Source organism: Rhamphochromis longiceps, linkage group LG17, assembly GCF_057381845.1.
Source record: "Rhamphochromis longiceps isolate RC_006_pf linkage group LG17, R_longiceps_female_GT1.1, whole genome shotgun sequence".
In the NCBI taxonomy this organism is placed as follows: domain Eukaryota; kingdom Metazoa; phylum Chordata; class Actinopteri; order Cichliformes; family Cichlidae; genus Rhamphochromis; species Rhamphochromis longiceps.
The window spans coordinates 21627426-21915783 of record NC_140573.1 but is presented as its reverse complement, the minus strand read 5'-3'; the positions used below and the strand labels follow the sequence as shown (position 1 = coordinate 21915783).

At 41.3% G+C, this 288358-nt stretch overlaps 10 protein-coding genes and 1 non-coding gene across 31 annotated transcripts; 2 read left to right on the top strand and 9 right to left on the bottom strand.

Annotated features, from left to right (window-relative positions):
- Positions 1 to 10497: 10497 nt before the first annotated feature.
- LOC146649672 (uncharacterized) lies at positions 10498 to 13675 on the bottom strand. The gene is made up of 6 exons (XM_085386875.1): positions 13452 to 13675; positions 13122 to 13361; positions 12373 to 12447; positions 12085 to 12234; positions 11666 to 11725; positions 10498 to 10830 (listed from the first exon to the last, which is right to left on the bottom strand). The coding sequence occupies exons 2-6, from the start codon at positions 13296 to 13298 to the stop codon at positions 10726 to 10728; spliced, it is 567 nt and encodes a 188-aa protein (XP_085243001.1). The 5' UTR covers positions 13299 to 13361; positions 13452 to 13675; the 3' UTR covers positions 10498 to 10725.
- A 5619-nt stretch (positions 13676 to 19294) lies between these two features.
- Positions 19295 to 37578, bottom strand: saxo6 (stabilizer of axonemal microtubules 6). 4 transcript variants are annotated; one of them, XM_085386893.1, is made up of 16 exons: positions 37251 to 37578; positions 36681 to 36780; positions 36503 to 36586; positions 35927 to 36067; positions 35687 to 35781; positions 35467 to 35607; positions 34326 to 34487; positions 33181 to 33284; positions 33020 to 33107; positions 26705 to 26931; positions 26450 to 26629; positions 25664 to 25746; positions 24737 to 24798; positions 24413 to 24659; positions 20298 to 20360; positions 19295 to 20210 (listed from the first exon to the last, which is right to left on the bottom strand). In XM_085386893.1, exons 1-16 carry the CDS (start codon positions 37266 to 37268, stop codon positions 20101 to 20103), a joined length of 1905 nt encoding a protein of 634 aa, XP_085243019.1. In that variant the 5' UTR covers positions 37269 to 37578; the 3' UTR covers positions 19295 to 20100. The 4 variants fall into 4 exon arrangements, with proteins under 4 accessions (XP_085243019.1, XP_085243020.1, XP_085243017.1 ...); XM_085386891.1 differs by having other exon boundaries at positions 19669 to 20210; positions 36455 to 36586; positions 37251 to 37576; XM_085386892.1 differs by having other exon boundaries at positions 19670 to 20210; positions 33020 to 33062; positions 36455 to 36586; positions 37251 to 37575.
- A 1945-nt stretch (positions 37579 to 39523) lies between these two features.
- On the bottom strand, positions 39524 to 51163 carry LOC146649670 (ras-related protein Rap-1b). 3 transcript variants are annotated; one of them, XM_085385763.1, is made up of 8 exons: positions 51058 to 51163; positions 47076 to 47145; positions 45970 to 46038; positions 45814 to 45870; positions 45592 to 45732; positions 44289 to 44432; positions 43203 to 43291; positions 39524 to 43056 (listed from the first exon to the last, which is right to left on the bottom strand). In XM_085385763.1, exons 2-7 carry the CDS (start codon positions 47130 to 47132, stop codon positions 43205 to 43207), a joined length of 555 nt encoding a protein of 184 aa, XP_085241889.1. In that variant the 5' UTR covers positions 47133 to 47145; positions 51058 to 51163; the 3' UTR covers positions 39524 to 43056; positions 43203 to 43204. The 3 variants fall into 3 exon arrangements, with proteins under 3 accessions (XP_085241889.1, XP_085241887.1, XP_085241888.1); XM_085385761.1 differs by having other exon boundaries at positions 43199 to 43291; positions 51058 to 51160; XM_085385762.1 differs by having other exon boundaries at positions 43199 to 43291; positions 47076 to 47148; positions 51058 to 51140.
- A 9834-nt stretch (positions 51164 to 60997) lies between these two features.
- Positions 60998 to 86826, bottom strand: cand1 (cullin-associated and neddylation-dissociated 1). The gene is made up of 26 exons (XM_085386074.1): positions 86512 to 86826; positions 74641 to 74716; positions 74475 to 74542; positions 74236 to 74390; positions 73928 to 74051; positions 73757 to 73844; positions 73503 to 73671; positions 73311 to 73416; positions 73094 to 73239; positions 72764 to 72915; positions 72537 to 72677; positions 71970 to 72111; positions 70124 to 70332; positions 69868 to 70036; positions 69697 to 69786; positions 69410 to 69563; positions 69086 to 69323; positions 68819 to 69007; positions 68547 to 68690; positions 68152 to 68287; positions 67891 to 68067; positions 67702 to 67797; positions 66347 to 66516; positions 66102 to 66266; positions 65751 to 65858; positions 60998 to 62297 (listed from the first exon to the last, which is right to left on the bottom strand). The coding sequence occupies exons 1-26, from the start codon at positions 86577 to 86579 to the stop codon at positions 62073 to 62075; spliced, it is 3705 nt and encodes a 1234-aa protein (XP_085242200.1). The 5' UTR covers positions 86580 to 86826; the 3' UTR covers positions 60998 to 62072.
- A 4901-nt stretch (positions 86827 to 91727) lies between these two features.
- trnav-uac (transfer RNA valine (anticodon UAC)) lies at positions 91728 to 91800 on the bottom strand. The gene has a single exon. It is a non-coding gene; the product is annotated as a tRNA-Val (tRNA).
- A 7240-nt stretch (positions 91801 to 99040) lies between these two features.
- Positions 99041 to 168486, top strand: grip1 (glutamate receptor interacting protein 1). Of its 8 annotated transcripts, none has more exons than XM_085387885.1 (26): positions 99041 to 99355; positions 140381 to 140461; positions 143195 to 143330; positions 143935 to 144080; positions 144170 to 144253; positions 144325 to 144400; positions 144491 to 144636; positions 147040 to 147187; positions 147544 to 147713; positions 148031 to 148168; positions 148254 to 148403; positions 148655 to 148841; positions 149152 to 149297; positions 150851 to 150931; positions 151378 to 151447; positions 152165 to 152310; positions 153558 to 153702; positions 154554 to 154693; positions 155919 to 156122; positions 156202 to 156355; positions 157290 to 157401; positions 159625 to 159657; positions 161220 to 161330; positions 161423 to 161539; positions 161629 to 161775; positions 161864 to 168486. In XM_085387885.1, exons 1-26 carry the CDS (start codon positions 99274 to 99276, stop codon positions 162170 to 162172), a joined length of 3459 nt encoding a protein of 1152 aa, XP_085244011.1. In that variant the 5' UTR covers positions 99041 to 99273; the 3' UTR covers positions 162173 to 168486. The 8 variants fall into 8 exon arrangements, with proteins under 8 accessions (XP_085244011.1, XP_085244015.1, XP_085244012.1 ...); XM_085387886.1 differs by having other exon boundaries at positions 99042 to 99328; XM_085387883.1 differs by lacking the exon at positions 99041 to 99355 and adding an exon at positions 119774 to 120212.
- A 1201-nt stretch (positions 168487 to 169687) lies between these two features.
- Positions 169688 to 171662, top strand: lsm8 (LSM8 homolog, U6 small nuclear RNA associated). The gene is made up of 4 exons (XM_085387891.1): positions 169688 to 169868; positions 170430 to 170470; positions 170602 to 170729; positions 171290 to 171662. Exons 1-4 carry the CDS (start codon positions 169838 to 169840, stop codon positions 171378 to 171380), a joined length of 291 nt encoding a protein of 96 aa, XP_085244017.1. The 5' UTR covers positions 169688 to 169837; the 3' UTR covers positions 171381 to 171662.
- Positions 171663 to 171858: 196 nt separating this feature from the next.
- On the bottom strand, positions 171859 to 182645 carry tymp (thymidine phosphorylase). 3 transcript variants are annotated; one of them, XM_085386275.1, is made up of 10 exons: positions 182095 to 182645; positions 180560 to 180682; positions 180285 to 180487; positions 179904 to 180002; positions 178822 to 178951; positions 178426 to 178544; positions 178022 to 178184; positions 176301 to 176528; positions 175584 to 175724; positions 171859 to 175514 (listed from the first exon to the last, which is right to left on the bottom strand). In XM_085386275.1, the coding sequence occupies exons 1-10, from the start codon at positions 182144 to 182146 to the stop codon at positions 175357 to 175359; spliced, it is 1416 nt and encodes a 471-aa protein (XP_085242401.1). In that variant the 5' UTR covers positions 182147 to 182645; the 3' UTR covers positions 171859 to 175356. The 3 variants fall into 3 exon arrangements, with proteins under 3 accessions (XP_085242401.1, XP_085242402.1, XP_085242403.1); XM_085386276.1 differs by having other exon boundaries at positions 180560 to 180679; XM_085386277.1 differs by having other exon boundaries at positions 180560 to 180824; positions 182095 to 182129.
- A 5015-nt stretch (positions 182646 to 187660) lies between these two features.
- Positions 187661 to 247533, bottom strand: shank3b (SH3 and multiple ankyrin repeat domains 3b). 6 transcript variants are annotated; one of them, XM_085386084.1, is made up of 26 exons: positions 247155 to 247533; positions 216562 to 216733; positions 216210 to 216413; positions 214701 to 214772; positions 214174 to 214282; positions 212523 to 212674; positions 210580 to 210709; positions 210401 to 210438; positions 210164 to 210280; positions 209972 to 210049; positions 208822 to 208888; positions 208487 to 208709; positions 207669 to 207844; positions 207249 to 207362; positions 206969 to 207044; positions 205856 to 205938; positions 205510 to 205634; positions 205015 to 205147; positions 204412 to 204492; positions 202974 to 203104; positions 200616 to 200709; positions 199695 to 200306; positions 199224 to 199514; positions 197248 to 198544; positions 197111 to 197137; positions 187661 to 196037 (listed from the first exon to the last, which is right to left on the bottom strand). In XM_085386084.1, the coding sequence occupies exons 2-26, from the start codon at positions 216727 to 216729 to the stop codon at positions 195443 to 195445; spliced, it is 5193 nt and encodes a 1730-aa protein (XP_085242210.1). In that variant the 5' UTR covers positions 216730 to 216733; positions 247155 to 247533; the 3' UTR covers positions 187661 to 195442. The 6 variants fall into 6 exon arrangements, with proteins under 6 accessions (XP_085242210.1, XP_085242214.1, XP_085242211.1 ...); XM_085386088.1 differs by having other exon boundaries at positions 199941 to 200306; XM_085386085.1 differs by having other exon boundaries at positions 208487 to 208706.
- An 18008-nt stretch (positions 247534 to 265541) lies between these two features.
- On the bottom strand, positions 265542 to 271644 carry LOC146649663 (uncharacterized). 2 transcript variants are annotated; one of them, XM_085387279.1, is made up of 6 exons: positions 271486 to 271644; positions 270513 to 270675; positions 270334 to 270435; positions 268638 to 268763; positions 265934 to 265975; positions 265542 to 265824 (listed from the first exon to the last, which is right to left on the bottom strand). In XM_085387279.1, exons 2-6 carry the CDS (start codon positions 270666 to 270668, stop codon positions 265726 to 265728), a joined length of 525 nt encoding a protein of 174 aa, XP_085243405.1. In that variant the 5' UTR covers positions 270669 to 270675; positions 271486 to 271644; the 3' UTR covers positions 265542 to 265725. The 2 variants fall into 2 exon arrangements, with proteins under 2 accessions (XP_085243405.1, XP_085243406.1); XM_085387280.1 differs by having other exon boundaries at positions 270513 to 270672; positions 271486 to 271641.
- A 1100-nt stretch (positions 271645 to 272744) lies between these two features.
- Positions 272745 to 277367, bottom strand: LOC146649662 (interferon-induced very large GTPase 1-like). The gene has a single exon (XM_085387112.1). The coding sequence runs from the start codon at positions 277365 to 277367 to the stop codon at positions 272802 to 272804; it is 4566 nt and encodes a 1521-aa protein (XP_085243238.1). The 3' UTR covers positions 272745 to 272801.
- Positions 277368 to 288358: the final 10991 nt, after the last annotated feature.

Here is a 288358-nt window from a genome sequence, read left to right as displayed (position 1 = left end):
GTGTCCTCTTGCCACTGCTCTACTCCCTCTACACTTCAGACTGTGTGGCCACCCATGGCTCCAACACCATTGTGAAGTTTGCTGACGACACAGTGGTGTTGGGTGCCATCTCCAACAACGATGAGGCGGCCTACATGGATGAAGTGAAGAATCTGGCATCGTGGTGCCAGGACAACCACCTCCAGCTGAACGTCGGCAAGACCAAGGAGCTGGTGGTCTACTTCAGAAGGGGTCAGCACAGAGACTACAAGCCCATTATCATCAATGGAGCTCCAGTGGAGAGGGTGCAGTCCTTCAAGTATCTTGGTGTCCACATCTCCTCAAACCTGACATGGGCTGCCCACATTCAGGTCCAGACCAAAAAGGCTAGGCAGCGCCTGTATCACCTACGGCAACTGAGGAAGTTCAGGGTCTCTCCAAAGATCCTCAGGATTTTCTATACAGGCGCTGTGGAGAGCATCCTCACACAGAAAATGACATCGTGGTTTGGGAACAGCTGTGTGAAGGACCAAAAAGCTCTCCAGAGAGTGATCCGTACAGCAGAACGGTGCTGCAGGATTGCTCTCCCCCCGCTTCAGGACACCTACACCAGGAGATGCCGGACTAGAGCAGCGCAGATACTGAAGGACCCGTCCCATCCTGGCAACAAACTGTTCCAACTTCTGCAATCTGGTAGAAGGTTCCGCATCTTCCGGGCAAGGACAGAGAGACTCAAGAGGAGCTTCTATCCCGAATGCAGCTGGTCAGAACGCTCTCTATGGTGCCCCTGCAGAACACGGTGAGGGTGGGAGGAGGAAGGTTGGCCCGCTTCAGGCATCTCAGGAAGTGGAGACACTGCTAGGCCTTTTTGGTGATAGGGGTGGTGTTGGTGGTCCAGGTGAGGTCATTTGAAATGTGAACTCCCAGGAACTTGGTGCAGTTAACAGTCTCTACTGTGGAACCGTGGATGCTGAGTGGTGTGTGGGTGGAGCGAGTCTTCCTGAAGTCGACAATCATCTCCTTGGTTTTGTCCACATTCAGTGACAGGTTTCGCTGCACCAGAACACCAGCTTCTGAACCTCACCTCTGTACGCCAACTCCTCGTTGCTGCTGATGAGTCCAACCACGATTGTGTCGTCAGTGAACTTGATGATGTGGTTAGAACTGTGTAAGGCAGTCGTGTGTCAGGAGACTGAACAACCAAAGGCTGACACAGCCCTGAGGAGCTCCTGTGCTGAGCCTGATGGTGCTGGAGATGTTGCCTAATCGGACAGACTGAGGGCTCTCTGACAGGAAATCTAGTATCCAGTTGCAGAGAGAGGTGCTCAGTCCCAACTTGCTGAGATTGTCAAACAGTTTTTGGGGGATAATGGTGTTGAATGCTGAGCTAAAGTCTATGAACAGCATTCTGACATCGGTGTCTTTCTTGTCCAGGTTGGAGAGGGAGAGGTAGGGTGTAGTGGAAATGGCATCCTCAGTTGACCAGTTCAGCCAGTATGCAAACTGCAGCAGATCCAGTGTGCAGGGGAGGTTGTTTTCCACATGTGCCATGACAAGTCTCTTGAAGCACTTCATGATGATAGGGGTCAGGGCGATGGGACGGTAGTCATTCAGACAGGATACTGAGGATTGCTTTGGCACCGGGATGATGGTGGTGGACTTGAAGCATGCTGGGACGATCATCTGGCTCAGCAATAAGTTGAAAATGTCTATGAAGAAATTGGCCAGCTGATCAGTGCAGTCTCTCAGCAGACGACCTAGGATGTTGTCTGGTCCAGCAGCTTTCCGTGGGTTGACCTTGGTGAGAGACCGCCTCACGTCGGCTGCGGGCAGTGAGATGGTCTGGTCGGTGGTGGGGGGCGTGGCTTTCTTTGCTTGAGTGTTGTTCAGTGCATCAAACAGTGCGTAGAATTTGTTCAGTTCCTCAGGAAGTGTGATATCTACATCACAGCCTTTTGGTGCAGGCTTGTACTGTTTGACGGCCTGAATGCCCTGCCACAAACTGTATCTTTTGTGCATGTGCACTCTTTGCTTTTTAGATGGCGCGAGAGAGGTTGGCTGTGACTTTCTGACCAACAGACCCCAGCATTTTAGGTCAGGCCATAACTACTCTACCACCATCACACTCAACACAGAGCACTACGCTCCCATTGCTGTAGATATACTCATAGGACGGCTAAAGAAGATGCAAGTTTAGTGATCTGTTTACCTCACACCGATACATTAGCATATATATATAAATATAGCACTTCTGTATATATTTAGCAAATCTGTATATTTGTTCATAGTACATCTGTATATCTGCCCATCTGCATAGCAATGTAGAACATCTGTATACTATACAGATTATCTGCATATCTGTATATCTGTACATATGTATACACAGTGCATCTGTACATTTGTCTGTAGTTCATCTGTATATTTGGTCTCTCTGTCCATAATCTCTTCATAACTATTCCACCCTTTATAGTACCCTTATCGGTATACAGTGGGGCAAAAAAGTATTTAGTCAGCCACCGATTGTGCAAGTTCCCCCACCTAAAATGATGACAGAGGTCAGTAATTTGCACCAGAGGTACACTTCAACTGTGAGAGACAGAATGTGAAAAAAAAATCCATGAATCCACATGGTAGGATTTGTAAAGAATTTATTCGTAAATCAGGGTGGAAAATAAGTATTTGGTCAATAACAAAAATACAACTCAATACTTTGTAACATAACCTTTGTTGGCAATAACAGAGGTCAAACGTTTACTATAGGTCTTTACCAGGTTTGCACACACAGTAGCTGGTATTTTGGCCCATTTCTCCATGCAGATCTTCTCGAGAGCAGTGATGTTTTGGGGCTGTCGCCGAGCAACACGGACTTTCAACTCCCGCCACAGATTTTCTATGGGGTTGAGGTCTGGAGACTGGCTAGGCCACTCCAGGACTTTCAAATGCTTCTTACGGAGCCACTCCTTTGTTGCCCGGGCGGTGTGTTTTGGATCATTGTCATGTTGGAAGACCCAGCCTTGTTTCATCTTCAAAGTTCTCACTGATGGAAGGAGGTTTTGGCTCAAAATCTCACGATACATGGCCCCATTCATTCTGTCCTTAACACGGATCAGTCGTCCTGTCCCCTTGGCAGAAAAACAGCCCCATAGCATGATGTTTCCACCCCCATGCTTCACAGTAGGTATGGTGTTCTTGGGATGCAACTCAGTATTCTTCTTCCTCCAATCACGACGAGTTGAGTTTATACCAAAAAGTTCTACTTTGGTTTCATCTGACCACATGACATTCTCCCAATCCTCTGCTGTATCATCCATGTGCTCTCTGGCAAACTTCAGACGGGCCTGGACATGCACTGGCTTCAGCAGCGGAACACGTCTGGCACTGCGGGATTTGATTCCCTGCCGTTGTAGTGTGTTACTGATGGTGACCTTTGTTACTTTGGTCCCAGCTCTCTGCAGGTCATTCACCAGGTCCCCCCGTGTGGTTCTGGGATCTTTGCTCACCGTTCTTGTGATCATTTTGACCCCACGGGATGAGATCTTGCGTGGAGCCCCAGATCGAGGGAGATTATCAGTGGTCTTGTATGTCTTCCATTTTCTGATGATTGCTCCCACAGTTGATTTTTTCACACCAAGCTGCTTGCCTATTGTAGATTCACTCTTCCCAGTCTGGTCCAGGTCTACAATACTTTTCCTGGTGTCCTTCAAAAGCTCTTTGGTCTTGGCCATGGTGGAGTTTGGAGTCTGACTGTTTGAGGCTGTGGATAGGTGTCTTTTATACAGATGATGAGTTCAAACAGGTGCCATTCATACAGGTAATGAGTGGGGGACAGAAAAGCTTCTTACAGAAGACGTTACAGGTCTGTGAGAGCCAGAGATTTTCCTTGTTTGAGGTGACCAAATACTTATTTTCCACCCTAATTTACGAATAAATTCTTTACAAATCCTACCATGTGAATTCATGGATTTTTTTTTCACATTCTGTCTCTCACAGTTGAAGTGTACCTCTGGTGCAAATTACTGACCTCTGTCATCATTTTAAGTGGGGGAACTTGCACAATCGGTGGCTGACTAAATACTTTTTTGCCCCACTGTATATCAGTACATTTGCCCGTAGTACATCTGTATATATGCTCTCTACATCTGTATATTTGCTTAACTTATCTGTATATAATCTGCTCTAATTGCACTTACTAAATTCAAATTTTATTTGTCATACACACAACCATACACAGTACGATATGTGGTGAAATGCTTATTGCTGTGCAATGCCCTCAACGCTCTCGTACTACACTTGCACTTCTGATTAGATGCAAACTGTATTTTGTTGCCCTGTATTTATATATATATGTAATGACAATAAAGTTGATTCCTATCCTAATCTCTTCTTTTTGTACTGAAAATCCTCCATACTCAGAATCAGAATTGTGTTTATTGGCCAAGTATATGCGCAAACATATACAAGGAATTTCGTTCCAGTAGAAACTTGTCTCTCAAGCACAACAATGATGTATATCACAACAATATGTAAAGGACACATTGTATACACACACACACACACACATGGATAGATAGATAGATAGATAGATAGATAGATAGATAGATAGATAGATAGATAGATAGATAGATAGATAGATAGATAGATAGATAGATAGATAGATAGATAGATATCGCTAAATTCAGCGATTACTTTCCATTCTGCTCCCTCTGTTTGTTTGTTTGTTGTTCTTTGCTGATCATTTTGCAGTCAATGTTCAGTTTATACACTCTGCCCAGAAAGAAACTTTAATAATTCTCTCCTCTGTGTGACACCTCAGTAATTAGACACTTTTTTAAGCCATCAGTTAGGACAGAACCAGCTGAGATTAATTTGCACAAAGTGTCAGGATTGATTTCTAATAACTGATAGATTTCACCTGGTGCCATGGCTTTCCATGGCTTTTCCGCCTCCCTTTCTTCATGTGTTCAATACTTTTCCTTGTGTCCATCCATCCATCCATCTTCTTCTACTTATCCAGGGCCGGGTCGCAGGGGCAGCAGCCCAAGCAGAGAAGCCGTCCTCCCTCTCCCCGGCCATCTCCTTCAGCTTGTCCAGGGGAACACCAAGGCGTTCCCAGGCAGCTGAGAGATATAATCTCTCCAGCGTGTCCTGGGTCTGCCCCAGGGCCTCCTCCCGGTGGGACAAGCCTGGAACTCCTCACCCATGAGGCGCCCAGGAGGCATCCATGTCAGATGCCCGAACCACCTCAACTGGCTCCTTTTCTACTCTGAGCCCCTCCCAGATGGCTAAACTTCTTATCCTACCTCTAAAGGAGAGGCCAGCCACCCTTCAAAGGAATGCCGCTTGTATCTGCAATTTCTTTCTTTCGGTCACTACCCACAGCTTGTGACCATAGGTGAGGCTATGGATGTAGATCGACCAGTAAATTGAGAGCTTCACTTTTATACTCAGCTTTCTCTTCATCACAACAGACTGGTACAGCGTCCGCATCGCTGCCACCGCAGCACCAATCCGTCTGTTGATCTCCCCCTCCCTTCTCCCGTCACTCGTGAACAAGACCCCGAGATACTTGAACTCCTCCACTTGGGGCAAGAACTTGTCCCTAACCCAGAGTGGGCACTCCACCTTTTTCTGGCTAGGGATCATGGCCTTAGACTTTGAGGTGCTGATTCTCATTCCCGCCACTTCACACTCAGCTGTGAACCGTTCCAAGGCAAGCTGAAGGCCACCACCTGACGAAGCCAACAGAACCACATCATCTGCGAAAAGCAGAGATGAGCTTCTGAGACCACCCAAGTGAAAGCCTACCGCCACTTGACTACACCTAGAAATTCTGTCCATAAAATTTGTAAACAGAATCGGTGGCAAAGGACAGCCCTGGCGGAGCACATCACCCACCAGGAATGAGTCAGACTTATTGCTGGCTTCCTCCCCCCCTCCGCGAATCGCTACATTAATGTGGTGGAGGGGTTTGTGTGTCCCAGGGATCCCAGGGGCTATGTCTTCTGGGGGCTGTTTTGCCAATAGGCAGGGTCTCCCATGGAAAATTGGTCCTAGGTGAGGGACCAGACAAAGAGCAATTCAGAAGACCCCTATGACAAGACCATCAAGGGAACAGTTTACCCTGCCCTGGATAGGGTTATCAGGGCTCCACCCTGGAGCCAGGCCCGGGGAGGGTGCCCAAGGGCGAGCATCTGGTGGCCAGGCCTTAGTCCATAGGAGCCAGCCAGGCACAGCCCAAAAAAGGGACGTGGGCCCATCTTCCTGCAGGCCCACCACCCGCAGGAGGCAGCGTAGGGGTCGGGTGCATTGTGAGCTGGGCGGTGGCCAGAAGCGGAGGTCCAGGAGGACTGATCGGCTACCAAGGCTTTTCCTTGTGTCAGTTCTCAGTATTACACATAATTTATGGACATCTATGGTTTATTTCAGCTGATATATACTTGATGACTGGTACTTGCTTTGTGCTTTGACTAGTTTTTGAGTTGTATAAACTGATTTTAGATGATTTGGTTCTTTGGACCTTGGTTTGAAGTGATTTTTCGCAGATTGGTTTGAAGGGGTTTGACACCAGTTTCAAATTCATTTTGGTTTGGCTTTGGATCATTTTAGATTTGGTTTTGAATAATTGTGGACTGAGTTGACTTGCTTTTTCAGCTGAATTTTAGATGCAGTATTGGCTGATGTAGGGTCATTTTTGGACATTGCTTCAAATTTATCCTTTGTAAATCTGTTTGGACTAACTTTAAACTGGTTTAAACATTTGCTTAGTTGTTGGTTTTGGAGTAGTTTTAGACTGCTTTTGGACTGAGTTTCAGATTGGTCTTTCGGGTATTGTAATGTTTTAGACACTTTTCTGACGTGCTTTTTTTTTCAATATACTTAATTCTGTCCTTCTTACATTGGTTTCGATTGACTTTTTTTCTAGTTTCACACTATTCTTGACTGGTTTTAAAGTGTTTTACCTTTGGCTTTAAAGAGGTTTTAGACTGATATCAGACTTGATTGAGGGCTGGCTGTATTCTGGTTTCAGACTTTGTTTCTGGTTGTTGTATTTAACCCAGTTAGAAATATTTTGGAGTGATGACTCTTCTGTGGATTTAAACTTTTCTGTTTTATCACGTAATCCCAGACCGAATGGTTGAAGCTAAACTGTTACTGTTGTAATTATGGATCAGAAGTTGTTCTTCTGGCCTTTGTACTTTTGTAACATCAGCTCCATTAATGCCTCCTTGTGGACTGAGCTTGCTTTGCATATGACGGTGAAACAGGTTCTTATCTGATTTCCGATCTGACTGAGACACATTTAAACAGGGGTCTGAGTGAAAATGAAAGTCTTATCTGCATTAAACCCAGACACATCAACAAAGCAGCAGTGTAGATGTAGATGAATGTGGCAGCAGAGCAAACGGTTAAATTCAGTTTTATTTATATAGCACTAAATCACAACAACCGTCGCCTCAAGTCATCACGCCCTTCTATTACTGGTCATTGAGACACTATGTGCACTATTTACCTTAGACATTTACCTCGAAGTTATATAAATAACCACAGCGCACTGAGTCATCATTGTTTGAAATCCATGGCTTTCTTTCAGCGTCTCTTTCAATGGCTAAATTCAGTTCTCACACACATTGGGGGGAAAGTTTGCTAAGTTTCCTGCATTACCTGGTGACATGTGTAGGAAATCCCCTGTGATGACATCACACAGGTAGAGCAATGCTGACCCCTCCCCCTCACTGAGAGGTAAATAACTGGGAAGAGTGTTTCTACCTTTGTGAGGATCAGCTGTAGCTCTCCAGTGTGAAGTAAGAACAGTCCTCATTTCTAATAAAGCTCAAGGTGCTCCTTTAATAGGGATGATTAATAGGTTATTTTAATTTTACGAACTTACACTAAGGACACTTTCAAAGGGAAAGATATTTGTTTTGAGATGCAGCCTAATAAGTGATGTTAAAGGAACTACGGGCTTTGATTTACGGCTGGTTTTCATGTAAAAAACAAAACAAAAGTTAAAAATTATAAGATGTTTATCTTTATCAGACCGAGATGCCTTTTTACTGCTTCAAGAAGAGATGACATGAAACCAAGAGTAACAGCAAATCCACGAGCTGGAGAACCTCCAACCAAGTTATATCTGCAGATTTGTTTTTCAGATCAACACACTGACCCCCCTCCCCCAACCCCCCGACACACACGCACAAACGCGCACACACACACGCACACACACACGCACTCGCACACCTCATACCAAGTATCTGCATATACGAATTAGCAGAGAGCTGAAACTAAGCCTGCAGCTCTGATAGTAGGTTAGTAGGTCTGCAAGGTCTGTGTGCGGTCTCTGCACATGTTGCACCAGTTAAAGTGGCTGTGTCACCCTGAGAATAAGAGGCCATCATTTTATATTTAATCTAATCTCATAAAAAAAGTCAGTTATGAAACGAAATTTTGATTTCATGTAAAGTATGTCAAATTAGTAGACCTGCAGCTTGCAGTGTGTCGTAAAGAGCTTTGAAATAAGATCCAACCACAGGGCTTTTTTTTTTCCAGCCCTAATGTCAGTTTTGGGGAATTTTTCAGGATTGTTCTCGTCACTCGTCACTGGTTGTTTTGGATTTTTTTCTGTGGTTTAATTTTTTTTGTGGCATTTTTATTCTCTGCAGTTTTTAGCACTGTGTATTGTTTTTTGTGTAGTTCTTTGGCACTATTACCTGTTGTGTAGCAGTTTAGCACTGTTTATTTGTTTTTTGGGGTAAGATTTATGTCATTTCTATTGGTTGTAGAGTAAAGGTCGTTGGTTTTCAGCGCTTTCTTATTCTTTCACTTCATCTTTTTTGTTTGTTTGTTTGTTTGTTCTTTTAAGTTTTGGGTGTATAATTAGCTCTGTGTATTAGTTTTGTCCCTCTTTTTTGGTCATTTAGGTGGTTTGTTTTTTGTGTGTTTCAGCATTGTTGTTTATTCATCGTCCACAGCTCTTTAGCTCTTTGTTTGGTGTTTAGCAGTAAATACTTACATTGTTACTGCTGGGTTTTGTTTATCAGTTGGTTGCTGTTTTTCTGGAATTGTTCTTTGGTAGTTTTGTGTTGTAGGCTTTTTTTTTCTGGTCATGTGTTTGTTTGTTTTTTGGATTTTATTAAGAAATTGTCAATTTTCACCCATTTTAAGGCCCAAATCTTTTTGCCAGAAGGCCTGAGTCTGCTCAGGTGTTGCTGCTTTACCTGTGGTGGAGAAAGTACATGAATATCTAAATGTATTTCACCAGACAACCCACCAGTCTTTGATTTAATGTCAACATTTTGATGTTAAAGGGCTTTGTACATTGACACAGCGTATGAGTCAAGTCACAAACACCCACTCTTTTTGTTCGCTTAGGTCGCGGTGTTGCATGTTGGCAGCGCTTCGATGCACCAGAACACGTCAGAATTCTCCACTGTCCTATTTTCCAAGCGCCAATGCTACAATAAGCTTTAACCACTGCTCACCCTGCCTGTGACTGTTACCCGTAACCTCTCAACACTTAAGAGGCCAAATACGTGCCAAGAGAGTTGCGTAATTCTGTTCAAAATGGCGTTGATTCAGTCTGGGTCAGATTTGATTGGCTGTCGCAAAGATTCAGATCAGTGTGACGCATTTTAATATGCCTATACCATGAAAGCTAATAGACACACAGAGGTGATGTAGGTTTTAACATTTTATTAGCTTTTATTTTGTTTAATTTCATTTTCATTTCAGTGACTGTCAACGTCTGAGGTGACCCATAAACTCAATAAACCAATGTGCTAATGCGTGCCAAATGATTTTTCTGTTTTTGTGACTCTTTATGCTTGTTTTTTGGTTTTTTTTGTTTTTTTTGTTTGTTTTTTTTTGGGGGGGGGGTACTGTTGTTGTTTTAGCATTTGTTGGTTCTGCGTATTTTTAAAATTAATGGGTGTACACTGCATGACAGCGATGTTGTCCACACTACGGACAACATTGGAAAGTCCCTTGCGGCGCCTCCGTGATGTGCTGGATCTTCAAAAGAGTGTGACGAGCAGTAGACTCATTCCAACACGGGACATTTTTCCTACCTGCAGCTCTCAAACTTTAGACCTCCTCTCCATGACACCTGGACAGTTTGTATCACTGCTGTTAACCTTTGGAATATTTACCTGAAGCTTGAATAGAGCACCTAACAAAACAATTAAGTATTCTGATTCTGACGGTCGGTTTCTCAACTTTGCATTCCTGTTATTTTCCTTTTACATTTGGTACTCTCATTGGCATATTTTTGGGCAGGTTGGAAGCTTACAAGGAGACCAGGGTTTTTTTTCTTATTTTCTGTCAAATATGTTTTTGGTTTTTCCCCAAAACGTGTAAAACTTGTGTAAAAGTGAACAGAAATCATGTAGCCATTGTATTATATGATTAAAAAATGAAATAAGGGGATAAAATCTTAAAAATGTTTATTTCAAAATCTTATACAGTTCATTACAGCCAACAGCAACAACATCAACATTTAAATACTGTAACAATCAGCCATAACATGGCAACGTGAGAGTCCAACGCCAGAGTCCTTTCATAGTCGGCATTAAAAAATTGTCAATAAATGTTATGATCATCAATAAATAAATCAACTCAGACCATTGACTAATCATATTTCAATCAATATAAATATTTTAACTGTATATTTATAAAATGTTAAATATGTCCTCAAATTAAATAAATGAATAAATAGAAGTATAAAAGCTGCTGGTATAAAACTTGGCGGTGTTAGGCATCAGTGCTGTTCCTCGGCTCCACGCAATAGTCCTGCAGGTAGCTGAACAGGATGTCAAGCTCACTGATTGCTTTGGTGATGCCTTTCATTTTCTCCATCTGAAGCAAACAGAAGCAAACACAGGGTGAGTTATAGGACATCCAAATATGCAGCAGAGCACCAAATCTGTATCAGTCCGCTGTTACAAATAGTCCCAAAAAGAAGCCAAAGGGAAGCCCTGCAGTTTTCAGGTATTTAGATCTGTATGTGGGCTCTTTGTCAGATTCATCAGGTTGAAGCTGACCGTTAAATTCCTGTACTATGATCATGCGGATTATCTTCTATCTTTAATCCACTTGCCATCTGGTGAATACCAAGTTGTACAAATCATCACATTACTCACTGTGTCCAACTAACAGTTTGGAATTAACTTATGAAAATGTAAATCCTCAAAGCTGATCATAAAATTTTGTCCCTTAAAACATGAATTCTGACTAATTTCTGTCATTTACGGATTAAAAAACACTGAAAACAACCTGAGAGATTGATAAAGTGTCAAAATTGTTGTCAGTTTAGTCTCTTTTGCAGTTCTGCATGATTTATTGGATTCAAATAACCCTGATTTATTTTACAGCGGCCCTTTGTTTCTGAAACAAGCTTTTTTTTATCTCCCTCCCCACATCTCTTTTACCCAGCTTTCTTCCTATTGGCTGCCCCTCTTGCGTCTGAGATGACCATGATAGTGTTTGGAGCAGTTTGAAACCACCCAGGGACTTCTTGACCTCGTTACAGAAAGCAGGTCAAAGCATGACGAGTCCACTCTTATTACTGAGCCCTCCTCCGAAGTTAATCGCCTCCTGATTTCATGATTTTTTTTTTATTCCTTCTGTGCTTCTTCTTTATAAAACAAACCTTCAGAATAAAGTTGCATTTTAAAAGAAAGTTCAATCTTACCTTCTCAAGCTTGGTGCGAAAATCCACTGCATTTTTGTGGTCATGGTACTGAGTGACATTCTGCAGAGGTACATCGAGAAAGTTAGCAACTGTTATCAGTCCCATCTCTTCTATTTATGTGTGCACGAAACCACAGAAAGTCGTTATCGATTTTAGGATCAACCACAGCGCCGCCACACATGGCTGCAAAAAGTTTGTAGTAGCTCCATCCTCCAAATGAAGGAGGAGAACTTTAAAAGCATGCAGTGATGTGGGATTTTGTCCTTTTTACAGTGGAGTTTGTGCATGTCTTGTTTAACATTTCCAATAAATACCACCCCGGTTAAAACACCTACTTATAACTTGCTAATTTGTTACACATAGAAGGCGTTTGCTTCCTGCACTGTCTGCTAAAGTAATCCATCAAGTGGAACACTTACGCAGCCGTGGGCTTGCAGGTCGGTGCTGATGCGGTGGAGGTTGGTCTTTAGCCGGTGCATTTGGGCATGGTCGTTGTTGGTGTGGTGCAGGATGTTGGTCAGGTAATAGTCCAGGATGTTGGCGTGCAGGCAGCAGATCTCCAAGTGGTGCTAAAGACAATGAAGGGAGATGAGAGGTCAGGCTGTTTCATCGTCTTGAGTGGACATATTCAGAGTACTCTGTTACAAGTACTGCTTTCAAGTCAAAGTACTGATACAAAGAAGCTGCTTAAAGTTTAGATTACTCACATCTTTAGTATTAACTCTGGGTATCACTCTCATACTGGTGTCGTCCTCGTCGTCTTTCGGCTGGATCCTCTGATACTGCAGAGACACAGAGACGTTTATTTGGATTTTCTTCATTTCATGCATTCAAGTTGAGTCAAAACAGGATCCTAAACGCTGATGGTGATGGATAATCAGCCCAGTTTGTTTTTCTCAAATATTGAACTGAATCAACTTGATTTTTAATTGTGGTTCACTCAAATTTTTTTCCTCTGGTTGATAAAATCCCTTTTAAAATGTGAATCAATGCTTAAAACCCTACGGAGCAAGATTAGTGCCAAATTAGTAAAACATTTATATGTATCAGAGATGAAATAGGCTTCCATTTATATTTTTTTGTTTTAAAAGTGGTTAAGTTTGTGCAGCATGTGGGTTAAAGTGAACACATTTACAGATTTTAGCTCCTGATTGCAAACTGTGGAGTACAAATAGTGCCAAAACTATAACCCTTTTTTTATTTTATATTTTTTAAATAATTATATATACTTTAAAGTTCAGTGTGAGACTTAAAGCCAAAATTTCTGGATTAAAGTTGATGCGTCCCTTTATATTTTTTTACCGCAGTCATTCATAAGGCAGCAGTAAATTTGAAGAATATCACCACAATTTTTTTTTAAATGCAGAATTTCTCTAATGTAAAACTACATTCAAATGTAATTCAGAATTATGTTTCTGTAACATGTCTCAAATTTACAATCAAATTGACTACTCACATGTTCTGACACTTGCCCGACGTCCCGATAGGTCTGCGGATGTCTGAGCACCGGGCTGAATGGACGGTCCACAGGGTGTGCCCGAGCCTGCTCGTCCCAGCCGAAGAAAAGCAGAAGGAGAACTGCAGCTGCAGCGGGACGGAAGAAGGAGGCGACAGTGGCAGTGTTGCGCTTCATAGTACAGGTGGATAGGTGTATCTCAGTCGTTTTAGATTGCAGAGAGAGTCTGAGAGTTTCAACCTGCAACAGAGAAACATATGAAATTAGAACAAAGTCCTGAAGAAGCTTCACCTTAAAGCAATAATTTTGCTTCTCAGAGAGAGCCCTGACCTGTTAGCAGGTGCTGCTGTGGAGAGAAGGCAACTCTGAGACGTCTTTTATACACCTCAAACCTCCGCCCCCTCGTCAGAATGTAGGCCATCAAAAAAACCTCATCAAACACACACGCGCACGCACGCAGGTCAGTGTGTTTACTGTCACACAAAAAGGAAATTAACTCTCACTCAAGGTGTGCTTGCGCAGGATCAGCAAAGAGACATTAATTATAGTTATCCAGTGACATCATTTCCTTCTTTCAGTATTGGTGTGTGTGTGTGTGTGTGTGTGTGTGTGTGTGTGTGTGTGTGTGTGTGTGTGTGTGTGTGTGTGTGTGTGTGTGTGTGTGTGTGTGTGTGTGTGTGTGTGTTGTCGTCGTCCCTGGTGGATTAAGAACTGGAATTTACACAATTGCTTGGAAGAAAAAGAAGAAGAAAAAAAACACGTCTAACCGGTCTGTGACACCTGTTTAGATGTTGCTTTATTATCTTAGTATTATGCAACACTTACCAAAAAGCGCTGACATGCAGGCTGGGTAGTAAAATGTTTTAATAAATCAATTTAAATAAAGCTGTGGAGAGGCTTTGTTTTCTAATGTATGCATTAAGATGCAACAGACATAAGAACTCCAGGACAGAGCAAACGCAGCCTCTCACACTCTGTGACAGCATCATCCTAGCTTTTCATTAGCAACATGGACATTTTTCTAAGTTTATGCTTTAAACTTGCAGCATCTTCTTCAGCCGGATGGGCCGCCATAAACAAAAACTCGTTTATAGAATTCGTCATTCAACATTCACTTCAAATAGACCAGCTTCTACAGATATTACACACATTTAAAGCATGACTTTTCATCATAAATGGTAACATGGTTTCAGTCCTTGATAAAAAAAATATATATATATTTGCACCTAAAATTACATTTAAGGAAAATGTGTATTGTATAGAAAATCTTCGACTTCAGCTCACATAACTCTTAATATTGTAGGAGTATCAGTATATGTTTAAGACATGGTTAAACACTCCCAGGCTGCACCGTCAGATATTAGACCTGTGATACATGGTGAAAAATTGTGTATATTTTAATTAACAAATTAAGAAAAAAAATACAAATTAATGCATCTTTCCATCCACTAGAATAGAATAGCCTTTTATTGCAACAAAATTGTGAGCACTCAAACTGCTGGAATAAAATATATTACACTAATAGATTCAAATGAGTTTATTAATATATATAACACAAACTGCATATAAAAAATAGCCATTTTGTAAGGAAGAAGACTCCCTACTACTATTTACATTATAATCTGTATAGCACTTTAGGAGCACCTTTAACATGATTAAAAAGCACCTTATCTAGCACTTTGTTTAGCATCGCACTTTAAGCATGGATTTGCACAGGAGAACATTTCCACACAAGAAGTTTAACTATTTATTGAATATTTTTTGGGTATTTTAAAATCAGTTGGTAGCCTTTGTTTCAAGTCCTGTACAGCTGCTCCTCATTAAGGACTGTGGTGGTTGTCTGTGAAAAGGTTGTGACTTAGAGAAAATAAGGTTTACCAGTAAGGAGAACTAATGGAGATGTGTGTGCGGAGGTCTAGAATTAAAGGGGGCGCAAAGAAGTGATTGTAAGATGTGATTACTCACCTGTGTTTCCTGTGTTCTCTCCAAGGTGTTTGGGCAAATGTTTCCCTGGGGGTCCAGACACCATTTAAAGGTTCTGGGAGAGACCGTGGGTTAAGTGAGTGTGGGGAATCTTTTGAGCTCATCCTCTGGAAAATATGAGATACATTTTAGTCTGGATTAAAACAGACTGATAACAGCTAGCCAAATAGCAAAGCATGGCTAAAACTTGATAAACTAGCTGAAATATATTAATCTTTTTGAAGAATATTAGCATATTTTAGACATAGCTGACAAAGCCAAAGCTAAAATATGCTCCTTTTTACACAAAACAAAAATGGATTTCGAGTTTTGAGCAAAAATCTAACTTTTGTTATCTATTGCTATGAAAATTTGCTTTTTTTTTTAATAATAGCTGTTTATCAATGCCCTATAATCTAAATGTAACTATTTATTTATTTGTTTTTAACAAAATCTGCATTTGTAGCTATTTTTTTAGTATTAGCTAATTTATTTTTTAACAAGATTTTGTAGCTGTTTTAGCTTTTATATATGTTTTAGCAGCAGCAAACCTTTTTCTTCTGCCTGTTTTGCACAAATTGAAAATTTATATAAAAGGTCAGAATGGAGACAATTTAAAAAAATAAAAATAAAGAAACTCTGGGGAAAAAAACACTAGTTTAAAAACTTGACTTTATTTGTCCTGCAATAGTATTTAGCCTTCTTCTAATTAATATACTTTGGTAACTGTCTAAAAGTATCTGAATGGAAATTGCACCACCAGCTTAAGTAGGCAATAAACATTTTTTTATTTTAAACATTTCCTTTGAAAAGTAGGTCACGTTTTGTGCTACATTTGGTGGAAATTTGATGACAGCATGCTTTAGACCATTATTATGCAACAGATTAACAACATCCTTTCTCAGGGTGTGAAAGAGAATATTACCTGCACATCCATGTTTGCAAACGATATCCCCAAGGGAAGCTTATAAATAAACAAGTAAATCGGAGAGAATAAAAAGGGCCCCTGAGTCTATCCCTGGGGGACTCCATGACACACTGGACCATTAACATTGGCTGTGTCTCTGTATCAGTGAGACACTGCTCCACAATCTAGCTCCAGATCAAGGATATTGTAATCATGCCTTCTTCCAGTGGTTGAATAATGACCTTGGGTCATGTGATAGATGCCAACACCCAGTTCCCCTCAGCGCTTACTGAATTCTGGGATGTTATATTTTCCGTCTTTGACATGAGGGATCAAGTGGCCTGCTCCTTTATCTGGTTTCTTTTATTTTGTTGGCCGTGGGTGTGAGAATGCCTCCAAAACCGATGATGGTATTAAGACTTGCAGCTAACACAAAGGTGCTGAGTGTATCAGTCATCTGTTGACAATTTAAGACTTTTATAACAGTAACAAAAGTAATATTTTTCTGTTTTTACCTTCAGCATTTTCCTCTGATAGCTGCTGAGTTTGTTGTGAAATAGAGGAGCTGTGCATCAGATGAGGCACTGCATCAGCCTTACATAACAATTTTGACCTGTTGCAACATGTTTTCTTTTTTTTTGCAAAACTGCAAACACAATCGTGTTCGAAGTGAATGACATCTCAGCAGAACTGCTGGGAGTTTTGATACAAGTCCAAGGATCCAAACAGGATTTTTCTATGCATTTAAAAATAACCAAGGAAGCTGCTCCAGAAGCTGCATTTATTCTAAAAATCTGCATTTGCTGTTTGTCATCATTTGAAAAAAAAGCTTTCCTAACTACTCATATCAATTCATATCGTATCAAGCAATTTATAGCACAGAAAAGATGTATTTTGTTCTTAAAGGAATGGACCTACAGGGAGTGCAGAATTATTAGGCAAGTTGTATTTTTGAGGAATAATTTTATTATTGAACAACAACCATGTTCTCAATGAACCCAAAAAACTCATTAATATCAAAGCTGAATGTTTTTGGAAGTAGTTTCTAGTTTGTTTTTAGTTTTAGCTATTTTAGGGGGATATCTGTGTGTGCAGGTGACTATTACTGTGCATAATTATTAGGCAACTTAACAAAAAACAAATATATACCCATTTCAATCATTTATTTTTACCAGTGAAACCAATATAACATCTCCACATTCACAAATATACATTTCTGACATTCAAAAACAAAACAAAAACAAATCAGCGACCAATATAGCCACCTTTCTTTGCAAGGACACTCAAAAGCCTGCCATCCATGGATTCTGTCAGTGTTTTGATCTGTTCACCATCAACATTGCGTGCAGCAGCAACCACAGCCTCCCAGACACTGTTCAGAGAGGTGTACTGTTTTCCCTCCTTGTAAATCTCACATTTGATGATGCACCACAGGTTCTCAATGGGGTCCAGATCAGGTGAACAAGGTGGCCATGTCATTAGTTTTTCTTCTTTTATACCCTTTCTTGCCAGCCACGCTGTGGAGTACTTGGACGCGTGTGATGGAGCATTGTCCTGCATGAAAATCATGTTTTTCTTGAAGGATGCAGACTTCTTCCTGTACCACTGCTTGAAGAAGGTGTCTTCCAGAAACTGGCAGTAGGACTGGGAGTTGAGCTTGACTCCATCCTCAACCCGAAAAGGCCTCACAAGCTCATCTTTGATGATACCAGCCCAAACCAGTACTCCACCTCCACCTTGCTGGCGTCTGAGTCGGACTGGAGCTCTCTGCCCTTTACCAATCCAGCCACGGGCCCATCCATCTGGCCCATCAAGACTCACTCTCAGTTCATCAGTCCATAAAACCTTAGAAAAACCAGTCTTGAGATATTTCTTGGCCCAGTCTTGACGTTTCAGCTTGTGTGTCTTGTTCAGTGGTGGTCGTCTTTCAGCCTTTCTTACCTTGGCCATGTCTCTGAGTATTGCACACCTTGTGCTTTTGGGCACTCCAGTGATGTTGCAGCTCTGAAATATGGCCAAACTGGTGGCAAGTGGCATCTTGGCAGCTGCACGCTTGACTTTTCTCAGTTCATGGGCAGTTATTTTGCGCCTTGGTTTTTCCACACGCTTCTTGCGACCCTGTTGACTATTTTGAATGAAACGCTTGATTGTTCGATGATCACGCTTCAGAAGCTTTGCAATTTTGAGACTGCTGCATCCCTCTGCAAGATATCTCACTATTTTTGACTTTTCTGTGCCTGTCAAGTCCTTCTTTTGACCCATCTTGCCAAAGGAAAGGACGTTGCCTAATAATTATGCACACCTGATATAGGGTGTTGATGTCATTAGACCACACCCCTTCTCATTACAGAGATGCACATCACCTAATATGCTTAATTGGTAGTAGGCTTTCGAGCCTATAAAGCTTGGAGTAAGACAACATGCATGAAGAGGATGATGTGGACAAAATACTCATTTGCCTAATAATTCTGCACTCCCTGTATATACAGCAGGATGTACCCACCCTTTCATGCTGTTCATGCCACACGTCTCAGTGTCGCAGCGTAACTTTTCACACACTGATGGATGCAGACGCCATGACATCAAATCTAATTTCAAGTTCCATGTTTGGAACTTCACAAATTAGAGGTTAAGCAACCAAAAGCCATGAGAGACGGCATGCTCCTACGGTACTGATTTGTCAGTGACAAGGGAGCCCTGCAGGGTGATCTTCGCCAACGGATGTGGTCTCTGCTGCTGCTTCTCTAATGACCTCTGACATCAGCAAGGCATTTTCTCCCAGGGAACTGCTGCTGATATTTTTCCCTTTTTCAGGCCTTACTCTGTAAGCACTACAGATGGTCATGTAGGAAAATCCCAGCAGATCACTGAGACCTGTGCGTATGACACCACCAACCAAGCCACTTTCTTCCTCATGCCAATGCTCAGTTTGAACTCATCTCTACATGCCTAAATGAGACAATTAAGATTTTTTTAGGTTCACCTAATAAAGTGGCTGGAAAATATATATTGTGTTTTTTTGGTTTTTTTTATTGGATCACTTTTTATTTAAATCTTACCCAGTGACCCAATGAGTAAAAAGGGAAAAATGCTCTAATCTGATCTAGAGGAAAAATTACCCACCATGCAGGTTATTTTTCCTCTGTGCAGGACTTTCACAAAGTATGATGACATCGCAGGAGAGCTAACGCCCACACGCTCCTTCAGCTTTACATTGTTTGCTCTGTGCTGTACATTGTTATGAGGGGAATTCAGTAGCTGCTATTCGCTTGTTTGATGTTTTGGTATATCCATTGTGTTTGTACAAAGCAAGCTGCTCGGTATTGTATCCTCTCTGACTGAAGGAAGTGATTTAAATATTTGCTTTTCCTCCCAGGGTGACATCACCTCAATGCTTACAGAGGAACAGACCATTAAAGAAGAGACACTAGGTGTGGAAAAAAAAAAAGGTTTTCAGGAATTTTTCTGTTCTTTCCTGGTTTAATGAAAGTGACTAATATAAAATCAGACATTTGACCTGTAGGAAACAAAGCAACATGATTGATTCATAGGAACCTTTTTCATGCCAACCTCAAAAGAAACTTCATGTTTTTAGCTTTATTATTAGTAACAAAACATGAAACAAAAAAATAAAATTCTCTGTGTTATTGTAGGTTTTTACCTTAAAATAAAAAGCACAACTTTTGTTTGTGATTTGGCGCTATGTAAATAAAATTGAACTCAATTATATTGAATCTATGTACAGTTGTGTTCATAAGGAACTAAAATAAGCTGTCGCTGTGTGTCCCTTCAAAGTGTGTCACTGTCACGACTTTGGTGGAAACTTTTGTCCGACTGACCGGTCTGACCTCATTCCCTCAAAACCTGAGGAAGAATTCATGCCTGTTTCACACCAACATGTCTACATTTTTTCAAAGGTTTTAAAGTCCTGGAGTTTTAAGGAAAGTCGAGTAAAAGGAAACAAAATTGAGTCAGTGTATTATCATTTTCATTTGTATTTCTCTCAAAGGTCAAAGGATTACAGTAAAATCAATAAAACACACGATTATCGCTCTTATTTAAATTAATCTATAAAAACCTCATCCTGACTACATTAAAAAACATGCTGGGTCATCTCTTCCCCCAGAAGTCCTCCCGTCTCTTCTGAGCGCGCTCCAGAACGGCAGACGCCATGGAGCAGGAGGCTCCAGAGCGCCATGACAGCACAGAGACCCTGTCGTCTGGGTAACAGATGCAAAAAGAAAAAAAAAGTCAAATAATTGTCATTTTAATTAGAAGGAGTTTATCTTAAAAGACATTTGGTTCACCTTCGTCTGAGCCACAGCCTCCGCCCGGACACGGACGCTCCCTGAACCTCAACCCCAGCTCACCTAAGAACATGCACAACAACCAGATTCATTGATCAGTCGCTAGCAAAGACACACACACACACACACACACACACACACACACACACACACACACACACACACACACACACGCACAGATTGCCTCCTGTGGTACACTATCTTTCCCTGTGTTCAGGTCTCAATATGAAATCCGAGCTGTTGAGAAAAATGAAATCTGAAAAGAAAATGAGAAGGAAGTGAGGAGCGGAGGGGAAGGCCAGGCCATCCGCCTGCCTGCAGCAGGAGGAGCTGCTTGTATAATAAGATAAGATAAGATAAGATAAGATAAGATAACCTTTATTAGTCCCACACGTGGGAAATTTGTTTTGTCACAGCAGGAAGTGGACAGTGCAAAAGTTATGACGCAAAAATTAGAATACAATAAGAATAAATACAGTACACAACTGTACAGAATAGAATAAAATACTATATACAGTAGAATAAAATAGAATAAAAATATACAATAAGATAAAAATAGAATACGAATGCTATATACAACTGAGTAAAAATACAACGATGCCAGAAAGGATTATTGCACTTAGTATTATTGCATATGTATGGATGTGTGTGCTTGATCAGTTAAAGTCTTTGTTGTGGAGTCTGACAGCAGTGGGGAGGAAAGACCTGCGAAATCTCTCCGTCCCACACCGTGGGTGCCGCAGTCTCCCACTGAAGGAGCTGCTCAGTGCTGTCACAGTCTGCTGCATGGGGTGGGAGACGTTGTCCAACAGGGATGACAGCTTAGCCGCCATTCTCCTGTCACTCACCACCTCCACTGGGTCCAGAGGGCATCCTAGAACAGAGCTGGCCCTTCGGATCACCCTGTTCAGTCTCTTCCTGTCCCCAGCAGAGATGCTGCCGCCCCAGCAGACCACACCATAAAAGATAGCAGAAGCCACCACAGAGTCATAGAAGGTCTTCAGGAGTGGGCCCTCCACCCCAAACGACCTGAGTCTCCGCAGCAGGTACAACCTGCTCTGCCCTTTCCTGTAGAGGGCGTCTGAGTTATGAGTCCAGTCCAGTCTGTTGTTCAGATGAACACCAAGGTACCTGTAGCTGTCCACAGCCTCAATGTCCATACCCTGGATGTTCAGTGGTTGCAGTGGAGAATGCTTGTGCCTGCGGAAGTCTACCACCAGCTCCTTGGTTTTACTGGCGTTGATCTGGAGGTAGTTCAGCTGGCACCAGTCCACAAAGTCTTGAGTCAGTCCTCTGTACTCCTTGTCGTCCCCATCAGTGATGAGGCCGACTATTGCAGAGTCATCAGAGAACTTCTGCAGGAAGCACTGGGTGGAATTGTGGGAGAAGTCTGCAGTGTAGATGGTGAAGAGGAACGGAGCCAGAACCGTTCCCTGTGGGGCCCCCGTACTGCAGACGACCCTGTCCGACACACAGCCCTGAGTCCTCACATACTGTGGTCGGTCGGTGAGGTAGTCCAGGATCCAGGTAGTGAGGTGATGGTCCACTCCAGAGTTCACCAGCTTGTCCTTCAGAACCGAGGGAAGAATAGTGTTGAAGGCACTGGAGAAATCAAAGAACATGATTCTCACAGTGCTTCCAGCGGTCTCCAGGTGAGCGAGGGAACGATGTAGGAGGTGAATGACGGCATCATCCGCTCCAATGCCAGGCTGGTAGGCAAACTGAAGTGGGTCCAGTGATGAGCTTGTTAGGCGCTGAAGCTGAGCCAGGACCAACCGCTCCAGGGTCTTCATCAGGTGGGATGTCAGAGCCACCGGCCTGTAGCTGTTGAGGTCCTTGGGGCGTGAAGTCTTTGGCACTGGTACAACACAGGAGGTTTTCCAGAGCTGTGGGACTCTTCCCAACCTCAGGCTCAGGTTGAAGAGGTGCTCCATCACCCCACACAGTTGGTCCGCGCAGGACCTGACGACCCTCGAGCTGATGCCATCTGGGCCCGCTGCCTTCTTGCCATTAATCCTCCTCAGTTCCCTCCTAACCTGGGTGGTTGAGAGAGACAGGCTGGAGCCTTGTGTTGAGTGTGTATTGGATGCTGTTGTTGGGGGTGGGGGGGAGTGAGCAGGGTGAATAGAGGAGGTGTGAAGTGTCTGAGGTGGAACAGCAGCAGTGGGGGTGGGTGAGTCTGCAGCCGATGTTGCAGACTGCCTCATGGCTGAATCAAATCTGTTGAAGAAATGATTCAGTTCATTTGCCCACCTCACATCCCTCCCAGGCAGAGAGTTCTGCTGTTTGTGGCCTGAGATGGTTCTGAGGCCTCTCCAGACTTCACCAACGTTGTTTTGCTGAAGCTGGTTCTCCATCTTCTGCCTGTAGCTGTCCTTCCCATTCCTTATCAGTCCCCTCAACTCTCTCTGCACCCTTTTCAACTCCTCTTTGTCTTTGGATTTGAAGGCCCTCCTCTTCTGCTTGAGGACAGCTTTAATTTCTGGGGTAATCCAAGGTTTGTTGTTGGAGAAACACCGTACAGTCCTGGTAGGTACGGTGTTATCCACACAGAAATTAATATAGTCAGTAATGCATGTAGTAAGGACTACATGCATACAAGTAATCAGGACTGAGGAGTAATTCATAAAAGTGTGCCAGTGTTACACCACGCTCTCCACATTAAATGTAACACTTTTCATGTTTACTCAAAAACTGCCAAAGCATGTAGTTCCTCCAACTCCTCTTGAGGCTCCAGCAGTCAGTCAGTCAGTCAACACAGGCTCACATGATAAAAATCTGTTTACAGCAGAAATAAACATGTTCACAGCCTGATACAAACACTGTTTTATCTCTGTAACTATTGTCTTCTTTCATAACAGATCCACAGGAGCTGAACCTTTATTTAGCTTACCCCGGTTGAATTGAAGGCCTACAGTCTGTATTATATATATATATATATATATATATATATATATATATATATATATATATATATTTTATTTTTTTAATTATATTATTATTATTATTACTATTATATTGGCCTCTTTGACTGGCATGTATTTTATTGATTGAAAGGTGCTAGCTGTCTGCTAGACTTCACCTCATCTAACTGGAGTCACTGAACTCTACCTCTAGACCATGTTTGTGCTGTTGATGTTTTTTGTATTATTTTTAATACAATTATCTGACCAATAATATGACTGCTGTATTGTAACTGTGCCAAAAGATCGTCCAAGAACTCGGAGCTCCAGTTTTGATGAGTAAGTCTATGCTAACTAGCCAGCATTAATTATTGGCTTAGCACTCCAACCTGTTGCTCAAACACAGTCACTTGCAGCTACAGAGAACAACAACGTGGTAGCCAGAATGCTACATTTAAATCTCCAAAGTGGAGACTCCATCTTTAATTTACAGTCTCTAATGATTAACCTTATGTGTAATTTCATGAAGGAAGACCTGTAATCCCTCACCTCCCTGCTCACTTGGCTATTCAGCTGCTAGTCTATTCTTCTTTTTCCCATACTGCCAAACTTAATGGTGACATCATTGGTTTAGTCTAATCATTGTCTCCCTCACATTCTGTGAGCCAATGAGCCTTCATGCTTTCAATCTCAGCACTCTTCTATCAGTCTGCCTGTCAGACTGAGACCTCCCTCCCCATCTCTTCTTCACCCTGGTCTAACCACTGGAGAGTTTATTACTAAATTCTGTTGTGAGATAAATCAAGTTGAACTCTTCCAAATGATCACTCCTCACTGAACTATGAACAGTTTATGAATCGTATGTATGAAGGTCTGAGGTCTCATCCGCTTGCTGAGGGGATAAGAACATGGCAAGAGGTCTGAAGAAGACGATGATCTCTAATCCTAACACGGTTTTGGAGGCCACTTCCAACCCTTTAACACAACTTGATCCTGATAGGCTGCAGGAATACTAATAGACTGAGTGACCAATCAAAACTTAGAGGCAGTTTATATAAAATGACACCTTATTTAGAGCAATCCTGCCTGCTGATGAGCTTGTACTTTAAATCTGTTCTAACTGCTCAGTAACAGAACTGGTGGCTTTCTCCAGGTCTTTCCACACCACTGCACAGCCCAATCAAGTGCCTTAATTCCAGTTCTGATGCTCACCGTTGTGCTGAAAGTCCGGGTGTCTCAGGGTGCCCTGGAAACCATGCAGCGGGGCCGGGACAAGAGGCGGTGGCGCTGCAGCAGGTGAAAGTGTTTGCTTCATCCTGATTGGTCTAAACGAAGGGCTGGAGGCTGATTTGTGGTCATGGGCTGGGCTATAGGAGACAGCGATATTGTCTGACCACGCTTCCTTACGTTTGGCTGGTGTTTCTGACCCTGCTGCCATGGAAACAGCCGACCCACATCTCTGAACACAGAAAGAATCACATCAGTGTCACAAGCCGATATCATTTAAGTTCAGATGATCTATACTTTCATCACTACCTGATGTTTGAGTGGAGAAGAGCCATCAGTGCTCCTCAGTTTCCCAACCAATATAGCGCCTCCTGCAGGACAATCACAGGCATTAATGTATTTATGTGCTGGCAGTAACATCTGCTCATTTACACCAATTTATTTATGACTCTACCAGCGTGGCTTTGCATGATTCACAGATCACAATAATCCTTCTTTATCTTACACAGGGCCTTAGTGCGGACCCTCAGTTCATTCTCTGTCTGACAAATTCTGTTTTAGCTCCTCTCCCTTTAACACACTCTTCTGATTGGTAAGCCCTTCGTATATAGGCTCTTTGACATCACACAGCCCTAAAAGCAAAAAAAAAAACTGTGATAAACTGAGCTTCTGGCTCACACTGACTACTTGACTTCATTACCTGAAACATTGGTCATGTTTAATAATAAAATCCATCAGTAGAACAAAAGATAAATGTCAAAGTAAGTAATGGGAATATGCATAAGTCTTTGGGATAAAAGAATGAGAATTACAGCTGACAGATATCAGAGGTTTTTTTTACGTGTTGGTCTTTCCTCATGGATTCCGATGAACTTCAATCCATTCAGAATGTGTAATTTCAGTTTAGTTAATATTCTTCTCCCAGGTCTTGGCAATCGGGAGACAAAACATGACCACTCTGCTTTTCTACAACTGGTAGGGTTGGTGTTGGATTCCTGACGACTTGGACCTCAAACACTTAAAAAGCAAATAAAAAGCTCAGATAGGAGCCAGTGGGTTTAAGATCTGGTAAAAAACCTTTTTAACCTGCATGCAGTTGATGCCAGATTAAATGTGATTAGGTCACAGAACTCGAACTCGACTCGAACCAGCTTAATGTTACAGGTTACACTGCATCTATTTACTTATTAAATATGAAATTTATCTATCTAATGTGAAGGAAAGATGTCTGCATACCAGCAGCAGGGGTGGTCAGGTCGTGATGAGTCCTCTGAACCGGCTTCATTTTTATCTCGGGAGTTGGCAGCCTTCCTTCCTCTCTATGCGCGCGCGCGCGCGCGCACACACACACACACACACACACACACACACACACACACACACACACACACACACACACACACACACACACACACACACACACACACACACACACACACACACACAGTTCCTGAGAATGAGCGAGGCTGCTTTGATCTGAGTGTCAAACTTTTGAGTCACTGTTTTCTTCAGCAGAAATGGAGCTGAATCGAGGCCCTTCTGTCTCCTCTCAGACGTCACGTCGGTTTCATGTGAAGTAACCAGCTAATGCTAGCAGACGACTGAACCTTTAAACCAGCTGCAGCAGACCTCATCTAACCTGTGGGTCTGTCCTGGTCTTTATGATTGATGATGTCATTCCTTGGTGCTGCATTTGATTGGCTGTAGTGTGTTCTCATCTACAGAGAGGTGACAGATTGAAGGGAAAAAAACAGACGAGTATCCAGGATCTCTGACAGTTTATCCTGGTTTTTCCTTTCATTTGTCACCAGCCTCATCAGGCTTATTTCCTTTATTTTTCTGGATAACTCAAACTTCAATCTGACCTTTTAAAATAATTTCTTCTTCTATTTTTTTCTCATTTTTTATCAATAAACTCCTGAGATTATCTGTCAAATCCAGTAGAGACAGTCCCTCCATTACTCCGCTATCCTTTCACAGAGAACAGTGAGAGAAAAGAGAGACTGTAAAGAGGAAACTCACTCATCTGTAGTTTCTTCTTCTTCCTGTTTTTCCTCTTCTTCTTCATCTTCTTTTTCTTCTTCCCCCCAGGCTGTACGGCGTTCAGCAGGAGGTCCCGGTACGGCTTGTTTTTTTATTCGTGTGTCCTTGCTCATTTGCTGTGTTTCTGAGCCTGCGATGGAGGATCTCTTACTGGAGTGACTGAACAGACGACAGAAATCAGCACAGAGCAGCGTTCAGTTCTTTCTTTTACTTCTAACCAGCTGCATCTCTCACCTAGCCAGGTCCAGGGGCTCCACACAGGAAGTGCTGTAGCTGTGGCGGTCAGGTGAGGAGTCGGGGGGAAAGCAAGGGGAGGCAGGGTCATTAGCTGAGACCGTAGTGTCCGTCGGCTCCCACAGAACATTGTGTTCGGATACCAGCTGGCTCAGATGGTCTCTGGAAAAGTTGGTCCCCCAGGCGCGATGACGATACAACAACGCCTTCTGCCTCAACTCCTTCACCTGGAAACAAATAAATGGATCATCCCACCTTCTAAGGAAGAAGTCTTTATTTCCAGACATTTTTTGCTGGCTGTAATAAGCAGCTCATGGAGGTTAAGACTGTAACTGAATTCCCGTAAGAACTTAGTTGGATAGCTGTTTTAAAGCATTATCTAAATGAACTTCAGATAACTGGCTACAGACGCCAGTCGGTCAGAAACTGTATGAGTATCAGAACTGTAAACACTGTGTGCGCGGTGAGTCTGACACCAGCATTATGAAGTTTGCGGATGACAATACAGTCATTGTGCAGAGATGAGGCAAGACTGGAGGCCAGGTGGAAAATAACCTTTCTCTAAGTGCAGATAAGATCAAGGCATGTACATGTGTGATCTCACCTGGTCTTGCAGCATCCAGCAGCTTCTAAAGAAATCACAGCACAGACTTAACTTTGCTGAAGAAATTTGGAATATCGGCCAAAGTCCTTAGCAACGTTTACAGATGTGCAGTCGCTACCTCAGTCACAGTGCAGCTTCAGAACAGGAAGACTTATCTCCTGCAGCTCAGTACATCTCAGGAGCAGCCTTGACGTCACTACAGGACATTTACACCTACAGGATTGTAGGGAGTGTCCATAACATCGCCTACCCAAACTTCTGCCCTTCAGTATATGCTACAGTGGTCTGAAATCAAGGGCAGACTCCTGAATAAGACAATCAGTACTGCCCCTCTCCTACCCTATCACTGCTGTAACTATTATTATCTGCTATTGCACTTTCTCATTTCTACTTCAATCTAGAAGTTTTCAGTAGAAAAATTTACATTATCTAATACTGAAAGCAGAAGATCAGGTGAGGAGCGAGACCAGGAAAATGGTTGTGATTGTTTCACTGGGATTCATCCTCCAGGTTGAGGCTGTCGGTGTGGAACTCTTCTGTAATGTCCTGAGAGGTCAGACACTCAGAGGAAACGACCAAACTGTGGTGCACTTTTCTTCCCATGACTTCATCCACTTTCAAAAATCAAAATAAAGATGATATAATCCAGACATGAATGGTAAATGGGCTGGTACTTACATAGTTCACCAGTGTGTGAATGTGAGAGTGAATGAATAGTGGAATTGTAAAGCGCTTTGAGGGTCTCGAACAGCACTATATAAATGCAATCCATTATTAATATTATTATTATAGTGCCTTTCAACTCAATGCTCCGTGCTCAAAGCACTTTCTACCACAGATTATTTTTAGAGCCTAACTCCTGCGATAAACGAGGGACCACTGTATTAATATAGAGATCCTCCAGATTTAAACTGTATTACCCTTCCAGGACCTGAAGCTCAGGAAAGCACTCCACCAACAGCCAAATCCATCTGTTCTCTGATTGAATTGTTAAGTTTGTGATTGACATGACATTGACCAATCAGCTGAAAGGAAGAAAAATTGGGTCAAAATTTGTGCTTGCAAGTTGAAAGTCACACACAGCCAGGGAACTTGAGCGCAGAGTTTTACACATAGTATTTTGCTTTGTATCTGTAAGCAGACCTTAACGAAAAAAAAAAAATTGCAACTTGTGTAAATATTTTTTACAAACAAGTACAAAATATTTATGACCACAATTTGAGCCCATATTTCTATGCCACTGAAAAGTAAAAAACACCAGAGTGGAGTGGTTTCAACTTAACTTCCACACACATAGGTCACCGCCAACCTATCTAGGGTTAGGGTTCACTTCCAGCCATTTCTGCAAGGCTTTGAACACGCATATGGAAACGCTTTAAGCAGAAAACGTTAAAGTTGAAATAAATGTTAATATCTAGTTTTTAAAAATGTGCTAATTTAGCATGCAGCTAAAACAAAACTTAACTGTAACACTTGACAGGTTCCTGGTGACCTCAAGGATGTTAACTGGGTTAATTAATTTAACAAGATTAATTTGATGAACTTTTAACATTGCTGCCATTGTACATTGTTTTCTTTACTCTGAAGTTTGCATAGGAATGCTATGAAACCCCCTTATGGTCACAGAGGGGGATTTCTTTTTTCTGGATAATTTCTCTGTTTACTTGAAGTAAAGTTTCCATTGTCTGTGACCACATAAAAAGGCTGAGATACAGCATTGTGTGTTTAGCAGAAAACTGCAGCTGTTTGTGACCACAGCGCGTAGTTACTGTCTCAGCTGTGACTGTCAGGTAGTCAGGTAGTCTTCACTGACTGTAACGGTGTTTGGTGTTAATATCCTAACTGGAACACATCAGTTAAAGTCTTAGTGGAAGCTTCTGTATCCCTGAACTCCTGTGGTGTAGTGCTGACACACCACAGCTATCAAACAAGAACCACAGCTTTAAACAGCACGGACAGATACTTCCGTGACAGCATACAATCGACCACAAATGATCTTTAAGTCTGAGCAGTAACCGTAAGCAGCCAAAGCCTCGGCAGCTTTATCCTGCCTTCTAAAAAAGGCAATAAGCAAGAAATGCATCATGTCACATCATCAGTCCTTTCTATAGCATCTGCACAGTGGGATAAAGGCAGGGATAAAGCAAAAGGTTTTGAAGACGGATGCAAAAATTATGTCAAAAATATTCCCTGTTAGGAAAGAACTTTCTAATTGTCACTCTAAAGGAGCTCCAACAAAAGCAGCAGCTACAACAATATTTCTTAATACACTTTATACATTTACATTAAGACTGGCTGAAGATAATTTCAGTCCAGCAGTTACTCACCAGACTGCCTTTAGAGCATCAGGGTTGCCTGAGGCAGCTTCCTAATGATTTAGCACCTCCTGACTTTTCTTGTTGATGTCAAATACACTGTTATCAAGGTGTTTCTACACAGGACGAGGTTAAAGCAACAAGACTGACCAGGAACCACTGGATCCCAAACAAATTCAACAACGTATAGAAATAACCATTAGTGACTTTGGTACCTCTCAAAGAGTCTTGAACTATTATACCTAAAGCTTGACAGTGTTATATTCTGAAGAGTTTTTTTCATGTAAAGGATCCTAAGACCATCCCCCTCTGCTGTCTTTGACTACCAACAACATTAGACCCTCAAAAAATTCTACAGTTTGCAATCTGAGTACAAAGAGGAGCTCAAACTACATAGGGTCATGCCATGCCTGAGTCCCTTTCATTCACTGCTAAACTTTACAGAGGCACATGTTCAGTGTGGTGTCCTCTTTTGTTGGCTCATACTGCATCCACTGATCCTGAGACCCTCCACATCTTTTGAGCCTTTTTAGAGACATGAAATCTGATAAATCTGCACTTCAGCTTCAGCTGATTGTTTCATATGTGCTCTGAGAGGTATAATAAAAACTCAGAAAACTCTGTCAGCAGTCCAAACATTTCCAGATCTGTATGTGCTCCAATGAACCCTTCTGTCCTAAAAGTTATACAAAGATGACAAATTTAAATACTTGCATGTTGACTATATTGTGCAGCCTGACAGATTCGACAGTGAATGCTGCAGTCCAATCATGCCCAAGTTACTTGGAACGCAGCAACATGATGAGGCAACAAGAGCATGTGTGAATAATCGGAATAGAGTGGATCAAAAGACAACACAAATTCGTAGAAAGTGTGTTGGTTGGTGCACGTGATTGGCACATTAGCAAATTAATGAGTGAGCAGGAGGGAAGTGCTGAACAACAAGTTTCCTGCAGATTTATGGGAAATGATTTAAAGGTTTGCGCAACCAAATGTGCATTTGCTCAAAAGTTCTTCCGCCTTTCTCAGATCATGCTGGGATCAAAAGTTAACAATGAAGCTGCTAATAAAGATGCTGATCTGCTCTGATTGTGTAATGTGTCACAGTAGATTCTTGTAAAAAGTCACCCAACCCTGACCCCAGCCCAACCCTGGATAACCCTGACCCTATTCTGAAACCTCAGAATGTTTCCAGTCTGAACCTAACCGAGCAACCCAGCACCAGTAAGCCTGACGCTGCACCTCTCTCTGACAACTGTCGCCCTGATGAATTCACAGCTTGTGACGCCAGCCGACAACTTCCCTGCACACACTGGAAGTTTTTGAAGGCCACCGCAGGCTTGGAAAGCTTAACCAGATGGTTACACCTCCCACAGATTCACTGATCTTATTTTCACTGAGCAGCTGTTTCTGTGTGAAAGAATCTGCAGCACAGGTAGCTTTAATCTTCTACTGACTTTATTAGACAAAACCCTCAAAAATATACTCCTGAATGCTACTTCACAAAGTTTCCTGTGAAGAGTGGAGGTCTGGTTTTAAGAGGGCGGAAATTCACAATCAAACCACATTAAAAGACTTTTGTAAATGCTTGCTGTTTACAGCCAGTTATGCAATACATATGTTAAAGAAAGGGACAGAAATATGTGCCCGACGCTGTAAGATCGGTGTACATTTTGACCTTGAAGCACCTCTGTAGTCGTGCGTGGGTTATTTCCATTTATAAATGGAACTGGTCTGACCCACTTTAGATCAAACTATATCTGCATGCTGCCCACGAGCAAAGATCAGTCTGATGCCCCTGGAATCAAATATAAAGTCAATTCCGGTTGTTTTGGTCTTTTTAAGTGTCAGACAAACTTCTGACTGACAACTAGTTAGCCAGCAAGTGTGCAGAAAAGATGGTGATGGTGAAAACGCTTTATCACTGGACTCCACACCCATCCTTCAAACAGTTAGGCCTTTGTGCAGCGTGTTTTTGTAGATACTTGCCTGCAGAAAGGCCTTTTCTCCAGAAACCCACTTGCGCTGTGTAAGCTGAATGCTGATTGGTTGAGGAGTAGGAAAAGCCAAAATAGCTACCGCAAGGTTGAAGAGGAACAGGAGAAGCTCGAATGAAACGTCAAAGATTTAAAAAGACGGCATGAGACATAGAGACAGCGGTTGCAGTGGACACGTTCACTTTCACTTCAGATCTTTAAAGAACTTCACTCTTCTCTGTAGCTGATGGACCAGCAACACCCAAAGCTGGAGCGGCCCAAAAGCCAGCTGCACCACAGACTCTGGGCACTGCCTCCATCAGGCAGCAGATGCTCTCTGCAGGGGAAGCAGGAGCTCACTATAAGAGCAGCAAAGCAGCAGCATGGATGGAGCTGCAGGAACAGCTTCAGGAAATATTCAGTTGAAACAGGAGAGTTTAAAGTGTTTCATGTTGCTGTGACAACGCTTTCCATCCATCTGGTAGGAGCATACCTGTGTGTGTGTGTGTGTGTGTGTGTGTGTGTGTGTGTGTGTGTGTGTGTGTGTGTGTGTGTGTGTGTGTGTGTGTGTGTGTGTATGACTAAGTCTGACATGTTTCCCTGAAATGAAGCTCTGTGGTTTCACTGCTGACACTAGCACTCTGGTTTTCTATCAGCAACATACAAACACACACACACACACACACACACACACACACACGCAAACACGCACACAGAAACACACACACACGCACGCACACAGAAACACAAAACAGGAAAACACACACTCTGTTCAGGCAGCATTGAGGGTGATCAGTGATCAATGCTGATGACTGGGGCTTACAGTTAAACATGGTTAAATACTGTTTGAAACACTGAATGTTAAACACGTTATTTTAAATCCTCCGGTGTGTTTGTCCGCTGCTGGATGGTGGAAAATGTCAAATTCAGAGTGAGGGGAAGCTGTGTAACAGTGCAGAGCAAGCACCCAATCTGACCCTGACTCAGGAAATCAGTTAACAGGTTGTGTGAAAGATAAGGAGACAGAGATGAATGGGAACGGTTTCAGGCATCTCCAGACACTTTCAGACCTGTCACATGAGCTCTTCTCAGTGCAGAGAACAAGGCACCGTTGGAGGCCCGACAAGCTTTGGTGTTCTCTGTGAAGGAAGGTTGAGCTGCACTGTGAGCAGAGGGCCCACTGTTAGAGGATGGGCACTGTGATTGGGTCATTTTGTAGGCTTTATTTCTGTAAATTTGTGGTTTTGTCAGTTTTGGTCCTCCATATAACCAGGTAAGAAACAAACTTTGAACCTCTCTCTTCTGTGCTCTGCTATGACCTCTGGTCAGTGTCTGATAGCGTCTCCACCTGCATAACTATACATAAATTAATATGTGTGAAACAGGCTGAGCACTGTGAACGGCTTCGCCGGATCCTGACCTGTTGGGCAGCGCTGTCCATGGCTCCGCCTCCCTCTGGGATCCTGCAGAGGGGAGAACGAAAGCTCGACTCATACTCTGTTAACATCCTGCCAGACACAAACAAACGATTTAATGAATTAGTTTATGAGCACAAAAAATGAGCAACACACACACACACACCTGTATCCTCTCCGCACTTGGCGCGGAGGGGGCATATCTCTCTGAAGAGCATCCCGCTGGAGGCGGGGCTTCTTCTGTGACTCCTCCTTCCTCCTCCTGGTGGTCTGTAGGTTGAAACAGAACAGATGTGTGTGTGCAGCTCATCAGCAGCTGTGGCTGTTTGCTTAAAGAGGTGTTACACTTAAACCTACACCATCACTGATTAATGGCTTTAAAGATGAGTAATGGTATAAATGCCTCTGGGAACAAAGGCTTTAAAAAATATGAAAATAGAGTACACAGTCAAAATGCTCTGCTTGGTCCCTTCCTCAACTCAACCTCTGCTTTCTGCTTATTTACAGTGACTTTCTTAGTCTGACATACATCCATTACAAAGTGCCATTATACTCAAATCTTAAAAAAAATCACATTTACAGGTCTTTGTGCTTGAGTCACACGCAGAAATCATAAAATTTCACAGAGCCGACCTCACTGAATGCATTCAGGGTTGTTTTAACTGACCTGGAGTCTGCTCTGCATGACCACTCCTGCTCATTTATGGCCCGAGACTTCCTGGAAACTGACACTCACAGGTCTCATTTCTCCCGCTTCTGTTCTGAAAGCAGAGCTTTTAACTGTGACACACTGGTAATGGAGTCTTATCTGCCTATCTGACACTCTTCTTCACCTCGCCAGCAACTCTGTCTGTCATACTCCTCATCTCTTCTCTCTCTCCTAGTCTCCTGCACAAAACCAATAAAATCTAACCCAGTCAGCCCTGGAGGTTGACGCTTGGCGGGACACAAAGAAGAATCGTCTTGCCTGCAGAACAGCAAATGAATGTGGGGCAAAGTCTTCCTACTGCAGAATTACATATAAACTCAAAGATATAAGACAGAAAAAAAAGACATGAACTGGTTTGGTTTCCAAAAACACTCGAGGATCCAAACACACCATTAACCAAAGTATAAAGTGCAGAAATCAGCATCAGGATGCCTCGAGCTGAGCCTCTACCTTTCACACTGCCTGTGCCAAGCAGAGGTTTAGGTTGTTGACCTTCAGGCAGAGGACCATCAGGTTGGTGTGTGACCTTCAAAATACTATGTGACTTTTCAGGGCATAGTTCACTACACTAAGTAGGTCTTCACATCTGCACACATCTGTACCTTGTATGTTTGGAAGAGCGGGACTCTCTGACCCTCCAGGTGTTTCCGAAGCCGGGGGCCAGCAGGTGGCGCCAGACCCTGGAAGCTGCACTGATACTCTGTTTTCATGGAGACAGGGTTTATCTTGAAGGGCGGGACAGACCGGCTGCTGGAGTGCAGCACCTAGAGAGCAGAAGTGATAATCAATCAATGAAAAGATCCACAGCATCCACAGGTGTGATCATCTCGTTTCCACCTTTCACTCTGCGCCCCTGTATCTGTGTTTAAAGCTCGGTGCTGACCCCTGCTGTGCACAGCAGTACACAGTGTGCTATCAAACCACCCAGAAACTCTGAGTAAGCAGTGGCATATTCATCAAAGGGTAAAATCTGTGACAACCACATATGATTACCACAGTAAAAAACTATACAAAACAGTTGATTTACACAGTATCAGCACTTTGTGGCATTCATGTGCGACTGATCTGATCAGAAAATGTTACAGAAATGAATGTTTGTGACTTAATTTTATTTCAGTTCCGGTTGTGAAATAAAAAACTTTACGAATAGAAATTCATTTCATTTCTTTGATGTGAATATTTTACTTTTATGAATGCTTCCATTTATTTAGATACTGTTTCAAATGACTCACTAAAACTGTACGTTTATCATTAAATGCACCACAAAGAAACAAGCATAATTCCTAATATTATCTATTAACTTTTTTACTCTTTTTCTTTAATTTTTCTATTTATTTTATTTCTGTGTTTTATTTACAGTTGTACACAGATGATAAACTTTTGCAACTTTTAAAAATAAGATGCTTTCATAAATTTAACGACTAATAAAAACAAGACAAAAAATGCAGCATGTTAGAAACTCTACAAAATGACTCTGATTGGCTGAGACTTTTATGAAACTCACTGTCTTTGAAATTATGATCTCGAACTAATTTACTGGAAATATATTTACAGTTTTTATTTTTCTTGCACTCGGCAGTTTTTATTGATCGGAGTGTGCTGGACACAAGGCTCCTCAGGGTAACGTCCAGGTCACACCTGAGGAGCACCGCATGTTTGGTTTATGAGCCGTCGGTGGGCCTGCTCTGCAGCAGCACACCTGGATCTGTGGGAGCTCAAACCTAGGTGTGCATCTGGTCTCACCTGCTCTGCAGTCAGTATGGGCGAAGCAGCAGCGGCTGTTGGCTTCTTCCATCCAAATTGTCTGTGATACTCTGAGTGTTTCCCTCCTGACCTTTGACCTCCTGATCTCAGCCCCACCTTTTGTCTCAGCGCATAATCAATCTACAGGACAAGAACATGACATGCTGTTGGATAGTCTTCAAAGAAACAATGAGGATTTGTCAGTTTTTGCAGACTTCACCTCAGCCCCTGATGGCGCTGGCTGCCCGTTAGCTGCTGTTGTCACAGACTGGCTGGGCTGTGGTTGGCTGTCAGGCTGCAGGGGACGGGGCTTCACTGAGGAGAAAAAGAACATGAAACTGCGTGTTGAACATTCAGAACATTAAAGGTCTGTCGGTCATCTGGAGCTGGTTTAGTTTCTCTTTGCTTTATGATATTTGAATCAGTCATCACGTAGCTGCTGCTCCATGTATTTACTCACCAGGTTTTCCATCAGCTGCCGGTTCCTCAGCAGGTCGTGGTCCGGCTGGAGTTTCCGGCTCTGTGGGGGATCCGGGATTTGCTGTTGGTGGATTGGGCTCTGGGGAGGGCATCCTCCTGTGGGCTGAGTGGCTCCTAAAACCTGGCAGTTTGAGAATCATCAAAATTTCCGGCTCGTTCTTTCACTGATAAGACAAACACGATCAAATGAAACATCCTGGAGAGTCTGACCTTTTAGTTAAAGCTGTTTTAGCAAAATGAACTAAACTTCAGGCTTAATCTGTAGTCAGAGAACAGTGTGAACGACTTCTGCTTTCCTCCTGCTGTTCAAATTGGCCTCTTTGTGGAGGCTGTTAGAAAGAGCAATGAAGGTAAACAGGACTTTGTGACTGAATGCAGTCATCCTTGAACTCCAGTGTGACGCTCACATTAAAGACACGTGTGCCACAGCTGGATGTCAAAGCTGGATCTGCAGCCTCTTCTACTTCATATACACCTTCATTATGCAGCAGCAGCATGAGGTTCCTACCAGCAGAGGGCGCTGCTCTGTGAGCCAGAGAGTGCTGCTGCTCATCACCTGGAGGATGGAGCAGAGAGGTGGAGGACTGAGCTGGGCCTAGAGGCCTCCTCAGGCGCTGAAGACCCGGCTCCCTGCTGACACCTGACAGACGAACATCTCATGTGTTCAACCACTTCATGTCAGAGCTCAGGTGCAGCTTGTGTTTGTTTTATTGTGGTGGTTTCGTGTTTCTTACCCATCTCATCGGAGCGAAGACCGGCCAACGGCATGCAGCGCTGAGGAGACGCATTTCTGGAGCGGGAAACACCAAAGCTCTTCTGATACTCAGTCTGACTCTACAACAAAGACACAGAGGTGCAAAGGCTCACAGGATGGAAACAGGTACAAGGTATGATTGAAAAAACTGCTGATCAATTAATCATCAATAGATTAATTATTTTTTAATATAAATATTGGAACTTGTTGCTGTGCAGGTAGATTTAAGGTCCTTACATCCACCGGTTAGTTTCAAAATAAAACTCTGCAGTTTATAACAGTTCAGCGCCAGTTCTTCACGTCTTTATCTGAAAAATCATCTTTCAAAATAAAAGCAGTAATATGGTGCACTCTTAAGCGAAACAGCTTCAGGTCGACGTGTTTTCGGTGTTGCAGTGAGGTGTATATTGTGTTGAATGATTTGGATGGTCTGACTTCATCGGATTAAATCCAGATTAATCCCTCCTCTGCTATCACATGCAGACTGAGGGTCAGGATAACTCATTGTGCAGCATCTGCTGCTAATGCTAACACCTGTTGCGTTGTTTACCTTGAATCGGACGGTCATGGCGCGCTTGCTGCTCTCCAGACACCGCGAGAAGTCACCCCTCTGTCATCACGCGACAGGTTAACTCGTTAACTAGTCGGTTAATGTGCTATAACTAGCTAACTAGCCTGACCAACATGCTGCTAACGACCGGCTCCGCTTCTCTCTTCGGACTAAATCACGGAAACAAGCTACCCCGGTTGCCATGGCAGCTTAGTGTCGTGCGCAGGCGCGTCCACAGCGGGGCGGTGTAGGACGGTGCGTCACTGGACCGACATATTGCTCCGGGATATCTTATGAAGGCAGAGGTCCAAACAGGGTAAAACCACCATTAAAGCACTTGGATGTGTTACAAATGCTACAGCGCTGTCTACGAAACCGGAAGTTTACTTAAATAAAAAATGTTTTAACTTATTATATAATTATGTATAATAATATATTGCCTAATATTTATTTTACAATCCTGCAGCTTGTAAACATCAAATTAAAATAACGTAATTATTTCAACACGTGTACTGACCTGTCAATCACGTGGCTCAAAGTCGTCAAAACGGCTAAACAGAAAACTGGACAGCTGTAGCTCAGATGTGAAGGTCTAATAAATGGGCAACAGATTCAACAGACAAATATAATTCTCATGAATTTCCTGGTTACATTATTTTAATTATTTCGTTTACGTAAACCAAGATTTAAGTCAGTTTAGTCGGGTTAAAATGACTATTATTTATTGTGATATTTTAACAGTGAGATGTCCCACAGGAGGTACTCACCTGTGAAAAATCATACCATGGTGTTTAGTTTTCTCCTACTGGAAAAGTCGAAATGCAGCATAGACATCTGGTATTTTATATAGAAACAGAAACGGACACGTTAAATCCAGCTGAAGCAAGTGCTGAAGAAACAAAACCGGCAGTTCCTCCAACGTCCACCAGAGGCTCCCATTTAAAACCATCCACCCTACAGCCTGGTTAAAAAAAACATGCTGCCTCTATTAACATTTTTCTTTTTAACAACAGCTTTGCAGAGAATTATGTTTTACAATGATTTATGTTCACTTCAGGCTCCAAAAGTGAACAAGATGGTAATGTTTAGGCTTCATAATGCAGGAACAGTTGACAGCATTGACATCACTAATGATTCAGGTCATAATCTATTAAAGCATATATTATTTCATTCATTAATCTTCAAACAGAGATTCTGATCTCAGTACCACCAGATCTGATGGTTCTTCACGCTGAAGATGTTACGGATCAGTCGGTCTTCTGTGGGTGACGGTAATGTGGGGTTTACACAAACCACTTGTTCACCACTTTGGTGGTGATGTGATAGATGTGATAGAAGTATTAGATCTTATGAATTCTATGACACTAAGCTTCTAGTTCCCACAGCTGCCACCTTCCAATACCCATGTTTCCCATGTTTCACACTGATGCACACTCCCCAACTTCAGGCCATGACATATATGCTCTTGATGCAGATCCCCAACATCTGCCTCCACATCCGCACACAATGCGGCTCAGGTGGTAGACCAGTTGGAAGATTGGCGGATGGTTCCTGATGCTGAACTCAAGAGTTTCCCCTGGTGCATCCATCAGAGTGTGAGTGTGTGTGACTGGTTGAATATGTCCAGTAGTAGGAAGTGCTCTCTGAGTATTTAATGTCCATCTTAGTGGCTCCTTGGTTGTCATACCTGGCAGCTTCATCTCATCCTGTTTGTGCAAAGCGAGGTGTAGGCCAAAGTCCAGGTCGCTGAGGCCTTTCTAAACAGCTTCAGGGTGACAAAGAAGAGGAGCAGAGATAGGACACAGCCTTGTCTGTGATGCTGAAGAAGTCCCAGTGACCATTTCTTGGTTTTGCAGCTCAATCGTCGACACAGATCTTTGAAGATGGTAACTAGAGCTCGAGTGATTTGCGCCGTTTGATTTCTACGAGTGGCTGAAATTCAGAATGACTCCACATCACAGGTTGCTGTTACAAAATTGCACCACTTTTATTCATTTAAGGCTTTTTAGTTTTTAACTTTACATTTGGCTTCACTGCCCCCTCCCCTCCCCTCCCCCTGCCTCCCGCTGCCACTGTGGGTTTCCGTACTGGGAAGAAACCAGTTCAGACCATTTCAGCACCAGTGTTTAATCTCCCAGCAGCTTACTGGGTGGTTTTTTTTTTCCTTTATTTTTTTCAAAGCTGATACATCACTGGTTGAACTGGTTTCTTTTACATTTCACTGGTCATCATGCCATACAGAGAAAAAGAAGCAGAATTATATCAGTACTGAGAAAAAAAAAATAAAAATAATTTCTTCGTATTGTGAACTGCTCATTCCAGTTTGCATTCGGCTGTGGCTGCCATGGTCACTTTGACCTCACATCAGATTGAGGACTGGAAAGCAGAGTGAAGTATGTAAATGTGCCTCACATGGTCTGTGACACACTGTAATGCAGCTGTAAGAGTGAACTTTAATGCTTAAACACATGAAATGTAGTCAGATTTTTCTTTTAGTCACATTTACATGTTCATATCTGCTTACAGCTGCCGTACAGCAATACCACTTCTATTAAATGTTTACATGCTGCTCTTAAATGCCAAATACGGGCACTTAAAGTGAAGTGTTACCATCTGCACCTATTTACTGTAGCTGTCAAGACCTCAGTGCGCTTTAAATGAAGTGTGTAAAGACTTTAACACACGTCTGTTTCTGTCCAAACACTCAGTCCTGGCTTCGCGTCTTCAAAGCAACAATTGCAGCTACTTTTCAGTCTGCAGCATCGTTGCAGATGTGTGAAAATAAGGCCTAGCTCCCTTTCTCGTGTTTTCACACAGCTGCTTCTGTTGATTCGCACACGATTAAGAGATCTAAAGAACTTTTTTCCAAAACATCAGACTTGTTTCTTCTTCTTCTTAAACCACACTGACGCCTTCAGAAGTCACAGGAAATGACAAATGGCACCACAGCCTCTTGGCGAAGGCCCGAAAGGTCAGAGTGCAGCCACGGCTGGCCAGCGAAATGACTAAAAGTTGTTTCTGAGGATGAAACTCCCGCTTTAAAGCCAGAACCCTTAACAAACTCACTTTGAAGCAGTTCTAAACAGATTAAAGGACATTTCAAGCATTTATCACCTCATTTCCCCTCTTAATGAATTACTCATAACCATAATCAGCTATAATCACATAAATGAATACATAATATGAAGCGTTTCTATTGATACATGAAGAAATATTTTCCAACACTGAGAATACACTGCAATGCACAATGTATATGTGAATAAACAGTTAAAATAAACATAATCACACCATTATATGTAACTAAATATGCTTGCTAATCATCATTAATCATCAGTCATTAACTGCTAATACACCAGTTATGGATACTGTGTAGGAGAAGTGATAAAATATACTTAAAAATGGCCTCATATTGTTTTAAACTGTCATGAAAGTGGCTTATAAACATTATCAAGAGTACGATGGGGTGTATTTTTTATAATCCGTGTTTGTTTTTGGCTATAAAAGGTGCTGTGCGCTGCCCCTTGTGGCGTACACAGAAACACCTATTATACCTGCAGCTTTCAGAAATAACAGCAGTAGGTGTTTTCTGCTTTACGACCAACAGAGGCAGTAATGAGCCCCTCCTCTGTTGATATTACAAGAATAAAGCTGGAATCATCATAACGTGCTTGCAAGAAACAGTTGGCGATCGGCCTGCCGCAGCCACAAACGGCTCTCTGGCCCGGAAGCTTCTGCTCGTGTCATGCAAACTGTTGCAGCAGCACCTCCTGGAGGTCAGACCCGGTACTGGCAGAAACATCAACATGCTACATGACTGAAGACACTGGAGGAGACCCAGAATACTGACAGCAGTACCCTGCTGATAGTACAACACTGTGCACAGCAGCACTCACAGAGGTCACGGGTCCAGCAAGCGTTTCCCGTGAGCTGACCACGCCCACAAACACATATTCAAAGGATTTTTTCTGTGGGTTTAACCCCCTCCGGCTGGACTGCAGCCATGCTACTATTAAACTGAAACACTGAGACTTTAAGTTTGTTCTTCAACTGATAAGAAAACACCTCCATCTATCGATGCTAACAATTTAACATTTAAGTATTACTCAGCACGGTGCATGCTAAAGTGTTAGCACGACGTACCAAGAATACAAGAAACTCCGCCTTATCCTGATTGTATTTGGGAATCCATCCATCAGAAGCTTAAAGGGGACCGATTATGCTGTGTTAGTTTTTTGTTTATTCTTGAAATCTTGACTCTCATAAGCTTTACTTTGTTCCTCATAATTTTGACCTTATTTCCAAAATCTTGACTTTTTTAAAATTAAAATCTTATTTCAGTTTTATTCTCAAACTCTTGACTTTATTGTTGAAATACCTACATCATTCTGCAACTTTATTCTGACAATACAAACACATTTTTTCCCTAATATGTTCCTGGTACTCCTTTCTAAACTTTAATGCCAGATATTTATTTTAAACATGGCCATAGTTTTAAATAATGGGATGAAAACGTGTGAAAGTTGTACCTGTACACACAAAGCTCAGGCTTCAGTTTGTTTTTGGTGCTGCCCCTCTGCAGGCTCCCATCAGTGGACCGATAAGAAGAAGGCGGGCTTTCAGGGATGGGGATGTCCTTAAAGCGACGGGTTAAAATGGCTCATTTTAAGCAGATTAGCCCAGAAGCTCCAAAAAGGGCCGGGAAAGGACAGTAAGGGCATTAATTTACTTTTAAATCAGGTAAAACTGCTCTAGTGGAAATAATATAGAGCTGAAAAAGAGCATGACAGGCCCCCTTTAATATCTTATCAGTTAAAGTGACTAAAGGACCAATAATTCAGTGTTTCAACCGCGCAGGTCAAAAAACGATCATTACAGAAAGTGGCCTGCTTCACTGTTGTTACGTAGCTCACATACACTCACAAACACACACACAAACACACACACAGAGTTAAGGTACTGGACCAGTGTGAGTCTGCTGTCAAAAAGGCAACATGTCCGCCCTGAGCAGCAGATCAGGAGTCAGCTCGCCATGCTGCTATGGCAACAAGCCACCTAACATCTTCCCGTTATATCTATATTCTTCCTGATTCCGCCCAGTTTGTTAACTTTAGGCTAATTTTAATTACGGCACTGCTATCAGCACAGTAAGCTAACCTCTTGACCTGCTGCTACAACCCCCAACCCTGCCTCACCCCCACCCCCACCCCCACCCCTCCCGCCCCAAAAATCAAAAACATAAAATGACTTAATTGTTTTCACAAAGAATCATAATAATAATCACTGTAATAATAACCGCTGTATGAATCCACAGGTTTCACCAAAGCCACACACACACACAGTCAGCCGTGTCGGCGTCATCGTCATCACCGCGGCAATGCCGACACAGCTGACGGTCACACTGCGTGTGATTGGCTCAGGGCTGCCGGAAAACAATAAGGCGAAAGAAACGGAAAAAAAAAGTTTAAATTTTTTTAAAAAGAAAAGAAAAAAAAGCAAGAAGCCACTCCCCACTGCAAAGACAGACTAGCAGAGAGCATGATGGGAACCGTAGTTTAAATCAAGCCCCTGCATTCCCGCAACAGCAGAATCATCATCATCATCGCCACCACCGTAGCAGTCCTTTGATGTTCTGTTTTAATGTTTCCAAGGCAACAGTCTCCTTTACATAGTGTGATGAAGGATGGGAGAAGAGATCGTCATGGTAACAGAGTGGCTGATGCTGATGATGACATGGTTGTGTTAAAGGGGCGTGGCCAGCTGGAAGATGTCCTGTGATTGGTTGGTTGGTTATCAGGTGAGCAGGAATCTGGACACAGAGAACCAGAGTGTGTGTGAACAACAACGTGTGTGATAAACTCAATGTGTGTGTGTGTGTGTGTGTGTGTGTGTGTGTGTGTGTGTGTGTGTGTGTGTGTGTGTGTGTGTGCGCATGGGACAATAGAAGCTACCTGCCATTAGAGAAGCTGACAAGTGGGCTTTTTGCGGGTTTTCCCTGGAACGGGACTCTTCCTGTTGATCTGTCGGACAAGGTCGTAGAAGATCTGCAAACGAACACGAAGAAATGAAACCTACACTGCCAAAAACTGCCAAACATTCCCCAAACTACTAATAAAATGCCAAAAACTACTTAAAAATGTGTCTGTGAAGGTTCTCAGTCATCCAGGTCATCGTAATCTAAGGAGCTTGGAAAGAAAAGTGTGTGGACATCTTTAAGTGGCTTGAAGACGTTTCACCTCTGAGAAGCTTCTCATCCGAGAAGGTCAAATGGTGGAGACTCCCAGATTTAAGCTCTGTGGGAGTAACCCACCAAGAGGGACAATGGACCCCCTAATGATCCTCTACCTAATCACACGAGCCAAGGTGTGAAAATGGGTGTAGGTCACAATCAGCCAAGGTTTTGGGTGAGCTCATTGTGAAACCTAGCCCCACCCTATCATGTGATTTCCTGAGGTCAGATGGCCCAGGATGTGAGTGGGCGTTAAGGCGTCTGGGAGGGATCTCAAAACTGGATTATAGATGCCAGACAGTTGGTGTTGTAAACCACTGCCTCTGTTCAAAGATGGTCGCTCACAGTGGACATAAATGGCCTCTTTTACTCCTCTTTCAAATGTACACATTTTGGACAGAGAGGATGGTTTGAAAGAGTCTAAATGCATATTTAGACTATAATAGTCCTAAAATGCTCATATCCCCAAAACCAACAGAGCAGCAGCTGAAACACAAATGCTAAGGCTTCAAAATGTCTGAAACTAACAATGAAATCCATTTTTTCTTTGTCTATGACAAAAACTCTGGAGGAATAGTCTGATGTTTGTATTATTACAGCTTCCAGCGTTTTTGAGCCAGGACCGCACACATCACAGTGATTCTCTCGTGTTGCACGCTGTAAGCTTTATTTCAGTTTTTTACAAACTCCAGATGATGTGTACATCATTTTGCCGAATCAATGGTGCTCAAAACTCAGAAGCCCAAAGATATTTAGGTTTAAATACAGCTCTGAGTAACTGTGTAAACTTTGCTGTGGGTGTGTTTTGTCACCTCGTTGACGTTAATCTTGCTCTTGGCCGAGGTCTCAAGGAAGGCGCAGGAGTTCCACTGGCGAGCGAGACCGATGCCTGACTCTTTGGCCACCACACGCTCCACCTCCAGATCGCATTTATTTCCAACCAGGATCATGGGAACCTAAAGTGGCGCACCAAACACTCACATTCAGACAGCTGTTTGCAGCACATTCAAAGATGATCACTGGATTATTTTAACGGGAGAAAAATCATGTGAAAACCAGAAAAGAGGACATCAGTGTTTCATCTGGTTTTAAAAATCTGTAACGTTTGACGTGAAGTCAGAATGTATGTTTCCTTAATTTTTTTATTTATATTTATCCATTTTGTAAATCATCTGTTTCATAATAAAATCATCATGTTTGAAATTTTATTCAGTGATTTTATTGACTAAATCAATGCAGAATCTTAAATTCATGTTAATATAAATACATTTCTAACTTGAAACATATTAAAAATATTGGGTTTTTAAAAAATGTTGTACAAAACAATGTTTTCTTTTTATTAATACTTTCTTTTTTAATTCATTTTTTTTGTTTTATTCTCATTTTAAATGTAGATATTATAAATTAATTTGCTTGTTTTATTTTATTTGTTTAAAAGCTTGTTTAGAAGCATTTTCTATTTTTTTTAATTACAAATTTGCTTTTTTATTCTTTTACATTTAAATTGCAAATTTGCAGTTTTTTTATTTTCTTCTTTCTCCACTAGATGCTGATTAAAAATAAAACTTTTTGGAACCTATGTAATGTAACTCATGTCTGGCAGGGGGAGCAATGCTAAAGGCCTCCACACAGGCTGGCTGATGGTGGCATGTTAAAACAAGTGACCTCTGTTTCATGAGAATAAATTACACATACACCCATCAGCAGTCAGTTAGCTAGCTTAGCATAAGCCTGACAGCAGGATTATGTGGAGGTGATAGAGTCCACTTCCTCTTAAACTCAGATTTAACTGCTTTATCTCAAATTACATTTTTATATCATTGTAAACTATTTTTGGCTGCCACCAGAAACTTCTCCCTTTCTCCACTGGTTTTCTAGGCAACTTCCTCTGAGCCAAGAAACAAGAGTTTTAAATACAAACATCAGCAACTGACTAACTACAACCGGACAAATTACTCAGGAGCTCCTTAACTATGCTACAGACTCCTTCATCTGACAAAGAAGGCTCCAGAAAACGTTAAGAGGAGCTTCAGTGCTTAACTTAACTGAAACCATGACTTAAAACTGCATGTTAGGGTGAGTTTAGGCAAAGTATAGGGTTCTGTGGTTTCTTACATCTTCCGTGTCCTTCACTCTGAGGATCTGCTCTCGGAGGTCTTGAAGGTCGTTGAAGGTGGACTGAGCCGTGATGGAGTAAACCAGAGCAAAGCCCTGGCCATTCTTCATGTACAGGTCTCTCATTGCTGTGAACTGCTCCTAAAGACAGACAGACAGGTGGTCAGGACTCAGTCAGGCACATCTCATGGTCAAAAGTATGTAGACAGAGCCAGGTCTTACTGTTCCTGCTGTGTCCAGGATCTCCAGCATACACTGCTGTCCATCGACCTCGACTTGCTGCAGAAACAAAAGAAATGAATCATAACTGTGGATTATAACTAAAACTAATTAAACTATAGATGCTTCTAAAAATGTGTGAGGATGAAGAGGTCCTACCTTCCTGTAGGAGTCCTCTATCGTGGGGTCGTATTTCTCCACAAAGATTCCCTGAACAAACTGGACAGTCTGGAGATGGACAGACGGACGGACATGAGTAGCGGGACAAAGAGAAGTAGGACAGCAGTGTTAATGGAGCTCTGTTCAGCTCCCCATTGGGAGTCATTAGAGCGGAATTAATGTGACACTGTGACACGTCTCCATTATATCATGGGGAGTAAAGCACTTCATTGTAGTGTGACTGACACCGCCGTGTTAGTGTGTCAGTGATGGCCAGCGCAAAAACGAAGCACAGTGACATCACTGTGCAGCCATTTACACAGGAATCTGCACTGGAGCACTCCAGCCATGCAAGTCCCAAAGCTGCAAACACAGTTTTACCTCAATGTACAAACGTGAATGCACAAAAATCAGTATATGAATAATACAAACACTAGTGCAAGAACAGGAAACGCAATTTCCCGCAACGTTACATCACCTCTTATTAATTTTTGACTCTTCTTATAAAGTTTTGTAAAACATAATGACTGAAAATTGTTTTTCTAGTCTTTCATACACACATTTTGAATATAATTATCTTTATATAAGTTTTATTATATCTTTATATAATTAGTTATATTATTTATTTGTCTATTTATATTGTATTTTTTATCTTTAATCTTTATCTTATTCAGTATTCATAAATATATTTTCTATCTTCCTATTCATTCTTTATCAATTTTTATTTATTTTAAATATTTAAAAAATAATAATTTATTTATTTTTCTTCTATTTTTCTTCTTTTCTTTCATATATTTTATATAAATATTTGTCACTATTTCAGTGGGGGGTTTATATACATATTACAAGTATTTATTTTCAGTTTTTCTATTTCTTTATTAGTTTTTGGTGGGGACTATTTTCAGCAGCGGATTAATCGACATTGAATATTTGAGTTAAAATAAAGTGCAAGGTGTTGCCATGTGGCTCTGAGCTCATCAGCAGGATAATTTCAGTGTTGATTACATTTTATTTTTGGCACTCACTGACATTAAATAGAATAACATCAGACTCTCACTTTAATGCAAACAGCTGATTAACGTGGATTTTTTTTTTTTTTTACTTACCAGAGCTGACTTGCCGACGCCTCCTGATCCTAAAACAACCAGTTTGTATTCACGCATCCTGACTGTCTGTCTGCTGGGTGAGAGACACAAACACAGAGGAGGAGACCGTTAACAGGTCGCTATTGGACATCCAGTCACAGCTACCAATCACACAGCAGGATTACAGTAAGCCCCACCTCCTCCTATGATGCACCTGGAGATGTAACACCATCAATTACAAACACACAAATGAAAACTTCCTGCCCCTCACTGGGAGATAATGATTACCCAGCATGCATGTGGTAAGTTACTGAAAACTGCGGAGTCACATGATCTCACAGCTGGTGGTGATGTCACTGCTATTGAATCCTTCCTGGTTACTGTTGCTATGCGTTCATGTCTCAGTGTGTGGATGCATACCAATCATTCCTCGCCATGTGTGTGCAAACCTTCACTGTCACGGCAACAAGAAGCAACACGATGCACAAACACACACACACCCAAATACACACACGTTTAAGATTGTTCATGAGGACCCCCGCTGACACGATGTGTTTACAGACCCTAAAACCATTTCAAATTTTACCATCACAGCCTGTAAACAACACAAATACAGCTACTAACTGACAGCCAGAAAAGACTCTATAAGTGAGTAACACCAGGTGTAATCTAATATTTAAAGTCGACCCTTATACCCTGCCACATATCTCCTGCTCCGATGGTGGATGTTCATATTAAGCATGGCCAAGTTTCTAATAAGGTCAGCATATGTAAAAATAAGCCCCATGAGCCAAAAGCTTGCACTCTAAACACTGTGATTCAGACAGTTTCCACTATTATCGGATCTCTGTGATGTCATAGAGTGCAGATATCCCTAATCTGATCATCTCAGGCTCCAGAGCTCAACCTGCCTGCTGTTAAAACCAGAAATGTATTGACCACCAGGGGGCGGCTCCTCGCCACAAACAGGCTTCTGTTTTTTCATTACCGAGTTTGAGGTTTCATTACGAGACTTCACTGATCAGCTGGTGATGTAACACTGGCTACACCCATCTCATATCCTGTCTGTGGTTCATACATTCTCTTTACGAGGGGCAGCCAATCAGAACAAAGGTGACTTAAAAGAAGGATAAAAGTCTTGCAACCTGGAAACCATGTTAGATCAGGTCTCCAGAAGTTGTTACTTTAATTTTAGAGGCTGCAGGGATATAAAAGAAGAATCGCATGCATGAAAGTTTGGTTTCTGTAACTGTGAAGTGTACAACAAAAACGTAAATACTGTGTCACAAATACTCTTAACTGACCTAAGACAAGACTAACTCAAGACAAAATGCTTCTTAAATTTAAAGCTTTTATTTTGGTAACCAATCTGAGAATAAACACTTATGATAAACAAGTTACCATCAAACATTCAGCTTAAGTTAAAGTTGCTTAATATTTTGGAGGCAACAAGTGTTTACAATTTTTAGGTAAATCCGTTATCTCAAATAATAGGACTATTAATGTCTTCATGTAGTTATATATTTAAGTCACTGCAAGACTCCTGTTGTGACTAATCACACTCAGTGAGTACTCTTGCTTGAAACTTTTGCCCAAATCCTATTTTCAGAGTTTATCTATTCTATTTTGGGGACAAGAAACAAGAAGAGAACGACTCCCAGTGGATTTTATTGTTCAGGGCTTTTGTTCATATTTTAAATAAAAACTAGTGTGGTGTATGGGTCACAGAAAACGCCCTAAAAAACCCTAAAAATGTTAAATGTCTCCATCTCCAGTCACGACAGCTGTATAAATGCGCTAAATGCACACAAGTGATCAGGTGGAGACTGGGAGGAGTTCAAATCTCAGGTTTTATCTACCCTATTGTCAGTGAAGGCATCAGCAGTAATGGATTTCATTGCCTGAGGGTCTGAACAGGCTTGCCTCACTACAACGCTCTGCAGCAAGTCCAGACGGGTTCAACGCTTCGCAAGAAGTAACTCACTGGAGCAGCAGAGGTGAGGCCATCAAGGGGAAAGCTGGATGAGCCAAAACATCTAAAACCCTTCGATCACACCTGAAGCCCTATCTCTGGACATTTACAAGTCCGCCTGTCACAAACCTGCCTCTGCGGGAGAGCACCTGCATCGGGACTTTCCCCCTCATGCTTCACGATGCTGTGCTATGACGAAATATAATGAGACGTTACAGAAACACGCACAGACACACAGCAACAGCAGGAAGAAAAAGATCATCACGTCTTCCAATAAATCAGAACTAAGGTTTAGAAAGTACTTTAATTTAAAAAGCTCTCATAACCCATCCATATACTTCCACTTATCCACTTTTGGGTCAGAGCAAAGTGAGCAAATTAAAATAGACACACTCTTCTCTTAAACTTCTTAAAGAATATCAGCTGATTTGCTCTTACCAACACTGCTGCTCATGAAATATTTGTCTTTACAGCTCAGGCTGCCTAAACCTGGTTTGGCACACCCACAGGCATCAAACCCAGAGGAAGTGCCAAACAGGAACCTCGGGACGTGGAAAATTAACCTGAAGTACCAAAAAAGCTGCAGTTTCCCTAATATCGAACAGACACTGTTTTTGCTATAGAAAGATGGAGAGGCAGGTGGCTTCAGCTAATTGGAGTCTGTGAACTGGACTCCAATAATATCTCCAAAACGACCACAAAACACAAACGATGGTGCCTTCACCATCTTTTATACACAGTCTGTGGAGAAAGCAACACACAGTCATGTCCCAACAATACACAGAAGAAGAAAGCTTCCATATCTCCTTATAGTCCAAATTTGTAACAATTCAAAAAAGAAATACTGCCCTTTCTGCACACTATGAGTGTATTTCCTTATAAATGAACCCTCACTGTGGGTCTGTTTAAGTTTAACTCCAGTTCAGACTTAATGCATGAACAACAACAATCAAACTACACAGCAAATTATTATATAACTGTAAAATGAGGCGTCACTGAGGCTTTTATGTTGTATTGTGATTGTACCACATAAACGCTGACTGAAAGGAAGACTTTAACCTGAAACTTCATACTTCACGTCAGTGCTTCCTGCTTGTTTTGTTTACATGTGAACAAAAAGAGGATCTGCTGCTATCAACATAGACTGCTGGCCTTAATTTATAGGCTATAAATACATTAATCTTTAGTTACCAGAGCATCACTGCACAGATACACACAGTTCAACCCAACCTGAAACCTGCATTTTATTCTTATATTTCAGTATTTTGCTCACTCGGTGGGCACTTCTGCTTTTTCCAGCAATCACCGAATAATGTTAATCTACTAAAGTGAAGTTGTCAGAGCAGAAATATGGACTCACAATACGCACAGATCCCTGAGTCAAGCAGAACTAGGTGGGGCCTGTCAATACTCAGTGTGTGTGTGTGTTGCTGACAGGCAGTACAACAGGAGAGGAATAAAACCAAGCAGTGTCTGTGCAACCAAACTGGCTTTGATTGCAGGTTCCCTCAAGCTCCCAAACTCTGCATCCTCTCATCAATCACTTCCACTCGTTTTTTCTTTTTTTTGCCTCCGGGAGAGCAACGGGGCTTCCGCAGCTCTGTGGCCGCCTCACAATGCTCCCTACCCGGGAAGCTCTGCAAGCAGGCCCCGCTGCCTCAGAAGAGCGGAGACAAAACGCGAGCAGAAGCGGACTTCGGGCTCTACAGACCGGAAACAGACTCACAGACGGACAGACAGCCGCCGTGACGCCGTGAAGCAGTCAGCCCGTGTCTGATATAAACTGTATTCTCATCAGGACAGCCGCCGTCCGTCTGTCTGCCTTTACGTCCATCCGTCTGTCTGTCCGCCGGTCGCTTGCTTCCGCAAACCCAGCCCAGCGCGGCTCCCGACCGGCCTGTCGCCCGTCCCTGCTAGCCGGGACATTTCCCGGTTCGACCCAGGCTAGCTCATATCTACATGAAAGAGGGAGGAAAAAGGAGGGGAAAAAGAGGTAAAAGCGCGAAACGGGAGAAAAGAAGCAGTACTCACAGTCATCCACCCGTCCGCTCCGCTGCGCTCTCCGCCGCTCACTCTCTCTCCTGTTCGCAGTGAACGTCGCTCGACCAGAGCCGCTCCCTCCTGCTCCCGACGCGCTGACGTTAAGCTCGACGCGGCGAACGCAAGAGCCTCCTGTTCGACTTTTCAAAATAAAAGACGTTAAAAAACTGGTTCAAATATGAAATAAATTGTAGTTTTAAACATATAATTCTGCTTCATCTTGAGGTTTTTTTTACATATTATTATATCATAAAGTCATAAAATAAATATAAATAACATATTATTCTTACTTTAATTTCTAATAATTTGGATTTCATTATACATTATTAAGATATCTCTGTTGTTATATTTTATTTTAGACAAGATAACATAAGATATATTTTATTTATAAAAACGATTTGGAAAAAATAGCATTAAATAAGTGGAAATTTATATACCTTAATAAATAAAGAAATATAATTTTGGAATTCTATTTGAATCAAACCTCTAATGACAAATAGTGACAGCTTATTTACAAGGTGTTGCTACCGCAGGTAGCTCTGTATACTTGAATTGGGCCATGATAGTGAGCTATGGCTGAAAGCTACAATTTTTGTTTTTTAAAAAGTGAGCCTTGAATTAAATGAACTAAAAATATGATTCAAGCATAAATAGCATGGCAATTATTTTCAGCATGAAACAAAAAACAGGCATTTCATGTCAGTATTTTCAATATAAAGCTTTCCTCTGAGCATTGAGTACAAAATGCTGAGAAAAAGTTGTATAAATTTACTGGTGTGAAAATAATTGAAAAAAACAAAACAAAATGACAATAAGCAGCCAGAATGAAATAAATATAATACAACACAGAACTGATGTTCTTCTTCAGAATTTCAAAGTAAAGACACCTTCATAAGCAAAAAAAAAAAAAAAAAAATACAAAACACAAATAACTAATACCCGGTAACTAACTAGTAATAAATAGTTAAAAATATAGAACTAGTGAAGAAACCAGCTAAGAAGTCAAGAAGTCTTTATTGCTAATAAGCTAAGAAATAAAAACAAATTAATGTCTATAAATGCACTAGCACAAGAAGATAATTTAAATTCTGTTATGAACAGCTAGATTAACAACTAAACACAAACAAAAATGTTATGTTTACATTAACTAACTGTAACCATGAACCTGAAGATTAGTATGATTTGATGAGACTTTGTATTTTTGTATTTTACTCACTAGAAGCCATTCAAAACACGTTTATTTAATATCAAACCAAATTACTTTCTCCACTCTTGTCCTCGGCTTATATGTTTATTTTGAAGGTAGACTGCATTTACTTCCGGTTTCTCCTAGGCTTCGTCACAGCTTTGGTTCAAGACCCCTCTTCTTTTTTCTTGTGACGTTTCAGCCTCGCTCTCAGCTGCTTCCTGTTTCCTGTAAAACAGAACCTCTGTTTCTCTGTGGTTTCTGCTTTTATTTCAATAAAGTCACATTAAACACTTTCAGTTTTCTATTGTTGTTGTTGTCAATGTTGTCAGCATGTCATCATCAGTCCAATTAGGATCCATATACAGGTCAGGTTTTTAGATAAAATAAGATAAAATTGTGAAAACATTTCAGTGGGAATATATCCATCAATTGTTTCATTTAGAACAATCTTTGTATTTTTTTTTATATGTAAAAGGTCAGAAATGTTTACAAACATTTTTAACCAATTGAAGTCTACAAAAAACTTTTTTTCCTTTCATCTGATTGTTTGGCATCCATAATGGGTTTTGTTTAAGTATATTAACAACAACATTCTAAAAGTGACAGAAAATAATGAAACTGCCAAATATTCACTAGCTAAAAATGAACTGCCACGTCTCTGTTCTTGGGCCTTTACTGTTCAAATTTTATATAAATGTTATCAAATACAGCAACCGTAGAGCCCTAATATCCACTAATAACAACAAATAAAAAAGTCTACACTAATTATTAACATTTTCATAATCACCGTTCGTCTATAACATAATTTACTTCCTGTTTAATGTACAAATTGCACAGGAATAATGAAAAGGGGACATTTTTGTGCACTGTAATTCAAATACAGACTTCTATATTTTTTTCTAACCACTGGGTAAGCTTTTGTATTTACAATCATGGAAAATGATGAAACTACCAAAAGTTTCCATGTGACCATGTGGTATCAGAGGCATTTGAGCTGTGGAGTACCCCAGGGCTGTGCTCTTGGTCCTTTGCTGGGGGTGCTCAAGCACCCTTAAATTTAATTACAGCATCCCTAAAAATAACTGTAGCAATAGTATGTTGTCTTCTAATGTTATATATCCCAACTCATCTACTGCAGACAGGATAGAGTGAAAACTATCCAGTGTTGCACATCGGGGTAACTCTGTGCTGAACTTTTTTTTCCTTTTTTTTTTGGGGGGGGGGGGGGGGGGGGGGCAAGATCTCTGTCCAAATAAATAAATAAATCTGGGTAAATTCCCATATGGTTAAACATGACCGGTATTGCGTAATATTGATAACAACTGAGTTTAACATTTAACTTTTGGATGACGGCACACAGTCTTAGAGAAGAGGATAGAGAGGGAGAGAAAAGGAGAGAGCAGAAATAAACAGATAACAGTGGACACGTAGGCAACATGTAACAGCAAAATATTCTAGAGTTTCAGCTTCTGTTTTTCCCACATTTATTGTTGATGACTCACATAACTAAATATTCTATTATACTGATATCAAAGTAGTTGTATACAATGTTTTTGTATGGAATGGAGGAGTGAGGAAGATGGAGAGAAAGAAGAAGAACCAGGTGACTAAATCTTAAGGACCTTGTAGTACCATATCAGCCTATTAGAGCACTTCACTCTTGCACTGCAGGCCTACTTATTGTTCCTACAGTATTTAACAGTAGAATGGGAGGGAGAGCCTTCAGTTTTCAGGCCCCTCTTCTGTGGAACCAGCTTCCAACTTGGATTCGGGAGACAGACACTATCTCTACTTTTAAGATTAGGCTTAAAACTTTCCTTTTTGCTAAAGCATATAGTTAGGGCTGGACCAGGTGACCCTGAATCCTCCCTTAGTTATGCTGCAATAGGTGTAGGCTGCCGGGGATTCCCATGATGCATTGAGTTTTTCCTTTCCAGTCACCTTTCTCACTCACTATGTGTTAACAGACCTCTCTGCATTGAATCATGCATGTTATTAATGTCTGTCTCTCTTCCACAGCATGTCTTTATCCTGTTTTGCTTCTCTCACCCCAACCGGTCGCAGCAGATGGCCGCCCCTCCCTGAGCCTGGATCTGCCGGAGGTTTCTTCCTGTTAAAAGGGAGTTTTTCCTTCCCACTGTCGCCACAGTGCTTGCTCATAGGGGGTCATATGATTGTTGGGTTTTTCTCTGTATCTACTGCACAATATAAAGTGCCTTGAGGCGACTGCTGTTGTGATTTGGTGCTATATAAATAAAATTGAATTGAAATTAAATGATTATTGTTTTTTTTACCAAATATGTTGACATGCGTTTCATGGATGCTTTGTGTGCTTTCCAGCAGCACACTGAAAATGGTGCATGTTCGAAAGAACATATTTATTGACGTGAGTAGTAGAATTTGACAGGATCTATATCACTCTAAACATGGCATAAAACGATAGTTGAAACTACACTGATGTCACAGACTACAAATCTGTTCTCCACTCTTGAATTGGGGCTACATGCTGATGCTCTGTGCTGATTCTGCATAATAAAAGGAGGGTTTGTATGAATTTACAATCTTTAATGTAAAAGCAGCTGTCTTATCAGTTTACTTCATGTTGAGGTGTATGGAGTGGTAGTGTGATTTTCCACTTTCTTTGTTGAATTGTGCTGCTTTAAGTGCTTAATGATCTGGTCAGCTGCTTCTATGTGGTTAAGAGACTGAAAATACACAATGCATGTTTCTTCTTTCTCCTCACAAGTTGTTCTTTACTTTGGAAAATTCTGATCTATTGAGCCTTTGATTGAAGATTGATAACTAAAATTAAGTTGCTTTTAAATTTACTGCTTTTATTTATTGAAATAAGGTTTGCAAATGTGAAAAGAGCTGACTACATTTGAAAGTGGTATATTCCATTAATATTAACTGTAAGGTGCTATACGCATGACATTATGACTGGGGGCTGAGCCCCTCTAAAACTCTGAACCTACATTCACCTCTGTCCTTTACAATTCAAACGATATGGAAATAGCATCAAATCTGGAAACTAATATTAATAATACCCACCATAAATAACAATAGTAAAGTTTGTAGTTGGCATATTAAAAAGTTAAATTATTATTATGCCTCTATTAAACAATCTTCTTCCTGTTTAATCTATAAATTAATGATGAAAAAGGGACATTTAGATACCCTTAAGTCAAAATGGAGACTTTTATATGTCATCTTTTTCTAACCACGAATAACATTTTGTGTTTTTTTGTTATGAGTATGTCTCTATAGAACAACCTGCTGATATTCCTGAGCACACTACTGATATTTCAAACAGTTTTTGGCTGTAATATGACAACATTAATCAAAATTTCCATCAATTTAAAACTAAAGAAATTCATTTGGACTTCCCTTTGCTTTGACACAACAATCACCCCAATACCAACACATTGCTCCTCCCCCCGTGCTGCATCATCGTTGATGACTGAGCCGGATTACATTTGTGTGTGAAGAACTCTACATATTGCACCAGAGCTTTCAGGCTACTAAACACACACACACACACACATTGAGGAAGTGTGTGTCAGTGAAAGGGAAGCTGTTTGGGTGGAGGGCAACTCTATTCTTGGTGACTCCTTCCTGTTTGGGTGTGGCTTCACAGTACTGTATCTATGATTGTAGTAAACACAGTGTGTGTGTGTGTGTGTGTGTGTGTGTGTGTGCGTGCCTGCGTGTGTTACTCATGTTGTGTGGCAATACAGCAAATCTGACTATGCATCATAAAAAGTCGCCTTAAGGTGAATCATTCAGGTGATGTTTTGGTCTAAGTCCTGGAATGAAATGATGGAAACATGAGTGTGTGTGTGTGTTGAGGCGTACTTCCAACACGCTCTGACACGTTTTGCTGTTCATGCCAGTAACACACACACACCCCCTAATACACAGTTTGCTCTGTAATTTGTTTGTTCTTTCACTGGTGACCTTTGACCTTTGATTTATTATTATTATTTTTATATAGGATTACTGTCACACCTGCTCCACTCAACACTACTGAGCCAGCAGAGCATTTTCTCCCTCAGACTGATTTAACCTCACTGCCGTTCCAAATGAAACTGTATGATAAAACATTGATATGTCATCCAATTAAGCCTGATACATAAATTTGTATTCTTCTAACTCTAAATTATGAAGAGCGTTTATTGTGAGTTCTTGTAGTTGAGCTTTGTGTGCAAATGTCAGGAGGAAATATCCACCCAGATTTGTGAAGCTGACAACAAGAGCCTTTAGGCTCATTTTTAATGACATTATCTGACCGATAATATGGCTGCTGTGTAGTTAATTGTACCACCAGGGTAACTCATCATGCAGACCTTAGCTGCTTCAAAGCAGGTGATGTTCAAGACAAGAGATCAACAGGTGTAAACACACCACCAACTGACCAATCAGATCTTTGGGAAACAGGCTCCTCATTCTTGGAAGATCCCTTGGACCTCAGGGAAAGGCTCAGGAATAGAAACTAATTTCTGATGAGCACCAATAATAATATTAATACATGTACGAATAATTATCCTGCTTTGTTGGTCAGTCATCAAACACACAAACGTGCTGCAGAACAACTTCATGCTAGCTAATATTCTTTTTGTCTCCAAATAAGCAAAGTTAAAGAAGCAAACTGAGGTTAAATTTTTATGTTTTTATGAAATATGCTGTTTTTAATTTTGTCATTTTGATTTGTGAGTCTGCTGTGCTGCTTTTGTATGCATTTCCTGTCTCCTCTGTTCCTATTAATAGTTTTCTTTTAGGAAGTTTTTTCTGACTTGGAGCTGTTTTACTTCTCGGCTCATTGGTGCTGAGGCGGGGGTCTGTCTGAGCAGAATAAATTACTAAACTTCAAAGGGTAAAAATCATCAGCATGTCAATGATCAGCCAGGCTAAAACACACACACACACACACACACACACACACACACACACACACACACACACACACACACACACACACATACAAATACAAACTCATCAATTCAGCTGCTGCTAGGAGACCAGCTGAACCAGCGTCATCCTGTTTGTTTGCCTGCTAATGAATTTCTGCCTCATTTCAGTAGCCAATCAGAGTGCGGCCCTCTGATTCTCACCTTTGGATCTGTGATGACATCAGCACGCCGGGTAAACAGGTGAGACCCAACAGCCCTGCTGCTGACAATGAAGCTAAACTGACCCCAGCATGGACTCCTGTTTGTAATGGTTCATTCACTCGGGTCTTGGGGATTTTTTTTGCCTTTCCTGTCCGGGAGTGTACCAATCAGAGTTGTTGTCTGAAGGCCAAAAAAATGCCCAGCAGATTTATTTTCCCAAGTGGACCATTGCAGCTTTTGCTATGATAGTCCACTTCATTCATTCATATTTTATTAGATTTTTATTGGGATGATTTGGGAAGAAACGTTGCAGAGTAAGTTCAAAGGAGAGGGAGAGAAAAAGTGAGAAGAATAGGGATATATAGAGAGAAAAAACACTGAAAATCTGCTTAAACACCTGCTGAAAATCCTCCCAAAAACAACACAGGAGGGAAAACACAGCAACAACCAACATAAGTAGTAACAGTAAATAATAAATATTAAATGGAGCATACAGGACTAATAATACATGATATGTTTAGAGGCAGCAGCAGACAAGATAGTGTGCGTCTATGCTTACCCATTTGTACACCTGTGTGTGCAAGCACCTTATTCATAAGGTTTCTCCATTTAAGTATCTAACAGTGTTTATGGGGAGGTACAGCCCTGCCCCATGGGGCCATGGCGACAAGCCTGCTGCACCTAAGCAGCGGGCCGAGGGACCCAAGACCCATGAGCCCCCAACTGAGGCAAAGTACCCCTTTCATGTTGCAAGTTCCCCCACTGACCCCCATAGGCACCCCCATTCCTTGAAATTCACCAAGGTCAGGGGGCCCAGGCCGGGGCCCACAACAGCAGCATCACCAAGTCCCACAGAGCGCTGACCCCACCCCAGGGGAAAAACTACACCCACCCCAACATTGAGTCAACTCTCAGACTACATAAGACAATAGACACCAAGGTTGAGTTCATCCTCCACCTCTACTGGATCCCCCAATCTGCAGAGTGGACTCCACAAGAGCAGAGATCACATGCAAAAGATAATAACAACCTCACCACCAGCTGAATAGGCCTCCAGTTCCACCGGTGCACCGAAGGCCCCCATGCCAGGGCCAGGGCCCCGTGCATGCACCAACCCACAACCCCAGTGACACACCAAACCAGGAACCAAGCCCCCCAGGCCCACCAAGAACGCCAGCCCAGAGGTGGTGCACCCCCAGGACGCCAAGTCCCCAAGCCCGGCCCCACCCAGGAGCAGCGTGGCCTTTAACCTACGTCCGCTAGCACAGACGCTCCTCCGGCCCTGCCATACGCAGTCGCCAGAGAATCACTACCCAAGAGCCACCAGAGCCTCATCCAGGTCAGGAACACAGCTCTCATGTCCAGCCCCCAAAGAAACCCACCCCTAGGGAACCCCCAGATGCAGTTCATGAGGATAGTCTTCTTAGCAAAGCATTAGGCAGTGAGAGCCATCTGGACTGTATTCATCTAAGTTGCCCAATAAGCAAACTGAAGGGGAGGGTGGAATGTTACATTTCAGACACTTTGAGAAGTCTCACATATCCAGCACCAAAACCTCTGAACTGGGGGACAGAACATGGGTGTAACTGTCAGGTGTATTCCCTTGACAATGTGAGCATTTCTAATCAATGTAAAGGTTTTTAAACATATGTGAGACCAGATGTTTTGGTCTGAGCTGGCTGATAGATCCCTCTCCCATTTTGCAGTAGGAAGGGAGATTGATCCATCTACTTGGAGGGTGCCCCGCATATTTTAGTAATTTTGGGGTTTTCAGATTAAGGAATTGTACCACACTTGGTGGTGTTTGTCATTTGACTTGCGTAGGCTTAACTTTCTTTTTTACTATAGATTAAATTTGTTGATATTCTAACTATCTATTCTTAAGCCCATATCGTATAACTAATCTGTTAAACATAATAAAGTATGTTCCTTCAAATATATGTTTCAAGTATTTAATTCCTTTACAACTCCAATCTGGGAAGTTAATCATATTATTGTTCTGTAGTATGTCAGGATCTACGTTTCCACGGGAAGACTCAGTCATTTTTAGAAACTCCAACCATGCTGTCAGAGAAGAGCTGATGTTGATGCTTTTGAAGCATACATGTTTCATGTTTGTGCTAATGAATGGCAGGTCCAAAGTCTCTATATTATTGCATAGTGCCTGTTCTGTCTAGCCAGGGCTCGTCTAAGACAGTATTTTTTTTTTTTTTAGGCAGATCTAGGCTGACCATAAAACTAAACTAAACAGAGCTAAGACTCCTGTTTGTAACTGTTCATTCAATTAGGTCTTGGGTTTATATTGTGACCTGAACTCTGGCTCCCTCTGCTGCTAAAAACTACACTAACTAAACTGAAAACACTCATGGCGGTCTTCTCATAACTTCAGTTATGTACAGATATTTTGATAAATCCCTACAAACAGTCCAAATCCAGGTCCGCATTTCTGAACATTTTACGATTCAAGCAGTTACAGTCAACCGCCACAAGTTTGAAAATAAAAAAACAACAACAAAAAAACTCAGAGTGAACTGAAAGTTTTAAAGAGGTCATCATGTTTTTAGGGGGGTATACATCGAATACACACTGATTTTAATGTTATGTTGTGTGTCAATTGTTAATTTGACATTTTAATTTAAACTGCTGCAAATACACACTTTGGTTATATTTTTGACTTTAGTCAGTTTTCAGTCTTTTTTGTGGAGAGTGAAATATTCAAGGATTTGATGGCAGTGACAGAGATCACAGCATTGTAGCTTCCAAGATGGAAAAATTATGTCAATGTAGAAGTGCTGTAAACTGAAGACTACCAGATGGCGACAGCTGCAAAAAGTCTGGGAAAATGACTTTCTGGCTGGACCTCTTTGAACACTCAGTTTATGAGATGCTTGCTTTGGGTAAATTCTTGTCACGTAGTACTCTACACCAGCCTTTTCTTATCACATCCAATTTCCTAGAACCAAGATGGTGATGGCAGAAATGCTTCAGAAGTTCAGAGATGAGCAGGTGATGTCACGATAGCTACAACCCCAGTGTACCGTTTGTACTCAGGACTGAAGCTGAGGGGGTATCTGTAACGAATGATTTCACAATAAAACTGTACCAAAGGTAGATTGTAATAGAGGGTCTGGGTAGATCAGCTTAAAGAGCCAGAAATAATTCACTTTATGCAAAGTCTGTTTGGAGACCCACACATGGATCCTAAGAAGCCGCTGATAATCTAATAGAACTCTTATCAAACCAGATCAGCTAGTGTTAATTTTCAGCATATTAGACATGCGTATTGTGTTGGGTTTCCAGATGAGCTGAAAGAAGGTGGAGTAAGACTTAACTTTACTGTTGTTGAGGGTTCATGTCATTTGGCACAGCTTGTAAGTTAACTGAATTTCTGGATGCAGTCTGGCTGTGGAGGTGTGGCCAGTCAATGTCTTTGCTGAGCTGTTTGTGGCCTGGAAACTAGAACTTTGTTATTGTTCTCTATTCATTTCATGAGCTGTGTGTTTAATAAGCATCTAATCAAACAAAATTTATTATAAAATACTGATTATTGCTTTTCAGAAATAATCGAACCATCAGGAAAATCAGCATCTCTAAAATGTAGCAACGCATAACACAGAAAAACAAAACCCAGTCAAAACGTGAAGGCAGGCAGAAATGGACCTTTTTATTTTTCCTCGGGCGATTAACAACAGTGGATTGTCCTGACCAGACCAGAATGAACCGGAATGAACTAGACTGGACCCAGTTTAACCGGATTAAACCAATGAAACCAGTAAGACAGTAAAAATCAACCCCATGCTGACTGGACTAAACCAGCAGAAATGAGTTTGAGGCAGCCAGACTGTGGACAACCAGCAGAACACTGTTACTTTGTTTTTTACACTGCAATACCACGGCAACAGCCACTATGGTCCAATCAGGTCTGGTCAGATGAGGCCTGATCCAATAATCCCTCCTCTTTCCACTCTCACTTCCTTCCTAAGAGGGGTCAATGGTGGATCTACTGAATCAGGAGGAAACAAAGATGCTGATTGGTCCACACACAGTAAAATCCCGCCCGCTGCTCATCTCCCCATAGCCTCCTATTGGTTGCCTACATCAATCAAAAAAGGAAGAAAGAAAAAAAAAAAACCCAGAGCGAGCCCTTCTCCCATTGGTCACCACAGCTTAGGCGGAAAAGGCTGTTTCCCCCCCGCCCTTCCATTGGTCAGTTTCGATAACATGCCAACTGTCAGTCACTCAGCAGCGGCGAATCAGGTTGCAGTACAGTACCTGTGGAACTTTCAGGAATTACAAAAAAGAAAAGAGAAAAAAAACAAGAGAAGAATGAGGATGAACAAGGAGATCAACCAGTTAGATGACCTCGCTAGAAAAACAAAGAGGAAGTGGGAGGAGCTTCCAAGCCTTGTATGTAATTTTTTGTTTTTGTCCTATTTCTCCGTGTGTGAGCCGTCCATCCGTCCGTCCACTTCCTTTCTCTTCCAACAGCTGATTCAGTGCAATGCATCATGGAACGATCGATCGCTAGGAGAGGGTGTGTCACTACAATTGTGTGTGTGTGTGTGTGTGTGTGTGTGTGTGTGTGTGTGTGTGTGTGTGTGTGTGTTTGCGTCCTGTTGTCATGGAAACATGCTGCAGGGTTAGCGCTCCAGCAGCGGGTGGTGCCGTGTTGCATCGTGGGAACTTCTTTTTGTCCATGGGGTTTTTTAACTGGTATCCATGGACTCCATGTTGGCAGAGCTGGAGTCTCTCTGGATGGAGTCGAAGATAGCCGCCAGCTCCTGGTTAGATGAGATCTGAGACTGAAACTCTGACATCAGCGGTGACTTCTCGGCCTCGGGGATGGTGAGCAGTGCGACAACGGCTCGCATCGCAGACCGCTTCAGCTCGTCCTGCTTCTCGAACTCCTGCTTCACTGAGTTCGCCTTTACCTACAGAGACAGTGGAGACCGTTAAAAAAAAACAAAAAAACAACTAGGCAATCATAACTCCAGGGACATCAGTTAGTAAAATGCAACAGCACTCTGATGCCTCCTATAAATGAGTCGTCAAAACACAAAAGTCAGTCATGGTGTTCCTCAGGGTTCTGTGCTGGAGCTAATACTTTTTCCATTTTACAGTCATGGTCAGAGGTTTATACACACTCAACATGGGCATAAATCTCAGGGTAATTTTAGGCTTTTTTTTTTTTTTTTTTTAACTGTTCTTTTTGGGTGGAAGTATTGTATATCTTTGCATACACTTTTAATAAGTTTAAAAACAAGAATTGGGAGCACATGTTTGGATACATTTTGGATTTTTTTTCCTCATCCACACAGGGCCAAAACTAAATATACAAATACACCTCACTAACATTTGGTTAAATATACTTTAGCCAGATGCTTTTGGTAGACATCAACAAAGCATCTGGCATACTTCTGGATGGATATTTGACCACTCTTCTTGGTAGACTCAGTAGAGGTCATTTAAACTGGTTTTGACGACACAGACTAGACAAATTTTCAAAAGGTTTGAGAGATCAAGGTTTCGGTAAGGCCATTCCATAACCAGTTTTGAAGTGTTTGGGATCATTGCTGTGCTGAAACACCCAAGTATATCCAAGGTTCAACCATCTAGCTGTTGATCTGAGATAAATTTGAAAAATTTTAAAGCAGTTCTCCTCCATCATTACTCCATCCACTTTGTACAAAACAACAGCCAACTGCATGATGCTACCAATGTTCTATGTTTACTACAAACATACCTTGTTACTGAGGCCAAACAGCTCAATCTTTGTCTTCTCTAACCATAAAGCTTTTCTGCAGATGTCATTCTGTTCATACCAAGTTGACTGAATGTGTTGATTCTAGAGCAGGGAATTCTTTCTCAGTGTTCTAAAAGTGACCTCACTGTGGACAGCGATGGAGGTATTCCGGCAGTTTTTCCAATTCATGGCAGGCATGCCAGGCTCAAGCTTTGGTGGCTCGTGTCGTTCTTTGAACATCCAAACCAATTTCTTCTCATCTGAGGGTGATAGTGTGGGTCATCTTCCAGATGTTGGCAAAGTGGCAACAAATCTGAATAACTTGTAGTTACATACAGTTTTGTTAGAACTGATGAACTTAGAAATTGATGATGTTTAGAAATGGCCTCAGACCTTTCTGACTTTTCTAAATCTATAACTCTGCTTCATGGATCACAGAGTTACTTGGACTTTCCCACTGATCTGAGTATCATGAATCCAGTGCTGTCAAACAAATCATTTTTATGCTGGCAGTTATAGTCAATCATCATCACGCATGAGACGTGAAAACATCATAGAACCTTCAACACCATTTACAAAAAGATTTCAGTGAGATATATATATATATATATATATATATATATATATATATATATATATTTTTTTTTTTAGAGATGGACTAATCCGATATTACGTATCGGTCCGATACTGACATAAATTACTGGATCGGATATCGGAGAGAAATTAAAAAAAAAAAAAAAAAAAAAAAATGTAATCCGATCCATTAAATATCAAAAAAGCACCTCACAAAACTTGCGACATGGCGTAACTCAGCTCATAACCTTAGCACTTTGGAGCAGTGTGCTCACGTGATAGAGTGGCTGTGTGTATTTGTAGTCTCGCTACCAAACCAGCATTTCATCTCCGAGGAACTTTTCCCAGAGAGAAGTAAAGCAAGTGTGTAAGTTCATCTCTGAATGTCTGTAAAGCATTCCCACGTTAAGCTTAACAACCGATATATGGAGCGAGTGCCTCTTCTTGTAGCCACTTTAATCATGAAACTGCTTAATGATCAGCTGATCGGCTTTTCTGTTGCGAGTCCGTCTCTCTTCTTTGTTTTTGGCCCACTTTGCGCCAGAAAGAGGAAACCAGCGGCTCAACAACAGCAGCACGTTTAAGCTTGATCAGCTGTTGTTAGAATTTATTTAATATTACTTTCTACACCAGGATCTTCTTCTACGTAGCTGACAGCTGGTAACTGTGCAGGGGCGGATCTAGCAAAGTTTAGCCAGGGGGGCCGATAGGGCATGAACAGGGAAAGGAGGGCACAAAGACATACTTTTCTTTCTTATTCTCATTTAAAATGTCTAGCTTTTAATAAATAATTGTCTGAATCTTACACCCAAAGTTTTAATCTTATGTAAAATATATAGAAGTCCATTACTGTATATAGTAACTATTAAGTCTAATATACCCTAGTAAGCTATAGTACTTTTTCCTTTGGGAAGGTACCATCTGTGCAGTCTGCAATTCTGTTGAAGAAAGATGTTGAATCTATTTAATTATTTTTGAAAATTGGTGAAAATTTAAATTAATTTCTGTGCATTTTTTTTTCCACACTGCATCAAATTAAAGTTGATTACGTCGATTCAGCATCATGAGGTGGAGGGTGGTTCCCTTTTTTTTTTTTTTTTTTTTTGCTGGAAGTTTGCAACCCTATTAGTTAGGTTGCTTAATATTTATGACGATGCTCAGTGGATCTGCGTTTGACTACTCCGCCCAGGCTGCACTGTCGAGCGCAGATCCACTGAGCGCAGCGCAAGCTAGTAAGACAGAAGCTAAGCTCGTTGCAACATGGGAAATTGAACCTCCCCCACCCTCATTCAGATCTGGCCTTTGGATCTATTTTGGTTTTCATGTGAAGCATAACCCTGAAGGTAAGCGCGTCATGGACAAAAGTAAACCAGTATGTTGGATGTGCCACGCAATGCTCAATTACATTGGTGGGAACTAGTGCGTTAGCGCAGTTAGCTCGTTAACGTGTTGGCCGTCCAGCCCCACGCACGGGGCGATCCGCGGTAACTCGTTAACGGAGATTTGCCGTGTTGTGGCGTTAACGTCATTTCAACGAGATTAACGCTGACAGCACTAGTGGAGACACAACGAATATGGCTGCACATTTACGCCGACATCATCCTAGTGCAAAGACAAGTGGAAGCAGACAAAAACAACAAGCATGCATGCTACAAACTTTACCAGAGTCATTTAGACAGCCGTTAGCACATGATTCTCCTTATGGGGACCTGATATGTTTAATATGCTGCTGAGAATATAGCCCAGAAGAAGCGTATAGTATAGCTTTTATTTTGGAAAGAGCCATTTCTCTGTAATAAACTCTCTTTTCCAAAGATGAGTGATTTCTCGATCAGATTTATTTTTTTTATTATTTTGTTTCAGCAACATTAAATTTAAAAACTGTACTTTTGAGTTAAAATATATATTTATAATTTTAATAAATGACAAATTAAAAAGCATGAACATTTTTGGCCTCCAGGAACACCATGAGGAATCTTGGGGGTTATTTTTAACCAGGAAAAATCCTTAAAAGTCCACAATAAACAAATATGTTGGACACATTGGATCGAAACTGGTTTAAAAATACCTTTGTGGTACAGGTGGCCCTCAGTGGCTCCACTAGTCTGTCCAGTCTTTGAAGAACAGCACTGGGACACAGAGATGACAGTCTAGCCAGCATCAGGAAGGTCAGCATCTGCAAACACAGCAGCAGCTTCAGTATCTATGATTCAAATACCTTATGGTGTTTAAACATCATGATCTCAGATATACACAAATGACTCCTGGTTTTTCACTGGACCATAAATGAAGCCAGCCACTCATATTTGAGTTTTAATGGAAGGATTAAACCTGAATTTAATGAAAATGCTAAAGGTTAAAATACACTTATGGTTTGTAACTCCGTCCTCAGGATCCAGGCCCTGGGGCTCAGACACACCTTGATGTCGTAGTGGTCCTTCAGACCGTCCTCCACGTGGTTGAGGAAGGTGAAGATGTCGAGTCGGTCCAGGCAGCTGTCCAGCAGAGTGTACATACACTCGAACGCAGCCTTCCTAAGGTCCAGCCCATCATCCACCGTGTGTTTGAAGGGTCCCATCTCCACCTGCAGAGTAGTAGGACAGTAGTCAGACGCATGAACTTGCCCACTCCCAGCAATCGATTCCCCGCTGCAGGTGTCCTCACCTCTCGGATCAGCTCCTTCCGGACTTTGGTCTCGTTGTACAGCTGCGGTAGAACCGAGTCTAGCAGCTCGCGGATCAGACTGGGTTTATTGTGGGCGGCGGAGTTGAACGTTACCAAGGCAACACGCCGCACATTCAAGTCTGGATCCTCCAGCGTCTTCAGGAAATCACCTGAGGACAAAAACAGCCAATCAGAGGACAGACAGAGGGGGAAACTTTCATTTCTCACCAGAGTGTGACAAACTCTGACTTTAATGATAAAAACATCAACTTCAGACATTTTATAGTGTTTAATTAAGAAAATAAGGTCTTCTTGTCACATTTAGAGTTTACATAAAGAAGGAGAAAAAGCCCTGCATCTATAGCCTTTCACAGCTGATCAAATTTTTCTATCATAACTTGTGTTTATTACAACTGAATGGGCGTTTTTACCACAATATTACTAAATATGTGTTAATCAGCAAATTAAAACAAGAACCAAAAGCTGCCACCCCGAGAATAAAACAAAGACGAGAAGTCTGATAGATCATTTTCTAGTTTCACACACTGCTGAAAATTGTGTCTCCTGATTCTGCTCGCATCATCAGAGCGCCACCTTCACCTCGTCCAGCTGTGAGTATAGTGACTGTGATGACAATCAGCGTCTCCAAGTCTGAGATTAAAGATGGGTGGGGCGATTTCCACCCAGAGCGTCAACCTGAAGTATCTCATGTTCACAAGTGATGGAAAGCCAGCAGTAATGCTAGCATTTGTGGTTTTTCGAGTTTTCATTTAATCACAGACCCTTGCCTGTCACCGAAACAATGAAAACATGGATATGAGCAGCAGAAAAAAAATTCATCCCCTGTTCTTGCCAACCAATGTTTTGACGACACAGACTAGACAAAAATATCTGCAACTGCCACAGCTACCCCTCAGCCTCCTAGTAAACAGACCTCTGGCATCAATTGCAAAATCACATTGTTCTGAAGTTATCGAATTCACAAGACTTTCAGAAAACGTGAGCCCTGACCTTGACCTTTAGGTCGAGGTCACCGGGATTCAAACTCGTCTGAGATTTTTAGCTGCTCCTGCTCACATTCACAAACTTCTATGTCCACACCGCCCAAACGAAACAACAACAACATGAAGCTTGTGGGTCCCGAGTTAAACGTTCCTGAATTTCAAGCAGACCAGAGACAGCAAATGACACCGCTGACTGTCATACGACAAGACAGTTGGTCAGGCAACACTAACCCATCACAGAGAAAAACAAGAAGAGGAGCTCTGGGACAACAGCGTAAACAAAAACCAAAACCAAAAGAACCCAAAAGGGACCAAAGAAAGATAAATCATTTGGATTTGTGTGTGGGTTACCTATGCAGTTCTTCAGCAGTGGGTCAATGGGCTGCGGCTGGTCAGAGATGGTAAACTTCACAGCCGTTACCACAGAACTCCTGGCGTAAGACGAACCTGGAAACGTGCAGAAATCAATAAATCAGTGTTGATATTGATCAGCCTCATCGCCAGCAACGACCCATCTGATTGGCTAACCATATGGGTCACCTGAGAGCAGGTATCCTTTGAGGCGGGGCAGCAACGTCTCGGGGTCGATCAGCGTCAGTTTGCCCAAACACTCGGCTACCACGTTCCTGGTTCCCTCCTCCTGACACTCGCAGTGTTTGAGCAGCAGTGACCAAACAGACTCCACGTAGGGCTTCAGCCCGGAGACGGATGCCGAGCCTGCAAACAAACAAACAATGTTAAAACCAAACACACGCACACACACACACACACACACAGGAAATGTGATGTGTTTTTCCTCACTGATGATCTCTTTGAGCGAGTGAAGCAGCAGGTACTGCCTCTTGGAGGAGGAGATCTCCTGCAGGACGAAGGGCAGGTACTCTGGCAGGTTCCCCACTGCTATGCTGCCCAACGCGTACGAGGCCGCCGATTTCACCTGCGACACAGAGAGCAGGTGGCTTAATCTCCACCGAAACAACAGCACAGGTGAACAACCGCAGGAAAGCTCATTGCTTCCTTTGAACACATCACGTCAAAGATTAGCATCTTTTCCATCATCTTTATTTAGTCAGTAAAATCCTTCTTAAAATTTTTTTATGGAACTTTTTCATTTTATTCAGATAGAACAGTGCAGGAAGGGCAGCAGAGCTGGGGGATGTCACATCTGGATTCAGAGTGTAGACAGGTGTACTTACCTCTTCACTGGAGGAGGAGAAAGCATCCAGGATGACAGTCTTGAGCTCTGGTTGGCCGCTGAGGTCCACGTGGTGTCCAACCTCACCCAATGAGAGCAAAGCGAGGAGCCTGATGGAGTCTGTGGAACGGCTGTTCTTCACATCCTGTGAGGAACACAAGGTCTCTGAATCTCGTGGCTCTTACTGTTCGCTGTTCATCGGAAGGCAGTGAAAACCTTTAAAAACAGCTCAATTAACCTGCAGAGAGGTGAACGCTGCTCACTCTGACTCACCTGGATGAACTGTCCCACCACGGCGGGCCCCTCAGTGGGACAGGCTCTGGTCAGAGCAGCGACGCACTTGGCAATGGAGCAGTATGCTTGTTTGTGCGGCAGGGCGGCGCTCTGGGAGTAAACGGGGCCAGTGAGCATCCTAAGCAGGTCCATGTAGCCCAGGCCGGGAGTGTCGGTGGCCACGAGCGCCTAAGCGGGAAGTCACATGGTTAATATGCATATTCACGCCCACCATACACGCCGAAGGGTAAGCGGAGCTGGAAGTACCTGGTAGAAGTCGAGCATAGCAGAAAGCGCGCCTCCTTGCAGCAGCGGGGATCGAACCAGCGCAATAAGCTGCTGGAGGATGTTCCCTCCGCTCAGCTGACCCAGTGAGGATGGGTGAGTCACTGCCAACGTGGACAGGAAGCTCAGCGCCATCTGAGACACGTGCATGTCGCTCTCAGAGATCAGAGGAGGCAGCTCGGCCAGGACAGCATCTACCATGACCGGAGTCACCGCAGAGCTGAAGCACAGGATGAGAGGGTGAGGGTGGTGGACAGGGTGGAGCTGAGGTTTGGTGGGTGGGGCTTACTGGTGTGTGTGTGTTACCTGTAGTTTCTGAGCAGGATGTCCAGAGCGGCCAGCGTGCAGAGCTTCAGGGCACGCTGGTTCTTCCGGAGGAAGGAGGCGAGGATAGGAACGGCGTCGGGAAGAACGGGCCTCAGGTCGATTTTCAGTGGTGAGCCGGCAATCAGCGTCAGAGCTGTGTGCACACACACACATCAAACACTAACAGCTCCAGCCCGGTGAACAATATCCAACACTTCATTTTGATATGGAAGCAGAAAAGAGACAAGCTTCCTTTGAGACACAACTGGTGTGTGGGCGGGGCTTACCTTTCACCGTTGTCAGCCTTGTGATCTCATTCTTGAGGCGTTCTAAGAAGATCAGCAGCGTTCCCGGAAGCTCAGCAGGCAGATGGTCACCTGTACCAGAAAAAAGGAAGACATTAAACCGAGGAAAGCTCTGTGACATCACATCATGTGACTGGGAAGTGTGTGCATTACCTAGGTTACAGATGATCTGCCCCATACAGGAAATGGCTCGCTCTTTCACCTCCTGGTCAATGTCGGCGGCCTTCAGGCGCTTGATGGTGCAGGTGAACAGGTCGTTAATGTAAGGGGAGGGATCGAAGCTGTCGCTGGCTTCTGATTGGCTGTCCAGTGGTCGGATAACCTGGTGGAGACACAGAACAGGATGGAGGATAAAAATCAGCTATGACATTAGAAACAGAAAGGAGGAGGTTGTGAGTTTGACTCCCACCTTTACAAGCTGTTGAGTAACGAGCAGAGCCTCAGAGGTGATCTTGTAAAAGGGGTCTCCCACGCATGACACCACGGGCGGGACAAGGGCAGGGACATGGGCATGGAAGGCGTGAGCGGGGTGTGTGACCATGATGACGTGGAGGCAGGCTAGAGCGTCGATCTTCAGGTTTGAGCTGCTCGACTTGTCGTTCAGAGAGAAAATGATACCTGCAGCGCGCACACACGCACACACACACACGCACACGCACACGCACACACACACACACACACACAATTACCTCACTGCTATCAAGACACACAGCTCCAAAGCGCTCCAAAGAGTAATCCCAGCAAAAACAGAAACATCAAACATTCCAAGAGCCTATACAAAACGTTTTGGAGCCGTAACCTAACCCCAGCAGAAAAGCCAGCCATTCTGACATCTGACTAAGATGCTGTTTTGTGGGTGTGTTCCTGAGTCCTCCCTGAAATCTGTTTGGGGGGGGGGCTTACAGTTTTATGGCACCAACTCTGCACGACTGGGCCACAGAATTATGTAAAGAACTACAAAAATACTGGTGAAAAATATTTGTATCTGTGTATAGTGACTGTATTGGAGTGGAGTGGACCATCACCTCACTACCTGGATTTTGGACTACCTCACCGACCGACCACAGTATGTGAGGACTCAGGGCTGTGTGTCGGACAGGGTCGTCTGCAGTACGGGGGCCCCACAGGGAACGGTTCTGGCTCCGTTCCTCTTCACCATCTACACTGCAGACTTCTCCCACAATTCCACCCAGTGCTTCCTGCAGAAGTTCTCTGATGACTCTGCAATAGTCGGCCTCATCACTGATGGGGACGACAAGGAGTACAGAGGACTGACTCAAGACTTTGTGGACTGGTGCCAGCTGAACTACCTCCAGATCAACGCCAGTAAAACCAAGGAGCTGGTGGTAGACTTCCGCAGGCACAAGCATTCTCCACTGCAACCACTGAACATCCAGGGTATGGACATTGAGGCTGTGGACAGCTACAGGTACCTTGGTGTTCATCTGAACAACAGACTGGACTGGACTCATAACTCAGACGCCCTCTACAGGAAAGGGCAGAGCAGGTTGTACCTGCTGCGGAGACTCAGGTCGTTTGGGGTGGAGGGCCCACTCCTGAAGACCTTCTATGACTCTGTGGTGGCTTCTGCTATCTTTTATGGTGTGGTCTGCTGGGGCGGCAGCATCTCTGCTGGGGACAGGAAGAGACTGAACAGGGTGATCCGAAGGGCCAGCTCTGTTCTAGGATGCCCTCTGGACCCAGTGGAGGTGGTGAGTGACAGGAGAACGGCGGCTAAGCTGTCATCCCTGTTGGACAACGTCTCCCACCCCATGCAGCAGACTGTGACAGCACTGAGCAGCTCCTTCAGTGGGAGACTGCGGCACCCACGGTGTGGGACGGAGAGATTTCGCAGGTCTTTCCTCCCCACTGCTGTCAGACTCCACAACAAAGACTTTAACTGAACAAACACACACATCCACACATGTGCAATAACACTAAGTGCAATAATCCTTTCTGGCATCGTTGTATTTTTACTCAGTTGTATATAGCATTCGTATTCTATTTTTATCTTATTGTATATTTTTATTCTATTTTATTCTACTGTATATAGTATATTATTTTATTCTATTCTGTACAGTTGTGTACTGTATTTATTCTTATTGTATTCTAATTTTTGCGTCATAACTTTTGCACTGTCCACTTCCTGCTGTGACAAAACAAATTTCCCACGTGTGGGACTAATAAAGGTTATCTTATCTTATCTTATCTTATTCTATCATATCTAGATTATTCTTGACCTGCGGCAGCGTCACCTGGTATGAGGACCGGGATGTGCTGAGTCAGGGCGCCCGGGAGGACATTCACCAGCTCGGTCAGCATGTTGAAGCAGCACTGACGGGTTTTCACGCTTTTCTCCTTTAGCTGTTTGTGCAGAGCTTTCACAATCATGGGGACCTGTGGAGGGCGACAGATGTTACCAGAGAATCACAGGAGACCACTGCAGGTACTTCCTGCTGCTTGCGGTCAGCCTTGCAGGATGCTGAGGGTTTCCTGTCGCCGTGAGAACCAAAGATATGCTCCTAAAAGCTGTGCAGCACTGACATCTACTGTAGGAAATCTGAACTACAGCCAGAGACCAGTGAGAAACTGTGCTGAGAGAAAACTTTACACCCATTTCTCATATAGAGTGAGCACTGATTGGTTGCAAGGAGGTGATAACTTTTATCTCCTGTATCTAAATAACCTACTCCTTAACTTAATCTAATATCTCATACTTTATACATCTCTAATATCTCTTTATTTCATTAATTAAAAAAAAAATTCTGCTTCTGCGTGGCGAGCATAAAGAGAAAAGAGCTCTGTCCACAGCAGGAGCATACCTGGCTCTGCAGCATCGTCAGCGGCGTGTCTCCTTGCTCCATGGCGTCTGGATCAGCCAACCAGCTCTGAGCTGGTCTGGTCTGTTTGAGCAGCGACAAGTAGGCGTGGAAAACATCCGCCTTTACATTCTCCTCCCTCTCCTGCACGCGCATACACACAGAGGCAGGTCAGACATAAAGGTCATCGTTACACATCTCAGAGATAGAAGCCGATCGAACGACGCTACCTTGAAGCGACAGACGAGCGCAGGAGACACGGTGCGGTAGAATTCCGGGAGCATCTCATGACGAGTCGAGACGACAGCATCTAAACACTTCGCCGCCGCCCTTCGAACCTTCCAACTCATGTCGTCATCATCACTGTACTCATCGTCGCTGCCTGGAAAGGAAATGAAGAGATGGCGTCACCGATTAATGTTCAAACGCTTAATTTGGATGTAAATGAGTGGGCAGTGTCATGTGATTTCAAAGCACCAATCAGCTGAGCCTTTAACAGTTTAACATAAACTGGAGGTGTCTTACTTCAGCAGCGATAGCCAGAGACAGGGTTTCAGTACCTTGATAGTCTTCGTCGTTCTGCTCAGCATCCATGGCGTTGTCATCCTCATCTTCATCATCAAAGTTGTAGTTGGGGTCGTAGGTCAGGTAGCGCAGGCAGATGGAGATGACGGTGGGGACGTGTGGGTAAACTTCTTTGGGACACCTGGAAAGAATAAAAGCAGTGAGCACACGAGGCACCGCCGCCACAGATTCTTCGGTCTGAGACGGTTTTACCTCCTGACGAAGGACTCGAAGGCCTGGATGCAGTACTCTCTGAGCTCGTCATCGTCCACGTTACAGAACTTCACCACTAGAGGGATGATCTTCTCCAGGTACTCACCTGTTAAAGAGAGACCAGAGGTCAGAGGTCAGGGAGGATTCATCTCTAAATCAGAGACATGACTGTGTGGAGGCCGGGCGTCTCACCGATCCTGTGTCCAGCCTGTCTGCTGATGGCGGCCGTGCACTGGATGTATGTCCTGGTGGTCGACATGTTGTCATTCCTCCCCAGCTCGGCGAGGAGGTGCTCGATCAGGTCGATGAATACCAGATTTCCGCAGGACATAACCAGGTGGCCCAGAGCCATGATGGTCCTCTGAAACGCCCAAAGAACAACAGGTAAGGACACAAACAGCTTCCTGAAAGCTCAAAAACACAAAAGTCAAAGCGGTTGGACAGACCTTTCTGACGGCCAGCCGGGGGGAGGTGAGCTGAGGCAGAAGGCAGCTGAGGATGGAGGGGTGGAAATTCACCAGCAGACCCCCCTGTCTGCAAACAAAGACACGGAGAAGAACTCAAAACTTCACCCATCCCCACCAGCGCCATCCATCGGCGACCGCCTAACTACGTACCTGCAGAGCATGTCGGCCATGATGTCAAGTGCCTCCAGCTGCACAGATACGTCTTCCTGTTTGGCGATAGCGCTCGTCAAACGACCCGTTATCTTCTTACAGACGCTGGCCGCTAAAGCCGAGCCTGAGACGGAGGCAGGAGGAGAAAAGATGAATCTTCACATTTTCACAGCAAAACCATCTGAAGATTCATGAAATCACTGGATGCTGAAAATTTTCACATTTTACAGATCAAAACTCGCTCGCTCAGAAGTGATACTGAATGAAATATGTGCTGTTATGAGATCAGTACTAGTCAAATATTTTACCACTGGAGGCCGGCGGTAGCTCTCCAATGACTGTTTTGAGTCCAATGGAGGAAATATCTCTGAGCTGCTCTTTGTCTGAAAGCATGTTGGTGCACAGAGTGTCCACGATCGTCTCCACCTGGTACTCCTTCACCTTACTGACCAGAGGGCCCAGGCTGAAACAAACACACCCACAGTCACACACATGGACACGATCAAACAGGAAATAGGAAATTAAAACTTAAAATCAAATAAATTACCATTTGACAGCCAAGTTCTGAACTTCTCCATTCTTGTCTTCCAACAGTTTGAGAATCATCCTCACCACCTGTTCATCAGTGTCAACCAAAAGTTCAATAAATTATCAATAAATTATAATCATTCATTAGACAGACGGTGAAGCAGTGCGAGGTCATACACACGGACCTTCCTCTCGCTGTCGTCGTCCAGCTTGATCGAGTCTTTCTGAAGCTCCGTCATCAGGTCGTTAGTTGCCATAAATCTGGAAAATAGCAAACAAACAAATGAATAAAGCGAGTCGAAGTGTGCGGTGATTAAACGCACAGATGGGCGAGTCATTAGTACAACATCTGCTTCAGACAGAGCTGAAGTCTTAGCTTTCCTCCTGAAAATCTCAGAAAAAAGAATTGATTTTAATTTGAGTTTTTAAAGCTTGGAGTAAAACATCCAACAGGAGGCGCTGAAGAGACCAGGAAATGGAAAGTACTAAAAGGGAAAAGGACATGACAAAACGGGCAACAAAGAAGGACTTATTTGTTCTGCTAGAAGATCAGATCATGAACTCTGAAAAAATTGCATATTTAAGACTCATCAGTCCATGTTCTTCCCAAAGTGTTTTCACGTCAGTTTATTCTCCAGCTGTCCTAATGAAACGGTTCATTTTTACACCAAAACCCCGTTAGGTCGAGCTCATTACAGCAGGATTTCAAACAAGCAAGTAGACGATATAAAATAAAAATAAAAAAAAAACCTCGCTCCTCTCACACTGAGAGGATCAGTAGAGGATTCAGCAGCTGGTGTCTTTTTTTTTTGTTTGTGTGTCAGAGCAGTGAAACGACCCCCTGCACGTTTCTCACCAAACTCTCGGACTTCCCGTCTGTGACGTCATCCAACACAACCGGTTTGGCAGTGGGTCACTGATGTCACACTGACCTCCACAACCTGAAGTCTGACTGCTGTTGGGTGTCAGGATGAAGCCCTCGGACCTGACGCTGGTGCAGGACAGTTGAGAGATCAACCTTCAGAGTATTTAAGTTTTAGTCTTTTAGCTCCTCAAATGTGCATCAGCCAAAGTCCTGAGTGCTTCATTCAGACATGCCGACCTCTGCTAAAAGAGCTTTTATAAAAACCAACGAAGCAAACTGAAAATAAATGAAATTATGTAAGACCCTCTCTTTTGTCTGAGCTGCGTCTCTCTAAAGCGAGCTTGGTAAAAATAATCTGGAGGATGACAAACGAGCCGTTTTAGGACACTTTTATTAACTTCTTTAAATGGATCCGTTTTTGCTGCAGATCCAAATCCTTTAATGCAGAATCAAAGGTGCTGTCAGTCCACCGAGGTTCACATATATAGAGCCCAATACAGAGGATTGAAGCTGCCAACATCAGAGAGAAAGAAATGTATAAACTGCGTTTTTCTTTGTACTAATGCACATATTTAATACATGTTTTATTTTGTTTATTTTACCTAATAAGCCAAGTACTAAATTCTCAGAGAAAGTCAGATAATATGCAAAAATAAAGGCATAAAATGTAATGAATTAAAAGCATATATATAAAATTAAAGAAACCCTGAGATGTACAGGGCAAAATGTAAAAAAATATTCAAAATATGTACCATCAGTAAATAAATTTTAATAAAAGAGGCAATAAACCTATTATAAATATACACAGTGATGTCAAAAAATATATTATTGACAAAATAATGAATTCAAATTTCACAAATTACGCTGAATTTATTATTGGCATTAATAAAGAAAAATGTGACAAAGTATAATGAATAAAATCCACATTTAATTTACTCTCGGATTTCTTTACTTTGTCATTAATTTAAAAAAATAGAATTGCTTATTTAACTAACAATGAATAACTTAAGGAATTTTTAAAAATTGAGTAAATAAAGATCAATAAAACTATGGAATAGAATCTACCAACTGTGGGCATTCATTCATTTATAAATTGAAATCTTCGCCATTTCATTCATAACCAGTTAATTATAAATCTAATCATTGTCTGCTTTTTTGTGCATTTAATTCTGCATTCTTTCCCACCTTAAAAATGTTTCATTATATCTTTTTAATACATTTACTTTCTTTTTAATTATGAAAATAAGGAGTGGGTCATTCATAGAGTATCAGTGTGCAAACTTTAGCATTAAAACAGAAAAATAAGTCTAACAATTATTATATTAATGAATAAATCTGAGAAATAAACAATAAACACATTTTAAAATGTAATGAAAAATTAAATACCATTAAATGTTATATTTACATGAATGTATTTTATAGATTATGCCTATGTTTATCTTCCATATAACAGTACTGGGGCACTGAATATTAGTATATTCTTTTTGGCATTCTGTGAATTTTATTTCATTTTTGGGCAATTTCAGACATCTGCACCAAGCACCTCATGCTCCATACGTTTATAAAATAACTAATATGTAGTTCCTGTCTCACAGAAGCCGTGTGGAAACGCTCAGATCAGGCCTAAAAGTGGGTCAATTTTTACCCAACAGGAGGCAAAACTGACAGCTTTTCATGATATCGAGGATTCCTAGTTCTGAGAGGGCGGCCGAAGCAATGAAGCTGATTATCTGTGCTGCCAGCTTGTGATCGTCCCCGAGCAGCTGACACAAAGAGGGCCAGGCTGCTCTGAATTTCAAGCTAAATATGAGCTTCTTTTTACTGGTCAAAGAGTCTGATCCAAGCCACTCTGTACCTCTTTATGCAACATTCCTCACAAACACATCAACATGGCTCAAAGTACGACCACCACAAAAAACCAACACAATCAAGCAAAAACATACCGAGGGAAATAAAGACCACACAGATAAAACTAAAGTAGTATTTATGTTTAAAATTATCTTAGTATTCTAATTTTGCTAGGATCCTTTTTTTTATTTTCTGCCACGTACTTCTTTCTCCAGTGGCAAAGTTTTACGTTAACAGGCATCAGACTGCTCTTGGAAGTGAAGCCCCGCCCAACTGATGCTTATGAATGTCGTTCAATGGTGGCTTAAAGGGCGAGGAGCTAAAACAGCTCATTTTAGACCAAGGATGGCTGAACATGAGTTAAATGTGGCTTATTTTGAACTATGAATCATGCAAAGCTGCGCTTGCACAGTCTAAGAACAAAAACGTGGAGACCTGGGATCGACAACTCTTTTCTTTCCTGTTCCTGAACAGCTGATCAGTTACTTCAATCAGCTCTCAATATGTTTACCCTGAGTTAATGAAAGAAAGCCATCATCAATGGAGCTCCAACACTATAATTCACCATGGTAACAGGTAACTAAAGAGCAGATGAGCAGGGCTATGAAGACGTTTTAGTGCTGACCGTGATATTCAAACAGGAGGGAAGAAGAGAGTGATTTTAATCAGCTATGTTCACTCTGTCATCATCACTGACTGAATGAAACTTGATAACCGCACTTTAACTTATAGATGACGCAGTAATCCTAATTTGATTAGATTTTTAAATCTAATTATCCATTTAAAATGTTGTTTGGCATCATTTAATCACTGAATCTCAATCGATGAACACACGTAATGAGTTTACAATCAGACTGTGTGCAGCTGCTTCCAAAAACTCACTTTTAAATTTTAAATAAATTTAGTTCAGTTTCATCTTTGCATCTCCAAAATTCCAGTCGTGGCAGATGTTTTTCCATCAGTGTGATCAGTTACAACACAGATTAGTTTGATTTAACCACTGTTTCTCAGTAACGTACAGTAAACGTTAGTACTGACAGTCTGACGGCTGTGTTACTGCCCACAGTCTCGGAGGCAGAAAGATGAGACTACAGTTTATTCTGAGCTGATTATAAATCAGTGATGTAGTCGCAGAATCTGCCCTCATATATTGACGATTGACTGACCTTAAAAGCGCTTGTGTAAAGTAAAAACACACTTAACACCTAAACTGGGATTTCAGTGTGTGTAAAATTGTCTGTAGATGGATTCATTCCAATCTTCGGCGGCGACTTCATGAATGAGGAAATGAAACTGAGTGTCAGTCAGCTGGTTCAGGTGCAGTAAGAAGGGAGGAGCCAGAGAACAGTTTTAGTTCACAGAGTCTGTTACCATGGTAACTGGCACAGAGTTTAAGTTTACTGTGAACCAGAAAACCCAGTTTCCCCCTGAGCTCAGGATTAACAAACTCCTGGCGCAGGGCCTGATGACGTTCTTCTTCCTGTCAAATCAGTTTATAAGCTCAGTTTTGAACGCTCCAACATAAATAAATCATTGCATATTTGTGTTCGTCTGGCGCTAACGGACCTCCTGTCAGACGCTTCATCTGCCTTCACTATTTGCTAGACGATATCAGCTGCAGATGATCAATACAAACTGTGTCACTTCAGTCTGCCTGTTAATAAACTCATTAATCTGAAGCCTCAGTTCAGGCTGCGACTGCAGCATTTCAATTTCACCTGCTGATTATACTGAAGATGAATCGATTAAACATTATGAAAAACAGCAAGAAGGCCTTTTGTGAACTCCCCTTTGTTTTTCAGATACTGTCATTTATATATGTAGGTTTTATCCCCGAGTTTCTGTGGTTAAAACCCCTATGGTGGGGTGGGGGGTGAGGGATGCAGTTGGTAATCAGTTAAAAAGCAGCAACTGCTTTTTATGTCATCCTGAAAATGACAAAGAGGAAGAACAGGTTGACCAAGAGTTTCCCTTGTTGGCTTCACACTTATTTTCTACAAAGAGCATGCTCCGTCACCATCATCTCAGCTTACACCAGGGCTCGCAAAATTTCAAAGTCCCTGGTAGCCCTTCGGGCAGGGACTCTTCAGTTTTTGGTAGCCCAAATAAATTTAAGTAGCCCGAATAAAAAAAGAGCAATTTTTTGATTGATGTTTTGTTTCCATTACAATATTATAATGTATAATATTGTAACGGAAACAAAACATTAATCAAAAAACTGTTGAAACACAAATTATAACATTGTCTAAAAATTACAACTCAATCAACTCAAATACTTGGTTCTAATTGAACAGAAATTTCTATGAACTTGTAAGAACTGTGTAGGACATGAATCAGTCTGTGTCAGATCCTGAATTTGAAATTTCCACTGAAGTCACGGGTAAGAGGCAAATGGAACCAAGATCGAGGCCATTTGCTTTTTGAAGTTTGCAAAGACTGCTAAATTGTGCCAGTGGTAGTTCACTCTTTGCAACATAGTACGCTGTTCTAAACAGATTTTTCAGGTTTCTTTTTAGTATGTTATTTGAAATTGGTGTTTGTTCTGGGAAAGATATTGCAGACTGAGCAATAATGCATTTCTTGCATTTGTCATAGAGCTGGGCGATATGAGATTTTTTCATATCACGATATGTTTTTTTCATTTCAGGCGATAACGATATCTATCACGATATAAGCCAAATAACTATATTTGTAAGATTTAAATGTGCCGTTGCTCACAAGTAAAATGTGAAATAATCAGCAGCTTGTTTTTATTTAAATATTTATTTCCCATAATAAGTTCAACAGGGTAGATGTACTTAAGGAACATGAGACTTTTTCAGATAAATAAAGGCAAATATTGCAAACTACACAAAAGGCAGCCGCTAAAGCGTTTAAGTTTCAAAATAGAACAAACAAAACAGACTAAATTGTCAATTCCACTTAGAAACAAAATATTAATTCTAAAAATAAATCTTAGTTTGTTTTACAGAAGAACAGACAAAACTGACTAACTTTTGTCAATATCAAATAAACTGAGAACTAAAAGGAAATTCTCAATCTCTCCTTGTTGTATAGCTGAGCTTTTCAAACAGTTTTAACAGTTACTTTAGTCTGACAAAAGCCGAATGACGAATTAGCGCTTCCAGTCAGAGACTGAGGCTACGTCCACACGTACACGGGTATTTTTGAAAACGGAGATTTTCCGTTTTCGTTTTAAAAAAGAATCCTGTCCACACATAAAGGCAGAAATGAAGGAAAACGCTGCTATGAACATGCCAAAGCAGCAGGTGGCGCTAGATTCCTAACCGTGCAGAAATGTTGGCCAATCAGAAGTCTAGAAGCCTCGGTGGGAAAAAGTAAACAAAGCTGGGGCATAGAAGCAGAACCGAGTCGTATGTGTGGAGGGACAGTAACTGTGTGTATATGTAAGCATTTAAACACTGCAGAGAGTAGAATTAACAGAAACAGTATTGTAGAAATTCATTTCACCGAAACAATAACGTGGCGCACAGTGTGACGCATGCACCAGTTTATTGTATTTCCAGACTTGCTTTCGGCACAATTTACAGTGCACGCTACTCTGTTTTTTGTCAGACTTGAAATAGCCGAAATACCTTCACACTACGGAACTTCTTTGGCTCTTCCGTTCGACAATCTCTCCGGCATTGGAACCATCATCTGTTTTCTCTTCGGTCACGCTCGGTTGATTTTTCTAGTCGGCACACTCATTTCCTCCATTACGTGCTGGCTCCATTACCCGCTGGCTGCTTCCCAAACAAACACACGTGCGGCTTGGCACTTGTGCTGTATGCAACAAGTCACGCGACGTGACGCTGCGGCTGTGATTGGTTCGGCTCTGCGCTACTTAATTTGGATTGGCTGACCTTTTTTTTTTTTTTTTTTTTTTTTTTTAAGAGGACAAGAGCGGCGAGGTCTATCGCGATAGCTTAATTTCTCTATCGAGTTAAAGTTATATCGCGATACATATCGTTATCGTTCTATCGCCCAGCTCTAATTTGTCATGGGTTCTAATGGGGGCCTTTCTTAAAATGACTGGTCCCAGTAACAAAGGCGCTTGTCGACTCAGAAATCGAGGGAAAACCAACAACACACCCGGCAGAACATTATGTTGTTTACACGGGTGCACATAAGTGGTCCGCATGTGCGCATTCACTGTCAAAATAAAAGACGCGCACCAGATAAGAAGTTGCAACGCGCGTTTGCGTCCATATAAAAAGCACTGTTTTTGTCCGCTAGAGTGGGATTTTCACGGCACATTCCGCACCACATCTCTGTGCGTTCATCATTTGTTTGAAGCCAGCTCACCTCCTGCAACCACTTTTCCGAGAATACGCGCTTCTTTTGTGGTTCGGACTCCTTCTGACATTTCTTTGGAGGTGGAGGAACATCACAGTAATTGCTTAAAGGAGCTTCTTCGACATCTTTAAGAGTTCTAAACAAATGTCTGTCCTCCTGAAAATCTTATGTACGCAAACACGCGTTGCAACTTCTTATCTTGTGCGCGTTTTTTATTTTGACAGCGAATGCGCACCTGCGGACCACTTATGTGCAGCCCTGGTTATTTAGCTTGTCATATTGCAGCCACAGAAATTATTTTGTCCATGAAACCATAAAGCTGCACTTTCTTTTTGCCTTATAGTCTGATTTGTCATAACTTTTCCGTTTTGCGGTAAGCCTTTCTTTGGCTGTCACTTCTTCACCCTGACCTGTCTTATTTGGCTCAGCAGAACTAAAATATATATCCTGCTGCTTTTACACACGCACTCACATAACTCAGCGATTCTCTGCGCGATCAACCTCTCATATGTTTAAGCTGCGGGAGATTTCACTTGTCATGTTTGCGTAGTAAGCTAACGATTGATAAGACGATGTCAGAGGAATTGGTGCACAAATTATCATCACTCACAGATCAGTGCTGTCGCTCTCTATACACAGTTCGTGCGATTGCAAAGTGAAAGCAAAAAACAAGCGCAAATTCAAACGCGATTTCAATATGTCACATATTGACAGTGGCTCATCGATGCCAATGACATAATTACCCAGCAATAAACAACCTCTACAACTAGTTTCTTTCTCCATAGCGACTTTATGGCGAGTGATGGAGTTTCTATACAGCTGGGTGGGTGCTATGATGGTACCAATAGTGAACTTTATTTAATTCATAAGGTTAATTATTAGAGTTGCCAACCGTCCCGGAATCGTCTCGTATTCAGAGAAAATATTACGCGTTTCGTATTGAGGTGAAAAGGAACACAGTTTGTCCGGTACTTCAGCTACAATGAAAAAGACACAAAGCTGGAGTTTTTCTGTGTCTTTATGCTGCACAGCTGTTTCTTCTTCTCTCATTCTCGCCCCCTGGTTGTTATATCAATCATGAAACTGATCAATGATCAGCTTTTCTCTCTTGTTTATCGCCCACTTTGCACCAGAAAAAGGAAACCAGTGGAGGTCGCGCTAAACAACAGCAGCACGTTTAAGCTTGATCAGCTGTTGTTAGAATTTATTTGATATTAATTTCTAGTATCAGCTGATGTTTGCTGGAGCCACAGCTGTAAAAGCTGCTGGTCATGATGTTGGTTTGGACATGTGGTGAGAGGGAAACATGAAGATGAAACCAGGAGATGTCCTTACTGAATCATCAGAGCTGAACAGGTGATGGAGAAACAGGTTTACCTTTTAGGTGACATGAATGAGTTGAAGTAGAGCTGGGCGATAGAACGATAATGATATGTATCACGATATAACTTTTACTCGATAGAGAAATTAAGCTATCGCGATAGACCTCGCCGCTCTTGTCCTCAAAAAAAAAAAAAAAAAGTCAGCCAATCCAAATTAAGTAGCGCAGAGCTGAACCAATCACAGCCGCAGCGTCACGTCGCGTGACTTGTTACGTACAGCACAAGTGCCAAGCCGCACGTGTGTTTGTTTGGGAAGCAGCCAGCGGGTAATGGAGCCAGCACGTAATGGAGGAAATGAGTGTGCCGACTAGAAAAATCAACCGAGCGTGACCGAAGAGAAAACAGATGATGGTTCCAATGCCGGAGAGATTGTCAAACGGAAGAGCCATAGAAGTTCCGTAGTTTGTAGGTATTTCGGCTATTTCAAGTCTGACAAAAAACAGAGTAGCATGCACTGTAAATTGTGCCGAAAGCAAGTCTGGAAATACAATAAACTGGTGCATGCGTCACACTGTGCGCCACGTTATTGTTTCGGTGAAATGAATTTCTACAATACTGTTACTGTTAATTCTACTCTCTGCAGTGTTTAAATGCTTACATATACACACAGTTACTGTCCCTCCACACATACGACTCGGTTCTGCTTCTATGCCCCAGCTTTGTTTACTTTTTCCCACCGAGGCTTCTAGACTTCTGATTGGCCAACATTTCTGCACGGTTAGGAATCTAGCGCCACCTGCTGCTTTGGCATGTTCATAGCAGCGTTTTCCTTCATTTCTGCCTTTATGTGTGGACGGGATTATTTTTTAAAACGAAAACGGAAAATCTCCGTTTTCAAAAATACCCGTGTACGCGTGGACGTAGCCTCAGTCTCTGACTGGAAGCGCTAATTCGTCATTCGGCTTTTGTCAGACTAAAGTAACTGTTAAAACTGTTTGAAAAGCTCAGCTATACAACAAGGAGAGATTGAGAATTTCCTTTTAGTTCTCAGTTTATTTGATATTGACAAAAGTTAGTTTTGTCTGTTCTTCTGTAAAACAAACTAAGATTTATTTTTAGAATTAATATTTTGTTTCTAAGTGGAATTGACAATTTAGTCTGTTTTGTTTGTTCTATTTTGAAACTTAAACGCTTTAGCGGCTGCCTTTTGTGTAGTTTGCAATATTTGCCTTTATTTATCTGAAAAAGTCTCATGTTCCTTAAGTACATCTACCCTGTTGAACTTATTATGGGAAATAAATATTTAAATAAAAACAAGCTGCTGATTATTTCACATTTTACTTGTGAGCAACGGCACATTTAAATCTTACAAATATAGTTATTTGGCTTATATCGTGATAGATATCGTTATCGCCTGAAATGAAAAAAACATATCGTGATATGAAAAAATCTCATATCGCCCAGCTCTAAGTTGAAGCAAAGTTATGAGCTGTTTCTGAGAAACAAATAACACCAGGATCCTTTTCTAAGCAGCTGACAGCTGGTAACTGTGCAGGGGCAGGTCTAGCAAAGTTTTGCCAGGGGGCTAGGTAGGGCATTAACAGGGGAAGGGGGGCACCAAGAAATATTTTTCTTTGTTATGTCATTTAAAAACTTTGAATACATAATTATCTGAATCTTACAACAAAAGTGGTCATCTGACTAAATGTATAGAAATCCATTATCTTTCATAGTAATTTTTTTCAGGGTCCCATCATAATTTCTTCAGAAATAAGTACTGTATATGATGCCAGTATTTTCCAACATTTTCTAGATACTGTACTAGTACTTTGTGTAAAATACCATCAAAAAGTCAATTAAGCTTTATTCTTTCTCACCTGTCTCTCTGTCTCCTTTCACTTTTTAAAGGTTGTCATGTTAGAAAAAATATCTTGCCCTGCCATGCTGTTTATTGATGTGGTAAATGAATAGTTTATGAAAATATCTCTAAATCTGTCATTTATTATTTTTAATATTCAGTAATGGTCATGTCTCACCTCTAGTCTTCTCTGTCTTAATTTCAGGTTTCCACCATGTGTTGTAGATAGTTCAGGAGGTTAACTCAACCAAGCAGTCTTTGGGTTTCTGTACTGTTTAGAATGCCAGCATAGGGAGGATGGTGTATATGTATCAATCTAATAAACTTTAAGTTCATTAGATTGATACATATATGCCAACAAGATAGTGTATATCACTGTGACAACAGCGTTTGTTTTCATTCAAAGGCTTTATGGTTTTTCCTATAATACCTGGTGGGCGAACCCTTTTGTCTCTGTAAATGTAGTGATTAGGAGCAATTTTGTTCTCTTGTGCTGGCCCTTCTGGGCTTTTGGTGCCGGGCTGATATTTTGTCCCAGTCCAGCCCTGTTTAAATCCCATTAAATTCAATTAAGGGTTAAAGTGTGCATTATTGGCTTCTATTACAGTAGCTGTCTGAACTAGACCTCTGGATTGGAGCGTTTGTGCATTTTTTTTAAAACATTTTTAATGAAATTATTTGACTAATAATATGGCTGTTGTGTAGTTAATCATACTAACAGACTATCCAAGAAGTCTGAGCCCCAGTTTAGGTTAAAGACGAACCTAAATCGAAGATTTAATTTGGATTTTAATTAGCAGGTATGCTGACCCTGTACAGTGTACTGATGCAGCTTCCATGTTTCTGAATATGGTCTCTTCTTACTCCAACAAAAACAAAAACTCAGTCCAGTAGCCAAAAGGTGCTGCCACTCTAGCTGCAACTATCTTTTAAATACACTATGTATAGTGCTGGTTGCTGCCCCACAGCAGGCTTCTAAAAGCTGACCCCTCAGGAGGACAGTAGTATTTCATATTCTACTCTTGACTTAGTTCAATATCAAAGAAAGCAGCTTCCCAGAAGCTCTGTTACCTACTGTTCAAACTGTCTGAAACAAGCCAGGTTTGTGTGAAACCAGACATTTTCTGACTAACAGAAATTGTTCCTATTTGTTTCCTATCTGAAACAAGCCACTTACTGTCTAAAAACAACTACCTTCTGTCTGAAACAAGTCGTTTGTCTACTTTCCTTCCAGAAAGTAGCCAATTTTCTGTATGAAACAAGCTGTTTTGATGGAGCTACAGCAGCTTATTTCAGGGAGGATGAACTGCAAGGCTGTACCGAGGCCCAGTGAGAGACAAAGCTGGCTTATTTTGAACTGTGACTCACGCAAAGCTGCTCTGACGAGAGTTTTAAAACAAATCAACCACAGAAATGGGATCAGAATAAGACACCTTTAACGCTGACAGAGTCTATGTGAGTGCAAGGCTAAAGCTCCGACCTTCTCCGTCTGTTTACCGGCGTCACCACACCCCCGTTAGCTGGAGCGACACTTTGACGTTAAACCCGCCCGTTTCCCGGGAGAAATCCCACTAGCGGGGGGCTACCTTCACATTTGAATCTACATCACAGAGCGCCGTCACTCATGCTAAGCCAGCCTGCGAATTGACAGAAGTTGGTGCTAGCCCGCTAGCCTGCAGGCTAGCTGCTAATGCTAGCAGCTAACCGCGGATATGACGATGATCAGACAGGTGGCATGCTAGCTGTTAGCCTGAGAGCGGCAGGCCCGCCGCAGCAAAGCGCCGCTTTCAGTGCGAAATAACAACACTCCGATGCGATAAACAACAACTGACGGTCAGATCCCTCCACCCGGGCGTTGTTTTACCTGAAATCCTTGTCGCTGGAGGTCATTTTCTCCAGCAGGTTGGAGATGTGGTACGAGGCGCTCGCCATGTTGGTGCCGTTAGCCTCCTACTAGCAGAGTGCGCTCGGTGAGGATGTTCCGGCTGCGGGCTCTGATGTCTCTGGCTGGCTGTGTGACCGCCCTGCTCGGATGATTTCGGGGGTAGAGAGTGTGTTTCTGTTCTTCTTCCACTTCTTCCACCTTTCTCTTCAGCTACAGCGACTGTCGCATCCCGGGGCTACCAGTTTGGTGTGTTTGAATGGAGCTCCCGTTCTCTCCGCAGAGGGGCGGGGTTAGCGGCGCTGGACGATGTGGGGTCGAGGGTCACAGTTTGACCAATTTTTCTGTCAGTTTGTCTTTCTAAACCCTCATAAAAGGTCATTTTACCCCAAGTAAAATGAAAATCTGCATAAAACACTCACCCGAGTCCAAAGTGTGAATTAAAACGATTCACTGAAAGTCTTTAAATCATAAATTCGACATTTTATCTTTTTTTCCTTCTTTTTCCTTTTTTTTTGACTGGGGTCAAAAAGAATCAGATTAAGAGGTTTTATTATCACGTGGACAGTAAAATTAAGTAGTGATACATAAAATATAGTTTAAAAAATAGTTAAATAGAGGCCAGCTTAAAAAACAGTGAGGCAGTAATAGAATGATAGCAGCAAGAGTGAATGGGAGAGGTTCACAAGATGTTAGTGTGACCTTCTCTGATTGATGGTTTGGACATGTGGAGAGGAGGGATAGTTGCTGTATTAGATAAAGGATGTTGAAGATGGAGCTGCCAGGCAGGAGGAACAGGCAAGAAGATGTCAGCTTAAAAAAAAAAGGACTTGGAGAGATAAGATTAATGATTGCACTGAGGAGGTGACAGTCAGTCATCAGGGATAATGTCCAGTGTTGATAGGAAGGCAACTTTTAATTTCTCTTGGAGATACTTCCTGTCCTGAACAGAGGGGCTTCGATGCCACCCCGTGACTGAACTGATGATGATGCATTCAACTGCACATCTGTAGAAACTGTTGACGATTTTGGTCCACCAATCTGTAAAGATCTGGGAACTGAGGAGAACACTTTTGGAACTTTTGGGAGAGCAATATTGTCCCATGGACCAGATGTTGCACTAAAACCTGCGTATACCTTTTAGCATTGGTGATGTATTTCCAAATGTGAAAGCTGCTAATTCCATTGACAGTAATACACCCCAATACGATCAGAAATGCAGGCTTTGAACTGAGCGCTGATAACGAGCTTGGTGGCCCCTCTTCCATTTAGCATCTGTGTTTTCCAAAAAGAATTTAAAACTCTGATTTGTCTGACCTCAGCCTGAAGATCACAGGCAACCAATATTGCGCACAGAGATTCCTCCAGAATCTTTCAGTTATTTAGCGTAGATGATGAGAAATTCAAAGTTAAATTTGATTTATAAGATTTGTTTTTCCATTTTAATGAAGCCTTAGGGAAGATTAAAAAAAAAGATAAAGATACTAAATGATTATTTAAAACACAGCCTCAGTCATTGAACTCATACATCAGAAATAAAAGACACAAAGGATAAAATGATTTTTTTTATCTTCTAATTCTAACTTTCTGCATAAAAGTTAAACAGAATCACATATGAAATTTAAAAACAAAACAAAAAACGTCCCCCATCAGGACATAAAAGTTGCCTCCTTCAGTCAATCTGCTCTGCCCTATATATTTAAGATGTAATTTCACACTCGATTCCATGAAATCCTCTCACGGCCCCTCAGATTTACCCACTGTCGCTGCAGAGGGACTCAAAACTGCAGGCTGCAAACATCTGGACTAAACTGTGTTCTTGAATCCAGCAGTTTTACAAGCAGTGTTCAATGCTGTGATTCACCTGCAGCAGGTGTTTTTATTCAGAGCCTCAGTGAGAGCTCCGCCCTTTAACAGGATCTGTAAACTGTGTGTGTGTGTGTGTGTGTGCCTGTGTGTGTTTACAGCTATTTTGAGCATATTATCCTCTGCTCAGAAATGAATCACCACTCACACACACACAGTAATTTTATACATGCGGGAGACGCACTCAGGATATTCAGGATGCTGTTTTTGTTGCTTGAATGCATTCAGTATGCAATTCAGTCTCTCTCTCTGTGTGTGTGTGTGTGTGTGTGTGTGTGTGTGTGTGTGTGTGTGTGTGTGTGTGTGTGTGTGTGTGTGTGTGTGTGTGTGTGTGTAATGCTGATGTTGTGAGGACATGACTGTTTTCAGAGGTGTACTGTAGGATCCTCTAGGGACTAAAACAACGAGTCTCACTGTGTAAATATGAACATTAAAATGAAATCTGGATTTTATTTGATGTTAAAAGTCATCTGCGTGAAATTCAGGAATTAATATAAAATAAAATATTGCTCTTAGTAAATGGTGACTGTATTTTATCCTCGGACTCTGCTAGGGCAGCTTTGCATGATTCACATTCATCTTCTGTCTTAAAAAGGCTGTGTGGCGTGGGTGTGGTCCTTGGCCAGCTGCAGAGGAGGCGTGACGCAGTGAGCTCCCGGGGCGGCGCAGGGGCGGGGTGAACAGGTGTGCTGGGATCTGACAGTGATTGTGTCTCTTTATGTGTTGGCAGTGACAGACGGAGACGGAGGTGACAGCAGAGAAAGAGAGCGCGGAGTATATGTGTCCACGTTACCCCGAGTTTAATAAAAGGTTTCTGCATTGTCAAAGTCGCTCCGGCTGGTATTTCTTGGGTCCACCGTTACAGGCAGTTTTAGCCCCTCCCCCTCAGCCTGAGATTAGGAATAGCTGCTCTTGGTGATGTCATAAAAGTAAATGAAGAGAAAAACTCCTTGAAGTTGAGTGCTTAGCACAGTTAGAACATTTTTAATCAGATCAGAAACATGTACATCCTGAACTGAAGAAAAAATTCACAGCTGTATTACACGGACTGAGCTCCATGTGAGCTGCTTAACTGTGTGAATCTACAGGACAGTTCAAAATGCATGAACAATGTAGAACAAATGTGGAGGGATGCATCAAGTGTATAATCTTTGCTAAACCAAACCTATGGGTAAAGGAGAATGAAATTTCCATAGTGCATCAGTCGGAGCCCATATTACCAATAACTACCTCAATGCTGTTGGTCAGCAGGTGCTGGTGGAAACTGTGATAAAGGAAAGAGAAGAAGAGGAGAGGGATAGGCATATTAGGAGGCAGTGGGAGAGAAAGAAAGGCAGAAGAAGATAGACTTCTCAGTTTGTAAGAGATGTTCTGATTGAATCTCTGTTCTGAGTGAAATGAGCAGGGTTATTTCCACTTCTTCTTTTTTGGGGGGATAATTTTATTTTTTTATTCTTTCCACTTTTAACAGACAAACAAAATGTGAGGTCGGACATGTTGGCAGAGAAGCAAATGCAGCTCACACAAAGACCCAAATTTGAGTTGTGCACGTCACTGATTTCCACACATAATTATCTTTTCTTTGAAGGATTCAGGATGCGTTGCTCGCTTACGTTTAGGTTGCCACTTCTTTTAAGGCTCTGTTTTCTTGGTTACCATGGTGATGTGTTCCCACTTTGTCTGGACAACTGCAGACAGGGAATAGTTTCCTGCTGAAATACATTAGAAACATTACAAATTCATGCTGATTTTCACTATAACAGGCTCATCACCAGCTGCATCCATGAACACAAATACATGGCTTTTGCACAAAATGACAACAAAAGAAGGAAAAACAAACAAAGTAACGCACGAAAAGACCACAGAGTCTCCTCTGCGTTACTGTGAGTCAGTGTAACACACTCTGAAATTATGGAAACATGAGGCTGGGGGCGTGTTCATGTCTGCCTTCGGAAGAACCAGCCTCAGCTTCAGCTTGTCCTTGCTTCGGGTGCAGCTGGAGCTTCTCCAGGCCTGATTTTCAGGTTCAGGTTGGAGTCCGAGAGAAGGAAAAGGACATGCTTGGCATTAGTGAGGGGTCCTCACAGAGGTGGGAGCAGAGTGGTGTGTGTGATGAGTCACAGATCAGTTGAGTGGGATGTTTACAAACCCCCAGGCGCTCTCTCTTTCTGTTGACACATAATGCAGCCTCTGACATATGCACGCTGTGATTCCAGCGTGTGTGTGCGTGTTTGCATACGAGTGTGTTAAAGCATTGACAGCGTTTGACAGTAATCTATGAAATGAGGCTACAGCTGCATCTCAAGTACTCACAGTCTTCTTCTGAAATCTCTGAGGAAATAATGATGATGCACTTTTTTTTATTTCTCTAACTCGACGGAGACGCAATGAAGACGATCATTAATCCATTCACACTTTCAGACTCATCAGCTTATCATCAGCCTTGGCTTGATGAAGATGAAAAATCCTCGCAGGCTCACCTGAGTTCATCACTGTGTTCATGTCCTGCATGTTAATGAAGCTCCCAAGCTCAGGGTCCGACAGATGAAGCTCAGGCTGAAGCACCAAGAGCTGCAGTTTTGGTTTTGGTTTCCCCATAAACTGTAAATAAAAGATGACATTAGCCACATGGACTCCCCACTCTAATTAACTTGTCAAAATAGTCCTTATACTGAATGAAGCCCCTCAGTCTAGCCTCTCCTGTTTCTTTAAGAGCCTCCCTCCCTAAAAGTCCACTTTAGTCTGATTGATGAATTCCTGGAAGCTACTAGAAGGGCCACACCAAGGCTTTGAGACTGTATATAAAAGATGGGGATTTGGTGCATGAGTTCCAGTTTAGTGATGGTTTGATTTAAACCCCCCACTTCCTGTCACCTGTGGTTGATCCACCCATAGTCTCTGAGTGTCGTTCACCTCCTCTGATAGCTGTGAGACTTTGAGTTTGGACACAAAATTATACTAAAAGAGTTCACTGATGTTTGCCTGTTTTATTGCTGTTTGTCCTCCTGGATACAAACCAAACTGCAGCAGCTCTGGGTTTAGTGGAATTTCTTTTGGGATATGTTCCTCTTATCGCTCTAACCTCATCCATGTACGTCTGCAATATTTAACTTTCCCAAGTTCCACATGTTCGTAGCACCTGGTTAGTCTGAAAAACAGCTCCAGCCAATCCTCTACTTAGACTCAGTTTTCAAATAATCATATACATTTAAATTACTATATAAACTCTCTGATGAAAAGGAGACCATGTTTTTGTCTTTAAAAAAAAAAAGTTGTCAAAATTCATTATCCACCTCTGATCTAAGACATTCTTGGCATCAAAGCTGGATTTGTGGTTCCACTGGGGATTGAACCCAGGACCGTCTGCGTGTAAAGCAGATGTGATGACCGCTACACCACAGAACCACCTAGCCACACCAGGCTTAGCTCACATTCACTGCCCCAAATCAATAACGGTGACTAATTCAAATCTAAACCCCCTTTAAGTTGACATGGTAACTCATGAATTACTTCATTAGCAAAGATTACAAAACATCCAAACTCCATCAACTGCCTGAAAAGAAGATCTGAAGATGGAAATCTCCACCCAACTGCAAGCAAGCCCCTGCTGAATCAAAACCCACACTGTCCCACCAAGTACCCTGCTTTAATGTGTGCTTGACTCTAAGTCACACCACAGTTTACTAAATGAACCTCATGCTGCACTGACTTAAAACTGGCGACAAACAAAGTCTGAAGTTCTATATAGCCCATTTCCATTAGTACCTACTCGGATAAGCTTGATGTGACTCAACGTTTCTCTTGTTGCCAGATTTCAGCATTGGCAGAATTGATTTTCAAGGAGTCGCTTTCATGACTCATTCAGTCTGTTGATGTCACATTTTCAGATCACCTCAGATTACTTGGAACCCCGGGTGAGCAGGTACTTAAAAAGGTACCTGTTGCCAGGTACTACAACCTAATGAAAAACCTTTAAACCGTATTGAGCTGTCACAAGACAATTCAAGTAGATGCTAATCAAAAAGGGCTAATAAATGTCTTCTTTGCAGCCAGAGAAGTCACCCCCTGCTGGTCACTGGAAACAATGCAGCTCTGTTCTGAGAGCCAGTGAGTTGCAAAAATTTAGAACTTTTTGGCTCTTGAGGTTTTTTAAAACCCATCTTAGGTTTTTTTGGTGGTTAAGGTTCAGGTTAACACATTTATCTGTGATATAAAGCAATGAATTTCCCAGGCAGCAGTCCCTTTAATGGAGAGCAACATTTAGCCAAAACATGAAAACCGCTCAACCAGATGACCTCAAATTTGGCACAGAGCTCCCTGAAGCCCCCGGCAACACATGAGCCGAGTCTGAAGAATGAGCATGCACTGATTTCAGTAATTATGAATTACATGTTTAGACTGGAAGATCATCAAACTTATATATGAACTAAGTGTGAAGGACTAGGCCAGGCTCCATCTGCTGCTGCTGGGGATCATGTGAGATGGTCCAAAGCTACCGGGCATAGACTTAAATGGACCTGGTGGTGAGATCAGCTGTTTTTGAGGTCAGGAGTTCACTGGATGTATTTTATGATGTCCTGGGAGTCCTTACAGGCTGAAAATGGAGAGTCTGAACATATTTGAAGACACACTGACTGAGTGCAGATGACTCTGTGAGGAGATAAACAATGTTCACCATAAATACTGCTGATAGTTTGTGAGTGCAGGTTTGGTGTGAGAGCTGTAAAGCTGCAGGATTCTCTCTGATGGGACCACACGAGTCCCGCCCGCTCTCTTCATATCGAGGTCAGTCTCTGCTTTTTTGTCTTGTAGCCTGCAGAGACTCATTCTTCCGCTTCACTGCTGCTTTTCCTCCTGTCCCTCCTCCTCCTCCCTCTCTGTGCCAATCCACGGGGATGAAAGATGGCCGCTCGTCACATTGAAGGCTGTCAGTTAATCGCTGCACTTGTCAGACAGGCTGCCGTTGTTTTGACATACAGGGGATTTTTCTTTTCTTTTTTTACTCCTTCCTGTCAGAGTCCACTGCAGATGTAGTCCCACCTGTCTCTGTGTTTAAACTGTTATTTCTGACAAGAGGAGAAAAACATCTTCAGATAAAGTACTCTCAGCTTTAACCACAGCTGCAGATATTGTTCCACTGACCTGCTTGTTGAGCATAAATAATCCACACAGCAACATGTTAATGACTGAATGCTTAAAAACATAAAAACAAATTTTAATCATGAAAAAACTCATAAAAGAGTGTCTTTCGTCCCGTCTCTCACCCCGAACTGGTCACAGCAGGTGGCCGCACCTCCCTGAGCCTGGTTTTGCTGAAGGTTTCTTCCTGCTTAAAGGGAGTTCTTCTTTCTCACTGTCGCCAAGTGCTTGGTCATTGGGAGCTGACTCATTGATGGGTGTTCTCTGTATTATTATAGGGTCTTTATCATACAATATAAAGCACCTTGAGGTTAGCGTTCTTGTGATTAGGCACTTCTTCCTACTTCTTTTTTAAACATGTGAGGTTATTTATTGTAATTATGAATATGTTTTTTTTGTTTGTGGTTTTGTCTTTTTTGTTGTTTTATTTTAAAAATATTCAGAATAAAGGCATAATAATAATAATTTGCATATTCTAACTTGCGGGATCAACAGAACCTCTTTCCAGTCATGTTAATGCAGTTATAGCTTTAACAGTGTGGGAGAAAGGAGGTGATTTTTGTCCAGTGAGTCAGAATCAGATCAAACATCCAGAGCATCGGTGTTTGTTTCTGTTAATCTGATGTTAGACTCCTGCAGTTCATCTAAACTATGATGTCCTGTGATGCTCAGAGTTGGTTACTGACAAAGAAACGAGATGTTGGCTTCAGATTGTGACACTTGGAGTTGGTGTGAAATGGATTCGGTTGCAGTTTCCAACACAGCTTACATGTTGTTTTTAATGTGGATCACCATCATGTTGATGTCTCGGTACTCATGAAGCTATGAGGGATTAAACACCAAATTTCAATGCACTCTTCTGCCCTCTGAGGGCCTGTAACTCAGAAGATGTTCATAGTGTGAAGGTAAAGTTTGTCAAACCCTTTCAGAGAGGAGATAAGTTGACCCACAGAAGCACCAGAGATCATGTCATAACCTGTTCAGGCAGGATAAAGATGGGTTCATGGGTCCTACAGAGATTCATCTTTAAATCCAGACATTTTAAAAAGTAGAACTGGGTATGTGTATCATTTTGATCTGGACTTTGAGATCTGCACAGTTTTCAAAAATGAGTTCTTCCATGTCATGTTTATGTAGTCATTTTGTTCATTTTCAGTGGGACAGGGCAATCGCACCCCTCAGTTACACACTGAAATGATCATGGCCTGTAATGTTCTGATTGGTGTTTGTGGACTCATATTAATTTCCTCCAAGTTTTTCTTCTGTTCAGTCGCATATGTACTAATTTGTGTACATGCACACAAAAATATTATTCTCTGTGTTTAGAGGGTATAAAACTCAGAGCAAATAATCACTCAGAAAGATAATTACATGCAATTTATATTAATTTTAATAGCTTTGAGTTAAATGAATCATTAAGTATAATAAAAAAAACAACTTTAGTACGTTTCTAGAAACATTACAGTTTGGATTAAAACACCCCCTTTTTCTTTTAATGCTCCCGTCTCTCGGTCGCCATGGTGACATGACTCTCTCACTTCATTAACATGACGTCACCTACACCACGTTCTCCTTTCCTTTAAACTTTTAGTGGAATAGCCCTTTAATCCTCAGCTGGGAGGCGATGGGGTGAATTCCTCAGAGGCGAGTCGGGACAGGAACCAGATTTCAAATATCTTCGAGCAGCCATTATCTGTGTGTGGCTTCCTGTTAATACATCTGCAGGTTCACTGCTGCCCACATCTGTGTGCTTTATCACTTCATTTTAGAGCTGAAGCTGGAAATCAAACACAGGGGTCATATTTATTTTATACCCTATGTAATAAAATTACTGCAGGAGGTTGGAAATGCTTTAAAAAGATCCCACTGCTAGGACTGAGGCAGAAACCATCCCAAACATGTCTTGATATCAGGAGGAGTCACTCCCAGCAGTGCTCGGTGTACATTTATTTTAAGTTGTTTGGGAGTCAAAGGTCAGAAGTCTACACAAATCCAGAGGGGCAAATACAAAAAAAAAAAAAACAGCTGGGCATTTCATTTCAAGTCTGCTGATAACAAGAAGCTTTTCCCGGATAATCATTCCAAATGTTTTAGTAAAAGTATAATAAAATATATTTTATATGAAGTTTAAAAAATTCATTCTTCATTCATTCATTTTTATTTTATTTTATTTCGTTTTATTTTATTTTTTGACTTTGTGCTGTTCTGCATTTTGGTCTGTTGTTTGCAGATGTGCTATAAACTTAAAAATACACTGACTAGATCAGTCCGTTTTTTCACACTTGGCTGTCAGCCCTTGTGCTTATTTTTGACCCACATGGCCCACAAAACACCAGAACTGTATGTTAATACATCAATTTTACATTTCTGTAGTGAGAATTAATTTCTCAATATTCGCAGATCTTTGTAATACCGCCCTGTAAACATCTCCTGGTCAACGTTCCCTCTAAGCTGTGCATGTGCGCAATTGCGCACTGACAACATGTACAACCACTGGAGATGTGAGCAGGACAGAAGGAACAATTGACGGAAAAGTGTGGACTTTATACCAGTTTATAAATTGTGTTGATAGGCCACATAAAACCAGAGTTATGATAAAAATATTTGCAATGTTTGGTTTTCTTCCTGAATACTATCGTTGTTTATATTTACTGCGGGAAGAAACGGTAAAAACGGCGTTTTATAATGAAAACGCTCGAAAGCACTCTTCGCCTGTGAGCAAAAACAACGCCCAAAACCCCCACCCTTTCCTATTGGTCGAAAAATGTACCATGTAGACCAATCAAAAAATGATATGGCAACATGGCATTTAGATGTTTAGGAAGGGGGGATGTTTTAGGAGTGATGGCGGTGTTTTGAGATGTGAGACATTTGCGACGTTTAGCGCAAATCCTGTGTAGTTAGTGTGTAGTGTAGCCACTAGTTTTGTTGTGTGTGTCAGAACAATGAGGCGACTGCTGAATGTTACAGGTGTTACAGGAGTGATACATCTCCTGTTGTCAGGCCTGCAGGTATCAGACTGTTCTCCTTCATCTCATAGTGGAGAGAAATTATTTTTGGGAGTTGCACAAATAATTTGTGTGGCATCAAATTTGATGCAGAACAGCTGATTGTTCTGTAAATAGTTTGAAATGTTTGTTTAAAAAAACGCCTTGGCTGCATTTTTAGGTAAACAGCTGCAAAAATCTCAGTTACTTTTTTGAAGAAGTAACTATATAATTAATTGCCCAACATTGGTCATTATATACTGTATATACAGACAGAGAGTTACAGGACTCTCTCCCAGACCACAGACTCATACTCATAATACAAGTCAGAGCTTTATAAAAATCAGAAAAGAAAAAAAAAAAGGAAAGTTGTGTTTTCAAAATTGGAGTTCAAGTTATTTTTACTTCCAATAGTGTTAACATACTACACAGGTCATGAACAAGATTTTTTTTTTTTAATTTTCATTGTAAGTGGGCTAAAGCAGTTAATTAAAAGTAGTCTAACATAAATGTAAATGCTGTAATTTGATTATTTTAATAAACCATGTAACTTGGATGGATTTGATGCTGGCGTGACCACAGTGACCATGTCTGCTGTTGCTCACAGTGGTCCACGGGATCGCTCAGGGAGTTTGTGTGTTCGCTCAGACACATGAAAAATTAGAGGGAACATTGCTCCTGGCAACAAGAGGTTGAGACAGAATTGGATAAATATCAACAGCTTATTTTAAAAATCACATAATGATTTATGTTTATGGACACCATGAAATTCAGCCTAAACCATTATTTTCATAGTTATATTAAAACATATATATAACATATATACGTATTACAGAGTGCTTCACAACAAAGAAGCAAAACATTAATTAATGCATTAGTTACCCAAAAGCAATGGCAAATGTGTATAAATTGTTCAGCATTATTGGGGCCCTCACAGATATACGATAACATGTGCAATAATGATCCTCCATACAATCAAAGACGCTGGCTTTGAAATTTGGGCTTCGATTGCATTGCTTAAATAAACAAAACCCTTCCTAGAATAACTGTGGTCTGGAAGGACATAGTGTTCATGATCTCAAAGAAGCTCAGATTCAGTCCTCAGAATATTTTCACTCTTCGAGTCCAGAGGAGCATTTCTGGGTCCTCTTTACAGAAAAAAAAACCTCAACAATTCTTTCATGGATTCAAAAGTCTTATCTGTTCTTGCCAAATTACTTGTTACTATATGTGTATCTATAAATAACTACTGCAGTGTTCTGGGTAACAAACTAAAAAAAAAATCTCTTTGTCATTCTTTTGTTTCTCGTTGTTGCCGTTTTGCATGATTTTATGCTTTTTTAAATTTCCAGTAGAGGTATTTTTTTGAATATTTTTGTGTCCCTCTGGAGCCACTGTGGTCATATTGTATATTTCAGTGTTCTTGTTATTATTTGTTGTCGGTTTGTTTCTCTCTATGCTTGTTTTTTTTCTTTCCCTCTGTAATAGTTGTCATTTTTTCACTTTAACTTACATTTTTCCCTCTTTGTTCTAATTCTGCATCAGCATTGGTGTTATGACAGCCCAGGGGTCCAGGCCCATTCACAAAGGTCACTGTGCCCCCTCAGCTGAATTCTGCTGACATACTTTTACAACTATAAGTAAGAGTAAGACACACAACTTGGCAATGAAAATACCAAATACCAAGATCACCATCAAATTATTATTAGAATATATATTTTTGTGATGACTTTTCACTACTTGTGGCTTTTGTTGGTGTTGTATCGACTTGTAGCTCTTTTGCCTGTTTTTCTTTTGTTTGCTTGTTTTTTCATCTTGTCATCATTTTGTCCATTGTTGCTGTTTTTCACCTCTTTGTGTACAGAATATGGTCTCTGGACCATGTCCTGCTGGTTCTGGTTCAGTAGTTCCTCCACGCCTCTGCCTCTATGGATCTTCATCACTGTACAGGCTGACTGGCTGCTGGAGGAGGATGTCTGGCTCACAGTCTTATTGATTTCTTTCTGTCTCTTTACAGATTCTCTCTCTATCTCTGCTCTGAATGAATGAAGACAGTAGAACGGTGCGCCACTAGCAACGTTTCTGTAGGAACTAAACTATGAACCAGATACATTTGTCATTAGAACCTTCAGTGGAACCTGGATACATTTGTAACAGTTTTTAGAACCTTTGGTGGAACCTGGATACATTTGTAACAGTCTTTAGGACTCTCAGTGGAACCTGGATACATTTGTAACAGTCTTTAGGACTCTCAGTGGAACCTGGATACATTTGTAACAGTCTTTAGAGCCTTCAGTGGAACCTGGATACATTTCTAACAGTCTTCAGAAACCTCTGTAACATCAAAGCGTCAGTGCCTCGCGGGCTCCTTCACGGTCATCACGTCACCCACTCTCTTTCTTTTGACCATCTCTGTAAACGTCGCTCTCCCGCTCCCGTGAGACCACAGCGAGGCTCGCGGGGGTAGAGTTACAGATGGGGGGAGGGGGTAGAGAGACATAGACAAAGAGGAGGAGTGGGGAGAGAGAGAGAGAGAGAGAAGGAGGCTCGCGTGCCTGTGTGAGGTTGAAAAGAGGGAGAGGTAGAGAGAGGTAGGCTCGTGCAGGGGGAGGTGGATCCCTGTGTAGTGGAGCAGCTTAAGCTAAAGCTAACTAGCCATGTTGCTGTCGCCGCTGCTGTTGCTCCTTCCGTTGCTGGTGGTGTGTGTCTGCTAGCGGCCGCCCTGGACTCCCTATCCGCCCTGAGGTGCATCATGCCCGGCTGGAAGAAAAACATCCCGGCCTGCCTCCAACCGGACCAGGAGGGAGGTACGATCAAACCGGCGACTAGTGTGTGTATGTGTACACTAATTATCGCTCGTGCAATCTCTTGTGCAGCGTGGTTTGGCGCCGCTGGTGGAGCTCGCGCAGACGGTTGGTGTCTTTAAATTAGTGAAACTTGGTAACTGATACCCAGTGAGTGAGTGAGTGAGAGCGGCGCACGCGCGTGTACGCACGCATGCATGCATGCGCGCGAGAGTGTGTGTGTTGTCTCCTGTTAATCTGACGCAGCGGCTGAGGTTACAGCGACGTTACGGTGATTTTTACGTTGATCAGCCGGTGACCGGTTACTAGCAGTGGGGCTGCTAACGGGCTAACAGGCGGGTAAACCGAGCGGGATAAACGGCTGGTCAAGCGAAGGTCTGCCCTTGTATGAGTGTGTGCGCGCGGGCGGTGTTACAGTGAAATGTGTGACCTCAGTTTAGTTGGATGAATGTGGAAATGGAGGGCTTGACTACATGATGACAGGTGAGCCGTTTAAATGCCTGGCATACAGACCGGTGCTCGGTAAAATCGGTGACTAAGGCTTTCTGACAGCAGCCTGTAATGTCTCCATAACACCCCCTCCATAACGCCACACATGGCTGAATGCTGTAGGGTGTTAAACCCACAGTGAGTGTGTGCATTTGGATGTTTTGTGGTGTTTGTTAAAGGGAACCATTTATGCCTTTTGCATCATTCACGTTCAGAGTAAGCTTTAATAATCTAATTCTGTGCCTCCATGTCCAAAATAAGCTGTTTTATCGCCACTCTGCTCTCTCTATAAGACCCTTCTCCCTTTCATCCAGTTGGCCAGCCTCTGGAAGCTTGCTGATGGGCAGCTCTGAGTTCTTGTGAGCTGCAGTGACAGCTCGAAAAAGCAATTTATTAGTCAGTTAGGATGTATGTAGGAAGTGTGTTCTTTAGGAGATGTGTTTTGTGCATGCTGGTCAAGACTCTTCTGACCCAAAACGACCAAGCTTTGTTTTGTCTTCGTACTCAAAGCCCAATAAATAGCAAGACTGGGCCATCTTCACTGTCCTTATCGGCACAGGTCCTCCTAAATACAGTATAAACATGGATGCAACTTTCTTTTCAGACCCCACCAGGGGGCGACACTCCTGGTTGCAAAAAGTCTGACATTTGAATAGAAGTCTATGGGAAAATTACCCTACTACTAACTGAATCCATGACTCCAGTTTTAGTTAAAACAAGGTCATTTTGCGGGATGAGTTACTGCCCAAAGTGGAGGATTTTGAGTACCTCGGGTGGTGTCTGTAGTGATGTGGATGCTGTACCTGTCCGTTGTGGATAATCTGAGTGTAAAAGCAAAGTTCAGTCTACGTTCCTACCCTCACCTCTGGTCCTTGAGGTCTGAGTATTGACCGAACGAATGAGATCAAAGATACAAGGGGTAAAAATGAACTTTCTACAAAGGGTGGCTGGGATCTCCCTTAGACTTAAGGGTGAGAAGTTCAGTCATTTGGGAGGAGCACCGAGTTAAGCCGCTACTGCTCCACAGGTGAGGTGGTTCAGGCATGTCCTCCTGGTAGGATACCACAGGGGTAGACCCAAGACACGTTAGAAAGACTCATCTCTCAGCTGGTGTGGAAATGCTTTGGTGTTCTCTGGATGAGCTGGAGGAGGTGGAGGAGTAGAATGCTGCACCGTGACCCAGCCTTGAATAAGCAGTAGAAAATGGATGAAGTTAGTTCTGTAAATTCTGGTCACTCTAAGTGGTAGAAAGCAGGATAAGTATGTTCACTGGACTTGTGATTGATTTTACGTTGCACACGTTCATTTCCATTTCAAAAAGCAAGGTACAATTATTTATTACTATGAACAAACAACTGCTCATTCTTTACTGTGAGAACAGGCCGACTGGCTCAAGAAAAGAACTTCATAGTGAGGTTTGCTTCACGGGTGAACTTGGAGCTGTGATTGGTGGACATACTTTTTTTTTTTTTTTAATGGCTCTGCACGATCAAGCCATTGGTGATATGGAACCCTGTTCATGTGTTGGGAAATAATCTAGCAGCTTTGTTTCATGTGTGGGCTGGGAAAAGCATTAGAGAAGAGTCATGTCCCCACAGTCAGCTAGGGTCTTGAACTTTAATCCCGTCTACATTTAAAATGATTCAATCTAGCTAGTGGACAGTTGTTGTCTTTTGGATGCCACATCATCTCTTTCTTCAACCTCAGTGGATAGTTTGACCTTCTTGGTAGAGTTAATAAGGGGAATAAAAAAATATCAGTCAGATTATTTGGCAAAGCCTACCACCTATTATTCTATTTTTCAGTGAGCGAACTGTTTGGGTAAAAAGATAAAAAAAAAGCTTGTTCCAAGTATCGTGAATGTGGAGACATTGCTTGTTATCGTAGTCTTTGGTAGGATAAATTCAAATATCTTTGGGGTTTCATTTACTAAACAATCATTTGTAAATGAAAGTTAGTGTCAAAGGTTTTGTTTTTGTTTTTTTGTTTTTTTTTAACCATACTGTGCTCTTCTGTGGTCTTGAAAGCCACAAACCAAAGCACTGTGTAGAATGTATGTGGATACTTTTCACTCTTCAGCAAGTAGGTGAACTCCTGTTTATCTGGGCATTTCTAAATTGGATTGAACATTTTGTCATATTGATTATAACGTAATTGGTTTTAAATATAATCCAGTATTTATTAGAAATGATCATTAGCTCTCTTTTGTTGTACATAAAACTTGAGTCTATACAGAGGCATCCTGTCATGACAATAAGCTGAAGTTTAATGAACCCGATTTTAAGAAGATTTTGATTGACCACATGGCCAAGCTAGAATAGAAACAAACATGTCAACACTCACCTAAGGTGTACTCACAGTAGGTTTTCCTCCTTTTATACTCTGTGTCAGATTCAGCAAACCATTTTAGCTCACTTTATAAAAACTATTCATGACCACTGCCACACATTCTCCACTTTACTTAAGAGGTGTGTTTTTATTCACATTATTCCTGAAGAGACCTGAACAGACAGCTAAGTGTTTAACATTATCCAGATTTGTGGGTCATGAATGTAAGAGTTAACCTTTAACTGCTCCCAATAGGATCCCAGCTCTGTAGTGAACCTTTATGGGCACTAAGAAGACCTACATGAATACCAATGGGTGGTGCAACAAACTGAAGATGCAATAATTCCTCTGTTGCCAACAATTTTGTCTCTTCATTATAAATTTGGCAGATGAGCACCCAAATTCTGGGCAGCTGTTTAAGGTCTAACTTCCCCACAAAGGATGAATAAAGTTTATTGAACTGCTAAATTCTGAAAATAGTGAAGCCTGCGATTTGAGTGGGTACCAATTAATCTCCTTCATAAATGAAACTATGAAATGTAAACATATCCTAATTGGAAGGGGTCGTGTCTTCACGTCTTACTTATCCACCCACAGCGTGCTGATTGACCTCTTATAAAATCTTTGCCTTTTTATTATTAATTACTTGGTTATAACAACGAATGATAATCCCAGGAGCATCTTTTCTTTTAGTTTTCTGTCAAAATCCAATTTTTCATTCTGAATTTGTTCACATTTATGTATTTCATTCATTTATTCTCATTTATAAAATAATTTTATTCTCGCATTGTAAAAACTTCTTGTTTTTCCGACTGCAAAAAGTACTATATTAATATCGCTTGCTTATTGACTCATATTTGAGGCTTATTTATGATCATCCTTCAATTTCTTTCCAGACGGCCTAGACCAAAATAAAAGTTTAATTTATTTTAAATAAATCCCAAACATTTGCTGATTTTCAGAAAGAGAAATGTGAAACTATAACACTTTCTCTTTTTTATGTAACTGCAAATTAAACATTGTTGAGTGTCATCAGCATATAAGTGGTACCGTATTTTCACAACCATAAGGCGCACTTAAAAGTCTTAGATTTTCTTCAAAAAGTGCGGCGCGCCCTATAGCGCGGTGCGCCCTATGTGTTGTAAGGAGGACGTAGTAGAGAACACCATGAGAACGTTAAAGGGTGAAGTGTGGGCGTTGATCGTATATACCGGGACAATCGCACATACCTGTATAAAAGGACAGGTATGTGCATTATGCAGGACATCGTTGTTTTAACAACCCTGAAAATGGCAAAGAGACACGCTTACGAAGCACAGTTTAAACTGAAGGCCATCAGCTACGCGGAGGAACATGGAAATCGAGCAGCGGCGAGAGAATTTAAGATTAACGAATCGATGGTTCGCAAATGGAGGAAGCTGGAAAACAAGCTCCGGCAGGTCAAGAAAACGCAGCTGAGTTTCCGCGGACATAAGGCGAGGTGGCCCGAGTTGGAGGAAAGACTCGAGCGGTGGATCATCGAGCAAAGAGCGAGCGGGAGAAGCGTTTCGACGGTCACCATTCGGCTAAAAGCAGTTTCACTAGCTGAAGAGATGAACATTGAACATTTCCAAGGAGGTCCGTCTTGGTGCTTTCGTTTTATGAAACGGTGCCATTTTTCCATCCGGACCAGGACTACGGTAGCGCAGCAACTTCCAGCGGATTATAAGGAAAAGCTGGCCATTTTCCGCTCCTACTGCAGCAAACACATCGGCGACAAAAACATCCAGCCCAGCCACATCACAAACATGGACGAGGTCCCGCTCACTTTTGACATCCCGGTGAGTCACACTGTGGAGAAGAAGGGGACCAGCACGGTAGCGATAAGCACAACGGGGCACGAAAAGTCTTCTTTTACTGTTGTGCTTGGCTGCCATGCTAATGGACAGAAACTGCCGCCTATGGTGATTTTTAAGCGAAAGACTTTGCCTAAAGAGAAGTTTCCAGCAGAAATCATCATTAAGGCAAATGAAAAGGGCTGGATGGATGAGGAAATGATGAAAGACTGGCTGAGGGAGGTGTATGTAAGGAGACCAGGTGGTTTTTTCCACGCAGTTTCACTAAGAGTGGAAGGCAGCGCCGGGCGAGTTACGCCACAATTTGCCAATGGATTGTAGATGCTTGGGCTAACATGTCTGCTGGCACTGTTGTTCAAGCTTTCGCAAAAGCCGGCATCGTTTCCGAGGAGCCGCACGGCACGGAAAGTGACTCTGACAGTGAAGACAGTGAACCTGGCATGTTTGATGGAGATTTAGCGCAGCTGTTCAATTCAGACACAGAGGATGAGGACTTCGATGGGTTTGATTGATGATAAAAATGTGAGTACCAAACTTTGTTTTGCTCCTGCTTTATTTTTAAATACGCACACTTGTATGCTTGTGTGTTGTTGATGATGACGATTATTGGTAATAAAAATGTGAGTACCAAACTCAGTTTTGCTCCTGCTTTATTTTTAAATACGCACACTTGTATGCTTGTGTGTTGTTGATGATGACGATTACCGGCAATAGAAATGTGAGTAAGGTACCGAATTCAGGTTTGCTCCCGCTTTATTTTTAAATACGCATACGGTACTTGTATGCGCCCTATGGTCCAGTGCGCCTTATGTGTGTTAAATACAGTAAGGGCACACATAACTGAGACTGCGCCTTTTAGCACAGTGCGTCTTATGGTCGTGAAAATACGGTACTAATGGAAAACGTCTCAGTAATCTGTCCCGAGTGTATCAGATATAAAATTAATAACGGTAGCCCCAGAATTGTGCCCTGGGGAACACCACGAAGATTTGAACCAGTAAGTGCTTCAAAAAGTAAGTGCCTTGAAAGTAAAAGGGCCCTTAAGTTGTCTGGCATGAATTCAGTAGCTATATAAATAAAATGTGATTTATTGATATATTTGACTAATTTCTTATGCACTTCCCCAAACAAAACAAATAAACAACCCCCCCCCCCCCCCCAAAAAAAAAATAAAATAAAATAAAATAAACAAACAGTGTCCCATGTTTCAGACTCTTTTGATTAAAAAAAATAGTAAACTCTGTATTTGGATTTTCCATTGCTTCTTGTTAAAAAAAATCAAAACCAATGTTTTCACAGTGTCCTTACAATTTACAGACAAAACAATGAACAAAAGCATCATTAAACAAACTAACTGATAATGAACCCAATAATTATTCCTAGCTTTGGATGAGTATAAGTGACTGAAAAAGCCTCTACAATCTGAGCAGTTTGAGCCTCAGAGCCATTTTCCAAACACGTTACGGTGCTGCTTTGGTGTTGTGTTGTAAACCTGTGTGTGGGGCTCCTGGAGAGATAATAATATAATCGTGTGTGTGTGCGCGTGTGTGTACAGCTTCCAGCTAAACTGGTCATAGTCCTTCACAGCGGGATGCTGGGAAAAAAGAACAAAACACCAAAATGTTAAACGCTAAGACCCAAACACAACAGGACAAAAAAAATATCACGCAGCTGAAAGCAGCAGAATAAATATAGACAACGGGTAAATAATACATAGACAGACCATGACGGAAACACGGTGTACTACTATACTTACATGTTTATCGCTACTGCTTCATGTCACTACTCATCTCAAAGGGATTTGACTCAAAGAAAATGAGAAATTAAATCTAAACACAGGAGTCAGGAGTAACGCAGGAGCCCCGTGAGATAAAATGATGAAAAACTGAGCAGAATTTTGGGTTAATTAGTTAAATTTTCCCATGAGTTTTTTTCTTAACTGAGCAGGGAAACCCAGAGTTAAATAAAAATAAATCTTATGTTCTCATGTTCAAGAAATTCAGGCAGTGATTAGATGTGACAACAGCTGATTTGTAGGTAGAAAGACAGGAAAAACAAGAACATAAGTGAGCAAATTAACAGCTTAAATTACTGATATTTAATTTAAAATACTCTAAGAAATCACCCAAACTCCAAGCGTAACCCCTGATCCTAAGTAAAATATGTGATCTTGTTCTCATAAAAAGTGTTTCATCAAGTCTCCAGAATTTAGGCATTTTCATACACTACCCCATTTTCAGAGGTCCAGAAGTAATTGTAAAACCAAATATAATTTTCATTTTAGTAATTGTTTTCGATACTTTGATAATAATCCTTTGCAGTGAATGACTGTCTGAAGTCGAGTATCCATGGACGTCGTCAAATGAAAAACCTTCTCCCTCGAGATTCTCAGAAACTGTCAGTCCATTATTTTGATTAAAATTGTTTTTTCATTTTCTTCCATTTTTTTCCTAATACTGCAGTTTGATCTGCTGCCATTAGACCTGTCTGTGTTTCTGATTGGTCACTTCTGGCAGCATTGTCTCTTTCAAGCTGGATTGGGAAACCTTAGGGATGAAGCCAGAGAGGGAAATCATATCCTGGCTATGTTGAACTTGCATCGTGGGACAGAGCCCCGGAGAAGAGGTGGAAAGTCGATAGATGGATGGTTATGTCAACATCTCTTAGACCTCTAATTGCTGTCATGAATCCATTGATATCACATTCTTTCAGTGTCTCTTACAGATTTGTAGTTTCATTTATATTGAGGTGTAATTTTCTTTAAGCTCATGTTTTGTTAGTATTTAACATGTGAGGGCTCAGATATGTTTAAAGTTCAGTGTTTTACTTTAGAATTTGGTGCAAAGTGACATCTGAAGTACTGGAAATTAATGATGAGACTATTACACTCGCTGCCTTGTACAAGTTTGACGTGATCATGATGACGCCTTTCCCTTTTTTTTTTTTCCTTTCTTTTTTTTTTTTAAGCGCACCTGGTGCCATTAGAAGCAGCTGTATTAGCTGTTAGACCTTCCTGATTAAAATGTGGTGGATCTAAAGGAAGCTATCCCAGGATTATTTTTTATGAAAATGTGGCGATTTTCAGGGAAGTTCTGCAGAATCTTTCTCTGTGATTTCTAAGCGGCTTTCTGCTCGTCTGTTCCTGTAATCTTGCAAAGTTTCAAATCCCTGCCAGAGACCTCGGGGGAATATTTAACCCCAGCTTCCCTCTGTAAGGTTAATCCCATCCGAATGGGGCTTTAGCTCGTGTGTGCGTGCGCTCTGTTAACTTTTACGAGGTGAAAAGGCTCTTCAGACTGTTTTTATGTCTCCTCTTTCACGTTTAACTGTGGTGGATTTAGTAAATGATTATTTCCTGGCTTCACTGACGAAGCTGAGGCCAGCCTGTGGAGGAGAACACGGATGCTGCAGGCAGCTTTTTGCAGCATGCAAGCGGTGACAGCGTCAGGTGCGTGACCCCGATTTCTTACCTGGCAGGTCCAGAAGGGTCCAGCACCTGTGCGCCTGCAGGCCGCTCTGAAAGTCTGATCCGTGGCCAGATTTGATGTGCTGCTCAACAGGAGCATCTACCTCACAGATGTCCTCATAAACACAGAGTCCAGACTACAGCTGCCGGCATACAGACAGTGATTTATGGAGGACAGTTGCTGCCAAAATTAATATAAATAAATAAATGTCTCTGATTTATGTGCCATGAAATCTAGAACCAAACAAAAAAATCATTGTGGGAATAGATTTATTTATATTAGATGTAATAAATTAACAAATGAATTTATTATATTTTAATAAAAGTTTAGATTTTATTTATTTAATCTATATATTATAGATTTTCTTTAAATTTCTTTTATTTCGTTTTTATGTTGTTGTTTTTTTCCTTAAACATTTAATTGTATTTATGTGTTTTGGCAATTACGGCCCTCCATAGACTTACAGCTGCAGTTGTTAAACCAGTCTTAAGTAAATGAGATAATTATTCCAGGTATTCCAAATACAGGCTGGAAAATGCAGTTTGTGTAGTTGTTTATTTACTGAGATCTTTTGGTGAAAAATGACCCAAACAGTCAACCGTCTTCTCAATTTGGATCACAGATGAGTCATCGAAGATTAAATTGTATTTTTGTTTGAAAAGATCTTTGGTGACTATGATAAAGTGATTGTAAAGTCAGGGATGTGTCATAACATGGAAACATTAAATACATTTTGTGGCTGTTTCAGTGAAGTGCAGTCAGACTGTGTCGTCAATTTTTAGCTTCCCTTTTGGCGCTGAAGGTCATGTGACACGAGTGGAGCAGCAGCTGAACGGCTGTCAGATCGACTTGTTTCTTTAAAAATATTAAACGGGTTTTAAAGTGTTTCTTTCCCTAAAAAGACGAGAAAATCTTTGAGAAGTCACACATAGAAGGGCGTTATGATTAGGCTGCGTGTGTGTGTGTGTGTGTGTGTGTGTGTGTGTGTGTGTGTGTGTGTGTGTCTGTGCACGTGCGCGATAAAGAGTGTGTGTCACAGCATGACATCATCCCACTGTTTTAAGCTTTTCAGCTAAGAAGCAGAGAAAATGGCTTTAACACAAGTACACACACACTGAAACACACACACACACTGTCGCAAAATCGTTTTCTATACTGCGACAGACTCTCACACAGTAAAATACACACTGTGTCCTTTAAGAGGTGCTGATGTCAGAACTCTGCTCATCTTTGTCCTCAGGATTACTGAAGCAGACCTGAATCTGTGTGTGTGTTTGTACTTGACACCAGTATTATGAGGACATATTGCCTGGCTCCTCAAATAGAAGATGTGCTTCTGTATGTGTGCGTGTTTGTGTTTACATCCATATTTCTCAGCTTAATGTATTATTCGTATCGTCTCTCACAGATTTTACCAAGACACACAGACACACACACACCACGACTCTGTTGAACAAACTGCTGACTCTGTGTGTGTCATCTCCTGACTTTTTCATCCATTTAAATGTGTGTGAGTGTGTATGTTGTTAAGGTGTGTGCAAATATTGTGTAATCGTCTACATGACCAAAAGTAAGTGGACCTGCGGGGATTTTAAAGCCAAATGTTGAACTTGGCTGACGGGATTTTCTTACAAACGAACACAGAAATGTTGAGGTCACTAAGAGTCTTATGTGTTAAAAGTAGGTGATTTATTCTGTTGTTGCCTGTTTGTAATATACATGAGCAGCCTCTCACCCACCTGGAACAAAAGTTTAGGGTTGACTAAGCCGTATCTTGGACCCAGGACGTTCTGGAGCACATTACAGAGAAGAAGAGCATGTTTAGATTGAGACCTGGATTCAGGTCTTTAATTCACATTATGGATACACGGGAATTATGTTTTTGTGTTCAAGTGTACACTGGCGCCTCGTTCTTGGGTTTTCCTTTAAGTCCTCTTTAATTTGGCCCTTCACCCGGGACCAGTTTAGCTTGGGAAGCCCTACCAGAGTAAGTTGCTTGCGACACCATAGATTGCCCACAATCAACCTCTCTGAGGCAGCAATTTCAGAAGTGACAGAATTCATATTACTGGTCAATATTTGTTCCTACCATCACCTGTGGCCTTGAGCTGTGGGTACTAACTGAATGAAATCAAAGGTCTGGTGGGAGTGAAGTTCCCATAAAGGGTGTCTAGGCTCCACCTCAGAGTAAAGTCTTTGGTCCTCTTGGTCAAAAGGAACCATGATCCAGATCAGAAAAAGCAGTAGATGATTAGCTTTAGATTTAGACCTGTTAGATCTATAGTCAACAGAAAATTGTATTTTAAAAAAAGAAAACATTTCACTTCAACCAAATTTAGACATATGGAAGAACTCTTTAAAGGTTAACGACTGGCTGACTGTTTTCTGGATGGTTGCTCAGAAAAGTTCTGTGTATGCATTAACCCATATTAACACTTGCTGACAGTTCACTTCTGTAATCTCCAGACCTATGTGGCCTATTTCTTTGATATTTCATCATAAATGAAGTAGGTCAAAGCTCCAGAGTTGCATTTGAAAGTTGAGGCTGTGGAGCCAAAACACACATTCAAAGAGTCTCTCAGTGCAAGTCAGAAATACCCTCATTAAGGTCATTGGAGATGTACCAGAAAAACAAATCCAAATCAAGGGTTTGGTATATTTTTGGTGAAAGGATAAACTATTGCCATCAACAAAACAAAAAAAGCTGCAGGGGATGACCACAGAATTCTTTCCATGATTAACAAAACCTTCTTCAGAACACAGAGCCAAATGTAGAGCATTGACCAGGAAGTAGATGATTTATTATTAAGACTTTACAGCAGACAGTAGGGTTTGGCACAAGGTGATTGGAGGTCCACAGAAAGCTGCCATAGGGGATGATCTTTGGGTCCTTTCAATGCTAAAAAAGGAACCCCCATCAGAACATCCAGCAGCGCAGAACGCAATACCCAAGCCTAAAAGTGATCACAGAAGTCAGCTGTGAGGGAGGTTTTCAGGATTGTTGCAATGGTAAAAAGGGTTCCCCTCAAGGTGCAAACCAGAGATCAGTCTCCAAAACATTAATGTGAAATGAAACTTTATGACTGACGCGCACGCACGCACGCACTCACACAAACAAACAAACAAACAAAAGAACAATTCAAGAGTGCTTTTCTTTGGAAAACCAGCATCTGCATCTAGTAAGAGGAAACAAGTATGGAGAAGGAGGCAGTGTAGGCATGTGTATAGACTGCCAATGTGCTGTTTATTGATTCTGGAAAATTCAGTAAGGGCTGACTCAATCACTTGACCTCCAACCATCGAGCTGCATTTAACAGCCGAACATGAAATCAGAGAATTAGCAGCAAGGAAGCTTTAAAAACGTTTAATTTGTGGACACCAGAAGGAAAGAGACTCATGATGAGAATCTGCTTTACTGCCCTTCATCTGTTATATCCTGACACTCACAATCCCACACACACACACACTCGCACATATACTGAGCCTTGGGCAGCATCCAGGTGGACAGCTGAGCTTCTGGCATCGCATACACTCACTCATTTTCTACTTGAATAAGCCCAGCATGGACACACTAACAAACACGCTTACTAATACACACACACTCATATGTGTTGTGTCTTAGGGTGTCTCTGATGGTCCAGCAGTCAGTCTGACACTGAAACCTGCAGAGACGGGGAGAGAGGAGAGTATTTCCACTGCTTTCTCTGATCTGTTTTATCCATTATTGTGCATGTGTGTGTGTTTGCCAGCTGCAGCTGCCCGATTACTGTCTTTGTCCCTCTTTCTCTCTAAGGTTCAGCATTAGAAAATAAAACATTAGCACTCCTGTGCAGGCTGTCCTCGGCCCGCCTTAAACCCACACCACATTCAGATTAACCATCATACAGAAACCAGCCACAGCCCCACAGTCGACATAGTGTCAGATTACTGTGAAATGTAGTCACATACTGAGGCCATCTTTGTTTGTTCACCATATTCTACCTTCAGGAAGCGGTTGCTGCTGAGTTTTTTATTTGTGAGACATTTTTCTAATTAGCTCTGTTCTGATAATAATGCAGTTAAATTAATAAATAAAAGACTTTCTCTATGTTCACCAGTTTTTTAAACTAGCTCAGCGCATCTCCCAGCCAGTTTCAACTTGGGCTCCATGGTTACATCATGAGTAAAAGCCTATCAGTGCTGAGCCCAGAGAAGTACACCCGCTATCTTCAGTAAGGTAGTGGAGCTGAGGTTTGTAGGTAACGAAGCCGCTAAACATCACAGTTTCATTTCATTGGTGACAGGCATGCAGAACTTCCCTGTTAAACTTATATACATATACATATTTGGTTAATGCTATGCTAAAGCTAACAGGCTCACATCAAGGTGGCAGAAACTTTAACTGCTCTGCTTCACCATGTGAATGTGTGTGTTTAGCAGACACTCCTGCAAACATTAACAAGAAGCTCTCGGCACAAATAACCATAAAGGGTCGCAGCGGCTAAGGCTGCTACAACAGCAAAAGGGCAATGCTATGCTAGCAGATAAGTAACAAACTACTTGAAAACCAGAGCAGCAGATGCTTTAATACCAGGAAATAAAAGTACTGAAACTGTTAATGATGAAGAAAAGATTAGCAGAAGTGAAACGTTCTCTCTGTAAGCAGAGGAGAGTCATTGGAGTCTGATGAAGTCACTTCTGTTGTTCATATTCAGGTTAATGATGCCATGTGCAGACTGATCTTTGTGTCTCTGCATCATTTCTGTTTAAAATAATTTATTTCTAATTCATGATTTCAGGACTTCATCCTGAAAAACTGTTTTAGTTTGAATATATTTTGACTGCATTCAAATAATTAATATTTTTTTATAATTTCATATCTAAACACCAAAACGGTGGCACAGTTGTTTTAATGATGAATTCAAAAATCCTTATTGTATACAACTCTGAAAATAATACATTTATATTTATATATATATATATATATATATATATATATATATATATATATTTATCAGCAGCAATACATTCAAAACCATTGTGATTATTAAAACAACTTCCAGTGATTTGTTTGCTCTCAGATTTCAGGGTGGCACAACCATAAAGGTGCGACTTTTATTATGAATTAAAAATGCCATATTTCATCTTCCAGGCTGGCTGAAAATAGCCAGCTCTTTAAATATGAATAGAAATAGATAACTCATGTAGGCTGCTACACTTTCCATGTCAGGTTGTAAAAGCGGTGTAAAACTAGGAAAATGCTAACTCACAATAAAAATCTTTATTTCATTTCAAACCTACATGTTTGCTTTTGGTGTTAATCCAGGTGTTCAAATAAAAGCCTGTTTAAACTGAAAGCAATTAAAGTGGTGCAGCTGGAAGAAATGTCCCTTAATTAAACAACATTTTTTAATTGCAAGTCTAAAACTAACTTTTAGATTTCTGAAATGCCCAATCACTGTGTGATGGATTGCGATCCCCTCTGGATCAATAACACGAGTTTCTGTTGACTGAACCTCTTTGTTGCTCTGAGATGAATCTGTGTGGCTCCTGACAGCTGTTACCCAGCTGCTTTTTTTTTTTTCCTCTGGTCTGTGTTCAGGTTAGGCCGACCCTTCGGGGAATGAATGAAAGTCAATGCGTCATGTGTTTGTGTCCATTAGGAATCAGGGTCAGTCACTCAGCAGTCCATTAAGGCTCTCTTTTGTTCTGCTGGTTTCTGGGTCTCTACGTCTCTGCTGTCCTCCCTCCGGCTTTATCAATCGCTGTCTGCACGTCTGCCCAGCTAAATCATAGGTATTTTTGGCGGGATTTGGACGTCTAAAGCGTCTGACACTTTCTGTCTTCTCCTCAGACTTGTCTTTTAAAAGCTGCAGCTTCTCTGAGTGACCACCAGGGGGAGGTAGGGTATAAAGTCTTTCTCAGAGAGGAGCGTGGAGAAAAGGATTTCACACACACGCACACGCAGGCAGGCAGCCAATCAGGTTGCAGAGCAGCAGAATCCTGACAGCGATATGCAAATGAAGCCTCACTTGTCATTTTTAGCAGCAGCAGCATCACTCTCCCTTTCCGTCTCTCTCTTTTTGTCACCTGTGTCAGTAAATGTGACTCGACCATCTGCCCCGCTGGCACCTGGAGGGCCGTTAAAGCCCCAGGCATGTCTGACAGGTGAGGGAGGCGGAGCCAGTCTAATTTTAGGGCCCGCTGATGTGGGTTTTTTTGTGGGGTTTTTTTTTTCTTCCCTCACATTTAATGGCAGCTCTTGTGTTGTGAGAGCAGCTCATGCGAGAAACTTTAAAAACACTGTCTGAACGACCGTACTGTAGTCCAGGTCTTGCAGGCAGAGACGCAGCTGTATTCACCATGAACTCACTAATCAAACATTAGGAAAAAGGTGAAAAACGACCAGCATGACATCCTGTGTTAGTTTAGAGCAGAGCTTCCCAAGGTGTGGGGCCCGCCCGCTAGGTGGGGCGCAGAGCCATTGCAGGGGGGGCGCGGTATGAAAAGGGTAAAAAAAACCCAACAACAATGCTTGGACACTGCTAGCACGGGGCGGCCACACTAACGCAAAGCAAGAGATGAAGCATCGCTGAATATGTTTCCAAACCAACTTCATTCTAAGCCAAAGACTAGAAAATATGGTGAAGCATGTCAGGGAGGCACACTGTCGTGAGTTCTCAGAATCAGCTCCTTGAGCACAAGAAATGACAAAATAACAGAACGCAAGTATGGCGAAGCTCGCGGCTCTCCAACGGGAGATTGAGAGACCACTGTTGGACTGTAGAACTGCTTTGAAATTCATATGAGCTGTTTGCACTAAAGTAAAAACCACCATCACTTATGCGGACACCCCTTCGGCGCCAGCTGCGGTCTCAAGGCTGGAGCCGAACAAAATCTCCCTGATAACGACTGTGTTTAGTCTGTTCCTTCCCATTCTATGCAAGGCCACCTGGATTGGCTGGAAGACTGTTTACTTAGCCTGGCAGGGCGAAGGACACTGTCTCAGCTGAACTCTGGACACGCACACACATATACACTGATATGCACACACTCATCCCCCGTCGCTTTCCAAACGCCTTTGACGCTTATTCCTTCCGATGCTGACGGTGGATCAAGGAGACCTGCGCACAGGCTGTCTCTCACCCTTTACCCACCCCTGTTGCTTGTCATGTGTTTCTTTGGTGCATTAAGAGTTTTTTCATGTGCTATGTGCAGAGGTGTTTTTTGCTGTTCTCAAACTGATCTCCCTGTTGGAGCTCAGTCTGGGGGGAGTTATTTTTGTTTCTCCTTATCTTTCCTCCTGTGGTGCATTTTTCCATTGTTATACCTCTCTGACCTGTCTTCCCCATGTGATGTTTTGTGTAATGTATGTATGGTCGGAGGGTAAGATGGCACCGCCATTGCGTGCAATAGGTCGGCAGCCTTATGAAATTTCCCCTTGTGGGACTAATAAAGGTATATCAAATTCCCTTTGGCTTCACCTGCACAAGTGCCAAGGTGAAGCCTGCAGAATTGCTTTTCCCTCCAGGAGCAGCGCTGGGCTGTTCAAATCACAGACAAACAGTATCCCACATTATGATTTTTAGTTCACAAACACTTCTTGTAATGACTAACTACTCCTGACATTTTGGAGATATTAGCTCTTTATACAGTAAAGTTACAGTGGGATACAAATAACATCAGGCTGATCCTGCCACGATTTGTTCCCTCGGTTCAAATCACGGAAAAACGGTTTCCCACAGTTTTTAAACCCATTTTACACAGAGAGGCATTTTTTTGAAAAATGTATTGATAGCTATGTTGAATATTATTACACAGGAAAACGTCTCATTGAGATAAGTGTAATCTTCCTAATCAGCTAGTTTTCTGCTTGCAACGAGCGAGTGCTGCAACCTTTAAACATCTCCTGCACTAGACAACGACATGCTGAGTTAAACCCGGCAGAGAGGCCCTTACAGACAGGTTTGCATCTATAACATTTAGCAGACCTGAGCTGCAACTGATTCAGTTTTAGAGTCGCTGTGAGATCAGAAATTCTTAGAAATGAAAGCAGATCCAGCTGCTCGGTTCACGCGTGGTCTGCAGTTGTGTTCTGAAGCTTTAAGTCATGTGCCTTAGATTTGTGTTTCTTATACTGTAAAAGGAAAATAAATCACGTGCACAGTCTAAGACGTGACGCTGTTTGGAGATGGTTGCAGCCGATTCTCCTTCCGGGTGTAAACGTCACTTTCAGAGTGGAACAAAAAAAAAAAAAACCTTGACTCCACATGACTTCATTCTCACCTGGATGAAAGCAGAGTGCTGATTTTATTCTGCCAACAGCTTCAAAATGTGTTTATCAGATGACAAAAGGTGTCAGTGCAGCAGGATCCACAAAATCTGAAGCTTCTCCTTCACTCCCGCTGCTGATCCAGTAATCAATGCATTTACTATGAGAGTGTGTGTGTGTGTGTGTGTGTGTGTGTGTGTGTGTGTGTGTGTGCTGTCATTTTTCCATCAGAAGTTTTGTGCCTGTCAGGCTTCAGCGCAGCGTGGGAAACATGAGCTTCCAGGACATGACAGGGGTCAAAGGTCAGCACTCACAGCTCAGAGACAGGGCTTTCTGACTGTCACTGAACACCCTGGCGACCAGCTGTCAGTCACTGTGTGTCAGAGGTCAAAAGTCACATTGGAGAGGGGCTGAGTGTGATGGCCACACAGAGAGGAAAGGTCCAGATTTACCTGCCTGGACCAGTTCACCTGTGTCTAAACTCATCTCTGGTGATATTCTGGGTTTTCCCTCTCTTTCTGTAGAAATCTCATGCCGCCGCGAGCCGTCATACTCTTGGCTTAAGAACAGTCCCAGAGCCTGACGGCCGAATTTTGGCGTGAAGTCCGTCCCCACTCTGATCGTTTTTGGGACCCTCAAACACTCAGTAACTTGGTTAATCTCCTCCTTATGTGCATGATTAAAATACCCTCTGATCACAATCTGCTGCCCCCCTCCCGTTTGTCATTTCCTGAGCCAACAGGGCCGACTGGGACCCAGTTGGACGAGCGGCAAGCTCCCCTCCAATCCACCGTTTGGCAAATGGATTAAAAAAAAGGAATTTAAACTGTAGAAATATTTTATTATGATTTCACAGCAGTCTGTCCTTCGCTGTGTGCTGCCTTCAGCAGATTTTCTGACGCTGAATCACATTTACTCAAATACTTGAGGGTTGTACTTGAGCGTGTAGCTGTTAAAAACCAAAAATAGCAACATCTGTAAAGCTGCTTTTAAAACTAGGCCAGATTCTTTACATTATTGATAAATGTTGCGACGATTTCCCCCAATAAACATCAATATAGTTTGGTCTATATAAACAAACTTTATGCTTTTATTTTATTTTTTTGTACTGATTATTTTTTCCCTATAGCTTTTATTGTGTTATTTTTTTAGACATATATCATTAGATATTTAGATTTGCTTTGACTTAATTGTGATACTTGTTGACAACCAAACACAAACAAATCTAACTAACAGTAACAGTAATAATCGTGCTCAGCGTGGATCTTTTCATACCTCCGTCCTTGTGATCAGTTATCATGTCGTGACCGTCGCTCAGAGTTTTACGCAAAAACAACAAAAGCTGTCGTTCTCGTCCACGTCAACATATTCAAGAAAGAAACGACACATTGTGTTAAATGTTTGACCCGAGCAGATCATGAAGTCCAATGGGACGTGTTCCAGCGTTTCTATGTTGTAGATTATATTTTATTTTTCCTGGCATGAAAAATCAGAACATTAGTTTTCACAGATGTTTATTTTTGGGTTGAAGATTTTGGTTGAAGATGCGCCCGCTGAGATCAATTCCAGTTCACAAGATTTCCTGCAGTTTGGAGTAGGACCATAGGCAGTGTGTAAGTCTGCCAGGATTTATTTAGCCTTATTTTTTTAAAAATACTCTTTTTCCAGTTTTGGTTATTTATTTATTTTTATTTTAAAAACATGTGTTTAATTTTCACTTGTCATTATTACACTTATTTCTATTTTTATTTTGTTATTATTTTCTGTTTTTATTTTTTTACTGTATTTTGTGTAACGTATCTTATTTATTAATATAGTCATATTTTATGCTTTTAAATAATGCCAAATATTATTACCTTTTTTTTGCACACTTTATTCATCATTGCTGAAAGTATAATTTTTCAGTAATTTATTATTTATTTTATTTTATGTTTCATTTTGTCAGTGTTTTCGTATATAATTTTTGATCGTGATCATGTTTTAATTTTCTTTTTGCTTCTTCTCTTTATTTGTCATTGTGATTTAATCATTTTTATTAATCAATAAATAAGGCAGAGTAAAATGACGGCGTATATCATATGATGAATTCTAAACATCTGTCAGCAGCGTAACTCCGATCAGCAAAAGACAAAAAATGATTATTGCATAAATATAAAATAAATGGAGATGAGGGTAAAAGCAAAAGTTTGCTATTTTATTTATTTTATTCTTTAATAAAAAATCTCTCAGAAGTTGTCAGCAGCTGGATATAATCATGAAGGTGTTTCAGGATCTTTAGTGCCCGTGTTATTGTGAAGCCTTGTACTCAGGTACCAGAGGATGCTGCCATCATGCAGCAGGCTTACCTCAGCAGATCGCATCCACTGACTCAGAGTGGAAGCTGTTTTCAGCGTTGTTTAGTCCTTGCTTTAGCACAAGTGTCTCCATTTATTATCCTGACCAGACCCTTTTGATGCAGGAAGCGTGAGGTCTGGACTTCAGGTCTCTGTGGAGGTTGTGTAGACTCTGGGTGGCCGACCAAGAACACCTGCAGGGATTATACACTGGTCAGGTGTTCAAAACACTGAAGATGAATAACACTGATTATCCTGTTACAGTCGGGCTTTTCACGGTGTAACATATATGAGGCAGCGATGGAGTGATCAGTTCTTTGTGTGATGCAAGCAGGAAAAGTATAAGAGCTTGAAACCAAAAGTTTATTATGATTGTGTAACACAATTATTCACTAACCTGACAAACATCCTGCAAGTTTACAGTATATATACAATATGATCTATTTACAAGTTCTTTCTTTGTGCTGTAAATGTAGTTTAAATGGGGAAAAAATACAGTCTTAGCTGTAATGCCTGAGATGTGACCCAAAAGTCACAAACTGATATCGAGGTGGGTTACAGTAGAGGTTGTCAGGGCCAGATGTTCCTTGAATATCACCTAATGTGTGTTTGAATGTGTACTGGCAGCTGTTTTTGAGTTGATACTGGATGAGGCCCAAAAGTCACGAACTGAGCTTTACATGGGTTACAGCAAAGGCTGGATGAGCCAGATGTGATCCAGATGTCGATTATGTAAAAGGTTGGATGAGCCAGATGTTCCTCAAATGCCACTAAACATATAAATTGTACTTGGAGCTGTCTATGAGTTGATGCCAGAGGTGGCTCAAAAGTCACAAGACAGTATGGTTGTGACGTACAGCGAGAGTTGTTCGGGCCAGATGTTGCCCAGATGTCACAAGCTAGGCTTTGGACTGCAACTCCAACGGTTGTCAAGAACTAGATGAGGCAAAAAGTAAGGAGCTGGGATTTATGTCGGTTACGGCAGAGGTTAACGGGGCCAGATGTGGCCTAAAAGGTCAGTAATCATGTAAGGTGGACCTGTGGCTGTCCCTGAGTTGATGTTGTCAGCCAGATGTGCTCCAAGGATGACTGCAGATGTTGTTCACTTGTTTCTGAGGTAAATGGAACCTGAGAGCTCTTTGTTGATGTTTATCCGGGTTTCACGTCTTTTGTCTGTGGTTTGTGTCTTCATTTGTTTCCTGAATCAAGTGTAAAACTACACCAGTGCTCTCCCAAACCCAAACAGGACCTTGATATTGATACCAGGAGGATAATCCTGGTTTTCAGTTCCTGAAATCTGGTTTTATCTCAGTTTTCCACCAGTTACCTGCACGTTTCCACCCCTCTCCTCTCTCCTCCTCTTGGTACACTTACAGAAGACTCTGAGGAATTCACTCACCGGCTCCCCTCCCCCCACACTGGAATGAAGTGTATGAATGAGGAGGAAGAGGAGGAGAGGAAGGGAAATGTGAAGACAGGAAGAGAAAGAAGAGGAAGGATTGAAGGAAGGAAGGAAATAGAGGGACAAGATAACGAAGGAAGGAAGGATCTAATGAAGGAAAGGAAGTGCAGGACGAAGGGCTGAGATGGAGGAGTGGTGTGTTAGAGGGCGAGAGCAGCAAGTGAGCAAAGTGTGTGTGTGTGTGTGTGTGTGTGTGTGTGTGTTTGTGAGCTGCGAGCTCTGTGATTGGCTGAACCCGGCTAGATGCACCAACAGCCGAAAGAAGACGGGAACAGAGGAGAGGGAGGCTGCAGATAGAGGAGAGAATACAAAGAGCGAGCGAGTGAGGGAGTGTGTGAGGGAGTGTGTGTGTGTGTGCTACATGTGTGCTAATGCGTGTGTGTGTGTGTGTGTGTGATATCCAGAGGTGTGTGTGTGTGTGTGCGCAGCAGAAAGAGGAGGCGAGGAGGAGGAAACCTGATCTCACTCTCTCTATCTCTCTGTGTGGAATAAACGCTTAGCCCTCACCGTTATTGGCCTTGCTGTTAGCTTGCAGCGTAGCCCGGCCCAGTTTGGACCCAGTGTGATTGTGGTGGAGGTGGTGGGGATGGAGCGGTTCCTGGCCCTGCTACGTCTGCTGAGCAGGAGGAGGCGAGGGAGGAGGTACCGGGCGGATGATGATTACCAGGAAGGCTACGAAGACGTTTACTACTACACCAGCAAGTACAACACACACCTACTGAGTGAGTGAGTCCCATAAAGAAACAATGGAGAAAGGGAGAGAGGCTTTGTTTTATTGTCCTACTGTAGAGCGAGTGAGGTAGAGAGATGATGCAGAGAGAGAGAGAGGGGCTTATCAACAGATTATGGCACTCAAAGTGGCCTAGATTGTGTTGGTGTGCGCTGTTTTAAATGTATTGTGGGGACTCGAGTGTGTTTACTTTAGTGCTCTGTGGGGACCTCCTCAAGGGGACAAAATTGCTGTAATTTCAGGGATGATGATATTACAGGTAGCTCGACTCCTCAAAAGTAAAAGAAATCCAATGAGTGTGTGTGATGTCTTTTAATTTTTGTGTTTTAAGGGGGAAATATATGCACTAATTTTTCTGTAATGTGGAGTCCCAACTTCCTTCAGGGGACAGACGTAAATCCTCTGAAGCGATGGAAATACAACTCCATGGGTGTGTGCTATTTTAATTTGTTTCCTGGGACACTGGCTTGTGGGTACTTTCTTGCACTCCACCTCCCCCGTAAGGTGAGGGAGCAGATGTCAGGGTGAAGACTTTCAGGGTTGGCTCGAGACCTTTAAAGTGGTGGAAATATTTAGAGTGTGAAGTCTTGTATTTATGGGTTACGTGGAAGCACATGTGGACAAAAAGCGAGTCCTATATATAGTAATGATATAATGGGGGGGGGGGGGGGGGGCTGTAGGTGTGTCTTATTGTAATTGGTTTGACGTATTTGTGTTTGCTCTTCTTACACTGTAGGGACTTGACTTCCTTATGGGAACAAAAAATGAGTCTAAATAAAGAGTGAGCCCTATGAAGGGAAAACCACCGTAATCGAGAAAATTTCAGGTTGAAGGCTTGGAATGGTAAATGGTAAATGGCCTGCATTTGTATAGCGCTTTTCTAGTCCATAGGACCCCAAAGCGCTTTACACTACATTCAGTCATTCACCCATTCACACACACATTCACACACTGGCAATGGCAAGCTACATTGTAGCCACAGCTGCCCTGGGGCGCACTGACAGAGGCGAGGCTGCCGGACACAGGCGCCACCAGGCCCTCTGACCAGAGGAACTTAGAGCTAGTCCAATTTGAGGGAACTAAAATTAGTTCCCAAGAGGAGATGAAGACTTTGAAGTTTGAATTAAACTCGATGTCCTCATGGAGACAAAGCTCGAGTCCCTGTAAGATGAAGGAACAAATTTCAGGGTTAGCAGTGTGTGTGTGTGCGTGTGCGTGTGTGTGTGTGTGTGTGTGTGTGTGTGTGTGTGTGTGTGTGTGTGTGTGTGTGTGTGTGTGTATGTTTTTGCTTTTTTTTTACTGTGAAGACTCACCTTGGTTCAGTGTAGAAGTTTGAGTCCTCTTAAAGGTGATGGAGTAAAGTTCAGGGTGAAGACTTTGAGGTTAGTCCTGTGAAGGGATGGAAATACTGCTCTTCTCACTGTGTGTGTGTGTGTGTGTGTGTGTGTGTGTGTGTAAGGTCTTGTATTATAGATGAAGGTCGTTAGTGAAGCTGCTCAGTTACAGTACACACACGCTCACTCAGGTATTCAGATGACATGAACCAGGTGGTTTGTGGGTAATAACAGGGCAGGATGTTTACTGCAGGAAGGAATGTGAACAATGTGGGAAAGCGCACACTAATTCCAGGTTTGACGTCTTGTGTTGTTCTAGTCTGCACGCTTCAGTCCTTCTTTGGGGCCCTGCGGTAGTTTCTACTCCTTTTTTGTTCCATGTTCTTGACTGAACCTTCGAAACTTTTGCTCCAAATATGACCAGTTGGGATTTCCTCCCCCATCAGGAGCAGATCGTGATACACTAAGTCGTGAATAATGTGTTTAGCTCTAGGCGCTCACACTTCCACTTTAATTATCTGATCTTTAATTACATTTAGATATAATTTGTCTTCTTGTGACCCATATCTGGGGGTTCCTTTTACACTTATTTTATGCTCGGCCACTTTTATAGAGCATCAGCAACAACAACAAAGCTAATGCTGGTGGATCTACTGAGATCGACTAGTTAAGCACACTCCAGACTCTTCCTCTGTGTTTGTGGATAAATGAAGCCTGTTTCTGACGTTGCTGGTGTTCTTCTAGACGTCTTATTAGCAGCCATATAAGCTGCTTTAGCCTTCCTACAGCTGTTGTGCATCTGCAAGTTGCTTTGCAACCCATCTCCTCCATTTCATGCTGTTTATGACTGAATGAATACATATTGTGACAGACAGTTTGATTTTTGATTTGTTAAACTGTAAGTTTGGTGTGTTTACAGTCTGGTGGTGGAGATGCAGGTTTGTTTTTAGCCCCACAGGTGTGGACCTGGATCATATGAAATGGTTTCTTCTCCTTCTTTGTTCTTCTGTGAACTTTGTCTTAGGCTTGAGTGATCTCCATAGTGTTATCGTGGGATCACGCTATCCTCCCTCCCTGATGCACACCGAGAAAGTAAAGCAAGAAGAGAAAGTAATGTAAGCTGTCCCAGCTGAAGAGCCTCGTTCGCCTATCGATTAATGATTCAGTCAGTAGTAATTAGTGAGCTGAAGTGGATGGACATCAGTTGAGCAGATAAAGTGTTATTAAGTCATAACATCTGCCTGCCTTTTGTCTTCTTCATAGCTCCACTAACTCGTCCAGTCCGCTTTGTAATTGTGTAAAACGTGTCACCAGTCTCTCCTCCACTCATCATCGAGCTCTCCACACAAACAGCCGAGTCTTTCACCGGCAAATGAAGTTTAACGAGCGTCGCTGCACACGAGCAGCGTTCACGTCACCTGCAGACAGAAATAAGACAGCTGAACTCGATGGAAGTGTTGGTCACTTAGCGAGGCTGATTCACTTCAATACGAATCTCTTAATGATGATGATGTAACTTTGACACGCCAGCGAAGGCGTGTCAAACTTATTTTAGTTCATGGGCTACAAAGAGCCCAATTTGATCTAAAGTGGGTCTGGCCAGCATTCTGTAATAAGCAGTGAATCTGTTCTTCTCTTTTGGTTTTTAAAAAAAACTTTACTGCAATTTTCTCACCCACTTGGCCCCCTGCATTAATGCAAAAATAAGCTAACAACCACCTATATCAGTAAATTATCACTGATCAGTCTGATCATCATCGGTGCTCGAGGTTATCCATCAATATAACTCTGATATATGCAACAGATGGACGTAGCTTCCAGGAGTGAAGATTGAAGCCAATACTGAGGTGTCTTAAATGATGTTCTTTCTGATATCCAGCAGGGGGCGCCTCCTCTGGTTTAAAAACATGTCTTCGAGAAAATAACCCGCTTCCTAAATTTGTCTGCAAACACCTTCCTGATCGTTTTATGTTCTCAGCCGCTATTTTAAGGTGATGATGTTCATGTTGCAAATTTAGTTTCACGTTACAGAAAGAGCAGGTGATAAAGCAGGAGGAGTTTAAGCTTTAGGGCAGGAGGAGTGTGGTCAGACCCTTGTCGGGTAATGATCTGCTGTGAATTTCAGTTTATTTTGGTCTCGTCTTGACTCTATTCTGGTCTCTGATTGTGATTCTGTTTGTTCTGATGCCCTTTGATGTGTTTTTAAAGCACATTCTGAAGTTTTTCTTCTTTATTTTTAACTCTGATGAGACGATGGGAGCTGAGCTAGGAGTTAACAAAGGAACCAGTCAGGTAGTGATAAATTGAAGCTTACTGTGCTCTAGTTTATTTTTTCACCTTCACAGTCCTCCTGATGGCTTTTTTTTTTTTTTTTTTTTCAAAATCAAGATAATGTTTTCTGAAATGCTTTCAAGTGAAATCCACCCTCAGAAACTTCTTTGTGTCCACATGCTTCTAGGAAAGTGTGTTTCTGACACGTTCCTCTCAGAAAACTGTCAGCTGAGCTAAAATGAAAAAACTGCCTATGTTTTTAGTTGAACTCTGGTTCACGCCTCACCCATCTCCATCTGTCTCCCTGCAGAGAAAACTCAAACAGGACTTGAACTTGCCATCTACTAAACCATTTACACCTATTAAGAAGTGTTTGCGGGCGGCGAGCAGATGACGCGAGCGGCACTTTGGTGTCTCAGAAGTTTCTGAATGAACTCGAGGAACACATTTGGACCGATTCTCTGCACAGATTAAACAAAAATAAATCCACACACCTTCTGGAGCCTTTGTGGAATCTTATGGGTGTAAATTTAATTATTTAATAATTAAGAGCAACATATTTGAGTGTTTGGATGCTAATAGCTGACACTGAACTTATTATTCCTGTGTGAAAATAAACCATTTGTGTGTGTAGTGCAGAACTGCCAGGAGGCATTTCTCAAAGCTACCAGCTAGCTGTGTGTGTGTGTGTGTGTGTGTGTGTGTGTGTGATCCTGTCTAGCTATCTTTGTGAGGACCGAAATCTGCATTCTACTATACTTGTGAGAACCAACAGTCACTATTGAGGACACACAACCCAGTCCTCACAAATTTGAAGGCATTTAAAGGTGTTTTTGAGGCTCAAAATGTGGTTTTTGTGTCAGGGTTATGGTTAGATTTAGGGTAAGGGTTAAGGTTCGGCATTCATTTTTAATGGTTAGGGTAAGGGGCTATGGAAAGCATTATATCAATGAAGGTCCTCACTAAGATAGCTGAACGGGGTTGTGTGTGTGTGTGTGTGTTTATCACAGCATGTGATTGTATATGAAAGCACTTTAAGGTTGGTTGACTGGCACACACACACACACACACACACACACACACACACACACACACACACACACACACACACACACACACACACACACACACACACACTCTTTCTCCTCTCCTCACTCCTTGTTTAGGGTGATTTTCGTCCCGTATTTCCTCTTTGATTCAATCTGGTTTGACCTTGTTAACCTAGTTTATTGGACCGAGCATCTTAAAGAGTTCATGAATAAAACATTCACACAAAGATGACATCAGTTGTTTCTGGTCCTGGTCTGTAATGCTCACTTCGGCGTCTGCGTTTAGCCTCAGGAGGTAGAGCAGGTTGTCCGGTGAAGCCTCCATGCAGTCCTTTAAAGTCGAGTCCATTTAACCGTGTCTGAAACGCTCCCTCCTAGAATTCACCTTAAAGCACGACAGAAAATCAGCAAAGAGGGAGAAAACATTGTTACCTGCACCAAGGGAGCGCTGTGACCGGATTGGTTTGTCTCTTTGTTACCAAAATTATAAACCATTGAGATAAATGGCTGCACTTTATTTTTTTTTAAGTTGTTGTGAGGGATGTTTGTTTTTATTTTCTTTATCATTTGTAAATATTATACAGTCTCATGTCAGTTTCTGCTGATTTGAGTATTTTACGATGTATTGATTTGTGTTTCTGGACACAGATCTAATTTATTTGAACTCAAATGTTTCACACACCAGTCTCATAGTCTCATATCTATTGATTCATCCAAGAGCAGAAAATAACTATTTTCTACTTGTAAAATGGCAAAATTGGAGGCTGGAAACTGAAAACTAGAAGATAGAAATTAGAAGCTCAAGGTTGGAACTTTTGCAGACTAGATGCTAAAAGCTAGAGGCTAGATGCTACCTGGATGCTATAAGCTGGAAGCTGGAAACTGTGTGCCTGAGTTTAGAAGTTGGAGGTTAGAGGCCACAAACTGGATCGTTAGATTGTTAATATATATATAATATTAATATGAAACTACTAGTTTGGATGTATGTATTAAAAACTACACAGTTAAGTCCTGAAAAATATGATGGTTTGAGTTAAAAGATAACTTATTTTCTTGGTTAACAGTGTGATGGGTCCTTTGATGAGTCTTGAATGTTTGTTGCATACATGCTGTGAAAAACAATCACTGTGCTGACTGTGACTGTGCTAAAAAATGTAACAGTTCTATCCTCGTGAAAATGAAGAAATACAAACTTTTATTTCCCGTTTCATGATTTTTGTAAGTAAGAAATCAAATACCTGAACCGAGCTGTGGAGGAAAGACTTTTTGTAATTATGCTCTACAAAGCTAAACTAAAACTTTCACCCCCATGGGCAGCATTTTGCCATTTTTTTTTTCTTTTGCCACATCACTATTTCCTCAGGTGGATTCTATTGTAAATAAGACTATACTCTCAATGCCTGTTTGGCTCATGGCACCATCCTATGGTGCGAGTCGGTATTACGGGAAAGGGTGCCCCAGATTGAGTTCAAATGCTGCAGATATCCTTTCGACACAAGACACAGATGTTTTGGATATAAATGGCCTGTATTTATATAGCGCTTTACTAGTCCCTTAGGACCCCAAGGCGCTTTACACATCCAGTCATCCACACATTCACACACTGGTGATGGCAAGCTACATTGTAGCCACAGCCACCCTGGGGCGCACTGACAGAGGCGAGGCTGCCGGACACTGGCGCCACCGGGCCCTCTGACCACCACCAGTAGGCAACGGGTGAAGTGTCTTGCCCAAGGACACAACGACCGAGACTGTCCAAGCCGGGTCTTGAACCGGCAACCTTCCGATTACAAGGCGAACTCCCAACTCTTGAGCCACGATCGCCCCTATAAAGTCATAGAAGTTGTTTCAGCACACCGTTGATCATTAATTGAAGAAGTATTTTAACTCACTGATTTACCGTTACTGCCATTACAGAGTTGGAGGATTGTTTTGTGTTGAACTTTGGTGACTGGTTAAAATGTATTTTCATGATTTTCCCGAAGCGTGTGTAGGATGGATGTAGTTCTTTGGTGTTTGTCTTCTGGTGTTCTTTGAAAAAGGAAAAGATTAAGACACCCTAAAGGATAAACCATCACATAGCATATAATAAAATCATTTTTTGTTGCAGAACAAAATGGACCTGAACAAAATCCTTATTTTGACATGAGAGAACGGGATGTGCAAAAACCTAAAATCATTATCCTGCACCACTCAAAACATGGGAAATGAACTGGGGGATCATTAAACCTAACATCAACCAAACTCATGTGGAATAGGTGACCAGTCAAAACTAATTATTGCATATGAAAGGTCTTCTTTTTGCCTATATTCGATACCAGGCTCATCTTTTAGCTTTGATTCCTGTTGAGTCATAAAAACAATCTCATATAATCATTTTGTAAAAACATAAGCAGAAACAATGAGCTGATTCTGGAATGGTTCAGGTGGGAGGAATGACCTGAAGCTGTCCTTTAACCTCAATGTGTGGTTATATCTCTCCACTGTTTGTTTCATCACTTCACTTAATCACTTATATTAATAAATAAATACGAGAATATTGAGTATTTTTAGCCTTGTATTGCCAGTTTTGAGGGGCACAGGTTAAAAGTGTTGGTCTGCAGCCTCAGGCCACACCTCTAACTCACCTGTCCCTCTCGGGCTTGCCCGCCGCCCGGCCGCCATCTCCTCTCCGTGTGCTCGCTGATCTCATTACATGCTGAAACATTACGATGCATAAATTTGCACCTTAATGAAGTGACTGTAACACGGCGAAGAGTTCACAGCAGTTCTGTGCTGTGTGAGGCTTGTTGACACAGAAATATTTGCTAATTAAAGCTTTAAATAAGGCCCTCATTAGCATAACTGGTCCTGTGTTCAACATGATGGAGATTAAAGAGGAAAACGGGCTGCAGGAGGGAAGGCTGGCCCTCGAATAGTAATTTTGTTTCTCTTTTTTCATCGACTCTTGCTTCGGATTTTTCTGATGAAGTGGTGAAACCGTCCTCCTGTGTTCCCGGCTGCCGTTAGCTCTGCCATCACGCCCACATGCTCTCATGTGTGACTGCGTTAGATCCTCTCGACTCTGCCGGCCCACGTTTCCTTCTTTTTTCCATTTGCTCAGATTGAATCCGTGGTGGTTTGGAGGCGGCGTGCTTTTCGCCGCTGGATTATCTTTGCAGCCAATGAACACGCTTGACCAGAGAGGCGGAAAGTAGAGCAGAAATCCACCTTAATTAATCTGCAGGCCTCTCGGGACTCACAGCACTTTCTCCACATTATTTGGATTTGATGTTTAATTAGTTCTTTTAAATTAAAGAACAACGACTTCCTCCTTTTCTTTACTCTTCAGAGTCCTCAGAGTGTTTCCAGTTTATTAGGTACACGTATCTCAAACTAATGCGATAAATCCTGCTTTCCTTAAACTTCAATTCTCAGCTTTTGTTGGAGCTGCTGCTGACTTTTGTCTTTCTAATATTGTACTTCCTAGCTTTCTAATAATTTGAATTTTACTTTGTTAGAACATTTCTGTTACAGTGTCACAGATGGGCAGAACTGACTGCATATGATTACTTAACCAATGGTTAATGTGGTTACTGGGTAACTGTTAATAGTTAAACAGCTAACAGTAACATGAGCTTAATCAAAGCTAACATTTATAAGTGTTCAATATTTTATGTTGTTCAAACAGGATCTTTAATGACCTCCTGAAACTCTTTCTAAAGTGTTGATCAGTTTTTTAAACTCCTGTTCACATAATCACCTGCTAGTGAGGGGAGGAGCTCTGTGTGTTTAGCTGCTGGTGAGGGGAGGAGCTCTGTGTGTGTTTAGCTGCTGGTGAGGGGAGGAGCTCTGTGTGTGTTTAGCTGCTGGTGAGGGGAGGAGCTTTGTATGTGTTCAGCTGCTAGTGAGCTGAGCACAGACATACTTAGCTCCTCCTCACTGTTATTGAGAGGAGGCGTATATGTGTGCTCAGCTACTAGTGAAGGGAGGGACTGTGTGTTCAGCTGCTAGGGAAGAGGGGAGCTTGTCTGTGCAGTTGCTAGTGAAGGGAAGGGCTGTGTACCTGCGTGTTTGCAGCAGTTCTTGGTTGATATCGATACGGTTATGAATAAGTGTCTTATCTGATGGATACTGCCAGAAGGTTTTAGTATCATTTAGTAATGGAGTATACATTTTTGTGTGTGTAGAGCGACTTTCATTTAAACGTCCCTTCACAGATTGGTGTTTTTGAGACTAACGCTTGAGTGCTTTGCTGTAGAAGAAAAATAAAAGCTGACTTCATTGTAGAAACATTTAATTCTTTGCTATCTGCTAGTATGCACATCCTCTTGTTCTGCTTGACGTAGTTAACCATTTCTTCTCCAAACCTACCTTCAGTTGTCAAGTCAAGTCAGTAGAGCTGCTTTCCAGCTGTTACAATGCATCTTCTCTACTGAGATGAAAAAGATTAATTTCAAATGATAGTAAGTAAGGAGCAGTAAGTGGGAACAAGGCGTGTTTCAATTTTGTCCTGACTACTTTGAATAACCTTCAATAAGTGGAAATTCAGCATTGATATCTGCTTGAAGGGTCTGACAGCAAGTGTGGCGGCGGCAGTGACAGTTCATCCCATCTGTTCTTCACACACACGTGAACCCGTCAGTCTGACTGCGACCGTTAGCGCTAATTAAAGGTTTGCACATCCGTCCTCTCCTCCCCCCTCCCCCACCCACCTCTGTAACGGCATCATTAGCACTCTGAGTGTTTTTGTGAGTGTGTGGGGGCATGTGACGATGGCACAGTGACTCAAACTCATGTTTAACACACACAGACACAGACACACACACACAGACACACACACACTACATGTCAGGGTTTATTCTCTGATTTGGTTGTTTTGAAATGCTGCCGGCTGTGATGATAACCTGTAGTTGTGTGTGTGTGTGTGTGTGTGTGTGTGTGTGAGCCGGTGTGAACACTTCTTTCATCTCTCAAAAATCAGTCTTTGTGCAGCTCGGGTCGCTCGCTCTCTCCCCTCAATTATTCATCAGCTTGTTTCCATGGTAACAGCTGCAGCCATTCTTGTGTGTGTGTGTGTGTGTGTGTGTGTGTGTGTGTGTGTGTGTGTGTGTGTGTGTGTGTGTGTGTGTGTGTGTGTGTGTGTGTGTGTGTGTGTGTGTGTGTGTGTGTGTGGCATTCATTCAGTGTGATTCTGACACAGAAAACAACAGAAACAAGACCACATAAAACCAGAACTTGAGCTTATGATCTCACTGTGGGTCGATAAGACTTTTAGATCATGTTTTGTTACCATAATGACTAATGTAAAGCTTCAAAACATGTGCTACAGCCAACATAACGAGGGTGATGCTGACAGGAGAACCGGCGTTTCTTGTTGATCTCAGTTTCCTGACAAGTTAAAAACTTCTACAGAGGAAAGACGATGGCGTAAAAAACCCTCCAAACTAAGGACCATTTCACCTTCCTTCTTCTTCATCCTCATTTATGCCCGTTTATGCCCTTATTTTGTTCCTTTTTTCACTGTATTATTTCCCTCCCCGATTCCCTTTTTCCCATTTTGTTTTTTTTCCTTCTCTGTTTTTTGGATTTATTTCATCCCTAGTGTTCTCCCATTTCCTGTCTATTTTCTTTCTTCTTTCTCACTCTTATGCTTCCTTCCTTTTTTCTCACCTTTCATCCTTGCTTTTTCTCCCTTCCTCCTCCCCCCCCCCTTATTAGTGTTCTGTCCCTTTTTCTTTTCACTCACGTCCTTTCTGTTTTTTTCCTCAGTACTAAAACACATCACAGAGGGTCTCCACTCGTCCTGTGGCTGTTGTGATTCTTCTTTTTTTCTTTTTTTTTTCTGTGTTTCAGGAGTTTGTCTGTTATAAAAAGCTAAATAAATTCATGTTGCAGTTCTTGCTGTTGTGCTGCTGCAGTGTCTCCAGCAGGAGGCGGCAGAGATCAGCAGCAGCATGCCTCATTGTAAATAACATGAACAAAAATGTCCTGATATAATAACTGTGCGTGTGTGTCTCTCTCTCTCTCTCACTCTCTCACACACACACACACACACACACACACACACACACACACACACACACACACACACTGACCCGCCTTCACTGCAGTTATGGTAACATCACTGTTAATACCTTTAATACTCGCACACTGACACTAATCCAGAATAATCTGCATCTGAAACACTGACCTACATGTCTGACCACTTCACTACCTGCTACTGGACACGCCCCCCAGGAGCTGACCAATCATATCATGTAAATCAGACCAGCTGCGTATGCTGAGTGGTAAGGGAAGGCTCTGAAGTACCTTTACAGCTCCCCGTTGAGCGATTTTAAAAGGTTTATCTTCGTCACCTCACTCCTCCTGCAGACAAATCTGTTGCTGTTTGACTCCTGAAAACTGCGGCGGTGGCCGGAGGGCTGCAGACTCAGATTCCTCTGATTAAATTTTCAGTTTTAAGGGTTTAAACTCCGGTTTACACATCACAAGCTGATGTCCACAGAAACACTTTAAGGCCCAGTGTTTTTCCTTTGCCTTGCACTTCATGCTTCCTTCTTTCACTCACCATTTTGCTTTCCTTATTTCCTGCCTTTTTATTTATATCTTCACTTTCCCATTTCCTTCTTCATTCCGTTCCTTCTTAGTTCTTCATTATTTGTTTCCTTTCACACTTCCTTTCGTTTGCTTCCTTCTGTTATGTTTCAGTTCCTTGCTTTTCTTTTTTCCTTCTCCACTTTCTCATTTCCTTCCCTCCTGTTTTGCTGACCTCCAACCTTGCTGTTCTTTATCAATTTCAGTCCCTCTTTCCTTTTCTTACTTTAATTTCGTTCCCTTTGCTTTTTGTTTCCTTATTCTGTCTCCTTCTATCCTTTATTGCATCCTTCCTTATTTCATTTTATCTTCTTTTCATTTATTTCCATCTCCTTTATTGTTTCTTTCCTTCCTTGTTTCTTTTTCCCTTCTTTCTTTAATGTTCTTGCTTTCCTTTCATCACATCCCTTCCATTATTCCTTGTCTCCTTCAATTCTTCCCTTTTCTTCTTCCTACCTTTCTTCCCTTATTTTTCAGTCCTTTCCTCCATCCTTCCACTTTTCTCCTTCAATATGTCCTCCCTTTCTTCTCTCATTTTCTCTCTCTCTGTAATCCTTTTTCATCTCCATCCATCCATCCGCTTCTCCTTTTCAGGGTCGCGGGGGGCGCTGGAGCCTATCCCAGCTGTCATAGGGCGAGAGGCGGGGTACACCCTGGACAGGTCGCCAGTCTGTCGCAGGGCCAACACACAGGGACAGACAACCATTCACACTCACATGCACACCTAGTGGCAATTTGGATTATCCAATTAACCTTTTTCTTATTTCTTTGCTTTTTTCCTTCTGTTCTTTTATGTTTGTTCCTCCATTTTTAATTTTAATAATTTTCTTCAGGTCCCTTTTTCCATCTTCCATTTGTCTCCTTATCACAGTCGCACATCAGAATCCTTTTTATCTATCCTTCCTTCCCTCCAGCTGCACAAACACACATTACAAACCAGCACAGAGATATGGCAACCTCTTTCCTCCCCTCCTCCTCCCGCTCCTCTTCATCCTCCCATCTGCGCAGACTCTTCCTCCACCCTCCCCCTCCCTGATTTTATGGAGGCGCTTCACATCTGCAGCACACTCTCTCTCTCTCTCCCTCCCTCCCACCCTCTCTCTCGAGCCTCAGGAAGCGCCTCGATGATGGTTTCTGTTTGAGGAGGAGGTCGTCGGTCATTCGGTCGTTTGCAGACGAGAGAGCGAGCAAGAGGATTGGGAGGTGTAGGGGTTTTTTTGGTGGCTGCACGTCTTCTGCATGGCGCTGGGGGGGAGGTGGCGCTCGGCTCGGCTTCACCATGATCGCCGTGTCGTTTAAATGTCGCTGCCAGATCCTGCGCAGGGTGAACAAAGGTAGAGAGACACAGAGGAACACTGGGAGGAAGAGAGAGAGAGAGAGAGAGAGAGAGAGAGAGAGAGGATGTGTGTGTGATGGAGGAGAATTTCATGTGCAACATACATGCAGGACTGGTCGAGAGACATTTGCTGTAAACTGCTGACATTGAAAAGAGAGAGAGTGGCTTGTATATGACCAACGCCGGCTGTAAGTGTGTGTCTGTGTGTGTGTGTGTGTGTGTGTGTGTGTGTGGTGATGTAAATGATCTCCTGATGGATTCATTCAGTCGATGGCTGCAGGTTGCTGTGGGGCGAGAGACCCCTAGAGAGAGTGAGTGAGCGAGCGCGCGAGCATGGGGTCCTGTTTTCGTGAATGTAATATTCATGGTTTGTATTAACAGGGAAGAGAAAGCAGGGCAGGCAGAGCCTGAGAGAGCGATCAGGATTATGAAATTCCTTCAGTTTGAAGCTTCAGGTGTCCAGCGTCTAACTTTATTCATCAATTTAGGCTGATCAATTAAATTTCATGACTCATTTGAGCATTTAAAAAAAAAATTATATCTATCTTTCCTCCATGCACAGTCCCTCAATCGTATTTGAAAAGTTAAGCTTTTGCCTTTTCTGTCTTGTGTTACCTACCAGCAGGCGGCACAAGTCGCCGCTGTGGCGGTCCTCGATGTCCTGAAAGCCTGTCCTCCCTTGGTGAGATGAATTCGGTGTCTGCCGCTGTAGACCACAGCTGGTGATGGTGGTTCTACATGGCCACTCTAACCAGAAACTGCAGCAGGTGGAGAGCTGGTTAACATGTTACTCAGCTGAACAAGGACTGCGTCACCAGCTGCAGTCTAAGACAGCTGATCTGGAGTTTGTTCTCTGGATTACTGAATATAGAAACAGCTGTTTTTAATTTCTCATCCCTGAACCATCTAGTTTTCCTTATTAAGTTAAGCTCAGTTGTTGTCCTGTCATGTTTCCCTTCTAGCTGGCTGTACATTGCTGTTGTGGCGGTCTCAGTCTGAGACAGTTGACCTGTAACTCATCTACAGAATGGCATTAGGAGAATGTTGCTCTGCTATTTTTATTTTCCCTCGTTGGAAGAAAAAGTTGCTGCCCTTTCCGTCTTGTGGTTTGCTGTTGACTAGCTGTACGTTGCTGTTGTGGCGGTCTTCAATGTTCAGAAACTTCAGTCAAACTCTGTCTCCATTCTTGAACTACTAACTGTTTAACCAGCTGCAGTCCACGATGGTGGAAGCCTTGTTTATATTTCTTAGTGGACCTGACAGCTGAGCAGTCATTCCTGTTACACTTCTTTCAAGTTTATTTTAAGTCCATTGCCTGTAGTGCATTATAGTTAACATTTTTAGAGCTCAAAAAAGAGGCTAACATGTGTACAGTCACATGGACCCTTGTGGTCACCGTCTAATAATCAAATTTACGTACTCAGACCTGAGCGGGCTTGTGAACATTTAACCTTGAGTTTGTTCATGAGAGGAGGTTTCTTGTCCCCTTGTTGAATAGACTCCAACTCCAGCATCTTGGACTGTGAGGTAGGTGGATGCTCCAGTCAGACAAGTTGGATTTGTGCTGCTACAGTAAACTCAGTCTCTCATCCTGCATTCCAGTACACTCCAACTCCAAATGCAGCTATAAGCAGTATTTGCTGTTTCTACTCTGGTGATCTGGTCCAGGCTAAATTAGATTCAAAGTAGAAAATGCAGCAGGTGGAAAACTGGTTACCATCTCCATCTGTGGTTCTAGACAATAGAGGTTAAGTCCGTCCATGGGACGAGAGACTGACTGTAGATGCCTCTGATTACTGCTCCATTTGTCATCCTTGGACCATCTTTCACTTTTATTTTTAGTTTATTTTCTGCTGGCCCTAGTGTTGAAAACGCACTAGTGTTGCCCACCAACAGGCTGTACAGGGCCTCGATTTCTTCAACTTCCTCTCCAGAGGGTCTCTATCTCATGATTAAACAAGCTGTATCTGCTCTGTCTCCACGTGCACCTGGTGACAGTAGCTTGTTCCACTTTCAAAAGTTGGTCTAAGCAAAACCTGCAGGAGGTTCATGTGCTGCTGGGCACAAACACAAATTCATTGTAAATCTGTAGGAAATGCTGGATATCATGTGGATGAAGGTGAGAATACCAGATGAAAGTGTGGTTTATTTCTGCAGCAGCTCTGTTTGCCTTAAAACCTCTAAATTATTTGATGATACACTCACCAAACCTGTTGTTGGATCCACGCTAGTCTGTTATCTGACAGAACTCCTCACACTCTGATTCCATCTTTAGGTGGGCTGGATACTTAGTGATACTATTATACCCAGCATAACAACAGTATCAGTACTGAGATTCTGGGCTGTATATATAAAAATGGTGTAGTGATGAGGTAGTAAAGCAAATCTGCATTCTTTCTAATTGCCACCAGTGGTGAATGCTTTGGTTCTGATATGAAGTCTGATCGTATTGACGTCTATGAGAAAATCAACCTTTTCCTGGCTTCATTTACAACCTCAGTAAATGCTTTTTTGATCAGTTTATGGTTTCATTCAGTAATTTCAGGTCATATTTAACACAACATGAAGTCCAGTTTCTAAATTATGTGGCGCTCCATCACTTCATAAACAGGTGAAATAAACTGTGAGGTTCACATATTTGAAGCTTTTAAATTGGTGACAAAGGACAAAAAGCTGCTTTAGTCGCTGACGTCCACATCTTGAGGAAGGAGTTCAGAGAAATTCAGCAGCCACTGTTTGGCCTCCACTTGAAAGCCAGGAAAGTTTGACTCTTCTTGGATTGCATGAGTAGTTTGTTCAGTTTGTTGGCAGCAGAAGACATGGAGGAAACCTGGCTGGTCTCAGAGTGTTATCTTCACACAGCTGGGTTTGGCTCTGGAGTCCACCCAGCCTCTTTGATTTTTCTTAATTATGGAAATAAGAAGAAACACTTGAACATGCGGAGCCCTGTCCTCAACTGGAAGCCAGTTAATCTGGAAGAGCTGAAATCCTCCTTTTCCAGTAAATTAGACGAGGCTTCGATGACACCTCCTGCGCTGAGATAATCATACAGACAAAGAAAGTTTTACCCCTGCTGTGTTCAAAGTCTTCACAGCTCTGGTTTTCCTTTGATAGTTCTGCTGTTTGTATTTGTTTCTTTGGGAGATTTGACTTCTGTTCAAGGTCTGCTGAAAGTTTGAGTGTTTGGAGAAATCTTTGAATGTGTTGTGAGGAGCGTTATAAATATAATTAAAAATTGAGCTCCAGCTCTCAGTGGATATTAATTATACAAGTGAAAACACAGTTCAGCTTGTGGCTGTAAAACCTTAGATGTTAGCTTTGGGAGGTTTTGTAAATGAATGTAAGTGGAAGAGGTTTATTTTAAAAATCCATGAGCTTGGCTGAACATCCATGTTTTTCAGGTTTTTAAATATCAAAGTAGAGAGCCAACATGTGAATTATCTGAATAAATAAACATCTGCTCAATTGTACAGAGAATTACAGCAGTGATTAAATTTGTTGGTGCGTAAAAGTTAAATAATTAGTAAAAATGCCATTAAAACATTTTGGTTCATTTAGCGGTGCCAGCTCATTTGCACATTAAAAGATGTTTAAAAACGTAAAATATAAAACACTTTGCACAGTCAGTACTGACAATTAACCCAAACGTGTGCATAAACCTTTAATTAAAAGTAAAACAACGTCTGTGCTCGGGAGGTAGGAAGTTTAAAAACTTGTACAAAAACAAATACATAATAATTTATGCTTAGGAAATTTAACAGTTAATCTCAGCAAAAGGTTTCCTACTAGTTTGATAATTGTTTCCTCTTTAGAGATGTGTCAATAAATGTTTTATCTTCTGAAAATGATTAACAAAAAATAATAAAAGTCAAGACTAACAGATTATGCAAGAGAATAGTCTGAATTGTATTAATAAACAATATGTAAATCTAGTAAAAGGTATTATATACATAAACCTCATATACTCTCATATACTCTTATTGTTGATATTTTTATATATGGATATTTACCATTGCTAATGCATCGTCACTTATTGTTTTATTTATTTAGTTTTGTAACTCAAATTTTTAGAAATCTTTTCATTTCCATCAAAGTATCTAAAACACATTGAACATATTTACAGTCTGGGTAATTGGAGAAAAAAAATATTTAAAATATTATTTTAAAAATAATAAATTAAATGATAATAGATGAATACAATTTTTAAGTACTAGTGTTTGGACAGTGGTTCCAAAAACTTAGTGGAGGCAGAAAATGGAAAAGAGCACCTGCCTTTATATTCTGTCAGTTTCATATTCCATGTCAGACCACACTTCCTTAGTCTTTGCCACCACTGATTCAAAGGATGTATTTATAGAAAACTGATGCTGATTGAGCTTCCTGAGACAGATTTAAAAAGGATGATAATACGTTTTCTTTATTACTTACGATAACTGCTGTGCTTTTCATGCAGCTCCTCAGCTGTAAATATCTCCATGATTCACTTTCTGCTAAACCCCTTGAATTCTTGAAAGGACTTAAACACATTTGCTTTATATAGATCTCCCAGTTTTCTAATACAATACATTTCTCACCCGTAGGTGGCATTTATTTTTAACATTTTCTTTTTTTTATTGTTGATTTTTCAGTTTTATTGCTGTCATTTTAGTTACCTTTAATATTGTTACTTACCTAAGTAGCATGATGTACAGTTTTGTTTTGCTGTTTACTGCACATCCTAGCTGTTTATGATTTTTATTACATATAATAATCATAGATATATAAAAAAAAAAAAATTTTGCAGACGTTTGTGTATAAAACATGTATATTTTTGTGCGTTTTTCTTAGTTTTCTTGCATTTATTATTGTTACTCTTGAGCCCTTTCATTTATAAATTTTCACTGTTACCTGTCTTGCCTGTAGGTGGCGTTGTGTGTAATTTGCATTTCTATTGCAGCTGCTTAGTGATTCCTTATTGTCTGTTAGTGGTGAGGGCATTTTTGCAGACACATTTGACTGGTTGCATTTGTCTTGCCTGTAAGATGTGTTTATTATTATCAATATTGTTGTTGTTGTTGCTATCATGGAGTCTTTTTTTTTTTTTATATGTACCATTTCACAGCTACTCGTATTTTTCTTCCCTGATTGGACTCAAATGCTGGTTTCAGATGCTTGATATTTAAAGATGATGCGTGACCTCGTTTAAAGAACTGCAGCTCAGTAATAGGAGCTAAGATTGTGTGCATGTGTGTCACAGGAGATACTGCAGCGTGTAGAATGTAGTATTATCCAGTATATGTGTGTATATGTAGATTGCACTGTAGATGGAGACAGAAAAAATGAGCTGCTGCTGCTGCTGTCCTACATCTGGAGGAGGAGGAGGCTTAGCTTTCATCTTCAGTTTGTTATGGTGTGTGTGTGTGTGTGTGTGTGTGTGTGTGTGTGTGTGTGTGTGTGTGTGTGTGTGTGTGTGTGTATTACTCATGTTGTGGGGACCTAATTCTGTTTGCATGCTCATTTTGTGGGGACTCGACTTTCTTTTTGGGAACAAAAGGAAGTTCCCGAGTGAGATTTTACCATAAAGACTTGGTATGAGGTTTGGGGTTCACGGTAGGTTATATTCAGGTTATATTCAGGAGGTGAATGTAACGTAATGGCCTCGCTGTGTTTCTGAGCTCAGCTGCTGGAACCAAACAGAATAGATCCGGAGCAGATTAGAATAAATTAGAATGACATAAAATAGAGCCAAACGCAGAACTAAAATAGAACAACACCACACTAAAGAGGAATAAAAAGGAGACAAAACTGAAGATTAGCATTTAATTAATAATAGAAGTATTCACTTCACAGGCAATATGCGTATCTTCCCGAGTTTTCCCCTCTTTCGGGTGGATCGTCAGATTTAATAAGAGGGTTTGATCAAATGCTGTTCAAGCCTGTACCTGGTGTCAGGTGCAGTAGATGATAGGAGAGTCTCACCTGTTGTAAACTGGGAATAAACAGTCAAACCACTCCATCCAGATATATCTACATGACATCATGCTTTTAGCGTGATGACATCACCGGCGGGATCTCCCGGTGGGCTGCTGAGATTGGTGCAGACTTAGCTGGACCACCTCTGCTCTCCACAGGGATTGGTCGCTGTGCTGATGAGGTAACCGCTCTCTGGCTGTGGCTTCTTTATTCATGAGTTGACAGACTGCTCAGCAGCTGTTCAGGCTGAGAGCAAGACACACCAGTGGTCAGGAGAAATCTCCTTCAGAGCTTTGCTGGACGATGATGATGAGTAAAAGAACCTGAAGGCGAGCATACTAACGTGTTCGCTGTTTAGCTCATCCCTGATATGTTTTTCTGTGGTGGAAGCTCTGCACTGTCTGATGATGATGGTGAGTACAGATGCATTATGGGAGCCTGGTGTGGGGATACTGTCTGAGGTAATCTGTGTCAGAACTCAGCAGGTTTAATTTTAGAGTTTCACAACTAGTTAAAGGAAGCTTGGTTAAGCTTCTAAACATAATGGATAATGAAAAATAGTTAAAGGATGAACAGTTTGACTTTTGAAACCAGTTGGATGAATTGGTGGAGCATTTGAACCTGCTGAAGGAACCAATGAATTTTTATATATTGGAAACGGCCACTGGTTGTATATTTGTATAGTTTAAATTAAATTGTTGGATTAACTTTTGAAATCTCCTGTTGTCTCCAAAACCAGTTGATTGAACTGGAGCTTGCTAAAGGAAGCAGTCAAGGAAAACCAGTTTGCCATTTTAGTCTGGATCCATGTAGAGGACGTAGTAAAGCCTCTTAAACACTTTAGGACCAGGAACTGAACCGTCTCCATTTCAATTAAAGGAACTAGTTGCTTTTTGAATGTAGGGGCAGTGAAAGCATTTAAAAACAGTGATGAGAACTGGTAGAACCTCAGAACCAGTTTGTGGGACAATTGTGGAATATATCCAGTTAGATGTACCGCCAGGTACACTGTTGATAAACTGGATATAGTTTAGAATCACTTTGAAGGACCAAAACTTTGGAAACGCGTCATGATTTTTTGTGAGGTATATGTCCAGCTAGAGGTGGTTCTACGGGTTTAAAAACAAGTCAGAAAAACCGGGCTGGTTAGTAGGTTTGAATTGGTAAGGGTCGCTTAGAGGAAAAATCTGAGCTTGGAGACCAGTTGAAGAAATTGGTTTATGTTTATACCCAATTACAGACACTAGTGGAGTCTCCAAACCAATCAAACAGACCATGTTGATGAGATGGTAGAGGTCAGATACCAATATTGAGGAAGGTCTGTAACCATTCTGTCAAAAAATCCCAACTATTTAACCAGTTTTTAGGAAAGGCTTTAAAACTAGTCAAAGGACCCGATTGATCCAGTTAGATCTGGTTAGAAACAAGTTAGAGTAAATGGTTAAGGTCTGGTACCTTCTACAAGAGGAAATGGAGATTTGGACTCAGTGCAAGGTGATGATGGGGGTTTATATGCCATCAGAGCCACTGTGTCCAAACTATTGAAAAGAACCTGCCTTATGAGGCGTTACTTCTAGCTACTGGAACCAGTTAAAGTCTGGATCCAGTCTGTAATATTCTTGCATGTCTCCTTGTGTTCCAGATGAAGGGCCGTACACGAAACACTCCGCCGGGTCGCGACCTCCAGATGGAGCGCTGGCCATCAGGAGGCAGAGTATACCAGGTAACAAACATTTTTATAATCAAAGTGTCTGAATCCACCAGCTGAGCTCATTAACACAGCTGAAAATAGAGCACGCTCAGAAACAGCTAATGTTTCCCATTTTGTGACCTGAAGAGGAAGATGCTTGCAGTCGCAGTTTATCTCCTCCCACCTGGAGCTGGTGTCCTACTTGTGATGTCTTTGTGCTACAATCAAAAATTCTGTGAGAATAAAAATTGCATCACTGATTTGGAGAGCCGTCAGACTGACGTCAGAGACAGCCTAGGGATGATATCGTAGACGTCAGAACTTCAGTTTTAGGTCTTTCCTCAGCTCTTAGTATAAGTGGGTGCCTTTGCTAGATTAGAAAGACTTTGAGGGACATAAGTGTACTGTGATTGGTCAAATGTATCAGTGCAGCATTGGTAACCGCCCTTAAAAATGAAACTAACCAATATTAGCTGATAAGCTTAGCACCCTCTTCTTCAAATATGGTCATTTCTTACTCCAAAAACACCAGAGCTCTAATACTGAAGCTTGAAAACACGGATTGTAGAAACGAGTGGGTGACATCGTAGAGGCTAAATCATCATATACAGTCTGGATTTCCTAGCCCAGATACCCCTGATGTTAAACTCTTTAACAAAGCTCTGTTCCTTTGAGGGAAACTTTGTGCTGCTTCCTTCAGCGTAAAGCTAACTTTAAACTAGAGCTGGGCGATAGAACGATAACGATATGTATCGCGATATAACTTTTACTCGATAGAGAAATTAAGCTATCGCGATAGACCTCGCCGCTCTTGTCCTCTTAAAAAAAAAAAAAAAAAAAAAAAAAAAGGGTCAGCCAATCCAAATCAAGTAGCGCAGAGCCAAACCAATCACAGCCGCAGCGTCACGTCGCGTGACTTGTTACGTACAGCACAAGTGCCACGCCGCACGTGTGTTTGTTTGGGAAGCAGCCAGCGGGTAATGGAGCCAGCGGGTAATGGAGGAAATGAGTGTGCTGACTAGAAAAATCAACCGAGCGTGACCGAAGAGAAAACAGATGATGGTTCCAATGCCGGAGAGATTGTCGAACGGAATAGCCATAGAAGTTCCGTAGTTTGTAGGTATTTCGGCTATTTCAAGTCTGACAAAAAACAGAGTAGCGTGCACTGTAAATTGTTCCGAAAGCAAGTCTGGAAATACAATAAACTGGTGCATGCGTCACACTGTGCGCCACGTTATTGTTTCGGTGAAATGAATTTCTACAATACTGTTACTGTTAATTCTACTCTCTGCAGTGTTTAAATGCTTACATATACACACAGTTACTGTCCCTCCACACATACGACTCGGTTCTGCTTCTATGCCCCAGCTTTGTTTACTTTTTCCCACCGAGGCTTCTAGACTTCTGATTGGCCAACATTTCTGCACGGTTAGGAATCTAGCGCCACCTGCTGCTTTGGCATGTTCATAGCAGCGTTTTCGTTCATTTCTGCCTTTATGTGTGGACGGGATTATTTTTTAAAACGAAAACGGAAAATCTCCGTTTTCAAAAATACCCGTGTACGTGTGGACGTAGCCTCAGTCTCTGACTGGAAGCGCTAATTCGTCATTCGGCTTTTGTCAGACTAAAGTAACTGTTAAAACTGTTTGAAAAGCTAAGCTATACAACAAGGAGAGATTGAGAATTTCCTTTTAGTTCTCAGTTTATTTGATATTGACAAAAGTTAGTCAGTTTTGTCTGTTCTTCTGTAAAACAAACTAAGATTTATTTTTAGAATTAATATTTTGTTTCTAAGTAGAATTGACAATTTAGTCTGTTTCGTTTGTTCTATTTTGAAACTTAAACGCTTTAGCGGCTGCCTTTTGTGTAGTTTGCAATATTTGCCTTTATTTATCTGAAAAAGTCTCATGTTCCTTAAGTACATCTACCCCGTTGAACTTATTATGGGAAATAAATATTTAAATAAAAACAAGCTGCTGATTATTTCACATTTTACTTGTGAGCAACGGCACATTTAAATCTTACAAATATAGTTATTTGGCTCATATCGTGATAGATATCGTTATCGCCTGAAATGAAAAAAACATATCGTGATATGAAAAAATCTCATATCGCCCAGCTCTACTTTAACCCCCCCCCCCCCCCCCCCCCCCCCCCCCGCGCTGCTGACACCAGCGCCGCTGCAGGAAACTTGTTCATCTTGTTTTTTTTATCAGAGATTTGAGGGTTTTCTATTTCCGAGTGTGAATCAGCTGTGCCGTTTTCGAAAAGTTGAAAAGGGCGCTGCTGCTTTTTTTTGTAAAGCCTCTTTGGAGGAGGAAGATGAGTGAAGAGGAGACGATGATGGTCACTGCCAAAGACTGATCGTCTTAATCCTGCCTGTATGAAAGAGGATGAACCTGATTTCAGTTTCATTACCTTATAACTGGTCACAGCCCATCGTAGCAGGTCTGATCTGAAATTCTCTCTCTCTCTCTCTCTGTCTCTCTCTGTCTCTGTCTCTCTCTGTCTCTGTCTCTCTCTGTGTGTGTTAAATATTTCATCTGTTTGATGAAATATAGATGGATGACAGAACAGAGGATGACTTCATTTCTCCTTTTATCCAGATTATTATTTATTTTTTCCATGCTTAAATAAAGAGAGTAGAAGCTATGCAGTCAAGAAGAAGAAAAAGCAAATAGGAATAATTTTTACTGGAAGAAGAAAAGAAAAAAATCCTTAATGGCGAGGAAGAGCATTCAGTTCATCCCATGTCCCTTTTTGCAGATGAGTTTCGGGGATGCACGGTGGTGGAGTTGATGAAGAAGGAGGGGACGACGCTCGGGCTGACAGTTTCAGGAGGAATCGACAAAGATGGGAAGCCTCGAGTTTCAAACCTGCGGCAGGGAGGCATCGCGGCCCGGTAATGTCTTCTACATCTGGTCTTTGTGCTTTTAGGACTTGAGCCAAAAAACAAAGAATCGCCATTGAGACTAACTTTGGAGTTGTGCCAGGTATTTTCAGTTGTTTAAAGGGATGAGCAATCTGATATAAGATATTAAAAAGACAAAACGTGTTCTACATCACTTTGTACTTAGTGAAAACCTATAGATTACATGAATATTCCACATAGTGGGCTCCAGGGGTGGCTGTAGCCTGTAGCTCAGGTGGTAGAGTGGGTCATCTACTGATCGGAAGGTTGGTGGTTCGATCCCTGGCTTCCCAGCAACCTCCAGCAACCCCTCTTTAACCAGCCTGATAATATATATTTTTCTCAGCCGTTACCCTCTAGGCATAGGTGACTGGGCTGCAGCAGGAGCCTGCAATGTACGATCAACTACCAGCTACAAAGCGACAATGAGCAAAAATGACACAGAACACTTTGGGTGACTGATTAATGGATATTGGTGCAGCAGTGGCAGTTATTAATGTTTAGCAGCATCCTTTCTGGAACAGCCTCTTCTTAAACGAATTCATTAAGGTTTGATTAAGTAAAATTAAAGCTGATGTTTTGGCTGTTTGCTCAGGAGTGACCAGCTGAACGTGGGCGACTATATCAGGTCTGTCAACGGCATCAACCTGGCCAAGTTCAGACACGATGAGATCATCAGTCTGCTGAAGAACGTGGGTGAACGGGTCGTCTTGGAGGTCGAGTACGAGCTGCCGCCTGTCTGTAAGTTCTGCCAGCAGAAGACGTGTACACTCAGCTGCACCCGGCCGGCTGCAATGTTGACGTGTTGTTGATGTTCTGGTGTGTTGCAGCGGTGCAGGGGTCAGGGGTCATGTTTAAGAATGTGGAAGTCACGCTTCACAAAGAAGGAAACAGCTTTGGTTTCGTCATCAGAGGTGAGGCGAGTTCTGTTTGTGTGTTTAGAATAAATCAAAATAAACATTGTGATGTGACCGCGTGTTTGCAGGTGGAGCCCATGAAGACAGGAACAAGTCCCGTCCCATCGTCATTACAACCATCCGGCCAGGCGGCCCAGCAGACCGGTACGTGGCCTCTGACCTGTCTGTCTGATTTTTGTCCCTTGGGAGCCTTTGTACAGACTAAAAACTGTTCTCTTTCTCTTTTACCTGCAGGGAAGGAACCATCAAGCCAGGTGATCGGTTGTTAAGCATTGATGGGATTCGTCTCCATGGCAGCACACTTTCAGAGGCCATGAGCATCCTGAAGCAGTGTGGACAGGAGGCCACGCTGCTGATTGAGTATGACGTCTCCGTGATGGGTCAGTCATCAGTGTCCCCTCCCAGCAGAGCTTAAAGCGTTAATCAGTTAACATCAGAACTGTGCAGGAAAAGGAGAAGGTTGTGGGGATTCAAGCTGAAATCTTGCTTGTACTGGTTTTGACATTTATTGTTATTAAATTTGAAATTACATTTAATGGAAAGTTTGGGTAGAGGTAGGTTGCCAGGGGGCTTACAGATGAGAAACGATGCCAAACAGTGTGCCAGGACTGCAGCTGAGCTCGAATTTGTGTCCATCCTGATATGTGGATATTAGATACAATTTTGAGATGTTCATTGAATGACAAAAGCAATTTAAAGAAGTAAGTTTGTGTTCTGCAGAACTCATTAATGTTTTTCTGTAAGTAGAAAAATAATAAGAGAGTAGACCATAAGTACACTGAACAAAAATATAAACGCAACACTTTTGTTTTTGCTCCCATTCCCCATGGGATGGACGTAGAGACCTAAAATTCATTCCAGATACACAATATAACCATCCCTCCCAAACAGTGGTCACAAATCAGTCCAAATGTGTGGTAGTGGGCACATCTGCTATATTGAGATAATCCATCCCACCTCACAGGTGTGCCACATCAGGATGCTGATCTGACATCATGAGTAGTGCACAGGTGTACCTCAGACTGCCCACAACAAAAGGCCACCCTGGAATGTGCAGTTTTGTCTCACAGCAAAATGCCACAGATGCCACAAGCAATGAGGGAGCGTGCAATTGGCATGCTGACAGCAGGAATGTCAACCAGATCTGTCGCCCGTGCATTGAATGTTCATTTCTCAACCATAAGCCGTCTCCACAGGCGTTTCAGAGAATATGGCAGCACATCCAACCGGCCTCACAACCGCAGACCTCGTGTAACCACACCAGCCCAGGACCTCCACATCCAGCAGGTTCACCTCCAAGATCGTCTGAGACCAGCCACCCAGACAGCTGCTGGAACAATTGGTTTGCACAACCAAACAATTTCTGCACAAACTGTCAGAAACCGTCTCAGGGACGCTCAACTGCATGCCCGTCGTCCTCATCGGGGTCTTGACCTGACTCCAGCTCGTCGCCGTAACAGACTTGTGTGGGCAAATGCTCACATTCGATGGCGTCTGGCACGTTGGAGAGGTGTGCGCTTCACGGATGAATCATGGTTCACATTGTTCAGGGCAGATGGCAGCTGAGAATGTCCCAGTTCTTGCATGGCCAGCATACTCACCGGACATGTCACCCATTGAGCATGTTCGGGATGTGCTTGACCGGCGTATACGACAGCGTGTACCAGTTCCCACGAATATCCAACAACCTCGCACAGCCATTGAAGTGGAGTGGACCAACATTCCACAGGCCACAATTGACAATCTGATAGACTCCATGCGACGATGTGTTGCACTGCATGAGGCAAATGGTGGTCACACCAGATACTGACCGGTTCTGGGTCCCCAGACCCCCAATAGCGCAAAAAACTGCACATTCCAGGGTGGCCTTTTGTTGTGGGCAGTCTGAGGTACACCTGTGCACTACTCATGATGTCAGATCAGCATCCTGATGTGGCACACCTGTGAGGTGGGATGGATTATGTCAATATGGCAGATGTGCCCACTACCACACATTTGGACTGATTTGTGACCACTGTTTGGGAGGGATGGTTATATTGTGTATCTGGAATGAATTTTAGGTCTCTACGTCCATCCCATGGGGAATGGGAGCAGTAACAAAGGTGTTGCGTTTATATTTTTGTTGAGTGTATGTCCCAGGAAACCAGTCAGTTTAAATGAACTGTATCAATTCTGCCAAGATGATTGGTCAAACGTTTAGCCCGAATTATGGCAGAAACATGGTTTTTTTTTTAGGGGCACTGTGGAGTAGAGAAAATCCAAAATAAATTCAAACTTGTGCAGCTAATTTTATTTATTTATTTATTTATTTATTTTTTATGTAATTAAAGATGTATGCTGCACAATCATTTAACCCTGGAAAAAGAACAGTTACTAATAGATACTGGAATTTCCATAACACTCATGCACATGATTAAGTCGATATAGACTTTTGATCCCAACTGTATTATGTGAAGTCCTGTTCTTGGTTAACGTTAACATTAGGAAACAGTGCATGAGAAGTATTATTTTGTATTTATTATCTGAAACCCAAAATGTGATTTTTGGTTAAAATAAAAGATCATTTGTACTTTGTACTGTGTAGAGTAAAATTCTAAAAATTTACCAACATGTAAAGAAGAGTATCATCTGAATTATAAAGATTTCAGATGATTAGTTTATTTGGAACTTTTACATAAAATTAAACAGGACCCAGGATGGAACCCTGATGAACACCGTTTGGACCGTTTGTAAATTACACGATGTAAAAACTGTAAAAACTTTGTCTGTTTTCCCTCCTTCAGACTCTGTTGCCACGGCATCAGGGCCGCTGCTGGTTGAAGTTGCCAAGGCGGCAGGGTCTAGCCTGGGTGTGGCCCTGTCCACCTCCATGTTCTGCAACAAGCAGGTCATCATCATCGACAAGGTCAAACCAGCCAGTATAGCAGACAGGTATCTAACCTCTGACCCTGATGCTGTTTTACTGTTTTAACTGCATTGTTTTATTATTATTATTTATTGATTTCACGTATTGAGCATCGTTCCAGCTGCTTTCATTTTGCCTAAAGTGGAATTTCAGCTTATTAACTAATATTACCACCGTTTTCTTATCTTATTATTTGATTCTATGTAAATTTGGTTATTTTAACCACCTTGTCATCTTTCAGCTTCATTCAGTCACACTTTAACTTCAGTATTTGTGCAGAAACTGAAATATTTTGTTGCACTTTTAACTGCAGAAATTTAACTTATGAGTTTTGTCCAAGTTCAGGTTTAAATTCTCTGTTTATTTTTGTGTTTTTGTGTAGGTGTGGTGCTCTTCATGCAGGAGATCATATCCTGTCCGTTGATGGGAAGTCGATGGAGTTTTGTTCCCTGGCTGAAGCCACTCAGCTGCTTTCTGCTTCCTGTCAGACCGTCCGCTTGGAGATCCTGCCACAACACCAGACCCGACCAGCCCTGAACGCACCACAGCACGGTATAAACGTACAAACATCACATCCGACAAGGCCCTGAATGCACCACAGACCAGTATAGAGACACACACACACACACACACACACACACACACACACACACACACACACACACACTCAAGAGGCCCTATAAAAGATTATGTGAAGAGAGGAGTAATCTTTTATAAAGCCGTGAAAGACACACACCTGTGTATGCATGACAGTTCCTCATCTGGCTTCCCAGTGAGGTATCTCGATGCTGTGATCCAAGCACCTGCCTCACCTTTGACCTTTCCTCTTGTCTTAACCTAAACACCCTCCTCTGTGTGTGTCTGTGCAGTCAAGGTGCAGCGTAGTCCCCGCCCCCTCCCCTGGGAGACCGGAGGCTCTGCCCCTATCCTCCCCCCCTACCACTACAACACGTACCACCCTGACCAATCAGGCGCCAGATCGCACAACCGCCATACAAACAATCCTCGTACGTGCACCTCTCTCACTCTCTCTCATGTTTTCTGTTGAGAGAGAGAGAGACCTTTCCTCATCAGCCCTCTCTCTTTCTGCAGCGCTCAGCCACTCCTTCTCTCCAGGCTCCATGTCGGCCTATAGCCTCTCCTCCCTCAACATGAGCACCCTGCCCAGGAACATGTATCCCACAAGTCCACGGGGCACACTGATGAGGAGGAAGGGCAAGAAAAAGGACTTTAAGAGCTCCTGTGAGTCTGTCTCCAAATCCAACAAATCTTATTATTTTATTAGCTGGTTTTAGACATGAATTCATAACATGACCAATAATGACCAACAAAATGTAAAAAAACATTACAAACCCTTAAACCATGACATTTTAATATGAGCTTGCACCCTCTAACAGCGTATGTATGACAGAAAACAAGGACAGGACTGAGGTGCTGTCACAGGACGGGAGGAAAATGAGACTAAAAAATAGAATAATCTTTGTTTCTGTCAGTGTCCCTGGCGTCCAGCACTGTGGGTCTGGCCGGTCAGGTAGTCCACACAGAAACCACCGAGGTGACGCTGCTTGGCGACGGCATCATGGGGTTTGGCCTGCAACTGCAGGGAGGAGTGTTCGCCACGGAAACGCTGTCATCCCCGCCACTTATTGCCTACATCGACCCCGACAGCCCCGCTGAGAGGTAAACACACTGACACAGCTATGATGGCTTTAAAAAAATTTTGAGAAAAAATTCTTTTGCCCTTGCTTCTCAGATTTGAACTTTCCCCCCCAATTTTCAGTTTTTTTTGTGAAATTTGGAAATATTTAATATTTTGTCTTTATTGATAATCATGGTAACATATATATAATTTTTATTTTCTATATCGCAGCTTTGCATTTTATGTTTGCAGCACCAGTTCAAAATGCCATTACCTCATGTCCTTCTGTACAGACTCTACAGTATTGTAAGGAGAGCTCCAGTGATCAGATATTTGTGTATATATGTGTAGGTGTGGCATCCTGCAGATCGGTGACAGGATCTTATCCATAAACGGCGTTCCAACCGAAGATTCGACCCTTGAAGAAACCAATCAGCTTCTCAGAGACTCGTCCATCACTGCTCAGCTCACACTGGAAATTGAGTTCGATGTAGCTGGTAAAAAAAAAAAATCAAAAAATCATTTTATCAGAATTGTGTTTTCATGCTTCTGATCAGCACTGAAAACTGTGCTTGTTGATGAATGTCTGTCTGCTGGGCAAAGACATCTGTTTTCTGTGTCGTCGTGTTTTGGCTGACTGACTGCCAGTCTGTGTTTGGTTCTGCTTCTCTGTAATTTGTCAGACTCTTTGTGGATGTAACGTACTCCAGCTGGTGTAAATAACCACCTACGCCTGAGTTTAATAGAACGACACAACAAGCTGTCAGTAGTGACTCACAGGCATATTGTATGATTTGTAGCTGCAGGACGGTTAACTGTATGAGATGTCATTTACAGGACAGTCAGAGTCACTATTTAACCAAAAGAAGAATATAGACCGTGGATGTTATTTCCCAGAGAAACATAAGGCTGAGAAAATTTTCCTCACTTCCTGAAAGCATCATAACTAAAGTCAGTCCAAGGGGACATCTTCCAAAACCTGCAAGGAGCCAAATACTACAATCATTTATTTTACAAATCTCTATAATGTCATCATCTATGCTGATTGATTTTATGGAAAGTGAGTAATAGATAATCTTTACACAGGATAATTCAACAAGAACAGATCAATTTAGCTTTTTTTAATAATTAGAAGATCATCTGGATTTTCAGTTTTAACATGAGTTCTTAACAGTGCTTTGGATATTCGGAATAAAGGGACCAAGCAGTGGATGTATGTTTATGAACATGCTCATAGCCAGTTATAAACAAAGGCTTATGTAAAAGATTAACTCCCAATTTATTTTGTGATGTCCAGTCTACTGTACCGAATGGTAGCGAAGAAGCGATATAGCTATGCGTCATCTAATAATGGTGAAGTTAAATGTTACGTCACCTACTGTCAGCATCTACGGCCAGTGTGAATCTGTAGCAGTCTTTTTTTGTCTCTATCAGTCAGTGTTGATATTAACAATTAATAATCTCAATACTTCACTTAATAAATTAATAAAATGTACAAATGGACAGCACAAAAGACTTCCTGAACATTCTTAACATAATAGCTACAAAACAGACAGATGTCATCACAAATGGTGCATTAAAGATTTTTGACTTGCAGGAAAGATTTTTATGTATGATCACCTCTAAGTTTTGAACTTTGATCTTCTATAAACATTTGAGAGCATGATGTGTCCTCTAAGTTATGTAGAATCAGGTTTAATACATGGACAGCTAACATATACGTCGTACCTATGAGCTCACTTTGTGATTAATCATTGACTGTTATTGAAATTGTTTTCCACATGTCTGCTGAGGTCTCTGAGTAAAAAATATTTCTATTTCTTCCTGTATTTATAACCGTTAAACCAAGTGTGAGTAAGATTGAAACCCTGGTTCTCATCAAGCCAGGCAGGACTGTATACAGAGCGTATGATTAAAGCCTCGAACACAAGCTTAATCACCTGATTCTGACTGAGAAGATGTTGAGCAGAAAGCCTTTATTCCTCTTCTGATGTATTTCACAGTAAATTAAACATTTCTACTGCTGAAATGTCTCCATCTTTCTGCACAGAGTCAGTCATCCCCAGTTCAGGGACGTTCCACGTAAAGCTCCCAAAGAAACCAGGAGTGGAACTGGGAATCACCATCAGCTGTAAGTAAAGAGAAACGACTACGCAAACACGTACACTAATGTGAGGTCGCTACTGTGGATGGTTTAGATGGACTTTATTAGTAACACAGCTCTGTGTTAATTATTGATTAAGAAAGAGTGCCAATGCCAAAACAAGCAACTAGAATATTATAAAAGTCTTTTTATTGTCAGTGACAGTAGTTTTATTTTTTATTAAATGATTTAATTTGGTGATTCATCATGTTTACACATCGAGGAAATTAAATTTTCATTCTGAAAGACAATTTCATCAGACCAGATCCAGCCCGACCTCCTCTTGGGTGTCACTTCAATATTACATTTCCTGCTTTGATTTTACTTTTCCCCTTTAACATTTAATCGTTACTTCTGGTTGTAGTGGTGTAAACAGGTTTAATTATTTACAGTTTTCTGTTTCATCTTCAACTCGTCTCTTTGTGTGTCTGCAGCTCCGTCCAACAGGAAACCAGGTGATCCTTTGATCATCTCGGACATCAAAAAAGGCAGCGTCGCACACAGGTGACACAAACTATGGCTAAACTAACTCTAATCCAGCCTTAAACCTAACCGAGGCTGAACTCTACACACAGTATGTGAGGCTAAAATAAAACAGTGTCAGCTGTGTTAAACCTCAGACTTCCGCCTGTACGTGTTTGGTTAATTAGGCTAACGGTCCAGGCCTGTGCATGTCGTGGTTTGTAGGTCATGTGTTTTGGACTGTGAAGCAGAATATGAGCTAAAGGGCTTCTGCTGGCAGGTAGCATCTGTTTACTCTGCAGGACTTTTAGAAACAGGAAGCAGAGGACTAGTTATAGACCTTCATACGGAAAAGAAAGTGCCGGCAGTTTTACAAGATTTTGGACCAATTTCAGAGGATATCTTCCAGCTTCGATGTCCTTTACAAACTAAAAAAGAACTGATATTAGGTAAAATGATTGGGATTAATTTTCCCAAAATGTAAACAAATAAAGCCTAAAAAATTGGTTTAAGTTGTACCTCGTGGTTTAAACCCAAAGCAATATCTTCACTCCTATTTCATGTACAAGTTAACATATCTTCATGTAAAATTTGTAAGGTTATATTTCATATGTTGAAGAACTGATATTAATGCAAAATTCCATCCTGTCCATAAAGCAGATGCACTGCAGTCATGATTATGATAATATGACATAATAACGATCTCAGCTGACTTCTTTATTAAACTTGTTCCTCTAATTTACCTGAATGTGTTTTCAGGACGGGGACGTTGGAGCTGGGAGACAAGCTGCTGGCCATTGATAACATCCGTGTGGAGAACTGCTCCATGGAGGAAGCTGTTCAGATCCTCCAGCAGTGTGAGGAGCTCGTCAAACTGAAGATCCGCAAAGATGAAGACAACTCTGGTATCGCTTTTAAGTCTATTCCCAAAAGCAAGAGGCCGAGTGATAAACCAGCTTTCAGGGATGCCCACAGTATCATTAATCCTCCTTAAAAAGAACCTCTAGAGTCGTTCCGTGGTGACCTACTTGCCAACTTTAATAAGCTGTGGGACCTTTCCAAATTCTCCTCAAAAGATCATATTTAAAGAGCTTTAGCAACACCAACAGTCACACCTAAATCCTTTTGAATAAGTGAAAAGACAGTGGTACTTAAAAGCATGTAGGAGCCAAACTGGTGCTCATAAAATCTTCACTAATCTTCTGACAATCCTGAGATCTTTAGCATCTTTATGACAGTTTTATTGTACTTTAGAGAGTCCTGATGGGGTCCTAAACTCTCTAGATCAATAGCTGATTTGAAATCATTTGTCTTGTATCATTTTAAGTTAAACTTAAAACCTCTTTAAACATGAAATCTAATCGTAACTTGATCACAACCTGACTGTCAGGAGTCTTCGAGGACTAGAAACTAATCCATTATTCTTGAAATCTTCTTCCAAAAAATGAATGTTCTCAAAAACATTTAGGATCTTGTTGGTGATCTTCAGGATGGCCAAATTCTTTCAAACCTTATCAGTGACTCTAAGGGACCAGCACAATCTTAAGTATCTTCAACACCAACTAGAACATCCCTGAATCCTTCAGGACCCCATTCATATTTTCTAAATCGACTCGATCGTCCATAAGGACGAACAGAAATTTACTAAGGTACTACTAGAACTACTACTACTAGATGTAGAGCCGGATCGTCAACCGTCCTAAAGGACGACTGGAAAGCAAACTGTTTGCTTGAAATCTGCCATCAACTCCTCAAGGACTCTCAAGTGTCTTACCAGGGTGGCTCTTCTTTTCAAAACTAACTCAAACATTGCTGAATACTTTGACCTTGATTGAGGATTTCACTAAACTTATGGCAGACCCTGGACCTTGATAACCTTTAGAACATTTTAATGGCGATATAGATCCCAGTCAAGGTTTTCTAAATGTCCTCAGCCGCTCTTAAGGGTACACAGGGTCCTTAAGTCCCTGAAAACCTACTCAAGGTTTAAAGGAGGTGTCTAATGCTACTTTCAGGACAAACGTTGCACTTCTGGCTTAGTTTTAGCGTGTTTTAGTCTGTGTCACCACATCATCCCTTCCCATGCCATCTTCTCCTGATCATCTGTTCACCACTGACCTTATGTGGAATCAATCTTTATTGAATGTTCCAGATGAACAGGAGGTGTCTGGCAGCATCATTTACACAGTGGAGCTTCAACGCTATGGTGGTCCGCTGGGAATCACCATCTCAGGCACCGAGGAGCCCTTCGACCCCATCATCATCTCCTCTCTGAGCAAGGGGGGGCTGGCAGAGAGGTGCACGCACATGAACTCTAATTACATTACATAAAAAATTAATTACAGGTCACACCTGTAGAAAACATGTCAAGGTTGTGGATTATTTAATCACTTAATCAGCACATCTAGTTTTCTGTTCTTTTCAGCTATTTGGAGGATCGCATTTATTCACTATAAAGTGCCATAAATAGATGTTTATTATTATTATTATTATTATTATTATTAATCATTAGTGCAGGCTCTATTGTCTTTAGTAGTTCCCTGCTGGTGTTATGTATGATTCTGGATTAGTATTAAATACATTCTGTGCTTAATACGGCATTTTATTTACAGAAACTCAGACACTAAGAAGCTTAGAACCAGGGTTGTTTGTGTAAACGCCATCTTTATGTCAAAGGTTGTAAACAGAGGAAATGCTAAAGCTGGCTGCCTAAATCTGAGGGATTATGTTTAATGATGTATAAAATAAGAAATACAGTATCAGCGCAGGCCATCTAAATGGTCTCACTATAAAAAATTAAGGAAATTTTAAATAAGAAAAGATTTTTCATCTTTCTAAAAATAACATCAGTGACTGGAGGAATGAAATATGGAGTGAAACCGTGACAGACATGATAAGCTTAGGATGCCAGATGAAGTGGAGAGTGTCGCCCTCTGCTGTTTAAAAATAATTATTTTCCTCATCATCAATTGGGTTTTCACCTCTTTCCTACAGAAATGATTCTCATTTCTATTTTGTGTATAAGTATATTTGTGTTTCCCTGAGACTGTTAACTCAGTTCCAGTCTTCTTTAAAGTCTTGTCAAGTATGATTTTTGAGTTGCTGAACCCTGAGTGTATATTTCTGTGTGTTTTGGTGTTGTTTACAGGACTGGTGCGATCCATGTAGGCGACCGTATTCTTGCGATCAACAGCAGCAGCCTGAAGGGGAAACCTCTGAGTGAAGCCATCAGTCTGCTGCAGCAGGCGGGCGAGACGGTCACGTTGAAGATCAAGAAGCAGGGAGAACGTACGTAGACGCTTTTTTCACACCATAAACACCGTTCATAATCACAAGCATCAACAGCAAATGCAAAACACAAGGAAATGAGATTCACATCAAGAGCCAGGCTTGTGTAGTGTGTCTCATACAGCTTACTTAACCAGTAACAATCACTCAGTAGCCTTTATAAACTATTAATAAAGCAGAATAATTCACGACCAACTGTTTCACCAGCTTTGGACATTTAATTGTAACAAATATGTCCTGATATAAGAGCAAAATAATAACTTATAAGTTTTGTTCTTGCACACAAGCAGCCCATAGACTGTTTTCTAGTCCTGATCTTACAGCAGCTGTGTGGGAGTTTTCATTTTAAACAGAAAGAAAAGTAAAAGCTTTTTGATCGTGCAGTTACCTGTACCAAACTGCCAAGCCTTCTGCTGTGAAACCGGCTGCACATGAAAAGGAAACCTCCTTTTACAGCTCCATGGCTTTAAGATGGCCTCAGAGAGACACATTGTGCAGTGGCTGAATGCATCGTTCCACTTCAGCAACTTTCTGAAGCCTCTGTTCCCCCTCTGTGACTCAAATGATTCAAACATCAAAATATCAGCACCAGTTATGATCTTTGAAAAAAAGAAACTGACAACCCTGTCTCCCTCCTCGGCATCAACTTTCCTTTTTATTGCTTTGTGTTTTATCCAGCTTGAAGTTGTGGCGGTGGTTTGGATGTTAAATCGAACAGTCAGACTTTAAGCTTTAATTCAGGCTGTTTGACAAAGTTAAACATTAACTGTTCAAGAATTAGAACCATTTTTATAAACAGTCCTCCACAGAGCACATGTTGAATATAATTTACCGTAATTTAAAGATTTCATTAGGGAAGTTTTATAACCTGCACTTTTATGCCATCGCTGCTGTTAACACCTCATGGAGAGGTTTGAATGATGGTCGTTATTTGTACAGGTCATTAAGTGGCTCCATAGTTTGGTGGTGCAAACTAGCACCCAACAAGCGAAAAGTCCCCTTTTCAGTCCCTTCTTTTCTGTCTGGAAGGGAATAAAGCTCCCGAATCAAAGATGCAGAGCTACCCATAACACTGTGGCGACCCCTTGCGGTAGGGGAAGAGTTGAACGTACAGCTCATTAAAGGGACGGGACACAGTGTCACTTCCAGTGGAGTTACAGATTTACACATTTATATTCACGAACGCACATTGGTGGTTTGACAAACGTACTCCGTCTGTCTGCAGTGTCAAGCCCAAAGTCTTGCGTGATTGGTTCGGGTCTGGGGCCAGGAGTGGGGCCTAACCTGGAGAACCAGGATGGGGAGGAGGAGCCTGTTGTCATGGTTGCACCTCCGACAAGCCAGAGAGCATTCAGCACACTGCCGTCCGTGGACAGCGCTGTGGAGTCCTGGGATGGATCCAACATGGACAGCAGCTTCACCACCCCAGGTAGGGACCGACCTCTGACCTCTGCTGACCTCATTAATGCCTCAGTAATGAAACACTTCTCCTTTGCTGGTGTGTGTAGCTCCTACTTTTCAGTCGTCACTGTACAGTTTCCACGAGTGGCGCAGCGCCAAGACAAGCAACAGCCAATCATCATCTTCCACTCGCCAGAGAGCCAATCCACTGTCGGATCTGGGTCTGAATGACGATGATTGGGACCGGCCACCTCTCGGAGGGTGAGAGACTGAGTGAACGGCACAGTGAAAAACATAAAAGCTTGAGTAAAGAAAACTGTAATAACCTTTGTTATATAACAGACAGTATTCAACTGTTCCAGGTTTAATCAAGCTGTTTTCAGGGCTTAAAGTACTTTGATCAACACAATTATTCAAAACTGTTACAGAGGAGGGAGAAGGATTAATATGCTTTTCATACTAGTTTTGAGCAGCCACTTATGCCACATAGTGATTTCCAAATTTACTCAGAATGCAATTTTTCAAGTTTTCTCCCATGAATTATCAGATACAGATGAAATACTGAGGGTACAGATACTCGATCCTCCTCCTCTACATCACAAACTGGCGCAGTTCACTGAAACTATGACACTGATGCTCAAACTGTGTGATAAGATCAGTCTAAACAAACTCAGCTTGCCTAGTATGTGTATACCCTTAAACCCAGAAGCACATCAGAAGAGAGGCCTGAAGATGGATGTGCACGGATACATTTTGCAGCATATCTTTTGTAGCTGTTAGCATTCCTCATCCAGAACAATGGAGTATGTAGCACTGAGCTAACAGCAATAACAGTAGTGTGTCTTTCTGCAGAGGCTGTAATCTGCCCAGCGGTCTAATCTCTGACAGCAGGTACCACAGTGACCTTTGACCTTTAACCCTTCACACACAGTCTTCTGTGACACCCAGTAACCTCCAGCAGATACCCTCACTTGGTGACCTTTAACCCCCGCCACACCGATATCAATACCTGGTGGATGTGTATGTCATCACTGCCCATGCCCCCTCCTGTTAAAAAAAACACTCTCCAGCATGACCACTAGCTTCCTGTGTGTGTGTGTGTGTGTGTGTGTGTGTGTGTGTGTGTGTGTGTGTGTGTGTGTGTGTGTGTGTACCCATCATGCTGACTGGTTGACCTGTTACCTTTCCCTCTCAGGTTTAATGTGGGACATGATGGGACAGAACCAGACCAGGAGGAGAACTTCTGGTCTCAGGCTCTGGAGGACTTGGAGACCTGTGGACAGAGCGGCATCCTCAGAGAGCTGGAGGTGAGGAACGCCACGAAATCTACTATAGTGAGAAGTGTTAGCAGTAGAAGAAGTATTTACAGTAAGAGTTGAGTATTAGCAGGAGTAAGGCTTCTGAAATTTTTATTCAGCAAATGAAGAATTCTCAGATGCTAATGCCTTTCTGCATCGCCCTCTGGTGTATGGATACCAGCACCTACACTGTGAAGTTTGATAGGCTGGCTTTTCTCAAAGAAGATAGAAAAAATGTTGAAAAGATGATGGATTAAGGCTAATTTTTTAACCTTCTGGAGTTGAGTTTATTTGGTTTTTGATTTTACTTTCAATAAAATCTCACATGTATGTCTTTACAGTTATTTTCCATTTTGACATACTGTATTAACACAATTGACCTAAAATCACACACACAAAAAAAATCAGAGTTGCAACAGTTAGACTTTATTAGTGTGAAAACCACAAACATTGAAATGCAAATATAAATTGTAAATTTCAAATTGTACAAATGTGGTAGTTATTTACATTAAATTCCTGTCTACCATAAGACAAGGGGGCACATCACAGGCCTGACACCTTGAAGGTGTAGAAACTCCTCCTGTGGATCACCAGGAGACAGCGTTTACGCTGCAGTCTGCCATTGGTGGATTGTTGACTGGCATCTGTGACATTCAGTAGTCGTCTCAATGTTATGACACACAAAACAAAAAAAAAACTACCCTACACACTAAGAACTAGTGGTGCAACGGATCACGGCTGATCCGTTATCTGAACCAATCCCACTCCACGGTTCGGCACGCACGTGATCCGAAGATTCAAAAAAGTATGTGTATGGTGCGCGTGGTCAGTCTGTTAAGCAATAGTTATGGTCAGCGAAAGCGGTCCAAGTGGAGGAGCAGAGGAGTTTGCGGCATTTAAGCAGCCCTTTGCTGCCCACTCCAACCGGGCTAAAGCTATTACAAAAGCTACTGGGGTGTTTAGCTGCAGACGGGAGGCCGTATTCCGTTGTGCAAAACAAGGGGTTTAAACTGTGATGAACGTGCTTGAGCCACGCTATGATATCCCGTTGCGCGTCCACTTCAGTGACAAGATCGTACCCAGGCATGTATGAGCAGGAAAAGTTTAAAGTTATGGCTGAACTGTCCCAGGCATCTTCTGTTGCCCAACTACAAATGGGTCGACCTCCAGGGCAACGGAAAGCTACGTGACCGTGACCGCTCGTTATATCACAGCGGAGTGGTAGATACAAAGCCCTGTACTGCCCTATATTGCACCTTAATTTGTTTTTATATAATTCCGTGGAATGAGTCTTGAGTTGAATGTTTTTAATAGGCAAAAAATACTTAAATAAGTTAATAAGTAAATGTTAACATTTTTTTTTTTTTTTTTTTTTGCTGATCCGAAAATTGATCTGATCCAAACCGTGAGATTTTTGATCCGTTGCACCACTACTAAGAACACAGTCCAAACACACTAAGTGTCATAAATCTCTCTGATAGAACTGTCACTGTCCTTAGAAAATCCCATTTTTATAGCTTCTTCCTGCACTAAATATGAGGACAGTTTTGAGGAAGTATGGCATAAAATATTTATCATAACTGCGGTTTTACTTTGCTGATTAACACAATTTAAAAACTGGTTTGTAGGTTGAAGTCCACAATTTCAACACAATTTGAAAAAGACGCTCAACATAAGTGAACTTTTTACAGTCTTCATTAAGCATTTTTTAAAAACAGATAAACTTTTTGTGACCCATACACCACACTGTCACAAGTACTTAACATTTGGACAGCAAGCCAGATCAAGTCTCCCCACTTGGCTTTGGAGAAGTTACAGTATAGACCTTCTGTAATAAACAGTTGTAGCATTCCTGTGCCCAATACACTGCACTGTTACAGGATGACATTGATATTTTGATCTGAACAGCAACACAGGCTGGAAGTCTGTAATGAGCTCAACTATAATGCTCTTCTTATCCACAGAAACACTTAAAAACCACATCACACATCCACAAGAATGAAGACAAACCAAATATAGCTGAAATATTGATCACTTTAATTATTGAACTGGACAAAAACTGTTAACACAAATAATCATGTAGTGATGTGAACACTGATGAGAGGCTTATTGTTCAGCCCTGAGGACTGACAGTCAAAGTTTAGTCATATTTGTCCAATTCATGCTGAAAGAACTACATGTTTATACCTTCTCTGGCACACAGAAGTAAAAAAGAGACTCCTTCTCTTCCAGGAGTCTGGAAAGGAGACACACCTCCTCACTCTGGTATTCCCCATCCTCCCTCCCCTGTACTAACTCCTCCTGTCCTCCTCTTCTTCTGTCTCCTCTAACTGGACCTCCAGCGTTGTCAAACATCTGACATGTTTGCTGGTTTTGAATGTGACTCTAACTGCATTCTAACAGCAGACCATGGTGACGTCATTGTGACATCTTAGTGACATCACCCAGCTTCCAAACACAGTCACATGGCAGAGTCATGTTGTTGCACCAGGCATGGCAGTTTGAGCAAGGCATGCTTGGAGAGCTTGCGCAAGGCCTCATGGGTAGTTTGTTTTTTTTTGTTTTTTTGCCAGTCATGAAGCAGATCTGTCAGTCATGCATGCGTTTGATGAGTTCTTGATTCTGATTGGCTGAAGTGGGCATCGGTTGGGAAGTTTAGCCATTTAAAAAAAAAAGGGTGTGATGTGGAAAATAAGCACAATCATCAAACATTGACAGTCAGAGAGTTGAAATCCTCTGGGTGAGCTCAAAAGTAGAATCTATCTGTAGAGGTCTGTACTACGAAGCAGGATTTATGATTAGACAGCTAACTTCAGGTTGAATGCTGAGCTTTCAGAGTTCATGTCTTATTAGATTATGTCGGCTATGCTTGAGATAAGAGACCTGCATGTACAAAGCCTTAGTCTACTGATCAATCAGTATTGATTCTTAGAAGATCCCTCACACCTTGATGACTAGTATGTAGTTTTTATTTCCCTGACCAGTAAGAAAAATGGAAAACTGCCGTTTTAAAGCAATTTTATTTTCCTATAAGCCTTAAATAGAGTAATATACACTTACCAGACACTTTATTAGGTATACATGTTCAGCTGCTTGTTAAAGCAATTAGCTAATCACCCAATCATGTAGAAATGACATGGTGCATTTCTACATGTCATCAAGATGACATTAAGAAGTTCCAACTTGGACTTCGAAGAATTAAGATAGTTCTGCAACCAGGTAATAGCAAGGTTTACCTAAAAAAAAGAAAAAAAAATGTGGCTGGTGTGTGTTTATTATAGAGAGATCATCAGCTCCTGATAGGTGTTGTCAAACTTACTGCTAGGTTAGAAAATTCCAGTTAATAAATATTAAAATGAAATCTAAAAGCACTGGAAAACATAATGACACACTGGGAATATAAAGAGTGTATGCCAAAAAACTCCCCCAAACAGTTTACTGTATAGACCTGAATGGTACCAATAACCACCTTCGTGTGGCTGCTTGCTGATATCAGAGTAAGCAAAGCCAGATTTTCTTTGTTATGTTGAACCTGCTTCATATTACAGGCCATTAAACTGTACAAAACAAGAGATCCTGTCAGTAAATATGAGTTAAAACAGTCAATGGTGACAACAGTTGAGCCTGCTCAAAAACAGCAGCAGATCCTAGGAATGGAAATTCAGAAACATCAGTAGAGGCACAGTAAATAATAGTGATGTATGATTAGAAAGAGGTCCTTTCCTGCCACCTGGGTTCAAAGGCAGCAATCTTTAATTACCATGTTTGCTATTTATCCGGTTCTGATTGGATGTTTGCGCTTGCTGTTCTCTGATTGACTCTCATAGGCTACCATCATGTCAGGCTCCACCCTCAGTCTAAACCATGATCCCACCCCTCTGCGGAGCACACTGGGACGCCAGGCGAGTTTCCAGGAGCGCAGCAACTCCAGACCACAAGTACATGCTGCTGACCTTTAACCTCTCTCTGTGATATGTGTTATTTTGTGAAATATTGATTTTGAAGACAACTTTCTTGTGATTGTTCTCAGGTGACTCCTCGATCCAACACCTTGCCCTCTGACCCTCAGCGCCGAGCCTTCGCCATGAGGAAGATGAGACAGGAAGTAAATGACATCCTAAACCAGAACCCTGTGGAACTTCACAAGGTAATGTTTGGCCTGTGTTTGCTCTCTTTAGGGAGTTTCACAAACCCTGTGATCCTTATTAACTGACAGGTGTGTTTTTGTACTCATAGCTCACTCTGGAGAAGGCGACAGACCTGGAGGATTTTGGTTTCAGCGTTTCTGATGGATTGCTGGACCGCGGCGTCTATGTTAATAACATCCGACCCGGAGGCCCAGCGGAACGGGGTGGTCTCAAAGCCTATGACCGAATACTACAGGTACAAAAATATACCAGTTTCACTAATCTCTCCACAACCTTCAACTCTTCATTTCTTGGTTTAAATTAAGATTTCTTTTTTCTTACAGATTAACCATGTGCGGACCAGGGACTTTGACTGCTGCCTTGTAGTTCCCCTGATTGCAGAGTCTCCAAACCGCTTGGAGCTTGTAATCAGCCGAAACCCTTCATCCTCTTCCTCCTCTACCCTGATGGCCAATCACACCGATGGCACAACCAACAGCAGCCACCCCTCTCAGCCAGTTGGCAGTGACCTGGGATCCTCAGAGCTCTCTGTTGGCCAGGGAGAGGACAGTGGTCCAATTAAGTGGAGCCAACCAGGAGATGGCTTTGGGACAGGGATTGGGATGGGGCAGGTTACAAACAATTCCTTATAGCAGACAAAAATTATGTCACACTGGATTCAACCACACCAGACTGGAGAGATCGTGAGGAAAAAGGGGACAACAAAGTTGAATCAAACTGATTTAAAACTGGTTTAAACTGGTTCGGAGTAGACCGCCCATGGTGCTACACACACCCTCTGGATGACCTTTGACTACTATAGTTTGACCCTTGAACTGCTAAAGCAGCCTGAAAGCACAGTGATGGACTGGAGCAACTCCACACCTTTTAACCTGAACCAGTTCTGTATACTGGTATTACTAGTGTCACTGGAACCAGAATTCTAATGATCCTATTATAGCCACAACTGGGGCTACTGGCCTACCTGGTCTAAGATTAATAGTTATTGGTCCTTCTAGCCCAGAGCCAGTGCTACTGGTTCTACTGAAGCCACAACTACAGCCAATAGTCTTAACGGTCTACAAGCCGAGAAATATATCCCTATGAAGTCAGTGCCGCAGCCAATGGTCTTACTCTTTTAAGATTGATGGTTACTGGTTCTAGAAGCCTAGAATTCTAGGTTGAAGACACATGGGTTCTGGAATTATGGTTCCAGGTTCCACCAAAGTCCTACTAAACAAGCACCTGAGCCAATAGTCTTAGCATACCAAGACACACAGGTACTGGTCTTAGTGGGATCAGGACAATGGCTATTGTTTCTAGTGAAACCAGAGGCTAATCTAGTTGTCTTACTGGTCAAAGCATGGTTCATGTTTGTGGTCTCACTGGCCAAGGAACTATGGATACTGTGCCATTGCCATGGCCAGTGCTTGGGGAAGTCCATCCTGGATCCTGGGCCTACTAGAACCAGATTTGTGGCATTTGGCCGAGATCCACAGCAGCACAAAGACTGATGGGACACTAGTCCAGATACCGAAACCTGCTGATGGGCATAACAGTTGCCAAGGAGACTAGGGATGCTCTGATCAGTGTCTACATCTGATGATATTACTGAACATATACTGATTACTAAATCCTTATGCTTGTGTATAAGAAATCCTTATGAAAGTCTTCTATTTGATATTTAACCAGCTGAAATAACTGGTCCTCAGTACACTAAAAATTAGATTGTTCAGAATGCAGAAGACGGTAAGTCTGAATTTACTGAAGGTGTAACTTTTCCAAGTAGTTATGCTTGACATTGGAAGGTTGATGGAAAGGTAGTTTTAGGCACTGCCCCACATAGAATTAAAGAAAGAAGCTTTCGAACAAGAAGGTACAGATCCCACAAGAAACCGGTATCAGAAGGTTGGTTTAAGAGATGAGAATAAAAATGGTTCTGGTTAACTGCAGGTTTTGAAGAAAGGGTATAAGTGGAAATGACGATAGAAAGAGAGTTCGAGCTCAAAAATGGTTGGGATTAGGTGAGGTTTGGCAAGTATACAAGGTTGGATTCATAAGGTTATGATGAGATGTACCTCCTTAAAATAAATGCTCAACATGACATGGAAACCTGAAGAGATATCCAAATTAAACAGTACAAAAGGAAAGACCTCCTTAGCTAGTTCGTCTGGCAACCCAGAGATTTATTCCTGTGGGCATTACCAGGTGTAGTTTTTCATGATAACCAGATAAAATTCAGACACTAAGGCTCACTAGTTTGGTTTAAATAGTTGGCAGAGGTTGACAGACAGCTTTGAGGGGTTTTAACATTGTTGCATTCTTATTTACCATTCTATTGGAAAAATAATAACTAGCACTTAGTCAAGTTCGATTATGCACTTTACTGAACTAAAACTGTACAAGGTTTGGCTTGTACTTTGGCTCCACTGTTGAACGGCTGCTATATTTTATGTAACCTGCTCTCTATCACTTTAATTTCCTAAATTCTCCATAAATTACAACTGACAGTTCTAATATTTTATGACGCCATTCACAAAATTTACATTATTACTAACCATTGCCGCTATACAGATGAATAATATGAGAAAAGTTAGCATTTGAGCAGAGATGTTGGTCTCTGGATGAACACTGTTTTAAAGTTTTAAACCAGAGCTGGACATTGAAACATGATACTTGTAGGAGCCATTCTTGGGTTAATACCTTATGTGGTCGCTAGAGGTCACCTTTTGCTGTTTTGATCATGTCTACAATACTGGTTTTTACTGAGCAGGAAAACCTGCAGCTGCATATATATTTATGTTTGTTGCGCCTCAGCTTGAAGCTAGTGAAAAGACAAAGATAAGGTGCTTTCGGACCAGAGAAATTTTTATTGGTCTTGTTAAACAAGCCTTTGTTAGTTTTTTTAGATACACATGATATGCACGATTGGAGAACCGCTAGCCATCACCAAAGTTCTAAAAGAAATTCGAGTATGGTTAGAAAGGAATACTAAAAATTTGACAGAACACAACTCAAAACATTTCAACACATAAATCACTGTGGTAAAGAGTTTAGGTTAAAATTTGCAGAAGGTAATTGCAAAAAAGTACATTTAAAAAGCCTGCATAAAAATGGGTGTAACATCAGCTGAGTATATAAAACTCTCAGTGATTAAAAAATGGAGCAAAGCACAGAGAAATAATTTTACCTTGGCTCTGTGTGAGGGCAAGGTAATTTGATTTTTCATGTATACTTAATGCTATTCAGCTTTTACATCACTTCTGCATATCTATGCTCCAGGAGGAGGCCATGAGAAACTGGGACTGGTGTGGAGCTCTGCACCAATGAACTTATAAAGAGAAAAAAATAATATTGAGCAGAACTTATTTCAGCTTATTTCAGCTCCAAAACAGTCCCAGTTTAGCATGTGTCTCCTTGGGAAAATAAATTGTCCATCTTTGGTATGTAGGCAGTTTGAATAGAAAAGAATCTGCAAACCATGCTTAGCTTAGTATATCTGGAAAGTGTATTTTGGAAAGCTATACATCTTTGATGCTTTTTGGTCCAAAAGTGCCTATAGTCCATATCGTCTTAGGAATTTGGGAATGCATTGCCTCCCATTAAAAGTAACAGTTTGAAATATTTTGTGGAAAACCATCTATTAATGGCTACTTCCTATAAACATGTTTCTTAATTATGCAGTTTCTAATTTAAAATTTTGGCAAGCTAAGTTAAAACAAAAAACACAAAAAAGGAACCTCTGCAACACTGGGCACACTCCATCTGCTAAGGGAGAACATGTGGTAGGATCCAAAGCTTCAGAACAGCTACTTTATATGCTTTAATATGTCAACTAGAGAAATTTGTTTATATATAATATAAAGGACAATATCATTATGTTTTTTTAAATAATTATTTGTGAATTTTACCTTTAGGAAAAAAAAAACGGTGCATTTTCACTAATGATCAGCTGATACTGATCGGAGCATCCTAAATGAAACGAAGGGTTTACTGTTAAAATTTTAGTTCTGTGCCATGGACGAGCTACAGGCTGGAAGAGTTACGATAACCACGCTGTCAATAATAATAATGATGATGATGACACTGAGCAAGTTCAATAATACTTTTTCTACTGTTTACACCTGTTGGACTGGCCACACTGTGTATGTATGTGTGCGTGTCTGTGTGTGTGTATGTTACACGTTAAACACAAGGCCAGTTAAGCCCCTCCCACCTCAAGCCCCACCCAATCTACCCCCTGACCAATAGGCAGCCAGGATGATGGACGGCAGTTCTGAAAAATTCAGCTGATTGGCTGGAACCAATCAGAAACATAAACATTTCCTTCCCTGCCTGTCTGTGATTGGTTCTTTTTTTACACACAAAGACAACCAATCAGCTTCCAGGAAGAAGCCACGCATGCCCCTCCCCCGACTTCCCCTCCCCAGCCCCAGTGACAGTGATCTCTTATGCTAATCAATTGGTGTGTTTTTTTTGATTGACTGTTGTCAATTCTGTTTGTTTGTTTGTTTCCATGGTGACTGAACCAGAAAATATGTAAAATAGATTAAAAAAAAAAAAAAAGAGTTCAGTCCCCATCGCTGTTCACATCAAAAACCATCAAACCCTGAAAACACCATCTCATAATCACAAAAACTATGTTACAAAAGAAAAAAAATCCTGTTAAAACAGGAAACCTGTTACAGTAAACACTGTGTGTGTGTGTGTGTGTGTGTGTGTGTGTGTGTGTGTGTGTGTGTGTGTCTGAGAGAGAGTGAGTGAGTGTTTATTTTCGAGTGATGTCAACATCTTCCTGCTCTCACCTTAGTCTTAACTCACTATTTAAAGTGGCCAATCAGAACCCTCCCTCAGCATCCCTGAGCCAAACACTCCAATAGTTGCTGCTGTGCTTTGGATTAGCATTGTGATTGGCTGTTTCTATGTGGATAGTTGTAATTGGCTGTTCTGGTCTACCCAAAAATTTCTAAAAGCTCAGATGGGTTTTTTTTTTTTTTTGGGTTTTTTTGCAAGAAAATGCCTAGTATGTAGTTAGCATTACGCTAGCAGACGCAGAGCATACCCATAATTATAAACACAGTACAAACTACTATCCCAACTATGTTTACTAGCTAATAAACATAGCAAGAGACTTGTAAGCACATGGGTAAAAGCAGCTAACCAAAGCTTAAATTTAACCAACATTTTTTTTATGTTAGCACACAGCTATCCCAGTACTAGCACAGTCTGTGTATTGTTAGCACAAACCTTGCACTTCACTAAGGTACGGTTAGCTGTAGAGCTAATTAATGTCTTTTAGCATCTTGACTAGAAAAAGGCTGAAACACTGGTATTACACTGACACTTGAGCAAGCTAACTTGATCTAAGGACATAGCTATCATATGGCTAGCAGACACTAAACAAAGGGCTAGCGTAATCATAACAGACATAACACAAGGACCATAGGCTGGCTGTGTTTGATATCCATTTATTATTATGTTTATTAGCTAATCACAAAGAAAGAACTTGGTTGGCATATATTTAAACAGCTAGCCAAAGCTAACATTTATTGTAACATCCTATTGTATGTCAGGACACAGTTAAGCAAAACTTGTGCCCATTTTTAAAATTGGGCTAATGTGTTAAATAAAGACTTTTTTTCTTATTTGCATTAGGCAAACATAACAGATAACAGAAATACATTTTAGCATGTGACCAACAGATGTTGAACACGGGGTTTACGTAATGCAGCCAATGCTAACATAAGGGTATTTCAGCTCCATTGAAGATCTCTTACAGATTTTTGGCTTATGTTAACGCATAGCTTACATGGGGATAACAGAGCTATTTAGCTTATGGTTAGTACTAAGTCACGGTTTCTAATTTTAGCAAAAGCAATATACCACACATCAAATTCAACTGACAAGTGAGCAGCCTAACTTGGTCTGAGGACATTACTAACACATGATTAGTATGTATCTAGCAGACATTGAGCATAGGACTAGTCTAACCATAACGCATGACTATACACATAGAACAAGAAAATTAGGCTTTCTATGTGTAACACCCATTTCTTGCTATATTTATTAGTTAATAAGCGTATAAGTAATTTAATTAGCATATGAATAAAGAGCTATCCAAACCTAAACTTTTTATGTTAGCACACGGCTAGTGCCAGCACAGCCCTTACAGACCTTTAACACAGGGCTTACATTTGCAAAACAAAGTTTTTCTCTTGTTAGCAAAAAGCTAACATGGGAAATAATAGAACTACAGTTTAGCATGTGGTAGTTGATGCAGAGCATTAGAGCTAACTATAACATGTGGCTAGTTGCACATAGTACATGGGTGGTAAGTTAGCTGTACAATTTTTCAACACTTATTTACTGGTGTGGTTACAACTTAACATAGCAAGGGCTTGGTTGGTTTGTAGGTAGGTAAACACAACGGGTAACCAAGGAGCTAAAAATGTCTGCTAACAAGAGAGTATGTCAGTTTTATGTCAGCTTCTACTGATTTGTGGTTTATGTTAGCACATAACTAACATGAACTATAATTTAGCTTGCAGCTAGCATTTAGCCGAGGTAGTAGTTACAGGTTGACTAAAGGGAACTAACAAGGTCTAAGGAAATGGTTTACATTGCTAATATAGAGCTAATGCCTTGAATTGAGGGCTAACACATAGATGTTAGTGTTTTAAGGTTCAGCCAAGAGAACTGCTCCACCAATGGGAACAAGCCACACGGCTGAGGGGTGTGGCTTCACAAAGGTTTGATGAGTGAGACCTAAAGCCATACACACTGTGTTTGTGCGCATGTATTAACATTACCATGTGTGTGGGTGTGTATTTGTTAGAGCCTGTATGTGTGTGTGTGTGTGTATGTGTGTATAACATTGCAGGGATTTGCACTCTAGTGATTCACCTCAGCAAGACATCCACCTACCTACACACACACACACACACACACACACACACACACACACACACACGTGCATTGCACTGCCATTTGAAATAGTGGGTCAGATTAGTTTCCATGTAGCTTCACCAACCAACCAAACTGTATTTTTCTTTAAAGGAACAGGGATGTTGTAAAGTATTTTTGTACAAATTTAATACTTTGGTAGCATGACGTTCCTGTTGTTTGTCCTGTCGGGCTCCACTGCTCTCCTCCACCCGCCTTTGTATGGACGATTACTGAGCAACAATAAAGATGAAGACCTGCTGGGAGAACTGGACTCTGTGTGTTGTCTGACATCAACACACACAAGTTTATTTATGATTTTTTTTCCTAATACATATTTAATTTTACGTCTTTGACAGAAAGAAAAGCAAAGCAGACCTGCCTGTCTTTCCTGTGCTGAAAGTTTCTCAACACCATTTTACCACTCAGCCTGGACATCTTCACCTTCATGGTTACCACTATTTTAAGTTTTCAAAATGACATTAAAGTGTACGTAATAGTTGTGCATTTAGAGAGCATTAACTAGATTTCCTTAATTATCCAAAAGATCCCAAAACTGTTTTATTCCATGTTAAGCTAATTTCAAATGCCCATTATTGTGTTTGGTAGTTAAATCTACGCTAATGGCTTATATTTGTTAGAATCGTCATAATTTTTTAACCATCTTTTCCTGTGAGGACCACATAACTGTAAAAATATGTTTGTATTTTTCTAGTTACAGGAAATGACATCACTTCCGGTGGGCATTTTGTTTGCGGATCACATCATTTATATTTCAGAAATGAGTCATAAATATTTTTACTATTCAAAGAAGCATCTGAGGGCTCTGAAAATATATTGAAATAAACAGAAAGTGGTTATTAACTATGATGGAGCATAGGAAGGAAAGAAATATTTAAAATAATTAAAGATAAAAATTAAGGGATAGGGTGGAAAAACGACAAAATAAAAATTTAATGTTTTAGAGTCATTACAAAAATAGTCAAAAAAATAGTTTGTATCATGTAAGTTTACCAATTTGTATCATAATTTTGTTTTTCTCTTATAAACTTGACAAATTTACTAGAAAACTTGACGTTTTTTTCTTTTGTATTTCCCATTTTCCCACCTTTTTTGTTTTATTTCTTTAAGTTTCGCAGTTTTTACTGTTTTCTTTTTTGAGAGTTAACACAAACCGGATGTGACGCTTCCGCTCGGCGCTCTGCTCTCGTGCATGCTCAGTGTTTGATTGCTCTAGTCTGCGCTCCAGTGTGTTGTTAGCCGTTTGCTACTGCTGCTGTTCGAGTGCGCACGGTTTTATTTTGTCACCGGACTACCACTATAAGTATTTGTCGACCACCCCGCTGGATAAATAGACACCGAGCCCGGGACTTAGGATGTCCACTGCGCTGGAGAGCTACATTAACCGTATCCTTCCGCCGTTAGCCACTAATGTGCAAACCCTCTGAATGAATGGGAAAATGCTAGTTAGCTTAGCTGCATACTTACTTGTTTTGTTAATTAGCGGCAGTTCAGAGATGTCTGTGAGAAACGGGTTGCTCAGAGCTGAGTTAAAACATGTTCAGACTTCTTAAATGTAGATTTCACATTCACAAGAAGGAAAATCTCGTGATTTTATTGCTGTGTTTATATTATTTGGACCCGCTGATCAGAGAAGTTCTGTAAATGATTTCACAGTTTGATTCATCAGGACTCCTCACATCTGGACCACTTTGAAAAATTGTAAAATCTTAAGCTTTTTTTTTTCTTTTTTTTTAAATTTTGGAACCATACAACCTACAGTTTTAAAGCTGGAGCTCATTAACAGACAGAAGCTAAGGTTACAAGCGCCTCTTGTGGCCAGAATGGGTGGGCGGGATAGCTTTCAATTTTGGTGTGATGATAATTGTTTCTATTTGTAGGTTCTGAATAATATTAGAGAGGTTTTGGTCCATAAAGGTGCTGTTTCTTTAACTCGTGCTGATCCAGGTACCGTGGCCATTGTCACCTCGGACGGCAGGATGATTGTGGTGAGTCTGAACACATCCTCATCAGAACTCCACCACTCACAATATTTGGGATTCAGTGAAGTCAGAATTATTTTGGATGTTAACTTTTTGTTATTGTAAGTTGTGTTCATGTCAGTTTGTTTGTTTTTCAGGGCACTCTGAAGGGCTTTGATCAGACCATCAACCTGATCCTGGATGAGAGTCACGAGAGAGTGTTCAGCTCCAGTCAGGGGGTCGAGCAGGTGGTGCTGGGACTCTACATTGTCCGAGGTGACAACGTGTAAGTCACGTTTGACCTTTGTTGATGATGAATCAATACTGAAGACAAAAGATTAGTGAGGCCTTAATGTAAATTTTAATCTACAGAATCAGATTAACATGATTTACCAATTTTATTATTTTATAAAGATATAATTTATTATTGCAAAACAGGATAATTAATAATTAAGAGTTAAGAAAAAAAATGTAAAAGTTTTTTTCTGTGATGCTTTAAGGATGAATGCTGTGGTTGCACATTTGATCCGGATACCCCTATCAGAGTTTTGTTTTTGTTTGTTTAAAATTATTTTTATGAAGGAAAACCAAGAGAAAGACTCTTATTCTTAAACTATAAGGAAAATGATGTGTGGGGATCCATACATACATGATAGATGTAGATTTGTTACATGTTGTTTTACTTTAATGAACAAAAAATATTGTTGTTAACAGTTCTGTTATGTAGTTTGTTTATCATTGTTTATTGTTTTCCTTTCTGTTTTTATTTGTTCTTCCTGTTTGTTTTTGTTTGTAATCCTCTCGTTTGTTTTCGTGGTTACATTTTTTTTCTTGTTTTGGTTACAGTGCGGTGATCGGGGAGATCGATGAGGAGACGGACTCCACTCTGGATTTAGGAAACATCAGAGCTGAGCCCCTCAACTCTGTCGTCCACTGACCTTTGACCCCTGATGACAGCGTGACTGTTGTGTGAATAAAGTTTATGGAAGTCTGTTTTAGGAGCGGGTGTGCTAATTATCCGGGACCAGCCGGAGCATCCTGATAACTTGCTCGCCTGCTTCCTGTCTCTGACTCCTGGCTCTTGTTTTCTGTTTGTACTTTTTATAGATAAAGAAGTGAGATGATGAAAATGTTAGAGGAACTTTTTTATGCTCCTAAGTCTTTTTGTCAATGTGAGACTGTTAATAAAGTTTAATTTGTTGTGTTCTGAAAAAGAAAAGCGTTTTTGTTTTGTTTGTTTACTCAACAAAAATGTTTGACAAATTATAATTTTTAGTCAGAGGATATTGATCAGAGGAAAAAGTGAAAACTTTATGAGAAAGAAATTTGATTCTTAAATTCGAGAAGGAGAAAAATCGAATAGCTTCTGAGATAGAGTATGCCACAACCAAGATTCAGTTCTTCAAGAAGCGATTTTTATTTAAACGAAAGATCTGCAGAGCCAGCAATAAAATGACAATTCTAAATGAATCCTTACATCAGTTGCACATCTGAGAGCGAGGAGGAAATAGATGGTGAAAAGATGGCGTGAACACTAAAGGTGTGAGTAACACTGATATCTGTGAAGTGACAGATCGATAAATACTGAAGTTTTACATGAGGGCCATGGTGAGGAAAGCTTAATGGTTAAAAGCAGCTGGATAAAATCACCTGAAGACCAGATAAACTGAGGTAACAAGTTTAAGGATGAGCAGTCGTGAGCACGGAGCCGATCTTTTAATCAGCTCAGCAGGAAGCGGCAGCATCAGAGACGGACGGACGGTGAGGTCATGGGAGCAGTATTCACATTGTTCCTACAGGCAGATTAAACTCTACAACTTAAAAGTATTAATATGTGTATCAGTGATTCCTGAGATTAGGGACAAAACAGGTTTTAATTTTCTAAAATATATTTTTTGAAAAAACAAAACAAAAACATATTTACATATTTACTTGTGGGGATAGGTTAATTGGATAACCAAAATTGTCACTAGGTGTGAATGTGCAAATGAATGTGAGTGCGAACGGTTGTTTGTCCCTGTGTGTTAGCCTTGCGACAGAGTGGCGACCTGTCCAGGGTGTACCCCGCCTCTCGCCCTATGACAGCTGGGATAGGCTCCAGCGCCCCCCGCGACCCTGAAAAGGATAAGCGGAAGTGAATGGATGGATGGATGGATATTTACATATAATTGTTACACAAAGTTTTGGCTGTCTCACCATGTTTTGGTACAATCTCCCAGGTGTAATATTTTTTAATAATTTATATTTTTGCTGGAGGAGTGCAAGGTTTTTGTCAACACCATCAGACACAAACAAATGCAAAAATATATATTTTAGGTTGTTTCAGCTATTTTGACTATTAGCAGCATATTGTTCTATTGTTTATGCACATATGTTTTCAAACGAATTATACTATGTTTAAAAGTAAGATTGTTTTGGCTTTTTATTAGTAGCGTTACAGTCATACATATTTTCAGAAAAGAAACAATCCTATTTAGCAGCATGCAAATGACACATTGAGAAAATTACGTATTTTTATTGGAAGATCATGAGGGAGGATAATATACGGTTCTTCAAAAGACAAAAATAAACAAAGAAATCCATATTATGGAGTTGACAAGGTGCTGACGGTGGTGACACACTAATAGAAAACAAAATATTATTTCTTTCAAAATGACCATTAAAGTTTAACAACTTATGTAATATCAGACACATCATAACAATTCTGTTTTTGCACATGTCAAGTTCTACATCTTAATAGTTCACCAGCAAGTAGCTGCCTACTACTCTTTGATACCTAAAGTACTCTGGTTGTGTGTTTGCTTGTTTCCAAAACCTTCCCTTCTCCCTTTTTTCTCTTCCTTTCAGATCACCGATGTTCTTTATTTTTCCCTCTTTCACTCTCTTTCTAGATCTTTCCCTTTCCTTTATGAGAAACTCTTTCTTCAACTCAGGCTGGCTGTTAATTTTTTTCTCCTTATTTGATCATCCCTGTTCCTCCTCTTTCGTTCCTCTGACAGGTTCCCCTTTGCAATTCTAGCCTGAAATGTACCATTTTGTAATTACTATAATTTTTCTGAACCTTATGCATTTATACAGATTAAGGATGAATATTCACAACACAATTATGTATTAAGCAATAGAGATGCTATCCAGTCTTTAAGTCTGATGTCATTAGCTGTTTCCAGGTCCAAACTCCGCTGCAGATCCCAAAGTCAAAGGAACTCTGCGGCATCACTGAGAGTTACAAACTGTCTAAATTCTTTCTTTCCTTCATCTTTAATAAAATGATCAGTGTGGCTGCTCTTCCAGGTGTAACATCCAGGCATCCATGAAAACAGAATATATGAAATTTAACAGAGTTAGAAGTTAGCTCGCTGGTTTCCACCTACATTCCAACATAAATGAAGCCAGAAAACTAAACAACAGTGACTTTTGCAGGGTTACTGAAGGGTTACTGAAGTTGGACTAGCTGGTATATAATGATGTGCTACGTGATCGCTGGTGACACAGCTATGTTAGCATAACATAAACACAGTGAAGCTGGAGGATGGACGCTAAATAAATTTCCACTCGATAAAAGGTAATGCAAGGGTTTCTGATGGTTAGGCTGACAGTGATCACTGACTGTTTTTAGGGGCTTGTTCAGATTAAATAGAACAAGATAAAAAGCAATAAAACATGTTAAAAGCACAACAGCCTTAATAAATAGAGTAGTTTGGGCCCAGAAGCAGGATTCATCCATCATCACTTAAAGATCAGCTCTTGGGGCACAGCTAGCTCAGTAGATGCCACATGATGCAAGGTTGGGTGTTCAAATCCAACAAACAGCGGCTATCCTCGATTGGTAGCTGCCCACTGCATCACTGAGTGAATGGGTTGAATGCAGAGAACTAAGCATTTTCCTACAGGAATAATAAAGTTCAATTTCAATTCAATTCAATTTTATTTATATAGCGCCAAATCACAACAAGAGTCGCCTCAAGGCGCTTCATAGACATAGTATACATAAACAATGAGATTCGAGATAAGGCAAATTCGATAATATTCAACACATCTGTAAAGCAGAAATATCAGTAAAATACACAGAAAGTAATATGACTGAAATATTAATTAAAAGAACTTAATATAATTAGTGAATGGGACACTTTTGTGGCATTTGTCAACACCACTGGAAATGGGTCAACACTGTCAGGCAAAAATCCTGATGGTGTTGACACCCTACTTTCTCTCATAACACATGTTTTTCTGACAAAAGCCATCTTGTTTTGCATCATTTGCTTATGGCCTCTACAATCTACCTAAATTAAGCTTTTTATAAAAAAGATACTTAAATCTTGCATTTCATCGACTTTGGTGTTGACACACTATGGTTGTGACACAGGGTTTTCTCAGAAAGGTATGCGATAAATGAAATAAAAAAAACAAAAAAACCTTATCACAGCAGTGACCTCATGGCATGTGTATCAAACAGGAAGTGGTAAAGGGGTCCTCAGAGTGTAAGCTAACCACAATAATTCCTGATTTTTTTGTACTTTTAAAAAAAATCTGATGGTGTTGACAAAAACTCTGGACACGATTTTAATCACTTAAAAAATATGTAAAAATAAATTTTCAATTGCATATTTTGATATTATATAAGATATTGACTTAAATATTTAGTGACGAGAGCCATGATGTTTACATTTTGAATTACTTTTAATTTTTTTTCTGTATTTTAATATTATCACACCTGCTTCTGGACAATGGATTTTTAAGGTACTGGTAATGTATTGTACCATTTAAAATAAATGTATATGTATAAAAAATGCAAAATCATAATTTTGTTGTATAAACATTGCCTTGGTTTTTCTTTCAGTCAGTCTTGTATGCATATTTTTAACCCTCAAATTGGGTTTTATCTGGCGGACATGTTTTGTCCCTTATCTCAAGAATCACTGGTATTTCTCAGGTAGTATCTTTTCCACCAAAGTGTGTTTCTGTTGTGTTTGTATTTTTTTGTCTGCTCCCACAGTCAGGGCGCTCTCGAGGTGATTCCTCTGGTCTGGGGTCAGCGCCAGATCCTCATAATGGAGCCGCAGCCACGGGTCGCCTGAAAACACACGACTCCATCAGGAGGATGTCCCTCACACCATCAGCAGCAGTAGCAACAGCCTCTTACCTTTTGTGATCCTCTGACCTATAGACACCAGTAGCACCGCCCCCACGCTGTGATTGACAGGCTCTCCAGCCTTTGATCGCCCCGCACCCAATCTGTGAAGCACCTGAGCTAAAACCAAACCGTCAATCTCCAAAACGATACCTGCAGGAAGACACAGTAAAAATACATGTTATCAAATACGAGGGCTCACATATGTAAGTACACATGTGCAAGTGCATGTGTTGGGATTACATTTTGGATCAAACTCTGACTGTACTTTTCTGTGTTCATATTTCCATCAGTATTGACAACATCCACAGCGCCACTGGCTGAAATGCCCCAAACCATGACTGAGCCTCCACCGTGTTTTACTGATGGCTGCAGACCCTCACTGTTGTACCTCTTTTTGTTCATATTGACTATTTAAACCAAAATGTTCAAATTTGGATTCATCTCTACATCAGACCTCCTGCCACTGATTTTCAGTGCAGTTCTTGTCTAATTTCTGTTGGTAACAAATTCTCTTAAAACAAACCCCAAATGTAACTATAATCACAAACTGTGTAACAACCTGCGCTTCAGCATAAAAGTTCCCGTGTCATCAAAGATAGCTGTGTTTGTTAGTTTCTTTAGATTCCTAAACATGATAAATTTTCTTTGTAAGTGCAGGTAGTTCATATTTCCTGAGTGTGTCTTTGAATGCATCAACAGTGAATGGAGGCATTTTATTGGCTTTACCGTCTGCAGGAGCCTTCAGTTCCAGCTGATGCTTCGCTTTTCTCAGGACGCTGTAGTAATCTGCGTTGGTGGAGCACAACAGCTGAGCTGTGTCGCTGTTCACGCCCTGAGCCTCCATCATGGCCTGGAACTTTGACAGCGCTGCTCCACCAACCACAGCTTCGGAAATCTGCTTTCTGCCTTCTGATAGGTCAGACACTAGACCAGTCATCACGAGCAACAAGCCGCCTACAAACACAGACAAAACACATTTTAAATATTTATCATGCTTTCTTTTTTAAATGTACCTAAAGGGAAATTTTTACACCAGTGTAAAATTAAATAAACTTAAAAATAGACTAAAATTAAAGCAAGTTGTTGTCTGTAAAGGTGTGCATGCAGTGGGTTTAGATTCCCATGATGTTTTTACAGCTGTCAGAATTAAGTGTTTGTTTGTTTTTTAATTTTAAACCCAAGTGGTCTATTTTTCTTATTAGCTATAGCAAAAAAATTATTATCATCATTATAGAACGGGTTATCTCATCTAAGGGTAATATTCACTAGGACTCTATAACAAAGGTAACAATGAGATTCTTGTCATGTCTCTGATATTCACAAAGGAGAGGCTGTTCTGCGTTTTCTAATTTTAATTTTCATGTATAAAGGAAAGGAGCCAGTTGAGGTGGTTCGGGCATCTGACAAGGATGCCCCCTGGGCGCCTCCTGGGTGAGGTGTTCCAGGCATGCCCCACAGGGAGGAGGCCCCGGGGCAGACCCAGGACACGCTGGAGTGATTATATCTCTCGGCTGGCCTGTGAACGCCTTGGAGTTCCCCCAGATAAGCTGGAGGAGGTGGCTGGGGAGAGGGAGGTCTGGGCCTCTTTGCTTAGGCTGCTGCCCCTGCGACCCGGCCTCGGATAAAGCGGATGAAGATGGATGGATGGATGTATAAAGAAAGTTACAGGTTTAGATTAGTTCTGTCAGCATTAACACCATAACCTCATTAATGCGGCAAATCCCCATTAGCAAGTTAATGCGGATCTGCAATATTAAACAAGTTCAGAGTTTTAAAAAAAGATAAAGAATTATGTGGCAGTAGTTCCTGTGGGTACAAAGTCCAAAAAATACAAGCAGTACAGCTCACAAGCATTGGGTGCTGCTCCTCGGTAGACTGCCAGAAACTGATCAGTCAGAACAAAGTAGGCTTTTAGGGAGGAGGACCTTAAAGAGACGGGAGGTAAACTGAGGGGCTGCATACCGTGTAAAATAATAATTTTCTTTTTCTTAATCAGAGGGCATCTGTATGGAGTGCAATATTTAAAACTATATAGAGCTAGGAGAAGAATGAAGATAAGATACATGTTATTTATCCATAATCTTTAATGTTAACTCGACACTGCAAATTATCTGGCTTGCTGCTAGAAGAGGTAAACAGGCAGGTGGCACAAAAGAGATGCTGCAACGTTATTAGACCGCAGCTGTACTTAATAAAGTGGCCATGGGTGTGCTAATAAAAACAGTTGCCACTTTGAAATGGTTCAGATGCTTCCTGCATTTAGAGAGCCACAGGTGGTCCTAATAAATTGACCACAGGGTATGTGTCTCTAATAAAATGGCCACAGGTGTTCCTAATAAAGTGGTGTTCCTTTGGGGTTCAGGACCTTTTTAATGCCTCGGATAAGACACGTTGTTACTTTGGTGATCAAACCCTGACAGACGAGAGCTGCTGAGCGACGTCATCACCCTGAGTCGTGACCAGCTCCATCAGGTCATCGGGTCCGTTTCCCTTCAGCGTCTCCAGAGATTCGATCACCTCCACGCTGTTTCCCACACATCGACCGATCGTACTGTTCATGCCGCTGAGCACAGCTGCTGTACATATGCCCAGGCCGTTTCCTGCTTCCACCTGAAAGAAAAATAAACAGCGAAATCCAAATTTGAGGTCAGCTTTGCCATTAACGGGCTGTGGCATTGGACGCTGCGCTGTAAATTAAACCTCTGAGTTTGGATTAAAATAACCTGTAATAAACCCAATATTATCTCCCCTGTGGTTCAATGTTGTGTTGCTGCATCACTCCATGCACAGATGTTTCACATCCCTCCCTCCCTCTTTTATGGTGAAATATTTGAATTGTTGTTGTACTCACTAGCATCTGAGCTAGTTCTGTAGCACTTTCCAAGTCTTTGCAGATAGCAGCTCGTCCAAACTTGACATCCAGCACCAGAGCAAACAGAGACTCGGCTCCTTTCTTTGAGATGATCGAACCTGCAGAAACAGCACAGACGGCTGTAAGCTGACATCAGTTTAAATGGGCATAATGCTATAACCGCTCAAACTTATGTTCAGGTAGAAATGACCCTCCCCCGAAGGCTGATTGGGCTCACATATCAAGTAAAGAAAGTCTAAATCCTTTCCGCCTGTGTGTCGGGTCCCCTGACCCTCGCAACACACGGGTGGAAAAGCTTAAATTTCTCAAAAAAAAAAAAAAAAACAACACAAAAAAAGGGTTTTTGGCTCTTGAAGCACTAATCCCAGTTTTTACCAGTAACCAGAGGTAAACTGTCCACGGTGCTGGTGATGTCCCGCAGAGCGTACAGGACTCGATCTGCAGGAACCAAAGTCTCTGTCTGACCCACAATGCAACAGCCCACCGAGTCCAGGATCTCCAGGATCTGGAGAAGAACAGCTGAATCAGAGAATGACTTTGAGTGTTTATCACTCTTTATTATCCGTATGTAGTTTTATTTATTTATGAATTTAAATATTTAATTTTCTGTTATTTTTGTACCCTTATCACAAGAGCTACCATTGGAATTAATTAACAAATTTCAGTAAAGATGTCAGTGTCCTTGTTTCCCCAAACAGTCAATAGTTTCATCTGTTTAGTTTTTTTTTAAGAGCCAGCAGGGGGCGACTCCTCTGGTGGTTAAACAGAAGAGACTTACTCACTTTATTTTGACTATTAGGAAATTCTTTCCTTTTGAGTAAATGGTCTCAGTCAATAGATTCGACTCTTGAATAATTAAAAAAAAAGACACTTTAAAAAGTCTCATCCTCATTCGCCAATGACATGTGACTGACAAGAGGTGAGCCAATGAGCATGCAGTGTTGCAGTATTTAGTGTTTGTCACTGTGGCTATATCCATCTATTATATACAGTCTATGCCATCCTTGAGCCCAATTTAATATCTGAAAATCTTTAGAGCCTAAAACTTTTAATATAACTTAATCAATGATCCTCACGTGAGCCTAAAGAGGCGACACAGGAAGTTATTCACTTGTTCCAGGGTCTAGTTGCCTGGCAACTCTGTTATGTGAGCCAACAGTATCCTTGGCTCTCATTGGTAGTTGGCAAATTGAACCGCCCACTCCAGTGGACCAGTGGTTATTTACCTCATAAAATCAAAAATATTTGATATTAAAAAAAAGATTTTTAAGTATATTTATTGTAATTGAGCTCTTGTGAATCACATGCAGTACCCTCATGGCCCACCAGGGGGTGCGCAAAGTGCTTCAGTGTGTTTTCCCCCCAGAGTAACATTTTGCTGACATTTATTAAAAGTTAAAACTATTAATTTTTAAAACTATATGTAAATATATGTGAGCCAGAACAGATTGCTTCACCTGCTCTCTTGATTGCTCCACCTTGAATCCTGGAATTGATTCCAGTTTATCAAGAGTTCCTCCTGTATGAGCCAAGCCCCGCCCACTGATCATAGGAACCTGTGGACATGGACTGAATTAATATTCCTAATATGGTAATCTCACATTTTGAGAAAAGGAAGACACACCCACCCAAGTAAATCACCTTCTACTAATGTGGGGTAACAAATCACAAGAAGTTTGTTTAAAAGGGGAGGAGCTTAAACAGAACCAGGGGGCTGCACTGTGTCCCAGTCTAAAATAATATTAATCATGTAAATTTAGCGCAGTCCAGCTGGGCATGAACAGAATGGGTTCACTTTAACGTTTTAACCAATCAGATTTCATCGTTAAAGTCTATACCTTACAGCCGCAGGCAGCTAGCGCTGGCGCTAACACCAGACTGACTTTATCTCCCACCCCGCCAGTCGAGTGTTTGTCCACCATGAAATTTTTCCACTCATCGGGCCATTCCATCACTTCTCCCGATGACATCATCTCTCGGGTCAGGGCCTTAATCTCGGCGGAGACCATCCCATTCAGCCAAATAGCCATCAGCATGGCCCCTTAAATACAAAGAGTGGGAGACGTTAAAGATGCAAAGGAGGAAATGTGAATGCATGTCAGATGGTTTGTACCTGTCTGAGAGTCCTGAATGGTTTTCTCTTTAACGGCCTGGATGAAGGCTTTGATCTCGTCATCACTTAACTGTCCTCCATCCCTCTTCTTCCTGATCAGATCTGGGATTGTTATCATGTCTGCTAGAAGTAAAAACATTACAAGTCTGTTGAGACCTAAAAATTTTCAATCATTCAGTGACCAGGATCTGGTTTTATTAATAGTTCTTTCCTGTGTACTTGTTTTTCCTTTTTCTCTGGATTTTAAAAGACAGGGCCAAAAAAACTGAAACACAAACAAAGTAGATTAACCTCTTAGCAGTACTGAGAAGGCAACACAGTTTGAGTTAAGGCATTAAAACAGGAATCAATCTGTTTGAGCTGCCACATCATCTTTCTCATTTTATAAAGACAAATATATCAACATGGAGAGTTTCTGTTACTGACTTTCCTAAAAGATTAAAAAGTTCAAATTTTATGTAATTAATTGACAATTAAGTAATAAAAAATAGTATATAAAGTAAAAAAGCATCAAAAAACAATTCTTTTCAGGAATAAAAGTTAAAACTTGCACAATTAATTAACTCAGCACTAATTGTGTAAAACAGCCAGTCACACGCCCTGTTCCTCTGAATCATCTTTCTGAAGAAGCTGGTGGAAAGCCACCTGTCCTACATAAAGCTGTTTCATACATCACCTCTGCTTCCTCTGCAGCACTTTGTAATCGAAATGCTTACCACACAGCCAGCTTCTGGTGCATTGCAGATTAACAGCGCAGCAGCACGATGGCAAGTTTCTCTCTCTGTGTGTGTGTGTGTGTGTGTGTGTGTGTGTGTGTGTGTGTGTGTGTGTGTGTGCAGCAGCTATAAATGGACTCAGCAGAAACAACATCAGGATGAGCATCTAGTTCCCCCAGCAAAAAATCTTTCACAGACTCACTTCTTTTGCAAAGGCAGAAAAAAATTAATAGCCAGCTAGCTTTGTTATTTTTGATATTATCATTATTTTTTAGCCAGCTGTAAATCTTTTATACACCCTCTGTGACTCAAAGGACCAGTACTGCCATGACTCCAGTTTATTGTTGGACTCATAAAGTCAGAGGTGGCTCTGCTGGTGAAAGTTCAGTACTGTGCAAAGGTTTTAGTCACTTTAGACATTCAGCTCCTTATCTGTATCACACAGAAACATCGGGGAGATTTAACAAATCATCACGTTACAGGCAAAAGAACAATAATAATACATGTGTTTGGCACCTAATTAGCAAAATAAAGCCTGTGACTTGTTTTTGCTTTTATTGTCTCCACTTCCTCTTCTCTACCTTCTGAATTCTCAAATAAACCAACCAATCAGCGCATCTGTTTAAACTCTAAAACAACAATAGGAACAATAATGAACACTTTAAAAACTTATTAACAAACAGCCTTAATCCATTCAGCCCCTGCAGATTTTCTGTTAACCATACCGACCTCTAACCACAGGTAAAATTTAACAGTTCAGCTCTGAAGAAGAGGAAAACATCCCTGTTATGAGAGTAAGACAGAGTCAGAGTACAGTACCTGGTCTGATGTTTGCAGTCTGTGAAGTGGCATCGACCCCGTGGTCCTTCATAAAGTGAGTCTGTCAGTCAATAGGAGAGCAGGGAGAGGAAAACGAGTGAGCCACTAACCTTTGACCTCTGATTTGGTCATTCAGAGAAAAAAAAAGCTGACAAATGTCCCCACTAAGTGAAGTTCATGTGCTGTGTGTTTACAGAGGATCTGTTTATTTGTGTGTCACGTGCAGGCAGCTGTTATCGGTTCAGACGGGTCCTCTTGTATTTCGGTTTCAGTTTTTGGGCTCCTTTTCCTTCCGCTTTTACTATTTTAAATACTTTACTTTTATTTTGTTCTGAACATTTTCTGTATGTGCTGTAAGGATATGAAAGTATGTGCGAGTTACGAGAAGTTCGGAATAACTAAAGGTATTTTAAGTTTAGTTTAACTGTAATAATTGCCTCCGGACGTTTGTTTCTTCATTTTAAACTTTCCTTCAAAAGGAGCATGGATTTTTTTCCCTGCCTGTTGTACAGCTCTGTTCCCAACTTCTACTGCGTGACTGACAGCCTGGAGTTTGAAATCCGCTTCAGGTGCCATTTATGGTGCTTATACACACATAATACGGTAATATTACGTTGAAGCACAGTGCGTATTACTACGCGAGGCTCCTCGGTAGCCGTAATGCTCCGACAATCCATCAAGCGGTGCAGCTCCGTAGCTTACCAAAGTCGTACTAAAACATTTTTTGACATGTGAGCCTTTGATGAATCCTGTGTGGTCATTATGATTTATTGAGGGGAGAACTGTTTCTAATCTAGATGAAAGTGCTTTAGGAATAACTTTAATGTCGGTATTAATTAGTGACAAAGGCTGGTAGCGTCGTTTTCTGTTTTTAGTAACTATTTTATTGCTGCCGTTTTCATATGGGGAGGGATTAGACTGTTTTTTTAGTTTTTTTGTTTTTATTTCTGTGCCAGTTATGAAGAATAGTGGAGATAACACGGACAAGAAATGTTTCAGAAATTCAGCAGGGAATCCATCCAGGCCTGGTGCCTTGCCATTAGGCATTTGGTTTAGAGCACAGTGTAAGTCCCTGGCAGATAGAGGTGATTAGGTTTATTTTCAGCAGAATAGAAATAACGGTAAAAGTAGTAGTAATACTTAATAGTAAGTATTATTGATTTCCCGTCCCAGTATTGTTGCATTCACTGTCGAAGAGATTCTGTTTTTTGTGATAAAATGTAATCTAGTTGCAGTGTTGGGAAGGTCACTTTTAAAATGTATTCCATTACAGATTACAGAATACATGCTCCCAAACATAACGGAATACTTTGGATTACTTAATATGTTATCAAGCTTTTTACAACCACATGAATGTTGCTGTGTGATTTATTACTATTACTGAAGGATACTCGCCATACCAATACCAACTAGAATTTTAAATCTTAATATATCTTAAGGTAAGGCTGCACTTTTTGCAGCGATCTCATATAAAAAACTATTCCGTGCGTATATAAAACAGGTCCGCGCCCCAAACCGTAGTAAAGGGACCTCTGGCTAATACGTTGGGTTCCTGTCGGGCTTGTAGCCAAAAACTAGCTTTACTTTGTTGTCTGGGTCAACTTTGCTAGTGAGAGACAGAGAGAGGTGTTGAAAGGCTGCTCCAACAGAACTTATTGTTTCAGAGGAAAACGCGAACATGGTGTACACTCGAGTCTTAATAGCTTACTTAAACTTACTTTGGCTGCAGTGGTTATTATTATATTTACATGCTTTCATCTCCTGTTTCTGCTCGGTGACAACTCGTACTGTTCGACTCTCCTTTTTCTCCCTCCTCTCCCTCACAGACACATAACGGGTATGGCAGTTAGTGATGTGCGATACCACTGATTTCCTTTCCGATCCGATCCCAAGTAATATTCAGGGTGGTATCGATGATACTGATCCGATACCGATACTTTATGCAAAAACATATTTTATTTAGTGTATCTCAAATTATAGCGTCATAATGATTACACGACATCGGATTACTTGTTCTTATCACTTAATAATGCAGAGTTCATCATATAGAAATAAAAAAACTGAAGTTGTGCGCTATTTGAACACCTGCCTGCCTGCAGCACTAAAGGGTGGAAATTTGGGAGAATGGTGGCTCCGGGATTCTCCCGGAAAGATCGGGAGGGTTGGCATGTATGGTTGTGGCAACATCACTAACCTTGTCAAACACCTCAGAGTAAATCATATCACAGAATATGACGAGCGTATGTTGAGACGAACTGAAGAGGAGGAGAGGGACAGGTGCTGCTAGGGCGAGACAGACGTCTCTCACGGAGCGCGGCCGAGCTAATTCCAGTTTCCAACAATGGCGGCAGCTACTTAGTTTTAATATTACTCTTATTTCTCTTTCTGGGTCGCAAAAAAAACAAACAACTTTTAACATGTTTTCAGGTGAGAATGTAGCTGTGTAAACTTCAAATATCTGAGCCGATCGACACATTGTTTTCAAACCCCCGCGGTCTTTCACTACTCGGGTTAAACATGATATATAAGTCACTTTGATAACTTAAAAATGTTATTGGTTGGCTTTTTCAGTGTTTTATTTGTTCGTGAGTAAATCGGATTGGCTGAGATTAAAGTTATTAGATTAGATTAAATTCAATTTAACTTTATTAATCCCTCAGGAGGGTTCCTCCGGGGTTTTCACACAGCTGAATAAACATCAAACAGAAAACTAATTAAAGAAAGTGTGAGACAGTCGAGAGTTTACGCCAGCGCCCGGTTATATTTTAGATGGCAAGGAGCAGGCGGCTGTTTCACTCCACCGAGGGAGCTCGTGACGTACTACCCGGCTTTCTTTAGACCGCGAAGGGCGGGTCCTCAGGTGGAAGCAGCCTCTGAATTTGGACACCCCCCGCTGTTTCCAGGCCGGCTAATAATAACGGTGACATTTAACGTATTTTATCCGATAAATAAACACTGTAAAATGTATTTATCACCCCCCCTCCCCCCAACAGCCCTTTTGAATGTCTCCCTAATTCTGAGGTCTCAAGGTTGGCAAGTATGGCCACAACACCTCACTCTTGGAGCACTTTTTTGCCACATGTATCGCAAACCATGTCTCAGCTGTTTGTGGAGGTAAAATACGTCCACACAATTACGCTCAGCCATTGTTGTGAGTGCGCGAGCCAAGGGGCTGCAGACATTTATACAGCCGTATTTCGCACATGACTATGAAAGGCGGAAGAGGAAGTAGTTCCTTTGAATGTAGACAATCCGAATGTTATAGTTTCTTTCCACTGTGTTGCTGTTAATGATAAACTACAAATTAACCCTAAATTACTAAAAATATCGATATTTAATGTGAGAATCGGTTCTAGAACATAAATGACTGGTATCGGAGGAATCGATATTTCAAGATCGATCCGCACATCACTAATGGCAGTCCACTCTCCCTGCAGCACGGACTACACTGCCCATGAGTCTACATTCTTTAGGGCTAAATGACCAGGCTCCAGATTATTTATCCAAGCTTCTTAGAAAATACACTGCTGCTCGTCATCTCCGCTCACAGACTCAGAGTCTGGTTGTTCCCCGTACACGACGGAAGACAAAAGGGGACAGAGCCTTTCAGTCTGTTGCACCAAGGCTGTGGAACAGTTTACCACTACAATTACATTTGCTTGACTCTGTGGATTATTTTAAAAAACAGTTAAAAACTTTTCTGTTCAAACAAGCCTTTTGTTGTTCTATTCATTTTATATATATATTTTTTACATTATTTACATTTGATCTTTTACACTGTATATGTCTATTGATTGTATTGTTTATTTTAATATTTGTGTACAGCGCTTTGTGACTGTCTGTCTGTGAAAAGCGCTTAATAAATAAACTTTACTTACTTACTTACTAATCTTTTGACATCCAGACCTAATTACCGGTGCGGTCGGATGAGAGCCAGCACTGGAACGTTGAGCTAAGCCGGGTAGCGCAGCCGCGGTTAGTGTTTCAAGATTGTGAACGTGAGAGAACAGTTTAGTTACTGTATGTTTGTTTTCTCGCCTGTCTCCAGGATCCGGGGAACAGAGGAGCAGCGAGAGACGGAGTTTTGGATTATTATTGCACTGTCACGCTGGGAGAAGTCACCGTGCTCTTTTTGATTACAGTCGAACTGTTGCCTTGTTTTCACTGTAAATAAATTCACCATCACTTCGCAAGGACTCTCGGACCTGAGTCCTCTAATTCCATCCACCATGACAGTTGTAGTGACTTTACTCCTTTCAGTGCCACTTTAAGCTTTTAAAAACTTTACTTTTAGGTTAGTTTGAAAAAGTTTCAGTGGGAAGTTTAGTCTTTTGTGTGTTATTATTGGAGTATTTAGAGTAAGAAAAGGCTTTTAACACTAAATGAGTGACAAACACAGGTTTATCACTGAGTAAGGCCCCAGTCACACAGGCCGAGAGAGCAGTCCATAACATTTAGCAACCTCTAGGTATGAGGTTTCCCTGACTGGTTGGCAAGTTGTTGCTGGAGGTTGCTGGCAGTCATTGTGAAGTCAGTCCCGAACAGGGTCACTAAAATCTCCTGTGATAGCTTTGTTCACTAGCACACTGTTACAGATTCGTGTAAGTGCATGTGAGACACCAACTGTTCACAGACTGGTATAAAATGTGGAAAAAGTTTGATGTAAACCAGAAACTGAGAACACTTGCCTTTAATGTAAAAGTTTCAAAAGGGTCAGCTTGTACTTTGAAGGAGAACGGTGTCCATTTGCAGTTTTACTTTTCACAGCTTCACTGCTGCTTGGTGAGCAGTTGGCAAGTGTTTGCAGACAAGTTGGCGTCTTCCATGCAAATGAAAGGTGACTGCAGCATTTGGACTGCCAGCAACCACATTTTTCCTAGTGCTCCTATTTACCAATGGTTATGAGTCTCTCAGACTCTTGAGACAGCATTATACATTTCAAAATAGCAAACAAGTTAATGTCACATGGTTAACAGTCACATGACTGGAAACCTGAATCTTCCCTGATTTGACACCTATTGTTCAGGTGAGAGTAAAAAGGTCATGGAGCTGTGCTGACATCACAGTAAATCGTAGCCATGGAGTTACTCATACCTACCCTCCATATTTTCCATAAATCAAGATATAGCTACTTTTTGACAGCTGGCTAGCTAACCACATGACGTTTTCATGTCAGATGATATTTAAATATTTACTGTTAGTTTAAAAAAGAGAAGGAGTGAAGAAAGGGGAAGATGTCCAGGCAGAGTGCAGGAAGCTACAGAAGAAATGCGTCATCACAGGAAAGACGGGATAAAATCATGACATCAAATCTTCTGTTAAAGGACTTTGTTATAAAGTTTGATGCTTTCATTATTCAGCTGTTAAACAGTTTGAACTTCTCAAATATTTTAAATATTTCAGGTTTAGTGTTTGTTTTAATATGAAGTCGGGTAGTAAATCATCATCAGCGCACATCTGAGGTGAAACTCATCAGTCATTAACTCGACTTCACACTTTAGTGGCCAGAGAAGGTCTGAGGTCATAAACCTGTGAAAGAAGCACACGTGAAGGCTGTGAGTGCAGTTTGTAATAAATGACAGTTTATTATAAAGATTACAATCTGTTGCGTTGCAGAGCTCATCAGTTGTCATCGTGTGCTCTTCGGTTTTTAGAAAAGGGAAGAAAAAACTACAAGTACACGCACACCACTCACTCCAGAAGAAACTACAAACATACTGTAAAAAGAGGAAGCTAGAAAGGGGGGGGGGGGGGGGGGGAACCATAAAACCATAAACTTATAAGCAGGTGGAGATTTAAGAGGAGGGGGAGGAGGGTTTCACACGCAGGTTAGAAAGCCAGGATTCTCAGCCAATCAGCAGGAAGCTGTGGATTATTTTCCAGTTTTCCATTTTGGCTCATTCTTTCAGATTTATCCTGCTTCTATTGATCAATTATCACTTTATCACACAGATTTGGAAGAATCTGGAAGTTTTTAAGTTATCGCTTCAACGTTTATCTGCAGCACCCCCTGCTGGGTGGCCTCTGGTTTCTACAGTTGTCTAACCCTAAGCAAAAGAAATTCTGTTCTCAACCAACTTTTAACCAACAAATATGTGAAGTGAACATTTATAAATGATGGCTTTCTATTCCCTTCTGTTTTTGGACTGTAAAATCTCTAAATAAAAACTTCTCATTTTTTTAAACACAAAAATGTAAAAATCTGAACTCTTGAGTTTCCTTACTCTGCCGTGGGCGTGAACGTTACTGAACTTTGTGTATTTTCTGACACTTCATGGACATGAACGCTGGTAAAAGAGGCATGACCATCCTCAGCTACCGAACATCGAGGAACATAAATAATAAATATTAGAGGTTTAAACCACGGCTGAGGAGCTATGGTTTGATTTATATCCTCATTTTTCTCTTAGAGGAATTATTAAAAATCTTTTCATCACAGACCTGATTATAACAGTCAAATATAAATGACATTGTTCTGATAGGTTTACAGCTCATATTTAACCCTCGAGTGACCAAGTAGTGCCAAGTGCAAAAGTTTTGAGGCACTCACATATACATATGAATATATGCAGGTATTTTTTTTAGAGAAATAAACAATCTGAGCTCGTATTAAATAGCACAAAAATCACGAGGCAGCTTTTTTGTGGTTTTCCGATTGACTTATTATCTTTGTAGATGGCCGGAACACGCAAACACAAACTGTAGAACCAAAAATGACCAAAAGTACTTGGACAGGGTTTTATCTTGTAGACTGAATAACACTGTAATCCAGCTCACTTCAGATGTATTTAAAGTTACTGAATGGGATGGTTTATGAGCCCCGCTCTTTATTTACATGTGATTTAAGGATAGTTTTAATTATAAAACTGCTATGCCAATATGAGTGTCAATAAATGGTATTAGTGAGAATTTGTTTTTGAGATTTAACAGACACGTCTTTATTTATTGCCTAAGTAAAGTAAAAGTCATAGAAATGATAAAACTTTATTTGTATAATTACTGGCTTAATTATGGATAATTAATTATGTTCACACTGTGCGGTCTCAGTCTTTGTTCGGGGACGTCTTAAAACCATTAAAACACACACACAAAAAAATTCACATTTTTTCTTAAAAGAGTCCAAATCTAAACAGTTAGTGCAAAGTGGGATTCTGTAACTGAAATATAAGCACACATTACATCTTTGAGGCCGCAGGGACTGTGATTGGCTCTCGATAGCATCAGTTCCTCATACACGTTTCTGACTTTCCATCTGCTTTCAGTCACTTCATGGAAGAAACTCCACCACCAAAAAACTAGCTGGTGGTTAAGTAGAGTGATGCGGGGCGCATCACACGAGTATATAAATGTTGTGAATGTTGTCAGCGACCTACGTACTCAGTTGCAGGCTGTGCATGGATTCAATGACTGAGGCCTCACAGGGTTAACTGAAAAAAAAATGACTGGAGCTGTTGTAATGACATTATTCAATGGTTTAATGAGGTGGTTCTGAAACCATGATGACGACAGTCAAATGACACGAAGCTGTGTTGAATAAGTAGAATAAGAGTGTGCTGATGCTCGTACAGTAACCTTTACGTAAACGTCTACTTGGATCTATTTTGTTGTTAATAACCAACAAAAAAAAGAAAGTTTGAAAAACAATAGTCTCACTGGGTGAGTAGAAGAATTGGTGCCACCTGCTGTTTAGCCCTACTTACATTTGATTGGCTCAAATAAGACAGAACTGATTAAATGTTGTCATTTCTGATTGGCTGAGAAGTCCTACGATGGGCGACTGACCTCATGTCAGGTGTAACAGAGCACAGGCGGGGACCCGAGGTCGCTGATCTGCTTCCAACCTGCTTCACTGACTCATTCTGCGCATGACTCTGTACAGTAGACTATCAGTAGTCCATTATAATATATACTACACATGTACAGAATACCTGACTCAAGTGATATTCTCTCAGTGTAAGCAGCCACACTGCAGGACTCTGAGCTGCAGATTAAACATTCAAAGACACTTTTGGTCCAGACCGGTTTGGCTAATCGATAAAACCAAAGGAAGCAATAATGATGACCCGAACTGAGTTTTTGTAGCTTTCCACACAGACCATCCACTGATTCTCTTTTTATTGTGTTTTATTTTAAAGCATTTCTGCAGAGCATCTTTCTCTGCTCAGTCTGCGCACAATAAGTACAACATCAATTGAGGGAAGCAAGAAAAGAATCAGGTACTAGCCATTTTCTTTTCTCTGCCACTTCTGTTTTTTGTTTTGTTGGTCACATTTTTACCAGTGTTATTTCAGACTAGAGTCATTACAGTCTAGTCTGGATAACCAGAAACAGAAAGTATAGGCCTGATTTCCAGGATGTCTGTCGCAAGAGGAAGAATTACAAGAAGCCAGACTTTGGTCATCTGATTTCCCATCAGATGTGTAGCTTTATTTAAGTAGAACTGAAGGTTAAGATTGGATGAACCCAACGCAAAAATATCCTGAACTTAAGCAGAATTTTATTTTATAGTGTATTCAATTCAATTCAGTTCTATTCAGTTTTATTTATATAGCATTAAATCACAACAACAGTCACCTCAATAATGTAAGGTAATAGTACTGGTGAGTGTTTCTGTGGACAAAAACACCGTTAATTTATTGTATATTTAAATGTACGCACGTTTGATTTCTTCATTGAAAAAATGAAACCTGGTTTAATTGAAACTTGCACTGTTTCCAGATGGAGCTCAGTGTAGCTGCTTACAAGCTCTGAATATCTCATTAGATTAAAGACTTCATAGACTACAGCCTACCAAAATATTACTTTTTTAAATAAACTTTGTCTACTTTGTATTTTACACTATAGCTACATTTTATTCTACCATAATATATATTATACAGACCATATAGTCTACTGTAATGTGCTGTAAATAGTCTGTACATTCTATATTATTTTGTCCATAAAAGCATGTCAACATCAACTTGTAGAACTTTGGAAATCATGACTGCAGCTCGGCAGGTTGTTTGGGAACTGGACTTGGAAGGAAACGAGACAGAAGCAGTCGATCTGCTGCGGGAACAGGCACTGAAACTTCGATTGTGCTTTAGAGGGCGGCAAACGGAGGGATTCTTTTTTAAACCAAATTCAAATATTCAGAAAAGAAGGGGGCGATGTGACTTTAAGAAAATGTCTGAAATAAAATTCTATTCAAGTCTCCGGTATGTAAAGAACGCTGGTTTATAGGTTGGAGGAATCCAGTTTCCACCCACTTGCTGTTAATGTGCAAATGTAGAAAGACAGTGAAATAAAAAGGAGGCTGTTTGAGTTGTACTCAGGACTGCTCTATTTTAGTTTTCTGAATACAACACTACACTGTGTACATAAGCTAGAACATTCACTTTTACCTTGTGATGGAGCTAGGCTAACAGTTTCCTCCTGCTTCCATGCTTTGTGCTAAGTTAGGATAAACACAAAGCTCTCAATAAGTCTGTTTTCTCAGGGCAAGAGGTCAAAGTGATGGATTATAATAGTATCATTATTAGTGCTGTAGTAAAATATGAAACCTTTACTTATTTTGTTGTCATCTGTCTGATGTTGTGATGTTTAATGTGTGCATATAAACACATAATGAGGTAAACATGAGTAGAAGTAATCCCTGTGAGCCGAACACTTGGCCTTCAGAGTACACCTCACAAGCACTGGATGCCGCCCCTCGGCAGGCTTCCAGAAGTTAGCCAATAAGAGCAAAGTAGGCTGTCAAGGAAAGAGCCCGAAGATAAATTGGCTTGTTTCAGACAGGGTGAACTGAGGGCCTGTATAAAGACAGGAATGTTACTATGAAGATTATTTGAACTTTGACCTGTACAAAGCTACTCTGATCTAGCGCCAGTATAAAAATATAAAGGTCCCCTTTAACGGTGCGTTCACAACAAACGTGAAGCAGAGTTTTCACACGGTACGGATACGATCAGTCTGTTTAATAATACAGGCAAATCCACATTTGCTCGCATGAGAACCCATCAGCGGTGATCCTCTGCTGATACCAGTGAGATCAGAAATGAGGGAGGAGCTTATCGGCGCTGGTCGAGAACAGCTGGAGCTGAAAGGTTCGACTTTGCTTTTAGACAAAGAGGGAAAAAAAGGAGCGAGCTCGGAGGAAACAGAGTGTAAACTGTGAGGATGCGTTTCTGGAACTTGTTTGCAGCTTCGTCTTTATCCCGCTGGCTGCTCGGTGAATATTCACAGGTCACCAGTGTGGCTGATTCCACGGGAGGTGAAACTTTGCTTCACATTTGGCGTGAACGACACATCAGGATAAAGTGCGCCAGCCGGTTTCCATAAACTCTAACTTAGATAGCTTCCTGTAATTTTGGACAGTATCTCCAACTACATGAATTCTTTCAGCTTCTTTGTGATTAGATTCCACAGCAGGCAGATAAATTACTTATTTACATTTATTAGCAGCATATAAACATGTAGTTAATATTTGTAGTGTGTCATATATGTCCAGAGGTTTGTTCCAACTCAAATTGAGCTTTTGAGGAGCAACTACAACTGCAAGCAGAAGATTTTCTGTTATTTCTGGTGACGTGATGGCAAAAACTGCAATCCTGACTATTTTGATCAGCCGTGATCATAATTTGATTTAAACTCGATTACTTTGGAAACATCATGGATTTATTCAGTATTTAAACCCAAAATGTTTCAGAAATTTTCGGTTCATTTGAGTCTCCTTTTCTGTTATCTGAGATTACATTTTGAGTGACAGCTCTACAGATCAATATTTCTTTTTGTTTGCTTGATTAAATTGAATCCATCCAAATGGTGAAATATATCTTTATAAGAGTCCTGGTAAATTTCCTTTAGGGGAAGGCGCTAAATCTCCAGAAAAGCCATATCTTACACTGCTTATAATATCGTTCCCTGTTGCCTATCCATCTAGTGGCGCTAATACTTTATTACAAGTTTATATACTGCTGGTAAGTGTAAATATACATTCAATTTAATTAATTGCAAGAGAGTGATCTAGAGTCTGCAGCTGTGTTGGATACTGAAACTGCACAAAAATCCTTCACCTCTGCATTTCAACTGTGACTTAACATAAAAACGTTTCACGGTGAAAAATTAAATAAGATGAAGTAGAATTAAAATGAATGGATGTTAAGTCTTACAGGGGAACTCTGATGTAAACTCTGCGGTCAGGAGGAAACCCCACATATGGCAGGGATGAAAAATCCCCAGTATGGCAGGGAGGAAACTCCATTTATGGCCTGTTCCTGAAAGTCGTTCTTTGATTAAATTTCAGGGGGCTAATTAATAGATATCAGGGTGGGGAAGATAAAGAGGGGAAGGAGGAAAGTATTTTCTGTACAGATGGCTTTAAACAAATAGCACCATGTACAGTAAGCCCTCAATAAGCAGGTTAGAAACCAGAGAGGTTTACAGTTGGAGCTCTGCTGCAGCTCTCCCTGAAACACATAGCACATCAGCACAAAGTCACACTCATTGACAAATCATTATGAATTCCAAAAACCTCATCGAGATGACCTTGAAATTCAACTCATTGTCAAATCATAAGGAACTCAAAATCATTTTCCGGACTATTATAAACTCATCACCACCACATTATTGTTACTTGTTATTCATAAATTCTAAATGATCAGCTTTAAGATAGTATGAACTCAAAAATTAACACAAACTCGTCATGAGTGATTATTTGGGAAAACAAAAGTTAAGTCACAAGAAAAGGACGGACAAATATCCGCAGCTATAATTTCCTGGTGTTACAGTAGAGACTCCCAGTAGCTTGCCAGTCATCCAGCTCCGCTAGCAAAGGTCCAGCTAAACTCGTCTGGGGAAGCAGAACGGCACGAGGACACGACCCGTCTCGATGTGTTTGTAGTCGGATTGTCACATCAGCTCTTTGATCACCATTAGAGGCTGGCAGCAGAGCTGTTTGTAATGGTCCAGACCCGAATTCAGGTAATGCTTTCATAGCTGATGTTTCCAGATGTTTGAGTGTTTACTGTCCATCAAAAACTGTAACAACAAGCAACTGTTTGAATTTAAGCTGCAGCTTATAGTCTTCAAGAATCGTAATACATCATAAATTTTATTAACAGTTACTGAGTAGTTACCTTTGGATTAAAAAAAAAAAATGGCCACTCAAATCTCTCGTAGCTTAAGAGCAGAGTCGTGTTGATAAGATTTTTCAGTTCCTTTCATTGTTCTGCCTTTCTCAGATGCACTGACTGTTATTTTTCATTTTTAAATCCTGGCTGTACAGAAGCAGCTGTTTCATAAGTTACATCACGGTCAGGGAAACTTTGATGGTTCCCAGTTTGTTCACATTGTGGGACTTACTGGTACATTTTAATTCTAAGTATAGTAAAATTTAGTGGCTTGTAGTGAAATTGTATACTGGAGAAGATTCTGCTTTTATAGGTAATGTTATCCCAGCAATTGGAAAGACTAGCAAACATGCTATCAGAGAACACTGACAAATCTGTCACAGTGTAAAACCGAGTCCAGCTGACAAGATTTAGTCAGTTCATTTGGTTGTTTCAATAGTTCAGCGACCAGTTTTCACATGTCTGTCATCGATATTTTCTATTAGTGTCTTCTGACATTTTATAATTCCCAGTTAAATGACTGAGTGTCCATGTCTGGGAATGTTAAATGTTTTAGTGTTTTTTGTTGGGGGTTTTTTGACAAAAAGAAAACTGTTTTGGACTAATACTGAGGTGGCGTATTTGAAAAAAATAATTCTCTGATCTTTAATATTCTGGGAAGCATGGACTTATTTTCAACGCCAAATGAAATACTGCAGTTGAACCTCATGATTTTCCTCATGACCACCTTTGTTGGTGTCAGATTGTTAATTTGTCTCTTAATCATTCATCACTGTACATAAATAAAAAAGGATTCAATTTCTCATTTAAAATATTAGCCTATAGTTCATTTGACTTAAAACTTTTGGTATAATCAAGAACATTGAGTTAACACAATGTTCAAGATTATTAAAAACATGCCATGCACATTTAATTTCATGTTAATTTTGTTTTAAATGAATCTACGCAACCATAAGTCAGTCATAACTCAGTGTGAAGTGTTTGGTTTGGTTGGGAGTTTTTATGGGGCATGCAGACATTAACAGGCAAACGAAACATCAGAGGTCTGCAGCTGCTACCAGTCCTTATGTTGCTGATCAAAGAGCTGATAAACCAGAAAACTTCTGGTCTAAGGTCTAAATATCAGTCACTGCTAAGATTATTCAATTCAAAGAGATGGCCTACTGTCTGACCAGAGGTCAGGGGGTCTGAGGTTACAGTTTAGGATATCTAAGAGGTGGGTGGTCAGAGGTGAGGGGTCAAGTGGAACCATCCAGCAGCTGTCGGAGTGCCCTCTCAATGTTGATCCGGTGTCCCAGCCTGGTGACTCCCAGCTCCACGTAGTCCTCTTTGGTGAGGGCAGGGAGATGGGAGCCTTCAATCTCGTGGTCCTGGAAGCGCTGGCGGTGTTCGGCCAGACCCACGCTCTCCAGCCAGTCACCCACATCGTATTTATTCCACAAGTTGAGGGGCCGCTGCCTCCATGGTCGTAGGGACAACAAGGGCCCACTGAGGACCGGGGAGGGGCAGGGCGAGGCATGGGGTGAAGGGGAAGGGGAACGGGATCTGGTTCGTGCACTGGCGCTTCGCATCACAAACCGAACCTCCTTTGGTTCTGAGGGGAGGCTGAGACTGGAGGACTTTAGGATGGTTAGACCGCGACCTGAGCTCAGATCTGGCCTTTCAGAGCAGGGGGCGGTAGTGGAGGGGAGTCCCACTGACCTATCAGAGGGCGAGGGAGAAGGAGAAGGGCTCCGGCGAGTGACAGGGTAGCGACTTCCAGGTCGGACTGTATAGGAGGCGCCATATCCTCTCTGGGAGATGGTGTGAAGTTCACCGAGACTGGAGAACAACCTGCAACACAGCAAATAGAATGTTTAGTTATGAGTTAAACACAGTGTAAATGATCCTTTGTTAAGCCTTATAATCATTAGTTACAGCTTCCTGTCAAGTATTGTATTCTTATGTGAAAGTTGTGGCAGATAAATTGTACATTATTCTTTTCAAATTTTGAAACAGTTGTTGAAGAGAACACCCTGCATTTTGACTGTCTAGATAAGAACCTTTGGTTCTGCAGGACTTTGGAAAACTACTTCAGGCTTCTTTCTGTTGAAAAACTGGGGCTAACGCTGGGCAAGCAATTTCATATCTTTGCTAATACTGATCATGTTGTACAGTCATGAAACTTCATGTGTAGCATTGTTTCACTGGAAGTTAAACCGTCAGATCACACCGATAAACCATTTTAACATAACTTGGTTTGGTTGTTTACATTTCTGTACAGAATATATGAAGATGGCTGTGTTTCTTGTGCTACCCACAAGAAACACAGAGATTAGGGTAAGATAAAATGTCCAATTGATGCCTTGTCAAAGGCCAACATCCTATCATGTTTCGTGGAGTACCTCAAGGCTCTGGTCTAGGTCCTTTTTATTTTGCTAAGTACCTTAGAGTTATGTCTTAAGCTAGGCTATCTCCTTCTTCTTAGTATGTAATCTGTCTTAGATCAAAGTACATTAAAATACTGTTCAAAGTACTCCTTAGTGTCTGCCTGTCTCTGTCCTAGCCCCACTCTTAGTTTTGGTGTATATTAGGTTTAGTCCTAGCTCCTCTTCTATTTTTGTGATTTGAAAATGATAACAGAAGCTATTCCCCCCAAAAACTTCCTGTACAACTTCAAGATATAAACAAATACAAGGCTTGACAGGGCTGTTGTGCTCTGTTATAGTTGCTGAGCACTAAAAAGATTATTCCTTTCAGGTGATGTGGTTATCAAAGATTTCCCTACTTTAGTTCAAAAGACAGATGGGAGAGTAATTTGAGATATTTAGTAGTTAGTCAAGGGTGGTGCATGTTAGTCAGCTGTTAGCTGATGAAAGCCATCTCTTGGTAATAACAAGAAATGTTTACCAGAGATTAAAACCTACGATTTACTCTCCCCACTGTCCACACATCTGGAACAATACAAATAACAGACTGTTACAAAACATCTACTCAAGCAAACACACTGCATGACTGCCAGATCAACAGCACACCACACCAGTATTTACAATATTTGATGTACCTGGCACCTCCTACTGGTGACCTTCGACCTGGATCGAGGGGGCTTGGCTCCTCCCCCAGAGAGTGGCTATCTTTGTTGAGCAGCTGTAGCCGATTGGCTAGATCCAGTCCAGACCCCGCTCTGCCGCTTAGCTCTAGTGCAGAAGCTGACCGGCTTGTTAGATCCACAGCTGAGCCGGATCCCTGGCCTCCCAAGGCTGCTGGACGCCCCCCCCCTTCCTCTGGACTGAGGCCCCGTCGATCTTGATCCCCACCCCCCCACAACTTAGACCTCCTTTGAAACAAATAGCGTGGCTGTCGGCCTCCGCCACTGGTGGGAGAGGAGCAAAGTGGGGAGGAGGGGGAGGATGATGATGCAGCAGATGGGAGGAGCTCACTGTCTGACGACTGCTTTAATAGGGGGTCCCGGAGTGCAGAACGTCCTCGACCGATAGGTGAACGAAGGCGAGGCTTCAAACCTGATGGGGAAACGGCGGCGGATGAAGGAGATGGGTGAGTAGCGGGTGGGGAAGATGGGGAAGATGGAGCAGGAGGAGAAGCCAGGGTGATGGAGGGTGGAAGGGAGCTTGGGGAAGACGAGCTGTCATGAAGCCTTTCATCACCTCCTTCCTCCTCATCTCCTCGTCTACCCAAAGATTCAGGACCACTCTCTCCTCCCCCTCCCTCTCCACCTCGTCGTGGCAACAAGGTGAGAGAGGATGGGGGAGGAGCAGCAGGAGGGCTGCTAAAGCCAGGAGGGGGAGTCACCAGACCAATTCTACGCAGCTCCTCCCTAGTTTCCTCATCGCTGGATGATAACAAGGCAGGTGGGAGTGTCACTGTGTAAGCCCCTCCCTCCTCCTCTGAACTGCCAACTGTGAGGCTTCTACGTCTATCAATCAGAGGAGAATGAGCCTCATTGGCCAGTGGTGGCAAAGGGGAGGGTCTCCAGCGCTCAGGGGAGGGTGCGGCAGGTGATGTCACTCCTCCCTCTGTTTCTGGGCGCTCAACTTGTCCATCTGGGAAAAGGGGTGGGGTTATGCGTTTATGCCTTAACTCAGGACTCGTTTGGGGAGTGGTGCGTTTGGTCCGCTGCTCAGGGCTTGTCTGAGGAGTGGTGCGCTTGGATCGTGGCTCAGGACTGCTTTGTGGGGTGGTGATGGGCGTTCGCTTGTGTCTGCCCTCAGGACTGGCAGCCGGGGTGGGGATTGGTGTGGTGGAGCCAGAAGCGTGTTTAGTTCGAGGCTCAGGGCTCGGTGTGCGGGCGGTGAGCGCTCGTTCTCTTGCAGCAAGTGCCAGGGCGAGTGGAGAGGACGGGTCTGAAGACAAACAACACAAGTGAGAATAAAAATCCATCCAGACAAAAACTTGAATTCCAAGGTTCAGTATATTGTCAAGGTCTAGGATCTTACCTAGGTTGTGTTTTGTTTTGCAATATCTCTTAATATTCTATCTTATGTTTTCTGAAGTCGCTAGCTCTGTCCCGGGTCCTGTTATATTCTGTAAAGTGGTTTTCTTTTGAGTTGCCTTCTACTATGCACAGTACACAAAGGCCCTGTCTGCCCTCAGTCTTAATGCCTTTACTTTGTCTGGCCATTTCATGTTTTGTTGAGAGCCTCAACCCTGTGTTCTAGGTTGTGTTTTATTTTGTAAAGTGTTCTTCTACTACGTGGAGAACATTAAGATCTTGTCTGATACCTTCTTCAGCCTTAACACTTTTTCTGGCCTGGGTTGTTCCCCACTAGTGTTTTGCGGAATACCTCCTTAGTTTTAAAATCTCTATTTTTTATTTATTTTCTTCACCGGTACCGCAAGGTTTTACCTGTATACCCCTTTTGATCTGTCAAGCACTTCAAGGCTCTACTATTCTTTTCTATTCTAAGCTTGAATTGAATAAAACTAACTTTTCCAGAGGTGATTATTGTTATTAACCCATACAAAATGTGGCAGCCTGATTCTCATTGAGAACATTCATTAACTCTGTGCTGTCAGACAGACCTAGAGGTTTCCCTGTCAGTGGGTGGAGGAAGGTATGAGGCGTCGGTGAAGGTGACAGGACCGGAGCTGGAGGGGGAAGCTCGCCGAGGTCATCCATCGAGTGGCTCTGCGTCAGAAGAGGCGGTGCCTGATTTTCGGACCCCGCTCCCTCCACTGACAAGAAGAGAGACGACCGGCGACCCTGAACTCGAGCACGCTCTGAAAGAACCTGCTGCTGGTACAGCTCAGCCCTGCTGGGGCTGCTGGGTCCACCTCCTTCTTTGGATGAATCGTGATCTTTGATCCCAAGACCTGGAAAATGTAAATATTAGGAGTCTATTTTTCTTTTGTTTTGGTGTCTCAGCCTAATTTTATTTTAAATATATTTAAAAAATAAGCAAACATGAGTCATGGTTCTCTGAACAACATATCCAATCATGCACTTAGGATTGAGACAAACATGCCACAGACATCAGACAGAAAAATGCTAACCCTGCTCTTCAACAGGAAGTTGTTTCAGTAATGGTGACTTCCTCCTCTGGGGTTTGGTAGGCGGAGCCTGTTGTCCCACATTAGCATAGGGGTTTTCTATTGCTCTTCCCCGACGTCGCGACAGAGGTGAGTGGCCAAGGGCGGGGCTAGTGCTGTGCAGCGATAGCGTAGATGTGTGTGTCGCGGTGTGAAGCGTGTGTGTGGCGGTGTGTGTGGCGGTGTGAAGTGTGTGAGTAGCAGGGGCACCGTGAGCATCAGGCTGCAGTGGTGGAGGCGTGTCCTGCAGGATGATCATGGACCTTGCTTTCCTCTGCCGCTCGGCGTGGGTGTGGCTCCTCGTCGGTGAATCTGAAAGCTCCTGAAGCCTTGGCTCTGCCCCTGGCTTGAAACTAGAGCGGGTCAGTCCATCTCCTCGTGCTGGAGGAGGAGGAGGGAGAAAAGAGGGAGGAGGGCCAGAGTCGAGTATGAAGAGCGAGGAGGTAGAGGATGCAGAGGGTGGAGGAGGCGGTGCTGTCTGAGGAGGAGGAGGGATGAAGCTGTCTGTCAGCGAAGAGCTCCGTGGAAACCGACTTTCATTGATCAGAGCTGTGATTCTGTCGTCGTCCGGTGTGCCTGTTGTAGTAACAATGAGATGTCAAAATAAATCGACCACACCGATTGGTCTTACGAAGAGATCTTATGTCTGCATTGGATCAATGAATTAAAGTTCTTGGTATAAAGTTATCTGTGGTGTTAGCTAGCTTGAAACCAGTCTGCCTATTACAGCAGCACTATGATGATTTGGCTTTCTTCTTGGGTCATAAAATGGGAAGCCAATGATGCCTCGACTTTCCTATTTCCGGTACTCTTATGCTCAGCCAGTGACATATTTTACAAAATGTGAGCCTATGAGATAGTTTGGTGTAATGCCACATTTCTCACCAAAACTCTTGGTTCTGGACATCCCTCTGGGTAAAGGCATGGTGCTCTTCTCTGGAGCTGAAGGGGGCACCAGACCCTGACGCTCAAACAGCGACTACAGACACAAACAACACAAAGATTTTGTCAAAAATCCAAGAGTTAAGATATTTATTTGCTTTTCTATGCTAACAACTATGTACTTTTTACATATGAAGTCAGTACTGCCATGAAGTAAATAAACCCAGTTTATTTTCCTGGGCAACCAGGGTAAATGTTCAAACAAAGGTGGTTATTGGCTCAATAAATCAACCCAGGGTTTCTCAGTCAGCTGCTTATACTCTTAAATAAATGTGTTGCTTAAATGCTTAAATACTTGGTACTTTTAAGAAAAGTAACAACCCCAACGAGTAAGTATTCTTATGGTGTCTGTGATCTCAACCACATCCTTTAAAGTACAGGTGTTTTCCCCTTTCTCAGCAAAAGTGTTCAAATCAGTCTTTGGACAGAAATACTTATTAGTCACAATGTTTTTCTTTTTACCATCCACCATCTCTCTCTGGCAATGCCAAACAGATTATTCTGCTACTGACATTCAGGTGCCTGACCTGTGCCTGATTAGCAATACCTCTGAGCATGAACCCGGCTACAAACAAGCCATATTTGACTGATCTGCACAGAGACCGTTCCACCGATTTTGAAATGTTTACCGTGACCAAATCTATTTCCAGTAAGTAGCGACCAGTTCAGCTAAAATAAATGCTTGTTTATTATAGAGATGGTCCGATTCGATATTACGTATCAGTATCGGTCCAATACTGACTTAAATTACTGGATCGGATATCGGAGAGAAATAAAAAATGTAATCCAATCCATTAAATATCAAAAAAGCACCTCACAAAACTTGCCACATAGCGTAACCCAGCTCATAACCTTTACACATCGGAGGAGCATGCGTCTCACGATAGAGCGGCTGTGGCGTGTGAGACCTATTGGCGGACTGGTTGAGCATTTGGAGCCTCGCTACTGCTTCCAAACCGGCATTTAAAGGTATCCCAGAGAAGTAAAGCAAGTGTGTAAGTTCATCTCTGAATGTCTGTAAAGCATTCCCAGCGAATGCTGGGAGCGACTGCCTCTCTCTCTCCCTCTCCTGCTGCTACTTCAATCATGAAACTAATCAATGATCAGCTGATCGGCTTTTCTGACGCAAGTCCCGTCTCTCTTGTTTGTTTATCGCCCACTTTACGCCAGAAAGAGGAAACAGGCGGATAAACAACAGCGGCACGTTTAAGCTTGAGAAGCTGTTGTTAGGATTTATTTAATATTACTTTCTACACCAGGATCCTTTTCTATGTAGCTGACAGCTGGTAACTGTGCAGGGGCGGGTCTAGCAAAGTTTTGCCAGGGGGGCCGATAGGGCATTAACAGGGAAAGGAGGGCACAAAGACATACTTTTCTTTCTAATTGTCATGTCTAGCTTTTAATTAGTCCTGTCAGCGTTAACCTTGTTAAAATTACATCATTTTAATGAGGTTAACGCTGACAGCACTACTTTTAATAAATAATTATCTGAATCTTACAACCAAAGTTTTCATCTGATGTAAAATTTATAGAAATCCATTATTGTATATAGGAACATTTTATAGAAATTAAATTTATAACCTAGTAAGCTATAGTACTTTTTCCTTTGGGAAGGTACCATCTGTGCAGTCTGCAATTCTGTTGAAGAAAGATGTTGAATCTATTTAATTATTGTAGAAAAATTATTGATTTCTGTGCATTTTCTTTTTACACTTGCATTAAATTACAGTCAATTACATCAGTTAAGCATTATGAGGCAGAGGGTTGGGGATGGTTCCCTATGATTTTTATTTGGAGTTGACAACCCTATTAGTTAGGTTGTTTAATATTTCCACTAAGTACTCTTTAAAATACCAGAATAGGGAGGATAGTGTAGGTTTAAGTTTATTAGATTGGTCAGTATTGCTGATGTATGAAATATTTTCGGTGTAGTGTATAACAGAATCGCTTTAGTTTTGGTTTTTTTTTAAACTTGAGTATGAACTTATACAAAATGCAGCAAGATATTTAAAAAAAACATTTTATTGTTTATAAAATACGCTATATCGGATTTATATCGGTATCGGCAGATATCCAAATTTATGATATCGGCATCGGACAAAAAAAAGTGGTATCGTGCCATCTCTAGTTTATTATTTGATGTTATGGGGGCTTGAAGGCTTTGAGAGAAGAAAATCTGATTAGTCTGTGTGCAGGTAAACACTGAGCTGTGAAAGCCTGCGACTCAGGAATCTCTGATTAAAAATCATCCTCTCGCTACGGTTGCTATGTGTTTATCACATTAGCTCAACCGTGTCTTACATTGATCTCTGCCTGTGTGATACGCCGGCTGGTTGGCCTCTGCTTCACCGTCGCCGCCCTGAAGTCATCTGATGGGCGGCCCCTCAAGACGACTTCCTGTTGACTTCCGGCCAACATCTCATCCAGTTTCTCTGGAGCGACAAAAAGGAACATGAACAGACTCCTAACAAGACATGATTAAGCATCCGGTACACGACCACACCACTGTGAAAGTTTCCAAACAGCGTGACAAACACTGTGGCGAAATCATGACACCAGAGCTACATCACAACATCAGTCACCAGGGCTGCAGCAGGACTTCACGCAAAACAACTCTCAAAAGTGTCAAAATAGAGAAAAAAAGGTGTTTCAATTTAAAAGCACTTAGTGTTACTGTTTTTTTTTTTTTTAGGTTTTTCAAGCATCATTTTTTTGTAGCATCCCCCCCCTTTTGGGAAAAACAGGGGTCAGGGGGTAGATGAACTTATATCAATGATGCCTTAAAAAAATGGACGCCTCAAATAAAAACCGAACATGTGCTGTTTGTGTGTAATTGTAGAAGCTATACTCGATTCAGCTACAGCCCTGAAAAGTCGCGACATCAATGGAAAACATCAGCTGCTTTTCCACCTAACATTCCAGGAGATAAAATTAGGCCAAAGTGTTGGCCCGAATTCCCCAAAATCCTAACTCTGTGCCTTCTTGTCTCCTCTGTCATCCACCCTGTGCCCTTAAAATCAGCTTTGTTGTGCTTCGATGAAGGCTGGCCAGGTGACTAACTTTGTGGGTTTCACAAAGTCCCCATCTGGGCTGGGAGGAGTTATGTTCGTGCTAATGTTCTGAGTATTTGGGGGATTAGTGTCACTTGGAGGCACGGCTTCATCTTTTGGTTGTGTGTGTGGTCAGAGGCGCTAAATTTGTTCGTAAATCCCCGAAACATGTAAGTGTGACAAATATGCAAAAACCCCTAAGAAATCAGGAAGGGGACAAACAGTGTTTCACTGCACTGCAGGGTGGGCTGCTAAATATTTGTCAGACTGCGACTCTGACGGACACCTCATCTTTAAACCATTACTCTTTAAACCAGCAACCTGTCCACGGTCACTACACAAAGGCGGGTATTTGGAGTTCCAGTGGATGTTCAGAGCTTGGTGTCATTGCTGTGCGACTGTGTCTGGTTAAAACTGTCTGCACAGAAATAACCTGGACTCTGGTGGAAATGCAGCTGATGACATCACTGCGACATCATGCTAACAGATTGCAAAGACAAATGTCACCGCAGGGTCACAACACGATGACCGTGAGGTCGATGTGACTCACCGAAGCGTCTCCTCCTGGCTGCAGACAGAGCAAAGGTCAGCAACACACACCGCTACAGTCTAACTGTGTGTGTGTGTGTGTGTGTGTGTGTGTGTGTGTGTGTGTGTGTGTGTGTGCGTGTGTGTGTGTGTGTGTGTACCTATCTCCTCCAGGTCAGCCGTCATGGACTTGGATCGCAGGGTCAGGGAGGTGCTGGGGGCTCGTTTTGGAGGGGGCGGTGCTACAAGGCAAGATTGCATATTAGTGGTACACAGTGTGTGTGTGTTGGGGGGTGGGGGTATTTTGGTCTACAGCACTTATAAAAAGAAAGAGCGCTGAGATAAGTTTCCCTGTAAAGAGTCACATGTTCACAGATAGCCGTCATGTCACTGACATGTCAAATACACAGAAGCTCCAGTGAGCACGTGCAGCTGCCTCCTCGCTAACTAAACTTGAACTTCGTCTTGTATTTATACAATGGTTTGACTGTTACATCTATAATTACATCTTGATTTGTTTTGATTATTTATTGAAACAAGGGGGTAAAACTAAAATAAAACTTTATTCTTCCCAGTTCATTTTTATTTTTCTTATTTAAATGTTAACAGAACTGAATAAAACCCACTTTATATGACACCTAAGTTATTGTATTGTAGTCCTTTTTAGGCCTGAAAAGATTGACTTTCTTTGCTTTAAATCACTGTACACTGTTGTGTACCAATAAAATCTAATCTTACTAAGACTGGACAGCAGGTGGCTCTACCTTTTTTCCTGATCAGGTTGGTTTCAGATTTCCTGGAAACTGAGACGACTTTCATCAGGAGGCGACTTCCTCCCTGCCGGATTAGAGAGACGACCTGCCGATGACCCACCTTCACCACGTTGGTACCGTTCACCTGGAGAAAAGACAAACAACTCAAGTCATAATGCTTTAAATGTTTCACGGGCCCAAACACAAAGATTCACAGCTTTTTGTCCCTGTAGGTGATTAAAAAGTTAAAAAAAAACCTGTTAAAACTGAGGTCAGAAAATATCAAGTTTCCATCTTAATCTTTTCTTTTCTGTTCACAGAGCGTGCTCATATGACAAATATGCTTGAGAATGATAAACCAACAAAAAAATATGAAAATAAAAAATAAGTTAAAAATAAAATGAATAAGAAACAAAATAAAGTATTGAAAAAAAAACATGAAAAAATGTCAGTAAATGTGTCAGCTGACTGATGTCTACTTGAATATAAAATGAAGTCCGCTAGTACCTCGATGAGAAAGTCTCCGGTCCGTAGCCCCGCCCTCCATGCCACGCCCCCTTGGTCAACTGACTCCAGGTACTGAAGGGCGGGAAACGCCGGGGTTGGAGCGAACTCCTCGATGGGCGTCTCAGCTGGAAATGAAGAGAGAGCCGGTGAGTTAGGGAAGCTCCTCCCACCTCAGACTAGCGAGGGTTCAGTCCACGGAGTGTGATTCTGCTTCCACAGGAAGCCAGACTCTGTGGACTGTGTAGGTGTCATGAAACACAGCAAGGAGCTTTTTTTTTTTTTTTTAAATCTCTCCTCCTCTTCCTCCAAACGCCCACCACTCCACTACCCGTCCCTCGGTTTCTACCTTTAGCTCCTCTGAGGACGAAGCCAAATCCTTCGCTCTCCCTCTTCTGCAGCACGGCCGTCTTCTCCTCGATCACATAATCGCTGAAACATGAAGAAAGAAACGAGGCTCACAAAAGATCCCTCCATCTTCTATTGCGCCTCCAAGGTTTGAACCACTTGAAATGAAATTGCTTTTAAAGCATAACTACAGATGACGACGAACAAGTGATAATCGTTAAAACATTAAACTGTCCTCCACCAGCTTTTTGAGCCACGCTCTCAATGCTCTGCAGACATGAAATGAATGATTTATTAATAAAGGTACTTTTTGTAAAAGCCTCAGCAAGGACAGCAGCTGAACATGACCTCTTCATCAGTGACCCGAGCTCAAATCTAAGTACAGTTGGCTCTCAGACAAAGTTTGGATTCAGAAGACAGACATTTTTTCTGCTTTCAGAATCAAAAACTTTCCTTTTTGATAAAGCTCACAGTTAGAGCCAGAGCAGGAGACCCTGCACCCTCTCTTAGCGATGGTGTTATATGAACAGCTCACTGAAAAAGGCCATAAACACTGATAACACACGAATCAGGGAGAACTTCACATTCACATAAATGAACATCTCTAAATGTTTATTAGTTCTTCCCCAGCCTGGCGTCTGTTTTCCGGCAACTGAGACAGAAAAGCTGAAAACATCAACAAGCGTCATCTTAAACATAAAAATTTCCTCTATAGTTTGAAACAGCCACGGTTGCTGAATCACCGGGTTACACCTGAGAGGGTCACCTGTCTCATTAGGTCTGTCACATGTTCATGCATGCAGCAGAAGAATCTGCAAACAAAACCACTTTAATGAAGATGATCCTGATTCTGAAGAAAGTCGAACCTGCCATTGAGTTCCTATAGGAGGTGTAGTGGTGCTGTGTTACCTGTAGGAGGTGTAGTGGTGCTGTGTTACCTGTAGGAGGTGTAGTGGTGCTGTGTTACCTGTAGGAGGTGTAGTGGTGCTGTGTTACCTGTAGGAGGTGTAGTGGTGCTGTGTTACCTGTAGGAGGTGTAGTGGTGCTGTGTTACCTGTAGATGGTGTTAGTGGTGCTGTGTTACCTGTAGATGGTGTTAGTGGTGCTGTGTTACCTGTAGGAGGTGTAGTTGTCGTAGGATCCTACAGTGTAGTGTCTGAACAGTCTCTTGGTGCGGTCCTCTCGCGTCTCTGAAACATACGTGTTACATATGTATGTTACATAGCACATTATTTATTAAATATATCCCATCAGATGCTACCCATATGGTCGAGTAAATGAACGCAAAGTTAAAGTACTGATATATAAACAATGCTGCTTTCCCTCTGTGACGCACAGCAGCATGTTCTAGGCGCAGAGAAGACCCTGACCCTGCTGTGGATGTGTTTTTTTACCCAGTCTTGGGTCGTATTGTCTCATCTGGACTTCTTCCACACAGTCGGCAGGAAACCAGCCGGTTCGGCCTTTAACGCTTCCTTCCCAGAATCCTCCTTCACCGATAGAGAGAACTGTAAACACAGCACACACTCATTATCACCACCTCACACATGCGTTGCCTCTGTTTGAGCTCATTATTGTGATGGAGGATTATTAATGTAGAACTATGCAGATATAAAGGTTTTTTAAATAAATAAATAACGTGAGGTCTGAATCTGATTATGGAAGTTTTGTATTCAGTGTTTATTTATTCTTAATTCTTTGGCCTTTGTTTTGGTGATAGTTATATATCCTTATTGAGTTATAAAAGTCAGACATTTAGAGTTTGTTTAGCTCCTGATTTACACTTTCGATAAGAATCATTATCCTGGTCAAACCTTTGACCCGCTCTCCTCGGTGCAGCTGGATCTCTCCAGTCCCCTGAGGGACGTGGGACCGGGTGGCGATGAAGGTGCGTCCCGGGACGGCGCTATACAGCCTCCTCTTCCTCATCTGTGGGGTCGGGGGAGGAGAGGAGGGAGGGCTGGTCTCCACATGACCTCCCCCACTTGGACTGCAGGTGAGAAAGGAGATACTGGCTTGACTACACCTTAAAGGACATCTTGTAACCAACTTTCAAATAAAATCACTGAAAAACCATTTTATGAGAAAATGAAACAAAACATTTTAAATGTAAAACTGAGAAACCTGTTATATACACATGCTCAATTTGAACCTGCAACCGGCTTCAAAAAAGTTGTGTCAAAAACCAGAAACGCCTAGAAAAGCTGTAACATGCTGGAATGGAACTGGATTGAACTGGATAAGCAGTCGACACGATGGATGAATCTACAGTTCATAATGTGATCAAAAGATCTCCGTGCATAACGGATATGTCTGAGGACTTGCAAGTAACCAATCACATTGTTGTGATGTTGTAGTTTTGCGAGAAACCTGTTGACGACCACTCAGGAAGAAAATGAGAACCTGGAATCTGGTAACTCATCTGTAAAGGCACCATTAATGCTGAAAGATGTATACACCGGAGCATCTTTTGGAGCCTCATGTGCTGCTGACCAGAAGATGTATTTTCAGGGATGATCTTGCTTATTTCAGCAACACAAAGCCAGCATCCTTGTTAGTATTAGGTGAAATCATGCACATCTCATGGGTAACTTTTACATGTGTAAAGGCACCATTAATGACTTATAATTACCTGAGTCGGCGTGTGTGTCGGCGTAGCGAGTGTGTGTGCGTGTCGTGGTGCGTCTCCAGGCTTTGAAGGGAGGGGCCAGGTGAGGAGGCAGGGCTTTCCAAGGCATTGTCACTGGCTGAGCGAATCAGGGAGCGAGGAGATGACAGGCCGTTTCCAGCTGTTGTCCGGGTCAAGCCCATGCGGCGGCGCTTGGTATAGGAGGGAGTTTCTCTGAAGGGAACTACTTGGACGCATATATACAAACACACACACACATAAAAACACACAGAGAGTTAATATCCAGCCACTGTGCTAACATTGACACACGCACACGATTTAAATGTGTTGAAACTCACCAACGTCAGACGTTTTGTGGATTTTTATGATTTCTGCCAGATCAAAATTCCCGGCAATGATTGCCACCTGCACACACACAAGCCAGGAGTCATAAAAACACACAAACCGTAGGGCTCAAAATTAAACTCACAGCTTTTTAATCTCGTTTCCACCTGAAACACGAAACATCACAGGAGCAGATTGAACAGATTCACATTTCTGTATCTCTGAAGTTGCAAATAATTTCCGGAGATTTCCAGAGAGTTCCAGGATTTTCAAAGTAAAATTCTCTTTCAACAAGTCTCCTGGTTAGAAAATAATAAAAACTCACAGGTACAACATGAGGCGTGAAACCACAAGATTAAAGAGAAACTAAAGAGCCAGTATAGCAGCAGGCATCCAATCACAGAACTGCAAATGTGTCTGTGAAGCTGAGATGTTAACATAATTAGATGTGCTGATGGTTAAATGCAGTGATATCATTTCTGGCATTGAAACAAGCGCTCCTTTCTGTTTTTGGTGGGCTAATAATTTTTTCCAGTAACTGCTGTGTTTTGTTTCTGTAGCTCTAACTTTAACGTTTTTTTGACTTCCTGGTCTTTATGTCGAGCAGGGTAGATATAGTCTTGTTTGTATTTCATTTTTTTATTTATCAGAAATAAAAAAATAATAAATGCATTATATTAAATTATATATTATATTACATAAATTAAAAAAATAAATAATAAAATAATAAATAATTCTAAAAATATTTTTTACTTAAAGGCACATAATGTTCCTTTATTTGTATTTTTAAACGGTCTATATATGTTTCTTATTTTATAATATTGTATAATATTGTATCGGAAATGTTTTTTTCATTAGATTTCTTTATGTTTATCTTATTTATTTAGTCTTTATTTGATTTTTATTGATTATTTTGGATATTTATTTATCATTTTATTTGTTTTTTACTTCAATAGAAGGTTAAGAAAAAAGACTTTGTTGTTGTTTTTATTTTATTTATTAATTATTGGATTATAATTTTTGAAACTAAAAGCTCATTTTAAAGTGTAATAATCTTTTTTTTACTTATTTTCATGTGAAAAGCTGTCTGGTTGTTTTGGTTTTTTTTTTTTTTTTACTTTAAAGGCTTCTTTTATTGATCTGCTGATTGATTGACTGGTTTACCTGAAAGGCCGTCTGGTTGTTGTAGTTCTTGATGTCCTTGTTGGCTCCTCTGAACAGCAACACTCGGGCACAACTATCCTAATGAAAAAAAACCCCAAACCCCCAAAATGTGACTAACAACATACATTACACCCACAGGCCGCCATCACATGACCAACATGTGCATTACCTCTTTGTGTGTGTGTGTGTTACCTGGTTGTACAGAGCGCAGAGGTGCAGTGCAGTGTTTCCTGATGCATTCTGGGAACTCATGTCAGCGCCATAGAACAGCAGGTGCTCCAAGTGCTGCACGTTGCCATAGCGACATGCCTGAACTCACACACATGCGCCCACACACACACGCACACACACAGAGTCATAATTGTACAGGGCTTGAACTTGCCATCAGTGCAAGTAATTTTCCTGATTGTGTGTTTGTGTGTGTGTCACCTGATGGATTTCCTGCCACCCGTTCTCATCTGTCATCCCTGTAACCATGACAACAAGTACTCTTAGTGCTAAAGTGTTTTTTTTTAACACAAAAATATGAATAAAATAAATACATAATAATAGAGCTCCACAACATATCAGATGATTCGTCAGATCGGTCCTATGAGACCCCCTCATACCGATGGTGGCGTGGTCCTGCAGCAGCAGCTCACAGCAGTAGGGGGCGCCGCCCACCATGGCCGAGTGATAGAGCGGAGTGAGGCCTCTGCTGTCCTTGTAGTCTGGAGATGCCCCGAGGTCCAGCAGAGTCTGAGGACCAGGAGAAACAACAAAAATGCAGTGATGTTAAAGAATGAGCAAGTACTTTGAACCTGCATTGTTTCTAATGCGCAGCCGGGGGAGACTCCTCTGCACCCACTGTGTAGAAGTCTATGAAGTAAAAATCTAAATTTAGGGTCTTATTAGTACTAGAAAGGACCATAAAGCAGTAAATCCAACCCTCACGTGTTACGTGCAGATTCATCCCCATCACTAAGATGGTGAAAACAGTCAGCTGTGGTCTCAGTGATTTTAATTCATGGGCCATAAACAGCTTATTAAATCTCAAGTGAGCCAAAGAAATGAGGAAAATATGTTCAATATTATTTTTTTCTCTTAGATTAAAGATGCATTCTTTAAATTCCAATAAAGTCTTTAATTTAAAATGGTTAGAGGAACTGCAGGTTTTGATGGTTTGGTGTTAAATTTGTTTTTGAAATGATGGTGGCAGCAGTGTGGTGGAAACATGTTGGCCAACACGGAGCAGTTTGACATTAATCCATTTAATAACCATCCTCCATGGAGGTCAAGCAGACACACTAATCATGAAATTACTAATTAATTAAGCCACTGCTGCTGCAGGAGCTGCTTTTGTTTTTGATGTAGTTGGTTTTGTGTTTTCTTGCTTTTAATTAGGATATATTTACCAGACAACGGACCAGTTGCAGGAACCAAAGTATGGAAAGAATTGCGCTGAGAGACACTGATTCAGTAAAGGACTAGATGTTACAATCCCGGACAATGTACTGCTTTTAATGGAGAAAATCTTGAGGGATGGCTGTTATGAGGAAAAGCAGCCCAGCAACTTTACCAGCAGCACACATCGTTGTGTGCCTCAAATCTCATTCTTTTACCCAGGCTAACCTGACATTTTCCCTGGTTAGGTTCAGGGATTAGAGATCTGATCTAAATTGTTAAAATTTGGGACACATCGTCAGTAGTGGACCTTGGATTCATCGGGTGTTTCGACAATTATCACTAGACATCGTTATCCAAGGAGGCCCTGCCTGCTGAAAAGAAGTGAAGGATCTGTTGGTTTTGTGAGGAAAGAAAAGATGAGAGATAAGTGTGTTAGCCTAACTATTAGCCTAAGAATCCGTCGTCAGTATTATATGAATCATGATAAAACACGCCTACCATGTTTTGGGTTCCTGCAACTGGTCCGTCGGGTTATTGTCTCCCCAGAAAAACTTTCCATGTGTTTTTTACTATTTCTGTTTTCTTTTTTTTTACCATTTTTGTTGTCGTGTTTCCTATTTCTGTTGAGTTTTGTGTGCTTTTGCAGCGTTTTTCTTATTGCTGGTGTTTTCTTAAGTTGCAGTCCATTTGGCCTCTCAGGGCCACCGTATATATTCTAGCTATTCTAAGTTTCTGTTCCTTTAATCTTGTTTCCTGTAAAACACGTTGTTGTATAAATACTGCTCTCTGGCTTGCTTATGTTAAAAAAAATGTATTTAATGGCATTAACTCACTAGCTTGAAACACTGAACAGGCAGGCAGCAGCCGACATTTATATAAAGGTGAGTTGGTGGATTTTATCAGGTGATGTGTTTTTTCAGTCGGGTTTTTTTTAAATGTTGCTGTCAGATGGAATGAGTCACTCTGTCCTCACTGAAGAAACATCGCTGTATATTAATGTTAAACCCAGACAGGAAGCAGGACTTTGGTAGCTCACAAGATGGAAAAGCTCGGCTGAAATGTCTTTTTGTTGGCTGAAACCTACAAAAATTAGCGAGCTGTGGTGTGATTCAAAATAAAGTGAACACATGGAGACAGAACCAGAGAAAAAAAAGTGTTTTCTTACGGTGAGGGCGGCGCTGTTTCTGCAGAGGACGGCCCGGTGAAGGGCAGTGATGCCGTCCCTGGTCCTGAAGTCCAGGTGAGCTCCTCCATTGCGAAGAACTTTAATCAGCTCGCAGCTCTCCTCCAGCTGCACGGCCAGAGTCAGAGGACACTCTGAGGCACATGGAAACAAGTCTTTGTTAGGCTGAAGGAGAATATCCATCTTTAAAGTCAGTAACAGCTCCACAGCTGTGAGGGCAAACTGAACAATGACACTCGCCGAAGATCAGACACTCCTGAGAGAAATAAAATCTGGAAAAACTGTATAAACGTACATTTTCACGTCTGCCTCATCAAAGCTGTAATTAGAAACTAAAAAACAGCCTCCTAACAGTGAGTCAGGAAGTCTTAAAATGGATTCAGAGGTTGGTACATAACAGATAACAGAAGGGGTATCGATGCTAATCAGAAAACCACCTACAAGTTGTTTAATATGTGAGAAGCAACATGGAAACCAAGTGGGGATGATGTTCAATTCAATTCAGTTTTATTTATAAAGCACCTATATCACTGCAGAGCATGTAACAGACCCACTGGTTCATCGTGTGGATGTCACGGTTTTGCCTCTCGTAGGCGTGAAATGGACACGCTTAAGTTGCAGTACCAGCAGGGGGCAATAATTTATTTAAACCCAGTCGCTGCTAACCAAGAAAAGTATGAAGTACATTCCCGGCTCCTTCTGTGTCAGGTAAGATTGAGCTGCACATGCAAGTGTGTTAGTAATGTTTCTTTAAAAGTTTACCCATGACTGTTTTCTAATGGCTTTAAATACCTTTACTGCAAGATAAAGATGCTACAATAACAGAGACAATCAAAGGACCCTGTTTGAGCAAGCACTTGGTGACACTGGGAAGGAAAAACTCATTCATGCCTGGCTCATGGATAGATAAAGTTGGGTATCATCTGCAAAGCAGTGAATATGGATGCGGTGCCTTCTAATGATGCTGCCTGAGGGAAGCATGTGGTGGGTTCAGACTGTAGGATGTTTCTCAGACTAATCATAGCTAGGATGGTTTTGGGAAAGAAGAGCCAGTGATGGTAAATGGACTGGTTCATACATACTTTTCTTCTCCACTTCAGCATTTTATATAACATGTCTCATTCACCCAATCATACATATAAACTTTTACTTACTTCCTATCTAACATTCAGACACCCTCTAATAAACATTTTGGTAGCTACTTGGGGTTCCTTGCCTAAGAAAATTTGGCATGGAGACACCCACCAACCTGCCTACTAATACATAGCCACTCAAAACTTCATGGAAAGACAGTGTTTGAACTCTTTAAAACTGAACCTTTTTAGTCCTTCTCTTTGTGTAGCAATTGGCTTATGGAGGACTTTCTCTCACTCAGGTGGAAACATTTGAAAATCCAAATTAGCTTTAACAGTCCCTTTAAATACATTACACAGATACAGATACATGCTAATTATGCTCAGTAGCATCCAGCCAATAAATACAATACAGAAGTTTAATTCAACAAAACTGGAGGTCAGACTTCTTGGACTGTTAGTAAAATGAATTGCACAGCAGAAATATGTTTATATTTATATTTCCAAAATGCAATTTCACACACTGAAAAATGATGCTGAAGGGATTTGCTTCTGCTCACCTCCCGTGTCAGAGTCGTGAAAGTTGGGATCGAGGCCTTTTTCCAACCACTTGGAGACCTTCTCCACATTCTTCTGGTGAACATGTTCCATGAAGCGCTTCAGATTGGCCTAACAGGGAAAGAAACACAACATAATTTTCTTATTTACTGAATAATATTCTATGAAGAAGCAGCACAAACTCCCTAAATTAAATCTGAGGTGAGTGTGGAGGAGTCGCAGTGAAGCAAACGCTGCTAAAATTTCCTGATCCTTTTTGCACTCTCAGCCAAATATAAATAACACATCTCCGAAAGCATCCCTCTGCATATTAAATGTACAACTATTTTTGTACATATTTATTTAAATCCTTTCATTATTTATTTCACCCAAGCTTCATATCATCATTTGCAGCAGTATTGTAACTGTGGGAATACAGCAGTAAAACTCTTTGTGTCCTTATTTAGAGACAAAGTGTGAGCATTTTGCATTAATACTGTAATAATTCTGCAGCATTTAAATCTTGCATTAACAGTATTGTGTTTCCTACCTTGGTATGCAGCTTTGCCAGCTGTTTGTCGTCCACGTAACTCTGGGTGTAAACTCTCCTCTTGTAACGAAACTTCAAAAAAAGAGACACAAACAGTCAAGTCTGGAATAAACTGAAGCTACATGATGCATGTAGAGGAGATTTCAAGAGTTAGCGTCATGTTTTTAAATCGGTCTGTGATTAAAAAGATCACCAAACAGCCAAGAGCAATAAGTGTCATTCCCTGTTAAAAATATCTGACATTAACCTCTTTCAGTAGCGCCCTCTGGTGTATTAGCAGCATGTTTATGTGGGAAAAATTGCTGGAACCACAGCAAGAAGTCTATTTTGAAAGGGGTGGGGCTTACTGTGATATCACATGCTCATTGGCCAATTGTGAATGACTCATGATTAGCTAATGAGCATCTTGTAAATAATCCCCGTTATTGATTTTTATTGTGACCATAACTTAATGACCATAATAAACTGATCAAGAAAGTGTTTACAGAGCTCCATACGGAAATCTGTTTTCACAAACACGTCTACCACTGCAAGTTATTTGGAACCACAAAAGTCGCCCTCTACTGCCCATAAGAAAGAAAGCAGGTTTAAGGTGCTTCAGGGAAATGTATGTAAGCTACATCCATATTTTATACCAGAGGTTTCAAACATTAGGCCCTGGGGCTGATTTTAACTGTATTTTAGTTTATCTTTAGTAGTAAAGACTTCCTCTAAGGTCTAATACAGAAAAAATTAAATGACAGAAAGGTTCCTGTTTTTTTTCACTATCTACTATTGAAATTGTTTATTTTTTCCTTACAATTTAAGAGTTGCAGTAGTCGTTTACTACAGCAGCATTTCTTTTTCATGCAGAAAAAACTGAAACGCACTGTTGAAATTGCACTTCTTCTTATACTAAGATATCTCAAGGCTTAAATGTGTAAATAATACTGACAGAAAGGGGAGTTTCACTGGTCTGGCCCAGTTAAGGTTAAAGTAGGCTGTATGTGGCCCATGATAAAAAAAAACAAACGAGTTTGACATCCCTTGTTTTATACTATCTATGGTATTGATAGTTAGTTGCATTCTACTTTTCAAAAGAGACTGGGGGATACTCTGACTGCATTAGTATGATGCAGATGTTTGCATTTATACTTGTGCACAGGTTTGTCTGTATCATTAAGAGTTAATTTTACTAAAAAACAACAAAGGGAGAAAACTTCACAGCCAGGTCTGCATGCAGATTAAACAAGAGAAAACAGCCTGCTGGAAGAAAGTTGCTCTAAAGAGGTGTTGTTGATATTCTAATCCACAGGTTCAAATATCTGTTTGTTATGTATATCTTCACTTAAATGTGAAAATTGAAACTACATGGGTTTTTGATTAACTGAACTTTAATCTAGAAAAATATTACAGGGTTTTCTCTAAATATTACAACACTTCAGTCCTAATATAATGTTCTATAAGTTATAGCAGTGCTGTACGTTTTAGTATGTTTCAGTGTTGTAGAAACACTGAGGTAAAGTTTACCTCCAGGTACGGGATGGGTGTGATGGGCGGGAGAGGATACTCCTTCAGCAGCCGCTCCTCGTCCAGAAACTTTCCGGCTCGGCCGTTGAACGCCGGCTGGAAGAGACCATAGTTCAAAACATCCGACAGAGACTGAGTCAACGTCACCAGAACCCTCTGCTTACTGGTCCAAACTGGTAACTCTGGGTCCAACCGCAAACACTTCTGAGAGAGCCAGAGACAGAGAAACAGGCGGACAGACAGAGAAAGAGACAGCCGGACAGACAGACAGACAGGTTTGTGCTGTGCCTTATGTTTATATACAAACTGTACATCGACACACAGTACGCCTGTGTGTGTGCGTGTGTGTTACCGTCTGCTGCAGGTCCGGGATGCCGATGCGGACGACGATGCTGTTCCCAGTGGGCGTGTCCTCTCCCTCGTCGTCCCTGGCAACAACAGAGCCTGCCGGGTTGCCGTTTGTAACCGCCTGTTGCCGCGGGCGATCATGTTTGGTGTCAGCAGCCGGACTCAGAGGCATGTGGCTGAAACAGAAAGAATGGTGATTATGACTGCTGCACTAATCACAGAGCAGATATAGGCAAAACTTTAGAACCTTGTCACACCCGCTGGATTTAATAATGCCATTCAAAGCTGCTGGTAAATCACTGAGACAGCTCTGCCACTCCCAAGTCATCATGGATGGGGGACTGTTTTAACCCAAACCACAATCTTCATGTCAAACCAACCAAGTAGTTCTTTGTGCCTAAACTTAATTAGGCGGTTCTCAGTATCTAAACCTGACCAAGTTATTCTCAGTGTCTAAACCTGACCTAAATCTAACCAAGTAGTTTTTTGTTAAAAGCACAAACAAATAAAAATGAAATGAAGCAGTGACTGGCAAAAAGCTAAACCATTTGCACAACAAAAATATGCACAAACAATAGGTTCCAGATGACCATTAAGCATGGATTATATGGTTGCAAAAATTGTCTTAGAAATTCCACACGCCAAACACAACAGAATGGACAAGTTATCGTGCCATTTTAGTTCTTTAACCTCCTAGGACCTGCTGTCCACATATGTGGACATCACATTTTGGGATGTCCACATATGTGGAGAGTGCATGCTCAGTTGGTGCTGTGTATGTGTAATGCCCCATAGATGAATCTATGCGGTTCCAAAAAACTAGCAGACAGGTACGTGTGCCTTGGATCGGCAGCTGATGATTTTATTAATGTCACTTGAACCCAAGCAGAACCCTAGCATACTCACAGAAGAAACTAATACAGATTCAAAGAACTGTTATCTCTTTGCAACAAGTACAGTGGGGCAAAAAAGTATTTAGTCAGCCACCGATTGTGCAAGTTCCCCCACCTAAAATGATGACAGAGGTCAGTAATTTGCACCAGAGGTACACTTCAACTGTGAGAGACAGAATGTGAAAAAAAAAATCCATGAATCCACATGGTAGGATTTGTAAAGAATTTATTCGTAAATCAGGGTGGAAAATAAGTATTTGGTCAATAACAAAAATACAACTCAATACTTTGTAACATAACCTTTGTTGGCAATAACAGAGGTCAAACGTTTACTATAGGTCTTTACCAGGTTTGCACACACAGTAGCTGGTATTTTGGCCCATTCCTCCATGCAGATCTTCTCGAGAGCAGTGATGTTTTGGGGCTGTCGCCGAGCAACACGGACTTTCAACTCCCGTCACAGATTTTCTATGGGGTTGAGGTCTGGAGACTGGCTAGGCCACTCCAGGACTTTCAAATGCTTCTTACGGAGCCACTCCTTTGTTGCCCGGGCGGTGTGTTTTGGATCATTGTCATGTTGGAAGACCCAGCCTCGTTTCATCTTCAAAGTTCTCACTGATGGAAGGAGGTTTTGGCTCAAAATCTCACGATACATGGCCCCATTCATTCTGTCCTTAACACGGATCAGTCGTCCTGTCCCCTTGGCAGAAAAACAGCCCCATAGCATGATGTTTCCACCCCCATGCTTCACAGTAGGTATGGTGTTCTTGGGATGCAACTCAGTATTCTTCTTCCTCCAAACACGACGAGTTGAGTTTATACCAAAAAGTTCTACTTTGGTTTCATCTGACCACATGACATTCTCCCAATCCTCTGCTGTATCATCCATGTGCTCTCTGGCAAACTTCAGACGGGCCTGGACATGCACTGGCTTCAGCAGTGGAACACGTCTGGCACTGCGGGATTTGATTCCCTGCCGTTGTAGTGTGTTACTGATGGTGACCTTTGTTACTTTGGTCCCAGCTCTCTGCAGGTCATTCACCAGGTCCCCCGTGTGGTTCTGGGATTTTTGCTCACCGTTCTCATGATCGTTTTGACCCCACGGGATGAGATCTTGCGTGGAGCCCCAGATCGAGGGAGATTATCAGTGGTCTTGTATGTCTTCCATTTTCTGATGATTGCTCCCACAGTTGATTTTTTCACACCAAGCTGCTTGCCTATTGTAGATTCACTCTTCCCAGTCTGGTGCAGGTCTACAATACTTTTCCTGGTGTCCTTCGAAAGCTCTTTGGTCTTGGCCATGGCGGCGTTTGGAGTCTGACTGTTTGAGGCTGTGGACAGGTGTCTTTTATACAGATGATGAGTTCAAACAGGTGCCATTCATACAGGTAACGAGTGGGGGACAGAAAAGCTTCTTACAGAAGACGTTACAGGTCTGTGAGAGCCAGAGATTTTCCTTGTTTGAGGTGACCAAATACTTATTTTCCACCCTAATTTACGAATAAATTCTTTACAAATCCTACCATGTGAATTCATGGATTTGTTTTCACATTCTGTCTCTCACAGTTGAAGTGTACCTCTGGTGCAAATTACTGACCTCTGTCATCATTTTAAGTGGGGGAACTTGCACAATCGGTGGCTGACTAAATACTTTTTTGCCCCACTGTACTTCAACAGGCAGCACATCAAGGCACAGATGCCAAAATACACCTCGTGTTAAGTTCACAAAATACTAACACTCCAGAATGAGAACCCTTTCAGTAGTGAAAGATAACAATGAATAGTGTGCTTATTCAGACAGGCCATGTAATCAAACTCAGCTGAACCTAAACCAGTCTGCATGAGCCAGTGATCAGCTGTTACCATATAGACTGTGCTACTCAAGCTGCTTTAGACTGGCTAGAGTTGCTGCACATCTGCAAGTGACTTTGCAACCTGTCTCCAGTCTAAATCCTTCATTTCACATTGTTTCTGAATGAAACCCATGTCTGTTGCATTATTTCTATTTATTACCTTCTATGTGCCTTTTTGTTGTCTGTCTATCCTCACATTGCTTCTACTTGTTGTGCTCAGTTTCCTCTGACACAGTTACTGGGTCAGCTTTGCACACTTTTGCTTTGTTGGGACACACAATCATGGACCCACTTTAACTTTTAAATAAAGTTTAAATGAAGAGATGTCCAGACCTTAAAATCATATTAAAATATCGATTGAAAAATGGTCTCTATTATGACAGAGATATTGGCATGAATCTAACAGCCTCCTACAGACATCTCTCACAGGGGATATTTTGCATTTACAGAGGTTAACAGTTAAAATGGCTGCTTTCCATTAGTGTTTTCCACCGCACACCAAATGTAGCACATCAGCGTTCATGTAATTAAACACCAGGTATCTTCATAGTTTAATTCTCTGTGATCGTGGGACGATATCTTATTCATATAGTCTGCTGCTGACTCTGATATGACCTCCACCTCCTCCAACGCTAATAATGTCCTCAGGATGTTACATCACATCCTGTTTTTCACCCCTTAACCAAGCGTTCACACAGTGGGAAGTGTCTGTACAACAGTTTGACTAAAGTTTAGTTGCTGTGTGAAAATTATTAGACAGGGAATGGAAAGGAAAGAGGAGAAAGAGGAGCTGGATGAAATTCATTCCTCAGTTATCTTGCAATATTCATTCTGAAAATAATGTAGTATTTTAATAGTACTATATGTTTTGTTGATAATTGTAACATACATGTTTTGATAACGTTTTATGATCTTTATTATTTTTTAAATTAAAAGGAAGGCCATATCAAAAGGATTAAAGGAGCTGCACTAGATCAGAATCAGAATCAGAATACTTTATTGATCCCTGGGGGAAATTATTTTTTGTTACAGTGCTCCATTTTAAACCAACATTAAGACAAGACAGACAATACGCTAACTAAGAATAGTACAATATATACATATATATACATACATACATACATAAGTCACTTATAAATAAATAGTTGGAAAAGAAACATGTGTAGCTGTAGCAGCAAACAGTGTGTTAAGTGGATGCGTTGTACAGGGAGATGGCCACAGGCAGGAATGATTTCCTGTGTCGTTCAGTGGTGCTTTTCGGTAATCTCAGTCTCTCACTGAACGAGCTCCTGTGACTGACCAGCATGTCATGGAGTGGGTGGGAGGTGTTATCCAACATTGTCTTTATCTTGGACAGCATCCGCCTCTCCGACACCACCTTGAGGGAGTCCAGCTCCATCCCCACAACATTGCTGGCCTTACGGATCAGTTTATTAAGTCTGTTGGCATCTGCGACCCTCAGCCTGCTCCCCCAGCATGCAACAGCATAGAGGATCGCACTGGCCACAACAGACTCATAGAAAATCCTCAGCATTTTCTGGCAGATGTTGAAGGACCTCAGTCGCCTCAAAAAATAGAGACGACTCTGGCCCTTCCTGTAAAGTGCTGTGGTGTTTTTAGCCCAGTCCAGTTTATTGTCAATGTGTACTCCAAGGTATTTATAGTCCTCCACAATGTCAACACTGACCCCCTGGATTGAAACAGGGGTCAAGTGTTTCCTGGTCTTCCTGAAGTCCACGATCAGTTCCTTGGTCTTTGCCACGTTGAGCTGCAGATGATTCTGCTCACACCACGTGACAAAGGAGTCGACCACAGCCCGGTACTCTGTCTCATCATCCCTGCTGATGCATCCAACCACCGCAGAGTCATCAGAAAACTTCTGAAGATGGCAGGTCTCTGTGCAGTGGCTGAAGTCTGTGGTGTAGAGGGTGAAGAGGAAGGGGGAGAGGACAGTCCCCTGTGGTGCCCCTGTGTTGCTAATCACCTTGTCAGACACACACTGTGGGAGACGTACATATTGTGGTCTTCCTGTCAGGTAATCAACAATCCAGGACACCAGAGAAGCATCCACCTGCATCGCTGCTAACTTATCACCCAGGAGGGTCGGCCTGATGGTGTTGAAAGCACTGGAAAAGTCAAAAAACATGACCCTCACAGTGCTCGCCGGCTGGTCCAGATGGGTGTAGACACGATTGAGCAGGTAGATGATGGCGTCCTCTGTTCCGAGACGAGGCTGATAAGCGAACTGAAGGGGATCCAGATGTGGTCTTACTATGGGTCGCAGCTGGTCCAGGATGAGCCTTTCCAGGGTCTTCATGATGTGGGAGGTCAGTGCCACGGGCCTGTAATCCTGGGGGCCACTGGGACGAGGCGTCTTTGGTACAGGGACGAGGCATGATGTCTTCCACATCACCGGGACCCTCTGCAGACTCAGACTCAGCATAAACAGTTTATGAAAGACTCCACACAGCTGGGGGGCACAGGTCTTGAGGACAAGGGGACTCACTCCGTCTGGTCCAGCAGACTTGCCTGAGTGAAGTCTCCTCATTTGCATCTCAACCTGGTATTGAGTGAAGGTGATGGGTGGGGGAGGGGTGTCAGGAATCTCACAGGAGGCAACATGTGAAGAGAGAGGCTGGCACAGTGGTGTGGCTCTGGATTCCAGGCTGACTGCAGGTGAGGTTGTGGGGGTAGGAGCAGACACTGTGGTGTCGAATCTATTGAAAAACAGATTCAACTCGTCGGCTCTATTCTCACCTCCCTCAGCTCCCCTGCTGTTGGTTGGCCTGAATCCAGTGATGGTCTTCATGCCCCTCCACACCTCTCTCATGCTGTTCTGCTGGAGTTTCCACTCCAGCTTCCTCCTGTAATTGTCCTTAGCCTCTCTGATCTTGTCCTTTAGTAACACCTGGATCTTCCTCACCTCCTCTTTGTTGCCCCCTCTGAAAGCCCTCTTCTTGTTGTTGAGGAGGGCTTTGATGTCCTTAGTCACCCACGGCTTGTTATTTGGGTAACAATGAACAGTCTGAGCTGGAACAATGGAGTCGGTGCAGAAAGTTATGTAGCCTGTGATACACTCAGTAAGCCCATTGATGTCCTCGGCGTGAGGCTCACAGAGTGTTTCCCAGTCGGTCACCTCGAAACAGCCCTGTAGTTCCGCTATTGCCTCCTCTGACCACCTCCTAACAGTCCTGGTGGTCACAGGTTCCCTCCTCACAATTGGCACATAGCGGGGGGTGAGGTGAATCAGGTTATGATCTGACCTACCAAGTGGGGGGAGGGAGGAGGAGCTGTATGCATCCTTGACGTTAGCATACAGTAAGTCTAAAGTTTTCTCTCCCCTGGTGGGACAGTCCACATATTGTTTGAATGTTGGTAGTGTATTGTCCAGTGATACATGGTTGAAGTCACCCGAGATCACAATAAAGGCACTCGGGTGCTGAGTCTGTAGCCGAGCTATGGCAGAGTGGATAGTGTCACATGCAGCTGTGGGGTTAGCAGAGGGGGGAACATAGACAGCCACCAAGATGACGTGAGAGAATTCCCTGGGTAAATAATACGGCCTGAGTCCAACAGCACACAGTTCAGTGTCCGGGCAACAAATCCTTTCTTTGATTGTTATGTTGGCAGGGTTACACCACCGGTTGTTAACTAAAACAGCAAGCCCACCTCCTTTACGCTTACCGCTAGCGATGCTGTCCCTGTCCGCCCGAACAGTGTGGAAGCCTTCCACGGAAGCATTCTCATCGGGAATGTCCTGGTGCAGCCATGATTCGGTGAAACACATCAGGCTACACTCTCGGTATTCCCTCTGACTCCGTACCAGTGCTGAGAGCTCGTCGATTTTAATTGCCAACGATCGCACATTTCCCATCACGATAGACGGCAGACACGGTTTAAACCTCCTCCTCGCTTCGAGCCTCCGCTGTCTCACCGTCACCTTTTTTCTTCTCTTCTGTCCTTGACCTCTGCATCCCCGATGTGTTTTCCTCCAAATTTCAGCTGGTACTTCTGCGGGCCTGGCCAGCGAGCCGGCCGGCATCAGGGCGATCAGCTGATCTCTGGAGTAAACAGTCCGTGCGTGTAGGAGATGTGCCGCGGTCCCGTTCCTTGATAAAAGTAACAGTTCCACGGCCACCAGAAGAACAAAAACTCTCTCAATCCACGTGATTGAGTAAGAGATAGAAAACGGAGGAAAATACAAGTCAGAAAAAAAAAAAAAAAGAATACGTAAGAAAAAAGAGCTAAACTAAGAGAAAAGCAGGAGCGACTGTAACAGGCTGCACGCTGGTTGGCGCATGCGCACTTATTAGATATTCAGCAGATTATTTCCAAAGAGTTTTTGTCACACATTAAAGCAAGTCATGGTGTTCCACAGGGTTCCATGCTCGGACCCATACTTTTAACTGCAATTATACATGCTTTGCGTCAGAAATACTATAAGAAAACACTGCACACATTTTCACGCCATTGCAGATGACACCCAACTAGAGCAGGGCGATATGACCAAAAATATTTATCACGATATACATTTGAAAAATTGTGATAACGATGTAACTGACGATATAATTGACACTAGACAAAATACTTTACAACTCCACAACTTTATTAGTGAAAAAAAATCAATGTATTTTCACTTAAACAAACAGCTGTTTTATATGTGCATTAAAGTTTTATAAAAAATTTGCAGTGCAAATGCAAATTCCTTGCTGACAGTTTAACCAAAAGGCATTTCCAGTGGAAATTGGCCGACATATCCTCAGCATAACCATGTATAATATCCACAAAACTTAAAAAGAGGTTATACACACACACAGTACGGTAATATTATGTTGAAGCACAGTACGTACCACTCCGCGAGGCTCCTGCCTACGATATCCTAATGCTCAGACAATCCATCAAGCGGTGCGGCTTCGTGCCTTAGCAAAGTCGTACTAAAACATTTGACAGATTTTCGAGCGCTGTGTACTAGAGATGGACCGATCCGATATTACGTATCGGTATCGGTCCGATACTGACCTAAATTACTGGATCGGATATCAGAGAAAAATAAAAAATGTAATCCGATCCATTAAATATCACGAAAGCACCTCACAAAACTTGCAACACGCCGTAACTCGCCTCAGAACGTTAGCACGTCGGAGCAGTATGCATCACGTGATAGAGCGGCTGTGGCATGCGGGACCTGTCGGTGGTCTGGATAGCATGTGGAGCTTCGCTAGCAACCCGGCATTTCATCTCCGACAAAGTTATCCCCGAGAGAAGTAAAGCAAGTGTGTAAGTCCATCTCTGAATGTTTGTAAAGCATTCCTGCGTTAAGCTTAACAAACGATATATGGAGCGACTGCCTCTTCTTGCTGCGACTTCAATCATGAAACTGCTTAATGATCAGCTGATCGGCTTTTCTGTCGTGAGTCCGTATCGCTTCTTTGTTTTTGGCCCACTTTGCACCAGAAAGAGGAAACCAGCGGCTGAACAACAGCAGCACGTTTCAGCTTGATAAGCTGTTGTTAGAATTTATTTAATATTACTTTCTACACCAGGATCTTTTTCTACGTAGCTGACGCTGGTAACTGTGCAGGGGCGGATTTAGCAAAGTTTAGCCAGGGGGGCCGATAGGGCATTAACAGGGAAAAGGGGCCACAAAGACATATTTTTCTTTCTTATTCTCATTTAAAATGTCTAGCTTTTGATAAATAATTATCTGACACCCAAAGTTTTAATTTGATGTAAAATGAATAGAAGTCCATTACTGTATATAGTAACTATTAAGTCTAATATATATATATACCTAACTAATATGTAAGCTATAGTACTTTTTCCTTTGGGAAGGTACCATCTGTGCAGTGTGCAATTTTGTTGAAGAAAGATGTTGAATTTATTTAATATTTTAATATATTGAAAAATAATTGATTTCTGTGCATTTTTTTTTCACACTGCATCAAATTAAGGTTGATTACGTCGATTAAGCATCATGAGGTGGAGCGTGAGGGGTGGTTCCCTATTTTTTATTTATTTATTTTTGTTGTTGCTGGGAGTTGGAACCCTATTAGTTAGGTTGCTTAATATTTACGCTAAGTACTCTTTAAAATACCAGAATAGGGAGGATGGTGTAGGTTTGAGTTTATTAGATTGATCAGTATTGCTGAACTATGAAATATTTTTTTTGCATACAGGTATAACAGAATAGCTTTAGTGTAGTTGTTGTTTTAAACTTGAGTATGAACTTATACAAAATGCAGCAAGATATTTAAAAAAATAGTTATGTTGATTAAAACACACTATATCGGATTCATATCGGTATCGGCAGATATCCAAATTTATGATATCGGTATCGGACATAAAAAAGTAGTATCGTGCCATCTCTACCGTGTACCACATAAAATCGTTTCGAGGTCAGTAAACACAACCAGAATTCATACATAAGGCACACGGGATTATAAGGGACAATGTCAATTTTCAGAAAAATCAAAGAATTGATTTTAAGTGTGCCGTATTTTCCAAAAAACACGGTAATAACGACGGCCCGCTAGCATGCTCTACCAAAAATAGTTTTTTGTTGTGTTTCTGACGGACAAAAGCTAAACCAGTTCCACACCACTGAAGTTGCAGCATTTTTGCAAACCAATTCTGGTTCATCCTTTTCATTCAACAATCCGCTTTCGCCCTCCTCATTCTTAGTCGCTGCCATGTGCGTATGAAAACAAAAGCACTGCGCATGCGCGTTTTACCCATATTCTATCGCGATATTTCATTTTCTTATCGTTGCCCAACATTATACCGATATTACCGTGAACGGTATGATATGGCCCAACCCTACACCGAACTCTATTGATCATGGCTGAATATCAAAATGTAGATGGTTGCTGCATTTAGCATGTGAAGTAGCAAGTATCCTTAGGCAAGATAATGAACCCAAGTTTTTCGCAAAGTGTTCATTGGACTGCGAATGGAGTAGAAAAACATGATTTGAATGGGTGAATGGGGCATGTTAAAGTGCTGTTAGTGCTATAAAAGAACCAGTCCATTTAACATCCATTAGGCCAGACTAGAACTATGTTAAAGACATAATGGCCTGGATTACTTGTAATTTTGTTCTTTTAAATTCAGACAAAATGGAGGTTATTGTTCTTGGGCCTAAAAACCTGAAAACCACAATGTCTAATCAGATACTTAGTGTGCCTCCAGCATAACTGAGGAACATGGGAGTAATTTTTGGACAGGACATGTCCTTCAACCAAACATTAAACAAAAGTCTGATGGCAGTAAAGAGAAACATCATGTCTCAGAGTGATGTTGAAAAACTAGTCTACATAATTATTATTTCTAGGCTAGACTTGTAATTATTTCTTATCTGGTTGTAAAGCTCCCTGAAAACTCTTCACTTGATCCATAACAACACCCCATCATATCATAAAGCCCTCATAATACCTTAATATCCCAACAGTACACTTCGCTCTCAGAGTGGAGGGTTATTTGTGATTCCTGACTTTCTAACAGTAGAATGGGAGGCAAAGCTTTCAGCTCTCAGGCCCTCACCTGTGGAACCACCTCCCAGTTCAGATTCAGAAGACACCCTCTCTACCTTTAAGATCGATCGTCAAACTTTCCTTTTTGGAAAAGCTAATAGTTTGGGTTGGATCAGGTGACCATGAACCATCACTTTGTTTTCTTCGTTAAGCTCAGGCTGCTGGGGGGACTTCCCATATTGCAATAAGCATTTCTTCAGTCTTCAGGTGTTTCTTTGCCACTACTGGATGTCTTTAATGTTTGTCTTCTCTCTCCTGTAGTTTGTCTTTTGTCCTGTTTGTTGTCAGTGGTCCTTATGCTCCTCTATTCTCGCTTTGCTTTCCCTTCACTCTGCAACCAGTCACAACAGATAGCTCCTCCTCCTTGAGCCTTGTTTTCTCAGAGCTTTTGTCCAATATGTTCTCATTCCAGGGGCCAATAAGATGCTGTTTTGTCAGAAGCCACCTGTGTACAATATGTCCTTTGGCATAGCTGCCTTGACCCGCCAGCTGCCACAATATGAACCTCAGAGAAATAACAGCTACAAACTGCATCTTTGTCAGCAGGTTAAAGTGATGGAAATGGCCTAAGTAGTGAAATGCTCTGCCAGGAAGCAGAGGTGTGGACTCGAGTCACATGACTTGGACTCGAGTCAGACTCGAGTCATTAATTTTATGACTTTAGACTTGACTTGAAAAAATGTTCTAAGACTTGTGACTTGACTTGGACTTTTACACCAATGACCTAGGACTTGAATTGGACTTGAACCGGTTTACTTGAAAAGACTTGATATTTCACCCCAAATGTAAAATTTAACATGCATATTATATAGAGATTGAAAATGTGACGTCATTCAGGGGTAAAACCGCAAAGGATTCTGGGAACTCGTGGCAAGAGGTACTAGCGCACGCAGGCTTTCAATTGAAATCAGTCACACAGCGATAAAAAGAAACACAAAAATGTCAAGAAGCTGTTGTATTATTAACTGCAATAGCCGGTCGCATGACAGCCACGGGAAGCCGACGGGTAAAGAGATCGGTTGTTATCGGATTACGTCGTTGAAGAGAAATTGTTCGAGCCATGTTTCCGAAGTAACAAAGACGCGACGGGTGGCCTGGATTGCAGCCATTCAAAGATCAAATATAACGTCCCAGAACACTCCAGCTCACAGGTTAGTCTGCTCCAAGCATTTACACGAAGGTCAGTGTTTTTTAGTAGTTAATACGTCATTTTCTTAACATAATTGGTGATATAGGTTACAAGCAAGTCTGGCGCTGAACAGAAATTGTCGCGCTATGCTCCTTTGTTTATTGTGCATAAATAGTGAATTGTCCTGACACAATATTGTGTTTCGCTTCTGTTATTATGGTACATTGACAAAAACATATACTTTTATTCACAGGATAAAACAGTTGTTTTGTATCACTAATTGCCCAGTACGATTACAGCATACAGTATTATTGTCACTGCTACATTTCTGTAACGCGTACCAGAAATTATTTCCACTACTAATTAATTACCCTTGAGCTCAAAGGTCCTATTAATAAACGGTTAACGAATGTGTATTTATGAAGACGATTTGTGAGACTGGTAAACTTATGATACGCATGATGGTCTTTCTTTCTACACGGTGCATTTCAAGGTCCTGCACCCATCCGTCGGTAAACTGTACCTGGGCTTGTTGCAGTGACCTGAAGTTACTAAACTTCATGAGTGTGTGCACTCACTCCAAGAACCGTATAATTATAAATATGCATATAAATATGCTAAGATGAGATAGCTGACTTCATCTAACTAGCAAATGTTGTCCAGGCTACGTTGGTGATGCAGTTTTTTTTAATATGTATGATATTTTTGTCATGCGATTTTAAAGCCGGTCCTACAACCGCATCCAAGAATAACATGCAGCTTATCTCAGAACTGTCGGTGAAAATTATTCTTGGAGCTAAGTTTAATTGAGCTGCATTTTAAAGAGGTGCAATTTCACAATTTGTGTATATTTTCTAAGTTCACTATTTTGTCATGTGTTGAGAAAAACACAGATTTTAAAATTACATGGTCTAATATTTACATTTAGCATATAACTGCAACATGCTTTTTTCGTTTTTTTGTTTTTTTTTAAAGACTCGAAAGGACTTGAAATTCAAAATTTCAGACTTGTGACTTTACTCGGACTTTTACACCAGTGACTTGAGACTCGACTCTGACTTGCCTGACATTACTTGAGACTTGACTTGAGACTTGAGGATAAAGACTTGCAAAACAATCACTTGGTCCCACCTCTGCCAGGAAGTCATGTTTTATGTCCTGTGAAGTGCTTGAGTTTTGCGCTTTGGTTTTTTATTTACTTCCTGATTTGTTTAAGTTGCAAGCACCTTTACTACAGATTATTTGGTTTGGTTAAGATATCACAAACAACTTGGTTACCTTTAGGTACTACAAACTACTTGGGTGGCTGGGGCCAGGAGGTAGAGCACTACTGCTGCTCCACTCTGCATGCCAAAGTATCCTTGGGTAAGAAACGAACCCTAAGTTGCTCTCCGACGTATTTAGGTATTGTTTTTGGTTCCTGTGTTGAGTCACAACAACAGGTTAATTGGAAATGAAAGCCACATCAGACCACGTGTGTCCTCGAGATGAAGCATGAATGAAGAAGACTGACTGTTGTTTCCTTTTAAAGTGAAGCTGATTTTTTTCTCCCTGCTGTTGTGCTTGTTGGATCTCTTGGTCTTGAGTGTATAATGTTATTGGGCCTTCACCTTATACCAGAAACATGCTTGATGACTGTTGTGATTTTGAGTGATTTAAGTTAAAAAAAAAAAAAAAAAAGGGAAAGCAGCAGTTCCTGTGATAAGAAGGACACACCAAACCTGCGAAGTCCTGTGGTTGAAAACAGTCTAAGAGACTCTGGACATGAAGCAGAGAGAGACTCGACCTTGTCGTTAGCCTTAATGGACAACACTGACAGGCCAAATGGTCCAATCGCTTCCACCGAGCTAAAGAGGTCAGAGGAGAAAAAAGCTTTAACACAAGTCCCTCCCAGCAGCTTCTCCTGACCGATGCTCCTCTTGCTGCTGATGCTCTAACACTGCATTAGTACTCCTTTAATCATTGTTCATATTAATCATCACTGCTACTAATTAACAGCTGATTACCCCTCACGCTGATAAAGCTGGGCAGAGCCGGAGTCAGAACTTAATGGCTGCTTCCATTACAGCTGAGGATGAAAGCGAGGAAGACGGGGAGGCGAGGATGAGTTGTGAGTTGTCATAGAAACTGGAATAGCAGGGAATCCTGTGCTAACCTCACTGTGTCACTCTGTATGTGTGTGCGTGTTTTTAAAAAAGCCTCCTGATCTACATGCTCGCTGTTGCTATGGCAACGGAGTTGAACAATTTTCGCAGATCCCGTTTAAAACATCAACCTGCTGACTCTCTCTCTCCTCCTCCTCTCCTGTCTGTCATGCTTGCTCAGCCATCGCAGCAATAAGCTTAAAGTCTATATGTCCATCCACTCCGAGACACTTCAGCTGCGTTTAAAGAAATAAAAGCTATGGGAACGCAATGATTTTCAGCGTAGGATCGATGTAAGCTGACGGGAGGAGAAGCAGATGGGAGTTCAGAGGCAGTTCAGCTATTTGAAGATGGATTTATGAACTCAGCAGGACCCACTCATGTTTAAAGGACCACACTACTGCTTTCTTTTTAATGCCTGTTCTTAAAAACAACAGACTTGTTTCCCTGAGGTCAAAAAGGCAACTCCTTAAAAGGCTCTTCGACAACACGGTTAAAAAAGCTTAATATAAAAGTTTCATATAAAAACAATTAAACTTTTAAAAACAGACCAATCTCAGTAGGGCAAAAATTACAATCATGGTTATTTAACACCCAGCTTTTGAAAAAAAAAAAAAAAGCATATGTGCTGTTCACCACAGGACTAAGAAGCTGATTTGGTTTTATTATTCATATGCTGTCAAGGATTTGGCTGGATTCATAACAACAAGACAAAACCAGAGCAGCATTGTGAGGAGGGAGGCAACAAAATAATTGGTTTGGTTGTTCATAATCGCAGCCGCACATCTCAGGATCAGACCAGACTAGAAATTAAATAACATCTGATGATTTACAGAATTAAGTATGATGTTCATTTTGTAAATTATGACTCTCATTAGATTCAGAAAGGACAATGAAACAGGGCAGCTGGCAAGTCATGACTCATGAGTGTCCTGTCCTGTGGTTTCTCTGTCTAAGTCTCTCCTCTGTCACCTGCTTTCAAAGCTCAGATGGTAACTGTGATTTTAAAGCTTCAAAAATATGATTTCTCGCAGGTGATGTCACAGTGCCCACCTCCATCTTTTATATCCAGTCTGTGCTTGAAAGTACTGATTGAAATGATAAGGAAAGTGTTTAATGAGGTCGTAGATCAGGTGACCTGCCAATGTCCTAACATGGCCATACGCAGACACTGATCCTTGCACCTCAGCAACCTTGACGCTGCAGCTATGGTGATGCTGATCCATTAAAGGTGTTACTAGAAACAAATAATAAAACCATAAGATGGATCTGTTGCGTCCCTCTGCAGCCCCTCATCTCTTTGCAGCTGCAGTGCAAGAGTGTTCAGCTGTTGCTAATTGACCACACCTAGTCAGGTGTGGATAAAGGCAGCCTTTCATGGTGGCTCACTACTCTTAGTGGTACCAGCTATTTTAGCCAACGTTGTTATGTATTAGTCTCCATATTTATTTATGCCGCAGCTTTTGAGCCGGCTCGTAACATAAATGGGGCTCATCCTGGATAGACAAAAAGGTGAAGAGAGGCCAGGCGAGCTGAGTATGGTGTAGTATTGTTCTGGTATTTTTAAAAAAATATTAAGAATCTAATCGTGAGCTGCTGCCAGATCTGCTTTGATGACTACAAATATGATGAAGGCAAAATAGAGAGTATGAACACTTAAATTAATTAAATTAAATCTGAACAAACCTCAATGATATGGTCGAAATGCCAAATTTTCATGGGATTAGTGACAAAATACGAGGCGCTATCTGTTCCTTTGGTGTTGTGTTGGCCAATCATGCAAAGTTTAATTTCATTACATTCCAACTCCACAAACTTTTCCAGCTTGTGGACTTCAACTTTGTGCACATACGCAGTACTACTTCTGAACACCTGGACACTTAGTGGACATGAAGCAGCTGTTTGGACCTTTTTAGTACCCTCGCACTCCATAAATAGCTATGTTTCAAGTGAGCTTTGAGCGGAAAGTGAGCTTTTGAAAACTGTCTGAATTTGTTGCTTGCTGCATTAAAATCTTTCCATTGAGTTCCCAGCTTTAAAGATCTCAGATACTGAGAAAGTGTCCTTGAATGCACCAGCAGCGGATTTTCAAAGCGGTCCCCGCTCTCAGCAGCATTACTACACAACCATAATTTCAGTTTTCCATAAAAGCCAATACCCCAAACACACTTTAAGCTGATTTTGACAGCATGCTGAAGTGAACTGAGGGTAATCAAGCAGCGCCAACAGGACACAGAGAAGCGGCTCCCTGAAATGAATCACTTCCTTTCATTTACTGCAGTAAAAGCCCCGTAATTGCTGATATATTTCACTCTAACATCTCACCCTGTGGAGGAATCCTCAGCAGACAGGATGACATGTCAGCCTGTAAAACGTCACAGGACCAAATTAAAAAGACTCTTTCATTCCTTTTACACCAACACACAGCTATTCAGAGCTAGAGCAGGCTCGAGAGTTTCCCAGCATGCACTGGGCAGAGGTCACACAAAGCTAAAAACAAAAACATTCATAGAAACACGTATGCAAGGTTTATAAAGTCTTTGTTCCTAAGACGTTTTCCTACTGTTGACTTGTTCGTACTGTTAAAGGTTAATTCAGGATAGTTTTACTGTAGGGATGCAATGATAATTTTAAACGATCATTTGGGCTTCTGACAATTTCGGTAAAATCAAGATTAAAAACATCATCAATATAAATATCACAATTGAATCATTTTTTTCTAATCCCTGTTTTTAAAAAAAAAATTGAATTCTGTATGACGTTTTATAACTTAAACTCTACATTTAATTTAAAAAACGGTGGGGAAAATGGATTTAATGATGAAATGGAGAACTTTTATTTATTTATTTAGAATAGCAGTTCATTTTGAGTTTGATGCCTGCAAAAAAACTCAAATAAAGTTGGGGCTGAGGCAGAGTTTTCACTGTGTTGCATCAGATCTTCTTTTAACAACATTCTGTAAGTGTTTTGGGAACCGAGGACACAAATTTGTGTAGTTGTTAAAGCTGAACCCTTTACAGTTCTTGCTTGATGTGGGAGTTTTTCTGGTTAAATGTTCAGAGTTTTGTTTGTCATCATTTCTGCTCCAAAACGCTTCTAATGTTTCTATGGGGTGACAGGTCCAACATCCTGGATCATATCCATATGCAGACACTGCACCCTCCTCTGCCATACAAACTGCTAAGGAATGGCTCGAGGAACACGACAAAGAGCCCAAGGTGTTTAACTGCCCTCCAGTCTCCCAAGATCCCAATTAGCATCTGAATGCTTGAGGCGTTAGAGTAACCCTGATCCATGGAGGATGTCTTAAACGTGCTTTTTTTTAAATTTGCCTCCCACTTTAAATACCACTGCAGACCACCATATACACTACGACAATAGCACTCTCCTGGAAATTATTCATGGCCGATGCAAAATACTGCTCCAAAAGAGCCGAGCCTGTTAAACAGGCCTCCAGATTCTGATACTCTGTCTTTGGCATGGGCCAGAACAAGCCTGATCCAGGGAGACTTCACCCCACAACCCTAAGGAATATATCCATTTCCTAACGGACAAGAGGAGCTTGGTTGGCACACAGAGGATCTAAACAAAAAGGCAACTGGTTTCAAATGCTGGAAGACAAAGGTTTACCAGTCAATCTAAGCCTGGGTATTAACCAAAAGAATGAGATCATGAGACCAGTACCGTGAGAGTTGAGGCTCAGGTGTGAAATTGATGGTTTTCAGGGTTTTTAGTGGTTTTTAGCATTATTTTTTTTTCTTTATCATTTATCATTTTTATCATTATCCCGTGTGTTATGAATAAATCTTCTTTTTTGGTACCAGTACTGGTTTTATTTTGTTGTATTTATCCGCGACAACTTAAAGGCCAGTCCGTGAAAATATTGTCGGACATAAACTGGTCCGTAGTGCAAAAAAGGTTGGGGACCGCTGCTTTAAAGGGTTACCTCTGCAAACATAGTTTTATATGCCCACTAGGAACCAACCATTAATGCGATGCTTGTGATACACGATGATCAAGTCATTTTGCCTCTGGTTTTAGAGTCAGACAATCCTCCTGCGTGTCTCTCCTTGGTGTTTTTCTGAGAATATCCAGCTGGGAGGAGACATTGGGGTAAACCCAGAACTTCCTGCAGATCTGACATGGGAGTGCCTCGTGATCTTCTAAGAGGAACTAGAAAACAATGCTAGAGGAAATGACATCCAGAGGACAATGCTCAGCCACTACAACTGTAACCTGACTTTACATGAGCAAAACAAACTGGATGAATGGTTTTAACCTCTTAACATCCACTAGTATAGTTTGTGTTAGCCACACAACAATTAGGCAAATAAAGTGCAACACATTCAGTTTGGTCTTGCAGTGTTTTTTTTAACAGATTTTTTCCCCCTTTAAATCCGTAATTAGGAAAAACTATATATAACTATAAAAGTATATAAAAGGTGATTGTGAAATAAACTCTGACGCTAACCCTAACCTTAGACAGATTACTGAAAGATGTTATATAAGTCATCTCGTCTGTGAGCAACTTGGGATCCCCCCAGGAAAATGCTGCTTAGTCTGCTGCCCACATGACCCAACTTCAGATAAGAGGAAGACAATGGATGGAAAAGTGGATTTTTTAATGTTGTGGCTGATCCATAATCCATCTAATAGCAGTGGAATACTAGTGTGGACAAAAAGTGAGTGAAATCCCAGGAGACACACTTACTGTAACCTAGTTTTTTCAGCTCAGCTCTTTTGTCTTCTGCCGCTGAATTTCTGTTGTACAAAATGAGCGGAAAATTGTGTTATTATCAATTTGTCATCAGCTCACTGAGTGTTTCTGTGCTCCCTGTTTTCCCAGTAAATAATGGCTCCTAACACCAAAAGAGGAGGTCATATAATCAGTGTACTGCATCTGTGCTTATTGAAATAACCTGGTGCACTCTCAAACACAGAGCTTGTATTAATGTCCAGCTCTGTCCACTTGCTGCCTTGACAGTTCCCACTGCAATCAGCTTTAAGTTGCAGGGTTTGATTTTCAGCCTCCACTTCAGCTTCCACTTCAGCTCTACCAATCAGAGACGCTGAATCACTTTCCTGTCATTCAAATAACCTTTCATAGAGAGAGAAGGTGGTTGACTGGAGTCAAGAAACACTAAACTGACTGAAGATTATGTTTTCTCTGCTTGTGATTAGCATGGTGAGACCCGAGAAATCCCCCTCTCTGTCTGTTTAAAAAGGCAACAAACACTTCTGAAGCCAAACTCACCGACGAAGCATTTCTGAATAGCCCTGCAGCTGTTGAGGTTTTCACTCCTGTGTGCATTTTTCTTTTTATCTCCACCTGTTCTGAGGGTTTTGAACTGAGACACTCTCATCGGTCGTAACAAAAGAACGCACAGAAAAAGCCAAACTGCATTTTCATGCCTCAGTGCCTGAAATAAAAGCTCAATAAATTAGAGCTTTTCACTGTTGTTTTGACGGATTAACCTTCAAAATGAAGGCAAAGACAAAAGGCGAGCCAACAATGTGACAGCTGTTCAAATATAAATTTGTGACGTGCACTGTTGATGAAAAGCTTGATTACACAGGAGTTTCTAAATGCTACGTGTCCCCAGGATTAATCCTTTTTATGCATCCCATCCACTGCTTTTCTAGAAGTCACGTTTGCTGCCTCTTCATTTGTCTGAAGTTGAGGCAGATGTGAGGTGGGGAACGGTTCCCTTTTGGAAACTCCCAAAAAGTGATTATACCATCCGACAGAATAATGAAGTGTTCTCAAAAACACATTTCATTGAACTATTTTTGTAAGTGGCAGTTAAATAAGCTGGCCCCTTATTCCAGCATGGAATCTAAGAAATCTTCATTGTCAAGCTACACTGCTTCTTTCAACAGTATCACGCTTTCTCGCTTGACACAGTGTGCAAGGTTGGAGCCATGTTGAGTTTTCCCCAACCTGTGGTGTCCCTCGAGGCTTCATTCATGGTCTTATTCTTTTCTGAACTATACCTGCTTCCTTTAGGCTCTACTTTAAAAACGGATGTCATTCTATGCAGACGATACTCTATTACGTTTACTAGTAAAGTTGAAGACCTAGCAATTGGTTTTACATTGTTTAGGGGCCCTAAACATCTGGATGTCCATAAACCTTAACAGCAAAACTGAGGTTCTGTTATTTGTTAGTTCAGACATTGCCTGTGCTCCTGATTGAAACACTATACTTGTCACGGTTCTGGGTCCGTTGGACCCAGTATTTTGAGTTTATTATGTTTTGGTTTATTTCTGCTTCATGGATTGTTTTCTTCTCGTAGTGATGATGATGATTATTATTTCTTGTTTCTGTTTATCCGTGCTTAAGGATTTGTTCTCAGTTATATCTCACGTTTAGTTTAGTTCAGATTCCATGTGTCATTCTGTCTGTCTCTCAGTGTAAAGTCTGCATGCTTGTTTAGTAATTCATGTTTCCTGTTTTATTGTGAAAGTCTTTGTCTTATGTTAGTGTGTGCAGCTTAGCTCCCCCGTCTTGTTAGCCCTGATCTCTCCCAGCTGTGTCTCCCTCCTGTTGCCGATTCCCCCGTTACTACCCTGTGTATATAAGCCCTGTGTTTTCCCATGCTCAGTGTTGCGTCGTACCCTCAGAATTATGCCTGTGTGTCCTTGGTCTCAGTGTTCCATCCTCACTCCATGTTTGTTTTTCTGCCAGCAATAAAGCTGAGGTTTTTTTGAGTTTCAATTCTGTGTTCGAGTCCTGCATTTGGATCCTCATCTCTGCCTGCCCGCACACAGAGCCCTGACAGAACGACGCGACCAGTAATGGATCCAGCGGACTCACCGTGGAAGCGCAGCTCCCGTTTTGACGGGACTCGGCTAGCGCTTGGAGGGCCTCCGTGCTGCCGTTCCTCGCTGGCAGCCTACCCTTCGGCCCACTCGTCTGCTTCCTCCCCGCGGACGCCCAGGTCTCGCAGAAAACGCTCCAGCCGGTCCCGGGAGGATTACTACGAGCCTGCAAGCAATCAGCTCACGCCTGCACAAGCCTTTTACAAGATGTTAGGGATTATTATCGTGCCACCTGACTCACCCAGCATTTCCACATCGAAGCAGGAGCAGCCACAGCAGAGTCCTCCCTCGTCACATTCCGCCAGCGCCGCTCCCTCTTCAACAGGGAGGCAGCGAACACGCAGCCAGCACTCACAGCTCCAGCAGGAGCCTGGGATTCAGCTTAAACAACCGCCTAGGGTGAGTGACAGAGTCTCCCTTCATTCGCCTTTTTTGTCAAGGGATAGACAGACTGTTTCCCCCAAAGCTGCGAACGCCAGCTACATGAACACTACAGCTCGTGTTTCTCCGGTTCGGGAAAATAAGAGTTTTCGTTTTAAGAATGACTATTTTCCCATTGGTTCAGAAGACTGTGCGCCTGATGTTTTTTCAGATCCAGGAGTTAAGACTGTTCCGTCTGGATCTGTTTATTCTGGAGCTATGTTTATTCAGTCAGCTGCCCGTCCGCTTTCAGCTCAGTCCCCTGCTCGGCAGCCACCTGTAGCTCAGTGTCCTGTGTTTCCTGCTCAGAAGCCGCCTGTAGCCCAGACACCAACTCCACCACCACCACTTTGGCCTCAAGCTCAGTTAGCCGCCCGGCCTCAAGCTCAGTTAGCCGCCCGGCCTCAAGCTCAGTTAGCCGCCCGGCCTCAAGCTCAGTTAGCCGCCCGGCCTCAAGCTCAGTTAGCCGCCCGGCCTCAAGCTCAGTCAGCCGCCCGGCCTCAAGCTCAGTCAGCCGCCCGGCCTCAAGCTCAGTCAGCCGCCCGGCCTCAAGCTCAGTCAGCCGCCCGGCCTCAAGCTCAGTCAAATCAATCTAAAAGGAACTGTGTTTCATCAGTTTGTTCTAAGCAGAGCAACAAACCTCATGATAATGTAATCATTCCTAAAAAGCTGGCCAGTTCAGAGACTGTGACGCGCTCCAGGGCCTCCCCAGAGGCTGAGTTTCAGCCCTCAGCCTACTCTGGACCCCTGGAGGCTAGGAACCCAGCTGAGGACTGCACCCGGCTGTCACTGCCTGAGCAGAGTCAATGCTCTGGGCGGCTGAAGTCTGCTATGTGTTTGCCAGAGGCCCGTGCGCCTGCTGGTCCTGTTCTGTCCCTGCCAGAGGCCCGTGCGCCTGCTGGTTTTGTCCTGTGTGTTCCAGGGGCCCCTGTTCCCACTGGTCCTGAGACTGTTCTCGCTGGAGGGCCCGAGGAGCCAGTCCAGCCGCCTGCCTCGTCAGCTGGGGGGCCCGAGGAGCCAGTCCAGCCGCCTGCCTCGTCAGCTGGGGGGCCCGAGGAGCCAGTCCAGCCGCCTGCCTCGTCAGCTGGGGGGCCCGAGGAGCCCGTCCAGCCTTCAGCTGCGGTCTCATCATCCTCGCCCGCTGCGGTCTCATCATCAGCATCATCATCAGCATCATCATCCTCGTCTGGTCCAGCCTCCGCGTCTTCATCCTCGTCTGGTCCAGCCTCCGCGTCTTCATCCTCGTCTGGTCCAGCCTCCGCGTCTTCATCCACGCCAGCTGCAGCCTCCGCGTCTTCATCCACGCCAGCTGCAGCCTCCGCGTCTTCATCCACGCCAGCTGCAGCCTCCGCGTCTTCATCCACGCCAGCTGCAGCCTCCGCGTCTTCATCCACGCCAGCTGCAGCCTCCGCGTCTTCATCCACGCCAGCTGCAGCCTCCGCGTCTTCATCCACGCCAGCTGCAGCCTCCGCGTCTTCATCCACGCCAGCTGCAGCCTCCGCGTCTTCATCCACGCCAGCTGCAGCCTCCGCGTCTTCATCCACGCCAGCTGCAGCCTCCGCGTCTTCATCCACGCCAGCTGCAGCCTCCGCGTCTTCATCCACGCCAGCTGCAGCCTCCGCGTCTTCATCCACGCCAGCTGCAGCCTGGTCCGGCTCCGGCTTCAGCTTCACCTTCAGCGTCCTCATCCTCGTCTGGTCCAGCCTCCGCGTCCTCATCCTCGTCTGGTCCAGCCTCCGCGTCCTCATCCTCGTCTGGTCCAGCCTCCGCGTCCTCATCCTCGTCTGGTCCAGCCTCCGCGTCCTCATCCTCGTCTGGTCCAGCTCCCGCGTCCTCATCCTCGTCTGGTCCAGCTCCCGCGTCCTCATCCTCGTCTGGTCCAGCTCCCGCATCACCAGCTTCATTTGGCCCCGCCTCCGCATTCGCTTCAGCGTCGCCTGGCCCAGCTTCGGCTTCAGCCTCTGCCTCATCTGATCCAACCTCCGCTTCGCCTGGGGCTGCAGGGGCCACGCAGCCTTCGGGTCCCCTCCTACCACCTCCACATTGTCGGTCATCTGCCAGGCCGCTTGTTGGGCATCATCACCACCGTGGCCGCCCTCCGGACTTCTGTTGCCGCCACTGCCTTCCGCGTGGCCGGCCTCCAGGCTTGCATTCCCGCCGCCGTTGCCATCCGCACGGTCGGCCCCCAGAACTGCTTCCTCGCCGCCGTTGCCGTCCGCACGGTCGGCCCCCAGAACTGCTTCCTCGCCGCCGTTGCCGTCCGCACGGTCGGCCTCCAGAACTGTTCGCACGTCGCCACCGTTGCCGTGTGCACGGTCGGCCCCCTGGACTTTTTGTAGACTCTTGGTGAGCTCTGGTTTCGTTTTGTTTTTGATATGCTTTCCTGCGTTTTTTGGACTCTGGTGCTCCTTGTTTTTTTTTTTTTTTTTTTTTTTTTTGCTTGGGCCTGTCCCTCCATCCTGGACCCCCTCCGCCCGCCCTGGCCTGGTGCTTTGTTGTGCTTTTGTTGTTTGGGGCTGTCGGGAGCCAGCCCTTAGAGGGGGGGGGTACTGTCACGGTTCTGGGTCCGTTGGACCCAGTATTTTGAGTTTATTATGTTTTGGTTTATTTCTGCTTCATGGATTGTTTTCTTCTCGTAGTGATGATGATGATTATTATTTCTTGTTTCTGTTTATCCGTGCTTAAGGATTTGTTCTCAGTTATATCTCACATTTAGTTTAGTTCAGATTCCATGTGTCATTCTGTCTGTCTCTCAGTGTAAAGTCTGCATGCTTGTTTAGTAATTCATGTTTCCTGTTTTATTGTGAAAGTCTTTGTCTTATGTTAGTGTGTGCAGCTTAGCTCCCCCGTCTTGTTAGCCCTGATCTCTCCCAGCTGTGTCTCCCTCCTGTTGCCGATTCCCCCGTTACTACCCTGTGTATATAAGCCCTGTGTTTTCCCATGCTCAGTGTCGCGTCGTACCCTCAGAATTATGCCTGTGTGTCCTTGGTCTCAGTGTTCCATCCTCACTCCATGTTTGTTTTTCTGCCAGCAATAAAGCTGAGGTTTTTTTGAGTTTCAATTCTGTGTTCGAGTCCTGCATTTGGATCCTCATCTCTGCCTGCCCGCACACAGAGCCCTGACAATACTGAATCCTTAGTAAAGTGCTTTAGTGTGACTTTAGACTAAAATAGACCCGCAGGCTCTCAACGTCCTGAAGGGAAAAGTAAACAACCCTTCTAAAAGTAAAAAAGGTAAAAGATAAACTCTAGGCAAATAACTCTAAAAGTCAGTACTGGTATTTAACTTGACTTGAGAGGGCTTGTCGTGTTTTTGTGCAAACAAACTGCCCCTGAACTAAACATCTGCCCTTTTATAGTGGATATTTTGGCATCAGAAGCCATAATTCAAACCTTTTATGGAAAGGTCTACAGATATATGACAACATTTCATAATTCACAGAATCCATGTACAAAAAAAAAATCATAAATTGCAAATATGACCTTAATCTTAATTCAGGTCTGTATTATGTTCCTAATTGGTGTCCGTTTTTAAAGTATTTCTGTCATTGGTTGATACAACCATTTACTCCTGGTACAGGACTTACACAATGCAGTGTACAACATAAAGTCATCTGTTTCTAAAAGGGTTTTAAAACAAGGATCTCAATCTTATTGTTAAGAAATATGTTATTGTAACCCTGGTTAACATAGCTGTCAAATAAAAGCCTGTTAGTAAAAACAGTCATAAGAAATATATTACAGGTGATAAATAGTCAATAAATAGATCATAAAGGTTAAAAAACTTGCTAATTCATGGTGTTTTTATGTTAAGTCAGGTAAGATGGCTAAAATATGTGTTCAGACTCTTATTGTGAAAGGGCACGCTGCAGCGTGACTCCTGTGACCAGCCACACCCAACCGGGTTGTTCCTTCCTTTTGATGCTGTAGAGCATATGTGTCAAACTCTGGCCCGCGGGCCAAATTTGGCCCGCAGCCTAATTACATTTGGCCCGCGAAGCCATACCAAATTACTATTAGAGCTGGCCTACCGGTATTATACAGCTAATATATATATTGTTTAGTATTAAGCTTTGCTTGTTCCATATTCAGTTTTTCAGCAAAACTTGTTTGAGTCCATAAGAAGAGATTCATTCTTAAATCTGGAGGAAGATTTTTTTTTTTCAATAAATATTAATGTTAGCCCGCGACCTTGTTCCAGTTTTAAATTTTGGCCCACTGTATATTTGAGTTTGACACCCCTGCTGTAGAGGGAGAAATGCAGACAGTCCTTGCGGAGCTGCTGCCTAAACAAGTGAAAAAAATATTCAACAAGCCAGAAGTCTACATAAAGCCATTTTTGTACTCTGGAGAATGTATTTTGGTCTTTCCAACCTGTCCTTGCCTTAGTGACATTCTGAACATAACTGAACGGGACTTGGCCATTAAGGTTTGGATTGGGAAATGCCGAGCTAAAATCAAAGCTTGATTCGCTGAGCAAGAAACAAGATGGTGAGCCACCAACAGACCGATTGAACTGTGCTGAGCAGGAAACGGGAAAAGCGCCCCCTGCTGGAGGTTGCGCTCTTTCGCTGAAAAAAAAAACTGGTAGGATTAATCCATACACCTCTGCAAAAGAACAGTTGACTCTCAAAGCACCGGATAAGCATTCAGAGTAATTCTGGGATTAATAGTTAAAGGACACAGAGACAACTTTTCTTTTTTTGATTGTTTGTTTGTTTAAGGGGTTATTCAGCCTTTTGCTGAATTGTTTTCAGTTTTTTTTTACATTTTTTTGTTCTTTGTAACTTATTTTCTGGTCTGTGGTCTTTATTACACGCTACACTCATTACTACTCTAGTAGTCGAACCTAGCTGGTCCTAGTGTACTGTAACGAAGTTTTACATTATGATTACCACATTCATGAAGTTCACCACAATTCAGCATTATGGTTCATGTTTCAGTTTTTTCACATTCTCAGAGAAAAGAAAAAATCTGCCCACACATGTTTTAGATAGATGGAATAAAACTGAATAGTTTGTCGATCAATGGCAGTTTTTACCATATCTGATATTTATCAGATGTCTTTTGATGACCTGCAGGTATACACAAATGCTTCCATGCAGTTTCTACAACTGATTTCTATTCAGGTCTAAATTAATGGTCTTTTATTGGATCTGAACTGCTGTCTTCAAGGGAAAAGTCCTGAGATTTTTTTTTTATATCCACTTTAAAGGCAAATGTCTTCAGCCTTAAAGGAAATATAGTTTCTATTTTCTTTGTACAGATCCTACCCTGCACTAGACTTTGAAAAATGAAGGTAGAGAGGAGCCCAGCTTGTTAAATGTTATACCAGAGGACCTTAACCAAATGGCAATATGAGACAAGTTAGGAGTATAAATCCTCTCATTAACTAAAATGCCAAACAGCAGACGATCTATAAGAAATTTGAGTAAAGTTCTAGTATTGCCCTTTCATAAATCTGACGGAGAAGTAGAGCTAATAAAAAAAGGTTAAAATCAATTCAGCAAATAGATCTTCAAACACCTGGAAAATGTAGACAGGTTCAGTTTTTTTCTTTCCATCTCTCATTGCTTCTTCCATTTTGTTTCATCCCTCTTCTCTTCCCATTCTTCCCTCCATCTCAGCCGCTCTGAAAATCAGACTTTCACACCTGAGTGAGCAAAACGTTTCTGCTACATATCGGCAATCAAAGTATATTTTCCCTGGTAAAAGCGCAGCTCCTTGTTATCTTTGTGCTTGCTGTTGTAAATGTTAATGGGTCCTTCAGGTAATACTCAGTGGGAGCAGGAGCAGCTTTTGTGTTGCTCACAGTGACTGTTTTCCTCCACTCTACCCTGCAGAGTGCTCTGTTATGTAATGTCTCCTCGGGTTGGTCCTCAGGTTTCTTTCAGGACCGATCTGATCAAGGATGTTCTGTGCTTCTCCGATTTAGGCTCGACTTTTGGGAAAAAGTAGAAATTGTTTGTTCGATTAGAGCAGCAGGAGACTTTGTCCTGAAATAACTTGGGGTCAACACTTTGATCATTTCCAGTTTTTGTCCTGAGTGGAGCCACTGTCCTCCCACACAGAACAATGCTGAGGCTACATTCTTCATCTGGAAGTAGAAGTGAGGTCTAAAAATGCTTTGGTTCCTGAAGACCACAGGAAGAGTCCGATAAGAACTGATTAATAGTAAGAGTTTACACACAAACACTGAATTTTCTCTGTCACCAGTTGGTTGATGAACATTAACTGCCCAATGATAAGGCATAGAGTCCATCTATTTCAAACAGAATCTAAATCTTTGTGAATCCCATAACAGGTGTATTTTTCTATTAACTCTGAGGTGTCAAATGGGTTTCATTTATTGCAGCTTGTTGATGGATACCAAAAGTATTAGAGACAATCCCAAATGAATTCCAACTTGTGCTTCCAGTTCTTGTTTCAGTAATTAAAGACCTATGCTGTACAATCATCCCACCGTGGAAAAAGAACAGTTCAACGAAATCATTAAAAACAAATTACCATGAGATATGCATGACCACAGCTGTATTTATGGCAGTTTAGGCAAATATGTAAATATGGTATATGTCACTGATACATTAAGGTGAAGACCATAGAAAGCCTTCAGTTTCTCTCAGTACATTTGAAATTGATGAGCTGTCATGTGATGAATACCAACCAAATTCCATTAAAAAAGGCCTTTTTTACTCAAAAAAACATTTTAAATCCAACGAGTGTATCAGCAGTCTACATTTTGACATCTGAAAGTTAAGTATAATTTTAGTTGACAGCTGGAAAACTGATAAAAAGCTCAGATGTACTTTCACGGCCCTCTTGTATAATTCAGAAAGACTGAATGTTCCTCTGTAGTGAGAAGAGCGTCTGTGTTTCCAGCTGACAGCGATCACAGTCTGGCTGTTTTACACACCGAGTGATCAGAATAAAATAATTTGGAAAAAAAAATTAGCTTGACGTCCTGAATTTCAAATTCTGTTTCAGAGGCTGAAAGAGAAGGAAAAAAGCACAGCAAGTTGTCGAGTGAAGGCTAAGTGAGAAGCACGTTTTTACTTGTGCTGACAGTTTGCCTTCAGCCTACATACACACTTCCACCTTGTTACAATAGAACTGGCCTAAAGCCAATTAATCAGGCACTTCAGATATTGCCGTTATTATTGGAGGAGTCAGGAGGGGAACACCGGGTTAGTTTTCCTGGACTCGAGGTCAGAAAGGGGTCTTCGTACCTTTAAATATTTTTTTTTCTTTGGTGATTGTTCTTTAATCACGTTGTTGTGTTTTGTTACTCAAGTACTTGTCCAGCATTTCATTCAATTATTTTTTTAATTCTGTTTAGTTTTCTTTCAGTTTATATCAAGTAGTTGAGTTCTAGTTAATTTTTTCACTAGTTTCAGTATTAAATTCTCTAGTGTATTTATCTATGGGAGAGTTCTGCAACAGCAAAGGTGGCAGCAGAGGCATAACTTCCAAAGGTAAAAATTCGACTGGTGATTCTATACATGCATATTCAAAATGACTAAAAACAGCCATGAAGAGACTCAAAATAAGCCCAAAGAGAGAAAAAATGGCTTCCTCCTCCACTACTGACAGGGCGCCTCAGCTGCTTTCACTGCAGCCAATAGCTGCAGGATGTGAGCGCTGTTTGAATCACGGCAGCAGAAAAGCTAATTCACTTCTTCTTCAGACCTGCAAACATGACTCAAGGTTTGCAATGTTGTGGCATGAATGTGAGCCAGTGAGGAGTGTTTTTTATGCTCTTTATAGACTGAGATATAAAAAAAGAGACTTCATTGACCTTAAATATGCTGGAGGAACCTAAATGAAGAGGTGGATGAACCAGCAGAAACGGGGTCCTATATTAGACTGCAAATGAATGAGTGTCTGGAAGTGTTTTAAAATATCACACTTGTCCTTTTTTTCTTGTGTTAGTCCTTTTACTACAAATCCTGTCCTGAAGCAAACAGCGATGTAGCAGCATCAAGTCTCCGGATCGACAGTTTCTCAACACACACATCTGAAAACTGATAGATGATCCAGGATAAATAAAAAATAAAAGACTCACTCCATGCAGTTACAGGCTTTTATCCAGGCAAATTACTCAGTTGTTGAATCAGTTGTTGATGAAAATAACTTACAAATTTACTTAAATGCTTCCAGATTTTAGGTTCAGAATATAATGTCAGTGCTCCATAAATGTATGTTCAGTCATAATAAGACAAGCCATCTTCTTACATCATTTTCTCAGGTGCTATGATACTGGCCTAAGATTGAAAACACACTTTCATCTGGATATTTGTTTGCTTGAAGCGGCTCTAATTGTTTTTCATGTAAAATCCACAAAGCTCAGTTAGAAGATTAAGAAAAGACCACATAATGTCCTAAAATCACTGCAATGTAGAATACTGCTCAAATGTCTTGAACCACCACTAATGTCTTTATAATTTGCTTTTAGGAAGTGTGACTTGTAATGTTTTTAAAGTGCTCTTGAGTAATAGTTGTTCAGAGTTTCTTAAGGACATTGATGGCTTTTTCATTGATTTTCAGTGTAGTCCTTGAACCTGACAATTTTCAGAGGACTAATAGTGGGAAACTTGGTATATCTCAGCATTGAGTGCAGTGTTCAAGTCGAAACTGTAAGACAGGAAAATACAAAAGAAGTACCAGGCCCAAAAACTATCTACAGCAGACAATCATTACCTTAAAGTCATGTGTGTAAGAAATAAGAAAAAACTGAAGTTGATCCATCTACTGTTTACTGAAGTCTCATTGGAAATGGTCTCAGTGGAAAGCAGCTATCAAGAAACCCTTCTTGAATAAAGGAAACAGGGAGAGGAATTCCAGAAGGAGGTCCAACAGTGAGCGTTTACAGCCATCTGTAAAAGATGGTGGAGGCTCTGTTATGGTCTGGCTACATTTGAGCCAGTGGTGTTGAAGATCTTGACAAAAAGGGATGGAATTATGAAGAAAGTACCAATAGATTCATTTTTCAGCATAACTATGATTCCAAACAGACTAATGTAATAAAGGCATATCTGGACAGAAAAGCACACAGTTGAACAATATCATTCATGGATTGGCCTCCCCAAAGCCTGGACCTCAACATTTTGAAGAAGTGTGGGATCAGAATAAAAGGCAGAAACATCCAAAGAAGAGCTTTGAATGTCCTTCAAGAAGCCAGCAGAAATGTTCATGAAGACTATTTTAAAAAAATTACAGAAAGCTGGCTCAGACAGTTCAAACTGTGCTGAAGAATAAAGGTGATCATATCAAATATTGACCGTCAAGTTTGTTAGAATGTTACAAACTCGATTTCTGTATGCTCTCAATATATTGTGTTTCTAGCAAAATGAGTGGTGGCTCAAGTCTTTTGCACAGTGCTATAAAACCGCTAAAAACAACAAAATGACCTCAGAAAAACTAAATATGTCTCTAAAAGAATGAAATGACCAAAACCAAACTGACTAAATGACAAATGACTAAGTAGCCTCATAAAAAACACCCCCCAAAAAATTACCACAAAAAGACTACAATGACTAAAATCAGAGTCAAAGCACAAAAAATAGCCAACAGTGAGAACAAAAAGATTAAAAACAGTCATAAAACAACTAATATTGACTCCAGAGACAAAACAAATGACTAAAAAAAGACTCCAAATGGACTCAAAGGGCAAAAATGACTTAAAACAAACTCAAAACAGTCTCATAACAGCTGAAAGTGACAACAAAGAGTCAGAAATGGCTAAAAGCAAATCCATCATCGCTTCAAGTGCAGAGAGGAAACCTAGTAATATCAAGATAGATTTACTCACCTATCGTCAAGAGTCCCATCAAACTTTTCCACTGTCCTTTACTGAGTTCGACTGGTCTCTTCTGGTCTTTCCTGATTCTGTTTTGGTCTGGGTTACTGGTCCGGTGATTTCTTTGGTTTCTGGTCCTGGGGCAGCCTGGTGCAGCCTGGGGTGCCTGCTTCCTGTGTCTCTGAAAGGTTTTGATTGGATGAAGATGTGGTGTAATCCTGTAGTAGCAGTCGGATGGGTGCTTTCTGCAGCAGATGGAGACCTTTATATTGTAGTGCCTTTTGTTGAACCCTTCAAACTATGAAAGATTTTGTGTTGTAATACTGTAGTTAAAGTGTAGTAATCCTGCAGGGGAGTGAGAGGTCTCAGGGTTTCAGATTGTGTTCTGGGAGCTGCCCTGCCCATCCTGTAGAAAGGGAGGAAGAGAGATGAGGAAGAGCGAGAGGAAGACGGGTGGGAGGTAAAGGCGAGGGAGGCCAGGATATAGAGGGGGAAAAGAAGGAGAAAAAACATGTTAGGAGATGGTGGAGCAGTGTGAATCAGAAGTGGGTCAGACACAGCTGCATTTCACGGAGGCCATTTCAGGTTCACTTAGTTACACAATATGAAGTTGTTAGCATGGCAACAAGGCTGCAAACCTTTTTTCCTTATCCACTGCCATGCTGGCAGAATTATGTAAAGTTTTACATATTGATTTATTTCTCAGTTTCTATTCTAAGCCGAGTACAAAGAAACGTGAACTGGCTGAGGGCCTCACTGCAGCAGCTGAAGCTCGTACATGCTAGCAGGGTTGATTAGCTGCTAGCATGTACGAGCGAGCCAGTGCATGGACTGCAAACTGACACTCAAAGATAACCTTGAACCATGAGACTTAGCATCAGGGAGCCAGTCGCCAATTATTTTACTCATTAAGTATTTCTCTATTACATTTGGTAAGTAAATTCTGTTTTATTTTTCTATATTACATTTATAGAGCTATTTTACCATACAAAATGAACTCCATTTTTTTCCTGTAAATTTTTAACTTATTCCGCTTTTTAAAGTCTTTGGATTTAGAGCTAATTTAACTAGTTTCAGAGAGAAGATGAACTGCAGAACTGCACCAAAACCCAGCAAGGATTATTTTGAACTATAAGTCAAGCATGGTACTCTAGTAGAGTCCAAGAATAAGAATATGGAGCTGGAAATGAGCAAAAGGTTATTTCAACTTACACTTGTCCTTCTATTTTCTTAACCAGCAATCCAACAGTTGCTTTAATTCGGTTTATTCGATTAATTCGGCTACATGCACTGTTGGGGAGTAACGTAATACATGTACCGGCGTTACGTATTTAAGATACAAAATATGAGTAACTGTGTTCCGTTACAGTTACCTTTTCAAAAGGTGGTATTCAGAATACAGTTACTTTGTTGAAATAAATGGATTACATAGCGGTCTTTTCTTGTTTCATATATTAAGCTATGCTCTCTCTATTTTTGGTAACTCCACGCTGGTGGAAACCCAAACAACACATGCATGCCTTACCCAATGTCCACCTACTGCTACTCATTTTATATTAAGATTTAAAAATCTAGTTGGTATTGGTATGGTGAGTAGCCTTCAGTAATAGTAATGAATCACACAGCAATAGTACATTCATGTAGTTGTAAAAAGCATGATAATACATGAAGCAATCCAAAGTATTCAGAATACATCACTCTCATTCAGTAACGTATTCTGAATACGTTACAAAATACATTTTGGGGCATGTATTCTGTAATTTGTAGTGAAATACATGTTAAAAGTAACCTTCCCAACACCGGACACATGCCAGTTTGACTTGTGTTGATCTGGAATTGAGAGCTGAATACAGACACCAGAATGGCTGGTTTACTGGAATTTCTTATGCCTGATCATGATAGTGCTGGCAGGAAATCTCTATTCCCGTATCCAACAAACCTAACAAACTGTCCTGCAAACTCTTCTGTGATTCTACCATATATTACAGGTTATTCACCCTGATACTTTTAAAGCTTATGTTGTCTCCACTAGTCTGTTCATATATATAGTCTCCAATGTGTCCTGACTGATGCAGCCACCAAGATTGGGCTTTCTTTTATTTATGTATTTTTTACAATTATTTTATGCATTGCCAGCTTTAACTTATCAATGGTGGCAGAGTGCTTGAGATTCAGATACGAAAGACCAACAACATATGAAGATCAACATCTGACTCAAATTTGGCCCTACAATAAAGACCAAAGTTATGCATGACCAAATCTGAAAAACAGACTGAGTGGGAGTAACCTCTGGTAGCCTGTTAGCTTATGGTAGCCTACTTGCAGGCAGTTGGTGGCTTGCTAATTGCTAACAGCATGCTAGCCAGCTGGTCTGTGTGGGTCTGTCTGTAAAACCGGAATGTGTCCACAGCAACGCAGACAGCAGGAGGACATGTTGCAAACAAGAACACAATTTAAAACAAGTAAAGACAAAGATTAGAAGGACTTCCTCTGACTCACGCTTCCTGTTTCCTGTCTGGGTTGCCAAGGAAACGGATGTTTGCCAGGAAAAAGCTGAGAACCTGGACTTCACTGATAACACACAAACACTCACATTTAACTTCTATCTTTGTGACAGACCCTGTTGAAATTTCCTTAACTGCAACTTGATTTGACATTAAACCCTCAAATAGGCATGTGATAAAAAGACAAGCCAATGATGGTATAATAATAATTATTACATTAGTCCTCATAAAAACAGCTATACAAGAACACAGACATACACATACACAGCTTTTTAACATTTTATGCCCCATCACTGAAAATTTAAGAGGCAACCCAGAGGGCTGAAAAATGAAGCTGAAGAAAAATTGCAATTGCTCTAATGTCCACTTGAGGCAGGCTTCTTGAGTACCATATTCCCATATTTCTGCATAAATCAATAGATGGAAGAGGATATGACATTGTGCTGGTTTTGTTATTAGGAAGATTGTAAAAGACCTACTATATTATTCAAGTTAAGACGATTTGAAGGAAGAAAAATTGAGAAAAAATCCTGACCTCTGGGATTAAGACACAGATTGTGTTTAAATGCCTGAATGTAAATGTTAACTATAAAAACAGAATTCAGACAGACTAGACTCAGAATACATGCAAATTTGATATAAGGTCCAGAAGCCCTGTTATAGGATCATACATTAACCCTTTAAGACCTATAGAACCAAGTCCGCCAGAGCTTATATTATATTTTTACATGTTGTAGAGCCATTTTTGGGAGCATTTCAAGTTGCTATACATCAATACAACCATTACAGCCTAAATTGTAATAATATGCATGCATTAAGTGCATAGTAATTACATAAATGGCAAAAAAAAGTGCAATAAACTGCAAAAAAATTTAAAATTGTTTTTGTTTTTTAACATATATTTCTAGTTAGAGAAATTTAAGAGGCTTATCCCTCAAAACTGTAAATACAAAAAAGTTGCACAAACTAGTTTCCCACCACAGGAAATTTATTTTGAGTGTCTTCATAGTTTTATTTTTGAAATACACCAATTTTTATACACTGCAGGAAAAACGAAAATAAATATTATACTGCAAATTTGCAAAAAAGCAGCACATGCATCAAAATAAACTATTTCCAGCAGTGCAATATGAGTCCTAAGCATCCCAGAAACGATACAGAAAGTCATAAAGTCAAACATAAGTTTTAAAAACACCAGTATAAGCTCATGAGGCCCTGATGGTAAAAAAACTACATTTCCGCGAAAATGACGTCACTTCCGGTTTTGGGCAGGTCATGGCGGACATGCGATAGTTCACGCTGATGGACGTAGGAAGTGTTATGAACAGCTGATCGGATCGGCAAAGCGAGTTTCTGGAATATTATGTTTTTGTTGCTGCAAGTGCTTTTTATGCAGTTTTTGCAAAGCTATATGTGGAAGGAAACTGTGACCTAGGACAAGCTGATGGCATAAGATGTAAGTACAACTCCTCCGGTCTCATATGCAAAAAAAATTATTGCGCTAGCTCACGTGGTTGCTGTGCTACCGGGATTTAAAAATAGTTATGCAAAACGGAGCGTGCCCGCTCTGACCGGTTTTAAAGGGTTAATACTCACAGAGTAATAAAATGGAAAAAAAGGTTAACACTAAAAATGTATATTTCTTACTATATTTTTTTTTACTGATGCTCATCAGGTAAACACCAAGACAAACGCTACTGAAAAAGTTTAGACCCTCCCGCTATTCATCCAGGAATGTTGATGTTGTTTCCAGAGAATTAACTGGGCGATTGACATCGATTTCATCCAATCACATTTTCCTAACTGTAACCTGATTCTAACCTGAAACCCCACTAAACTCTGCAATAACATTATTACCCAATAAAATGTCCCCGCACTCACACTAGTTCTCACAGCTGAACAAGAACACATGCACATACACATATTCTTGTATATCTTCTTGAGGTCCCTCATTGACAATTGCTTTGATGTGACTTCATTTAAACCTGAACCATCAAACAAGCCTCTAAGAAAGCGAGGACCTGACAAAATGTCCTCAGAAGGTCAAACGCTTACAGAAGTCCTCACATTGATACCTGAACAAGAACACATCCACATATTCTTCTATTTACATCTTTTTGAGAAGCCTCATTGTTATTTCCTTAGCTGTAACTACAGAACAGAACTAAAAGTACTTAAAAAAAAAGGTCTAATACTCACAGTCCGAATAAACATGGACGAACAAGACCACATTAATTGTGTCCTAATTTGTATTTGATATATTTCACATCCAACATGAAGTATTAAAACCTGCTGTTACATTATGTGATGAACACATTACAAATCCCCCCCAAATCCTGTGTGGATTAAACGATCTTTGGAGATTTTTAAAAATATTATAGCCCATCACAACACCAAACGCAGCACAGCATGTACCCTATTTACAAGTGTTGTCTGTACATGTCTTTTCTGTGTCATCGAGCTCCATTGTTGTCCAAAAAAACCATCAGTGAGCTGCACTGTTGCTCAGAGAGAAAGACTGTTCCTTCTATTTATAAATGTAGACACTAGAGTTTATTCAGAGACGACTGCAAAGACTAACAGTAGCGATCACTTTCACGTCTAATTTAGGGTTATAGTTACCCTTTAGGCCTGTAGTGAGTTTGCATTGTTCGCCTGCAAATCAATCACTTCATGAATAATAACAAACAGGCGTCTTGTAGAGAAACATACTGGGATGATTACTGTGGGATTGTTTTGTTTTTCTGATGGCCTTTATGAACCACAGATTTGACAAAACCAACTGAAACTTTTAAGTGCTTTTAACGGTTTGAGTATGTGAAATCTGAATATAAGTAGGGAACACAACAGCTGTCCAGAAATTATGCCAAAATATATTGATTACCCTGTGGTGCTGTTTCCAGCAGAGGTCAAGAGATTAAAAGATGGATTGGGGCCCCGCATACTGTACATGTTTATTGGTGTGAAGAAAGGGCTGAATTTGAAAGTGAAGCTGTTGATTTACCTAAGCTCTGCTGCTACTCTTCCACATCGATAGGAGACAAATGAATTGATTAGGGCATATATCTGCGATACCTAATCGGCATCTCCTAGGTCATAGGTGTCAAACTCTGGCCCGCGGACCAAATTTGGCCCGCAGCCTAATTACATTTGGCCCGCGAAGCCATACCAAATTACTATTAGAGCTGGCCTACTGGTATTATACAGCTAATATATACATTGTTTAGTATTAAGCTTTGCTTGTTCCACATTCAGTTTTTCAGCAAAACTTGTTTGAGTCCATAAGAAGAGATTCATTCTTAAATCTGGAGGAATATATTTTTCAATAAATATTAACGTTAGCCCGCGACCTTGTTCTAGTTTTGAATTTTGGCCCACTGTGTATTTGAGTTTGACACCCCTGTCCTAGGTGAAGGTGAGTGTTCTTGGCATGCCCTACTGGGAGGAAGACTCAGGGAAGATCCAGGACATGCTGGATATATTATGTCTCATAGCTGGCCTGGGAATTTCCGGATGAGCTAGAAGAGGGTGTAGGGTCTGAGTTTCTCTGCTTTGACTTGATGGATGGATGTTCAACTGCTTCTTAACGGAAGTGTCTAATACCCCAATCACATGGCAGCAGCTTGATGCTTCTAGGTATATAGAAATGGTGAAGACGACCTACTGAAGTTCGAACCAACCACGGGGAAGAAATGCTATCTTTTTGTCTATTAGGATTTGCCCATACAATCAAAGTGGTTATCTGCGTTACCCTATCTCAAACAAACACTTGTTACAACCAAAGTATATAAAAGAGCATCTCTGAATGCTTATGTCGAACCTGGAGGTGGATGGGTGATAGCAGCAGAACGACACACCAGATGCCACAACAGAAAACCGAGGCTATAATTCACACAAGTTCCAAAATTTGACATTGAAGACTGGAAAAATATTGCTTTGTCTGATTTCTGCTACAGAATTTTGAATAACTAAAATGAAAACAAGGATCCATCATACCTTGTATTTTCTGGGCACACTCTGTGCCCCTTAGTAGCAACTGTGAAACCTGTACACCCCACAGCCTACCTGATTACTGGTGCTGACTATGTCCATCCCTTTATGACCGCACTACGCCCATCTTATGATGGCTGCTTCCAGCAGGATTACAATCCATGTCATAGAAGCTCCTATCATTTCAAACTAATTTCTTAGTTAGCCTGGGACAACCAGATAACTCATAGTCCAGGCAGGTAGGTAGAACACTAGGCTTTTATTTGGCATAACAACAAGACCACACAGGACAGGTCTCCACGGCTCTACATGTGTCAGTTTCAGGTAGATACCTGTATCAACATGTTACAAAGGTAAGGTCTCCCTCAGGAGAACATGAGAAAGGTGTGGCTGGCTGGCTGTAATGGCTATAGGCAACACACACACTCTGGGGGTCTTAGTGGGAAGACCCCCCCAGTAGATGCCATTATAACAGACGCTATAATATGACAATGAGTTCACTTTACTTAAGTGGCCTCCACAGTCACCAGATCTCACTAGATGTGGTGAAACAACAGATTTCCATCATGGATGTATGTAAGTATGCAGCAACTGTGGGATGCCATCATGCCAACACACATGTTAACATGTACCCAACCGCCAGACACTTAAAGCTACAGTTTGACTCAGGCCTAAACTTTAACTGAGACATCCGGAAAGTCTTCCAGTCTTGCTTCAACGAAATCAGATCTGTCGCCACAATTAAACCAGTGCTTTCAAAATGTGATCTGTGAAAAAGTTGTCCGTACATTTATTTCCAGGTTAGATTACTCTTGCTTTCTTTTGTTTTTTTGGTATAAATGAAATGTCACTCGTCTCCAACTGGTTCAAAATACAACAGCTCTGGTTCTTACTGGTTTAAGCAGATGGCGTCACATCACCCAGATCCTGGCTTCTCATCACTGGCTCCCTGTAGGTTTTAGAATTGATTGTAAGATTTTACTGATATTTTTAAAGCCCGATGTGGTTTGGCTCCAAGCTGCATAGCAAATATGTTGACCCCACATGAGCCAATTCAAAGCCTTAGATCCTCAGCCCTCCTGGCTGTTCTGAGACTTAAATCTAAAGTAGATGATGTTTTTGCCATCAGGACTTTGGAATGACCTACCTTTGAAATCAGTGTGACTTCTCAGAATTGCTTCTAAAAATCACATATTTATGTGTTTTATATGATGCATTCTCTCTTTCGTTGCTCTTTCTGACATTTATTGTTCTATCATATCTTATTGTTTTGTAATTGCTAGTGTATCATTTTAAAAATGTGCTGTATACTTTTATGGAGAGTTGTACTGTTTTCATTTCCCATTCACACTATTGTTTTATTTTTGGCCATACTGTGTGATGTCTGTCAAGAAACTTTGTCAACTCTCTTTTTTAATTTATGCCAATAAAGTTATTATCTCTCAGAGGCAAATTCTGAACCAAAAAACTAGAAATCTTATAGTTTTTTTAAATCAAAATTGCAACTACTACTAAAAAATATTGTATTGAACTTGTATAGACCACAAACCCTAAAAACTCTGCCTCTCCAGCTTTTTATTAGGACTACTCCTGTTTTTAAAAAGTCATGGTGTACATTACCACACATGCTTCATAAAAGAATCACTATCAGGGCTTCTAAGCTTTCTGAGGCTGAGGATCAGGGTTTTATCACAGTGAGTAGACCAAACCACACAGCAGCATGTCACACCAAACCACTCTGGGGATGGTGTTTGTGCTGATATGTGATGGCAGTAGGAACTTATGATGCCACTGCTGTACCTCACTGATTGAACCTCAGAATATATAGTTTCACTGTGTGCAGTTTAACCCTTACACTGAAAATTATTTTCTATGTTAGCCATCTGATGAGAGATAATTATATGTAAACCAGCCAAACTAGCTAACTCTCCAGATTCAAATCAATAAAATTTTATTTATATAGCGCCAAATCACAACAACAGTTGCTTCAAGGCGCTTACTAGTTTGTTTATTTTATCCTTTGTGTCCGACCTGGAGCCTATATCCTTTCTGGTTTACTACTGACTGACCTCATAAGCAAAGAGGCGCCTTCCTTAAGATTGCGTACAGGTTCACGCTACCATAAATCAGCCAAATAACAAAATACAAAAGTATTTTAAAGGTTGAAGGTTTATACCAACTTCTCTATGTTTTTGTTTGAGCTAGCTTACTTCCAAACTTCCAATTCACCTCAACCTACTAAATTATCTCCTTCACGGATGACTGGCCTCTATGTTTGACTATAATATCTGGAAACTTTATTGGACTTGTTATAGGTTTTGGCCCTTGAAACTCTTAGTGCTAACTCTGTCCTTGTTTACTTTTGGGAAATAAAAGAAGATATGGACCTAGAAAAGGTTAATACCGTCACACTTAACAATCAAATAGTCACTGTGGATGCATTATCTTGGCCTTCAGTGATGCTGTAAGGAATCTTGGAGTCATCATATCCTTTAACTCGCACACAAAAGACATCTGGAGGACCACGTTCTTTCAGTTACTTAATTTGTCAAAATTAGGAACACCCTGTCTCAGAATGAAAGTGAAAAATGGCCTTTATCCTTAATATCAGGAAGTCCTAACAGCTCTCTGAAAAAGCCTCCAGGTGATCCGAAAATGCTGCTGTGAGAGTACTAAGAGACATCATATTTCTCTCATATTGGCTTCTCTTCATTGCCTTGCTGTAAAATCCAGAATTGAATTTCAAACAATTGTCCTTATACGAGATGAGATTTCTCACTCGCCTAAATGAGTCGAAGTAGCTGCGCAAACAGACCAGTTTGTTTTAGCCGAACCAAAGTGAAAACATCCCTAAATTGAATCTTGAATTCATGACTTTAATTTGATGATAATTTCAGTCCTCTCCCAGCAGTTGAGAGAGCTTTTGACTGCATTTGCATTCATTATGTATCTGCGCTCTTGCTGCACTTCTCGCCACATGTGTCGCTCTGAATATAAACAGCCACATCCTGATAGCACGTCTGAATGCTTCAGGTGTGCTCACAGCTGGATTTAAAGCCATCCATCCATTTGTGGTCAGATCACCAAAGATGCTTTTTATTGTAAGGTGTGAACAAGATGTGTGTGTGTGTCCTGGAAATGCAGCTCCCCTGGCCATTACCATGGTAACCAATAGCAGGAGCTGATAATACACACTGAATTTCTCTCCCTCTGACACACACTTTATCTTGTCAAGTTTCGCACATCACTGGGAATCTAAAATCTGAGGAGAATCTGTACTTCTCACATTAGAGTAAGAACAAGAATTCTTACAGCATCTGATACAATGGACTGAATGAGCATCAGTGTCTTCTCCTGAATGAGACAAAGCACAGCAAATTGGAAAAGATAAAAACCAAACAACGATTTCTGATCTCGAGACATAACATAATATTGTTTCAACATATGCATCCAGCGTTTTCTCATTATACTCAAGGCATCACTTGGCATCGGTGCCCTGACGAAGTGGTTGCAGCAATATCTGTAGCCAAGAGATAAAGGCCTCGTTTTACAGCCCCACAGTGCCCACTTTAGGTGGTGGAAGAATACACTGTATGTATGTCAGGCATGTGTTTTTCTCTTTGCTGATTTGTTTTATGTAAAAACTTAGTTTGATTTAGTTCCTGAACTCTACCTGGTTTGGTTTAGGTACTAAAAACTACTTAGTTTAGCTTATGCTACTGTTGTTTTGACTATTTACAGAGAAATTTGCTTACAGAGAGCCTATGGAGAGGCATTTTTATTCATCATAAATGAGCTCCTGTGCAGTCCTCCAAAATGCGAACTGCACACCGGATGCAAATCTAATTCTAAATGGGTGACTAGTAGACCAGAACAAGGAAAGAAGAGACAAAGGAGTTCACCAGGAACAGGAGAAGAGGAGAAAAAGACACCAAAGACCAAAAAGCTCAGACAGTGGGTACAGTGGACACTTTTTATTGTTTTTAACGGTTGTTTTAATTTCAGCTCTTTGCATGTTAGAACATCTCTCTGCAGCTGTCTCATGGATCAACAACAGCACAAGAGTGCCCAAGGGTGGACACTCTTGTTCTATCCCATAAATCACCACAGAGATACTTTTAAAGATAGCATGACCATTAAAAGATTTAAAAATATCAATATCAAATATAAGGCTGTAACAAGATGTAATATTGAGAAAAAGAGGCTCAAAAACAACCGCAAAGACCACAGAATGACAAACGGACAATAAAGACTCAAAGAGACTGTAAATGCAAATGCCAATTCAAACATGTTTTCCAACAAAGATACAAGACAATTAGTGTTTCTGGCCTCAGGGCCTTCATGGACTAAATGGGGGTTAGCGTGGCCAAGGCCAGCCTGTTCGGGGCCTTTCGGAGGTTTCCACACAGCTGGACCTTTGGAAACATCTGTTAACTACAATTTTCACCATTTTCCACACAAATAAATTCTAATAGTGTAATCACTCCTCTGAGAAATGTAAATGAGCTTAATGGACAACAAAACAACCCTTTTTAACAATTAGGTTAACTAAAAAAGTTGAAGCTGGCTGCAACAGCCAGTCCCCACAGACTCCTACATTCAAATGTCTAACTTTACAGAAGAAATAAACAGGTTTCTAAAATTGCTAATGTGTAAAAGTTTCACCACTAGATGTCAGTGGATCAGCGGATTTTTGCTTTATTACCCCTCCCAGTTCAAGTGCATAACAATAGCTAAGATGGCTGCTGTATGACAAAAATGTTTCAATCTCCAAAATAGCTTAAGCCAACCTGTGTGTTTCTACTACTGTTTGTACTGGAACCTGCAGATTTTCCCTATTTGTGGAAGGCTGTCAGTCCACTGCTTACCTCAGCTGTTAATGCTGGGTGAGAAGTCTCTACACTCTTTACTCTGGAGTCATCAGTCAGAACTGATACAAGTCATTGATACAAGTCACTTCTGACTGATGACAACTATACTGTGGTGAGTTGTTGAGGATATGCTGAATTTTTCTGTCTGAAAGCGCTGCTTTTTTGTTGCTGCTATTTTTGTTAGCTGTGGTTAGCTGCTAGTAGCTAGTCTTAGTGAAACTGTCTTTGAATTGAATCTAACATTGTCTCTACGATGTGAGAATGTAATCAATATCAGAGGAAAGGTATGATTTTTAAAAATCTGGCCAGCTTCAGTCACAAGCCAGCTTCCACAAACTGCAAACCGGATTAATTATCAGATGTCAGATGTCTTGTCTTGTTTGATGAGTGAAGAACGCCATTTATACCATTCATTCAAAACCACGATCTGGCATTTAAGAATGGAGTTTTTCCAAAGCTTTCCAGAAAAAAATCAGCCTCTATAATTTTTTAAATTACACTTTCTTTTCGCATTAATTTGTGATATAAATTTCTTTCACGACAGCTTTTAACCACCTAGCTGTGACAGCAACAAGATGTCAAAGAGAGTCAGTGCTTTAGAAGAAGATCTACTTCCTGTTCCTGTTTTAAGTGGGGTTTTTTCTTTCTCTTTTTTTAGTGGGATGGGCTGGAGGGGATCATGTGTTTAGGTGGTCGGTCTGAGACTACAGCCTACACATTGACAGCTGCGCTTACATAACACACACATACTCAAAGGACAGTAAAGTGATGCTGGAGGAAATAGAAACAGGAAATAAAAAGGCAGGACAAGAGAGGAAAGGAAAGGAAAGCAGAGGAGAGGAGAAGAGAAGGGGAAGGCGGTATGCAGACGTAAAGGAATTAAAAGATAGATAGAGAAGGACATGAGAAGAGTAAAGGAATCAAGAGGAAAGAAGGAAGAAAGCAGAATAAAAATTAAGGAAGGAACAGACAAGGTAAGGTACAGAAGAGGTGAGATGGAAAACAGAGACACGGGGATAAAGAAAAGAGGAAGGGGACAGATTGGCAAAGGAAACTAATGGGGGGGGGGGGAGAAAAAAGTATGAAGAAAGAAAAAAGAAAAAAGGACCAAGAGATAGAAAGGAGGAGATGAAAGACAGTTAGGGAAAGGAAAGAGATGGGAAGGAGGGATGAGGGAAGGAAACATATGATAAGAAGAGGTAAAAATGGTTAAGTGTGAATAAAAGGAATCGTGAGTTTTAAAGTTACAAATTACTGATTCACACACCTACACACACACACTTGCAAACATATTGCTGAAACATCATCCAAACAAACCTTTAACACACACACACACACAAACACACACACAGAGCACTGCAGAGAGAGACTCACCCAGAAGATTGCCGACTCGTTCTCCATGATGATAAACTGAAAAGAAAAGATGGAGAGAGAAACACAGAGGAGGAGAGGATGGGAGAGGATGGAAGATGAGGAGAAAAGAAGAGGAGGAAGAAGAAGAAGAAGAAGAAGAGGAGTATCTGGAGACAAAAAGAGAGAGGAGAAGAAGAGGGAGAGAGAGGGAGAGAAGCAGGATGAGTGGAAGGCTGGTCGGCTCAGCCCACACACTGCTAGCATGACACACTGTGGATGCAAGTGTGTGTGTGTGTGTGTGCACGTGTGAGTGTGCACGTTGTCTCCCACTCCAATGCGTGGGTTAGAAAACACACCTCTCTCTCGCTCTCTTTCTTTTTTCCTTGTCTTTTCTCCCTCGCTCGCTCGCTGTGAGCATGAGAGAGAGCAGAGAGAGAGAGGGGGTAAGCAGTGTGGGCGTGGAGGAGCGGCCCCATCACCATGGCAACGATGAAACCTGGTTGGGGGGGGAATTCAGCATCTGAGCATCATCACTCTCATCCAATGATGATGATGATGATGAGCCCCATTTAAAGATGGATGTGGGAAAAACAATAAATAAATCACACACTTTTAACTTGAATTTCAAGACACTCGACCAATCAGAGTGCACGTGGCCCACAATCACATGACTCTTTCCCCTTCTTCACATGTAAACCTCTCACCCGTCACTCAGCCATACTATATGCATGCACCACTCGCAGAGCGCCACCCTGAGGAGTTTAACACGTCACCACAGACCTCCTCTGAAAGATAAATCTGGGCGTAAACGATTGACCCGGACAAAAATGTTTTGAAGTGTTCCATGTTTGGGTGAAAAACCCGAATAAATCTCTTTATATGCACTTTCCAATCATTTAACATGGAGACATGTTGGTTTCAGTGTTATAGACAGACGTGCTACCTAAAGTTAAGGGCAGGGAGCGGCAGAAGACATCAGCTGTGATAAACAAACAATAAACAGTTGTTTTGACCAGTGTTAAGGTTCAAATATTGAGGAAGGAGAGTACAAACAGGTGGATCCAAGGCACACCTACAACGGTGTGTTCACAGTAACTGGCAGAAGAAAATCTGAAGTATTTCAAAATCAGAAAACATGAACAGATAAGTTTAAATACTGTTTGTACATTTAAGAGCCAAAAGAAATAATTATGCTCTTGTTTTAGACTTGTATTCTTTGTAATGGCCACCAGGGGGCCACACTTGTGGCTGCAAAAGGTCTTGTGGTCCTATAGAAATGTGCGGTAAAACCTCTCTAAATACCTTCCTGATGAGTTTGTGAGCCCATTCAAAGAAAGGAAAGGACTAATACCAAACAATCAAGATGGTGACGTTGAAAACACTCAAGGCTTCAGAAGAGGACTTCACAAATCAACAGGTGACATCATGTTCATATTGTCCATGTTTTACACTGACTGTGGTGCTTCTTCTTGTTTCTTGGGCCACTAACTTCAGGGGCTGCCTCAGTGTATCATCCCATCCTGAGCATCTGCCGCACTGTCACACCAACCTTCTCCATCCTGACCTTCCCCTTTTCCCCCTGTTGTCCGTGGTTATACTGCAGAACTGTGTGCAGAACTTGTTCTTTATCTTCCAATCACACAGAGAAAAAGTTGCTATTGGTGCGTCACAGTGCCCTTCTAATGCAAAGGGAAGTGATTATACAGAAATTCACGCCAACTTCTGGTTAAATAAAGTTGTATTGTCCGTTAATCTGTGCTAGTCCTTGATGCTCTTTGTGGGTCATTCTTCAGTACCACAAAACTAACTCCAGTTTCCCACTAAAACGTCTTTAATATCGCTTTGAGAAAAGTTTGCAGGCTTGAAGAAAACCTCTTAAACTGCAGGGCCGCAGGCCACTGAGCCTGTTAAAGAACCACAGCGCTCTCTGGTGGACTGCAGCATGTTTGGCTCCAAGGTAAAACTGCACAGAGCAGAAAACAAACCTTCATTTCCTGTTGTCTAACTAAAGGAAATACACGCAGGTTAAAGGTTGATATGTGATCTGAGTTATAAGGCCTGTGGCAGATTAAAAACCTCCTGAAATTCCTGATTCTTCTTCCTCCTCACCTTTCAGGAGATTTTCCAGCCAAGCTGGATTTAAAGGAAGAAAGAGGAAAAAAATAGTTTCCCACAGAGCTGAATATCTGTGTTTTGGGGATTTACATTTAAATAAGAGGCAGATCGGCTCGCTACCATGGCAACAGCACATGGACGGGAGATTAAGCACCTTGTTAACATGTGCTATACGAGGTGTTTCCAGGTGTACTGCAATTGAGGGTAAAGCTTTAAAGTGAGCACTTAAAAGGTTTTTTCAACTCAGTTTTGATTAAAATAAAATAAAAATGAGCAGCAGCCATAAAACAGTGTCATCTACTGAGGAAGAAACCTACACCATGTATCACAGTGAAATCCACCTTATACTGTTTGGCCATGGTTTCATCATTGGCATCAATGTGAATACTTGGAACTGTTCTTTTTCGATGGTCGAATGACTGTGCAGCATGCATCAATAATGACTATAAAAAACAAGACCTGAGTGCACAAGTTTGAATTTATTTTGAATGATCTCTCATCCACATAGGTTCAAATATATACATACACTCAAAAATTTGTTTATAAGTGATATTGAGGGTTTTGCAATGTCTTTTAACTTGATGGGTCCAAGGACTATTAACTTCTGATCAGTGATCAGGATTAACTGCAAATGGTAGGTTCTCTTTACAGCATAAAAAGGACTTGTTTGACAGCACTCGGTGGACTGATCAATACTCAGATCAATTAAAAAGTTCAAGGAACTCATCATCTAAAAACAAGAATTCTAGATTTACTTAAGTTGGAAGATCTCTTGGAGCCATTTCTGAACAGCAGCAGATTCTAAGATCATCCGTTCAAACAGCTGAATGCAAGTACAAATTATTAAAATGTGTAACTTTACCAAGGTCTAGAAGAAGACCCAAACTCTCACCCTCAGATAAGAGGAAACTGGTTAGGATGTTCAGGAACGACCCAGGAAACACCAAGGATCAAGCCTGTTATAAACTGGAAAGTGCTGGAACACCAGCAGCACGGTCCATAATGAAGCCAGTTTTACACCACCATGGACTGAGATGGTGCGTACCAAGAAAGAAGTCTCTGCTCTACAATCAACACCGTTGAGACTCACTGAAACTTGCACAGTATAGAACACTGTACCAACTGTGGTGGTAGCATCATGCTATGGGCTGGTACATTGCACAAAGTGTGTGGAATAATGGAGGACTAAATTAAATTAAATTAAAATTAAGAACTAGATGCTTGAAACTTGGACACAGTCGGGTGTTCTAACAGGACAAATACATATCAAAACTGGTTCTGAATTGGATAAAGCTGGCTAACATTAAGCTTCTAGAATGGGCTTCCCAAAACCTTGTTGAAAATATGCTGAATTCAACTTAATTTTATTTATCTAGCATCAAATCACAACTGCCTCACGGTGCATTTTTATTATAAAGTAAAGACCTTACAATAACAAAGACTATAGTCAACTATACTTAAAAGCCAGGAGAATGCGAGGAAACTAGCCAATGTAAATTAACTACCAGTTCTGCCTGGGTGGTCAAATATATAGTCTGAATTATTCCAGAAGCTTGTTGATGTTACCCGAAGTGTCTAGTCAAGGGACATTTAACTAAATATTAATGAGAGCATTTGTATATACAGGGAGTGCAGAATTATTAGGCAAGTTGTATTTTTGAGGAATAATTTTTATTATTGAACAACAACCATGTTCTCAATGAACCCAAAAAACTCATTAATATCAAAGCTGAATGTTTTTGGAAGTAGTTTTTAGTTTGTATATAGTTTTAGCTATTTTAGGGGGATATCTGTGTGTGCAGGTGACTATTACTGTGCATAATTATTAGGCAACTTAACAAAAAACTAATATATACCCATTTCAATCATTTATTTTTATCAGTGAAACCAATATAACATCTCCACATTCACAAATATACATTTCTGACATTCAAAAACAAAACAAAAACAAATCAGCGACCAATATAGCCACCTTTCTTTGCAAGGACACTCAAAAGCCTGCCATCCATGGATTCTGTCAGTGTTTTGATCTGTTCACCATCAACATTGCGTGCAGCAGCAACCACAGCCTCCCAGACACTGTTCAGAGAGGTGTACTGTTTTCCCTCCTTGTAAATCTCACATTTGATGATGCACCACAGGTTCTCAATGGGGTTCAGATCAGGTGAACAAGGAGGCCATGTCATTAGTTTTTCTTCTTTTATACCCTTTCTTGCCAGCCACGCTGTGGAGTACTTGGACGCGTGTGATGGAGCATTGTCCTGCATGAAAATCATGTTTTTCTTGAAGGATGCAGACTTCTTCCTGTACCACTGCTTGAAGAAGGTGTCTTCCAGAAACTGGCAGTAGGACTGGGAGTTGAGCTTGACTCCATCCTCAACCCGAAAAGGCCCCACAAGCTCATCTTTGATGATACCAGCCCAAACCAGTACTCCACCTCCACCTTGCTGGCGTCTGAGTCGGACTGGAGCTCTCTGCCCTTTACCAATCCAGCCACGGGCCCATCCATCTGGCCCATCAAGACTCACTCTCATTTCATCAGTCCATAAAACCTTAGAAAAACCAGTCTTGAGATATTTCTTGGCCCAGTCTTGACGTTTCAGCTTGTGTGTCTTGTTCAGTGGTGGTCGTCTTTCAGCCTTTCTTACCTTGGCCATGTCTCTGAGTATTGCACACCTTGTGCTTTTGGGCACTCCAGTGATGTTGCAGCTCTGAAATATGGCCAAACTGGTGGCAAGTGGCATCTTGGCAGCTGCACGCTTGACTTTTCTCAGTTCATGGGCAGTTATTTTGTGCCTTGGTTTTTCCACACGCTTCTTGCGACCCTGTTGACTATTTTGAATGAAACGCTTGATTGTTCGATGATCACGCTTCAGAAGCTTTGCAATTTTGAGACTGCTGCATCCCTCTGCAAGATATCTCACTATTTTTGACTTTTCTGAGCCTGTCCTTCTTTTAACCCATTTTGCCAAAGGAAAGGAAGTTGCCTAATAATTATGCACACCTGATATAGGGTGTTGATGTCATTAGACCACACCCCTTCTCATTACAGAGATGCACATCACCTAATATGCTTAATTGGTAGTAGGCTTTCGAGCCTATACAGCTTGGAGTAAGACAACATGCATGAAGAGGATGATGTGGACAAAATACTCATTTGCCTAATAATTCTGCACTCCCTGTATTTGAGCCTTTGTGGATTGAAGAAAATCTTGTTTTTAAAGTCATTAAAGATGTATGCTCTACAATCATTCCCCCATAGAAAAAGTTCAAAGAAATCATTAAAAAAAACCAAATTCTCCTGACATTCACACCCATGACTGGATGTAAATTTCTGACCACTCTTGTATATTTTTCTCCAACACAAAAGCCAAATTTGATTATTATATACAGATTTTTTTTTAGCATTTACTTTCCATAATAATCTCAATATACAGAACTATGAGTAACTAAAGCTTTAAGCTAAATGTAAAATGGTAAACAGACTGGTTTGTATATAGCGTTTTTTTGTTGTTGTTTTTTTTACTCTGAGCACTTTGTACAATTCACTAGTTCACACCCATTCATACATTAACCAGCTCTGTTTGAACAGGAGCCCATTTATTTAGAAAACAAAAACATAAATCATAGTTTAAAAAAGGATTTCATACAAAAACATTATGAATTTTAATGAATCATTTCACGGAAACTAACAGATCACAGTCTACCACAATCACACCACTGCAGCTGAAACTCAGGTGTGTGTTTGTTTTATATCTCTTTGTGTTCCTTCAGCAGCAGGTCCATGTAAGCTCCGGTCACCAGACTCTCCTTAGAAACTCCAAGCTTCTCCATCAGATCCTCAGCAACCTAAAATTAAATAAATATTTAAATAAAGGGAGACAAAAATGTGTCTTTTCCAAAGACAGTGTGAGACTGTGGGCTGCATCTGTTGGTAGATAAACCGTTTAAACCCCACCTGCTGTCCCTCTGCCACAGTCTGCTCTGGTCGCATCACCACCTGAACAAACACACAACAGATTATTCAGTGGGCAGGTTTTCACTTACAGAGCTCTGGATCCATTTCAGCACAGAACTCACCACCAACTCACTGAGGACTTCCTGTCCTCTCAGAGCCCTTCAGATTGAGATCTGACAGCTATTAAAAAAAATAAAAAATAAATCTAACACGATCTCATAAATGCTGACGATCATGAACTCTGTCCCCCTGAAGCAAAGATGGGTTTAAAATATGTTCAGACACCGCTGGAAATGGTCTGATCCAGCCAGTGCTCCTCAGTTCTCCTGCCTAACCAAATCTCACCAGCTTAAACTTATCAAACGAACTGTTTGCATCAGTGTTCAGATTTTTGTATAAATTCAACTAGAGCTGGGCGATAGAACGATAAACGATATGTACTGCGAAATAACTTTTTCTCGATAGAAAAGTTAAACTATTGCGATAGACCTCATCTCGCTTGTCCTCTTAAAAAGAAAAAAAGAAAAAAGAAAAGAAGAACAGCCAATCCAAATTAACCCTTTAAGACCTACCATAGAACCAAGTCCGCCAGAGCTTATATCATATTTTTACATGCTGTGGAGCCATTTTTGGGAGCATTTCAAGTTGCTATACATCAATACAACCATTATAGCCCAGATTTTAATAATATGTATTCATTAAGTGCATAGTAATTACATAAATTGCAAAAAAGTGCAATAAACTACAAAAAAATTGAAAATCGTTTTTGCTTTTTTAACATATATTTGTAGTTAGAGAAATTTAAGAGGCTTATCCCTCAAAACTGTAAATACAAAAAAGTTGCACAAAATAGTTTCCCACCACATGAAATTTATTTTGAGTGTCTTCATAGTTTTATTTTTGAAATACACCAATTTTTATACACTGCAGGAAAAACGAAAATAAATATTATACTGAAAATTTGCAAAAAAGCAGCACATGCATCAAAATAAACTATTTCCAGCAGTGCAATATGAGTCCTAAGCATCCCAGAAACGACACAGAAAGTCATAAAGTCAAAGATAACTTTTAAAAAGACGAGTATAGGCCCTGAGGCCCTGATAGTAAAAAAGACTACATTTCCGCGAAAATGACGTCACTTCCGGTTTCGGGCAGGTAATGGCGGAAATGCAAAAGTTCGCGCTGACGTCTATTCCAACGTAGGAAGTGTTATGACCAGCTGATCGGATCGGTAAAGCGTGTTTCTGGAATATTATGTTTTTGTTCCTGCAAGCGCTTTTTATGCAGTTTTTGCAAAGCTTTATGTGGAAGGAAACCGTGACCGAGGACAAGTTGATGGCATAAGATGTAAGTACAACTCCTCCGGTTTCATATGCAAAAAAATTTTTGGCGCTAGCTTACGTGGTTGCAGTGCTACTGGGATTTAAAAATAGTTACGCAAAACAGAGCGTGCCCGCTCCGATCGGCTGTAAAGGGTTAAGTAGCGCAGAGCCGAACCAATCACAGCCGCAGCGTCACGTCACGTGACTTGTTACGTACAGCACAAGTGCCAAGCCGCACATGTGTATTTGTTTGGGAAGCAGCCAGCCGCCGTGCCGCCCGGGTAATGGAGGAAATGAGTGTGCCGACTAGAGAAAAATCAACCGAGAGCGTGACTGAAGGTTACCGAAGAGAAAACCGATGATGGTTCCAATGCCGGAGAGATTGTCAAACGGAAGAGCCATAGAAGTTCCGTAGTGTGAAGGTATTTCGGCTATTTCAAGTCTGACAAAAAACTGTAAATTGTGCCGAAAGCAAGTCTGGAAATACAATAAACCGGTGCATGCTCAATCTCTGACTGGAAGCGCTAATTCGTCATTCGGCTTTTGTCAGACTAAAGTAACTGTTAAAACTGTTTGAAAAGCTCAGCTATACAACAAGGAGAGATTGAGAATTTCCTTTTAGTTCTCAGTTTATTTGATATTGACAAAAGTTAGTCAGTTTTGTCTGTTCTTCTGTAAAACAAACTAAGATTTATTTTTAGAATTAATATTTTGTTTCTAAGTGGAATTGACAATTTAGTCTGTTTCGTTTGTTCTATTTTGAAACTTAAACGCTTTAGCGGCTGCCTTTTGTGTAGTTTGCAATATTTGCCTTTATTTATCTGAAAAATTCTCATGTTCCTTAAGTACATCTACCCTGTTGAACTTATTATGGGAAATAAATATTTAAATAAAAACAAGCTGCTGATTATTTCACATTTTACTTGTGAGCAACGGCACATTTAAATCTTACAAATATAGTTATTTGGCTTATATCGTGATAGATATCGTTATCGCCTGAAATGAAAAAAACTTATATCGCCCAGCTCTAAATTCAACCCAAGTCCATGAAAAAAGCGACAGAGTTCTAAGTTTTAGCAGAATTTAGTTTTTGACTTTAATACATATAAAGTGTGCACACTTTACACTACCATCAGGTCTTTATTTCTTTTCATCTTCATTATGTGAGAGGGTAGCTGACGTGTTGACATTAACCAACAGGAACCGCATTTAAAGTCACAGCGTGTCATCTTTAAGCACATTTTGTTGGTGAAATCGAAGCTTTTTAAGCTTTTTGCACAACATTTCACACAGTTTAAGTTTCTGATATTAGCAGATATTCAGCCGGTTTTCTGATTATTCACTGATCAATAGCTCGAGGTAAAGGTGACAGGTTTGCTGACCTCCAGCTCCATGTAGTGACCCAGTCCTTCTACCGTGTCCAGGTGAACTCTGGTCTGACCAATCAGAAACAGCCGCCGCTCCTTCTTTACTTCACCTTTGACCCCGAGGGCTTCTGAAAGGACAACCTGCACAAACATATTTACTGTTATTAAGATTACTGCCACTGAGATATACTTAAAGATCCAAATACACAAGATGCTGAATTTTCAGCTCAGTGTCAAAAATAAATTAAAGATCTGAAAATTAAACTTTTTTGTTTTTAAACATACTGATTATAAAGCTTCTCATATGCGGTACCTTCAAAGCCCACCAGGGGTTGCTACACACACTCTGGCCAGCTGATTTAAGGGGCTAAATTACCTCCCCAACATGTCTTGAAGAGGCCTGGTACTGAACTAATTGTTTGATTCAGGTGTGTTGACCCAGGGTGAAATCTAAAACCTGCAAGACATCTGCCTGGAGTTCCCACCACTGCTCTAAATAGCCTTCTTAACTACCTCAGTAGCTCTAGCTGTCTTTCAACAGCTTGTTATTGTCCCCGTCCCCAAACTCACTGTAAAACTCCAAACACAAACTTCATCCATGTTAGCTGCTCAAAGTACTCCTTTCATCTAAGCAACTCTTTTTTTAGTGGTTGTCATCTCTATCCTTAATCACTCTAGCCTGCTGCACATCCTTATCACCTTGATTTGTCTGCCTAGCCAGTAATAAAAGTCCTTTACTTCTTCCTCAGTCTCAGTATGAGCCTTTGCCATCTCTTTCTTTGCTGTATGCCTAGCTTCATCTGTAGCCCCAACTTTAACCTCCCTCTACAGCTCTACACCCTCTCATTCTACACTTTGGCTGTACTATCAAAAACAATTATTACCGTAAATCCCGGACTACAGAGCGCACCTGATTAAAAGCCGCATGCTGTAATTTTAGAAAGAAAATCAATTTTGCACTTGTTCAGGCCACACTGGATTTTAAGCCGTATGCGTTTCACTCGTAATATGAGATATTTACACAGAAATATTACACGTGAGGATTTTTAACGTTTAATTTCATCCGTAAGGTAACATAAACGTGATGGTAACATACAAAAATACATACTGCAAATGCTTTTTTTCCTCGAACAGCGCCTTAAGTATACGTACGTATCAGTAACACACAAATTACGTTGCTTATGGTTTTTTTACAGAACAGTGCACAAACAACATTATGTCTCTTAACAACCGGTAAAAATATATACCATATATATACACTACTTATCAATTTTATTGGTCTACTGCAGGGGTCGGCAACCCTAGGCACGCGTGAAGGGTTAACTGATGGCACGACCATAGCTGGACTGGCAATCCGGCATACTGGGCATTTGCTCGGTGGCCCGGTGACTTTTTTTCTTCTTTGTAACGGTATAAACAATGAAAGGTGGTGGATTGGCCAGATGCTGGTCGGTGTGTAAAAATAACTCAGTTGTTTGGTGGTGGCTATGGCGGAGCTTCCTCAGATGGTGGTGGAGGCCAGCAGGTGGATGAGAGAAAGGGGAGGAAGGAGGAGGAGAGACCCCAGGCAGCCGCCGGTCCGAGTGTAAATTAAAAAAACAAAACAAAATCCACATTCACAGAGAAATCTTGATTTAAGTTATTTCTCTGGTTTGGGGGCATGGCCTACGCTACCTAATTTCATTAACAGTTACATATGTTGGTGCTTTACCTGGAGGCTCTGTGGGTCACTGGTGGGGGTGATGGAGTAACGAGACAGTTTGGGTCCATCGGTGTCCGGACGCTCGTAGAAGATCAGCTGACCTGACCCGTTCTAAGGAGCAAAAAAAACCAAAAATGTAATTTTTTGTATTTTAAACTTCTCTAAACCTCATCGGTTGTTCTCTGTACCATGAAGTCTCGCAGCTTCAGCCGTCCTTGGCTGCAGCTGAAGAAAGTGTCATGCTGCCTGATGATCGTCCCCTCCGATTGGCTGAGCTCAGCTGCCTTCTGGGCAAACTGTGTCAGGTCGCTCACTTTGGCTTTGATCTCCACATTGGATGGCATGGCTCTACTGAGTACATACAAAACATGCAATGTGTTTGTACCTGATTAAATAACACCAAAATTAACTTTACCTGCACAGAAACTTGTTATGAGTTTTATACTCTAACCTGTAACCTTTTAAAGATGTCCCAACCATCACCAAAGATATTCATGCAAAATTAGACCATAAGTCTGAAAAAGTAACAATAATAACAACAACAACAATAATAATAATAATAATAATAATAATAATAATAATAATAATAATAATAATAATAAGTAATGTGTTTCTTCAATCATATTTCGGTTCTTTATTTTCGTTATTTATTTATTCCTGAGTTTGGCCCTCCATACTAACAGGCTTCCACAGACTCACAGCATCCTCAGTCCCTCATCTAACCGTTTATTTTGAAATTCTATGCCATGTTTGAACAACTCAAAAAGACATATCCAAACACGTAGCAGCGTTTTTAATCCTCAAATACTCTTCTAACAATACGGGATAAAGTATATTCACAGAGACTATTTTTATTATTTTCACAAAACTACGCCACTGCTTCAGAACCAAAACAAAGATGGCGTCTTGAAAGAGGCGTATTAAAATCCGTACATGTACTTCAGATGCGGGCATATTTTTCTTCGGATGATTAGATGAGCCTGTACGCATGAGGATAACTTCTCCATGGACCTCGTGACAGGTCTTCAGGAGTTTCTAAGGCTTGGCGGTAAAGACACCGATTAGCTATGGAAGCCGGTGTTAATGCAAAGGTAGCAGAAAGTGCAACAGTCAGCTGCAGGAAAAAATAGATTTGCACAAATAAAGCTTTTTAAGTCTCACCTGTTCACGAGTCTCTGCTGCTGTCTAACTGCGTCAACGAGGCTTAATTTTGCCGCGATACCATGCCTCCGGGGAGGAGAAGCAGAGGCGGAGGTAACGGACCAATCTAACCGCAAGTCAGCGCTGACTAACGGGAGGAGCCGCAGCGCCGTCGGCGTCTTTCTTCTTCTTGTGCGTTTTATTGGTGGCTGGCAAACAGGGAAATGGTGGATTATCGCCACCAACTGGTATGGGGTGCTGCTGTTAGCCTCTGTTAGCTCCTTCCTTTGAAGTGGATCTAACCCTGTTGGGCTGTGTAACTTTACACTTAACTTTTTATCAGAGGCAAAATATGAATTTTAGGGTATTTTAGGCATAATATTAGCTGATTATGCAAGTTAGTTATGCTACTTCCTATGTGTAACACATAAACACTTTCACAAATTTTAAAACGTATTTTCATTGTTATCAGTTGGAAAATGTATTTTTTGCATAAACATACTTTATTAAGTACTACTCTTTTAATTAAACTTGGCTTGATAGGAGTTTTGAAATACTCACTTCTGTGCATATAAATTCACAAAGTTCAGACTGTACGTCAGAACAAAAACAAACAAAAAAAGACTTTTAGAAAATTTAGAGTGTTTATTTTTTAAGCATTTTTAGATAATGTACATGTCATTTATTCATATCACATTTAAAAAGTCTAAAACAATTTCAAATAAAAAAAATTATATGTATATGAAAACTGTCAGCATAAAACAAAAGTCTAACTAACTACATACAGTGAGGATATAGTAACTGTTTTATATGATTCTAGCATAAGCTAGACAACACCATCCTAAATCTTATATGGGACCAATGTTCTTTAGCATAAACATAGAATCTAAAACTAAAAAATTAAAATAAAACAATGTTGTGGATCTGATATGGTTTTCAGTGGCAGTAGTTTCAAACTATTTGTGTAAAAAGTTTTACATCCTTTAAATGTTACATAATTTGTGACAACATATCTGATAAATCTGTACATATTAATCAAACTAAATGACTTGATTTGACACACACACACACACACACACACACACACACACACACACACACACACACACACACACACACACAAGGTCTGTGTACAGTTATTAAATGCAGGTGATTTTCTTTATGTGGCTGCCAAACGTTTGTTTATGCTGCAAACCCCCTGACCAACTGTCACCGGTTAGTTGTAAGAATCTTGATTAATCCTAAAACAAAATTTTTCAGTGGTTAATTCAGATATTAGGTGGGTTTTTGAGGTGAAAAGAAAAGATAATTTAGCCCAGGGCTTCAGTTTGTTTGAGTTAGCAGTACATTTCATCAAGGCTTTTAATGGCTTCCTCTTTAGAGATTTTTTTCCAGTCATCAGGAATCTCTCCTCTGCCCTGGAATTTTAGATTATAGTGCTCTTCCAGTGTGTTTTGAAATCGGCACACAAACCATTTCCAGTACGATAGTCTCGACCCATCGGGAGTGATTCTCCATGTGGCATACTTTGAGCCAGCAGTTCTGTATTGTTTATAAGGAATGCTTTCCTCTGAATCATGATGAGGGTAAAACCTGCCTTCGCTCGAAACGTTTGTTGTGCAGAAAGTGATGCACAACTCCTCTGTGCCTTTGTAGTGCCATCCTTGGATCCCATTAGGTCGATGGAAAGGGACGCTGTGGTCATCGGGACTGTGATCTTCAATAGTGTTGATACAAACAGTGGAACAGAATGGACACTTTACCCAGCAACGCTTACACAGCTGATCTGTGAGGATTTCATCCGGCTTCAGTCTGGATTCCTTCAAGTTTTCCAGTGACATGGTGCTCATCTGCACAATGATGGCAGCAAATCCTTTCTCTATCTCTCCCTTCAGAAAGTTAAAATCATTTATGTCACTGAAGTTTTGAGAACAAATGGGATCCAGAGTAAGCTTATCATTTAGCGCACTGGAAAACTCCTTCAGCCACCTGTCTGCCTCTCCTCCCTGAGTTTGGACTTTATGTGTTGCAGTAAATAAAGCTTGACTAACAAGTGAGTTGATGTCAAGAACGTTTTTCTCAAGTAAATTCATGGCTTCATCCTTGTGATCTTTGAAGATGTATTTCTCTACTGCTGCTGCGATAAAAGCTTTTGTATGTTTCCTTGGGTTCTTGATGTAGGTGATGAAATCATCAAAGACTTCTTTCTCAGCGAGGGACTTCAGTATATGTTTTTCCAAGTCCAGAGTGTTGCCACTGAATGCTGGGAAATTGCACTTCATCTGGTCAGCCAGATCAATGGCAGTCCTGTTGTAGAGAGCCTCAACAGTGGAAGCTTTCAGCTTTTCACAGATCAGTTCTCCAAGGACAACAGCAGATGAGTTTCCTTTGCAAAAGCTTCTAAAAACTGTGGAAAACTGTGCTTCCTTGCTTTCTAAATATGTGAGTGGATCATTCCTCATTTTGAATTTTTTATGGGACTCGAGAAGCCAAGTCTCTGCTCTGTCGAACACATACAGCAAGAGATCAACTGTAAAATCCTTCTTCAAAGCAAATTTCCTTTCTGACACAAATTTCTCGACTTCATCTTTCACATGTTTGGCAAGTTCATGCAAGTAAGTTGGTGTGTAGCCTCTTGTTACTACAGGTTTACTTTTCAGTGCACCAAGGGACTCGTTTTCAGCTTTTTCAATGAGCGATCTGATTTGTTGTTGTTCTTTAAATGAGAAAGAACTGCTGAAAGCATATTTTTTGTAAAGATCTACCACAGTCCCCAGAAATTTTGGTCCACTTGTCTTCAGGTAGTCTGAATAATCACCAATCTCAGATATTTTCTTGTATCTCCCACGTCTTTTTGATTCATCTACAAAAGCCAGTTCAAAACCGAGTTCTTGAAGAATAGTACAATAATCTTCTTCCAAGTTGATGTCTACAACTGTTTTAGTATCTGCTGTTAATTCAGTAATCCAGCCGCTCCAAACAGAGTTGAACTGTTTGTTAAGCTCTTCTTCATCTCTGACTTTATCCTTCAGTTGCTGAGCGAGCTCTTTGCTCTTCTGTAGCAGCTTGTTCTCAAAGCCTGTCTTATCATCATCCAACTGTTTACATGCTTTCTTCTGGAGGATAACTCCATCAAGTTTTGTTTTTAATCTGCTCACCTGCTCATCATAAAACTCACTGATTTTGATTTCAAATCGTCCTCTCCACTGAGTCAACATTTCTTTATCCTTGTCACTCTCAAAGTATGTTTTTATCGCTTTCCTAATTTCTTTAAATGTTTTGCTTGTTTCCTCCAAAAGATACTTCTTCTCAACCTTGTCAAGATCACCATTTTCAATTCTGTTATGAAGCTGTTCTTCAGTGGTCAACATCTTGCTTCTAAGGGCCCAGGTCCAGTTCCCATACTGAACCTCAAGTTTTCTGTATACTGCGATTTCAAGTGTGTTTTTAAAACTGAAAACAAAGCTTTCATTCAGAAGGGCATTCCACAGGTCCTCAACTTTGGTCTTGAACTGAGAGAGTGTGATTCCAGCAGACTTTGAAGCTTTAGACAGGATGACGTCCTTTAGTTCTTGGATGCTCTCACTGTAACCTGGATTTGGAGGAGCCATGGGTGGACTGCCCTCCCATAGCTGGGCACAGTATTTCACATCTTTTTGCACATCAAATTCAATGACATCACTGAAGCACTCTGCATCGCAAACCTCCTCTTCAGCTGCTAGCTTGGTCATCTGGTCCAGTTTTTCCTGCAGGCGTCTCTTTCCATCCATGTTTTTCTCTGCTGCTGCCACATCTGTAACATTCTGGTGAACAAACACACAACTGGGAGAAAGATGAACTTTCTTCATCCTCATGAAAGCCTGAACAACAATCTGCAGAATGTCCTGCATCTCAGATGGATTCTCTCCAAAGATGTTGATCAATGTCAAGTTTCCCAGACCAACAACAAATGTTGCCAGTTCATTGTCATGGTGAGGAGTGGCATTACCTTCCAACTCAAGAGCACAGAGTCCTTCAGTGTCCACCACTAGAACATAGTCGGTCTGAAAGTCTTTCTGCATCTCCTCTGATACTTTGAGCAGTTGCATAAAGGCACCTTTGGTGCACCTGCCAGCACTTACTGCAAACTGCAAACCAAACATGGTGTTCAGCATTGTTGATTTTCCACTGCTTTGTAGGCCTAAAACTGACAACACAAAAACTCTCTGGTCACCCAGTTTCTTGATGACTTCCTCTAAAAGACTGGAGATCCACGTTAAAGGCACGTGACCTGCATCTCCATCCATCAGCTCCATTGGATATCCTGATATCATCAACTGTGCAGCCAGCTCAGGATATTTAGACCAGTCAGTGTTGTTTCTCTCCTGCTGTATTTCTCTATGGGCTTCATAGAGCTGTCCCATTTCCCTGAAGATGTGCTCCAAGCCAAAAGATGCAGACTGCAGTTTTTTGGAGATGCCTTCGAGCTCAGCCTGTTTTCTCAATAGCAAATCTGATTTGTCATGTTTGCTTTTCAAAACCAAGACCTCAGACCATGTTGTATTGTAACTTCTGAGAATCAAAGAAAGATAATTTGTGGAGAGCGCATCTATTAAGATCTGAGTCCATTTTAGGAAATATTCTTTGTCTATTGGTGGCAATGATGAGAGGCTTCCAATGAACAGCTCCATCAGTTTACTGCAGGAAGCAGCACATTGTTTCTGACGGATTCTCATCAGTTCTTGTTGCTTTTGACTTCTCTCCTTTTCAATTTCTCCTCTAAGATGAAACAGCTGTTTGTGTATTTTGCACCAGTCACACCAGAGCTGCCCTTGAACAGCAAGAAATTCATCTTTGATCTTCGAGACATCCATGTTGTCTTTTGTGAGCAGATTCATTATTTGCAAAGCAGCAGATTTCCCTCTTTGACAGGCTGGGTCACTTTCATCCACTCTGGTTCCAGAGAGCTCAGCCATGGTTTCAAGATGGAAAAATGGCTTCAAGTTGGAACCATCTGGAGAAGATAAAACTTCTCTAATTATCTTTTTCAGCTGTTCAGATACATCCGCTTGGTTTTTATCTTTGAGCCCGATAATGTATTTTCCATTTTTTGTCTTAACATCATAGCAGTCATCAACAGTGACACAAATGAGCGACTTCTTGGACTTAAAAAGAGTTGCTATGAAAGAACTACTTTCTTTGTTTTTCTGCAGAGTTTCAACAAGAAAAATATTGATGGAGGATTTTTCAATCAATATTTCACACTGTTCTTGAAGTGACAGCGCATCACCATGAAGATTACAAAAGGCAATGCAGTCATTGAAGGCATCATTGGGTTTTCCAGCAGGACAGTACCAGGCAATCTCTGCCACACCATCCATCAGATGGCGAGACTTGATGCTTCCTAAGCAGTTTCTGTGGAAGAAGGTGCTGTGACGATCGTTGAGCAAAGTGTTCATCAGCTGAGATTTAGACACTGACAAAGAACCCAGGCGGAAAAATGACACCAAGGGTGTCTGAGCTTTGTAGACTGGGATGTTCTTCATGGTGACAATTTGTGAGTCAGGTTCGATTTGAGTTACCTTCCAGCTTTTTGTTATTTGTCTGAATGTCCACAAAGGACACACAATCTCCTTTGATACTGGGTCAGGAACAAGCAAAGGTAAGGCATACTGACACTGAGCGAGCTTTGCAATTATGATCTGTTTAAGGAAGCTGTCTGAGCAGTGATATACTGCCATCTGAACATCCATTGGATGCAGAGGAGTCTGTTCTTTCTCATGTGTGTCTACGCTTGTTCTCAATAAAGCCTCTAAATCACCGTCATCCGTCTCAGTGATTTCAGACACCGTGGGATTTAAATAGGCCATCTCAAGACTGTCTGTTCTTACAAGAATACATCTGGCCCTGTAGTCTAACATCATCAGTCTGTAGAGAAACATCTGAGCTAGATCTTTCTCAGATGTGATGTGGTGCAGTTTTATAGGTGGGCGTATTTGAAAAAAATCTTCTACTGAAAACTTGAGTTGGAGTTTGTCTTGAAGATGAAGTCTGCTGAGCAGTGTCTCAAATTGTCGATGGCATGACTTCTTCTGTGAGAATGAAATTAAAATATCTTGTCACATTAAAGAACAAACCAAATATTCATTTCGATCATTTGATAGAAATGTTTATTCTCCTACCTCCTCTTCATTTTCACTCGCGTCATTATCTGACGTTCCTGCGGGATATCAATGAAGCAGAACCAAGCAAGTTGGAATCAGCACATTTCTGTACACACACACACACACACACACACGTGTATATATATATATATATCCATAGGTCCCTCATCCCACTTTTCGTCAGGGTGCCCTGGTTCCTCAACACCTGACGCGGACCTTGTTGATCCGGGCGACGGCCGAGCCGGCATGCCTTCATATTTACCTGTCTCGCTCATGTCTGCGGTAGGCTCGCTTAGCATAGGGGGTCTAGCCTTAGGACCCTTACTGGATACAGACACCCCAGGCAGGAATCGAACTTGCGATCCTCTGTTCCAAAGGCGTGTAGTCTAACCACTACGCTATCCAGCTGCTTTGGTTCCCTGACCGGGAATCGAACCCGGGCCGCGGCGGTGAGAGCGCCGAATCCTAACCACTAGACCACATATATATATATATAGATATATATATATATATATATAAAAGGCAATGCATATATATATGTGTGTGTGTGTGTGTGTGTGTGTGTGTGTGTGTGTGAGATATGTATATGTTTTGCTATTGTGTATGATCAAAGTTCAAATAGAAAATATTACCCTTCTTATTGGCTTCAGATGTCGCTTGAATCTTGATTATAGAGTTTTCTGCTGGTGCTGCAGTGTCATTACTCTTTGACTGTATGTCTTCATTCATAGTGTAGCTCTAAAAAACAGATATTTTAACTTAGCGTGCAGGTAGAGCCACCGACCTTTATAACAAAATGATGACAAGCTCTTGATTTTTTGTGAAATCAAGGTCTTTCTCGCTCTCAAATGACAGTGTTAACCACTCGATAACTGAAAACTTAATTTATCTCATCAAATTCTTGTTATTTAACCTCAGCTGTTATGGCTAGAAATTACTTTCTTCACAAATAAAATTTTGAGCATTAGAGAATAAAACATATTGATAAACATCTCACACATGTATCGTAACTTGTTGCTCCCTGTCAGTATTCAACAAAGACTGAACCAAAATGAAGCAGTTTGTGAAAAACTACGTAAGATAAACCAGTCCACCCCAGGATTAAGTAAACTGCAGAACCACTTTTAGCAGCAATAACTTGAAGTGATCACTCTTTCACATCGTTGCTTCAATTCTTTGAGATTTGTGGTCGTTTATTTTTGCACAGCTCTCTTAAACTCCCACCACAGAATATCAGTTGGGTTGAGGTCTGGTCTTTCACTGGACAATTTCAACACATTTGTTCTTTTCTTTTTCAGCCTTTCTGTTGTAGATTTGTTGTGTGACATTTAGTTCAAAATATCTTTTGACTTCTTTAGTATACAGACTTCCTGGATGACTCAGCGACTGTAAGGTTTTCTGTGGATGCAAAATCATCACGTCTCAACCACAGTGCAGACAGTTGGTTTGAGGTGTTTGCGGTGATATGCTGAGTTTGGTTTTATGCATTATGGGTACACATCTCCACTCTGTTCTCATCTGTCCGAAGTGCATTGTTCCAGATATATTTTGTGGTTTGTTCATATGAAGCTTTGCAAATCTAAACTTTTTTTTAGAGAGAGAATAGAGACTTTCTCCTGCAGACCTTCCAAAGAACCTGTATTTGTTCAGTCCTTTTCTACTGACATGACGGTTAACATTTAGTATGCTAACTGGGGCATGTAGAGTCAAGAGCTCTCATGCTTTTGCAGTTTCTCTGATCATTTCACGTCCGACATTTATGTCCACTCCTTGGAAGATTGTATTAACACACATTTCTCACACTGCTCCAGATCTGCACATTGCCAAAACTTGGTCACAGTTGATGACGATGGTGTACTTAGTTTTTAACACACTGCTACTGCAGTTTGGCTTTTTTTTCCTGTTAAATAAATGATGACATTGTGTAGTCTGTCATGTTTTGTTGTGCACCTGAGGTTGTGTTTCAGAACCTGGTAAGGAACAGATGATTTTATTATATTTGTAAAACAAAAAAATTGACAGTGTACTTTCTTTTCATCAGAGTAGACTGCTATAAGTAGACTTAGAGGAGCAGTTTGGTGTTCATTTTGCTATGACAGTGAACAGGGACGATACAAAGACTTCATCTTTACCTCTGTTTCAGCTGCGCTCTTCGCTGACTCCTCTCCTGCAGGGTAAGTTAACAACAGGCAGGTTAAAAGATCGAACATTGAAGAAATGCTTTATCAAGTGTCAAAATATGTTATTTTGAAGAAATGAATCTCCTTCAGTTAAATATAAAGAGTCTTAGTTGTATTTATACATTGATGTATTAATCGAGATGCTGCCCCTGTCAAAGGTGACCTCTTTACTTTCAATCCGTCCAATTGAAGGATTGGAGCCAAACGTTTTACACACTGCTAAACAGTAACAGAATGAGCAATAATCCATTAACAGAAGTTACGCTTCACAAACTACACTGTGCCTAAAATAAATAACGACACACATATAAAATAAGGTAATGTAAAATAATATGATGTATCAAAAGACTACTGTTGTTAAGATACAAAATAGCACATAAAGTTAGCAAACAAAATTATAACTGTGTGAACAAACTGATAAATTGCCTGTTTAAATGTCACATGATCTGATTTACATCTTCTGATTGGTGGTGCTGAGGACATGGTCACTTTTCAGGACAAAGGGAAGTGACATTTTTGGGTATTTGCTAATAAACCATGTTTTGGAAGAAGGTCAGTGTCTAGAAGTGAACCAGCTCAGTTATTGTGCACACTGACAGCTTTTACATGATATCGCTCATTTTGAATGACGTTTAGACACTTTTGGATCTGAACTGTTGAATCTGTTGGATTTGTAAGACTGTTTATTTCTTTGCAAATGAGCAAAGCATAAAATAGTTATTTCCCTCAATGCATGTTACTGTAGAAGTAAAGTTTTCATTGTTACCCTTCTCAATGTTTAAAGGTTGTGATGGAGTCCAGGTTTCAGATTCTCCTCCTCCTGTTGCGGTGTCTTCTCTTTTCTCTGACTGATCTTCATTTTCGTCTTGTGGCTCAGTCTGAGTAAAGAAGTCACTTGTATGACTTTATTTGCTGGCTGCGATGTCTGAGATTCAAACTGTACATGTGATTTGGCTCTATATAAATAAAACTGAATCGAATTGAACTTGTCATTATGTTCAGAACACAGACGTTGTCCTTTAATGATGAACAAACATTAAAGGGTAAAACATTACCTTTCCTCTGACTTCACGTGTGATCTCCACTTTTTCTTCTACTGCAAGAGGACATAGAAAAGATGATTGTGCAGTCAAGGCAACTGTTCTTTGTTCATGTTATTTGCATATTGTCCATGGTAAATGGGGTTGTACGCCGTCTTAGTGACTGGACATGGATCAATACTCAGTACTGAGTTTTATATTGGTTCAACAAACCGAGAAGATTTTCTGACCACACTGATAACAATGTGTGGAAGGCAGTAATTAGTATGCTGACTCTGAGGTAAATTATTTTGCTGCTTGCAAAAGATATTTGACTTTGTTGTTGCTGTTGCTTTAGTGTAAAGCGTAGTGTAAAAACATCGGATTTCATACAGAAATATAACTTTAATTAATGTTTACACATATGTCTCTGTGCTGAGCTTCATGTCTCTTCATAATCATGACAGAGGAAGACATTTTTTCCATTTTTCTGCTGTATGTACGAGTTGTTTTGGGACATGCATTTTTAGAGATCAGAGCTTGAAATATGTACTGAGAATTGTCCAAGAGCAGCCAACAAAAACACTTAAAAGTACTGAAGGAACAGTAAGTAGAGATTACACATTTGATATCTGTAGAAACACAGATTGGACCAAGCTGGACTCCTGTCCTTCAGAGCTTCTCTCCTTTGCACACTTTTGTGTTTAATAAGATTAATAATTCTTCTTCATGTTTAAACTCCAATGTCCAACAAACAACTCCAAAAAATATATTTTAAAATGCTCGGTCAGGCTGTCGTGATTAGATTACCTCTATTATTGGTGGAAGATGGTACAGATGCATTTTCAGTTTCACTTCCTGTGCTTGTAACGTTCAGCTCTAGGTGCTGAGCTTCACCAGTTTTATTCAATAAAGGCTGAGAAAACAGGTAATAAATAACAGGTTAGATCTGAGATAAAATGTTGAAGTGTTTGACTGTAAGGATGTACACAGAAATGCAATTATTTGCAAATCCCATAAACTGATATTTTATTCCTAATAGACCACACAAAAAATAACTGATGTTTAAACTGAGGCATTTTAGTATTTCACTAAAAATACAGGCTCATTTTGAATTTGATGGCAGCAACATGTTTCAGAAAGTAAGTACTTTAGTAGGTACTAAAGACAAACAGCTGGAAGGACATTTACAGCTAATTTGGTTGACAGGTCAGCAACATGAGCAGAGCATTTTAGGGTTTGTGGCAAGTAAAGATAGGCAGAGGTTAATCAATCTGCAAAGGAACTGGGCATTGTGGGTAACAACAATTGCTTGTCATTGGTTTTTGTAGATTTAAGCAAAATGTATCTTATGGACATGTTTGTATTGTATATCTTGAAATGTAACTCTTAGAAAATGAATATGTGTGACAGCTGTACGATTAAATGTGAGAATTATATATATATATATATATATATATATATATATATATATATATATATATATATATATATTTTACCTTTGTTGTCGTTTCACTTTCATCCAACTCATCTATGGAAAAAGAAAAAAAAACACAACTTATACATAATGTCAGGTTTGATTACTACATTTAAGTCCTGAATGTTTCAGTTTGTTACTTTTAAAGTAACAACAGTCGCCTCAAAGCACATTACACTATGCAGTCCCCTATGAGCAGCGCCTAGCGTCAGTGGGAAGGAAGAACACCCTTTTGAAACGAGTAGACCTCTGGCAGAAACAGACGGGCAGCAATCAATGCAACCAGCTAGAAAGGTGAGAAAGAAGAAAAAAGAAGTGCATAGGGAGAAAAGACAAAATGCAAGAGCTCAGACTGAAGTAAATGATCCGCATTGTGAAGAAGTGAACAAGCCCGCTCAACTGTGGGATAACATGGTACTATGAGGTATTTCAGATACGATGAAGTATTGTACATTCAAATCTGGATTTAATAGGAAGTCAGGGAAATAAGCTGATCCAGCAGACATGCCAGTGCAGGCCCACAGTGGGTAGATGTGGGTGTATTGTGGAACTGTAGGTGTGACAAATCCACATTTATCTCATGGAATATGGGGCCCAAGTGGTTGTGCAGACACAGGGTCCACAGCAGTTTTGCCCTGTTGGGTCCTCATGAGGGAAACCCATCATGGGCTCCATCAAGCAGATAAAATAAATGAAGTGAACGACTTTATATAAATGTAGGTCAGATGATTTATCACTTACTTGCGATTTAGTTATCAATGTTCAGTTTCTACGACTGTAAAGAGCAATTAAAACGTTAAGTGTGCTACATTAGCAGTTTGAGTTGTATCTAATAATTCATTAAAACAGATGAATGTTACAGTCAGTATTTAGCAATGCTGGCTCTTCACCATAAAATGTCTTTAACGGTGGCTGCTGGAGTCTCTAGTTTATGTTTGAGTTTTTTTCTCAGTGGGTTTATTCCAAAGTGGGAAAATCAATTTGAGAATAAGAATGAATTATGCTTCCTTATCATGGTCTCCAAGCCGGCATGGGTTCCTCGCTGCTTGGAAAGACTGGCTCAGGCATTGCTAACAAGGAGTAGGCTTCTTCGGCCTGCACTGACTAAAGAGCCCGGTTAGCTGACAGTTTATTTTGAACAATGTGGAACATTAAACCTGCCATCTACAACTACAAAACAGTCACATTTATTATATGCACCACTTAGCAGGGCTGTGGAGTGTTGGTGAAACAGCTGCAGAGCCAGAAGCACATAGTTAGTTTGCTAACGGTTAAGCTAGTTCACCTAAAAAAACACACTCATTACAGAAATGCTACAGGCACAGTCTGCAGTTAGTTATACGGGGTCCCTGCCTAATTTGTGTTTTACAAGCAGAACGAGTGTGCTATTTAAAAGATGAATTAATCAACTACAAAATCAGCTAGCAGCAGAACACCAGTGTGTACAGAGAGATCACAGTAAATGACACAGTACCGTCTGTGGCACAGCAACAGCAACACAAACGGAAGATTTTACACTTTCTTCTTTTTCTACAAAGTCTACGGTTTCTTTTTCCTCCTTTCTTTTCTGCTGTCTGCTCAAGCTCCTCCATCTCGGTGGATTTTCATCCAAGCAGAAGATCAGTAGTGTAATCTATCAGAGATGATTCAAAAAGAGAGATTAAAACAGAAAATTACAGAAAACAGAAAATTAAATAACTGCATCTTGGTTTCATTTTGAATCAAGGAAAAAAACCACAACTTTATCATAGCAGCAGATTGCAGAAATGAACTTTAAACAACTAATGTGCTTTTCCCCAAAACAAATACAGAATAAACTGCGACCTTAGCAGGTCAGCAAACAGATTTCAGCGGAGAGCTACTGTTGCCCAGACTAACAAAAAGACATAGTGACACAAACTGAAAACCGGTTCTGAATTTAGTAAAATTAGAAGTACCACACTGTGAAAACACCTGATTATAAGAAAAGCTTCATAATATTAGCATTTCTGAAATCTAACACTTTGTTGTTGTATTAAAAACAACCCCAAAGTGAAACTGACCACACTTGAGTGAACATGCTGCTTTTGGTTTTCTTTTCCATCTACATGTGAACCAACCCCTTCACCCTGCCTGCTATCCTTCATTCACAAATCACCCCTGACACACTTGTTCCATTGAAAACATTAACTTCTATAATTACAAGGCTATACATGTCTTGTGATCCACAATGCTGGCACTGTGTCTGTGCACGTGTGATGTGATCTGTGTGCGTGATGATTTGTGTTTGTGATGTGTGATGAATGATTTTCAACTGCAAAGAATGTCACAGATATTTGCAGACCTTTGACTGCACATGAAGTTTTTGAGCTTTTTGAGATTTGTGAAGTTAAACAAAAAATGATCCGTGGTCAGAAGTCATCATAATGTGTTTTGGTAAATATGAACCATTTTCAGTGTTTCTTTACATCTGGCTTTGACTGCGTCCTCTCTAAGGTCACTAAGAATGAAAAGGTGGCTTTTTCCCTGTTTTTGTTTTTTTAACTTTTGTCTCTGACTTGAAGGTTTTTTTCTTCTTCCTTTATATATTAACTGTCTACTTTGTTACCTTTACAAATGTGCTGATTCCTGCATTGACTGCAGTCCTTCAGTTTGTGGACAGAAACAAATGAGTTCTCAGTCATTTTCCTATCATGTAAAAAAAAAACATCTGCATCTGAACAGGGACTCAGACCAAACTACCTAGTTATCTGTCAGCTGCTCTAACGACTGTCTTTTGCCTTAGAACTGCTCCTGATTATATTGTATGTATAAAAATGTTAAACTAATATTTTTGAAAGCCCACATAAGAATGGAGGAATATGGCAGCAGGGACTTTACCGATGAGCAAAGAGTGGAGAGTACCAAACTTGTCAACTAGACAAAACTGACAGTAAAAGGAAGCTCAACCACATCAAATGTGAAAGCAGCAAATATGAAAGTTCATTCAAAAGTTCAAAGTTTGGTAACAGTTTTTCACAAGAAAACTAAGTAAAAACAATGTGTATAAGATGGATAAATTAAAGGAAAGCCCAACATAAAGCATCTTAGACCACATGCTGGATGATCATGTGCTGCAAGAACAGGTTTAGTGCTTGTTGGCATTTATTCTCCAAGTATTTCTGGAGGGATGAGCACAGTTCTTAAGAAAATAAATTCCCAGATTTGGTGTTTTAACCACAATATGGGAATATGTGCATATCTTTGTGGTCAGACGTTTACATCCACTCATCATGGGCATGAATGTCAGGGCAGTTTTGGGCTTTTCACAGTTTCCTCGAACTGTTCTTGATTACACAGCATACCTCCTTGATGACTTAATCCACACACAGTCCAAAATATACAGACAAGCTCAAATACAGACATACGCTCGCATTAATATAGGGTTTAACTTTTTGCCTTCAACAAATTTCTGGCCTAAATACAGTTGGATATTTGACCAGAATTAGCAGAATGTATTTAAATTCATGCCATGAATCCATGATTAGTGTTTGTAACTCTCTGATCACAGCTGCACGATTCACTGTCATCCTTATTAAACCTTTTAACCCTGGTAGAGCTAACTCGGCTTTGCAGTGAATGAAAGTAACCGACACACACACACACACACACACATGCGTGTACTCACACACAAAAATGTTCCACAGTTAATACGTACTCACCTTTCCTTTGTGTTTCTGAGCTCGGTCCAGTTTGTGTAGATGCAGCTGCGTCTCAGTGAATCTTATCAGCACTGTTTTATAGAGTTCAGCGACCTTTGACTGGAGATCTGCCCCTGACAAAGCCTTCCCACAGGCTTTGAGCCAATGTCATGTAGTGTGAGAGGTGAATGAAAGTAAAAGTAAAAGTATGATATCATTGCTGCATTATAACATTTACCAGAAATGTTGTGGCTTAGAAGAAACTGTGGGCTCTTCATAACTGAGCATCCACATCAACATTTGTCTTTTTCTCTTCATGCAATTGGCTCAAGATCTATCAGATCATTACAGTGTTCAGTTCTTTAGAGACTTTAAAGCTCTTAAAGAGGATACATTTCTCCAGACACTGCAGGTGGTTATTTACACATGCAGTTGATTATTGTGCTGATAGGGTGTGGTCTGTGGTTCAGAACAAAGAAACAATGTGTGCAGGTGCATGTGGGGGATTCCCGTAGTGCCACTATGCTACAGCCACACTGTAATGTTTTACACAAAACCAATAATTAAGATGAATGTACTCTGAATGGTATTTGCAAACTGTGTTAAATAAACCGTTGAACCCCACCAGCTTTTAAACTCACACGACTGGAACATCTTACTTTGACAGTCATCGGTTCATTTCAGTCTCCACTTTTTAAAAGAGTCAAGTGTCTCATCAGATTTAAAATTAAAAGCATTTCCATAATATTATATTAAACCCTCTGGAATAAATGCACGAATAAATCACCACATAAACAGTACATATAACTACATGCAAGGTCTTATACAGGAGCATAACTGCTTCTAAATTTAAAACTTAAAATTCAGTTATGTTAGCTTGTGACAAATGTTAAGAGATATCTTTTTTTAATTTCATATATTGAAAAAAGCTCTTGCTGTGGATAAAAGTTAGCTCATTCCTCTTAAACAAGTATCCACCCATTCACAATGTTTTAAAAAAGATGTTTTTGTTTAGAAAGATGAAGACAGAAAGCTTAAGTACTGTTTCTAATGTCTATCTGAGTGGCAAGCCTACAGCCAGTATTGGTATTATCAGAGTCATTTTATGTTTCTAAGATGTTGAATTAGTTATTTAATTGCATTTCTGAACAGAAAATTTTGTTTCCGTATTTGAATGTTCTGCTTGATTAATTTCTTAGAGAAGTTCGGTGTGATGAAGGAAGATTTGATACATATAGCACTAAACATCATAGAAGACATTTGAGATAGTGGACCATATAGCATAACATCAACATAATGGCTGAAGTGAACATGGTTGTAGAGTATATGACCCAAACAGCATAGAAAATAAAATAAGGCCAAAATTTGACTCCTGGGATATTCCACTATATAGAACAAAACCTCCTGCTGTATCCTTTACAATGATACCATGGTCAACTCAGATCCAAGAGAAAGGTCTTTAGGTCAGTCTAAGCGAATTAACTTTGGTTAGATTTTTGAGTAGAACAAGCAGTGCAGAGGTTTCTACAAGACTGGGATCTGAACTAAATCTAAACAAATATCCCAACATTACACTGAATATAACCTCAAAGCTTACTCTGAAACTAACGAAAACAAAACTAAAAGTAAATATACTAATAAAAAGTTAACTGAATAAAAAAAAAACCCTCATAAAAATAATAACTAATGAAAAATACTGAAAATACTGTTGATGAATATCTGTTCAAAACATACAACATGCAAACATGCAAAATTATTTTTTAAATATTGACCTTTTTACTTTATTAAATGGGTGTAGACATCAATCTATGAGTAATTTCTTTCATCAGAGGTCCAAAGGAAAGGCTTAAGGTCTAGGTAGGGTGGCACATACCTCTTCAGTGACAAAAATATGTCAAAATCCCCCCATATGTAAATGGAGTCAACAAAATATCCACAAAAGCACTTTAAAACCATTTATTTATCATTATGTCTTCTAAGAAAACAGACATTTTAGGGACAGTGCGACTGTACAGTTATTGGATAAGGTTTGATAAGGCGTGACCAGCAGCAGTGGCAGAGCCTCACACTGGTAATATTTCTGCTGTAAAATTCCTGCAGTCGAGTTTTTTAATGTCACATGATCTCTGTGATGTTTTTCCTGACATGAACTCATAACACGTTGAACAAACAGTGCTGTTTGTCTCTACCGAAGGCCTTCTCTGTGTCTAAAGATGTGCAACTGCTTTCTGAAATATGTTTTGGAGCAGAGGTGTTTTTTTCAGGAACGGCAGTGCTAAGTTTTATGTGTTTGCCTCCCATCCAAGTAGACTGGGAGGCAGAGCCTTCAGCTTTCAGGCCCCTCGTCTGTGGAACCAGCTCCCAGCTTGGATTCTGAGAAGAAGAGGAACAATATTTGTCTTAAGGAGCAGCTGTC

Bases quoted from the DNA above. Each gene is read 5' to 3' on its own strand.
- LOC146649672 (XM_085386875.1), bottom strand. From the start codon at position 13,298: ATGAAGCGCAACACTGCCACTGTCGCCTCCTTCTTCCGTCCCGCTGCA. The intron at 12,448-13,121 runs GTGAGTAGTCAA...GTGTCTCTGCAG, and splicing joins TCGGGCAAGTGTCAGAACAT to TATCAGAGGATCCAGCCGAA. The intron at 12,235-12,372 runs GTGAGTAATCTA...CATTGTCTTTAG, and splicing joins CCAGAGTTAATACTAAAGAT to CACCACTTGGAGATCTGCTG.
- saxo6 (XM_085386891.1), bottom strand. The intron at 36,587-36,680 runs GTAAGAAACACG...TTCGTCTGTCAG, and splicing joins TCTTCGCTCCGATGAGATGG to GTGTCAGCAGGGAGCCGGGT. The intron at 26,630-26,704 runs GTGAGAGATGCA...TCGTCTGTTCAG, and splicing joins GAGCCCCTGGACCTGGCTAG to TCACTCCAGTAAGAGATCCT.
- LOC146649670 (XM_085385763.1), bottom strand. From the start codon at position 47,132: ATGCGTGAATACAAACTGGTTGTTTTAGGATCAGGAGGCGTCGGCAAG. The intron at 45,871-45,969 runs GTAGGACCTCTT...TTGTTTCTGCAG, and splicing joins TAGAGGACTCCTACAGGAAG to CAAGTCGAGGTCGATGGACA. The intron at 44,433-45,591 runs GTAAGAAACCAC...GCGCCACTTTAG, and splicing joins GAGTGAAGGACACGGAAGAT to GTTCCCATGATCCTGGTTGG.
- cand1 (XM_085386074.1), bottom strand. From the start codon at position 86,579: ATGGCGAGCGCCTCGTACCACATCTCCAACCTGCTGGAGAAAATGACC. The intron at 73,845-73,927 runs GTACGTAGTTAG...CTTTGTTTGCAG, and splicing joins ATGGCCGACATGCTCTGCAG to ACAGGGGGGTCTGCTGGTGA. The intron at 67,798-67,890 runs GTGACCCATATG...GCACGTTTCCAG, and splicing joins CAAAGGATACCTGCTCTCAG to GTTCGTCTTACGCCAGGAGT.
- grip1 (XM_085387890.1), top strand. From the start codon at position 120,077: ATGGAGCGGTTCCTGGCCCTGCTACGTCTGCTGAGCAGGAGGAGGCGA. The intron at 148,169-148,253 runs GTACGTGCACCT...CTCTTTCTGCAG, and splicing joins CCGCCATACAAACAATCCTC to CGCTCAGCCACTCCTTCTCT. The intron at 161,540-161,628 runs GTAATGTTTGGC...TTGTACTCATAG, and splicing joins ACCCTGTGGAACTTCACAAG to CTCACTCTGGAGAAGGCGAC.
- lsm8 (XM_085387891.1), top strand. From the start codon at position 169,838: ATGTCCACTGCGCTGGAGAGCTACATTAACC. The intron at 169,869-170,429 runs GTATCCTTCCGC...GTGCTGATCCAG, and splicing joins GCTGGAGAGCTACATTAACC to GTACCGTGGCCATTGTCACC. The intron at 170,471-170,601 runs GTGAGTCTGAAC...TTTGTTTTTCAG, and splicing joins CGGACGGCAGGATGATTGTG to GGCACTCTGAAGGGCTTTGA.
- tymp (XM_085386275.1), bottom strand. From the start codon at position 182,146: ATGAAGGACCACGGGGTCGATGCCACTTCACAGACTGCAAACATCAGA. The intron at 176,529-178,021 runs GTGATGACGTCG...CTGTGTTTGTAG, and splicing joins GGAGCTGGTCACGACTCAGG to GCGGCTTGTTGCTCGTGATG. The intron at 175,515-175,583 runs GTAAGAGGCTGT...GTGTGTTTTCAG, and splicing joins AGGTCAGAGGATCACAAAAG to GCGACCCGTGGCTGCGGCTC.
- shank3b (XM_085386084.1), bottom strand. From the start codon at position 216,729: ATGCCTCTGAGTCCGGCTGCTGACACCAAACATGATCGCCCGCGGCAA. The intron at 199,515-199,694 runs GTTAGCATTTTT...TACATTTTCCAG, and splicing joins ACTTCCTGTTGAAGAGCAGG to GTCTTGGGATCAAAGATCAC. The intron at 196,038-197,110 runs GTAGGTTTTAAT...GCTGTGTTGCAG, and splicing joins GACAGTGGGGAGAGTAAATC to GTTGTTCTCCAGTCTCGGTG.
- LOC146649663 (XM_085387279.1), bottom strand. From the start codon at position 270,668: ATGCCATCCAATGTGGAGATCAAAGCCAAAGTGAGCGACCTGACACAG. The intron at 265,976-268,637 runs GTCAGCAAACCT...GTGTTTGTTCAG, and splicing joins GTCACTACATGGAGCTGGAG to GTGGTGATGCGACCAGAGCA. The intron at 265,825-265,933 runs GTGGGGTTTAAA...ATTTAATTTTAG, and splicing joins CTGTGGCAGAGGGACAGCAG to GTTGCTGAGGATCTGATGGA.
- LOC146649662 (XM_085387112.1), bottom strand. From the start codon at position 277,367: ATGATGTTAGACTACAGGGCCAGATGTATTCTTGTAAGAACAGACAGT.